The sequence below is a fragment of the Cryptomeria japonica genome, chromosome 1 (assembly GCF_030272615.1).
Source record: "Cryptomeria japonica chromosome 1, Sugi_1.0, whole genome shotgun sequence".
Lineage (NCBI taxonomy): Eukaryota > Viridiplantae > Streptophyta > Pinopsida > Cupressales > Cupressaceae > Cryptomeria > Cryptomeria japonica.
Window position 1 is genome coordinate 452966255 of NC_081405.1, and position 288358 is coordinate 453254612.

General features: G+C 37.0%; 2 protein-coding genes across 4 annotated transcripts; both read left to right on the forward strand.

The window, feature by feature from the left end:
* The first annotated feature begins 76189 nt into the window (after positions 1–76189).
* Positions 76190–189592, forward strand: LOC131064486 (uncharacterized). Of its 3 annotated transcripts, none has more exons than XR_009111285.2 (11): positions 76190–76615; positions 76712–76789; positions 172438–173103; positions 173375–173486; positions 186972–187063; positions 187183–187357; positions 188060–188230; positions 188361–188461; positions 188584–188665; positions 188881–189009; positions 189124–189592. XR_009111285.2 is itself a non-coding variant. In XM_057998644.2 (10 exons), exons 1-10 carry the CDS (start codon positions 76349–76351, stop codon positions 188886–188888), a joined length of 1752 nt encoding a protein of 583 aa, XP_057854627.1. In that variant the 5' UTR covers positions 76190–76348; the 3' UTR covers positions 188889–189592. The 3 variants fall into 3 exon arrangements, 1 of the variants encoding a protein (XP_057854627.1); XR_009111286.2 differs by having other exon boundaries at positions 188881–188974; XM_057998644.2 differs by having other exon boundaries at positions 188881–189592.
* A 5417-nt stretch (positions 189593–195009) lies between these two features.
* Positions 195010–198289, forward strand: LOC131064477 (UV-stimulated scaffold protein A homolog). The gene is made up of 3 exons (XM_057998637.2): positions 195010–195552; positions 195664–196586; positions 196845–198289. The coding sequence occupies exons 1-3, from the start codon at positions 195376–195378 to the stop codon at positions 197833–197835; spliced, it is 2091 nt and encodes a 696-aa protein (XP_057854620.2). The 5' UTR covers positions 195010–195375; the 3' UTR covers positions 197836–198289.
* The last annotated feature ends 90069 nt before the right edge of the window (positions 198290–288358 follow it).

The following is a 288358-nucleotide window of genomic DNA, read 5'->3' on the forward strand; positions in this document are numbered from 1 at the left end:
TGCAACTTGCACCTATTTGTTGAAATAAATGAATTTTATTTTAATAAAAAACCTATTTTCTCTCAGCCACCAAACCCACTTGCAATCCTAATCCCCTTCTAGATTCTTCTAACCCCTTCCTAATTAGCCTAATACATCCCCTAATTATTGTCACATTCCTAAGAAACTTGGAGTCACTTCTCAAAGACTCCAAAGTCTTTGAAAAGCATTAAATGCTTTATGTGTTCAACAATTTAACCTCTAAAGTCTTCCAAACCACTAATGGCTCTTACATGACCATTAATGGCTCTTACATAACCATTTATGGTTAAATCCACTTGCACTCATGGTTAGGGACTTTAACCCCTAAACTCAACCTTCACGTAACCCATGTGTCTTCTCAAGCATTTATTGCTTTGACCATGGTTATCCTCAGTAACTCTTGCACAAGAGTTTATCCATTGGATAAAAGCATTATTCTTTGAATAATGAATTTATTCACTCAACTCAAAATTAACCTTACCTCCCAAGTTAACCCTTAGGTCATGTCAAGCATTTAATGTTTATTCCCTCTCCTCTCAACCCATCTCATGTTGACACTTGTCAACATGGGATTGGGTTGAAAGCCCTCTCATGGATTGAATATCATTCAATCCCGACCCTTGTTGAGATTACTCAATCTCAACCATCCATTGCTCCATTTTTCCTATAAATATAGCTCATTTCTTCATAATCTAGATCCTAAAAACTTGTATGCATTTACATTATAGTCATTTTTAGAGAGCACTTAGCATAAATCAATCATATTCACTCTTTTGGTTTAAAATTAACACTAGCTAATTAGATAATCTATCATTTTAGCTTTTGTTCACACTTGTATAGCATTTAGATTAATCACTTTTCAATCTTGAATCTCCATAAGACATCCATAGTGCAAAAAGCTATTGAGAGCTACACTAATTTGGAACTTGGAGAGGAGAGGAACAAGGGAGGAGGAGCTACAAGCATGGTGGAAGGCATTTGGAGATGTCTTCTTGCATTTATTTTCATTGTTATATGCTTCATTATGTTTTTTAGTGTCTCTCTTGGGATGTTTGCTTAGATTAGTCTTTGGGTGATTAACACTAACTTTTCTCTTTGTTTCTTATGCTTCTTATGTGTTATACGACCACAGGTTTTTGTCTAACAAACTCCCATTTTGCAGAGCATCATTTGGTGAACCCGACGTGAATCAAACACGCAACCTTCTGATTACTACTAACTTTTTTTACTGTTTTACTTGACACACGGGTCGCGCTTCAGCACTTTTGTTCACGCTTTAGCGCTATCACAATTTGGTCCTTTAGCGCTATTGTCTCCCCAATAGCGCTATTGTCCCGAAATTAGTGCTTTTGTCTATAGTGTAGCGCTATTGACCCTTAAGTAGCACTTTTGTTCCCGTTTTAGCGATGTTGGCTCTCTATGTAATAAATTATTTTAGCGCTTTTGTCCTTACTGTTGCACGTTTGTGTTAAGTAGCGCTTCTATTCTCACACAAATTAGCGCTATTGTAACAGAGTGTTGTAAAAAAATGCCTTGTAACCGAAAAACCAAAACTTTTTAGGCTTGTAGAGGCCCACCATGTATGCGGATTTTACTGATTGTTTGTTTCTTGTGCATGTTTTGATGTAACCCAACTTATTTCTTAGGTTTTTTAGAAATTCATTTTATTATTGCAAGTTAAAATCAACATTGAACACTTCATTTTTGGTGCTTAAAAATCAACTTCAAACACTTCATTTTTGGTGCTTTAAAACTCAACAAAACAAACTTTGTTTTTCATGCAAGATAGCCAATTTGAACACTTCCTTTTTGGTGCTTAAAAATCAACTTCAAACACTTCATTTTTGGTGCTTAAAACTCAACAAGACAAATTTTGATTTCCTTGCATCAACTCAAGTTAAAATTCACAATCCACACTTCAACTTTTTGTGCAAGTAAAAAGAACAATCAACTTGTTTGTTTTTCAAAAGTTTTTTCCTTTCAAAGCAAAACGTGCTTTTCATTAAGTTGACCAGGATTTCATTTTTCCTAGCTAGTCAACATATTGCCTTTGAAGGATAAAAATAACATCATGACTGTTGGAGCAACATCTCCAAATAGTTAGATCATATTGCAATGATAAGTTAAAAAGAACAAATGTCTTTTGTGTCTGGCACACTTGTGCAAAAATTTTGTCGAGTGGTCCTACCTCTAACACACACTATCCTCTCCCTTGGCTTTCATGGTCCTAGGTGCAAGAGAAAAGTGTTAGTAACACTCAAAGTTTATCTTTTTAAGAGAGGCCTGCCAAGAGACACATCACTCTTGGGAACGACCTCGTGCGGTAAATCCTTCGAGCCGCTATAGAAATCAGGTGTGAGCAAAAGTTGTAGCCTTGGGTATAGTTGTTCCTACAGTGTAACTTGCCGAAAGGACAAATGGGCCCCACCACAAGTTACAAGGCTCTTAAGTGAGTCACTGCAGAATGAACTTATGTCCAAAGACATCGAAAATTACTAAACACCTTTATGTAGTAGCCCACCCCTTCTATTGATTGAGGATATTTGTGATAAATTCAGTGCAAGAGCATAGAAGGTTTTGCTCCCAAGATACTCACCATACATATTTCCTTGAGTAGAAACATATCTTTTTGAAAGGTTACTTGTAGCCTGATAAAAGTGGTGACTCCCCCATCATAGGGATCATCTATTTGTTATGCTCGTGCAAGACTTAGTATATCACATCCTTACCTGCCACGACGGGATTCATAAGTATGTAGTACCAAAGTTGAAGAAATATCAAGATGTGGGCTGAAATTATCGCAACTAGCCATTTGACCTTAGGGATAAAGTGTATTTGAAGTATATTCATTTTGTGTCAAGACCGGTGATAAACTGAGCCGACTTCGGGCTTTTTGGAAAAACATACTCAAAAACATTTTGGAAAGAAAGGGTCAAAAAAAGACCAAAAATTGGGTTGATCTAGACCCACACTTATTTGTGCCTTTTGAGGCAACATTCTTGTGTTTGTGTGCTTGCTTTGTTTTCTTGTCAAAGAAAAATAAAAAATCAGTTCCAAAAGCAAGTATTCATCCAGCACAAACATTTTCAAAAATCAAAGATCAAAAACAAAGTATCAAACTATATGACCATTCTTCACATCTTGAGAAAGAAGAATCTTCATCAACACATCAATTTGAAAAAAATACCATTGAGCTCAAAGGCTTTCATCAAAAGAAGGAAATTCTTCTATCTTAATAGACAAATATTTGTCTCACATAGAACCTTCTTACGTCACATGCGTCTATATCTTCAAGGAAAATCAAACGAGTTTGATCAAGAGTCATTAAATCGCAGAGCTTTTACTCAATATAGAGCTTTGAGCTATCATCAAAACAAGGGAAGCAAAATCAATCTTGCCTTCTTTCCAGACATTTGCATCATATATAACTCAGCTAAGGAAGAACCACCAACCCCTTAAAGAGAAGAGGAAGAGTTTGTTCCTTTTGTAACACGGAGTTTCTATTGAAGTTCACATTTCATCCATTATCTCATTCACATCTCATAAAATCCATTCCAACTCTCAAAACATCAAGAGGTTTTTGTCCTAAGTTCTATTTTTGATATTGCTTGAATCAAACACAACACATCACTTTTGGAGTGTCTCTACATCTAGGATAGACTCATCCTAAGAGGCATTTCTACGCAGGTTAAAACTAGTCTATGAGTGAATCCTCTCATTACTAGGTAGTTGGGTTTGTAACACATCTCAGATCTCTCTAAACCTTATCACATCAAACATTGTCAACAAAACACAACAAGCAATTCAAGGAAGGACTTTGGTAACATCTACCTTTAGTGCTAGAGATCCATATGCAAAACACTCCACCAAACATTAATCTTTCATTCCATCACCAACTCATCATCATCTTCACCAAACTTCAACAAAAACTTGTAAACAAAATGTCTCAAACCAGATCAAGGTCTAGACAACTAGAAATTGAAGAGGAAGAGGAGGAAAATCTCAATGAATTCCAAGAAGCCCTTGGAGGAAATGCAAATGATGAAAATCCAAGTACTCATATTCCTGTAGCAATAGAAAGGGTACAACACAACCCTCTGTTCAATCGAATTTTTGACGAAATACTCAAGAGCAACGTTGATGCTCACTTTTTAAGACTTGCCCAAGAGGGAGCCAAACTACCCTCTAATTTTGATATTGCACAACTAAGGCAAGCATCGGAACGCCAAAGTCATAATGAGGAATAAAGAGGTCGAGATCACATTAGATACAACCTTCATCAAGAAAATCCCCCACCTCCTCCTCCTCCAAATGACATAGACATGTTGCGGCAACAAATAAAAAATTTAGCCCAACAACTCCACAGTGGTGTGAAAACAAACCAGTTTTCACTTAATGATATTTGTCCCTATCCCTTTGATAGGAATCTACATATGCCACCTTTTCCATGAGGGTTTGAAACACCTAAGTTCGAAAAGTACCGAGGAAAAGGAGACCCTCGCGATCATGTTAGAGAATTTCATTCAGCTTGCCTAGAAGTGGCATATGAGGACATATACCTAATGCGACTCTTTCCTCAAAGTTTGGCAGGGACAACCACACAATGGTTTTCCTGACTAACAGGTGGCATTAGGACATTTGAAGAACTGGTCCAAAAATTCATTGCACATTACTCACATAACATTGAACGCGATATCACCATGGTCGATCTATGTAACACTAAGCAAAAACCAGGGGAGCTATTTTTCAGCTTTCCTGCAATGGTGGCAACAAATGTCTAGCAGATGTTCTCTTCAACTACCTGAAAGAGAGCTAGTGGAAATATTTATTTCCAACTTGAACGAAGAAATGGAATTTCATTTAGACATGAAAGGTACAGAGTATTTCAACGACATGATCACACAAGGTTTAAAATGTGAAAGCGCCCTCATCGAAAAGGGGCTCATCAAAATATACAATGAACCCAAAGATGCGCCTCGCCCACGATTCAACAGTGATAAACCTAACTTCTGGAATAAAAACAAGAACATCGTCAATGATGGGGTTGTAGATGCAAGAACTATTAAAAGTGCACAACCTGTGGTCAGCTTTGTAGGGCAAAACCCCCTCTCCTAAGACCAACACGGTCCCTCCCCCACCAAATCAAAGACGCAATGTACCGCAAGAAGAACCAAGACAACGCTAGAAAAATTATAAACAAAAACAAACGTACACTCCCTTAGGGGAACCTATTGAAATAGTGTTATGTCAGTTGGTCTCTTCAAATCTGGTGACCCTACCAAAGACGTCCAATTACGAACCTCAGGTTAAACCTTCATGGTGGAGAGACAATGAACATTGCGAATTCCATCAAGGGAAAGGGCATAAAACAAGCAATTGTCATAGATTGAAAGATCTTATTCAGGATCTCATTGACCAAGGCGAGATTGAAATTGAAGGACATGACCCAAAAACAACAAACAATGATCATCTTATGTTTAAAAATCCACTTCCATCACAAGATCAAAGGGGTCCTTCCACTTCAGGGCGAAATATAGATACCACTGATTATACGCGAGCTACTTATAATTACACTGTAAACCACCTATATGATGCCAATGAACAAATTGCAACCATTACCATCAAAAATCTAAACTCTACTTGCAATGTTGTTACACGTCGCAACAAAATCACCATCAAAGCAACTCCACAAGGCACACCTTCCATCCCAAAGCAATATAACTTTGTGGAACAGTTAGATAAGACACCTGTACTTATCTCCATCTTAGAGCTTTTGCGCCTATCCCCATCTCATAAAACAATCTTGGGTCAAGCTCTCCAAGAGGCGTCAATCCCTGCGAATCTAAATACAGATCAATTCCAAGCTATGGTTGGAAATCTGAGGTCATCACCATGTCTCACTTTCTCTGAAAGTGACAATACATCCTTCCAGCAACCTCATAACGCCTCACTCCATATTGAAGGATTTATCAACCAACATCGGATCAAGTGAGTTTTGATCGACAATGGAGTAGGCCTAAATATCTTTACACTACAATTAGTCACCGCATTGGGGTATGTAGTTGAATCAGTGGATCCCCGCAAAAAGATAACCATAAAAGCTTATGATGATGCAGAGCGTTCATCCAAAGGAGCAGTTGTGTTACCAATCTGAGTGGGCCCAGTAGTGAAACACATCATATGTCATTTTCTGGACCTTCCTCTATCATATAATTTATTGTTAGGAAGAGCTTGGATACACGCCATGCAATTCGTTCCATCCACCTACCACAAGTGTATCAAGTATTCTCATAATGGTGTAGAAATTGCAATCTCAGGTGATGCAAATCCATTTGCATATTATAACAATATCAACCATCAACCAGAGATTATCGTTCCTAACAACAGAGAAGCCACCTTATCCACCTCATACATTAGTCTAGTCTCTCTTTCCAGTTCAAACACCACTATACCCAAGCAAGAGAAGCTCAAGATGAAAATGACAGAGGAAAGTCCTGGAGAGTACAATCTAAGCCAACTCTTTTGTGTTGGACAAATGCCCACTTCTCCTAGAACTCATGGTAAACCTCAAAAGTTACCTCAAACACTACTAGTCAAGCCAGCATGCACTTTGACGCCTTTCATCCTTGGAAAGAGTCAAGAAGAAGAAACCAGAGATGAAGACTTAGCAGAATGGATCTATAAAGACCCAATCACCACGGACATCCTGCAAGCTAAGCTTCCCACAGATCAGTATGGAAAAGGCCTTCTCATTATGCAAAGAATGGGTTATGAAGTTTAGAGTGCCTTGGGAACTTGCAAACAAGGATGACATGAGCCGTTGTAGCTGGAATTGAAGCCCAAAGATAACATAGGCTTAGGGTTTCAAAAGGAGATTCTTCCTAAACTCTGATTCAAAGGGAAACCCATCAAACCTCTATATCAGCCTACTACAAACATAAAGAGGTCACCTTTGATTATATCAGCAACACCCATAACCACACCAATTATTCCAATATGGTTGAACATCCCAGCAAGACCATCCAGAACACCAATCATCCCACCAATCAAACCAACAACTCCATCAACAACAACAACCGCATCAACATCACCATTCACCATATCAGCACCCCCAGCAGTATCGACAACACCGACAATTCTAGAAGAAGCAATAGATTCAACAACACCGATACTACCTGTATCAGATTCATTGATCCCCATAATCCTTCCTGCAGCACCGATCATTTCATCTACAAGGGTATATCAACCGATCACACCTGCAGTGTTTAACTCAAAAGACATCCCAATATGGTGTAGTAATCAGATACTGGAAAGCAACTCAGAGACTGACTCACATGAGTGGGAATTTGATTTCGTCCAGCTTAATACTTCAGATGAGGAAGATGCATCACTACCTCCACCTCGCAAACACATCCTTGTTTACGGAGAAGCACAGATAAAGACCTCTTGGGTTCCTAAACTGGAAACATCTTCCACAGACCCTACGTCACATCCTATGCCTGATTCTAACAGGGAGAGTACCATCAATGACCTTCACCACAACGTCTTGACCCTCAATGAAACATCTCATGAACTTAACCTGATCGATGAGGTAATGCCTATTAAACATCATGAATTCATCGAATGGAACCAACCTAATCCCCCATGTCTTGACCACTTCCAAAACGATGAGGGAATCATTGACTTTCTGGACCTACGGGATAACATACCAAGTGGGGATCACAAATTTGGGTTCGCCATTGAACTTAATAGCGCAACATACTTTGGGGCGGATGCCAAACCTTTCAACTGCAAAAATATAACAATAAAACATGGATCTTCCAGTGAAAACCATCCTGTGGCACTGTTTGATCCCACAAAAGTAAAAAGAAAGAGCATATCCAATGGTGAAAACCTCTCTGAGGCACGTATACATTCATTTGATAACTTTGTGGATAATTATTGGTAGATTGCAAGGTGATAGAACTCACCACAGGGGTTGATCAATAATAATTGGTAACTACAGAAATCGACACACTTGAAACGCTTGATGCAGGTTGCATATACATAGATGACACTACAAAACTAGACATTGGCGCACTGGGTGGTTTGGAACCTTAAAATTCCTCTATTACACAGTAAATATTAGAAAGAAGAGGGAAAGATAAAGTTAATTGGGAAGCTAAAATTAATATTTCTTAATTCATGGTTTCCCTCTCTCTCAGGAGTTGTAGCCTAACCTTTTGAGCCCTTATTTGTTCTAGTTCAACGTGCAATTCATGCTCTATAGGCACCCTATAGGCATTACTAGATGTAGAATGCATATTTGCATTAGAAAATTGTGTGCAACATGCAATTTGGGGATAAGGGTGACTCATTATCAAAGCAATTATCACAACATTCTCAGGGTTAGACCTACTTTGAGTAGTTGTTAATTGTTCAACATATCTATCTTCATATTCTTTGTGAACCCTGGATCTTTCAATTTTTGCATACAATTTATCTTGAGAAATCTTTGCCTAAATGAGATCTATACAATATGGATTCTTAGCTTTAGAAGGATTCTTATTGTCTATTGGGAAACTTTGATTGAAGGATTTTCTCTCGGGGAAGAATCCTTGCTGCCTGTATTCCCTAACTCGTAAATGGGTGTATGTGAGTCACTAAAATAATGCTCAGAAACCCCCATCTCCTTTTGGTAATTAGATAATTACAATCTACCCTCTATACTATCAAATAGAAGTTCAATGTTACTATTTAACAAATCTGAAGTAGATGGAGATTCAACAATACCTTTATTTTTTGTGGTCCACCTTTTATTCATCATAACTCAACTTGACTAATCTCCACCATATCTTCCTTTTTCTACTTTGTTGTTCTAGTCTTGTGCACCTTTTGAGAATTTCAAGTTCAGAATTCTCAAACTCCTTCGCATAGCAATATGCTAAGCCTTTTCAATGCTCATGTGAGCCTTCAGATGTGATGAATCATTGGACTAGAGATTTACTTTTAAAGTCACCAGTCATGCATGGGAATTTACAAATATTCATGAGTTACTAACTCATTATATGAAATGCTTCAACAAGTTTTTCAACAAACTACTAAACATAACTCTTCCTACCCAAGACAGACTACTAGATCAACATATATTTGATTGTTCCTCAACAGAGTCACCAATCTATTGGTGTATCCAATTGATTGTTTGAAGGATTCATATGAATCTACTCAAATCAATCTACACATCTTTAGGTCAATATCCAATGAATGAGATCTCAACGCAAATGTTGAAGATCTCCTACCCTTCAAGCTCTGTAAGACCTAGGTGGGTATACCTACAATACTAATGATCAATAATGCATTAACTTTCAGTATTACAAACTAAGAAGATGCATCCCAATGAAAATATACCAAGGAAAGATTATCCGTCCTGGAATATAACTATTCCTTTTGGTTTAATGTAACATTAACTCATTGATTGTGATGGAAGTTTAAATTAAACTACTCAAAAAACATGAAAATTAAAAAGATTAATTGAGTGTGTCGATTCTTAAACAACTAGGAGAATCAATATTTATGTCTATTCCTAGGGTAAGAGGGTCTAGCTACAGAGAGTTCAATGCTTACAAATCATACAAACTATTCATAGTTTTATCAGCTACATGTGCCATGCACAAATATCCCTACAACAACTCCATATTCTTCTTAAGGATCAATACAAAATATATGAATCTTACTATAGCTTAACTACATAATTTAGTTCATTCTTTGAGCCCACACATTGACAACTAACTATAAAGACAAATTGATACATCCTAAATACATCGATTCATGGAATGGAGACACACAAAATAGTAGAAAATCTAAAAAAAATTGTACTCATTTCATTCAATTCAACTATGTGTACATTTTTTGCAATACAATGAAGACTCTGTAATTATCTCCTATTACCAAAACTTCAAAACCAATACAATATACTCACCCAAGAAAAATTTAAGAACCCTTTGCAAATGGCCTTGAATTCCTTATTGTAGAGAACGAAGGAGAAAAACAAGCTTCAGGCCATTTGCATACATGTGTCAAAATCTAGCTTGATTCAAAAGAATATGCCAAAGAACCCATACAACTTTTACAGAAGACAAAAGTACTAGAACATTATGAAAATTGGCAAATGCATCCATTTTCACTTTCAGGGACACCAACGCATGAGTTGTTGATGTGTTATACTGCTCTAATGACCACTTCATGTGGATGAAAGCTTGTTGTTGAAGATCTTGACATTTATGTTGAGGTGGAAAATGCATGAGGTGATGGAGAAAAAAACAAAAAATAATTCCTTGCAAATTGACTAGGCCGATGAATAATGTTTGACCAAAATATCTATGTTTTCAACATAATTAGTTACTCTGAATTTGCATAGCACACCCATGATTTGTTAGATCTGGCAAAGCTACCATGTATGTAGCTCAATTACGATTTAAATATATTCCATCCCTCCTAGCATAGTGTCTCCCTATTTATTTCTTCTCAAGAGTACAATTTTCCTTTTGCATTGTGCAATTTGGAAACTAGTTGGCCACTTGAAACTTTGGATTTCTTGCACTTTTCCATGACTTTCCTTACATTTGTTGTCCACTACATTCTTTACTTCTACTATTAAATTTTCATACAAGGCATTTTTTTCAATTACTTCATCAATAATAAAATGGTATGTAGATATTTAGAATAAAATAGTAAGTAGATATTTAGGGTCAATCCCCTTCAATTTTATTTATAGCTACCTATATTACCTTTTCAAAATCCTGTTTCCATAAATCCAAACCCTTGACTTATTCATTTTCATCCAAAATTTATGGAATTGTCCACTGTTGGAGGTCTTTGAATGAATCTTTCTTTTCCTTGACAACTAACTTTTTACCCTCAATGTATTGTAGCTCTTTGATCAAAATGTCAAATGTCTTCCATGTAGCACTAATGATTGGTGGGGTTGTTTAAGACTATCAATAGCCATAAACAATTGTCTCAAAACTCTAGCCTATGGTTTCCATGTATCACTCGATAGGTTTTGGGGTGGCATCTTTCCTCCTCTTAGGATTCAAGATTTCCCCTTGTTGAGGATTATTTTCTACATTTGGCTCAGTGGTGGTTTTTATTTTGGGAGCCATCATCTCAACTAGGGTTTGCAAATTCTATTACCCTATTGTTTAACTTTTGTGAATTCTATAGACCAATTTAGAAAGCACATGGATGATGGCATTACTTACTTGTCTTTTGTTGATGATTTTTCTTACTACTCTTAGTCCTAAGAGAAATTATAAAACCTTAGACCATGGTATTTAATCATCTAGGTCATACATTTAACCCTATCAATAGATTAAGGACAATAAAACACAATATAACAAGGCAAAAACAAGCCTTTTTTACTTCGAGCTCCATCAGAATCAAAAGGGTATTCATAGTTTTGGGTCTGCACTGATAATAACATTATAATAACAACAACCTACATTCCTATTGAAGATGGATTGTTTTGGATATATATGTTGGAATGTACTGATACCGGCAGTAAACTGAGAGGGGGGGTAAATCAATAACAACAATTAATTCAATTATAAACCTTAAATCAGAGCACAACCCAATGAAGAATATAACATGAAAGCACAACACGCATAACACCAATATTTTGACGTTAAAAACCCGGAAAGAGAAAAACCATGGTGGGAAACCCTACCCACAATCAGATGAATACTCTGCAGTAGTATTGTGAATAATTGCAATGCGTTTTGCGAATACAGAAAGGCCGACAACCTAGAGCACACTTCTCATCACAAAGGGAAGTCTCACTGACTTACAAAATCATCAGACTACAATCCAAAAAACAACGAACTGTGAAAGTAGTATCTACTAATGCCTAATACAGTTTCGGTTAAGCACTAATGTTCGCTCTATAATAAAAAACCTTTCCAACCTTCACCTGAATGATATGACTTTATTCACACTTAATTGTTTCTCTGATAATGCATACTTAACCAGCCATAACCATCGCATACCAAATTACATGAATAAGTCACTTATAAATACACATCATCAACCTTATTGACAAGGTCGACTAAACCCTAAACCCATAATTATAAAAATTACATCACATGATACCACCAGACCAATATTATGATTTACATTACATATTGTAGACGTATAACATATCATGGACCTAAATCAAGTAACCAAACAATTATATCCATCGGGGATTCCGCTAAGACCAAAATCCAACATGCCTCACTTGTCAGTAGAAACCCTCAGTGAAAGTTTAACCGGATCCAAATAGGACCACAATAATAGCACACCATCCAATGCAAAGTCACCAAATGCTTGGGATATGATCAAGAAGCACCAACAGCATGAAAGAAACTGATTCCATAAGCCGGACCCAAAATCCACTGACCAAGTCACCAAAACAACATACCGATAAAGCTAACTGGGAACGCTAGAAGCCAGTAAGGCCAAAAGCTAGCCAGTAAAGGCATAAACCAACTGGTAACCAAAAATACCAAAAGAGATAACCAAACCATGAAACCACTAGAATATAGCAAGCATATAACCATCAAAATAAGCATCCAAAACCAATTCCAGAGGTCTGATCATACCGGATCAGAATCACAGTCAAAACCAAGAAGATCGCCAAGACTAACCAAGATAGATCCAACCAGGATACAGTGTTGACATCAACGACAACACTTAACCAAATCCATCATATTGCCAACAATCCCCCCCTTTGGCATTGATGGTGACACTGAATGTGAAAAACATCCAAGTGCCAAGGAATGCCAACAAACTCCAAAACACCATCAAAAGATCTAGCATTTTTCACATGAATACCCCCTTTGACATCAATGGAAAAGGATGGATACTAAACCAAACAGCTGACTACTCCCCCTGAGTAGTAGCACCATCTTCATCAACTCGGATCAGAAAAGTATGTCTCATAAGCTCACCAGATTGATGCATCTCTACATCTCTAAGTCTCTTCTGTGTTGGCATTCTACACTCTAATGAGAAATGATGGTGTTGTCATTGATGGCAACCTACTGGCAACCTTCTGGCAACCACTCGACATTCATCTGGTAAACCATCGGCAGACATCGACACCGATAGACACTTCACCGATAGCGGCAACAATGCATACCGACACTCCAGCAAACAGGAATAAACTTTTGTTTATTGTATTTAATTGTAATTATCTTTTGTAAAACTGACATGGCATATTGTAATAGACTCATATATGTATGAGATCTTGTAAATCATTTTAAGAGATATGAGAGATGGGATAGGAATGAGCAAATAAGAAGGAAGATATATGCGAATGCATAAGGCAGATTTTGTATAAGGTTTATGGTTATAGTATGAGCTTAAACCGGTACTGAACCTGGCATAAGTGATGCTGATTTGAAGCAGTACATTGTATTGGATTCTCATAATCCATTTTGTAAGTCAATGAGACTTCTATTTTGTAGATTGAGCAGTGAGCTCTAGGCAGTTGGCCTTCCTGCATGTGCAAGCCCCTCATTGTAAGTAATAATTATTCATTGGCTAGTGAGTGAATATTGTGCGTCACAAATCCCACCGAGGTTTTTCCCACACCGGGTTTCCTCGTTAAACATCTTATGTTATGGTGTGTTTTCTATGTTGTCTTTATTGTTTATGTTTACTGCATTAATTCTTATTTACCGGTACACTGTTCTGGAATGCAAAATATTTAATAAGGTAAAATAATCTATTAACTGGTTAGATATTGATTCACACCCGCCCCCCCACCCTCTCAGTATCTTTGGGACTATCACTAATCCTAATAATTGGTATCAAAGTCTGGTCCTCTATTTTCAAAAGCCAAACTACTTGAGGAAGATTCTGACACTGGTACAGATAGAGAACTTAAGAAAGCAATTGGAAGGAGCTCTTGTAGACTATGATTCAGAAAAGTTGAAGAATATCAAACTTGATGATAATCTGAGGACTACACATGAATTCATTCAAGGACTTCAAGAGAATATTACTATTGCTAGAAATAAAAGAAAAGAACTTCATGAGAAGATGCAAAATGATAATGATGAAAAGGAAACTCTTAATGAGCTTGTAAACAAATTGAGGCAAGAAAACATGACTATGAGGAATGAAATGCAATATATGATTATGAGATTATGTAAAGACATTGAAGACAGGAAGAAGAATGAAGATGACTTGACTAGGAGACTCAATAATGCTGGAAATGAAAATCTAAGACTCAGTCATGAAAATGATATGTTGAAGACAGATCTGATTCACATGCGACATGATAAAACTAAACTTATGAGATAAATGGGAATTTTGGAAAATGAGTTGGCTACTGCAAATCAACATAAAGAGAAATTCAAAAAAAGTTCAGAAGAACTTGATGATATGCTGAAAAGTCATTAACCTAATGGAGATACTAATGGACTTGGATTTGAAATTTGAGAAAGTTCTGGTGCTGCAAACAATCATGATCATAGTAAACCTGTAAGACAACCTAATACTTACAAATTTAATGGGAAATGCTTCAACTGTAACAAGTATGGTCATAGAGAAAATCAGTGTAGATCTAGAAACAATCAGAACATTAATGAACCCATCGGTCAATGTTCCAAATGCAACAAAGTTGGTCATAATTCAGAAAACTATAGAATGAATGTAAGATGTTGTGTTTGTGGAAGATTTGGACACTTATCTAATCAATGCAGAACACAAACCAACATAGGATATGGAAAGGCTACTCAGAAGAATAATGTGACTTGTTATGCTTGTAACAAGATTGGACATATTGCAAAATTTTGTAGAAGTAAGACTTCACCGGCAAATAATAAAGGACCCAGTCTGAAAGGCAAAGAGAAGGTAGATGAGGTAAAGCAAGAATTTTCAAAACAATGGATTAGAAAGATAGATCAAAATGTTGATGAGACTATTCCTTCACCGGTAGAACAAAGTATTACTCCACTGGCAGGAGATTCTTCATCCTACTGAGAAGTAACCTTTTGGGGGTATTGCAGCAAGTTGAATATCATGCAGATTACCCTCGATAGATGGTGAGAAGATATATTTCTTCTTTACCGGCAGATATGTTAAGTTTCACTTAACCGGTGAGCATTTATTGCGGTTGTTGAAAGAAATTTCATTATAAATCATCGATTTTCCCTCTTTTTTGATTCACCAAGCATTCAAACTAGCAGAGAGCGCAAAAATCTGAGCGAAGGCATTCAAGGCAAAGTAGTGAAGCGATTTCTTTCAAGCACTCAAACATTATCAAGCAACTTAAGGTATTTTTCCAATGGCTTCCTCTTCTGCTCCCGAATTTATTGCAAACCCTACTGTTGTGGAAATTGTAAAACGCCCTAGGCCCGTTTTTAAAATTATTCCTGAGATAGCTAAGCAGGATGACTCCATAGGCGCATTTTCAAAAATTCCTAGAGGCGTAGCTTATGTTGAAGACCCTAGGATTTCTATTCACTTCAATATTGAAGAATTGGGTTCTGAGGAAGTGTTAAAGATGTTTAGAATCATAATTTGTAATGAAAATGGCAATGTCAAACCCGAGCACAAGATTATTGAGACTTTAGGTTTTGTGGAAATCTTGAACATCCCTGAATTTCCGAAGGAAGTAGTGAGAATTGTCCTAAGTAGGGCACATGGAGAATTTCTTTGGTTAGATTCAGTCTACAAATTCACCCAACAAGCAATTAGGGTAGTGACAGGTTTACCCTCAACCGGCAGCAGACCTGACAAGACAAAGAAGGTACCTAACAACACAGTCATGACCTTAACCGAAGCAACATCTGATATTAGATATCTGAGAGTAAATGATATCAAGGATATCAATGTGAGATTCATAAGTATGATTTTAGGTTACAAGACTACACATGCAAACCGACTTAATTCAGTTTCTAGTCTTTGCATTAAAAGTGCTTATGATATGGTAAATAATGATGCAAAAATAGATGTGTGTGAATGGCTAAAGGATGAACTAGTAGATAACTTGAAAAAGATAAAAGGTGATAAGAAAGGGGTTTTCGTAATCTTTTGGTATGCCTTATACTGTAGTTCTCAAAAGAAATTCTCGGTATTGGACAAAAAGATTTTGGATATGACATACCGGTAGGCAAACAATTGCAAGAAGCTTTCATTCGCATGGGTACTGCTAGGGAAAACAATATAACTGAATATTTCAAAGCTTTCCAAGACAAAATGAAAACCAGAGAGAGACTACAACAGAGTATACTAGATAAATATGATAAGGAAATCTATTTTGTGATTAAGAAATATGAAATGTGGATGGAAGCGGTTCTTCCTAGAACTGTATGGGTAACTGAAATGGGGTATGAGGCTGATGTGAATATTATTGAGACTTACGCTAAAGCCCTGTTAGAAGCACCTAGAGAACTAGCAGAAAAAGTTTTTGGTAGTGCAGAAACAATTGAGAGTGGTGTACAAACAATGAAAGAAAGAAAGAAAAGAGAAAAGTATATAAGGAATGCATCAAAATAGGTAAAGGAAATAAAAGAAAATGTTTTGAACATTACTAGAATAAAGGAAAGTGAACTAGAAGGATTGCAACCAGAGGCACATATTTCACCGGTTGGTACATCATCTGACAGTGAGATACCTATTGAATTTAAGAGAGTTTATAGGACGAGAAAACCCTCATCGGTACCCTCTCCTTCACCCAAGAAAACAAGAACTTTGAGAAAGAAGCAACAAGTGGTAAGACAACCGGCAAAGAATTTAACACCCAAGAAGAAACAGAAATAGGTTATACCACCTTTGGATAATTTACTGAATGAAATCACTGATGATGGTAACTTGGCAAATGTGAGCAAGTTGTATAACACACTCACTAATTCAGAAAAGGAAATTATTGAAAATAGCATTATTCTACATCTGGACATATACAAGAAAGTGTTAATTGAAGTTGTAAATGACCTACCAAATGATCTATATAGGAGGTTAGATGCAAAGAGGATTGCAGTAATGGAGTTAGACAAGAAACTTAAGGTTGAAAAACTCCTAGCTATACATCCAATTAAATCTAAAGAGGAGATTGATGAATTAATTTGTGAAGCTAACAGATCAGTTTTTGCTAGTGGTCACTGGCAAGTAAGCTTAATGGTTGGTAGAGTTAATGAAATTGCAGAGGAAACAGTTGATAAATGGGATTTGTTTTTTGTAGAAAAGGAAAACCATGAAGAATTAAACAGCCCTAAGAAAACATTCAAAGAATATCAGAAGGACACGGACAAAGGGAAAAGTAAAGTTGGTGGAATACCAAACATCAAAATAACTGACAACTTGCCACCACCCTTGGATACTACATCGGTACATATAACACCAACTACTGAAAATGTGGACATAACACATGATGACACTAGCCCTGAATCAGAAATTCAATTCACCATGAATGTTGATACTCAGGAAGTGAACATTGTTGTGGACAAGGACAACACAGAGGTACAAAATGATATTGCTGATAGTGGAAACATTGTTGAGCAACCGGCAGAAAATGTTGAGGTTGAAATACAAACATAGCAAACAGAGCATATGGAGCAACCTTTGGACAATGGAATAAATATTGGTAGTATAGATGTTGGTACTGAGAAACCTATAGAGATAGAGACAGAGATACCGGTAGCTGATAACACAAAGAAACCAACAGAGAAACTGGCAAAGGCACAGGTACATATTGAGACAGTGAAACCGGTAATCACTGAGAAACACAAACCATTACTAGTTGAAATGGAAACTTAGACTGATCCACCGGAGGTTGATACAAGCAAATTGGCTACTAATAATGGAAGCACTGAAATAATAAAGGCAGTTGGTTAGACATCTGAATTCAGACCTACTAATGTGACAGAGGTACTTTTGGACTCTATTAAGAAGATAACTGACTGTAATGCATTGGCCTACAAGGCAATTTATGATACAATACCTATTCTTAAGATGATTGGACCAAAATGTAATGTAGATAATGTAAAGGATTCTTTAGGTCAGTTAAACACATTGTCTAAATTTATTGCTGGAAATGTAATAACAGTTGATAAAGTAAATGAGGATACATTCAAGAAGAAAATGGAAAAAGAAAAGGAAAATTTCTTTGAGGATACAATAAAGAAGTGCACTGAACATATTAACACGCTTTTAGCGGCACTGAATACAACAATTTTGGAGTATAAGGAACTGTACAGAGAAACTTGCAAGCCACATTTGTTGACCAAGGACATTGAGAAAGAAATAAGCAGAGTACAAAAGGAAATCGATGATATAGCTGATAACATTATTGGTTCATCCGAACCTATATAAGTTATTGAGCAAGAAATAGCAGGATTTGAGGAAAAGTTGGAGAAATTTGAGAAGGAAAAAGCAAAGATCAAGGCAAATGCCAGAGAGCTAAAGTATAAACTTAGTCCTAAACTGGATAACCTTATCTCTCTGAGAAATGAGATCTCAAAGGCATTAATTCAAGGGGAAAGATCACCGGAAGAACATATGCATCATCTCACCGACATGATCCAACGAACTGAGGTAACCATGAATGATAGCAACAGATTCATGCGGAGTTTAAACTTGGTTTTGGCTGATGTATTTCATATTGTAACCAACCGGTTACAAACCTTAAGGTGAAATTTTGCACTCGTTTGACAATTTTTGACAACCTTTGTCATTGATGTCAAAGGGGGAGTAGTGGACAGAGAAAAATGGCTATTCAAAGGAGATCATCTGCTCAGGGGGAGCACATATTTTTGGTAAATATTTGGACTTCACTTTTTGGAACAGTTTTTGGATTTTTCTCGTGAGTGTTGCCATCAATGCTAAAGGGGGAGATTGTTGGCATTCTACACTCTAATGAGAAATTATGGTGTTGTCATTGATGAAAACCTACTGGAAACCTACTGGAAACCTTCTGGAAACCACCCGGCATTCATCTGGTAAACCACCGGCAGGCACTGGCAGACACTTCATCGGCAACGGCAACAATGCATACCGGCACTCCAGTCGATAGGAATAAACTTTTGTTTATTGTATTTAATTGTAATTATATTTTGTAAAGCCGACATGGCATATTGTAATAGACTCATATATGTATGAGATCTTGTAAATCATTTTAAGAGATATGAGAGATGGGATAGGAATGAGCGAATAAGAAGGAAGATATATGCGAATGCATAAGGCAGATTTTGTATAAGGTTTATGGTTATAGTATGAGCTTAAACCGATACTGAACCTAGCATAAGTGATGTTGATTTGAAGCAATACATTGTATTGGATTCTCATAATACATTTTGTAAGTCAGTGGGACTTCTATTTTGTAGATTGAGCAGTGAGCTCTAGGCAGTTGGCCTTCCTGCATGTGCAGGCCCCTCATTGTAAGTAATATTTATTCATTGGCCAGTGAGTGAATATTGTGGGTCACAAATCCCACCAAGGTTTTTCCCACACCGGGTTTCCTCGTTAAACATCTTGTGTTATGGTGTGTTTTCTATGTAATATAAGTTACTATCGGCATTACCTTTACTGAAACCAAGCTTTGAAAGATACTTATCCAATCTAGCGTACCATTCTCTAGGGGCCCATTTTAGTCCATATAAATCTTTCTTCAATCTGCAAACCATGTCCTTGTCTTCTGATAAAGAAAATCCATTAGGTTGTTCAATGTAAACTTCATCTTCAAGATCTCCATTCAGAAATGCACGTTTGTCATTCATCTAATATACTTTCTAGTTTTTGTGTGCAGCATAAGCAAGAAAAAGTCTTACCAATTCAATTCTAGCAACCAGGGCATAATTTTCCCCATAATAAATTCCTTCTTCCTATGAATAACCTTTGCAAACCAATCTAGCCTTGTTCCTCACCACTTAACATTCCTCATTTAATTTGTTCCTAAAAACCCATTTAGTTCTAATAATGTTCTTGTCTTTAGGTCTAGGTACAAGTTCCTGTGTCTTATTCTTTTTAATCTGATCTAATTCCTCTTCCATTGCTTTTAACCAATTTTCATCCTTACTTGATTCAATGAAAGATTCTGGTTCAATTTGAGAAATTAAACATACCTCTTCAGCAGATAACCTTCTCCTAGTCATCACACCTCTCCTTTTATCTCCAATAATTTGATCTTCAAAATGATTTAGCTTTACATACCTGGGAGGCTTTAAATTTTCTTGATATGCTGACTCATTATGTTGTTCCTCTATCACTGTTGAATTTTTTATGGTACCGATGTCATTGGTTCATTGTTCTGAACTGATTCTTGCATTACCAGTTCAGGTCTGATAAATTCATCTTCTGGTCCATAATCATATGCTCTGATCTAATTACTGCCATGCTCATCCACCTTGACATTTATGCTTTCCAATATCCTATTCAATCTTTTGTTATAACAACTATATGCTTTGCTCTTAGTAGAATAACCCAAAAATATTCCTTCATCACTTCTAGGATCAAACTTTCCTAATGCATCATCTCTTCTAATGTAACATTTGCTTCTAAAAATTCTCAAATATCTAAGAGTAGGAGTATGACCAAACCATAATTCATAAGGAGTCTTGACAACCTCTCTCAAATAGATATCAGGTAATTTAGCTTCAGTCATCATAGTCCTTGCAGCATCCAAAATTGTTTTGTTCTTCATTTCCACCAATCTGTTCTGTTGTGGGATTCTAGGTGTAGAAAATTGTCTCCTAATACCATTCCTTTCACAAAAGTTGATGAACTCATTGGATGTAAACTCACTGCCATGATTTGATCTTAAGCACTTTATCTTTAGTCCTGTCTCAGTCTCAACCATAGCCTTAAAGATTTTGAATTTCTCAAAAGCTTTAGATTTCTCTATCAAAAATGCTACCCACATCATTCTAGAATAGTCATCAATAAGTAACATAAAATATCTATCACCTTGAAATCTTTTAGTCCTTGCCGGTCCACACAAATTAGTATGAATAAGATCAAGAATTTCATTAGATTTATCATGTACACTTCTGAAATAAGTTCTAACTTGCTTACCCATTTGACATTCTCTACATACCAGATTATGAGGTTTAACAATCTTGAGAAAATCTCTCACAACCGATATTGAACTGATATTTACTATGCAATCAAAATTAACATGACACATCCTCTTATGCCATAACCAACTTTCATCAATCTGAGCAATCAAGCAAGCCTTCTCACCGGAGTTCAAATGAAAGATATTACCATTGGTCTGAGTTTCAGAAGCAATCTCCAATCCAGATTTATTAATGATACTATATTTTCCATCCTTGAATTGCAAATGAAATCCTCTATCCACCATCTGACCTACACTTAAAAGATTATTCTTTAAGCCTTCAACATAATAAACTATTAGTATTAGTCTTACCATCCAATGATATTGTTCCTTTTCCTTTGATTCTACATGCCTTGTTATCTCCAAATCTAACCAATCCACCATCAAATTCTTGCAATGATAAGAGCTTTCTTTTTTCACCAGTCATGTGATGTGGGCAACCACTATCTATAATACATTCATGTTTCTCTTCAATTTTAGTAGCCAAGGCCTTTTCCTCAGTATGTGTTAGTTCAATGGCAGATTCCGGAGAATCATCCTTGATAGCAATAAAGACCCAATCTTTGTCTAATGAAGCACCATTACCATATCCACTCACAGGTTCATCATCATCATCATCATCAGAAATACCATCATCATCACCAGCATAATAACATGATTTATCCTTATTTCTTTTGAATCTAGGTTTGCTCTAATATTCAAGATTAGGCTTATAATTCCTCATAAATATTTCATGATTTCTAGCAACTCTCTTGAGACATCTAGATGCAAAATGACCAATCTTATTGCATGAAAAACATTTAAAGGGGACTTTTCCTTCATACTTACTTCCAGTTGGTCCTTTAGGAATTCTTCTAGCAATCAGGGTTTCTAGCTCTTCTAGCTCTCTTTCTTCTTTCTCAATTTCCTCCATATCCTTAGCATACATCTCTTTCCAATCTATCTTCTGTTTACCAGATACAGATGCTTTAAATGTAGTCTCAATTTTAGCAGCACTTTGATCTCCAAGTTCAAAAGCAGTCAATTTCCCAAGTAGTGTATCTTTGGTCACATGGGTACTTGACATTGTCCAGAGTTCATTGATAGCAGTAGCCTTCATTTTGTAAGCCGGAGGTAGAACTCTTAAAACTTCTGACACTATCTCATCTTCACTAACAGTTCCGCCACAACATTTGATACCTATGAAAATCTCATTGACTCTATCAGTGAAATAACTTATCTTCTCATCTTCTTCCTTCTTTAAAGTTTCATATCTTACCCGAAAACCTTCAAGTTTAGCAATCTTCACAACCTGGTCAACTTCATTTTAAAGATTTTCAAGCTTTGTCTAGATCAGCTTATCATTCTCCAACTCTATGACATTCAATAGCTTTTCATCAAATAGGGTGCTTAAAAATGCTTCTTTTGCTCTTAAATCATTTTCAGCTCTCTTTTGTTCATCAGCAGGTGCCGATTTTCCAGAATTAGGATCATGAGGTATATACCCTTTCTCCACTATCTCCCAAATTTTAGCTCCAAGACATCTAAGATGAATCTTCATTTGCTCCTTCCATATCTTGTAATTTGTACCATCAAATCTGGGACTCTCCTTTCGGCAAAGATTGAATGTGGAACTAGATGCAGTTGCCATCGGATCTCCTCAAGCAATTAAGCTTCTACAGAGAGGACCTTGCTCTAATACCAATAGTTGGAATGTACTGATATCGACAGTAAACTAAGAGGGGGGTGAATCAGTTTACTAACATTAACAATAGTTAATTCAATTATAAACCTTAAACCGGAGATCAACCCAATGAAGAATATAACATGAATGCACAACACACATAACACCAATATTTTGACATGGAAAACCTAGAAAGGGAAAAACCATGGTGGGAAACCTTACCCACAATCGGATGAATACTCTGCAGTAGTATTGTAAATAATTGCAATGGGGTCTGCACATGCAGAAAGGCCAACAGCCTAGAGCACACTGCTCATCACAAAGGGAAGTCTCACTGACTTACAAAATCATCGGACTACAATCCGGAAAACAATGAACTGTGAAAGTAGCATCTACTAATGCTTGATACAGTTCTGGTTAAGCATTGATATTCGCTTTGCAATACAAAACCTTTCCAACCTTCACCTAAATGATATGACTTTATTCACACTTAATTCTTTCTTTGATAATGCAGACTTAACCAACCATAGCCATCGCATACCAAATTACATGAATAAGTTACCAATAAATACAAATCATCAACCTTATTGACAAGGTCGGCTAAACCCTAAACCCATAATTACAAAAATTACATCACATGATACCACCAGACCAATATTATAATTTACATTAAATATCATGGACCTAAATCAAGTAACCAAATAATTATATTCGTCGGGGATTCTGCTAAGACCAAAATCAAACATGCTTCACTTGCCAGTAGAAATCCTCAGTGAAAGTTTAACCGGATCCAAATAGGACCACCATAATAGCACACCATCCAATGCAAAGTCACCAAATGCTCGGGATATGATCAAGAAGCACCAACAACATGAAAGAAACCGATTCCATAAGCTAGACCCAATGCAAAGTCACCAAAACAGCATACCAGTAAAGCTAACCGAGAACGTCAGAAGCCAGTAAGGCCAAAAGCTAGTCGGTAAAGACATAAACCAACCGGTAACTGAAAATACCAAAAGCGATAACCAAACCATGAAACCACTAGAATATAGCAAGCATATAACCATCAGAATAAGCATCCAAAACCGATTCCAGAGGTCTAATCATAACGGATCAAAATCACAACCAAAACCAAGAAGATCACCAAGACTAACCGGGGGAGATCCAACTGGGATACAGTGTTGACATCAATGACAACACTTAACCAAATCCAACATTTTGCCAACAATATAAGAGCACTCTATACATTATTTCAAATTCGACCTTGATCTCACGTGCTTTGAAAATAGCTGAGAACAAATAACTTATATGTCTCCTATCATATACATAAAGGGGTGATAGACCAAACAAATTCCTTCTAGCTCAACCTTTATAGCAATGAAAACCCCAAAGAGACAAAGCATAAATAACTTAAACAAAAAGAAAAGAATAGGGAAATGAAAGAAGATTTTGATTATAAGTGGTAACTGATATTGCATTAAGATCCTATATAGCTAGTTCTTATCGATGGGCCTTGAAATCAAATATGAAGCTGCAATAAAGCTCTTATTAACAAAATGATTTTAATCGGTAGATTCAACACATTTTAATGCCTGAAATTAACAAATATGCTCTTGTTGTCTTGAAATTATACTCATAGATCCTTATTATACTATTCAGTTCACAATAGTATGCATACAAAGTTTAATTCTTTCCTTGAAAGAAGCCCATACTCGTGCTGCACAATCACAAGAAATTTGTGATGACAAATCTGCATATCTTTGATATCAAAGATTCATATTAAATATGAAAGTAAAATATGGAGACAACTTCAAGACAATACCCTTTGACTACACAAACATTTGCTAATAGTATCAAAATAGTACAACTTGCAATCTAGTTCCTTAGGTCAGAACAAACATTCTCTATTTACATGTTCAAGAAAAATACAAAATCAAAACCTGGACAAAGAAGAAGAAAGGAGAATAAAAAGGAGGAGAAGAAGCTTCCAGAATTACTCTTTTACTGACAGATGTCTCTTTTCTCCCAGGTATAATATACATTTGCCACTTGTCATTCTTCCAATCTGATTTGCAAATAAGCCTACCTTCTTTCATCTCTTTGCAACTGAAAAATACTCTCCTTTCTCAATATCCAGATCTACACTTTTCCCCTTTGCCTCAACTGAAAATATTCCTCATTCGTCTCTTTCTCGTAAAGGCACTCCTTATTTGATTAAAATAACTGCATGTTGCATTTTACATACTTGATAATAACATATCTTGCAAATGCATCAATATTTTCACCTTAATGAAAACATACACTAATTTACCTTTTATTATATTCACTAATTCACCTTTTATTTTTTTGGTTCTCACTCATAATTTCTTCTTTGGTTTCTCACATGTGAAAATATTTTTACTTGCATCTTATCCTTTAGGGCAAAGTAAATTATTCTAGTAAATTTATTTTCCCTATTTTCCATACTCATACCATTCCTCTCCACTTTAGTTGTTGTAGCTGCAAATATTTGTCATTTTTTGCTTGCACTCATCTTCCGTAATACTATTTTCACTCTTGGTCAAAAATAGTTTTGACAACAACACTTTTACCAAATCCCCTCCATTTGGTTAAAAAAATAATTTTCCGAGTAAAACAACACTATTGTGCCTCTTCACAAAATAATTTATTTTACAAGAGCGACATTTTAACCTATTGCAAATCCCTTTGTGTAAAAGGTAAATAACTCATCTCTAGACATATATTTTACACACATCTATGCTCAAATTTTCAAAATTTGCAGCTCCAATATTTTAACTCATACTTGATGAAAATAATACTCAAGAGGCCTTTATGTGCAACACTAAACTTTAGCTCATAAATGAGAGACCATCATCTTAATACTCTTCACTCCGCCAATAAAAGAAAATTTCTTTGAGACTTCTTGTCAAACAGCTCTTAGACCCCACCAATGACTCCACATTTTGGATGCATTTTTAGCCAGAGTAGTCACAATTACAACATCTGACAAAATTTCTCTATCTTTAATACTGGGATGAATTTTAAATAACCTACTCCAAGGCTTTAATTTTATCACATAGATGCATGAAGTACATTAGTATTTAGTGTGGATTTTGACTTCACACCTTGTCTCAATCTCCACATCTTGTATACATTTTAAAACAATTGCAAGTACAACGCTAGTTAAGAATCCTTTATGCTACATACTTCAATGGATGCCAGTATACTATTCCAAAGGTCACATTATGGTGTTGAGAGAGGTTGTGGAACTAGGCATTACACCTACAATTATATTCAATGCCATGTTTGTGGTTCCACATTTTGCCTACATGGCTATCAAGGCATTTGCAACTACAGCATCTGGCAAACGCCCTCTACCCTATATGCTTATATGGATGTCCACGCCATTCTCCAAAGATCCCATATTTGCACAAGCGTAGAAGATATTGGTTGAAGCTATGGTAAAAATCTTCCTAGCCACCATATGTATTTTCTTTAGAGTTCCTAAATCCTTTCTCCTTGAATCTATTTTGTGCAGATGATGCAATCATCATATCCCATAAGGTATATTTCTTTGGAAATGTTGTGTGGTTCATGTTACAAGCTAGGGTTGTCGTTGCACCAAAAGATCGATCTGCCAATGCCCAATACAACTACTAGACTTATAGAATCCATAGGAGGTTGTTAAACCATGTCATGAATCCCCATGAGGGACACAAGCCCACTGCCAACAATCCCCCTCCCAACATCACTTGTCGCGACCTGTGTGATTCAAACTTGTGACCAAGCTCTGATACCACTTGTTACAAGCAAGGGTTGTTGTTGCACCAAAAGATCGATCTATCAATTCCCGATACAACCACTAGACTTATAGAATCCACAGGAAGTTTGTCGTGAATCCCCGCGAGGGACACTAGCCCACTGCCAACAATTCTAGCTTACGTGGCTTGTCTATGACTCCACAATTTGCATATAGTTTGCTGCTGATAAAGGTCATGGTGTTTGGGAATTCACCTACAATTGCATTTAATTTAAATTTTATTAAATCTTTAAACACATCCATTTGATACAAATCCTGCAACCAACATAGCCATGCAAGCTTCCACAGTAAGCAAATGCAAGGAGGATGTTCATAAAAGTCATGGAAAATCAAATTTTTGCAACCACTAGAACATAAAACCCTAACTTCTCTCACACATACAAATTAGGGCAAAGTTGCATTTACCCGAAGCTCACTAAGATTTAATTTTCACCTTGCCAAGCTCTAAGAAACTTATTTCTTTTTAAATTTGGGTGGGCCCCACACTCGAGACTCGCCAAGAAAAAAAAAATTCTTTCACCAAGTGCCGAGAGATGTGCCACTTTTCCATGCTTTATGTGTGTGGGCCCCATATTCTGAAGTATTGTTTTGAAACTCAAAGATACACATTTAATAATGTTTTGAAACATTATTAAATAATACTTTTAAAATTTATTTATACCCCATATTTATTTGTGCGTGGATCTGGGCACGTGACATGGAAAAGTAGGCCCCATTTATTTTAAAACCATGGCCTTATTTCTCACATATATGCTATTATTTAAATCATAGAAATTATTTAAATAACAAGAGACCAATATCAATCTTAAAAATACAACTTGATGAGGCAAGTTGGGTCCCTTGTGGGCCCGACTTAAAAAAATTTCGTGAGCACACAAATGAGCCTTAAAATTGATCTAAAACCACTTCACCATACACTCCGATAAAAAATATGCATAATATAATCACTGAAATTTAAATTTTTAACCCTTTGCAAAGGGACTACAACAAGCTTGGAGCCTTTGGAAACACTCTTGAAAACTGACCAAATGGCAACATGAGACCATGGCAACTGGTAGGCACGTAGATTGATATACTAGGAACCATACTACAAATTGAATTCATATGATGATGCCTGGGGTGCAAGATATTAAACTTAAAAGTTGACTAATTTGTTTCTGCACAGGAACCTACAAGAACCCCTTCGAACCCCGTTTCAAATGCATTTTGAAAAAATAGAAAACGAAGTCACGAAGATCTAAAAACTTGCACAAGAGATCACTGAACTATAAAGAATTCAACGAACCAATTGGTTTGACGTGAAAGTCACCGATTTGAGAGATAAAAATCAAAATGCAGGGCCATTTTAACCAGTTTAACATTGATTTCACCAATAAAACTAAATAATTTGCATTTCATTTTGACCTAGGAAAGATATCAAACAGAGTCCGCAGGCTCTACAAACTGGCATGTGAGATCATCTATATGTGAAGAATTACAAAAAAAATATGAGCCTTATGTAATAATCATCTAGGTGTGAAATCTGAATGCTCAAAGGCATCTCTCTGAAAAATATTTCATTATGCAAACAACAAAACATAACGAATTGCAAATGATTTGGACTTGGCAAACATGACAAATAAGGTCCTAGGAATCTGAGATTGGATAGAGGGGTAAAAAAAAATATGCTTTAAATACAAGGGAACAAGTGGTTTGTCATGAAAATCAACTGGATGTGAAATGCAAGCCTCCAATTTAGGCTACTTGGACAATTCTGAAAATGGGCACACGGTGAACCTTTGTTGACCGCTCAAATTGAGTGCATCAAAAACCTATCAAATTTGATCATGGGAGGTTGCAAGTGAGTGTATATGTTTACTGATAATTGCTAAACACATTCCCAGGGCCATTTTCCATAATATTGATCGAGTTTCAAAATATAGCTCTCCAAAGTGAGTTGCTTGGGCAAACTTCTACAAGTGTATCCCTGAGTGTTGCAATTGATCTTCTAACATAGGCACTTCAAATTTCTCCCAAGTTTGAAGGTGCCAACATCTTCAAAGATTTTTTGGATCACTCTGTCATTGAGAATTCACGCTTCTTGGCTAAAAACCTCCTTCTTCTCGCTCTCTTTGATTGCATTGTGAGAAAATGAATTGTGAAAACTTGATTTTAATCTCCCAATGTGCATTGAGTATCATTCCTATTAATTCACATCACGCGAGCATTTTGGGTTGGTGACCTCTTAATTTGAACTCTACCCTTGATCCTGAAATGGACATTTGAGATGAAGCCTTGCCTTTCGCTGACTTGTTGATGTGGTGGCTTTTCGTCTTCACCACCTCCCCTTTTTAGTTTTTATATTTCATCCCTCTACCCTCACCACCTTTGTCTATCTTAATTTATCATTACGGGGTAGAGGGGAACAATTATTTCCTCACTACTTTATCCTACTAGCCCATGGTGTCTAATTATCTTCTTTGTTATCTCTACAGGGCAGAGGGGAAGAATCTCCCTCTATCTAGGTTATCTCTTATCCCACACTACCTTTTATTCATTAAGTTTTATCCTACAGGGTCGAGGAATGACCATATTGAAATTTAGTTTCATCCCCCCTATCTTGCAACACTTTCTCAAATTCGATCTTAACCATGTGGGGATGAGGGGCATAGACTTTAAAGCAGAAAATACTTTCTTGTTGTCCCTTGCCGCTATCTCAACTACTATGACATCCTTGCGGGGTCGCAAGAAACTGAGAGGTTAAACTGCTAGATGGTGACCCCTCCAACCCACAACATAGTTTCCTTCCCTATGACATTACTATGGGGCAGAGGAATAACTAAAAGTTGTAACCACCAGATGCTTCCCCACCACCCTGCAATGTATTAATAATTTTTGAAAAAACCACGTGGGGCGAGGGGAAGACTAAGACTTAAGTGAAATAATAAAGCACATGGCCACTGGAGTGAATCAAGAGGGTTGAGGGGACCATGACACTTAGGAGCTAGGATATTTAGACCTTAGATAAAACATTAGGCAACTTTAGAAAAATATGCAACTAGTGGAAATAATCACTCCTAACACAAGGGGCCAATCAACCAATGATTTAAAAGCCTTAGGGTTGTAACTTAATGCACCAATGGCTGGGACAATGTGTCAACACAAAATTAAAATGATAGGGGCAACATAAAGCCTTTTGACACTAAGGCAAAAAATTCTAAAATCGTAGCTCATGTACAAGGGGAACAAAAGGCATTTTCAAAGCGAATAACTGGTGAATTTTGGTTGTCCTAATAGTTTGGACCATGGCACCCTAAAATGTGATGGTGCCTCTCAAAGGGGCCCAAATTTGAAATAGGACATGTGTTGTATCTTCCTAGCAAGAATTCATCCCTGTGGTTATATACGATCATTGGAGGTCAGCATAACCGATAGTTTAACTAGAAACCACTATATAAAGACATTATATCAATTCATTTTAGATCTAACTCTCTATCTACAAGCAATCTAACATTGATGCATCTGTGAAGCATTCATCAATCATTTTCAAAGATCTTCAAGGTTTCATATTCATCCTTCTGCCATTGTGGAGGAAAATTACATTAATCTTATGCAAGCATGTGTGTGTGATTAGGGTTTTTCTTGTTCATGTGTTTGTCATACCATTACATACAACATTTGTGATTACATTCAAAAAGAAAAGCATCATCATCAACAATTGCAGATCTGAGGTATATCTATTCAACATTTATTTCAGTATTTTCATTATTTCATTCAAGGTTAATTCCTAAACTGGGGTTTTACTTAGGCAAACCCCTATTCCCAATGATTTACCATTTATTTCTATGTGTAGGAAACATGTACAGATTTGTGTTTTGGAGGGTGGAAAGATGTCACAAAGACGAACAGGTTTGGCTTTCGACAATGAGAAATTCAATTGATCATGGTGAATTGATACTGCCTGTCCCCAAAAAATTAGGACAAATTTTTGAGAGAAAATTCTAGACATCTTATTTTTCATAGATCCATGTGAGTGGCTCTGTGCGACATGTGTAGCTTACTTTTTCTACCAAATCACTTCCTTTATCTCCTATTTTTCCCTAATCTTCAACAATCAAATTCAGTTCAATTTAAGAAGGAGAAATCCCTAGAAAAGGATCCTTGAATCTAATCAAAATCTTAGCCTTGCAAGGCTAGATCTATTAGATTCCTCTCCTACCTAATGTAATGGTTAATTAGGTAATTAAATGGTTTTATTATTGTAATTTAACCCCAACCCTAATTTTCCATTACATTTTGGTTAACTCGACTCTCATTACATTCCGTTTGATTTTGATTTTTAGATTTGATTCATGTGCACTTCATTAATTCATATTTGCAATCATTTTTTAAAATTATAGCTTATGCACTTATAGTTAAATTGCATTCATTTGATAGGTAGTGTTCAACAACATTACATTTTGGTGAGCCCGACTTCTTACACCATTATTTTTTATTTGTGTTCTCAGATATGATTTGTAGACATTTTAATTTCAATTTTTTTACTCTTACATTATGTTTTTAATAAAAATATATATATAAATTTAGAGGGTTTTTTTTTAAATATATAAATTTAGAGGTTAAATTCATAAAAAAAAACTAATTTATTTTGGTTAATTTGATTTGTGGGTTTCATAATTTGTAATTTTTGTTTTCATATTTGATCTTAGACATTCATAATGGCATTTTCAGATTTGATCTTAGACATTCATAATGGCACTTCATAGATCTGATTTTTTTGCCATTTCATATATGATTACATTGCTTTTTACTTATATTTATCAAAATCATGTCTTGGATAATGGTTTCTTGCACTTTATATTGCATCTTTTCATTCATAGCACTTTGGCATATTGCATCTTTAGAATTTCCAAAAAAAATCCTACTAATCAACTAAGTCTCAAAGCTTTTATCCATGATGCATGTTGTTTTATGGTGATATTTTTAAGAAAATGCATTACATGTGTTGATCACATAAAAGATTTTGTTAAAAATGATAATCCTAGAGATGTTAATGAAAAACCTAACATGTGTACCTCTCCTAAGGTGTCTCATGTGAATTAAGAAAGAGTTAAAACTCCTATCAATGATCTCTCTAATGGAAAGCCAAAATTGAAGAGAAACATAGCACAATCTTCTTCTCATACACATACCATAGCACAATGGGGGCAAGATCAAAATATTGGTGATTCAATCTCTCTAGATCCCCCTTATTCTCCTAGAGCTTATCTTAACCATCAAAACATTTGTAGAGAAGATGATGTTATGCATTTCATTCATGATCTATCTCTCCCGGTACCATTAAGTAAAGATGAGGTCTTAGATGATAAGGATCTTCCTTCCTAACCTATCAAAGAGGATATGCATGATGATAGAAAGGAGATTCTCCTTACAAAGGATATTCCTTCTTCATCTACTTCTCCCTTTGTTCCTTCTTGATGTACTTACACTACAAATTTTAAAGAAATTCATTACAATATTCCTTCTCAATTAAAAAAAACTCTTATAGGAGTGGTTGTAACACAATATCAAAACACGATTATAGAGAACAAGGACTTGGGAAAACTGCACAAGGAATCAAAGTCCTTATAAACCCTCCTACACAAGCTAGTACCAAAGGGCTAGGCCGTATCCTCATAATTTACCTATGGATGATCTTTTTATGATACAAAATCTTAAGGAGTATTTTGCAATACATAAGTTTACTCCATCATCCATCTAAAAGTTCTTGTTCCTCAAACACTCATTTTTGCTCACATCATCAAACTAATGACCATGATACTAATGATTGTTTGAATTTTCAAAATCAAATGCAAGGACTCATTGATAATGTCATAGTTAAAATAAAAAATAATCCATCTCCTTCTAGTAACCCTTGTCCTACAACTCAAGATACAATACCAACTCTTATTGATGACCAAGAGAAATTAACTACTAGAATATTTTGGAGAAAAAAGTATGATAAGAATATTGTTTTTCCTTTCATGAAAGTTAATCACAATTATAAGTGTAAGGAAGGTGATGATAATTGCCTTTTTCATCATTGTTACTCTCACTCTCTTGGAAATTGTAAAACATTTAAAATATTTGTTCAAGAACAATATGATAGAGCTTGCATAGCTCTTACAACTAATCTTGTACTCTTCCTTGGTGAAGAGGTAGTTCCTTAGCAATCCATTCACCCTTCATGTTACTCCTCACCCTATGACACTAGGGGCTCTTTGTCATGAGGGGTAATGCTATTTTAATAACCAACATCTTGGGGCAGCAACACATATCTCTTCCTTGTTTCCTCGCATGGGGGGCAAGGAAACTAGATATCAAATTCTATATTTCTCTTTGAAGGTTAACTCTTCTTTAGAGTTGCATTTTGCATATATTGATGTCTTTTCTTGCATTTAATATTTATTAATGTGAGTACATAGTGTATTTTCTTATGTATAATCTCTCGTAATAGGTTGTGGAATTCTTCTCATTGTCCCTACACTTGGGGGGCATTGATCTCTCCTAACCTTTCTAAGGATCCACTTTTTCTTTGTTGAGTGGTTTTTTCTTATGATATGATGTCATTCCTTGTGTGAAGTTGTTATTTTCTCAAGGATTCTTTCTTATGCAAGAGGTGTGTATCCTTTACTACAACCTATTTTACACTTTGGCAATGTATATGTATTATTAAAAAAAAAACCCTTACTTAGGGTCAAAAGTGTGTCATCCTTCATCAAGAATCCTTTTCACTTAGCAATAAGAGGAAGGTATGCATTCTCGTTCCCCTTCCTTTCTTTTGGTAGAAGATATTATGTTTGTTCAAGAAACTCCTCTTGGAGATAGATGTATTTGAGAAAATATCTCTTCTCCTCCAAGGATTCCCTTTACACTTTTTGCAAGATATCTCTTTTTTAACTTTATTATCCTTTCTTGTAAGAGTATTACCTCTTAAGGTTGAATTTTTGAATATTATTTCTAAAAAGGATATCTCCTTGGTGTTGAAGGTGTGTATACTTGTTTCTAGCTTTCCTTAAAACATCAAAATAGGGCTACATTGACATCTTAAGGGGGTGACATATATATCACTCTCTTTGTACTATATTATACTATATTTTTGCATGTCTTAAATAGGGTGTTCATTCTCAAAACTAGATAAAACAAACTCTTATACGAGATGCTTCATGCCCAAATTCAGACGCAACATTTATAATATGTTTTATATGGGGCTACACAATCTCGAAACCAAACAAAACAAATTCTTACACAAGATATTCCAAAAACTAGGCATATATTTGTCTTGCATGGGGTTACACATACTTGAAACCAGACAAAACACACTCTAACATGAGATATTCCCAAAACCAGACACATTTACATTTGCATTTCATGTCTTAAACAGGTTTTTACATGCTCAAAACTAGAGAAAACAAACTCTTATATGTGCTATTTAACACCTAAAAGCAGACAGTTACAATCATAACATGATGAGTGGAACTAGAAAAACATAGCTAGATTATTTTCACTCTCTCCCCCAACATGGATCACCTAGCAAAACATAGTTATCCCATGGTATCCATGTCCTTTCTTGTTCTTCCTCTCATGGATCACGTAGCGAAACACAACTAGAATGTGATATCCATGTCTTCCCTTCCTTCTCATCATGAGCTCATAGCTTTGCTATTTGTAGTTTATGGTTTTATGTGTGCTCTTACTCTTTTTATGTGATCGCTTGTGTCCTTGTGATGGAATTCAAGAATTATATTAGTGGTTAAAACATTTTGATTATCGAGGTCTCTTCGTCTATTTGACTTGAGGTCTTGTTTTGGTTTTTAGCTTTTGTGTCATGTGTCTTTTGCCTTTTGTCTTTGTTTGTCTCTATTTGTCTTTTTGTCTTTGTCGTGTTTTGTGTGCCTTTGCATGTGATTGTGTGAGTTAAGATCTTAAGTAGGAACGTGGTTCCTCAAAATTAGTGATGCATTATACTCCTTATGATCTTACTCCTAATTGCTCCTCTCTTTCATCTACTTTACTATGATTATTTGCATAGGCTTATACTCCTATTAAAGTGGGGGCTAAATTTAGCATTGTAAATTGTCACGGGTCCAATTTACAACTCATGTTTGTGCTTCCACTTTAGTTTAATCTATCCCCATCCCCTCTCTAGTTCTAATTCATTCTTATTACCCAACTCTGATGTCATGAACAACCTGTTGTGGGTCCCATAGAGGGGTACCCACCTTCCTAGCACCTTATTTTGTTCCCCTTTGTAGTATGAATATAACATGGTGCGTCCTGGTTTGGACCATGGTTCCCTAAAACGCCATGGTCCCTCTCAATGGGTCCCAAATTTGAAATAGGGCAAGTGTTATATCTCCCAAACAAGTATTCATCCCCATGGCTATACATGATTTTTGGTCGATCTAATCAGTAGTTTATCTAGAAACTCCTATATAAATACATTATATCAATTTATTTTAGATTTAAGTCTCCATATACAAGCAATCTAACATTGATGCATCTATGAAGCGTTCATAAAACATTCTCAAAGATCTTTAAGGCTGCATATTCATCCTTCAACCATTGTGGAGCAAAATTACATCAATCTTGTGCAAGCATGTGTGAGTGATTAGTTTGTTTCAAGTTCATGGGTTTGTCATGTCATTACATACAACATTTGTGATTACATTCAAATAGTAAAGCATCATCATCAATAATTGCAGATCTGAGGTATATCTATTCAAAATTTATTTCAGTAATTGCATTATTTCATTCAAGGTTAATTCCTAAACCAGGGTTTGACTTAGGAAAAACCTTGTTCCCAACAATTTCCCCTTTCTTTCTATGTGTAGGAAACAGGTACAGAGTTGTGTTCGGGAGGGTCAACAGAGTTCACAGAGATGAATAGGTTTAGCTTTCGATGATGATAAATTCGAAGGAGCATAGCAAATTGATAATACATGGTCCCAAAAAATCAGGCCAAACTTTTTAGAGCAGATTCTAGACATCTTGTTTTACCCAAATCTAGGTCAATGGCTCTATACAACATTTGTAGCTTACTATTTCTTCTAGATCACTTCATTAATAACCTATTTTTCCCTAATCTTCAACAATCCAATCCAATTCAATTCAATTTAAGAAGGAGAAATCCCTATCAAAGGATCTTGGAATCTAATCATAATATTAATCTTGAAAGGCTATATCTATTAGATTCCTCTCCTCCCTAACGTAATGGTTAATTAGGTAATTAAGTAGTTTTATTATCCTAATTTAATCCTAATCCTAATTTTCCAACATTGCATCTATCTTTCGCCATTTATTCTTGAGCCAATTGAGCCTTTGATCCTTGGTAGTCCCATATCGCTTGGATAAGTATAATGACAAACTAAAAATACTAGGGGCATTAGAATCCATCTTACATCACCACATGTTAGCATTGCATATATAAGCATATCGTATAGAATTCATCTCACACCCATAATCAGTTAGCTTATAATTATATATAATGTATTACCATCCATACACATTGAATATAAAAGCATCATAGATCATTACACATATATCCACATAAGATCATTATGCATGCATTATGATAGTACATTCATAAAAGCATCAGAACCATAAAATCATCATGCATCATAAAATCATCGCATATGAGCGTCATATAAAATCATATGGAATCATCATATAGGATTGTTTATTAATGCATCTCATCATAAGCATCATAACATAAGTCATAGTTGCATAACATATAGTACATCATGCACAATGCATCACATAATCACATAAACATCATAGAATCATATAGAATCATCAAATCATATAGAGAATCACATAAGAACATATGCATATAGCCACTACAAAAATAGATCTCATCTCATATATAATTAAAAATAACGTGTCATATATAATTATGTCAAAATCATAATTATTTGGAGCCCCAAAATTACCCTAGGTGTCTACATATCGTCGTAGAACACTAATACAAAATTTGGACAAAATGGAGCTATGATGAACTCCCGCACTCAAAAATAGTTGGTCTCAAAGGTTTCTAAGCCCTGAAAGGTCCTACTCCTCCTATTCACAAGGGTGGTGATCCCCCTCCTATTGATCTCACTGCTCCTAATGGTGGTCATGGTGGCCCCATGACTCCTCCATTGTTTGTCTGTTGTCTTTGGGACCTACCTTGTGAGATCATGGTAAATCTCCTTGATATTTGCATTGTTGGCACCACAACCTCATACAATTGCCTCTGGTAAGCTATCTCCTTAGCATCTCTAAAGACAAAATCCATTTTAACACTAAAATATCCCTACCATGTGGACCTCATCTGATTAATGGCCTAATCAACTCTACTATATTTCTAGATAGTGATATCCCTCTCCTCTATCACTATCTGCACTTGTTGTCTCAAGGTCGTTGTTTGTGTGGCATGTGCTTGCATCTGGACATGCAAGGTGGCTATCTGTGCATAACACATTGAAATCTATGCATGCAATGTTGCCACATCCTCACTTACCTCTTGATCTTATCCCCCAGCACCTTGTAGGCTCTAACCCTGTCCATCCCCTCCTTGCAAATCCCCTTGTCTTGGTGCATATATGGGTACTTGTCTTTGCACATGTATCGATGCTTCCCTATCATGTCCCCCTCTCCTCTTGGGTGGCCCAGGTGGCCATCCTCCCCACCCTCTATCTCCCTCATCATCTCCCTCTCCTCCATCTCCTCCCCCTATCCTCCTTGGCCTCTCATGTGTTTACTCCTAGGATGTGGTGTCTCTCTATCATGTCATCATCTATCCAAGGACGCAACTCACTCGAACCTGTCAACCATGGAAAGGGATGTGCTTTGAACCAATCCTCAAACTCTAGTGTCATCCTGACATTCACCATATCTCACCATAAGTCCCACTATACTGGAACCAAACCACTAAACTTTGTCACTGCTACCTCATATGATAGTGTCGGTCCCCATAGTTGCATCTCCTATCGTTTCCTAACAAACTCGACCGAAAATACTTGTTGTCCCTAAATTTGGTTGAACTATCTAGAAACCCTTCCATACAAATGATGCTTAATGATGTACAAAGTTCTCCCAATAAAGCATCGAGTCTGATAATATTAGGGTAGCACCTTGTCATCTTCCTCCCACTCCGCACAGTCTAAGTAGGGTCTCCATACAATTGAGTCTATGTCATTAATCACTAGCCACTAGTACTCCATAATTCCTAGTTGTGGCTAGGAGATGATCATGTTGTACCTATGCACATATGGTTGGACTATACGCTGCAAAATTTGTAGCACACTGGTGTCAATGTCACAATATGCTCATATGCCCACATGTGCAACAATGTAACCCTTTCTAACAGTCCACACCCCCTAGGTATATGAATTGATGAAGGTCATGGTATAGGTGCGCTAGTAGACATGGACCCCATGCAAACCGTGTCCCCTTGGTCAGCATCATCTTCGTATCCCACCCCCACCCAACTAATAATACATGTGTCATCGTATCTAGGCAGCCGTATACACTAATTGTAGACACTTAAATGAATTATTCTAAATAATTAATTTAGTTTCCTCGCATAATTAATTTATTAATTATGCCAATCCCTATAGTTTCTCAATATTAATTAAATATAATTGATATTGTCACTATAGTCTAGTGATTGATTTATTTAATAAATAAATCTACCATTATTCTTCCGAAAATCCCTAAAATTAATTCTCTCCAAATCCCCCCTTTAATTAATTAATCTTAATTAATTAATTGATCCAAGTGATTCCTACAAATCACCTTTTTCTAATCCATCATTAACCTAATGAATTCTTCTAGAAGCCCTCCTAATCTCACTTATCATTATTCTTCTAATTTTTAATTCCCTCCACTCATTCTCTCTCCTCGTCAAATCCTCCTACAAATCCCATTTTTTCCTAATCCCACCTAATCATTCTTTTAATCATTGTCCTAATGAGTTGCTAGTGGCTAATCCTCATGATAAGCCACAAAGTCAACTCCCTGTCTCTTCCATCCAACCACCCTCCTTAAATGCTCCTTTCCTAGGTGAATGTGAGATTTTCAAAAATCTCACATTCCTCTAGACATCTCTTCCTCCAAGGAATTTTAATTCCTTTGTATTCCTCCAATCCCCACGATTATCCTTTTTGAGGAATTTTTAATTCCTCATCCCCATCTCCCAAGGAATATTTTATTCCTTTCTCTTCCCTAGGTGCATTGGGAAGCCTTCCCAATGAACCTTGAGGAGTGTGGAGACAAGAAATGCCTTTAAGGCATATCTCTTGGACTCCACACTTGTCTTGTCATCTCCTCTTGGGCCATGTGTGGGCTCACATGAAATCCTGACCCTCCATCTTGGATTAATCCTAGCCCTTCATTTCCTCCCCTCCTCTCCTATAAATTGGAGGCTCCACTCCTTCATTTGACATCTCCAAGTTATCTAAGTTTATGTTGTCCAATTGAGTTTAAGAAATCACCCATAGCACCCAAACTCTACTCAAATTTTCATTTATCCATCACTTAGCCCAATCTCTTATCCATTCCATCTCATCATCTTGTGTATAATCTTGGAGAACCATCCACATTCAACAAGGGAGCCAATCCAACCAAGTCAAGGAAGGGCGCATCCTTGGCTTCATCAAAGGCTCAATCTAAAGGAGAAGGTAAAGATTGGCAAGGTATAAATAGTCAGTTTATGTTTTATGTGTTTTATTTGAATATTATCATTGAATCTTGCCTTGCTCATTTTCTCCCTTCGTCATTTTGGCACGCCTGGTGGGACCCACGTCCCTAAAATTTAACTTTTTTTTGGAGTTTTGTGAGATTTTTGATCACAGGTAACAGAACAACACGATCGAATGCAAATCGACGCGGGCACTGCGAGTTCAGCACGAGCGATATAAGATTTAGCGCGTGCACATGTGCTTTGGTGCGAGAGCTCAAAAAATTGAATCTTTACCCTGTCCTTTTTGCAAGACCCCAAAAAAAATGCAAGCGCCTCTATAACAACGCGTCCGCCACTAGGATTTCTTCACTTATTTTTTTATTAGTGTTTTTTTTTTATATTCTCTGTTTTGTTTGTTTATTAGCAGTAAAAAACACACTAAAAAGTGGGAAAAAATAAAAAAATAAATTAGTTTGCTTAATCTGCATTTTTATTTTAGAGATCTCGGAACAGCACGAGCGCTCCAGTATAATTCCTGCCAGTTTTCAAATCTTAAAATTTTTCAGATTTCTGTTATGTTCTTTGCTAACCTGTTTTAGTGCGGCTAAAAGTAGAACACCACGAGTGCGAAGGTATATTCTGCATTTTTTAATTTTCTGTACATTTGTTGTACTTTTCTTTTTTTATTATCTACCCTACTTTAGTGCATACAAACTCGCTTCAACGCGGGTGTCTGCAGAACAAAGCGAGCGTTATTTCTGCAGATCTTTGTCTACTAATCAAAATTTTCAAATTTTTGCAGGTTTTTTCGATCAGTCCAAGACATCACTCTAGACTACTAACGGTTGTGTTACAACTCGCTTGCCAAATAATGCATTGATTAAACTACTAATCATTTTGTTTTGTAGGTTTCCAAGGAGATACAAATGAATCTCGTGTCTTTATTTTTTATCTCAGGCACCTAGATTTAATTAGGAGGGTAAAAGAACTAAAGTGCTTGATTTTGTTTGGGAAAAGTATGAAAGTAGGAGAGTATGCTCGTGTCTATCTAGACAATTAGAAATCAATACCTTTGGCACTTTTCTAGTTTGTTGAGTGCTTTCCTTTAGCACATTTGCCCTCCTGATTTGCTTAGGCATTGGTGAGAGGGGAACAAACCAAGTGTCTACGGCCAAACCTGGGCATTCCGACTCACTATAATAAATAGGCCTCTTGAGATGAAAGTTTTAGAGGACAAAGCTATTTGAGAGTTCACTCTCATATTGGGCATTTTGTAGGGCCTTTAGGTCTCAATCACACTTGTGTGACTACATCTTGATTGGTACTTTGTAGGGCTATCGGCCTCAATCGCGCTTGCACAACTACAAGGAGTAGTCTTCAAACATAAATCCTTATTAAGAACTCTAGGATTAGAGACCACCCAGTTCACCTCCAAAAGGTGGATAATCTTTGTTCAAGGGAGATAGTAACTCCCCCAAGAGACTTTCCATATCGTGCCCCCATTAGCGTTTGGAGTCGGCTAATAGGGCATTGGAAATCCATTGTGTGAGACCCAGCGGTCGTATTCTAATTAGCTATTGGGAGTGTACCTAAGTCAGCAAGCAAAGGTTTTCCTCCTTAGCCAATTTCTTAGGGTAGCTTCATATGCTTAATGTGCTTATTTGAATTAATGTCCAATGTGTTTGCTTTGTCTTCTTGCCAAGAGTACAATTAGTCAACATCCTAGTCATTATCATCAAATTCAAGTGTATTCCACATCATATTCAAGTCATACCCAAGTCATGTCCTAGTAATACAAAAATTTTGAACCAACATTAGTCAAAGTCCAACTCATAACAAACTCAAATCTTCCAAACACAAGTCTTCAAACTACGTCAGAACTCTGCCACCCTCGTGTTTCATAAGCCCAATTTGTATAAGCATCCCAAGAATTCAATCGATCAACCAATCAAGAAGAAGAAGTTTTATTTAACCTCGATCAACAAATCAAACGTCCTCAATCAAATAATCCTTTAATCCAATTAACCTCACGTTAAGGTTTTATGCCTTGTGAAGTTTTATTTAGACCTCATCTCTAATCAATCAATCATTTGGCCTTGTGCTTGAAGAAGAATCCTCTCCAAGCACCTTCACCCCATCCTTTGAGTCGATCAAGACTCTTATCTCATGTCTTTACTTTGATTAGGATCATTAGTCAATCCTTAGTAGAACAAATACTTTGGTCATTATCCTAAGGTCTAAATTTTACCCAACTTGGTCATTACCTTGCTTGTGGTTTCATCAACATCTCCCACCTAAAATCCTTATTCAAGGACTAAGGTGCAATCTTAATCAATCTTGTGTCCTAATCCAAGGACTTTACCAATCAATCAAATCCAATTTCATCAAATCCAAATTAAATCCAAAATCCAAGATCTCTACTAAGTCCTTTCATCAAATAGTTTTTCTTCTAATCAATCTTTCTAAGGCTATTCTTGTATGGTCACAACTCGATCTCAAAAGAAAAATATGGCCTAACAACAATATGGCATGTCGGACATTAGTGTCCTATATCAAGACCCTACATAACATCTTACACAAAGTGTGCAACCCAACATCCAAAATCAACCACAAGAGGACCCTAATATGGTTGATCAAGATGAACTCTCCCCAGAAGTGCAAACATTTTTAGAAGACTCTTATAATCAAGAAATGATGGATAAATTTATCTGACATAATCCTATTGCTCTTCTAAAAACTCTTATTGAAAATGGAGCTCGCCATCCCCCCGATTTTGATAGATCCATTCTTGATCAACAATCACAAGGAGAGCTTCCTCCTACTCATATCCTCACACCCATTCTTCAACCTCAATCAATTGTGCCCCAGCCCATCATTCAACCCCAATCAATTGCACCTACGACATCTGTCCCTGTGGTCTCCATTCCGCCTTCTTCCTTCTTAGCATATATGCCAATATCAAATCTGATCGCATTTATTCTCCAACATGCTTCTATCCCATCTTCTTCTACCCGACCATACGTTTCTATTCCACAATCCTCCATTCCTATCAACAACGTCGCTAACTTCATTCGAGCTTCACTTCGTCCTGTCACAACAATTTGCAGGTCGCAACCTATTGTCACTCAAGTCCTCGTGACATCGGTCGTCACATCTCACATTACCGCTTCCTCATCATACCAATACATTGGTGGTGGTGGTCCACCTTCCATGACTCATCCAATTCTAGGGGCAAACACAATTCATCATGTCCAAAATACACAACAAGACCTCATTAAAGAAATCCAGGACATGAAAAACATTATTAAAAACATGAAGGAAGGGACTAACAAAAGAAAACCTTACTCATTTGAGGAATTTTGTCCTTGTCATTATTACCCGTCTATATCAATTGCACCATACCCACCAGGGTTTGATATGCCTAATTTCATGAAGTATGAAGGCAAAGGGGACCCCCGAGACCATGTTCGTGAGTTTCACATCTTATGTCAAGAAGTTTCCTATAGTGACTTGTACCTTTAAAGACTCTTCCCTAAGAGTCTCACGGGAGATGCTCTTGCATGGTTCTCATCCTTACCTCGAGGTTCTATCACCTCCTTCTTGGACTTAGCAGAAAAGTTTGTTGCTCACTATGCCTACAACATTTCCAATGATGTTTCCATGATGGACCTTTGTAACAAGAAACAAAGGCCTAGAGAGACTTTCACTAACTTCTTGCAAAGATGGTGACATCTTATCAAGAAATTCCAGTGGGACATGCTAGAACAACATCAAATTGAATTATTTCAAAAGAATCTAGTTCCTGAAATATCAAGACCTTTGACATCTCAATGTATCAAATCTTTCCAAAAATTGACTAACAAGGGCCTAGCTCTTGAAAATGTCTTGTTAGAGGAAGGAACCTTAAAACATGACCAAAAATCAAGTCAAAATTCTTCCTCTTACCATAATGATAAACCAAAATTTTGGTCCAAAAACAAGAATGTAGTCAATGATGGTGTGATTGATGCAAAACAGGTCTAAACCGTGGCCGCTCCTCCAAATCCCACCACCACCAATCGCCAATTTAACAATTAAAATAATCAAAATCAATCTCAAAAACCCCCTAACAATGTCTCAGTCCAGGGGCGACCACCCCGATCCAATAACAAGACTCCAAGAGACTTTACTCCTCTTGTCGAGCCCATTGAAGTTGTGTTTAAAAAGCTTGTCCAAGCAAGCACAGTGGTCTTCTCAATAACTCGCTCGTTCAACCCCAATCAACCCAAACCTAGGTGGTATAATGAGAATGAGTATTGTGAGTATCATCGTATCAATGGGCATGATACACGAAAGTGTATGCAACTTAAAATCTACATACAAGATCTTAGTGATAGAGGTGATATTGAGGTAGCAACTTCAAAACCTGGTAACAACAATGACAAACTCAAAATGTACCACGAACACTTCCCAAAACATGATAAAGGTAAAGGCTCATCATCTAACACTATGAACTATGATTATACCAACCACATAACAGGTTTTGACTCCTTAGTGGGTTGCATCAAGCCTGCAGATACTCATGTCAATGTCATAACTATACAAGGAGCTAATCATCCCCTGGCCCAAAATAGACCTAGGATCACTATCCAAGGTGGTCCTACTCCATCCCAGCCTGAAAGTCGACCTAATCCCTCCAAGATAGTCATTCAAGACGCCACACCTCCCTCTTCTCGGAATGACTGTAATGTAACTACTTGTCGTGGGAGAGTAAACTGTCCAAGGAGCCCCTCCCCCACCAAACCCTCCCCCCATGTCTTTCACCCGTCGATATGACCTCCTTGACCATCTTGGAAAGACCCCTGCATAGATCTCCATCCTAGAACTTCTCAAGACTTCCCCTGTCCACAAGGAGATTTTGGAACAAGCCCTCCTTGAGTCTCGTATTACTGAAAATATCAATGCTACCCAATTTCAATCTCTCATTGGAAACCTTACCACCCAGTAACACCTTGTGTTTACTTCCAATGACGCTCCTGCAGATGAAGACCATAATAAACCTTTGCACATCAAAGCCCTTATCCAGAAGCACAAGGTTAAAGGTATCTTGATAGACGGTGGATGCAGACTCAATCTGTGTACATATAAGTTAATAAAACAATAGGGGCTTTCTGAGGACCTAGTGGATAGATCAGGAAGAATCACAATAAAAGCATATGATGATGCATAAAGAGTTTCTAAAGGCATGATCACCTTGCCTCTACAAGTGGGCCCTATTGAGACCCCTTGAAAAGTCCTGGATCTTGATCTCCCTTATAATATCCTCCTTGGATGACTATGGATTCATTCCCTTCAGGCAGGCCCTTCCACTTATCATCAATGCATCAAATTCCCCTTCAATGGAAGAGAGATCAATATCAAAGGTGATCCACAACCCTTTCAATATTGCAAGCTCTTAGAGGGGAAGAATCCATATCATTTCCCATTAAATAGACCCTCTCCAACTCCTCCATCTGACACATCAAACGTTGCATCCACCTCATCCCAAGCAGAGCCCAATATCAAGATCCTAGATAATGGTTGCGGAGAATACAAACTCGAGGATGTCTTATTAATAGGCAATCTCCCCGTATCTCCCAAGTCATTAGGTAAACCAAAAGAAATAAAAAAAGATTAAAAACTTGTTATACAATGCAAGGATACCACCTTTCAACAATGGGGTCCACTTGACAAGGAGAGTCTTGAGACATATGTGTCTTCATGGTTGTATCAGGAAGAAGATGAAGACCCAACAAAAATACCTAAGAAAATGTATCCAAAAGCATTGGTTATAGTAGAAAAGATGGGTTACAAAGCACACTGCTTGGGACTAGAGGAGAAATGAATAAAAGCACCAATAGATCCTATCTCATATAAGTATAACATGGGCTTGGGGTATACTCCAGTGCCTAAGATCACTATCACTGGTGCCCCTTCAATTCCTTCTTTGGATGTCGAAGACTTCGATGAAGAGGAGTTCCATGAAATGCCTTTTGAATACGAAGATGAAATTTTCTTTGACACCCACATCAACACCATCACTCCCATAACCCCTCCCATTCTGCATGAGCTACAACTTGTCCATCCTGAACTTATAGACTGGGGCCAACGAGACAAATCCACTTTAGACGTTTGTGTCGATGATAACGCTCTGATAACTCTCCTAACTATGCGTAATTTGGAAGACTACAATAGAGTGCATGGGATTCAACTGCATGAAAAGGGATGCTTTGGTAGTCAGGTCAGTGCCCTTAGTCACAAAAAAGATAATAAAAATAAAAATCATGATTCCTTGGGTGAAAACCTCTCTGAGGTACCTTTGGATGAAAAAAAATAAAAACAAAGGGAATATCATAAAGTGAAAACCTGGAAAAGGCACTTGAGGATTAGGGACTTGACCTCCCTACCATTGGTCATCTTCCATAGGACAGGTCAAACTTGTTAATAGAGGAGACAGATACTATCAATATGGGCACCGAAGATACCCCAAAGAATGTGCTCATCGCCAAGTCCCTAATAGATCAAGAGAGACATGTCTTCATCAATTTCCTCACAGAGATAAAAATCAACTTCGCTTGGTCCTATATTGATATGTGAGGTCTAGATCCTGACTTGGTGGTTCATAATCTTGATGTTTGTCCAAATGCAAAACCAATAAAGTAGAAGTTGCGCAAAATACACCCACACATTGCACTCCTGGTTAAGGAAGAACTTCAAAAAATGTTGGATACAGGATTCATCAAACCAATAGACTATCCCGAACGGGTATCCAACATTGTACCTATCAGCAAACCCGTTGGGGGCATCCACATCTGTATTGAATTTCAAGATCTAAACAAGGCTTTCCCTAAGGATGATTTCCCGCTCCCCAACATAGACATGATTGTAGATCTAACAGTGGGACATGAAATTCTATCACTTATGGACAAATTTTATGGATATAATCAGATCAGAATCGCAGAGGAAGATCAACACAAAACTGCATTCACAACACCATGGGGGACTTTCTGTTACCGAGTCATGCCTTTTGGTCTCAAAAATGTCAGAGCTACATATCAACGTGCAATGACAATAATTTTTCATGACCTCTTGCACAAAATCATGGAGGACTATGTGGACGATCTTGTAGGCAAATCAAAGACAAGACATGAGCACATCCCTATCTTAAGGTAGATCTTTGAAAGATTGGAAAAATACAAACTGTGCCTCAATCCTAAGAAGTGTGTCTTTGGTGTCACATCGGGGAAACTACTAGGTTTCATTATTTCTCGCAGAGGCATCGAGGTTGATCCTGCAAAGGTGAAAGCTATCATGGAAATGCCTCCCCCAAAGAACCTTAGACAGTTGTGCTACCTCCAAGGGAAACTCCAATCTATTAGGCGCTTCATCTCGTAGCTTGCAGATAAATGCCATACATTTGCACACCTGTTGCGCAAAGACACAAAATTCAAATGGGACTGCCTATGTCAAAAAGATTTTAAAAAACTCAAAGAATATATGGCATCACCTCTAGTTCTTATGCCTCCTACCCTTGTAAAGACTCTTCTTTTGTATATATCTGCTACTATAGTGGCATTGGGGGCATTATTGACACAGACAGATGATCAGGGAAAGGAGCATGCTATATACTACATTAGTCAAACACTTATAGGGTATGAGATTAATTATACCACCATTGAAAGAGCGTGCTTAGCACTTGTCTTTAGTACACAAAAAATCCCGCACTACATGCTCAACAACAAAACAAAACTGATTGCTAAGATTCACCCTCTCAAATGTCTCTTGTCAAAAGCTTCCCTCACTGGTAGGACTGCTGAATGGGTCATGTTGCTAAGTGAGTTTGACATTGAATATGTGGAAAAAAAAACAATCAAAGGACAGGTAATTGCAGACCAACTGGCTGACGCTCCACTTCCAGGTGACCATCTAATCCTTACAGAATTGTCAGACGAATTCATAATGATTGTCACCACATCATCCACATGGCAGTTGTACTTTGATGGCTCTTGCACCCAAAATGGATTGGGGGCAGGAAAATTGTTGATCACACCTCAAGGAGATTGCATCCCAAAATCATATGAGATAGCCTTTGCATGTACCAACAACATCGTAGAATATGAGGCACTGATTAGTGGACTACGCTTGGCTATCCAATGGAAGATATTGGAATTACATGTTTATGGTGAATCCCAACTTGTCATTAAAAAATTCAATGATGAATATCAAACAAAAGATGACAAGATTCTTCCCTATCGTAGTATGGTTGAAGATATTAAGCAATATTTCACAACAGTCAAGTTTGATCATATTCCACGAACAAACAACAGAGTTGCAGATGCAATGGCCACCATTGGCTCCCTCCTTCAGATGTTGACACATAGTTAGAAGTGTGAGTTCCTGGAGCAATTATTCATATCGGCATACGATTTACAAGAATCTAAAATGGTGTGTGTACTCGTTGGTCCCGAATCCCCCTGGTATCAAGAGACCTTCACTTACTTAAGAGACAACACCATTCCCCCACACCTTACCAAAACCCAACAACAAACCTTCATCTGTCGATGTGCTTGTTACACTATCCTTGGAAACACCTTGTTTAGAAGGCATTTCAATGGTTCCCTCCTAAGGTGTTTAGACAAACAAGAGGCTGAATTGGCACTATGTGAAGTGCATGAAGGTATCTGTGGGGCACACTCAAGTGGGATCACTTTGGCTAAAAAGCTCTTGTGAATGGGATATTACTGGCCTACAATGGAAGTAGATGCATATAATTATGTGAATAAATGTATCCCTTGCCAGAAACATGGCGACAAGATCCATGCACCATTACAAGAATTGCAACTGTTCATTACACCCTGTTTCTTCTCACAGTGGAGGCTCAATCTCATTGGGAAAATCCACCCTACATCCTCCAATGGCCACAAATTCATTATCACTTCCACTGAATACTTCACCAAGTGGGTGGAGGCTATTCCCCTTACCTTCACCACTGGTAAACAGATCTCCAAATTCATCTTGAACTATTTAATCTGTCGATATGGAATCCCCAAAGTCATCATCACAGATAATGGTAGACCATTCAAAAATTAGGATGTTAAAGAGCTTTGTTAGAAATTCAACATCCAACATTGCTTCTCCACCCCATATTACCCACAAGGTAACAGTCAAGATGAGGCTTCTAACAAAGCCTTAATCAAAATCCTCAAAAAGACAGTCAATGAAGCTAGCCATGATTGGCACCTCCAACTCCACCCTGCTCTGTGGGCTTACCGCACCTCCATCCGCACACCCATAGGCACCACCCCATATTCCCTTGTCTTTGGCTTTGAAGTCATCCTCCCTCTTGAGATCGACATCCCCTCTCTAAGGGTGTCGTTGCAGGATATCCTCCCAGATGAGGAATACAGAGTTTCCAGACTACAAGAGCTAGAACTATTGGATGAAAGGAACCTCAAGGACTTAAACCATCTCCAAGTATATCAAAATCGCCTATGCTTGAGTTATCACAAGAAGGTCCGAACCCGGGAATTTGAAATTGGTGATCTCCTCCTCATGGAAAATCAGAGAAACCTTCAAGAAAGAGAGAAGAAAGACAAGTTTGAGCCTAATTGGCTTGGACCATATGTGATCACGACAAAGTATGGATTAGGGGCATATCAGTTGGCTACTCCTAAAGGAGATCCTTTGGATGATCCAATGAGCATCATGCACCTAAAGAGATTCTATGCCTAGTCCTCCGAAGGTCGTCAATTCTCAAAAAAATAAAAAAAAAATAAAAAAAAGAAGTAAAGATTTAAATCAATTCATCCATTAGTGAAAACAACTTTGTGGTGCTATGGGTAAGTACCTTGGTGAAAACCTGCATGCAGGCACTGAGGTAAATAATCTAAACCCATCGTCTATCAAGTCAGCACTCCATCACCTCATATCCATCATCCTCACTATCCAATTCACCCAACACGACGTTCCTCCACTCCCGCCAGAATAACCACACGTGTGATGATGAGTCTTTGCCTAAATCGTGGATAAAGATTGTCCCATCAAACTGAGCTTTTGGATCGCGTTTTCTGAGCTTGTGCCTTTGTGTGAGATTCATCAAGTCTTGAGGTCAGTCCTTAGTCCACAAGTTAGTCTTCAAGGTCATATGGTCAATTGCCTAGTCCAAATCCACCCACCCTATATGTTGCCCTAGGGATGAATCCTTCCCTCGCTTGGCAGTTTAATCCTTCATCCTAATCCTACTCTTAGCAAGAGACATTAATTGGTCATGCATGGGTGACTTGTTTGATTTCTTGGATTTTCATTTTGACTTGCATCTATCTACGACTGTGTGGATCTTCCATATCTGGGTATGTTTACAATAGATGAATACTGGGGCATATTTTCATGGCATGGCGTATTTTGGATATCTCTTGTATGAATCGGTGACCTAGTACTAGTGTTTATCAACACTTACCTTCTCATGTACAACAGGTATTGGTGTGTTTGAGGGTTTCCTTGTGCATACCCACAACTTTGTACCAGTGTTCTTCAACACTTACATAGCTGTGTGTAAGGAATTCCTACTTGAGTGTGAGTCAGTCCATGCCTTGGGTTTCTCATGGCATCTGGGTTCCTATAATTAGTGGTGCAGGTTACCTAGGGCAATATTAAACTAGGTTGGCTCTCCACATCTTTTGTGCACAGCTCTCCCCATCATTCTGTAAATTCCTAATTCTCCCCATCTAATAATCTCGTGGAGTCTTCAATTTTTCCCTCCTACTCTTCTATTTTTTATCCAAGATCATTGTATTATTACAAGCATATTCACAAAAATATTTTCCAATACTCATTTACATTGCGTTATCCATTCATTCCATTATCTACTTAGGTGGAATCATTCATTTCATTATTCATCTAGATTGCATTATCTACTCATTTAAATTACATTATTCACTTAGATTACATTACCGATTAATCATTTTCACAAGCATTAACCACTTAGATTGCATTGCATCCTACACCCATCTTGCATACGTCATTTAGGTTATATTATCCATTCATATTAGATGACATTATCCATTTATATTACAATCATTCGCTTAGATTACATTCATTGTCCATCTTGCATTTACATTGTATTATTCATTCATTTCATCATTCATTTAGACCACATTATTTTGCATAGAGTTAATCATTTACATTACATTATCTGTGTAGGTGGCATTACATTATCATTCATTCCTCATTTAGATTGCATTTATTACTCATTTAGACTAATTTATTATTTATCATTAATCATTTGCATCCACATTTATTATTACATTACATATTCACTTTCTCACATCATCATATCCATTATACATTAAACATCCTCATATACAACATATATACACATCAAAACATCTCAAAAACATGTGCACTCACATAATCACTCTTTCTGCATCCACAATATATCATACACACATGCACATGCATCCATCCTGCATCCATGAACATGTCAGTAACACATCATAAGCATAGATATATAAGCATCCATCTTGCATCACAAATAGTGTTAGGCCCAATATGGAAAGCTAATGTACTGAGAGGGGAGGGGTGAATCAGTACTTCAAATCCTTTCTTCAACAATAAATTTACTGTTATGCATAAATTGAATATTGCTGAAACATAATATAATGCTAAAACAAATAGATAACAATCATACATGATTCACTCCATAACACATATATTTTGGTTACGCAGAAACTCTTGGTTAGAGAGAAAAACTGTGGTGGGGATGGCACCCACAACTTCACTACTGCAATAATAAAGGGTGCTCGGTTAGAGCTACATGTTTAGCTATTTATGATAGCTTACCCTGTTAGGAGTATCAAGATCGTTAGATCTACCTTGCTAAAGGATTTTACAACACTTATTCTAAATGTTGCACCTAGTTAAAGGCTTTACAATTTATAGACTTTGTTAGAGTCTTTTACCATGTCAAAGGTTTCTCTTACAACTCAAAATATTACAATAAAATCTTTACAAATATCTGCAACTTCACATCTGAAATGTTATAGCAGATTCTATGTGCTCAAAATGAGATTACCTTGCTTATAGCATACCTTGGTAATTCATAAAGTAACTCGATAAACCCTTCTGTTTACTTTGTTCCTTGACTATTCTCTGAAATCCTTCTCGGTGACCTCTGTGTCTCTGACAGTCACAATACATAGTGCTTTCTTATATATTACACATGTCTTGCTTCATATATCCCTATATCTGATCCTTAATTCATGTTGTATAAATAGATCTCTTATGCCGGTGATCTATTCATTACTTCGATCTTACAAACATGATTTATTGAATGAATAACCATACAAGATATTTCATTGGATAGATGACCTCAAAATCATACAAAATCTTTAAGTGCAATTTCTAATGTGATAACGGTTCTGTTCCTCGATCTTGTAACATGTTTCCCATGTGTGTCTAGGTTCAATGAATCTGGTAACACATTTCACTCGGTGTATATTAGCTCGGTGTATCATTTTTGTTGCTCGGTAGATAGCTCGGTGTATACTAGGCTCTGTGACTACTTTCTTCTATAACCAACTGCTTTGAGCTTACCGACTGAATATTTCGGTAGTAGTAACCGACTAGAGTATATAGAATAACTTTGGACATAAAACTAATGGCAACTTAGTAAGTAGTAACAAATAGGTCACCACAATACATCCATAATCATCATCCATGCATCACATCATAAAGTAATAAATAGAGTCCATCATAATAAGATACATGTATCACCATCGCCAAAAATCATATATATAAGCTCAAATAATGAATGTCTATCATAGTACAATGATCACCTCGAAGGGTCAAAATATAACACATAAGCCAAAATGGAGCTATCTCTCTCCACCTGTCTCCCCAGCCCCCTCCTCATCACCTCCTGCCCTGGATCCTCCTACTCTCTCTGCTCTAGGTGGCCTAAAACCCATCGATCTACTCGTCTGCTGGCTCTGTGTGGGCTGCTGGCTGTGTGTCTTGTGAGATCGAACACTCTTAGTGTACGAGGTTGCTCGCTGCTCGACAGGTGTCACTCTATGGTATAATCCCCTATAGTAGGCTGCCTCCCGACCTTCCCTCTCTACCCTCTCTCTCTCTGCTGCATCATATCAAAATACATCTATGTAAGCCCTACGGTGACCAACATCTGACGTGTCGCATCTCTCTCCCCCCACAGGCGTGTAGCATCTACCTCTGCCCTTTGTACTTGGCCCCACAACTCCTCTAGCTCATCATCCTGATGGAAGAGGACATCCTGTAAGGCGCCAATAGCAATCCCTGACCGTGCATCCTCTAACATCCGCTCAGACTCCTCCCTGTCCCCCCTCAGATCATCTACCTTTGTCCTCGTTGTATGGAGGCTCTTTGTCAAGTATGATATCTCCCACCGCAACCGCTCCACCTCTGCCTCCAGGCTCTGCCTCCCAGCTCTCTCTATCTGTAACTCATCCTCGAGCGAGTATAGCCTCACCCGAGTGGTGTCTCTTTGTTGTTGGAGTCTGTCAAAATCAGCCCGTGACACTCCTCCCCCATCCCTTGGCCCTGCACCCTATACTTGTGCCTCTGGAATGTCCATAGGGACAACCTCCTCTACCCCACCATCCCCTCCCTCAGTTGTCTCCCTTAATGGTGGTGCTCTTTCCTGTCTTTGTCCCACCCCAAGCTCTCTCCTCCATACCACCCTAACCCCCCTCTATTGTTCGTCGACACCTCTCCCTGCTCCTACCACAACCCTGTCACCAAGTGCATCATTCTCACCATCAACTACCTCATCTACTGTCGGTTGCAACTCATCATCCTCCAAAACTCCAGGGTTGGTAAGGCACACTGTAAAATGTCCCTCCCACCAGCTCCTGTATCCTCCAGTGGTCCCTGGATCCTCTCCCGCTCCAAGGCGCTCATCCCAAACCAAATATGGCATCATCTGGAAACTGGTCCTACCCTCCAATGGACTCACTATCGGGCCCCAAAAACTCACCTCTCGTGTCATCCAAGGATACAACAATATTTTTCCCACTATGTCCTGGATGAGGCCGAACTGTTTCGCTACCCTATAAGGGGCATAATACTTCATAATATATACAGACCTACCAAATAGCCACATCTCCACTCCGGCCCAGCGCAGCTGTCAGTCCCCCCTCCATATCTCACTGTCCAAAAATGGTCACCATGTGAACTACAAAAGCTCGTAAAAAATGCAGCGCCAAAACCATATCGATCCTATCCATGTATAATGTAACAAGCCCTTGTACCTGTCTATATATGGTCGTCAAGACCGCCTATCCTGTACACCTAGTGGTCGTGTAACTGCAATATGCTCCCAAGCCCATATATGAAGAAGTGTAACTCCTGCACATAAGCTGACATACTCCTGGTACACCACAAGATGCATATAATGGTACAAATGAGCCAACATTGCGGCTCCCCAAGCATACTATGCACAATCATGAATCATGTAATAAACACATATGCTCCATCCAACGGGAAACCCATGTCCTCCAAGATCAGGCATGATTCATCTGCTCAGAAACCCACATATCACAAGTACTAGATGAGGAATGTGTCAGATACCCATCACCCTGCCCAAATGCATCCTACTCCTGTCCAGCATCGACAGTGCCTCAAACTCACAAACCTTCGGGAGGTAAAAATCTGTCGCATCTAATCGGGTACTCTGAGACGACACCGTGAATGGGGATCTTCAAGATCCTCCATACATCTAGTAAGATCATTGTTGCCTCGCCGGTAGGTAGGTAGAAGGTGTTATACCTACTGTCCCATCTCTCTACCAAGGTTGTCATCATCGCAGTATGAGATCGAATCCTCAGCCACCGACCGACGAAATGCAATCCCACAGCAGCTAGGATCTCCAACTCATCTGACTGTAACTATCGATATAGTCTCATGGTCGTCGGCCAGTTCTCCCTCAATGCCAATGGTCCCAAATCCGCCTGCATCCAAGCAATACAATTCATCATCTCATATCCTTAAGCCCTATCCTATCCCCTGATGCACCTGTGACTTACCCCAAGCCAAAATTCAAAACCTATTTTCCAATCCCTTTCTTCCCTAGTGCACGCGCTGATTTACTCAATGCTCGCGCCAAACCCATGGCGCTCGCGCCATTCTACAAATACACACGCTGACATACCTCCACATGGGACCCCTTGACCGAACTAGCGTGAGCGCACGCGTCGCACTACCCTTTTCTCCCTCCCCAACCTAATCCTAATCTACCCTAGCGCGAGCACACGCGTCGCGCTACCTTTTTCTCCCTCCCCGACCTAATCCTAATCTACCCTAGCGTGAGCACCCGCACTGCGATACCCCTTCTCCCTCCCCGACCTAACCCTAACTATCCCTAGTGCGAATGCCCGCACCAAACGCGAGTGCTCACCTCGGAACCCTAGTTATCCCCTTCGACTCGTGAGTGCTTGCGCTATCCTAGAGGCGCACGCGTCGAAATGACGATCAACGTGTCTGCCTCGCTAGACTCTTTAGCCTATTCTAAGCCCTAATTCTAGCCTAAATCTACAAAATCATAGAGGAGGTTAGTCGTACATACCGGTGGTCCATAGCCCCCGAGTCTCTCGTACTGTCGGATCCTCTCGGCGCGATGCTCACGTGTGGGAATGCGATCCATCCCTTCTTCTCTTCTTTTAGGCTTTAGGATGCTCCAATACTTATGTGTAACAATGAACCTTCATTGGGCCCTGTGTAGCTTATATAGACCCTCTTGTGGGCCCATTCCCTCTGTGTTCTCCCTCCTTCTATCTCCTCTTCTATTTTCTCAATCCCCTCTATCTTTCTTTCTTGTTCGCTTGTCACCCCTTCTCATTCTCCTTTTTGAGAATTTTCCGTCAATTTTCCAAAAAAAAAAAAATCCAAAAAAATTCTCAAGGGTGCATACACCACCAGCGTTTTATGCTGGGGCATCTTTTTTCTTCTATCTTTTACTCATCGCCAATTTTGCCACTGGATAAAAGAGGGGCAAAATGTAGACACTTAAATTAATTATTCTAAATAATTAATTTAGTTTCCTCGCATAATTAATTTATTAATTATGCCAATCCCTATAGTTTCTCAATATTAATTAAATATAAATAATATTGTCACTATAGTCTAGTGATTGATTTATTTAATAAAACAATTTAGCTTTATTCTTCCAAAAATCACTAAAATTAATTCTCTCCAAATCCCCCCTTTAATTAATTAATGTCAATTAATTAATTGATCTAGGTGATTCCTACAAATCACCTTTTCCTAATCCGTCAGTAACCTAATGAATTCTTCTAGAAGCCCCCTAATCACACTTATCATTATTCTTCTAATTTTTAATTCCCTCCACTCATTCTCTCTCCTAGTCAAATCCTCCTACAAATCCCATTTTTCCCTAGTCCCACCTAATCATTCTTCTAATCCGTCTCCTAATGAGTTGCTAGTGGCTAATCCTCATGATTAGCCACAAAGTCAACTCCTTGTCTCTTCCATCCAACCACCCTCCTTAAATGCTCATTTTCTAGGTGAATGTGAGATTTTCAAAACTCTCACATTCCTCTAGACATCTCTTCCTCCAAGGAATTTTAAATTCCTTTTTATTCCTCCAATCCCTATGATTATTCTTTTTGAGGAATTTTTAATTCCTCATCCCCATCTCCCAAGGAATATTTTATTCCTTTCTCTTCCCTAGGTGCATTGGGAAGCCTTCCCAATGAACCTTGAGGAGTGTGGAGACAAGGAATGCTTTTAAGGCATATCTCTTGGACTCCACACTTGTCTTGTCATCTCCTCTTGGGCCATGTGTGGGCTCACATGCAATCCTGACCCTCCATCTTGGATCAATCCTAGCCCTTCATTTCCTCCCTTCTTCTCCTATAAATTGGAGGCTCCACTCCTTCATTTGACATCTCCAAGTTATCTAAGTTTATGTTGTCCAATTGAGTTTAAGAAATCACCCATAGCACCCAAACTCTACTCAAATTTCCATTTATCCATCACTTATCCCAATCTCTCATCCATTTCATCTCATCATCTTGTGCACAATCCTGGAGAGCCATCCACATTCAACAAGGGAGCCAATCCAATCAAGTCAAGGAGGGGCGCATCCTTGGCTTCATCAAAGGCTCAATCCGAAGGAGAAGGTAAAGATTGGCAAGGTATAAATAGTCATTTTATGTTTTATGTGTTTTATTTGAATATTATCATTTATCTTGCCTTGCTCATTTTCCCCCTTCTTCACTAATAACCCCACCCATAAGTGTTGGTAGCATTGCAATAGAATCAACCATATCTTCCCAACCGACATATCTACCTCAGATCTGAAGATCATCATCATCGAATACTCAACGTAGAGCATCTGCATCGCCATCCCTAACATAAATAACTAGCTCCCTGTGAATTGGAAGACATAGAATCTGATAGACATACTCAAGAGAAATATACATCTCTCTTGTGGGTAGGTGGAAGGAGCTCGTCTCGATGTACCACCGCTTAGCCAACAGAAAAATCAATCTTAAGTTTTCCTTAATCTCAAACATGAATGTTGTGTACCATAGTCCTAGCAATCCTACTTTTACATGATGATCCTCGGTCAGTTGGGGTCTCAATCTTTGTGTGTTTGGGAATCTCTCTTGTGAATCCAAAGGCACTAAAGCATATTACAATGATAAATTCAATCGCATCAGCATCAACTTTATCAGCTTACTTGAGTCCTATCAAGCTTTATTAGCTTCATCCTATCTCATAGCTTTATTAGCTTCATCAATTACTACTCAATCTATACTACTGGGGCAACTGTTGGATTCTATCAATTTGGTTGGTCATCCTATCCGCTACAATTATTTATCACATCTACAACTTACCTAGCCTTTGAATTACACTTTAACCATATATGCGCTTATATTTATCATACACACATCTATAATCCACATAGACAGTTTTACATTGCATATACATGACATTAATCTTATATGCATTGACATTGACCATACACATGCTCCTAAACCACAAACATGTCACAAAACCACATACATAGTTTTACATCGCACAAATTCACTAAGAACCATAGATGAGCTACTACCTACCCTAAACACGTTATCACACTATATACACCCCCTAAACTACCCTATATGCAGTTTTAGCAAAACCTAGTTCTACTGCCATTTTGGCAAACTACATTTTCTACCCTATTAATGATGCAATAAATGCACAACAAAAGGAAATTGGGGTTGTACTTACCAGCTCTTCGTACTCCTCTGGTCGCTAATGCCTCCGCACTTGTTTGAACCTATGGAATTTCTCCACCATCTCGCTATATTCTCTGCTTCGTGCCTTGCTCTTTGAAAGTTATGGATGCAAATGAGTAGATCCTAATGTTAACCATTTTTACTTTCAGGTCTGGAAAGTCAAAAATGGCCCTCCTAGCTTTAAGTTCAGTATAAAGCCTAAAAGGTTTAGAAATTGAAATCCAAATATAAACAAAATTCAATTAAAACACCTTTTGTTTGATAAAGTAATTAATTAATGCATTGCTTTAATTGATAAATATTCGAAATGAAGTTCTTTGAAAAAAATAATAATAATAATAATATAAAAAAAATACAACAGGTTCTCCTTCAAAGTCGTGTTTTTCTCTCTTCATTATCATGTGGGTGATTGATGAAATATTGTGATTTATTCCGAATCCTTTATTTTTGTCTCATTTATGCTTTGTAGTGTGAGGAATTTCATGTTAGTTCAAGTTATTTAATTGTGTTTATCAACTTCAAATTTCTTGTAGTTGTGAAAACTTTGGTTTTCCTTCAGGCAAAGATTGAAACCTCAAACCTTTATATAAATTATTTATGAGCTAAATGATTCAAACTGAGTTGTGAAACAAAATTTGCAATAATTTAAGAGTTGATTGTAGTTTTAAGACAACAAATACAATCACATCTTTTTGGTGCAATGTAGTGTCCCTCCTTGACTTGACTTTTATTTCATGCATGATAGACTTATCTAAACTCTTTATGATGTTTTGGATTATGATTATACATGTGTTTCAATACTCATTATGATCTTAGACATTATTTGGACATATGTTATTTTGATGGTTTATATGGATGATGATGCTATCATTATTGATCATGTGATTTGATGGATATATGTGTTTGATGGATCATATATGCTTGATAGATTCTATATGCATTACTATGTTGATGGATTATTGATGATTTATATTGATCAAGGATTTGATGTTGTTACGATTACACTAACCCTATTTCATGATTACATATGATGAGATGTTTATGCGATGTTTTTTTTATTATTGTATGAATGCCTTCGTGAGAGGTACGATGTCACATCACTCACTGCGAGCAAGATGTGCCGTTGTGACTCCCTATCACTTGCATGTTATGAGATATATGCATATGTTGTATCGCTGCCAAGTGTGATTGCAGTATTTGCAGGTACCAGACACCGACTCCACTTGGCTCCATAGGTCTGAGGGTGTCATTAAATCCCAATGACATGTGGTCCGGAGATGACATGAGTTCCCTACAGATACTCTAGGTCTAAGTTGTTCACCATGAGTCGTCAACGTCCTGGCGTAACTTGCCATGTCATTTAGTGAGTTGTGGCTTGTGAGTATACTAGATATGGTTGATTTATTTAATTAATTGGTGTGAGATTATATGGTTGCTAATGTTTAATTTAATTTATTGAATTATGGACTTTTGAATATTTAATTATTTGATGATTAATGTTTATTTATTTTATGATGTTTAAGATTTAATTAATATCTATCATTTAATCCTTATCGAGGTTTGATCTTTTATTTTATATTTAATTATTTAATTATTTATTTATGACTATATGTTGTTGATGGTTTAATTTATTTATTTAATGTTTAATATTTTATTTGGTTATTTAATCATTTTATGAGCTTGAGTTATTTATTTAATAATTTCCATTTGGATTACTTAATTTATGGCTTATGATTTAGTTATATAGCTTGACCTTTGTTTATAGTTGGGGTGTATAAATACCTTCGGATAAAAATAATAATTTCCCCACTTGATTTTATATAAACATGTTTTATATTTATTCTACCTACCCTTTATTCTCACTGGGTGAATTCAAAATGAGAGATAAAAATTATAATATATGGTGGTTGGTAAAATATACTCCATAATAGAATATTTTGATTGGTTCTCGTAGAGGCTAGGGTTTTAGAGTTTTGAATGGCTTTTTATTTGTTTTTTCAAATGTGTTCTCGGGTTGAAATCTCTGAGAAGTTTCTGCATTTTTTATTCTTGGTTTTGGCTTTGGATTGCTCGAGTTATTATTGGTTTGGCTTTTGGATTTTGGAGCTCTACTTCAACTATCTTCCATCACACAGGTTGCAGGTTGGAATCATTTGTCCTTTGTATTTTTAGTTTCTTTTGTTGGATCTGTGTATGCTCCGTGTCTGCAAATGTTTTCTGGGAGCTGGGTAGAAAATATTTCTTTTGTAAAAGTTTATTATAGTTTCAGAAAAATATATTTGGGAAATAGACCTTGCTTTATATGGGTTTGATATAGTTTTGGTTGAAATAATATTGTGTTTTTTGTGTGTTTTCGTTCACGGCACTAGGTATGCATTGGTGTTGAGAGAACTCCTTCTCTTTGGGTTTTGTCTGTTACAGATGATCTTTCATTATTGTTCTATGATTTATTGTTGTGCAAATGTAGATTTTCTATTATAGTTTTGGTGATTTGAGTTCTCCGATAAGTATTTTGAGTGTTTTCTGGATGCATTTGTCGTGAGCTATGTTTTGCAATATCTTGGCTTTTAGCTTATCATTCTTTATTTGGTTTATACCTGACCGTTCATAATTTTTGGGCGACCTTATTCATATATTTTTCGAAGCCTTCTGTTTGGACTTTGATTTTATTTTCATGCCGCAAGTTTTTTGAGTTTTTTCATCTTTCTAAGCAAATTCACCCAAAGGGTAAAAGCGCTAAAACCTTAGGTATATGGGTTGAATCCATTCGTAAATGTGCTACCCTGCGCAGTGTATGCGCTGCCAAACAGGGTGAATGCACTAGAACTGAATAAATACATTGTTTCTTCTGTTGAATGCGTTGCTTGGCCTGGTAAATGCATTGCAAAAATTATCATATATGTTGCAGAGTTTACTGAAAGTGTTGCACTGTTTAACGGAAGCGTTGAACTACCCAGTTTTGGTGTTTTGGTCTAATTTGCTTATTTTGTCTTGTATTTCCAATTTGATTTTTGTACCAGAGGCTTTTTTAGGGTGTGTTGATGTTTTCCAAATTGGCCCTTGATCAGATTTGATATATTTCTATGATTTTATGCTCTTTAATCTTTCCTACGCTTGTTGTTGATAAATTGGTACTCTCTTCCATGTTGTTGAACCATGTTGAGTGGTGAAGTTTTGTTGTTTTTGAACCAGCAAGTGGGTAGGCCTTGTTGTAGCTTTGTCTTCATATTCATGGCAGATTTGGATGGCCTTGTTGTAGCTTTGTCTTCATATTCATGGCAGATTTGGATGGCCTTGTTGTGACCCTTGTTATATTTGAATGCTAAGAGGCTCATTTTGTTACATGTTGCTATGACTATTTGTATGATCAAGAGTATGTACGGTTGTAATTGGCTGCTTATAGATGTTTATATTTTCAGATTTTCATGAGTATGAGCCTCTTGTTGAGATTTTATTTGGGTCCATGTTAGGGGGAGTGGGCTTCCTTGTGATGACCAGGGTCATGAGAGATAGACTTGCATGAGGTTCCTTGCAAGGATGCATGGAGTATAGACCACTAGGGCACATTGGAACTTTACCATGATGTAAACAAGTGATAACATAATAATAAATTAATGGGTTGGGGAAATGCTTCACTAATCAAGATAATGAATAGTTGAGCCCCATGAATTGATCCTAGGGAGGATGTTTTAGGATAAGCTTGGGAAGGCCACTACGGTGGTAAGTAAATCTCCCTTGATCTCTCATAGGTTGAGATGGTGGCTCCACATGTCCATCAGGCTTATGCCTTGTGTTATAGTATTATTGTGTTAGAGTATGGCATATGATGACACTCCACTCCTACTTGTGTCCCCTTGTTGATTTGTAATTATGCTTCATGGATTTGCATTTATGACTTGATGATTTGTAAGCCTCTGGGAGTTTCTTCTTGTGAATGTTCGTGGTTGGTCCTATCTTGAGAGTCCTTATATTGTTTAGTCTTCTTTGGTTGTTAGGTGCCAACTTAGGTCTAGAGTGTGTGTTGGGACCTTGTGTCGTCTCCTAGCACGGGGGGTGGTTCCTTTAGCTCCACATGGTCGAGAGGTTGGTGCTTTTTAACCATTGGGATATTCTTATGGATTCTTCATGCATGGATGTGGATTCTTCTCAATGTTGTAGCTTATGAATGTTTCTTGTAGCAGATTTATGTAATGGATATCTTGGATTCATGCAATGTATTATTATGTGGAAGAAGTATATGAATCATGTATTAGAAAGGTGCAATTCTCGTGATGTATCATTCATGTAATTGTAATTGTATTGTAGTTGGTAACTTAGAAATATGACATGATTTGTGATAATGAGACTACGAGATGTATGATGATGATCTTGTATAATGAAGGTAAAAGATTTTCATGTACTTAGAGGTTTGTAATGGAATTATACTTGAAATAAAATGGATTCATGTTATTATTATACTAGTTTAGATACCATGGTTATCATTTAGGAAGTAGATTAATATGTGGAGAACCTGGAGTTAAAGGAATGAATATAATGTAGGAATTGTGGTTGATTAATACTATCATGTTTAGTTGATAATGTTATTCATGTGATTGCATTGGATGTTAGGAAGCATGCATAACACATAAGATGATTAAACTAAAGAAAGGCATTAGGATTCTTGCATCATGCATTTGGAACTCATGTTAAAGAATCGATCATGTTAGGAATATGGATGCATGTGTAGTGAGGATAAGATAGATATGTAAAGTAGATTATGTTCATGCATTAAGTATTGCATTATCATTATAAATGAATAAGATCATGCAGATAGAAAATGGACAAGGGATTAAGCACATTTGGATTTGGTTATAAAATGAATTTAAGAAAAAGGGGGTTAGTCTTGCATTGAGGAGTGAGCATGTCATGTTATTTAGACGATCAAGTTGTTTTCATATCATAATGGAAGGAAATAAACAAGTTGCACTTAAATATTTTAAAAGGATTAATTAATAATGAGTGTAGTAATAAAGTGAGTAGAAAGTTATTGCTTAGGATAGTTAATTAAGTAATGACTGAGGTACCTGTTGGGTCTCAAATCAATAGATTGGATAGGTTCTAAGGAAATGCCAGTCCCTATGGTCAAACCCTCCAAGTGACTTGGCCAACATGTAGAGTGAACCTGTTTGGTTGCTTACTCTCTCACTTTAGGCTCTGCAGGACCTAGGCGGGTATACCTATTCACTGAACGTCTCCAATAAACAGTGCTTTTTATAGCAGATATGTTATCCTAATCTGATATCTCCTGATCTTGAAATGGCATGAGTTCTTTGAATGGAGATATAGCAGACGAGTTCAAGATTGTTGTTATGATAATTGTTTGCTTTATGTTTCTTAATTACTTCTATAGCTGTCAAAATGAAGAAATGATGAAGGTAATTTGTAATTTAGCCAGTGCCTTCTTCGTTAATTGGGTTGCAGAGTCATTACAATTTTCTTCAGGACTTATAGTGCGAATCTGTGAGACAGTTTTTAATTCATCCCTTATGAACCTGTCAGTTACTATTTCTGTTAAAACCAAATGAATGCTTATATTATATGCTGATTGAGTGAATTTAACCCTACCCTTAAGGGACCAATCAATTAAGCTTTGCAAGGAACAATTACAATCCGCAAGCAAAACTTTTGTTGCAACATTATAACATAAAGCATAGATTTGATCTTAAGAACATGAATAACCTTATCTTTATCAGACAATATCACAGACGATTGCCAAAAGAAAATGAAATAGTCCACAACACACATGCAGGGAAACGATTGATCAAGATTTGTATTCCATTATAGTTCGTACACAGAAGACTTACAGGCTGTCGTTCTTTCGCTCTTAATCCTATCTAATATCTATCACCTTACATTACAAAAGTCATTCTCATATATATATGAGGATGAAAGCTCTTCACGAAGAGACACGCCCCTTTACAATATTAATCATTAACTTTGGATATTTCTAAACTTAAGTAAAAAGAGATTTAAGAGCCCCAAATGATGAATGTAATCATCGTCTTTGAATGTTTTGATTCGAGGAGTTTGCTTCTTCAATTCATCCCCCAGCGACAGATACTTGAATATTATCTGGTTGACAGTAGGGGCCATATCCTTACTCCGATCAATCTCTGACAAGGCCCAATCCTTGACGCTGATGAGTTCTTTTCGCAGATCCCCCAAGGATATCACCTCTCCTTCCTTGTAGACGGAAGGCATTCCAACGGGTTTATCATCATCTAATTCTTTTAAGTCTCTCCTCAGCGTATCCTCGAGTTTGACATGATTGTCCATATACGCGTTTCCCTCAGCCTTTTCCTCTGGTGACATGGTATCGACATTGCTTAGTACTTCCTGCAATCGTGCTCTTAACCGTTCGTGCTCTGTTAGCGCTTTTATCGTTCCAGTGTAAACTGTCCAATATGGTTCGACCTGTAAGAGCATGGTGTTAAACCGATGTCCTATAATGTCGTTGACCAATTTGTCCATCTTTTGTTGGACATTGTCTGTGCGTTTATTGGCCTTTTCTGCCTGATACTTCCAGTACAGAGCATCAGAGACGTCATCCAAGCTGTGTCCTGCGGGGTATGAGGTGTATTCGTTGATAGGAGTCCCCGCCTCTAATTGCAATACCTTTGCCTGCAGCTTCTGATTTTCCTCCTTGGATTTTTCATATAGTCCCTTATATGTAACGTTCTCTCTGACCAAAAACTCTGTCTGGTCCAAGTTCAATCTTGCAACATCCAGGTTGAGCTTTGCAGTGACCCTAGGATCAGTCTTTCCAACCTGATGAACCATGAGATGCCCAGAGGTTTCTTCTATATCCACAATGATAGGCCTCTTCCCCTTTGGATATAGTGCCCACTGTAGGAGAGCTTTCTTGTCTGGATCATATCCAGAGCCTAGGAATAGTTTGTCTATCTCCTGGGGCAACACTTGTTGATTCAAATCTTGTTTTTTCAAGAAGCCATCAAATAAAAGTGTTGAATTGATATCCCAACTAGAGAAGATGATTACACCGGCCTCTTTTAATAATCTCCTCCCCTTTTCAGGAGTCATGTCTTTCATGAGGACATCAATTTCATCCTGTAATCTCTTCATCTGTTCCTCCTCTTGTCTTCCAGTCATGCTTCGTTTGACATGAGCCCCTTTGTATTGGTATAAAAATGAAAGGAATTCCCTAGAGGAGGCGAATCCATCATCAGCAACGAAGTCCTCATGCTCAGTCATTCTTATGTCAACAACATCCTTGATGTTGATTTCTCCTGTGTCCATGTTCATTTCTGTTTCGAAACCAGGAGGATAATCCTCTCTAGGAGAATCAGGTGGGATACTACTAGCAGTCGACTTTGGTGACATGTGAGCTAGGGGCTGACTGTCCTTCTCAGTATTAATAAAATGAAGGAATTGCGAAGGCACTCTGTGCATAATTTCTGCTTCATGTTGAAGCAGCCTTTTAGCTACTTCCAGAGGATCTTGGAGATTTCCAATTAGGTCTCCATCTATCATTCCCCTTGCCCTTTTCCATTTGTAGGCCTCCCATACTAACTCACTCTTTCCTTTTAAAGCTTTGGCCTCCTCTCGTTCAAGGTTCTTAATTAGGTCGTCTGGCATTTTGGCCATATGTATCCCAGCTTTGAGTTTCTGTGAGGCTCTGGCAGCTCTTATATATCCTTCAGGATCAAAATTCTCCCTAGGCTCACCCAGAGTCATGCCATAGTAATCTAATTTATTCTGTAATAAATGATAACTCTTTGAACTTTTGACAATGAAATCAGAGAAAACTAATAAACCTGGAACAATAGATTGTTTACCAAAATCAGTTAAATGTTTAGCACTGGCAATAGACAATTGCCTTATAATCTCCAAGCTAGCCACTCTGTTTGGTACCGTAATTGGAAGCATGTGGGGTCGTCCTTCAAATCCAAATACCCTTATTTCTGTGTGATTATCATGGCAATACCAATCACCCCAATTATGTTCAATCTGTGATTCTGGAGAGAAATCCTTTGGCCTGAGGAACCTCCTGATTTCAGGGGACAAAGTATAATCCCTGTGCTGTCCAAAAGCCGCACTGAGAGGTTTCACAAAGTATTCTTGAAAATGCCAATATTGGTTATTCATAAACCTCTGGTCCCATGCTGATACCCACAACTGAACCGGCTTCTTCAGACCATTCTTATCATAAGACCTAATGCTGAACTCTTCTGGCCAGAAGTTAATTTCTTGTCCACAATAGAGAAGAATATGCATTAACATGGAGTATAATGAAAAATGAACATTCACAAGGTCTCCTTTCAATTTTTCCAGCCCATGATTCAAGGCATCTGCAACATAAGTGGCAAAATCAAATGACCTAGGGTCTTTTGATTGTATATCAGCACATAGAACCATAACCCCAATATCCATGAGTGGATGAGCCTCTAGGCCTAGTACTTGGGCTGCAGCATAATACGTATACTTGAAATATGGATGGAAGTGGTTGACATCAAACGACACCTTGTCTTCTTTGCCAAACTGAACAAATGACCCACCCACTTTTGGCCTGTGAACAGGTAGCCTCCAAGTCCTGTAGATATTTTCCAAACTAAAGAATTCCTGTGAAAGTTTCTTCATGTCGATAGTCTCCTCTACTTCCCAGTCCAAATCAAAAACCATATCAATAGTCTGCTTATTAATCACTACTAATGTATTCCCTCTGTAATCACATATGGTTTTGGTTCTTGGGTTGTAGCAATCTACCAGAGCTTTCATTAATTCTACATCTACAAACACATTTGGGACTACTAACTTGCCTAAATTCTTCTTCCATAGATTGCTTATGGGTTCAGGTGCATCCCTTCTTTTGTAACAAAACAAAAATAATTCATGCCCTCTTATCTCAGTCCAAATGTCTCCTAAGTTTTCAAATCTGTCTTCTAATCCTTCTTCTTCACTTTTGGTCTTTTTTGACCTTACACTAGACGATGGACACTGGTCTAATAAGTCCTGAGTTAGAGCTCTCCCTTCTTTCTTCTGTCTTTTGGGCTTCTCTTCAGGGTTCAACTCTTTTCCTTTTCTACTCTTTTTAGAAGAAGAAGATGAAGGTTCCATAGTCACAGTAAAATAAGAGAGACAATACTTACTTGGTGAATGCTCAACTTCTCTGGTTATCGCTTGCAAGTCTCTGCAGGTTCTTCGCAGCTTTCAATCTTTTAGCATCGATCTGATTCTTACGAAAATTCACTCAGTTCAACTGTAATCGTATGGGCAACTTGTGCACAGTTAATGTTCTGCATCTACAACGGCTACTCAAGTGTTTTAAACTTAATTGCAGATGTGACACTCTTCAATTGGGCCTTTAACTCTTTCGCGGGAAGTACAGTGCGCTCAAAATGCTCATATCTCAAGTTATCGATGAAACCCTTATCTTCGGCCAAGTGTTTGAATCTTCCATCGAAAGCTCATTTTCTTCGATATTATTGTTTCGGTGAAAAGCTCATGTCGAGAGGCCGCTTTTAAGATTCATCGAAATCACTCTTTCATCGATAGACCCCTTTTTCGATAAGTCGCTCGCAAGTTTCATCGATGTCATACTTTCGATGAGTTTCTTTCTTCGGTGAAGGCCTATGCGCGTTCATCGATATCCCTTTTTCATCGATATCCTTCTTTATCGATGAAACAGCCTTACTTTTGTTCGACACTACGTTCATCGATGAAAACTTGCATTTCGATGAATGCCTTTTGAGTTTCTTCGGTAATGACATTCCTTCGAAATCACCCTTTTGCCTTTATCGCTTTTTGCTTTTACTTTTTCGATGAAACTTGGAGTATCGATGAGCGGTTTCCTGCGTTCATCGAAGGTAACTTTTTGCCGAAATACCTTTGCTTAGTGCTTTATATGCCCTGTATCGATGAAAACACTCTTTCGATGAAACATCCTCTGCAGTGCTCGATACAGTTTACTGGCCGAAATATCCATTAGTCTTCACGCTTATGGAAACATACATTATTTTTTTATATTTTTATTTTCAAAAATAGTGCTCAACAGTACCCTAGAGAGATAGTTGTAATGAATGTGATGTTTATTCCACTTGCATATTTGGTTAATGAACTTATGTGAATGGTTTATATTCTTTATGCTTAAATGATAATGTTCAATGTTAATTCATTGTATAGATGATATGATGTGTAGCATTAGAAGTTTTTTTTTTTTAAATATTCTCTTTTTAGTATGTTAGATTATTAGTTTCTCTAGGGTATTTTGGCAGGCATTACATGCAATCACCTCTTTTAGGATAGGTTCTCATTCAAAAGCATTTCTTCCCATCCCTTTTCCCATCAAAGATTAGTTTGCAGGAGGTATTCATCAGGGAACTAGCCCTCTCTGGAGATTCACCTTCAATTTGAGCAACCCACAGGCTCGAAGGTGTTTCCATGTTTCACAGGATCGTTGAGCTCCCAACTTAGCATCAAGGTGAAATCCTTCGTGACAACACCTTCCCACAAGATCCTATTTATAGGAGTTGTACAATCGTATTTGGTTGTGTTACCCCTCTGTAGTCCTCGTGATCTCCCATGACCCATTCTTGGTTCATTTTCTATCAAATCTAACCTCATTTTTTCCTTTTCCTATCTAGCCTACCTCTCTTCCCATTGAGAGATTTCTTAACCTTTTTCACCCTATTTCTTGTGGGGGCATATTGTAGTGTCCCTCCTTGACATGCTTTTATTTCGGTACATTGTTAGGATTCTATGGACTTGTTTAGATACATTTATGATACTCTTGGTAGATGATTATGGTTTTGATCTTGTTTTTAATGAGAGACATTACATGTTGATAGATGATACATTGTGTCATATGTGGATGATGATACATTCAAGACTATGTTGGATTTATGATTGGATATTTATATATATTCAATGATTTATTTTTACTTATGATGATTATCATGTTATGAGCTAACTTTACTTCATGATTATATTGGATATGATTTTGTGTCTTCAATTATGATGCGATGTATTTGTGTTCGTGGAAGAGACAATGTCATACTACTCATTGTGAGCGGGGTATGATGTTGCAATTCTCTTTCCACCAATGTGTCTACTCTCTCTGTCTTACACACACATGTATTTATACATGTAATGCATACACATACATACATACATACATACATAAACACACACACACTTGTGTGTGTGTGTATTGTGCATAGACATTTGGTGTTATGCACACACTTGTGTGTGTGTGTGTGTGTGTTGTGCATAGACGTTTGGTGTCATGCAGGATTGTAGGTATCAGACATCGACTCCACCTGGCTTCACAGATCTGAGTGTGTCTCTAATCCCAATGGCAAGTTGAAAATGGAGAATGAAATAATGTCCTATCACATTCTAGGCCTAGTCGATACCTTGTTAGTTATAGTATTTTGGTTAAGTGGTCATGTGATGTTTATTTAATTATTATGTGGGTTGATTTTATTATGGTAATTAATTAATTAATAATGTTATGGGTTTTGACGTGTAATTAATAAATAATATTTCTTTTGAGTTTAATATCTATGAATAAATTAATTTTTTGGAATTATTTATTGAAGCTTTTATATTTAATTGGGATTTTAATTGATTATTTTATTTGAAGCTTTTATATTCAATTGTTAATTGATTATTTATTCTTTTATTTTATTTTATTGGCTAATTGGGAGTTTTATTTAAAAAATATTATTTTTAATTTGTTTTCAAAGATGGAAGTGGAGCGAGCTCTAAGCTTTGCATTGAAATGTCTAATTGAGTTTTGTGCATGGAGGATTTTATTTATAGATTTTTTTTTTTGATAGGTATTGTTTATGGATTTTTGCTTTATGTTTTATTTAGGGATTTTTTAAGAGTTTTGCATTATTATTGTATTGGCTAAATTTTGGAGAGTGTGTGATAATTTTTCTCAAGAAATATTTTTGGTGATTTGGTTTTTTTTTTTTGAAAGAGGAATTGTTTTAGTTTTCGAAAAAGTTTTATGCGGAATTGTTTGTTGTGGATTGCATTTTTGGGAGTTTTCTTGTTGTTGTGGATTTGCATTGGCGTTTTTGGGATTTTGGTTACGCTTCAAGTTTTCTTTAGATTTAGACCTTTCTTGTATTTTTTAGGTTGGAGGTTTTCTTGCCTTTGTAATTAAGTTATATCTTTTATTTTCAAAAGGAAATATTGTCTTCTCCATGTTTGGAAATTGTTTTCCAAGGATTTGGGAAGAAATTGGGAAAATATAATAATTAAAATATTATTTATTTATGTGTGGGGATTTCCATATTATTGCTGAGATTTATTTATGTTTGTGAGCTTTTGTGTAAATGAAAGATTTGTTCTCTGTGGTCAATTCCAATACCCTATTTCTAGTACTGGTCGATTTTGTTGAGAGTTTACCTCTGTGTATTTATTATGAGTATCAAACTTTTTTTTTGTATGAAGTTTGGATTTCTTGTGATTGGTTTTTGTTGGAAATTGTTTCCATAGATATGTATTCTGTTTTGTAATTGAATGTGTTGCTTCTGTGAATTTTTCCATTTATTTGATATTATGTGAGTCAAATTTCAATTTAAGTTATTTTTCAAGGATGTTTGTAAGACTTTATTACCTTTTTGTGTTATAATTTCGACTTTCTGTATATGTGACATTTTATTTTGCAAATGCACTGTTATATTTATCATATGCGCTAGCCTACACAACATATGCACTAGATTGGGAAATGAAGGCACTGTTTTGTATTGCAAAAGTGCTACACTATGTTATAAAAGCGCTAATTAATATTACATATGCGCTAAATGAGTTTGCAAAAGCTATTCTCTCTTGGAATTATATTATGCTTGGAAAATCAACTTATTGTTATGGTTTAGTTTTGTAATATGGGAACCGTGGGATTATGCATTACAAATGATTATAAGTTATATTTTATGATTTGTATTTATCCCTAGATCGTAGGAGCATATTAGGGAGAGTGGCTTCCAAGTGAGTGCCATGGCCTATGTGTGGTTGCTAGGAGATCTTGTTGGAAGTTTATTTAAATAAGTGATAACCTCAATTAATTTATTTAGAGGATTGGGTAGTATTCACATTAATAAGATAATAATATGTTGTGGTGCCTAAGTCATGGCCTGGAGTGCTAGTACAAGCTTAAGATGAGATTGGGAAGGCCTTGTTGGTATGACTATACTCTCTTGTCTTCATGAGAGGCTGAGTTGGTTCCATATGGGTGTCACTTGGCGTTAGGGTCTAGAGAGTCTGTTAGGATAACCTTGGTGATGACATGCGATAACACTTTCCCCTATATGTGCGTCCTCAGTCTTAGCCTTTGTTTCATGGAAGTCTCTGACATTAGTCTTTGTTGTTATTTGAGCCCATGTCATGTGTTGACAGTCTTTGTTTATGATATTTTGTTGTGTTTCATGGGAGTTAGGTGTCAATCTAAGATTAGTGTGTGTGGGACCTTATATCATTCTCTGGGCATGGGGGGTGGTTCCTTTTGGTTCCACATAGTCGATTGGTTGATGGCTTTCTTCCATTGGGATATTTTCTCTTCAATGGATATTTATGAATGTGATGGACACTTATTCTATTCTTCAGTTCTTGAGCTATGGATGCTTGGATCAGTTGTGTATCATGACTTTCTATTGTAGTAGATAATGTATATATGCAATGATCTCTTGTACGTGGTGTGGTATGTATTACGACTTATATAATGTTGATCAAAAGGACATGGATAATAGTATTGTTAGTTATATTCATTTGATATACTGGTATTAAATGTATATATTTCTATAGAGTCATTGATTATTGATGGATGTTGTAGTTCAGTAATGACATTATGATACCCTAGGGAATAATGTGTTATATGTTTATTAGTTTATATGATTATTCCACTTGTGTACTTAGATTCATATATGAGCATATTTTAATTTGTGTATGTAGTTCAAAATGTAATTAATGAGTTAATGTAATTTAATGAGTTAATTTTCTCTACCTTTTTGGGTTATGTGTTAGTTTCTCTAGGGTTTTCATGGCAGACATTACACATACCATCATTTTTACTAGGGAAAATCTTGTATCAATTAATCTAATCTTCTTTGAAATAACACGATAAACTGCATTGTCTCAAAGATGGGCAAAATGTAGACACCTAAAATTGTCCTAGCCTAATTAAATAAATATTTTTGCTTATTTAATTATTCCCTTTTTCAAAATTTAATAAATATTTTTTTATCTATTTAATTCACTAAGCCTTTTCTATCCTAATTTAAATAAATATTTTTTATTTATTCAACTCTCCTTTTTCAAAATTTAATAAATATTTTTTTATCTATTTAAATTCCCCTTTTTCTAAATTAAATAAATATTTTATTTATTTAATTTATGTGGCCCTTTCCTCTATTAATTAAATAAATTCTGTAATTTATTTAATTAATTCATTTAACCTTTTTTTCCTCTTTCATTATCCAATTGACAAGTGGCCCCTTTTCTATCTTAACCACCTCTTTTATTTTATTATTCCCTCTACCTACCCTTCAATCTTAGTTGACCATCTTTATCTCACTTCTTAATCATATCCCTCCATTTTTAAGATGTTCTCTATAAAAGAGGCTTCCTCCTCTCATTTTCATATATCGAATCTTGGAGCATACTTACACTCTATCGAAATCATAGCCTACATCATGTCTATATCATCACAACCACATCTGTTCTTTATTGAGCTCTTGTGCAAGTGTAAAAATTTGAGATCAACCATATCAAAAGAAGATCAATGGAGATAGAGAGCAATGAAGAGAAAACCCATTTGAATGTGTGAAGGTACCATTTGGTTTATTTTATGATTTTGCATGTTTGATGTTTCATTTATGTTTTGTTGAATTTCATTGTATATCTAGGGTTTTGTGGTTGGAACTAGGGTTTGCAATATAAGGTTCAAAATTCAGCATACACAACATGACAAGACATGAATGAGCTAATCCTAAACACATTGCTTGCATGAAGATTGATGTAATTTGCTGCTCCATGGTGTCTAGATCTTGAAAAATATGGTGGAATGAAATGTCACCTTGATGCTCAATGAATGCTTAATGATGATAATGTTTCATAATGAATGCTTGTGATTGAAATTCTTAAGGATGAAAATGAATTGGAAGAATGCTCTTATATGGGGTTCTCAAGGTATTTCCCCAGTTAGGCTAACCTCCAAAGGTCAAATTGAGATATCGTGATCCAAAATCAACTAGCCAAAAATGTGCACTAAGATATTCAAATTCAGTTTTGGTTTGGGGGGACAAGGGTACCCTAGGCACCATTGTCCACCAAAACAAGGTGAATAGGCTAGAGATAGGGTGCACATAGCCCAAGACAGAGGTTTAGACCACCATGTGAACACGTAACACTAATTTCGAGGTAAAATGCTAGATATATGTTTGGATGAGAGCTAAAATGGGTCATAGTAAGGTAGGAGAACAAAAGTGGTGTAAATTATACATGATTACAATTTACAATGCTACATATGTATGTATGCACACACAAGTGTGTGTGTGTGTGTGGGTGTTATATATATATTACATATATACATATATTGCACACACACATATACATATGTGTGTGTGTGTGTGTGTGTGTGTGTGTGTGTGTGTGTGTGTGATATATACAATTTACAATGCTACATATGTATGTATGCACACACACACACACACATGTGTGTGTGTGTGTGTGTGTGCGCGTGTGTTATAGCATATATGTATGTAAATAACATATATACATACATATATATGTATATGTAAATGTAAATTGATATAAAATAGATTTTGAAAAACCATTCACTAGTGTTTATTAAATATTTTTTTATTGTTTATTTATAAAAATATTTTACTCCTCATTCTAATGTCTTTCAAACTAACATATATAAAGAAGTTATAGTATAATAGAAAAAAACAAAACTAAATGATATTTTATTCTCATCTTCAACATAATATTTTACATTATATAATAACTTTTTTTGTCTCGATATAATTAAAAGAAAATTGAAATCCATACAAATTAAAATTAATTATAAAATAATAAACAAAAAATTACATTTTTGACCCACAACCTTTTAAATACAAAGAAATGTCATTTATGAAATTGACAAAAGTGATACAAAGATAATTGAATGCATTAGGTATTATTTGTTTTCTAGTCAAAATGAATAGAGTAAAAAAGATTCCATAAAGTACAATTAATTATGAGTTTAATAACTTATCTTATACTACTAGTCTTTTCACAACTATTATTCAATTAAATGATGATATTTTTAAACAAACATTAAAAAATATGGTCAAGGTATTTTAATTTATTCTTTTATTTAACTATTTTTATTATTTAATGTCATTTGTTTTCCATTTTTTTTTACCTTGGACCTCACAATGTAACCTTCCTCTTTCCCCTCTCTTTTAAACTTGTCTTTATCCACACCAAAACCATTTTTCTTCCTAGACTCTCTATTATTCTAATGATGAATATGGAGTGTGATATGAAATGTTTTACAACACAGCGTAATGAAAAAAAAAACTTGATTTTTTTTTTTTATCGGTAATAGTTTTTGTATTATATTAATGCAAAAATTTAAGCATACATAAATGCAATCTCCCATAGTCCATTTACATACTGTAGACAACAAACCCCCATACTACCCACAACCATACAGTATGTTATAAAAAACCATACAACCTATGTAAGTCCAAAAAAAGACCAGTTCAATGCTGCTCCCGCCAAACCCAAATATTACAGAGATAGTTTAGTTTTAACAGTTAACTGTTATCAGAAAATTTATAAAAGCATCTAAAAACAATGGCCAAATGGCCACTCACTCGCTGTCACCCTGACTCTCCTTCTCCCTTCCCTCCTTGGTGGCCGGAGCTTTACCTCTTGCCGCTTCACATTTCATCTTTGGGATGCAATCTAAACATCCAAAATCGGGGTCACCTTCCAAGCTTGCCAGCAACTGAACAACCCGTCCTTCCTTAAACCTATCTCTTAGGTCTCTATCGGCTTCCATCCGTGCTACCACATGTAATGCCTTTAGGACTTCGTCCGCCCTAATTAGTTTCACACATAGCTTCATAGCTTCCCATCCAATACGAGCACGTTCACGACATTGTTCTTTTGTATCATCCTCCGGCCAACAGACAAAAGGCAACAACTCCTCCTGGTCATCTCCCTCCTTGACACAAATGTCTACTCGAGGCACAACCCACTCCAGAAGTGAGTCAAGATTGAGCAAGTACTCCCCATCAATCAATTTGGTCAATGTGAGTCTAATCTTCTCCACCTCTGACTCAAACTCGTATGCCCATGCTAGAATCAAGGAGTACACTTCCATATTCGTCCGGTATCGATGGTCGACATACACCACCTCTTCTGCAAGCATGAGGCGAGTCGCACTCCACAACTTCTCCACCTTGTAACGAAAAAATCCCTGCATCCTCTTCTCCGTCACCTTGCCCACGAATGGCACCAACTTCTTTTTTGTGCGCAGGGTGAAATTTGCTTCCATAGTCACCTGCAAATTGAAACTGCACCAGCTTCTGCAATGACAATGTCATAAAAGCCACAAAGAAGTGCAATCAATTAATAAAGACACAAACACTAGCTCGCAAACCAAATGGAAATAAATTCCTCCGTCGCCGTTTAGGATGAGTAATGAATGCAGAAGTGATGACATAAATGCCATGAGATTGTACGTAGGATTTGCTGCCATCCTCCACCCACACCAAACCTGCGACCTGCGAAGGATAACTACCACATTCAAAGAGCAAGCGCCAACTTGCGTGATGTACTTGCCAAAAAACTTCCCTCGCTGACGTATTGGAGGCTGCAAGTTCCTAAAAGACTGCATTTAAGACCACCTCCACAATCTTCCATCACCTTTCCACCACTTGGTCGTATAATTGTCCATATCACATCCACTGTTAGATAGCAAATCTGCCACTGCATTTGCCTCTCGCCTGACATGGGAGACACGAAATTCCATAAATGTTTTGAGCTTCTCTCGGATCGTAGACACCCAGCGGTTTATTTTCAAGCATGGAGTGTTGCCTTTAGCAATTGCGTTAATAACTACCCGAGAATCCCCTTCCAAATGCAGCCATTGGACTTTCATATTTAAAGCCAACTTAGTTGCCAGAAGTGCCGCCTGGATCTACGCTTCATTGTTCGTACCATCCTGCAAACATTGTGCTCCTTTGAAGAGGATAGACCCGTTATCATCCCTCGCCACCACCCCAACACCCGAGATTCCCAGATTTCCTCTTGAAACACCATCAAAATTGACTTTTATCCACTCTTTACTAGGTGGTTCCCATTTAATATCCCTTATATCAGAAAAAAGGATCAATCCTTGAGGACCCATTAACAGATATATTATTATTATTATCTATGACCTAATATTCCTCCTTCTAATGTATAAAATAGAAACTAGATATTAAATAATAATTAATAATAACAAATTAAAATGTATTTACAGCTATATTTCATATAAAAGAACACTCAAAAACTTTGTCTATCCAGCACCCATATTGTAGCATTGAACAATTAACTAACACGGTCAATACTACTACAATACTGCTAAGCATCATAAGACCTAACTTTCCGATCGCGAGATCATTGTAGATGATCATGCCATGTCATGAAAGTTCCATTGTGAAAACCGTGATGAAATAAATGGTGTTGAGAATTGAATAAATGTTGTGATGAGAATTCAAGTACGTGCTGGAATTGAAAGCGAAGAATGGTGTTAGAGATGAAATCAGTAATGTGTTCACCTGCTGCGAATCGAAAGTCCTTCCTGTCTGCTCTAATCTTCACGAGACGTCCTCACCGTTGTAATAAAAATAGTCACAGTATACCATGGACATGGGGAAGAAGAGAGAATTATTGTGCAGCAGCCATGGTGGCAGAAAAGGCCTCCATTTGTTCAGCTGATGAATTGCATTATTTAAATGTGCCCAACTCTGATTGGACCTTAGCTCTCTGGCGCTACAATCCTCCACCGCAGGTCGGCATTATTATTTCCATTTACTTTATCTATATTCATTGCTACTAAGGATTTTATTTATTTGTTCGGATAGTGGCATGTGTACGGATGTTTCAGGCTCCTTCCAGAAATCATCCTGTTCTTCTTCTCTCTGGCGTCGGAACGAATGCCATTGGGTACGACCTTTCTCCTGGGGTATGTATATAGCTCTATCCCATTCTTCTTTTCTTTGTAACAAACAGATACTGTGACACTGAGTCAGATTATGAACACACCATGCTTAAACAACTCCTAAAATTTTTCTTTTCACCATTTATGTGCACTTCATCTCTTTTCTAGTATTCTCCCAAGTCGACATGGAGCCTTGAGGTGAAAGTACCCTATGTGTGCTAGAACAATCCTTCGGCCTGTTGTTTTAGCACTCTTTAACCCTCGAACGAACATTGTCAGCGGTTTCAGCAATGTCTTATGATCCTTCTCTAGCTTGAGATTGTTTTCATATGATGAAACTTACGAGATTCCTGTTACTGGCAGGTTTGAAACCAGGCGCCATATTTCACTATGTAAGGTTTTTGTTCTACTATTATTCCCAAATTTCTAACTTTTAACTTAATTTGGCATAGCCTTAGTCTACATTTTTTATTTTATTTTCTGAATTCCCTTCACCCAGTGACCTTCGGTGTCACAACTGAAGGGTATCTCTTCTGTCAAATTTTCACTGGACTTGACCTTATGTTTCACTTCCACTGCTTTTGTGTCATTTTTATCGTGACCTGCGACTTGCAATCTACAACCAACCTTGTCCGACGGGGTATGCCACGCTCAGCGAGTTGGATGTAATAGTTTAACCAGTCATGTCTTCTGAAGATTTAAACCCACGTTGATTTCGAAGGTCCAGTCCTCTACTCACGGGAGTGTATTGTGTGTAACAAAACTTAAGCGTGCATAATTAGAAGTGTTTTTTCTCCTTTTCGCTTTTTCTAATCTCTGGGAAGCGAGCTTTAAATCCTTCAACTTTAGGTAAAAATCTACTGAGACTTGAACTGACCCTCATCACTTATTCCCCTTAAGACATGCTCAAGCCTCAATGCAGTCACTAAGAGTGGAATCTTAGCTTGCTTTACATGAACCAAACACCTCTGTCATTCAATCACAAGATTCGCAACCACTGCAAATACACATGATCAGAAACAACAGCACATACTTTGATTTGACAAAAATAGAGAATATAGTAATTTGTTAATAGCATAGAGATATGGACGTTATTTTGCAAAACATATAATGTACCCAAATTTTGCCCTAATTGAAGTGGGGTAGGGGTTAGAGATACCTGTCACTTTGATTGAAACCCTGCAAGTAAATTAGGAAATACACATAATCATAATTCATTAAATAGATCTATTAATTAGGAAACACCAAGCATACATATAATAAAGCATAATCCTAATTACAAGATTAAATTATGCTTGAGAGAGTTCAATCATAGAAGGGCAAGAATAGGGTGACTAGATAGGGTGCCCTAGAGACTCTACCCTAGGCCCAAGGGCGGACCTTATCCCCCCTTGCTCTCATGTGGCCCGTGCCATCCATATGAGGTGGAATACCTAGTGAGGTATCGTATAACCGTTCCCCTTAATCTTGTTACCCGTATCCTACATCTCATGATTAATGCATCCTTTCACCATGATAGAGAGCATGAGGGCCATCACAATAGGGTGCCCTGAAAGTCTATCCTTCATAGGCCCAAAGGCAGTACCCTCCGTACCCCTTTGGCCTCATGGGACTCCCTGGTCTTATACCATGAAGTGGCGTACCTAGAAGATAACCCCAACACCGTTCCCCTACTTGTACTTCCCCAATTTCTCTACCATGGCTGGTTATATTCAGAACACATGAAGAGTTCCAGTATTATGCACAAATTCTACATAAACAACAGGAAGATATTAATTAATGTTTGCTGTGATATACATACAGTCATAAACATACAGCCTATTATAAGCAGTTATAAACAGTCAGATTTATATTAGAGACAGTAATAGGCAGTTATAAACAGTCAGATTTATATTAGAGACAGTCATGCATGTTATAAACAGTTATAACCAACAGTATATTATTAATCATCAATGAGCAGATAACATTCATCATGCTGTGCATAAAGAACTCATACCCCAACCCATAAGTATATTCGAACTACTATATATTTAGTTACTAACATTTAATCTAATTCCGTTCGATGGTTACATATACTCCCCTTTCCAAATCTGCAGATAACACATTTATGGTCTGCTGTTTATACTCAAACTTCTGCATTTTAGGATGGCATCCCATATCCTCCTTTCTTCCCTTTTTGTCTGCTCTAGAATGGAATCCCCTTCCACTCTCCTTCTCAAATGAAACCTTCTCCCCCTTATAACTTCCAATGTGAGGGACAGTCATACCCCTTCATCATGCCTTCCCTTTGCAAGGCTCACAACTTTTCACAATTACCACCCCTTCAAAATGCCACAACCTTTTGTCATTTCTGTCCTTAAAAGTCACTTCCTTATTTTCTGCCCATTCCTTTCTTCTTCCGTAATCCCTATGCTCCATTCTTTCTTCCTTTTCTCCATTCCCCCCCCCTCAGACTTCTACATTTTAGGATGGCATCCCATATCCTCCTTTCTGCCCTTTTTGTCTGCTCTAGAATGGAATCCCCTTCCACTCTCCTTCTCAAATGAAACCTTCTCCCCCTTATAACTTCCAATGTGAGGGACAGTCATACCCCTTCATCATGCCTTCCCTTTGCAAGGGTCACAAACTTTCACAATTACCACCCCTTCAAAATGTCACAACCTTTCATCATTTCTGTCCTTAAAAGTCACTTCCTTATTTTCTGCCCATTCCTTTCTTCTTTCTTAATCCCTATGCTCCTTTCTTTCTTCGTTGTCTCCATTCCCCCCCTCTATATTAATTGCTTACTCTTTTTATACCTTCATATCTCATTGAGGAGATACATGTCTTTGGAAAGAGATATCCCTTTGAAAGTGTCATGTCTCCTCATTGTTGTCTTATTTAATTTAGATCTGCACTTCTGATTGTAGACTAAAATTGTTGTTTCGAATGAAGTTCTCTTCTCCCTTTTATACCTCATGTTTGAGGAGGTCACAACTTTTCATTTCATGCCTTTTGAGCATTCATTAAACTTAACTAAATTTTAATTATTTTAATTTTATTCTTTTATATTTCAATTTAATTTTTTATTTTTCTCCTTTTAATTTTATTATTAATATTTATTATTAATCCTGTTTCAAAATGGGGACATTACAGTCCGCTCTTCCCAAAATTGCTTGTCCTCAAGAAATGATTATGGAGTGTTTCTTTGGAAACACATATGGAATAAATTTGATGTTAACACATCAAACACAATTTAAGACATAAGGCATACTTTAGGAGGGCACACATACAGATGAAGTGGTCATGCTGAAAACATGACAGACATGGAGCAAACACATAAATACACATAAGACACAAGTGATACATGAGAAAGGTACTTGTGGAGTAAGCATGCTGTAAATCGTCAATGATGAAGCAAATACACTTATGATACGTAGCATCAAGACACAAAGCTTACATGAGAAAGGTATACATATAAAACTGTAATGTCCCTATTGGACTAAGAAGAAATGTTGGAACTATTCTTCCTATTTCCCCTTCTTAATATGTCAAATGAATATGAATTAAGCAATGAATGGAAGATAAATGAATATAGATGTATTCTCTGATATATACTTAATGATAAAATACATGCACCATAATTTCTGAAAATTGTAATGTCTGATTTACGATTATGATGGCAATTGTAATATCTGATATGCAAACACATAAATACACATAAGACACAAGTGATACATGAGAAAGGTACTTGTGGAGTATGCATGCTGTAAATCATCAATGATGAAGCAAATACACTTATGATACGTAGCATCAAGACACAAAGCATACATGAGAAAGGTATACATATAAAACTGTAATGTCCCTATTGGACTAAGAAGAAATGTTGGAACTATTCTTCCTATTTCCCCTTCTTAATATGTCAAATTAATATGAATTAAGCAATGAATGGAAGATAAATGAATATAGATGTATTCTCTGATATATACTTAATGACAAAATACATGCACCATAATCTCTGAAAATTGTAATGTCTGATTTACGATTATGATGGCAATTGTAATATCTGATATGCAATGGATCTATGCAATGTGGACGGTGAATTTATAATGTCCCCTTGTAAATTTTGACTGTGACAGATTTACTGAAGTCTTGCTTTGTCTAAATTCTGAATTTTGCTTGCTTGTGCGATCTATCTTCTCTTGTGATTCCCACTTCTCCTTGGCACCCGATGGCTTCTCTTAAACTCCTGATTGCTGTAGTGTGGCTTCTTGAATGCTGGTAATATAGTGTGTTGAATGACTATCGTCAATGTTGATGCTTATATCTTATCATCGAGCGAAGAGATATGTCTCTTCCAACGGATATCCTTTGGCTTCGTGTCCTTTGCTCTTAACTAGCCTTGAGTTGATCACATCACTTGGAGATTATCAACAACTTAACTCAACTTCACCCGAACTTAATTATTCCTCAATCCACCTGATATTGTGTTGGGATTGCTGCCTTATTGCGGATGTAGATCACTAGCCTGCATTATCGTCTATGGGAAAATCGTGAAGTCTTAAGTGAAGACGATTTTCCAAGTGTTTGTGTCTTCTTATTCATGATGGGGTCGTGACATAGCTCCCGATTGATAAAATTGTTATTTACGGTGATACGCTGCACTTCAGGGTTCTTATTTGGTTGGGGATATCACAGTCTCCCCCTCTTGAATTTGCTTGGCCTCAAGCAATTTAGGATTCCCTCCACCTTGTCTTTTGTTTCTGGATAACCCTGCACACAGGTTAGAAATTTCTATACAAGACATACAACTCTATATATCAAAGAAATGATGGATTTAGAAAGACTAATATTTAATTGCTATTGCATGTATTGTAGCTTGGACTAATTGGGCTTCCTTGAGCCATTTCTACACCAAGCTTAAGAGGAATTGTTCTCTACAATTCTCTTACACTACTTGGCGGCTTAAGTTGGCCTTCATACTAGTCTTTGATCATATTAGGAAGGAATGGTGACTTCCCTTAGCCATTTCTATGTTGGTATTTTGGTTTGGTTTTGTCATTGATGTCAACACCTACTAAAACACTAGCACTTTGGAGATCCAGCAACATTCACCGGCAAGCAACTATTGCACATTTACTGGTATATGGTTCACCGACAGGATATAGTGATCACCGACGCTCGGAATTATGTGGAAGACACTTGGTGATGTCGAAGACATTGTTTGGACATCTTGTCCTGGAGTTTTGTTCGTTGGTATATTCATATTTGCATATTTGCTTTTACCGGCAAATAGGTCCAGGGTTACCTAGGGTTACACCGGCAGGTTTATCTTTTCCAGATCAGCATGGCACGCTATGGAGATGATTAATTATTGTTGTAAATGCATTAAGTCGACATGTTCAATCGGTTATTGCATCGGATATTATATTGTTTGTAAAATGTTTTTATTGTAATATCTTGTAGAGCCGACCTACTAAAATTGGTCTTAGGTTATGGTATAAATGTAAGATCTTATTTGTAAGATCAAGTGTGGAATGCGAAAAAGAATTGCGTGAAGGTATATGCGAGATTAAGCAGAGCTATACACGAAGACATCATTTGAAGGTGAAGCTAGGTTTTTGTGAAAGCATATCAGCATTACACCGGTACTGAATCTAGCATATGAAGATGCTATCTTGTGCAGTACATTCTTATTGGATTTAACCATCCAACTGTAGTCAGTGTGACTCCCATTTTGTGATTGAGCAGTGAGCTCTAGGCTGTTGGCCTTTCTGCATGTGTAGACCCCATTTATGTACACTTACTATCTGCAGTAGTATCATCTGATTGTGGGTAAGGTTTCCCACCGTGGTTTTTCCCCTTACAGGGTTTCCACGTACAAATATTGGTGTTATGTGTTGTGGATGACTTTGTGTTTATGTTTCATGCATTAATCTTTACCGGTATAGCAATTAACTGTTAACACTGTCTACCGGCATACTTAACTGGTTTACCGGTATTAAGCATTAAGTTGGTTAAGTTGTAATTGGTTTAAATTTAGTTGACAACTGATTCACCCCGCCCCACCCCCCCCCCCCCTTCAGTTGTCTCCGGGACCTAACATTCTACACCAAGCCTAAGAGACTTTCCTACTCTGCTTGGCGGCTCAGGTTAACCCTTTGTGCCATTCTCATTCCCTTCTTGGGAAGAAATGGGAAGCCTATTTGGAGCCATTTCTACACCAAGCCTAAGAGAGGCTGTTCCCTACAACCCTTTTACTCCACTTGGCGGCTCATGTTTTCTGTCCACATTCTCACTTCCCTACCTACTCTTTGGGAAGAAATGGGGCCTTGATTGAGCCATTCTTACACCAAGCATCTACTCGGCGGCCCTTGCTAGCTTGACCACCATTCTCACCTCCCTCTTTTTTGGTTGTTGTCACCAAATTGCTTAACTTCTTAAGGTAAGGCTTTTAAGGATCTAATTGTTCTAGGATGGGCCTTTTCATGAGTCAGTCATCCTGAATCCCTGATCATTCTAACTTTTGCTCATATCTATATGCATTATTAACTCTTTAGGCAATTTGATTAATGATCTATACGTTCTTACAATGATGCTACTTATGATCTTCAATACAATAATGCTGACCCATATAGGGTACTATTCATTTATATTCAAGCTAATTTTGTTTTCTTTGAATGTTTTAATATCCTCTTCTTTTTCCCAAGTGGTGTCTTTCGCTGGTAGTCCCCTCCATTTGATTTGTAGTTCAATGATAGTTCTATCTCTTAATTTCTTCACCCTAGCGTCTAGGATGATTTTGGTTCTAGTATGAGTTTTCCTTCATCATCAAGAGGTGGTAATTCTGCACATGGGACAACTTGCTGCCCTAAGACCTTTTTGAGCCTTGATACATGGAAGACGTTGTGGATTTTTTTACCTTCAGGAAGCTCTAACTCACAAGCTACTTCACCTACTTTCCTTAGAACCTTGTATTGTCCATAGAATTGGGGTTTGAGTTTTTTTGCACCACTGGATTTGATTGTTGATTGTTTGTAAGGTTGTAATCGTAAAAACACCAAGTCTCTTGCTTCTAATGTCCTCTCCACACGGTTTCTGTCAACGTATTGCTTTTGCTGATTCTGGGCATGATGAATGTTCTCCTTGAGGGTGTTCATGATATCTAGGCTTTGCTGGACAAAATCTTTAGCTCCAGGTACTCTGCTATCTTGGATGATGCTCCCAAATGACGTGGCTTCATATCCATATAAGGCTTTGAATGGGCTCATCCCTTTAGACATGTGATGAGTGGTATTGTAACAGTACTCTCCTAGATGCAACCACTTAAGCCATGCATTTTTCTGCCCAGTAACATAGTTTCTTAAATATCCCTCATCCATTTGTTGACAATTTCTGCTTGCCCATTTGTTTGTGGATCATAGCTGGTGCTAGGGGTGAGTTTTGTTCTTGCTAACCGAAAGAGATCTTGCCAAAATTGACTAAGGAAACAGTTGTCCCTGTCACTGACTATGTTCTTGGGTAAACCATGGAGTCTAAAAATCTCTATGAAGAATACTTTTGCTATTTGGTTGCCTTATTCTAGATATTGCAAAGAAATGGGCGTACTTTGTAATTCTATCTACTACCACATAAATACAATCTTGCACCTTGGGTAAACTTGTCATAAAATCCATTGAGATGCTTGTTGTCCTCATTTTTGTTTTAAAAAATGAAGGACCATTACATAATTTTTTTGTGAAAAAATGAAAATTTTACTCTATGGCACGCTTACCGAGGTAGACTTTCGACTAATCCTTGGACTGGCTTAATCCTCATGCCATCCTCGAACTACGATTCGAATTTCGTCACATTCTGGATTCGTTTGCTATGTCTTTCCTTCAATTTTGGGTTTTTCCTCCCTGTCTGCAGGTGGAGAATTTTCCTTGAACTGCAAGTTTTAATGATTTCCATTGTTTTGGTTTTTGTAGGGAAATTTTTGGCTAATTACAAGTGCACTTTATTGAAAAATAAAAACTTGTAATTTGCTTTTTATTTCCCCTTTGATGCTTTTTGGCCTTTTCAGTTAAAATAGGGATTTTTTGGTTAAGTTACAAGTAAACTTGTAAATTCTTTTCTAGAACCCCTACTTTAATGGTTTTTGCTTGTAATAGGGATTTTAAACCTCTATTACATGTGTGTAAGTGAATTATAACTTGTTGTAGGGATTTTATTTTCCCTTTACAAGTGATTTTAAACTTGCACATCTCTCTCCAAAACTCGATTTTGCCTAGGAATGAGAAAAGTGACATTTAAAACTTGCTATTTGGTCCAAAAAACCCGATTTTGCCTATAAAGTGCATTTTTGAGGATTTTAAACATGTAATTGCATTTTAAAAACCCGATTTTTGCCTTATTGATGAAAAAGTGCAATTTTAAACTTGTTATTGCATCCCAAAAACCCGATTTTCTCCAATTCATGCTATTTCGAACTTGTCATTCTCTCCCAAAAACCTGATCAGCAAGGAAAAACGTTTTTTGAGGATTTTAAGCAAGTTTTTGTGGAGAAATTTTTGGAGGTAGAAGGTGTTTAGGATTCCTTCCTATTCTCATGCATTTTTAGACATCTTTCACGCCATTTGGGGGTTTTAGATTGTTGTTTTTTCTCCTTCAAAACCTACCACGTGGTTCCTTGAATCCACTTTTTGAGGGATCTTTACTCCACGAAGCAGCAATCTCGCAAGTCGTTTTTGCATCTCTTGCTTATGCGTTGGAGTTAGAGGGAGATTTGGCCACTTTTCGTGCCATTTTATTAGCATTGGTGCCACGTTTTGCTGCCCAAGGCGTTTTGGTAAAACGTGGCTAGGGTTTTGGAATGTGGTTAATTTCTTTTTAAGAGTTCTCCTTCCTTCTTTCAAAGATTGATCATCTTTTTGAAGAGGCATTTTCAGTTTGAAACAAGGTTTGATTTCTTTTTTTTCTTTTTTTCATTTTCTTGTTTTCTTGTCTTCTTGTTTTTCCTTTTTGGTTGTAAATTTGTATTTGATTATTTTGCCCCAAAAATCGGTTTTGTGATAGAGATTTTCCCCTTGCAAGGCAATTTGTGAATTGCATTGTTCTTTTCCATTTTCCCTCTTTACTTGTATTCGGGATTTTAAATCCCGATTGCAAGTTGGATGAAAATAATTGTTCTTCCCTTACGGTTAAAAGAATTTAACCATCTTTGGTTGAAATTCCAAGTTGCAAAGATGAAAAATACCCATTCTTTCAAAATCGGGTTTTTAGAACCGGATTACATGTTGAAAGTTCTTCCCATTTTCTTGAAGACAATCTTCCCAAAATCTTTTCATTTTCACTCATATTCATTTCCATCATCTGTACATACCATTTCATCCACTCATTTCACACCTTCATTCATTTTCCCCATTTAAAGTCTACCTGCGGTCAGCCATCCAAAACCCGAAATTGGTCCAAAATGCACTCAAAAAACACTTGAAAATGAGTTCTAAAGGTCCAATTACAAGTGCAAATTTGTAGTTACCCATTACACATATGAAGTTGCATGTTTGTTCCCCGCAATTGTAAGTTAATGCTCTTGTTTTCCCCACACATGTAATGCAACTTCCAAACCCGAAATTCACTTGTGAGTCCATTTTCGCATCAATTTATCTCTTCCCTTGTCAGTTCGGTTTGCACACACAATCTACCAAATCAATGGATTAAGGCATGGGCCTTATTTTGCAAGCGAATTTCAAGATTGGAGGATGATACAAAGAATAGATACAACAACAATTCATGGTTGAGAGCATAAAATGCTTTCAAGACAAAGATGGTATGACATGAAAAGAGGAAGACAACCCTTTCCCTCCTGAAAAGATAGTACTACCCCAAGCAAGAAGACAAGGATACAAGTTCTCGTTCCGGTTCAAGATGTCTTTACCAATCTAGAATACTTCAAGTTCTAGCATCCTAAAGCGATGTGAAGATCATCACAGACAAAGGATGATGCAGTTAGAGTCGTGTCTTTAGACACATGGAATAGTTTTAGTTATGCATTTGTAATTTTGTTTTGACTAGTTACATGTAAAAAAATAACTTTGTAATTGCAAGTTAACTCATTACTTGCACTTTTGTAATTACATGTAAAGCAACTACAAGTTGTGTTCAATTAGGAGTGTAGTTGGAATAAGTCTTAGTTAGTTATTGAATAAGTCTTGGTGGTTGAGAGAATCTCTCAATTTAGTTAGGATCCTCCCACCTTTTTCTCAAGGCTCCTCTTCTATAAATACTTGAGGGGTCTATTGTAATATTTATCTTTTGGAAAGCAAGCAAAAACTTTGCCAAATTTACAGCAAAGAAGTCTTTGAGCTTTCATGTGTAAATTCAAGAATTGAAAGAAATATAAGGAAATTGTTCAAGCTTTGAGTCTTTGTGCTACATACTTGAGTTTGTGTTCTATATTATCTTTCTTGCAAGTGTTTCTTAAAGAGCTTAATCACATCTGATTTGCAGTCTTTGTGCTGCAAGTAGTTGAGGTTAATATAGATTAAAATAAATATTTTGTTGAGAGAAGCTGCAAGTCTTTGTGCTTTCACTTGTTCTTAGGAGAATTTAAGAGTAGATTTTGTGAGAAATAGCTGTAAGTCTTTGAGCTTATACTACTTCCCATTGTTTTAAGTAGAAAAGAATAAGATATTCCAGTCTTTGAGCTGTTATAATTTGTTCTTTATAGCATTAGTATAGAAAAGGGTAGATAGGATTTCACATAATCAAGTCTTTGAGCTTGATATTGCTGTCCCGTCACGAAGGAAGTGACGGAAGTCTTTGCGCTTTCAGGAAACTTCATTTCCTTTCTCTCATTTCATTTTGAAAGTGGTTACTGCTGTTTATATCAAATCGCTATCCTTTTCTGTGAAGAGAAAAAGGATATTGTCTTTCTTGAAAGAAGAAGAAAGATTGTTGTCCCATCCTATTTTATTTTCAAAGTTGTAGTTAGATAGGGGGAGCCTTCCCTTAATTATGAGAGTTTTACTCACACGCTGTGGTGGAAACCACAATTTTGTATATTTCCCCAAGTGTACAAAATTTTCAACCAACAATGCTTTTCCAGTTCTGGTTTGGAATGAGGAGTGGTTGTAATAGATCTGCTGGGTGACCTTGCTCTGTCTTATTTTGTTGGATGTCATACATTCTTGCACATGGTTGAGAACATCCTTCTTTAGTCCTTTCCATGAATATCTTTCCCCGATCTGCTTGTATGTCTTGTAGTAACCCTGGTGTCTTGCCAAGGTGTTGTCATGGTATTCTTTCGTGATCTTACTCTTCATTTTTGAGTGTAACGGAAGGTATATTCTACCTTTGTATAATGTCTTCCCAAACCTTGCATTCATCATTCGACATCTTTCCTTTTAATATTTCATTGGCCTGTGGATCTTTGGCATATTCCGCGATGATGTCATTTTTCCATTCCGCTTAAATGATAGTAATGGTGTTTAGGCAAGGTTGCCTTGACAGGGCATCTACTACCACATTATTGGATCCTTTGACATATTCAATGTCAAAATCATAAGCTTGGATTTTACTTACCCACTTATGTTGGCGATCATTCAGGTCCTTTTGATTCATAAAGTAACGTAGGCTATTATGATTAGTTATGGCATGGAATTTCCCACAAACTAGGTATTGCCTAAACTTAGCCAAGGCATGCATGATGGCCAACATCTCTTTATCATAAATTGAAAAATGTCTTTCAACTTCTGTAAGCTTCCTGCTTTCAAATGCTATGGGATGTTTTCTTTGCATGAGAACTGCTCCGATTACTTCCCCAGAAGCATCACACTGTAACTTGAATGGTAGGGTGAAATTAGGGATGGCTACAACCGCGCATAAGCTCATGGTTTCTTTTAGTTGTTCAAACACTTGTTGTGCTTTGTCATTCCACATGAAGGCTTCTTTCTTAGTCAAGTTTGTGAGAGGGGCTGCAATTTTGGAGAACCCCTTTACAAAACGCCTATAGTAGCTGCATAGTCCCACAAAACCCGTAAGTTGTGTCAAGGTCTTGTGTTTTGACCACTCCTTGATAGCTTTGATCTTTTCCTCATCTAGGCTCACACCGTCGTCATTAATCTTATGGCCCAAGTAGAGTATTTCCTTCATGCCAAATTCACACTTGGAAACTTTAGCATATAAGGATTCTGTCTCTAATATATTTAGAATTTCTTCAATATGTTGGAGATACTCCTCCCTTGTTCTATTGTAGATAAGAATGTCATTAAAAAATACAAGATTTTCCTTAATTGCTGACAAAAGATATGGTTCATACAGGATTGGAAAGTGGCTGGTGCATTTGTAAGACCAAAAGGCATAACTAAGAATTCAAAATGCCCATAATGACGCTTGAAGGCGGTCTTGGGTACATCTTCTTTCCTCATCATTATTTGATAATAACCCGACCGTAGATAAATTTTTGAAAAATATTGGGCTCCATGAAGCTCATCGATCAATTCATCTATCCTTGGTATAGGGTATCTGTTCTTAATTGTTTTCTTGTTGGGTAATCTGTAATCTATGCACATCCTCATAGTGCCATCCTTCTTCGTGACTAGAACAACCGAAGATGCAAAAGGGCTACAACTTGGTTGAATATGCCCCATTTCTAATAGCTCTTTGATAGTTCTCTCAATTTCTTCCTTGAATCTTTGAGGATGCCTATAGGGAGTGGTAATCACTGACTTGGCCCCTTCCAGTTCTATTGAGTGTTCAAAACCTCTTCTTGGTGGAAGACCTAATGGAATATCGTCAAGGACCTTTTTATGCTTCCTCAAAATGGGTTGAATGTGTTAGGATAACTAGTGGACAACTGAGAGAGGGGGGTGAATCAGTTGTCAACAAATTATGAAACTTTAAGCACACAAAACCTTTTATTAGGAATGCATAAACCAAATATCGGAATAACTGATATAACAATTAAGCACAAACATAAATCACATAACAATTACCATCCATCCACAATACATAACACCGAGATTTGTACGTGTAAAACCCGGTAAAGAGAAAAACCACGGTGGGAAGCCTACCCACAGTCAGATAATACTTCTGCAGTAAGTATGTGATTACAATAAGAGGGGCCTGCACATGCAGGAAGGCCAATAGCTTAGAGCGCACTGCTCATCATAAAAGGAGCCTCACCGACTACAAAAGAAATCCAAACTACAATCCGGAAAGATGAATGAATTGTAAGAATAGTATCTCCTATGCATGAGTACAGTTTTGGTTAGGCTCAATACCGGAGGTCTTAAACCGCTTACACAAACCCAATTCGATTACCTATGATCGACCAAAACCTCTGCATATGATTATAACCTTATTCGCACACAGATAATCCCATAACCCACGTATCACGATCTACAAAGAGATCTTACATCATATTTATACCAACCCGGGACCTAAACAGTTAGGTCGACCACCTAAAAGATAATACAATAAATCCGTTACATAATCCCGCAAACCAATGATAAACCAAGTCGGCCTAAGACTGAAACAACATAAACCAAACAATAAATCCAATCGGTAACGCATCAGGAGCATCAACCAACACGTTACATAAACCGGTCCATAACCTAGTAGAATAGCATAGAATAGAATAGGTCCGTTGCTAATTGCAACACCACCGATCAACTGGAACACGAACATGATAACCATCAGCATCCTGATAACCTTCTAGAAGCCACACCGACACCACTTATCGGATTCATCAAAAGATCTTCAACAAAGCTTTGCCGATAAAGCCCTTACCGGTAACCAAAAGGCTTACTAAAACAAATGATAGCTTTCGGATCATCAAATCCCGAACCAACTGAATGTGATACGCATCAGGAACACATGAATAACCAATCCAAACCAATTCCACAAACCGGAACATACCGGAGAAGATCTCCAGATCAACATCATAATCCAACCACTCTACCGAAACCCGGTAGACAACAAAACAACTAGTGTTGACATTAATGTCAAACATCAATGCAACACATAATCAATTCCTCCTTAAATTGCCAACATTCTCCCCCTTTGGCATTGATGGCAACACTAGATGTGAAAAACATCCAAGTGCCAAGAAATGCCAAACAAGTCTCCCCCAAAGGAAGACATCCAACAATCTCCCCAAAATGATATGACAATAAAGTTCTGAACCAACAGACCAAACTCCCCCTGTGAATGATATCCTTGTTAAGCTCTGTTTTTCAAATATATATCTTTCCCCCTTTGACATCAATGCCAGAAATCTGCCATAAACATCAAAGAAAAATCATAAATCCTCTGAACCACACAACTGACTACTCCCCCTGAGTAGTAGCACCAACTCATCAATCCGGAATGAATGATAGTTCTGATAATGCATGCCGGACTGATGCCAATCAACATCACTCAAGTCTCTATCGGAGGGGCAAAGACCCCCAATTTGTCTCTGAAGTACTCAAATGATTCTTTAGGCAAAGGTTTAGTGAAGATATCTGTAATCTGCTCTTTAGTGTTCACATAAACCAGTCTGACTTCATTTGCTCTTACCTTCTCCTTCAGAAAATTATACTTCATAGAAATGTGCTTTGTCTTTGAATGAAATACTGGATTCTTTGATATGTCAATAGCAATAGAGTTATCATAGTGAATAACTATCGGTTCATTGCAATTTACCCTTATATCCTTCCAACATTTGCTTTATCCATAGAACTTGTGTACAGTTAGTAGCAACAACAACATACTCAGATTCAACAGTAGATAAAGAAGTACATGACTGTTTCTTGCTGATCCATGAAACAAGTTTCTTTCCAAGAAAGAAAGTTCCATCGGATGTGCTTTTCCGGTCATCAACATCTCTAGCCCAATTTGCATCTGTATATGCATAGTGTAAAGTCATCATTTTTAGGATACCACAAACCATACTCAGTTGTTCCTTGCAAATACCTGAAAATCCCTTTCACCGCACTCTCATGATTCTCTCTAGGATCACTCTGATATCTTGATACAATACAAACTACATTCATTTTATCCGGTCTAGTCTGAGTTAGATATAACAAACCTCCAATCATAGATTTATACCTTGCAGGATTTACCGGAGCTGATGCATCTTTCTTTGTCAATTTCTCACTTGTAACCATAGGAGTACCAACCAGTTTAGAATTTTCCATACCAAATTTCTTCAACAACTCTCTAGCATACTTAGTTTGACAGATGAAAATACCTTTATGTTGGACATAATGGATCACTGAGAGGGGGGTGAATCAGTGATTTAAACCCTTTTCCTTCAGCAAAGAGATACCAGTAATATATAAGACAAACTGAGTGCTAACCGGTAACTTAAACAATGCGAGCAGAGTGTGTGAAAGGACTTGCTAAAACATTAACATAACACATGCACAAGAATACATCACACAACACCAAATATATACGAGGAAAACCTAATGTGGGAAAAACCTTGGTGAGAATAGCTGCTAGAGATCTTCTGCTCCAATCCAACCTCACAATGAATCTCTGATTACAATATTTAGGGCATCAACCCAAAGAGCACCAACCCCTGCACAATTTATAGGCTACAACCTAAAGGAGCTACAACCCCTGCACTAAGCTACAACTTAGTGAAAACAATATATAACTCAGATATACAAATGAAATCACTGTTGCAAATGAAGTTTTGCAACCTTACAATATTCTCCTCTGCCGGTTTCAGCCTTACCGGTTTGTATACTCTCCACTCAGTATGCAACTTGACTTTGTTGATCACTTTTCTCAATCTCCTCTCACAATTACTTCCTTCTCTCAACACACACTCAATCACTCTTAATCAAGCACAACTTCTGCCGGTTTGTCACCTCTGTGTTAAATGCACTCTCCACCGGTTGTTCCTTATATCGGTTTACTCTGCTTCTTCTTATCGGTCAATACTTCGCTCCTAAACACTTGAAGTGTTTATCTCTTTGGCTCTCAACAATTTCACACTTGTCTTCACACTTATAGCAGCAGCAATCACAGTCTCAAGTCATCATATTTAAACTTGAGCTTTCTCACCAAGAATCAATTCAAACTTGGGGCGGTTAGGGTTTCCTTCACCCGACAAAATCTGCATGAGATCCGATCTAGTTTCTCTTGGATCGATCACTTGTACTCGAGGAATGCATTTGTACACGTTTTCCATTATCCAATGCATACTTGCTAAAGATAGCAATCTCGTACATGATTTTCTACCTTGAAATCTGTCGACTCATAAAAAGCTCAGTTGTTTCCTTCTCGAGATCTTCTTGCAGTCTGATTTCTTTGCTTTGATCCAGGCGCCAACTACTCTCTGATCTTTCTCTGTCATTCTTCTTGTTGTCCTCATTTTTATTTTAAAAAATGAAGGACCATTACATGAAATTTTTGTAAAAAAAAGAAAATTTTTACTCTATGGCACGCTTCCTGAGGCAGAATTTCGACTAATCCTTGGACTGGCTTAATCCTCAGTCCATTCTTGAACTACGTTTCGAATTTCGTCCAATTCTGGGTTCGTTTGCTATGCCTTTCCTTCAATTTCGGGTTTTAAAATCCAGACTGCAGATGGAGAATTTTCTTCAAATTGCAAGTTTTAATGATATTCATTGTTATGGTCTTTGTAGGGGAATTTTTGATCAATTACATGTGCACTTTTATTTTAAAAATGTCACTTGTAATTTATTTTAAATTTCCCCTTTGTTGTTTTTATCTTTTTATTGTTTTTTGGTCAATTTTAGTTAAAATAGAGATCTTTTGGCTCAACTGCAAGTAAACTTGCAGTTTGGTCAAAAAACCCCTACTTTAATGGTTTTCACATGTAATAGGGATTTTAAATCCCCATTACATATGTGCAAGTAAACTTGCAGTTCGATAAAAAAACCCCTACTTTAATGGTTTTTGCATGTAATAGGGATTTTAAATCCCCATTACATATGTGCAAGCAAGTATAACTTGTTGTAGGGATTTTAAATCCCATTTACAAGTATTTAAAACTTGTAGTTTGCTCCAAAAAACCCGATTTTGTCTTGCAAGTGCATTTTTGACAATTTTTAAACTTGTCATTTGTCCAAAAATCCCGATTTTGGCTTGGTAAGTGAAAAAGTGAATTTTAAACTTGCTATTTGTCTTAAAAATCCCGATTTTGCCTTGTAAGTGAAAAAGTGACAATTTAAAACTTGCACTTTGGTCCAAAAAACCCGATTTTGCTCATAAAGTGCATTTTTGACATTTTAAACTTGCTATTTGGCCAAAAAATCCCGATTTTGCCTAACATGTTGAAAAAGTGAAATTTTAAACTTGTCATATCCTCCAAAAAACCCGATTTTCATTGTTTCATACATTTTAAACTTGCTATTTGTTCCAAAAAACCCGAATTGCAAGGAAAAACATGTTTTTTGAGGATTTTTAGCAAATTTTTGTGGAGATTTTTTGGGAGATAGAAGGTGTTTTGGATTCCTCCCTATTTTTATGCATTTTCAAACACCTTTCATGCCACATGGAGGTTAAGATTGCTGGTTTTTAGCTTTATAACAACAAACACGTTTTTGCCAAAAAACCACGTTTTTCTTCATTAAAAATGCCACGAATCAGCAATGTTATGAATCGTTTTGGCTTGGTATGCTAAGGTATTGAGGTTAGAAAGAGTCTTGGCCATTTTCCATGCCATTTCTCATGCATTTGCTGCCACGTTTTTCAGTTTTGGGCATTTTTTCAAAAACGTGGCTAGGGTTTTGGAATACGGTTAATATTTCTTTTTAAGAGATATTCTTCTTTATTTCAAAGATTAATCATCTTTTTGAAGAAGGCATTTTCAGTTTGGAGCAAGGTAAGATTTCTTTTCTTCTTGTTTCATTTTTCTTGTTTTCAAATATGTTGGTTCTTCCCCAAAAATCGGTTTTGTGAGAGAGATTTTCCTCCTTGATTAGCAATTTTAGAATTGCATTGTTCTTCCCCATTTTCCCTCTTTACTTGTATTCGGGATTTTAAAATCCCGATTACAAGTTGGATGAAAATAATTGTTCTTCCCTTACGGATAAAAGATTTAACCATCTTTTGTTGAAATTCCAAGTTGCAAAGATGAGAAATACCCATCCTTTCAAAATAGGGTTTTTAGAACCGGATTACATGTTGAAAGTTCTTCCCATTTTCTTGAAGATGATCTTTCCAAAATATTTTCATATTCATTTCCATCATCCGTACATACCATTTCATCCACTCATTTCACACTTTCATTCATTTTCCCCATTTAAAGTCTACTTGCAGTCAGCCATCCAGAACCCGAAATTGGTCCAAAATGCAGTCAAAAAACACTTGTAAATGAGTTTTAAAGGTCCAATTACAAGTGAAAACTTGTAGTTACCCATTACACATATGAAGTTGCATGTTTGTTCTCCGCAATTGTAAGTTAATGCTCTTGTTTTCCCCACACATGTAATGCAACTTCCAAAACCCGAAATTCACTGGTGAGCCCGTTTTTGCATCAATTTCTCTCTTCCCTTGTCAGTCTGGTTTGCACACACGATCTACCAAATCAATTGATTAAGACATGGGCCTTATTTTGCAAGCAAATTTCAAGAATGAAGGATGATACAAAGAAGAAATACAACAACAATTCATGGTTGAGAGCATAAAATGCTTTCAAGACAAAGATGGTCATGACATGAAAAGAGGAAGGCAGCCCGTTCCCTCTTGAAAAGCTAGTATTACCCCAAGCAAGAAGACAAGGATGCAAGTTCCCGTTCTGGTTCAAGATGTCTTTACCAATCTAGAATACTTCAAGTTCTAGCATCCTGGAGCGACATGAAGATCATCACAGACAAAGAATGATGCAGTTAGAGTCGTGTCTTTAGACACATGGAATAATTTTAGTTATACATTTGTAATTTCGTTTTGACAAGTTACATGTAAAAATATTTTTTGTAAAAAGCAAGTTACACATTACTTGCACTTTTGTAATTACATGTAAGGCAACTACAAGTTGTGTCCGATTAGGACTGTAGTTGGAATAAGTCTTAGTTAGTTAGAGTAACTCTTAGTTAGTTAATGAAGTCTCAGTTAGTTATTGAATGAGTCTTGGTGGTTGAGAGAATCTCTCAAGTTAGTTAGGATCCTCCCACCTTTTTCTCAAGGCTCCTCTTCTATAAATATTGGAGGAGTCTATTGTAATTTTATCTTTTGGAAAAGCAAGCAAAAACTCTGCCCAATTTACAGCAAGAAGTCTTTGAGCTTATGTATGTGGATTGAAAGTTTTTGAAGAATAATAAAGAAGGATTACTCAAGTTTTGAGTCTTTGAGCTACATGTTTGAGTTTGAATCTTTTTATATCTTCTATGCAAAGTGTTTTTAAAGGAGCTTAGTCCAATCTGATTTGAAGTCTTTGAGCTGCAAGTAGAGAAGATTAATTGAAATAGGAAACTCTCTTGAAGAGCAGCAAGTCTTTGAGCTTGCATTAGTTCTTGTCTTTGTGTTGAAAGAATAGATTATTCCAGTCTTTGAGCTGTTATCTTTTATTCGTTGTAAAATTTAGTATAGCAAAGGGTAGATAGGACTTCCAATAGTCAAGTCTTTGAGCTTGATATTGCTGTCCCGTCCTGAAGGAAGTGACGAAAGTGTTTGCGCTTTCAAGAAACTTCATTTCCTTTCTCTCGTTTCACTTGAAAGTAGCTACTGCTGTTCATTTTCAATCGCTATCCTTTTCTGTGAAGAGAAAAGGATATTGTCTTTCTTGAAGAAAGAAGGAAGACTGCTGTCCCATCTTGTTTTTATTTCAGTTTTAGTTAGATAGGGGGAGCCTTCCCTTAATTAGGAGAGTTTTTACTCGTGTGCTGTGGTTGAAACCACAATTTTGTATATTTCCCCCAAGTGTACAAAATTTTCAACCAACAGTTTTTTGGCGACTCTGCTGGGGACACGGACGGATTTGGAAGCCTCATGCTTTCGTTTGAAGACTAGTATCTTGCTGGTAAAAAAAGAAGGAAATAACTTTTCCTTGGTTTCTTGCTGATCGAATGAGATTTGAAGTACTTTGTTATTTCTGTCTTAAAAGATCTCTGATATAAATTTGTTTGGCCCATCCGAGACATCAACATTTTCTTGGGTCTCTGCTGGGGACACGAACACATTCGGAAGCCTCACGCTTTCGTTTGAAGATTAGTGTCTTGCTTGTAAAAAAAAGAAAAAAAAAGGAAATAACTTTTGTTGGGTTTCCTATTGATTGAACGAGATTTGAAGTGCTTTGTTATTTCTATCTTAAAGATCTCTGATATAAATTTGTTTGGCCCATCCGAGACACCAACATTTTCTTGGGTCTCTGCTGGGGACACGAACGCATTCGGAAGCCTCACGCTTTCGTTTGAAGTCTAGTGTCTTGTTGTTTTCAAAATAACTTTTCTTGGGTTTCCGCTGGAAATACCAATACGCATCCAAAAGCCTCATGCTTTTGTTTGAAGTATACCGGTATGCTATTCATTGTAATTCCTGTTTTTGTAATTTCTCAAACTTTCACCAAGGATATGTTAAATGGCTGCTCAAGGTCCTTGGGGGAATGCTTTTGGTCTGTTGAATTTGACTCTGCCTTTGCATGCTCTTCCTGATGGTTCGAGGAAGAACTTTCCCAAGTTCTTTGGAGATGGACAGCAACACCCTGATGAACACATTGCTGCTTTCTACATTGCATGTGGTGTTCATGGTGTTGAACACGAAGATGTATCTGTAAGGCTATTTGTGGAGACTCTCCAAGGTATTGCAGCTGATTGGTTTTATAACCTTTCTGTTGGTTCGATTGCATCTTGGGCCACACTTAAAGTCAAGTTTGAAGAGAGGTTCAAGCCTATAGAAGATGTGCATGCATTATTAGCTCAGTTGGCTCAAACGAAAAAAGAGTCACATGAACCCATGCGGGATTTTGTGGCTAAATTCAATAAGTTGTGTAACAAAATTCCAGTTGTTGCTCAGCCTACCGCTGCAAATTTGAAGTGCTTCTTCATCAATGCTTAAGTGCCAAAAGTATGTTTTTTGTTGAGAAGGGAGGTCCCAAGAGACCTTGCAGCAGTGCAAGCCTTCGCAATTGATATTGAAGATAATCTTATCCTTGCTGGTAAGATGAAGATAGAATCAAATGGGTCCAAAGAAATCTCTTCATTGGGATCATGGCTACCAAGAGAACAGATCCCATGGTGCAGAAGTTGGCTAATGAGTTGATTGCCCTCAAAAGGCAAATAGCTCAAGGTGTATTCTCTTCCCCTTATAAAGACATTCCAAGGAGGCCATACCCAAATATTGCTCCTAGTTATGTAGCTGAAAATCAAGATAAGTTTCCTTCATCACTAGAAGGGTTTTCTCTTGAGGCACCACCAAAAAATGCAGCAGTGGAGGATTCTGAATTTGAACAAAGTGATCTTGCTGGTCTCTTCCAAGAAGAAGAGGAAGCAGACATAGCTGGCGACTCTCAAATCTGGTTTATGCAGTTCCAGAAAGCTAATGAACAAAAAGAATGGACTATGCCAGATACCATGGACAATGCACAACAAGAGGTTGAAGGCCATTCTTCCAAGTTGCTGATAAAGGAGGACAATCATGTCATGGTATGTGAAAAGATGATTTATGAACATAAAGACAATTCTATTTTGAATTTTGGAAAGTTTGATGAGAGTTGTCATGAAGCAAATTTCAGCTCTCCCATTCAAAAGAGTAAAGAAGATATTGAAGAGGATACATTTTGGGATGAGATGGAACTATTTTGTTCAAGCTTTGATGTTAAACCGATATCTCATAAGTTAAAAGATCATGAGAAGCTTGAGAAAGATGAAAATCAAGAGTCTATTTTCCAAGATGGAGGGTTTGATATTGGTTCAAGTCCCCAAGAAAGTTCTATAGAAGAATTCTCTTTTTGTACGAGCATGCATGAAGGTCCCAATCAAGTTGAAATGAATGCATTCGTGTTCCAAGGTCATGAACTTGGACACATCATGCATAAGAGATCTAACCCAAAACTTGATGAGGATCATTTCATGAGTACTATAGAAGAGTTTTGTTTAAATCTTGTTTATGATTCTCTCAAATCTGAAGTTTGTAAACAGTATACTGAGGAATGCAATGCAGTCATGTTTTCATTTGAATCACATGAAGATCTCTCTGTCCAGCATAAGGTTATGGTTGAAGAAGCAGCTGATAAAGATGTAATCAGCAAGAAGAATTATGTTTTTGTCCCATCAAGAGGATGTCCAATCAGACATCTTTCTTGGTTGGAAGCCAATGGGAGGACAAAGGTTTCACTTGTTCCTGAGCCGGTAGATACACTTGTTGAAGAGTCCAAACATGCATTTTCAGCTAAGCAAGAGCATTCTGGTTTCAAAAATCTACTTTGGAGCAGCAGTACATATGATTCATTTCAAGAGGAAGGTGAATTTGTTCATCTTTTCCAAGGAGTGTTGCATCAAGTTCTGGTGCAATCGATTATTCTTCAATTGGTTGTGGCTGCTCATGATCATGCAAGGTACTATAAGTTGTTGAAAAAAAGCAATTATTTTGCTGAGCCAGTGAATGGTTTCATTTGAAAAGTTTTCATTGTGGCTAGTTTAGGATAGGTAGGTTTCTATTTTCAATAAGTGCAGTTGCACAAGTTAGCGTCTTAGTTGCTTTGCGTCAGTCATATCATCCTTTGGTCGTCTGCGTCTTTTATTTTTTGGTCTTTTGTCTTTTTGTTTTGGTTTTTGCTTTGATTGACTCTGTGGCCCAATGGATAAGAGGAAGGCACTTAGAGTTCTGGATTCTCTTCTTTCACAATCTTGAAGGATAAATGAAAGAATTCCCCAGTCAGAGCCAGTTGTTGTCCTTATTTTTGTTTTAAAAAATGAAGGACCATTACATGAAATTTTTGTGAAAAAAAATAAATTTTTACTCTATTGCACGCTTCCCGAGGCAAAATTTCGACTAATCCTTGGACTGGCTTAATCCTCAGTCCATTCTTGAACTACGTTTCGAATTTCGTCCAATTCTGGGTTCGTTTGCTATGCCTTTCTTTCAATTTCGGGTTATAAAACCCAGACTGCAGATGGAGAATTTTCTTCAAACTGCAAGTTTTAATGATATTCATTGTTATGGTCTTTGTAGGGGAATTTTTGATCAATTACATGTGCACTTTTATTTTAAATATGTCACTTGTAATTTATTTTAAGTTTCCCCTTTGTTGTTTTTATCTTTTTATTGTTTTTTGGTCATTTTTAGTTAAAATAGGGATTTTTTGGCTCAACTGCAAGTAAACTTGCAGTTTGGTCAAAAAACCCCTACTTTAATGGTTTTCACATGTAATAGGGATTTTAAATCCCCATTACATATGTGCAAGTAAACTTGCAGTTTGGTCAAAAAAACCCCTACTTTAATGGTTTTTGCATGTAATAGGGATTTTAAATCCCCATTACATATGTGCAAGCAAGTATAACTTGTTGTAGGGATTTTATTTCCCATTTACAAGTATTTAAAACTTGTAGTTTGCTCCAAAAAACCTGATTTTGCCTTGCCAGTGCATTTTTGACAATTTTTAAACTTGTCATTTGTCCAAAAAATCCCGATTTTGGCTTGGTAAGTGAAAAAGTGAATTTTAAACTTGCTATTTGTCTTAAAAATCCCGATTTTGCCTTGTAAGTGCAAAAGTGACAATTTAAAACTTGCACTTTGGTCCAAAAAACCCGATTTTGCTCATAAAGTGCATTTTTGACATTTTAAACTTGCTATTTGGCCAAAAAATCCCGATTTTGCCTAACATGTTGAAAAAGTGAAATTTTAAACTTGTCATGTCCTCCAAAAAACCCGATTTTCATTGTTTCATACATTTTAAACTTGCTATTTGTTCCAAAAAACCCGAATTGCAAGGAAAAACATGTTTTTTGAGAATTTTTAGCAAATTTTTGTGGAGATTTTTTGGGAGATAGAAGGCGTTTTGGATTCCTCCCTATTTTTATGCATTTTCAAACACCTTTCACGCCACATGGAGGTTAAGATTGCTGGTTTTTAGCTTTATAACAACAAACACGTTTTTGCCAAAAAACCACATTTTTCTTCATTAAAAATGCCACAAATCAGCAATGTTATGAATCGTTTTGGCTTGGTATGCTAAGGTATTGAGGTTAGAAAGAGTCTTGGCCATTTTCCATGCCATTTCTCATGCATTTGCTGCCACGTTTTTCAGTTTTGGGCATTTTTTCAAAAACGTGGCTAGGGTTTTGGAATACGGTTAATATTTCTTTTTAAGAGATATTCTTCTTTATTTCAAAGATTAATCATCTTTTTGAAGAAGGCATTTTCAGTTTGGAGCAAGGTAAGATTTCTTTTCTTTTTGTTTCATTTTTCTTGTTTTCAAATATGTTGGTTCTTCCCCAAAAATCGGTTTTGTGAGAGAGATTTTCCCCCTTGATTAGCAATTTTAGAATTGCATTGTTCTTCCCCATTTTCCCTCTTTACTTGTATTCGGGATTTTAAAATCCCGATTACAAGTTGGATGAAAATAATTGTTCTTCGCTTACGGATAAAAGATTTAACCATCTTTTGTTGAAATTCCAAGTTGCAAAGATGAGAAATACCCATCCTTTCAAAATAGGGTTTTTAGAACCGGATTACATGTTGAAAGTTCTTCCCATTTTCTTGAAGATGATCTTCCCAAAATATTTTCATATTCATTTCCATCATCCGTACATACCATTTCATCCACTCATTTCACACTTTCATTCATTTTCCCCATTTAAAGTCTACTTGCAGTCAGCCATCCAGAACCCGAAATTGGTCCAAAATGCAGTCAAAAAACACTTGTAAATGAGTTTTAAAGGTCCAATTACAAGTGAAAACTTCTAGTTACCCATTACACATATGAAGTTGCATGTTTGTTCTCCGCAATTGTAAGTTAATGCTCTTGTTTTCCCCACACATGTAATGCAACTTCCAAAACCCGAAATTCACTGGTGAGCCCGTTTTTGCATCAATTTCTCTCTTCCCTTGTCAGTCCGGTTTGCACACACGATCTACCAAATCAATGGATTAAGACATGGGCCTTATTTTGCAAGCAAATTTCAAGAATGAAGGATGATACAAAGAAGAAATACAACAACAATTCATGGTTGAGAGCATAAAATGCTTTCAAGACAAAGATGGTCATGACATGAAAAGAGGAAGGCAGTCCGTTGCCTCTTGAAAAGCTAGTATTACCTCAAGCAAGAAGACAAGGATGCAAGTTCTCGTTCCGGTTCAAGATGTCTTTACCAATCTAGAATACTTCAAGTTCTAGCATCCTGGAGCGACATGAAGATCATCACAGACACAGAATGATGCAGTTAGAGTCGTGTCTTTAGACACATGGAATAATTTTAGTTATACATTTGTAATTTCATTTTGACAAGTTACATGTAAAAATATTTTTTGTAAAACGCAAGTTACACATTACTTGCATTTTTGTAATTACATGTAAGGCAACTACAAGTTGTGTCCGATTAGGACTGTAGTTGGAATAAGTCTTAGTTAGTTAGAGTAACTCTTAGTTAGTTAATGAAGTCTTAGTTAGTTATTGAATGAGTCTTGGTGGTTGAGAGAATCTCTCAAGTTAGTTAGGATCCTCCCACCTTTTTCTCAAGGCTCCTCTTCTATAAATACTGGATGAGTCTATTGTAATTTTATCTTTTGGAAAAGCAAGCAAAAACTCTGCCCAATTTACAGCAAGAAGTCTTTGAGCTTATGTATGTGGATTGAAAGTTTTTGAAGAATAATAAAGAAGGATTACTCAAGTTTTGAGTCTTTGAGCTACATGTTTGAGTTTGAATCTTTTTATATCTTCTATGCAAAGTGTTTCTAAAGGAGCTTAGTCCAATCTGATTTGAAGTGTTTGAGCTGCAAGTAGAGAAGATTAATTAAAATAGGAAACTCTCTTGAAGGAGCAGCAAGTCTTTGAGCTTGCGTCCATTCTTGAGAAAAATTACTGTTTGATAAGAAATAGCAGCAAGTCTTTGAGCTTGCATTAGTTCTTGTCTTTGTGTTGAAAGAATAGATTATTCCAGTCTTTGAGCTGTTATCTTTTATTCGTTGTAAAATTTAGTATAGCAAAGGGTAGATAGGACTTCCAATAGTCAAGTCTTTGAGCTTGATATTGCTGTCCCGTCCCGAAGGAAGTGACGAAAGTCTTTGCGCTTTCAGGAAACTTCATTTCCTTTCTCTCATTTCACTTGAAAGTAGCTACTGCTGTTCATTTTCAATCGCTATCCTTTTCTGTGAAGAGAAAAGGATATTGTCTTTCTTGAAGAAAGAAGGAAGACTGCTGTCCCATCCTGTTTTTATTTCAGTTTTAGTTAGATAGGGGGAGCCTTCCCTAAATTAGGAGAGTTCTTATTCGTGTGCTGTGGTTGAAACCACAATTTTGTATATTTCCCCCAAGTGTACAAAATTTTCAACAAAGACTTCCTTCCTCAAGCTGCATGAGTCAGTTACCATCCCGTGATTTTTGGCTGTTTCATTAATGTCGACTAGCTGTTTCAACAACCATGTTGATGGAGGCTTCAGCGACGTTTGCATGTTTGCCACCTCAGCTCCACATGGCATCACAACAGTCATACACTCAGCTTACCGACACAAGGTCGGTTTACACTTGAACATTCAACAAACTCATACCGGTACAAACCTTTATCGGTGAGACCTTCTCTTGCTAGCCGATAGTGCACACTACATTGGTGGTGATTTATGATTACTTTTAACATTCTGCCTCTTCATCATAAACAGGCAGTCAACCTCCAGACCGGTTTAAGCTCTACCGGTTATCACTTAACATGCTCACACACTCATGCATCTCCCCTCATACCGGTGAAGTCACTGATAGTCTTAATAACTACTTGTCTTCTACCATACCAGTACACTCTTCTTTATACCGGATGGCATACCGGTTGACATCAATGACAACTCAATTCCAACACTTTATCAGTCTGAGTAATTTGCAAACCTAAGAAAAATTTCATCTCAAATTCATTCTTCATATTATCAGAGAATTCCATACATAACTTATCCTCACCTCCAAAAATGATATCATCAACCAAGACTTCAACAATCAATTTGTCATCATCAGTGAACTTATAATATAAGTTACTGTCAGCATTACCTTTAGTGAAACCAAGCTTCAAAAGATATTTTTCCAATCTAGCATACCAAGCTTTAGGAGCTTGTTTCAATCCATATAAAGCTTTCCTTAACTTGCAAACCATGTTTTTGTCATCTGAAAGTGAAAATCCATCAAGTTGCTCAATGTAAACTTCTTCTTCAAGATCTCCATTAAAAAATGCACACTTGACATCCGTCTGATAAACCTTGTATTTCTTATGGGCAGTATAAGCAAGAAATAATCTCACAGCTTCAATCCTAGCTACCAGAGCAAAAGTCTCATCATATTCAATTCCTTCCTTCTGAGAATATCCTTTACATACCAATCTAGTCTTATTCCTCGCAACTTGTCCATCCTCATTTAATTTATTCCTAAAGACCCATTTAGTTCCAATAACATTCTTATTTTTAGGCCGGGGAACTAAAGTCCATGTGTTTTTTTTTTCTATTTGATCTAATTCCTCTTCCATAGCTCTCATCCAACATTCATCTTTACAAGCTTCAATGACTGATGCCGGTTCAACTTGAGAAATTAAACATACCTCATCAGCTGCCAACCTTCTTCTTGTCATTACTCCTTTGTTCTTGTCTCCAATGATCTGATCTTCTGAATGATTTAACCTTACATACCTAGGAGTCTTCTGACTTTTTGTTTCTTTGCTCTGATCTTCAGTTTTTGTTGAATTTTCTGATACTGCCGGGGTAACTGGTTCAACATTCTGTTCCGGTACAGGTGCTACCAGTTCAGTTATGATCAACTCCACTTCCGGTTCTCTCATAAGTTCTGATTTGACCTTTGTACTGCTCATCCACCTTGACATTAACACTCTCCACAATTTTCTGCAATCTTTTGTTATAACATCTATATGCTTTGCTTTCATTAGAATAACCAAGAAATATCCCTTCATCGCATTTAGGATCAAACTTTTCAATGGAATCATCTCTTTTAATATAGCATTTACTATCAAAGATTTTGAAATACTTAACTGTAGGTGTATGACCAAACCATAATTCATAAGGTGTCTTACCGGTGTCTCCTTTGATATGAACTTTGTTGAATGTATATACCGCCGTGCTCACAACTTCTCTCCAGTAGATATGAGGCAAAGTAGCTTCCATCATCATAGTTCTAGCTGCATCCAAGATAGTTCTATTCTTTCTTTCCACAACACCATTCTGCTGAGGTGTCCGGGGTGTAGACAACTGTCTCCTTATCCCATACTTCTCACAATAACTGTTAAATTCACCAGCTGTGAGTTCACCACCCTGATCAGACCTTAAGCATTTAATCTTCAACCTTGTCTCTGTCTCAACTTTAGCTTTAAAGATATTAAAATTTTCAAAGGCTTCAGATTTCTCCCATAGAAAAGTAACCCACATCATTCTAGAATAGTCATCAATGATTAGCATGAAGTATCGATCACCCTGAAAACTGTTTATTCTAGCAAGACCACACAAATCAGTATGAATAAGATCAAGAACATCATTAGATTTGTCTTGTATTCTCTTAAAAGAAGTTTTGACTTGCTCTCCCATTTGACATTCCTTACATACCGGATTATAGGGCTTCACAATCTTAGGTATATCTCTAACAGCTTTAGTTGAATTGATCTTTACAATACAATCAAAATTCACATGACACAACCTCTTATGCCATAGCCAACTCTCATTAATTTGTGCAATCAAACATGTCTTCTCACCGGAGTTCAAATGAAAGATGTTACCTTTAGTCTGAGTACCGGTTGCAATCTCCAATCCAGATATGTTGATGATTTTGCATTTTCCATCCTTGAACTGTAATTGAAATCCCTTATCCACCAACTGCCCTACACTCAAAAGATTATGCCTTAAACCTTCAACATAATAAACATTATCAATGTTATGCTTACCATCCAATGATATAGTTCCTCTTCCTATGATCATGCATGCTTTGTCATCTCCAAATCTAACCAGACCACCATCAAATTCTTGCAAAGATAGAAACTTCCTTTTATCTTTAGTCATATGATATGAACATCCACTTTCTATCACCCATTCATCCTTGTCTTCAATTTTAGTAGCAAGGGCCTTTTCCTCATTTCAAATGACAGGTTCCAGAGTATCTTCCTTGATAGCCAAAATTACCCATTTCTTTCCACTACCAGATCCACTAGCTGAATCTTGTGCCGGTTCATCATCAGATTCAGTTACACCTTCCTCATCCGCATAGTAACATGATTTGTCTTTGTTTCTCCTGTACTTATGCTTGTTTTGATAATCATGGTTAGGCCTAAAAGATCTTCTAGCTTTCTCCTCAAATCTTGAATTCCTCTCAGGACATCTACATGCAAAGTGACCTATCTTATTACATGCAAAACATCTAAAAGGTGATTTTCCTTCATACTTACTTCCTGCTGGACCTTTAGGTACTCTTCTAGCAAATAGGGCTTCAAGTTGCTCAAACTCTTCATCTTCTTTCTTCATTTCCTTCGCATATCAAGCTTTCCAATCACTCTTGCCGGTTGATGATGTAAATGTATGAAAAGCAGATTCAGTCTTTGAAGCTCCTTGAGGACCAAATTCTTCAAGCTCAAAAGTAGATAACTTTCCAACCAAAGTATCCCCGTTGACAAAGGTGTTAGACATTGTTCTCAGCTCATTAATTGCAGTAGCCTTCATCTTGTAAGTCGGTGGCAAAGCTCTCAATACTTTAGAAACAATCTTATCTTCGCTCAGAGATCCACCACAACACTAAATTCCCATAAAAACTTCATTAACTCTTTCCATAAAAGCAGTAATCTTTTCATCTTCTTCCATTTTCAGGTTCTCATACCTCACCCGGTAACCATCAAGTTTAGCAATTTTAACAGTAGGGTCACCTTCATTCAGAGTCTCCAACTTATCCCATATAGCCTTTGTAGATGATTGGTCAGTTAATCCCATTATTTGCTGATCAGAAAGTGTACTCAAGAGGGCTTCTCTAGCTCTACAGTCATTTTCAATGTTCTTATCCAAGTCTGCCGGAGGAGGATTGCCAGATGCCGGATTATAAAGAGTATAGCCTTTCTCATTGATCTCCCAAATCTCTTTCCTAATACATCTCAAATGAGTCTCCATCCAAATCTTCCATACTCTGTAATAGTTGAATCAAGCTTAGGGGTTTCTCTCCGAAAAACAGCTGCTGATGAACTATTAGTTGGCATAGGATCTTCCTCAAGCGGTTTAAGCTTCTGCAGAGAGGACCAGACTCTGATACCAAATGTTAGGATAACTGGTGGACAATTGTGACGGGGGGGGGGTGGTGAATCAATTTTCAACAAATTATGAAACTTTAAGCACACAAAACCTTTTACCGGAATGCATAAACCAAATATCGGAATAGCAGATATAACAATTAAGCACAAATATAAATCACAGAACAATTACCATCCATCCACAACACATAACACTGAGATCTGTACGTGGAAAACCCGGTAAAGGGAAAAACCAAGGTGGGAAGCCTACCCACAGTCAGATAATACTTTTGCAGTAAGTATGTGATTACAATAAGAGGGGCCTGCACATGCAGGAAGGCCAACAACCTAGAGCGCATTGCTCATCACAAAAGGAACCTCACCGACTAGAAAAAAAATCCAGACCACAATCCGGAAAGATGAATGAAGTGTAAGAACAACATCTCCTATGCTTGAGTACAGCTTCGGTTAAGCTCAATACCGGAGGTCTTAAACCTCTTACACAAACCCAATTCGATCACCTATGATCGACCAAAACCTTTGCATATGATTATAACCTTATTCGCACATTGATAATTCCATAACCCACATATCACGATCTACAAAGAGATCTTACATCATATTTATACCAACCCAGGACATAAACAATTAGGTCGGCCACCTGAAAGATAATACAATCAATCCGTTACATAATCTTGCAAACCAATGATAAACCAAGTCGGCCTAAGACCGAAACAACATAAATCAAACAATAAATCCAACCGGCAACGCATCGGGAGCATCAACCAACACGTTACATAAACCGGTCCATAACCTACCAGAATAGCATAGAATATAATAGGTCCCGTGCTAACTACAACACCATCGATCAACTGGAACACGAACATGATAACCATCAGCATCCTGATAACCTTCTAGAAGCCGCACCAACACCACTTATCGGATTCATCAAAAGATCTTCAACAAAGCTTTAGAACAAACGATAGCTTCCGAATCATCAAATCCCGAACCAACTGAATGTGATACGGATTAGGAACACATGAATAACCAATCCAAATCAATTCCACAAACCGGAACATACCGAAGAAGATCTCCAGATCAACATCATAATCCAACCACTCTACCAGAACCCGGTAGACAACAAAACAGCTAGTGTTGACATCAATGACAAACATCAATGCAACACATAATCAATTCCTCCAAATTGCCACCATAATGTCTATATGAACTATTGATTCGTGGGGAGAAGATTTGTCTAAGACCACACATTGTGCAATCCATTCCCCCTGCCCATGTCAAATGATTCTTTCCATTCCTTTGCATTAAACCACTCTTGGAGCTCCATTCTGTAGTCCTTTCAATGTCACCTCTCGTCCATCATGTTGAAAGCAAATCTCTAGGTTTGGAAGATCCATGGTGAAACGCCCCAATGAGTGTATCTAGGGTGTCTAGAGTATTACATCATTTCCCAATGTTACTACATAGAAATTTCCTTGTATTGTATTATCCCACATTAATTTCTAGTTGGGGAATCATTTTGGTACAATGTGCTATGCCTCCATTTGCTAGGGCTACCTTGAACCCCTTAAAATCTCTGGTTTTCAGTTTCCTCTTTGCCACTAAACTCTGGTTTATGAAATTGTGGGAGGCCTCACTATCCACCAAGGCGATTACTTTTTGTCTCTTTAGTGTCCCTTTAATTCTTAAGGGTCTATGTTCCTATACTTGAGAGATAACTGCTAACGTTCCATGCTCTTCCTCTTCGAGCCTTTCTCTTTTGTATAAGTTTCCTTTGGTTCCTTCATCCTCGGTTTCTTCTATTTGATGTATTTGACCTCTTTTAGATGGTCATGCTTCCATGTTTCTTTGCATTTGAAACATAGATTCTTCCTTCTTAGGTCTTCTCTTTTTTCTAGGACGTCTTTTGTTTGGCATCTATGTCCAGGTCTTCATATTTCTTTGTAGAAATAGCATGGTCTTCCTTTCTCCTTATAGTATTCATCTCTACGAGGATTCTTTGGATATGCCTTGGATACCGCATATTTTGGTTTTTCTTTTGAGTAGTTGGCTTCAACCTTAATGGCTCTTTGTATTGCCTCACCCAAACTTTCGAGGTCCAAGGGGTTTACTATTTTCTTAATCGACACTTTGAGTCCTTCCACAAATAAATAGGTGAGTCTGATGGAAATATTGTCATTGATGTCAAAGGTACATAGACCATTGGATTTTGTTCTTGTCAGTAATGTCAAACAAGCATGGACAAGAGTGTTAGATTAAGTTCATCAATGCCAAAGAAATATATACCTTGTTAAGACACAATCAATAAGACTGTGCATATTCATGATAAAGTCAACTTCATGTCTTAGCAATATATTTGACAGCGATTATGTTATACCAGATAATGATTGCAAACAACAATACTAATATCTCTAAAGACAGTTATAATGTGCAACAATGAACAGATTCCATCAGTTATGGAAAGTTTACCATTCAACATTATAACAGGGATAGAGAATACTATGCAGCGATATAGCATGGACAGCAAGCTATAATTTTTGCAGACTTAAATGGTGTTATTAAAATAATGAAAGCACTTGGCTATGAACATCCTTAAGTAAACAGAAGTCAACACAATGTGCAGCAATAACAAGGAATATCCATGTGGCAATTTGGTTTTTTCTACAGTTGGTAACTTTATGAAGTACACAAATTAAAAGATATATTTCAGTGACTGTATTAAAAAATAAGCAGTGATTAAGATGACCATTCTCATACAAGGCATGACAGTTATCCAAGTCAAGCACAAGTGATTTGCGTCGAACTCAAGGAACCAGTTTATAATAACCAGTGACCAACGATAAAATACTCAAAGAACATGACAGCGATCTGCATTACAGTGATCTGTACACAGAGACCAGGCAGCGATCATTATGGGTGCTGACCAATTTATCCTAAGGAAATATTTAATGACGGTGATCAAAATAGAGACAATGATAAAATAGAATAATAGTGTAAATGATATCAGTTTACAGTGGCAAAAGTCGACTATACAATGACCATTGTTGACAGTAATTAACATGACGAGTCTTCATCAATATCGGGTCTTCATCAGCAAAAGTAATAATGGCAGCAATAGAAATCAAAGAAGTGATTCTTAAAACAGCGATTGGAATAAGAACAACAATTCATATATAAGGTGGCAGATTGAGAGTCAAATCAACTTCATAACAAGCATTGATCGATATGTTTGGGGCTGACCACAAAATGTTTGTTGGAACAAACACAAAGCAGTGACTTGAATAAAGGAAGTAGGACGAATCTAAGAAATTAATATGATTACAAAATCAAATGAGCAGCGACTTAATGTTACGGAGGGAAATTTTGTTGATTAATGATAATGGGAGGATATAATAAATGGCTTAGAACTATGTGAGGACAGCAATTCATAACTTGGAGGAATCGATTAGTAACGAAGCATATACGAGCAGCGGTTACAATATGTTCAATATGTATAATGCATATCAATTACCGATAGGTAATATCTTCACTATAGTTTGATGCGCCCATACTCTCTAATTGGTGGAGTCCTCCATCGCTATTTGTTGGTGACAGAAGAATCGTAAGAATCCCATAGATGTGGAAAGACTTATTAGCGATGACATGGTCATTCTATATATGACTTGCTTAAAAATATTAACAAAAATTAAAATGATTCAAGTCTCCATACTATCGTTCAAGGAAGTGGTCAACATGGAATGATGCTGAGGCAAATACAAAGAAACCTTATTAAGTATGGTAAAGGTGCGATTGATGATTGAAGAAGCAAACGTCTTCATTAAGAATTAAATATTAACTATTCCAAAATAAATGACGTTATGAAGACAAATACAGCTATTAAAATAATGAAAGTCTTGAATCGATAACAAAACAAATCGGTTTAGTGACCAATGGAAAAGTTACGACCCTTCTTTGAAAGGGTGTGGTGGTATGTACTTTTTTTGAGAATATAATATGCAGATATAAAATGAAGTAAGAGATGTGTATTGTGCATGATGTGTGGAGAATAATAATTCTGAAATTATTTTTAGACTGTGTGAATATAGTGCTGAAAAAGTGAGTGAAAATATATAACATCCACACTAATGTGTAATACGATGAGAGTGTGAATAAAGTAGGTGTGGAATAAGAGAGTGGAGTATAATGCTGAATATATAATTATGTGTGTAAGAAATAGAGATTGCGTGGGTAAAGAGTATGGAGTGAATAATGCTGTGAATATGTGTTGAATATAAAATAAAAGTTATCTCTGAGAAAAGAGTGATGTGAGTGGTGTATCGTGTAGAAAATACACATACATATTTTATATCAGATCCTGTGAAGAAAAGAAGACTGAATGAAGAACTTTATACAGTGAACTGCATAGTAATTCTTGAAAGGATTAAATGCAGATTTGAAAGAAGAGTATGAAGAGGTTATTTTTGGTATTTAAGCAGGTTAAGTGAAGATAGTATTCAGACTTGCACAACAGAAGATGGTGACCATTTTGGTGGCAGAATTTTTATCAGATTATAGCAGATTTGTGAAGCAAATTCAAGCAGATTTATGAAGCAGACTTAGAGCAGATTATAGATAGATGCATGCTCACTTAATGGGCAGTTTATAGATAGATTTGTGAAAAGTTTATAAACTGATTTGTATCACAGATTGAGAAGTAAAGTGTGGCCAGGCTTATATGACTGGTTAGTAATGTTCGTCATATCAGTTTGAAGAAAGGAATTAAGTGTCCATCATCTGTTGAGATAGCAACATTGTCAAGATGAAAATTCAGATTTATATGAAGTGGGTTGGTGCTCACTAATTCTGGATTGGGGAGTTGGTGCTTCCAGTGGGTTGGTGCTCACAAAAACAGATTTGGGAGTTGGTGCTTCCAGTGGGTTGGTGTTCACAAACAGTGTTAGGGGTTGGTGCCTACGAAATATTGTAAAAGAAGAAATATATAAAAGCATTGATTTACCGTGGTTTTCTCCCGTAAGGGTTTCCACGCATATATCTTGTGTTCAACTTGTGTTCATATTAGATAGATTACATATGAATATTAGTATGCAATGAATATGGTAACAAGATAAGTTATATACATATGATTGAAGTTGAAAAAGTTTAATTTGGTAAAAGATTGTTGTTATACTGATTCACCCCCCCCTCTCAGTATAACCGTGTGCTCTTCAGAGTCTTCCTTGGGAGAGGTTAGGGCCCATAACTGCTAATTTCTGAAATTCATTGGCATAATCTTCTATAGTTCGTTGTTGACTAAGTTGAGTTAATTCTTTGAAGTACCATTCCGGGTGCCTTTGATCGAATCTCTTGATGAGCCTTTGAGTGAATTCTCTATAAGTAGTGATGTTTTGACGACCTTGAGTGATAAGGCCATGATGCCACCAATTGTGTGCTGTCCCGGCTAGATGAGGAGTAGCAAACTTGATGGCATTTTCCTCCGTCATAGGACTTAGTGATAGATATGTGTCTAGTTTCTGGACCCATGACTGGACGGTCGATTTTCCCGAACCATCAAAATGGGGTAAGGACATTTTAGTTATCCTTGCCTTAAGGTCTTTGTCTCTGTGTCTTTTTCTTCTATTGGAGTTAACTTGGGTCTTGACTTCATAGTACTCCTTAAAGGGGATATGCCCTTGTACTTCGGGGTCCAACCTTGCGGAAATCTCCGCTAGTTCTTCCACACTATCTGTCATTGGTTCTTCTCTAGGAAAGTATGATGGCATGGTGGGTCTAAGAGTGGAGACCTGAGTTGTATGCTGGTTTTCAGAGTGATTGGAATGTGTCTCTTGTTTTGTTGCTGTTCATGCTTTGGATATCTTGAAGGATCAGTAGGTTTGTCCTTTCAAATTTATAGTTGGTTTGCTCCATAAAGGTTCTTAGCTCATTTGCCACTTGTTTTGTCATAGCGGATTGGCCCCTTTTACATTGATAGGTTTGCATTAACCAAATTTCCACAAGATGGCAGGATTATGGCTCTGATACCACTGTAATGCCCCTATTGGACTAAGAAGGAATGTTGAAACTATTACTCCTATCTCCCCTTCTTACTATGTCAAATGAATATGAATTAAGCAAGGAATGGAAGATAAATGATACACAGATGTATTCTCTGATATATACTTAATGATAAAAGACATGCAGCATAATTATCTGATAATTGTAAGTCTGATATGCGATTATGATGGCAATTGTAATATCTGATATGCAATGGATCTATGCAATGTGGACGGTGAATTTATAATGTCCCCTTGTAAATTTTGACCGTGACAGATTTACTGAAGTGTTGCTTTGTCTAAATTCTGAATATTGCTTGCTTGTGCGATCTATCTTCTCTTGTGACTCCCTCTTCTCCTTGGCACTTGATGGCTTCTCTTAAACTCCTGATTGCTGTAAGGCGGCTTCTTGAATGCTGGTAATATAGTGTGTTGAATGACTATCGTCAATATGGATACTTATATCTTCTCATTGAGCGAAGAGATATGTCTCTTCCAACGTATATCCTTTGGCTTCGTGTCCTTCGCTCTTAACTAGCCTTGAGTTGATCGCATCACTTGGAGATTAACCACAACTTAACTAAATTTGACTCAAACTTAACTATTCCTCAATCCACCCGATATTGTGTTGGGATCGCTGCCTTATTGCGGATGTAGATTGCTGGCCTGTATTATCGTCTATGAGAAAATCGTGAAGTCTTAAGTTAAGACGATTTTCCTAGTGTTTGTGTCTACTTATTCATGATGGAGTCATGACATAGCTCCCGATTGATAAAATTGTTATTTATGGTGATACACTGCACTCCAGGTTCTTATTTGGTTGGGGATATCTCAAAAACACACATGGAGTAAACATGCTGAAAACACATTAGGCATGAAGCAAACACTTAAAGCATGAAGTATACACATGAATACATGTAAGACATGAAGCATGAAGCATACACACAAATACACGTGAGGCATGAATTATACATATGAAATTATGAATACACATAAGGTATGAATCATACACATGAATACACGCAAGACCTAAAGCATGAAGCATACACGTAAAACATGTAAGACATGAGGTAATACACATAAATACACGTAAGGTACAAAGCATATATGAGAAAGGTACTCATGGAGTGGACATACATCAGTCATGAAGCAACTCATAAATGCACATAAGACACAAGGCATACATTATTAAAGTAATATTTTATTATTAATGGTCATTTAGGAATATTTAGTTTTCTTTAGTTGTTATAGATAGTTTCTATTTCTATCGATTGTATTGTTTAGAAACATCGATACGTAATTGTCTTTAAATATAATCTTTGTTTTCATTATTGAATATCCAATTACCATTTCATGGTATCAGAGCACTAGGTTAAGTTTTAGAATTTTTTCTTTAAAAAATTTTCGTAAAAAATCTTTCACAAGGTTTTTAAAGTTTTTTTTTATGAAAAAAAAAATCGTGTTTCTTCTCTGAGGATTTTCAAGCTGACTTTCTTAAGAACAATCGCTGAAGTTTATTATGTAGGGTTGGAGGGTTTGTAAATCGTGGATTTTATTCTCTGAGAATCGCGCAACGCCTGTTGTAAAATCGTGCATGATGGATGTTATCTGCTCATTGATGATTAATAAAATTCCAAACCCATAAGTATATTCGAACTACTGAAAAAAAAAATCGTGTTTCTTCTCTGAGGATTTTCAAGCTGACTTTCTTAAGAACAATCGCTGAAGTTTATTATGTAGGGTTGGAGGGTTTGTAAATCGTGGATTTTATTCTCTGAGAATCGCGCAACGCCTGTTGTAAAATCGTGCATGATGGATGTTATCTGCTCATTGATGATTAATAAAATCCCAAACCCATAAGTATATTCGAACTACTATATATTTAGTTACTAACATTCAATCTGATTCCATTCGATGGTTACATTTACTCCCCTTTCCAAATCTGCAGATAACATATTTATGGTCTGCTGTTTATACTCAGGCTTCTGCATTTTAGGATGGCATCGCATATCCTCCTTTCTACCCTTTTTGTCTGCTCTAAAATGGAATCCCCTTCCACTCTCCTTATCAAATGAAACCTTCTCTCCCTTATAACTTCCAATGTGAGGGACAGTTATACCCCTTCATCATGCCTTACCTTTGCAAGGGTCACAACCTTTCACAATTACCACCTCTTCAAAATGTCACAACGTTTCATCATTTCTGTCCGTAAAAGTCACTTCCTTATTTTCTGCCCATTCCTTTCTTCTTCCTTAATCTCAATGCTCCATTCTTTCTTCGTTTTCTCCATTTCGCCCACTCTATATAATTGTTTACTCTTTTTATACCTTCATATCTCATTAAGGAGACACATCTCTTTGGAAAGAGATATCCCTTTGAAAGGGTCACGTCTCCTCACTGTTGTCTTATTTAATTTAGATCTGCACTTCTGATTGTAGATTAAAATTGTTGTTTCAATTGAAGTTCTCTTCTCCCTTTACCTCATGTTTGAGGAGCTCACAACTTTTCATTTCAAACCTTTTGACCATTCATTAAACTTAACTAAATTTTAATTATTTTAATTTTATTCTTTTATATTTTAATTTTATTTTAATTTTTCTTCGTTTAATTTTATCATTAATATTTATTATTAAATCCTATTTCAAAATGGGGACATTACAAAACATTGCCCCTATTCACAGGGATTGGCACTGAGCAGAAAAGTCCATCATAGACCTTAGTTATGATGCAGATTGAGGATTGAGAACCCCAAAGGAGCTGTCAATCCTCGCAGTCTGTCACCACAGATTAAAATTCCACACAAACTATACACAATGAAAACACATCAGATAGATAACAATATTATTATAACAAATTCAAGAATGATTACAATTCTTTGACAAACAAAATCTCCCATAGCTGAAGTCAAGCATGGCCTCTCATGGCCCTCTGTATACATCTCTCTCATTCTCCATTTTTATTCTTAACATCACGCAGTTTCCTCTACTTTCAATTCAGCACTTTTGCAGATCTTTGTTGCTGTTTTTAAACAGCCCTAAGAATAAACAGCCCTAAGAATGGCTTGCTCTTTCTCCTTTCCCACCCCTTTTCCCACTTCTTTCTCCTCTAACCTCCACGCTGCAAATTACATTTAATATTTCTGTCTTAATGCCGACAAATGGGCGTCACCTTAACTCTCATGTTCCCTTATTCTTCCCTTAATTCGTACACCCCCTCTCCCATTTTAGAAAATATGAACATATTTAATAAAGATGGGTGCCACTTCACCATTTTCTCCCCTCTTCCATTTTAAGTGTTTTAAAAAATAATATGTTCTGCCTTATCACATTAACAACTCAATTACCTTACGAACATGCACATGATGAATTCATGAGACTAATGGATGCCGTTAATGTCAAAAATTGACGTTTTGTAAAACTATCTACTGGAATCAAATCTTCATCTGAAAACTGGCAAATTTGTTTGGAATGACCTCCCAAAGATCCTTGCAAAACCGTTCAACTTCAGCTCTGACAAATCTTCAAAATTAATGTTCTGCGTAAAGTGCCAACGAAAATAGAGTATTTTAAATTCTCCCAATTGGAACTCAGGCACAAAAACTTGCCACATTTGGCGAAATGCAACCATGAACATCCTTGTAAAAGGATTTGGTTCCAACCCTCACGAATTTTCAAAATTAATTGTTCTGTAAAACTGCTTGTGAAGCTTTAAAACTGTGTTTGGGTAAAATCTTCAATTTGGCAATTTTGATCAAATCAAAAGTTTTGTGTTGTGGAGAGATGCCAACAACAATTAAAACAAATCAAATTGAAAATATTTTTAGGCGATGTAGTATTGTATATTGACCTGGATGCTCCTGCTTTAGACATGCTGGGTAAGAAAAAATTGTGATCTTGGGCTCACAAAATGGAGTTGAATAGTAGAACCACCCTTCTAGATTGTAAAAAATCTGTAGTGAACTCCACCATTGTAATAGGTATATTAAAATATTTCTTCCTTCTCTTTTTCTGGCATTTGGTTCGGACAATCTCCATCCTTTTCCACCAAGTCTGCTCTTCATTCCTCCTCCTTCTCATGGAAGTTAATCCACCATGAATTGACCACCTCCTCCAATTACACTTTCCACTCTTCCCCTCTTTCGTGGGATCCAACCTTAATCTAGCCTCCTCCATCAAAAATGCGTCTGCACCATCCTTTACAACACCTGCATACAAATTTGCACTGGCAACATCATGGAAATAAAAAAATTCTATCTTCTCCTGAACATTCACCTCTTCTTCCACTCTCACTACCTCATTTGCATACAATATATCATCGTCTTCATTATTACAATATATCTTCTTCGCCATTCTCTGCTTTTACCAATTATTCCTTCAAAGGACAAACCTCTGCCGCAACCTCACTTTTCTTTATTTCTGCAACTTTTCTTTCATTGTTCTCTGCTACAATATTGTCTCCTCTTTCATCCTCATCCTCTTTCAACTGCTTCATCCCTTCCACAAGACATGTTCTTGCTAGTTGCTACTGCACTTTCATCTTCTTCATCTTCATCTTCATCTTCAATTGCAATTTATTTCATCACTTCCTTCATGCCTTTAATAAGACATGTAGCTGCAACTTCTCTATCTTCATTTTTTCCTACACACATAGGTACATCTACAAACAAATCACTATAGAAAAAATAATAGGATTCAACCTACCCATTTTCTCTTCTTTCCTCTTGTCTGTTGCTATCTGTGTCTTCCTCAAAACCTTCAGCATCCTTTTCATATTTTTAAGCTCAACTTTGAATGCTTTTTCCCTTCTTACAATAACTGAAATTCCTAAAACTTTTCCCAAAGCAAATTTCATACTCTTCCTCTTTGCCATCTTCAATCACATATACAACTCACACAATCTGCAACTTAACATTTTTATTTTAGAGTCTACACTCTCTGCAGTTACAGGTCTCCACCTGCAACAAAACTCACAAACACAACCAGCAACCACAACTATCCCCTACCCAACAAAGATTCTGGAAGATGTACCTCTCAAACCCCCTCTTGTCATGCCCCCTGCTCGCAGTAATTTAAAACCTTTGTCACAGCAGTCCTAGATCCCAGTCGCAGAACTTTAAATCTTGTCACAGATATATATAATTAATTATGAATGATTAAACGAATGTAAGCCGCCGACCGAGGATAAAAATACTTAATATTTGGGGTGATGATTTGTAAGGAGGCCCCGACTCCATTAGTAAGCAAAGAAAAAGATATTAAATATAATAATGATAAGGGTGACTTGAAAAGTATTATGGTTCTCTGAGTAGTCGGCACTCTTGAGCAATATATAAGATGCGATAAGATGTGGAATGAGAAGGGGGGAGAAAAATAGGATGAAATATTCTATGCTTTAATAGATAGAGAAGGAGAACTGTAACAATAATATATTAAAAGCAGTGAACCTGTTATTTTAGAAGGCAATCGATACAGATTAGAAGCATCTGTGGCAAGCAATAAAAAGGAATAACAATCCAGATCAAGAAAAGAAAGACAATCAATTCTAACTGGATCTCTGATTTCAGAATTAATCCAAGGATAGCTAGTGGACTTCATAAGTGCTTGGATCTAAAACACAATCCAAAGTTGGCAATTTGCACTTTGTTTGGGAATTCTAGGGCAAATATAATCCTGGACATTACACCTCTACCCACTTTCACATAGCGGAGGACGTTTGTACACCTTCTACCTAGCTTTATCTTTTTTAGAGGACAACAAACTTGATCTCGCCCACAACTCATTATCTCAGGCTCTCGAGAATTACACGACTCTCTCATACCTACAATAAAATATTAGATCTCTTCAAACACAACCCACCAGCATAAATAGAAAACTTTAATGATCAACTTAAAATAGAAGGATAAAACAAAAAATGAAAACAAACAAGAGAAAACAAAAAACAACATTAAATTTTATCTTCTGCATCCAGTTACAGGAGATTCAATAGGTAATGCCCCAACTTTTACATTAGGAGATCAATGAGCAATGAATGGGATAACAATTTTATTTGTGACAGTTGTAACATATACATACTACAATGTGTGCTCATGCACCAAAGCTGTCATGACACAACACGGCACTCAAGAACGTGACGTCAATTCATGAAGCATAATTGCACCGGGGGGAGACTTAGAAAAAAATATAGGACAACTTAGCATAATTGCACTGGGGAGAGACTTAGAAAAAAACATAGGACAACTTAAACACATATGTGCATAAATACGAAGCCTTTATAGGATACATCATACACCTAATTTAAACGCAATAGCCATTCTCTCAAAAACAATAACTCACTTAACCTCAATTCTGCACACAGCTGCCAAAAGGACTTGTTTAGCAACTAACAAAGTTGCACAACAACCAATTTTACTTGCACAACAACTAACTATTGGTTAGCAACAACATATTTACACAACAACTAATAACTGGTTAGCAACAACATATTTGCACAACAACTTAGAATGTTGCACATCAACTGACATATTGCACATCAACTGACATACTTGCACAAAACTACAGACTACTGCAGCACTACGGGGCAGCAATCTAGCTTCACAAATGCCATAAAAAACATAGAAGATCACGACCAAACATTAAAATCTTCTATACTGTAAAATATCATATTAAAACCTTTCCAAAATGTAAGGAACTCCTTCTTGTCATCATTTTAGTAGCTGTAAATGCAAAAAAAACAGTCTACAGTTAAACAGTCAAAACTCACTCAAATTTCAATATTTTTAAGATTTCTAATATGCAACAGAAAGGGGATGGAAAAGATCACAGAAGAGAAATTCACAGTAGTAAATGAACAACAAGAAAATGGTAAAACCTGCAATTTCAGACCAGCATAACTATGCTTATAAGCAAGGACTACAAAAGCACATTTCCTTGCATAATACCATAAAAAATATAGGTATGAACCATTAATGAATTTTATATGCTTTCAACTTCATATTTATTGTACAAAAACTCACAATTGCATGCATTTCATTTCCAAGTAAAATTATATGTCCTACACATGCACACAAATTCTCATTTCCACATGCGGTTCCAGCCAATGATCATTTTACAAATACAGTTGCAACATTATGTCCGCATTCAAAAATACATGGATGGAGACTTTTCAACATACAAGGATGATATAAAGGTTCTGTTACAATATAAACCAAGATTACATCTATCTTGGAAGTAAGACATAAAGAAAGATAAGGACATAGGATTTTCTCCAGTTCCCATGGTTCCAAAGTGCATCACAACAGACAACAACACTGTAATGTCCCCACCTGATTTTTTGTTTTTGTGTTTTGTGATAGAAAGAGAAAGAATTGCAGAAGTGTTTGTATTTCATGTTTCATTCATCATGATGTTGCATACAATGAGAATAACTTTACATAGAATGAGTTTAAAGTTTGAAACATATACTTTCTTTCAAATCAACTTGGAAAACCAATTCAAATCAGAATGCGACAACAGTAATCAGAAATCAGACTTATTGAAACAAATTGCATACCTGGTATTCATTCCAAGAAGTGTATTTTTTCATTTCTTCATGAAATCAGCAACCTCTCCAGACTTCTTGAAATATCATGGAAACAACTAGTGATCATATGCAGATTTTAAACTCAGAAATGCCACTTCCAAGAGCAGTTCGAATCTCTAACAGGCAGATTACCCATGTGCTATGCAAGAATAGGCACTCAATACATAGGGGCGATGTTGTCTTATACAATCAGTGCCCCCTGAAATGATGCAAATAGCCCATCACAACGAGTCACCTAGGTCAAGGAAGATGTTTGAAACAATACCCATAAGCCAAAAAGTCTTCCTCTGCGAAATATGATCAAAACTATGATATCTAGTAATTCTCAAAAAGCACACCAGCACTTAGAAGAAGCTCCAAAACTCTACCAAACTCGAACAACAGTTCATAAAGGCTTACCACTCACCAAAATCACAATACCCACATCAAAATACTTAATATATCTTTAATATCTTCAAACCCATCACACCAAACCAAGCCAAAATCTCTATTAAACCAAAACCAAGAGCACCAACCAGCTTTGGTGGATGTCACCACCGAAACCAGCAAACAAGAAGAGGGTTTTTACCCTCATCCAGAAATTGAAGAACTCCCTTAGCTAATTCCAGCAGCATAACATTAAGTTGTCAAAGTAAGCATGTCAAATGAAGAACTCCCTTAGCTAATTCCAGCAGCATAACATTAAGTTGTCAAAGTAAGCATGTCAAATGAGAGCTCAAAACATGAATATATAGAGCAAAAAGGAAATTAGGGCAACCATCCTTCAATTTGAAGCCTTTTCCCTCCAAAACCGAAACTTGAAAGCAACTTAACAATCCTCGTAGAAGTTCGAACTTTTTTGAGTTTTCAAATAAAACGATTTAAATTTACTTTATGTTTTATTCCTCCTTGACATTCCCTTTGGAAGCATAATATTAGCTCAATAAAATAAATATTTATCCTCTTCCTTACATGTCCATTTTGGATGTCAATGGCCCTCTTAAAACAACTTATGTTACTAGGCGAAGGGGGGGATAATTTAAAAAAACACTTTATAAAGACTTAGTGAATAAAATAAAATAATCCTCTTTTGAAAGCATTATAACTCACCAAGTCCAACTAAAACCCATTGTACTAAACTAAGAGAGAAATTGAGACCATAACCAAGTGCTAAAAGTAGAACTTGTTGAAATATAGCTAGGTCGTATCCCTTGATTGGGCCGACCTAGCTTGGTAAATGTTTGATGGGCCTTCTTATGTGATTATATTATGTAGCTTGTGAATGTTAAAGGGCAGGCCCAATTTGGGCGCTCAACTTGTGTAAGTTGTAATTGGGTCTAGCCCTAAATGGGCATTGTAACTTGTCATTCATGCTGGGCCCTAAATGGGTAATATTATGTAACTTGTTGATGTGATAGGGTTGACCCTATAATATGTAACTTGTAATTATTATGGGTCAGACCCTATTTTGGGTGCCAACTTTAGATGCCTTATAAATTTACTGTAAAGGCCGACCTAAGGCAAATAAGATGTAAAAGCTCATATATATTCAAGACAATGCAAGCATCAACATAAGATACACACTTAGCGAATTACCTTTGCAAGTTTAGTGAACTTGTATTGTATGTGATCTGCAATTTCCTTCATTGATCAGTATCCGTGATCAGCAAATCTGGAGCTGCACTCTAGGGCAGTGAATGCTTATCAGTCAGCGATTTGTCTACTAGGCTGGGCGAAGATCTTTTGGGCTGCCGAATTTGCCTTGGGTTTGCTGGAGTGTATCAAGGCTGCCCAAAGGCTATCTAAGTTTGACAGCGATCTGCACATCACACTGACTTCCAGATTAAGATAAGTTTTGCTATAGTTGATTTATGCCCTAGAAGGGTAAACTTGTAATTTGCTTAATCAAATCAGATCTGAGATTATTGTTGTTGGGTTTTTCCTCCAAGAGGGAGGTTTTCCAAGGGTATCACTGTGTTATGTGTGCATTTCTGATTTTCTGTTCTATACTGCTACTAATCTGATCACTAAAAACTAACAGAACTTACTAAAAATAGCAAGAGCTACCCAAACCCTGAAACTGAAGATGCTGCACATTGAAGCTATGACTAGCTGCCAAAAATAGTTGTTACTATAAATAGTAAATACTAAAAATAGCAATTGCTAAAAATAGTAAGTCACCAAAACTCTCAACTGACAAATTGGCATCCAAACTGACACTAAAAATAGTAAGTGTTGGACAATTTGTTTGAAATCACTCCAAAAAGTGTCGTTCATCTCCATTAATCTGTTTGAACACACTGGCGACATCGAAATACCCCTCTGATCCTGTTGACACCAACCCAAAAAGCCAACACTAGATGCACTACAAGAGAACAAAAAATGGGGACATGACAAACACCCAACCATATGAGACCCTCAAGCCCACCCCTCTAAACTAGGAGATGAACAACATGGTCATTAAGTTAAACACAACACACAAGATTGGCCTCAAACATACAACAAACAAGATGATTTCTCATAATGGAGACAATCAAAATTAAACACAAGGAAGAAGAGAAGTATTGGAGCAGGGGAATGATATCCCACTCAGCATTCCAAAGCACCAGGGCAGAACACGAGACATTCACATATCTCCAAATACTTACCTCAAAGAATACTCTTTATTAAGAATCTCATGTTGACCACTAATGGATTTGTCCTAATGATGCATTGCACTTCAATCACATATGGATTGGTCCCAATGATGATAGCACATCGACCACATATAGATTGGTCCCAATGTACATTCATTTTTTCTTTGATTATAACACCGTACGTCAACCACATATTGGTTGGTATTAGTGTTATGTTGTTTAGTTTTAAACTTTTTTCATCCTCTTCATTACACATTGTGCATCAACTACAAGCTGGTTGGTCCCTATGTTTATGAATTTATCTTTTATGTTCCTTTTTTATCTTTCTCAAACATTGCACATCAATCCCTCATATTGATTTGGTCCCAACGTTTCTACTCTAGGACTCCAACTTTGTTCTCATTTCTATAACAATCTAAGGAGACCACACTTACAAATGGCTATTAGGATGGGTCAAATAAGGTTGTCACAACCACTCATAGAGCCTCCATTTATGTCATTTGACTACCTTTTTAATCTGCACAAAGTCACAAAGTGAACCATAAGAAATTTAATCTTTTGGAAAATATATCATTTCTTGGAAACTTCACCAAAAACTTTGAGTGCACCTTTTATGGCTTCCCATCAAGCTAATGAATACTTAAAATTTCACTTATAGTTTCAATCATTTTCTTTCACACAATGCACACAATCATCCCTTTTGCAAAACAAATGATGCATACAAACCCTTCTTTCATTGACTTACGGTTTCAATCATTTTCTTTCACACACAACACACACAGTCATTCCTTTTGCACAACAAACAATGCATACAAACCCTTCTTTCTTTCACATACATCAAGGATGCATACTAGATCCTTATTTTGCATACCCAAAATGCATACAAAATCCCTTCTTTTGCATAACCCAAAATGCATATATTAAACCCTTCTTTTGAATAATCCAAAATGCATGCAACACAGAGAAATCTCTCATTCTCTCACACACAAAATGCAGCAATCATTATTTTGCGCACCCCCATTCCCCACCCTCCTACCCCCACTCCCTCCTCCCCCCCCCCTCCAACACAAAGCATACACATCTTTTATCTTTTATCTTGCACAACCAAAATTCTTATAAAACTCTGCAAAGCTACAATGTATCCACAAGAAACATACCTTTAGTTTTCACAATAAGACCATGGAGTTGAGTGTTCTCCACTCCTTGCAAGCAATTCCAACACGCGAAAGTAGCAACTCTTCCAACCACACCTTTCCAACAATGGTAGGTGTTGTCATTTTATGACACACCCTTGGTCCATCAGTGAGAACCGATCAGAGATATGTTCCATGGACCAGTGCTGCCCCAGTTGATCGAGGGGAAAAGCAATGGAATTATGAAGTGTGAAGTGTTGTCTTATCAGAAGGAAGTTCCTAAGTCTTCAACCCCGGAACTCCGGAACCCCCAAGTTCCAAGTTCCTAAGTCTTCAACTCCGGAACTCCAGAACCCCTAGGTTCCGAAGTTCCTAGTTCTTCAACCCTGGAACTCCGGAACCCCCAGGTTCCCAAGTTCCTAAGTCTTCAACCCCGGAACTTCGGAACCCCCAGGTTCCTAAGTTCCTAGTTTTCAACCCCGGAACTCCGGAACCCCCAGGTTCCCAAGTTCCTAGTTCTTCTACCCCGGAACCCCCTGGTTCCCAAGTTCCTAGTTCTTCTACCCCAGAACTCCGGAACCTCCATGTTTCCAAGTTCCTAAGTTCTTCAACCTCGGAACTCCGAAACCCCAGGTTCCCAAGTTCCTAGTTCTTCAACCCCGAAAATTCGGAACCCCTAGGTTCCCAAGTTCCTAGTCTTCAACCCCCGAAACTCCGAAACCTCCAGGTTCCCAAGTTCCTAGTTCTTCAACCTCGAAACTCCGGAACCCCCAGGTTCCCAAGTTCCTAAGTTCTTCAACCCCGGAACTCCGGAAACCCTAGGTTCCCAAGTTCCTAAGTCTTCCCAACTTCGGTGACCTAGGTCTCCGAAGTTCCCCCAACTTCGGTGACCAAGGTCTCCGAAGTCTTCCGAACTCCTTCGGGCTTGCAACACTTCTGGATGGCGTGATCGACACTCAAGGCTTTAAATGCTCCAACAATCTTGGTGACTTATGCACTTTCTTTTGTGGAGCCACAGGGGTGCATTTAATGTTTTTTGGCAGAATTTCCATCAAGGGAGGTATGGGGCCATGCTTGTTGTGGTGACTTATGTCATGTCTACATACTCTGACTTTGCAAGGTCAGTCAATCCACCCTTCTCAGAATTGCCTTTTGTGGGTATGGCTAGGTTGCTTGCATGTACAAGTCAAGTGCATGCACTTCCCTTCACTCCCAGACTGACATACAGGGGTCATGATCACTCTTGTAACCATTTTTCTATATAAAGGCTATTAAGCCTCTTTGTAAAGGGTTCTCTCCCTGCTGGCTTGAGCTATTCCATGCTCTCCCACTTCTCTTGTATTTATCTTGCATTTGTGCAATTGTAAGTTTGGCCATTGGCCTTATAATTAATTGAAATCACCATTCTTGCCTACTTTCAACTTATGTATGCTGTGTATGTTAATGCATGATAGCTTCGGTAAGATAAATGATTGAATGAGAGATAAATGAAGTCTCTCATTCAATCATTTATCATATTGATAATTATGATGGAAACCTTCAAGCAATTAATTCTTCTTTGATAGCCATTCTACATTTGCATATAATTAACCTATTCAGTTCGATCAAATCCTTAACATTGATAATCATACTATATCATTTGTTTATGTTCATCGATTACTAAATCATGCTCATGCATTCCGATTTGTATCGATTAACATAATTGATAATAATAAATGATTAATCAAACACGGATTGATTTCGGGTTATATGTGCTTCGATTAATATCGGGTGGCATGATAAAGTTTACTGATAGTTATCGGTTGTTAAGCATACGCCGATAGTTATCGACTGTTAAGGCTAAGCATATGCCGATAGTTATTGGCTGTTAGGATTATGCAAACACCGATAGTCATCGGGTGTTAAACTATAAACATACCGGTTGGCATTAGTAATGAACATGCATTGTTTGGTATTAACAAAGAGGCACGATCAAGTAATGTCTTGATCGGTCATGACCGATCAAGGCATTGCTTGATCGTACCCCACTTGTTATATACATATATTGAATGGCATTCGTGAGATAGGACATAGAAAATACCAAATGCTCCTCTCACCTGCCACAAATAAAAAGATAGTCAGATTCATATATTAATTCAGTAATATATAGAACAAGATCATTTAAAATAGAATATAACTTGCATATTGAATGTAAATTGAACATCATTTACATGGTATCAGAGCTATAGTTAAATCGAACCCGAGGCTGTTCAATTTTACGTAAAATTCAAATCAAGAATATATTCAAAATCACAATTCTATCAATGGCTAGCGCTATCAGATTTGAAGACAGGCTTGCAGGAGGTGATGACTTCTCCGCATGGAAATTTAGAATTCAAATGATTCTAAAAGAAAATAAAGTTGAAACATTTGTAAAAACTGAAACTGAAGAACCTGAGACTGAACCTGACAAAGCAATCTGGAGAGAAGGAAATGATAAAGCTATCAAAATCATAGTTGATGGGGTGAGGAACAACATTATGCCCATTATAAGGAAGCATGAAACAGCCTTCAATATGTTCAAAGCACTTGAAGATGCTTTTGAGATATCTAATGCTAGTAGAACCTTGGCTCTAAAAAGAGAGATAAATCACGTAGCCATGACAAAAGGAGAATCAGTCAATGCCTACTTCATGTGAATATCTGTCCTAAGGGATGAACTAACAACCCTTGGATATGAGATCGAAAGCAAAGAATTAACCCTCATTGCTCTAGATGGGTTGCCTAGCATATGGGAAACATTCGTCCAAGGCATCAGTGCAAGGGATAACTTTCCAAAGTTAGATAGGCTGAAGGCTGACTGTCTCCAAGAGGAATCAAGGCAAAATAAGAAAGGGATCAAACAAAAGAATATAGATGAAGATCTCCAAGTTCTTAATACGAACTCAAATAAGAAAGGCAAGCAGAAGAAATTCAGAAAGAGAAAAGGGCGTCACGACAAGAACTCCTTCAAGAAAGACCTCTCTCAAATTCAGTGTTACAGATGTGACAAATTTGGGCACTTTGTTGCCAAATGTCCAGAAAGAGCTAAACAAGCCACATTTGCCAAAGCAGGAAAATCCAAAAGGGAAGAAGACTCTTAGAAGTATGTACTCTATTCAACACCAACAAATCATGCATCAAACAAAGTGAACTCTTGGGTGATCGACAGTGGCTCATCCAGACACATCACATGATTCAGAGAAGTACTAGACTCCATGAAAGAAGAGAATGATGAGGAAGTAACTATCGGAGACGATTCTACACACCCTGTTAAAGGAGTTGGAACCTACACCATCAAACTGAAGTCGGGTTTATCATTACAACTTAGAGGAGTGCTATATGTTCCAGGCCTCAAAAGAAATCTAGTATCAATATCAGCACTGGAGGACAATGGATACAGAGTAACCTTCATGGACAACAAAGTGCTGTCTTGGCCAAAGAACTCATCCATCAAGAAAGCTAAAACAATTGGTCAAAGACAAGGCTATTTGTATGAGCTATGTACAGAACCCAACTTAGCCCTAATTCATGAGACCACAAATGCAAATGAAATCTGGCACAGAAGACTAGGCCACCTAAATTTTAGAGCTTTATCATCAATGGGGGGCCTTGTCACAGGTCTACCCAAGTTAAAGCAATATCATTCAGGGGCATGCACAGGATGTGCCCTAGGTAAGAATACTAAGGGTGCTTTTTAGAATAGTACTAGGAAAACAAGTAAAATTTTAGAGTTCGTTCGTTCTGATGTATGTGGACCTATGTCCGTACCTTCATTGGGGGGATTTCTGTATTATATAATTTTTGTTGATGACTACTCTAGGAAAACTTGGATCTACTTTCTGAAATGTAAAGAATCATAAGAGATCCTTAATAGGTTTAAAGAATTCAAATCACTATCAGAGAACTACTTAGGAAATAAAATTAAAACCCTAAGAACTGACAATGGGTGGGAATACACATCAGAATTATTTAAAGAGTTTTGTAAAAATTCAGGGATTAAGAGGGAGTTAACAATACCCTATAACCCTCAACAAAATGGGATAGCTGAAAGAAAAAATAGGACAATCGTTGAAGCTGCCAAAGCTATGATTCTTGATCAGAATCTAAATATCAATCTTTGGGCAGAAGCAACTAGCACTGCTGTATATATTTAAAACAGATGTCCCCACTTTCATCTTGAAGATAAAACCCCTGAGGAAGTCTTTACTAAATCAAAACCTGATATTAGCCACCTTAGGATATTTGGATGCCCTGTCTATATTCATGTACCTAAGGAGAAAAGATTAAATCTAGAGCCTTCTGGAAAAAGGGGAATCTTTGTAGGATATAGTGAAACCTCCAAGGCTTACAGGATCTATATACCTGGCCAAAAGAATATTGAACTAAGTAGGGATGTGATCTTTGAAGAAGACTTAGCCTTCAAAAGAGCCCAAAGCTCTCTAAACCCCGAAGTCTATATCCCCACCCCTAGCATAGATAGAGATCCTACTCCTGAGCTTCAGAGGGAGAATCCTGAGGAAACTATAAGTGAAACTCAAAGTCCACCTAGAGAAAACCTCAAGAAAAGACCACTATGGGCCACCAAAACTGTAGCAGAAGCTCAGAAGTTTGTTGCTCCTTCAGGGACCTTCAAGGAAAGCAAAAGGCCCAATAGATTCACTAGCTATGTTGCCCTTATGAATAATCTCTCTAAAGTCGAACCAAACAATGTATTAGAGGATCTTGAACATCAAGTATGGAAGGATGCCATGTCTGAAGAGTATTAGTCCATAATGAAAAATGATGTTTGGGAGATTGTTCCTAGGCCAACTAAGAAATCTGTTGTTTCATCTAAATGGCTTTTTAAGATTAAACATGCTGCAGACGGTAGTATTGAAAAACACAAGGCTAGATTTGTAGCTAGAGGTTTCTCTTAAAGGGAAGGGATAGATTATGAAGAAAATTTTGCACCAGTTGCCAGATATACATCTGTAAGAGCTGTATTAGCCATTGCAGCATCTAAGGGGTGGAAGGTACACCAGATGGATGTTAAGACAACATTTCTAAATGGTGAGATCTTAGAAGAAGTCTACCTAGAGCAACCTGAAGGGTTTGAAGTCTATGATGCAGAATCTCATGTGTGTAGACTCAAGAAAGCTCTCTATGGGCTTAAACAGACTCCCAGGGCTTGGTATGAAAGAATTGACACCTATCTCTCAGGACTAGGTTTCTCTAAGAATGACGTAGATCCTAATCTCTACTACAAAAGAAATAAAGGTGATATGCTAATATTGATTTTATATGTTGATGACTTATTAATCACAGGAAATGATCATCTTATAGATCAATGCAAGAAAGATCTATCCAAAGAATTTGACATGAAGGACTTGGGACTCCTTCATTACTTCCTAGGATTGGAAGTATGGCAGAATTCTGACAACATTATACTAAACCAAGGGAAGTATACCTTGGATATATTGAAGAAATTCGGAATGCTGAACTGTAGGCCCATGACCTCTCCTATGGAAAACAATTTACATAAACTTAAAGAAGCAGCAACAGAGTCACAACCCACTGACTCTACTCATTATAGACAGATAATTGGGTCCCTGATGTACCTGGTGAATACAAGGCTAGATATCTGTTATGCAGTTAATACCTTAAGTCAGTTCATGTGTGAACCCAAGGAGATACACCTGGTTGCAAAAAAGCACATCATGAGATACCTACAAGGTACTCTAAACCTTGGTCTCAAATATGAGAAAGTTGACATAAACCTCCATGGATTTACAGATTCAAATTGGGCTGGAAGTGTAACTGACAGAAAAAGCACTTCAGGGTGTTGCTTCAGTCTAGGTTCAGCCATGATATCTTGGATCAACAGGAAGCAGTCTTCAGTAGCTCAAAGCTCCACCGAGGCAGAATACATTGCAGCTTCTATGGCTGCTCGAGAAGCAGTATGGCTCAGGAAGTTGCTTGTGGGGTTGTTTGGAGAGCTTATGAAACCCACTGTTATACATTGTGACAATCAGAGCTGCATAAAACTTTCAGTGAATCCAGTGTTCCATGACAGATCCAAGCATATTGAGATTCCATACCACTATGTGCGAGATATGGTAGACAGGAATGTGATCCAATTAGAATATGTTTGTACAGGAGATCAAACTGCAGATATTTCGACCAAACCTTTTTCCAGAGTGAAGGTTGATCACTTCAGAAAAGGTTTAGGTATGATAGAAAGGTAATTTGCTTTGTAATCTGTGTTTTGCATATCAATAAGATGTTTAATGTGTAAACTTCTTTGTCATGATAGGACATTTTGGATTTTTATCCCCTGAGTTCTTATCTAAGAGGTGACGATCTCTCAAGGTAATGAACACTTGTATGGAGACATTATAAGGTGCCGATCTTATAATGTCCAAACCAGTTATCATGTTGGATCTCTGGTATGTCATGGATGTGCCATGATTGTGTTGTGATAAAACATTTGTATAAAGTGTTAGTGCACATATCACAACTTGGATAAGATGAGAAGTTAATCCTCCTCATATGATTATCCTTAAGTATTGCGTGTTTAGGCAATACTGATATCACATGCTTAAGTGATATCCTGTCATCACAAGATTGACGTGATGGACATCTGTATCACGTGTTTAGGTGATACTTCATATCATGTGATTAGGTGGTATGATTTTCTAGAATGTCTAATTAAGTAAAGAATGCTAACTATCATTTGAATTGTGATGCTTGAATATATTGTTTACATTCATCTTACCTAGCTAAGAGGGACTGTTAATGCATGATAGCTTCGGTAAGATAAATGATTGAATGAGAGATAAATGAAGTCTCTCATTCAATTATTTATCATATCGATAATTATGATGGAAACCTTCAAGCAATTAATTCTTCTTTGATAGCCATTCTACATTTGCATATAATTAACCTATTCAGTTCGATCAAATCCTTAACATTGATAATCATACTATATCATTTGTTTATGTTCATCGATTACTAAATCATGCTCATGCATTCCGATTTGTATCGATTAACATAATTGATAATAATAAATGATTAACCAAACACCGATTGATATCGGGTTATATGTGCTCCGATTAATATCGGGTGGCATGATAAAGTTTACCGATAGTTATCGGTTGTTAAGCATATGCCGATAGTTATCGGCTGTTAAGGCTAAGCATATGCCGATAGTTATCGGTTGTTAGGATTATGCAAACACCGATAGTCATCGGGTGTTAAAGTATAAACATACGGGTTGGCATTAGTAATGAACTTGCATTGTTTGGTATTAACAAAGAGGCACGATCAAGTAATGTCTTGATCGGTCATGACCGATCAAGGCATTGCTTGATCGTACCCCACTTGTTATATACATATATTGAATAGCATTCGTGAGATAGGACATAGAAAATAAGAAATGCTCCTCTCACCTGCCACAAATAAAAAGATAGTCAGATTCATATATTAATTCAGTAATAAATAGAACAAGATCATTTTAAATAGAATATAACTTGCATATTGAATGTAAATTGAACATCATTTACAGTGTATGTTTCCTTTCCTTCATCATAGGTGTATGTTTTGTGGTTCTTCTCTCATATATGTTGTGTTAAATTTATTTTTGAGTGTGACTTGTGGGAAACCTTCTCCCCTCTTGGCATTCAGTGAATTCTAACCTTTATACATGCATTGGGGTCACTCATACAACTGAAGTTTGTGCATCTCCTGGGTGTTTTAGTTGATTTTTTAGTGTCATTTCGGGTAGGGAGAGGAACAATCTCTTCTTGCTGCATCACCTCCTTTTATTTCAAGCATTTCTCATTTCCCTTTACCTCTGCAATTTGTTAGGATAGGCCTAGGAGTTAGTTTTGAAGTGTTGAGTTGGTTCAATAGCTGCACCTGGATTGAGAAGGAAGCCGGCCTTCTCCGGAGATTCAACCCCCTTGCGCAAGGTTCCACACTTCGGGGTTGTTTCCATGTTTCACAAGGTTGGTGAGTTGATAGCTCAGCAAGGGTGCAAGCTTTTGTGATAACAGTAGGCCCTCAGGTTTGAAAAGTGCAAACGCGTTCTCTCTTTTCGCTCTTAGGTTTTCCTAAGGGAAGAATGGTAATGAAACTAGGTCCACTTTTTGTCTAAATGCTTAAAACCTAAAAGAAAATAACTTTTTCCTCTTTTTCACATAGCAATCAGCTCATTTTCAAAAGAATAATATCATTTTCAACAACAAATTTAGAAATCACATGCTAACTTGCAAAGCAAGTCATGTTTTAGCTTTCTAAATGAGTTAGAAATATTTCCAAAGCATATGTATATATATTCTATTTTTGCACTAATGATAACAAAACTACTTTTTTTCTAACACGTATAATTTAACCTTTGCAATGTCAAATGTCCCCCACTTTTATTTTCCCATGAGCATTTTATCATTCCACTAGACTATTAATCATTTTCGCACATAGCAACAATAAGCACATGCAAGAATTAATAAATTCTTGCAAGTAATGAAGGCCAACTATTAGTCTTACACAAACAAGGGATCTTAAATCGCACTCCATGTAGATAAGGTTTCACACTAGTCACATCTTTTAATCTTAAGACAAGTAGGACAGCTTAACAATACCAAATAAACTATGCTAGCATATAATTAACCACTGTTGGGATTTACCTTTAGTTGAACACTCAAGTGAAACATCATGCACATTTATCCAATATGTAGCATAACCAAAGCACATAGTAAAATCAATTGATGTCATGATAATCCACATTTTAATTTCGAAGTCATCATAATAATATGAAGAATAAATGATTAAATATGGTTTAATCATTTACAAAATTTTGGTGTAATTAAATTGTTCTACCTAGTGATAACCTATTTAATCATTTACAAAATTTTGGTGTAATTAAATTTTTGTACCTAGTGATAACCTCACCTAGGTCCTTATTACACATCACTTAAGTTTACTTGGTGATCACTTTACACTTTAGGAGCATCTCCACTTTCGCTGGTTTTATCATGTTATCACTTATCCACCTTTCATGGACTTATCATACTATCACTTTTCCACCTTATGTGGGTGATAGGTTGTGCATTGCATAGGATTAAGACACTTGTCAGCATCTTGTCTAATTCTCCATTGTCACCTTGCCTTTATAAGCAAGGTTCATCATGTACATTGGTACGTCCATTAGCAATATTATCATTTTGCATTGTAATGCAATCTTCTTGCCATTCTCTTGTGGAAGTTATTTTGTTCTTTCACTGAACTTGGGGGTGTTATAGAGTCACCTAATACTCTAACATGGTATCAAAGTGCCAGGTGTGAAGACTCCTTGTCTAGAGTTGTATTTTGGCTTGAAGTTGTTGTTGGGTGCAATTTGAAGCTGATTGGGCATCACCATTACGTTTGGGAGGTCATTTCGATGAATTTTGACTACAAATATGCCTATGTTCGGGTAAAGTTGTTTCTGTAGCATAATTTTTTTAGTCGGAGGACCATTTGGTGCCTCCCGACCAGCAGATTGCAAAAAGTTTTCTATCATTGTTTTATTTTTGGAAAATATAATTAGATATGGGCAAATATTATTATTCTGGGCATTATTGGGACAAAATATATTTGTATGGTCACAATAAATAAGATTTTAGTGGCCAAATCTGGGGTTTTGTCCATTTTGTCTGGTTGGAGGGTACATTGTCCTTGTTTGCAGGTGTTATTTAATGGTTGATCTCTGTGGTGAGATGGTCCGTACTTCTTGCTTGCTATCAAATCAGGCTTTTCTTGCTTGATTTGCAGACTGAACAATTTTTGCTAGTGTGGAGGGTTCATTTCCTTTGATTGGGCTTTGTCTTGACTGGTTGACAGTTCCATTTATTGCTGTTTGCATTCATATTTTTGAGGCCAAGAGTTATCGCACTGATTGGCTGTTTTATTATTGGGGATCAGCTCTCTCAATTTTTTATTGGCAGAGATATTCACTGAATATCCAGTCCCTTCATCTCAGATCTCAGCCGCAAGAGGACACACATTCTAGATCTGGTGTGTAGCATTTTATGATTGGCAGCATATGGTATTTGTGTACTGACCAATTCTAATTTTTGGTTGTGATTGGGTTTGAGGTCTGACTTGTTCCAATGTTCAGGAGTCGATTGCTTATTCCCATTTTGGCTGAGCCGTGACCTTCTGATAGGGACATTGCATGCGTGTGTTGCTTGGCACGTCCATTGTACTCTGTGTTGATTTTATTTTATTGGGTAGTCCATATTTCATTGGCGCTGCTCACATTTGCAAACTGTGTATTGCTCCTTGTTGGGTAGATCTTATTTCTTTGGCCCGCATCCTTGCCTATTGTTCATGCCTCTCTATTTCCTTTGCTCGTGGCCTTATACTCTTTGCGTGTGGTTTTTCCAACTTACAATGGCAGTTTTGATGATCGGTAGCCATACGGTGGTGGATCGACTCATATTTCCAGATTTGTGGTTGAACTGTATTCGGTGCAATTGTATGTGACAGTGGGTTTTGTTGTTGGGTTCGACCTTCCTTATTTACTTGTAGTTTGTTGCTCTAGGTTGGCGGGATCGTGAGGGTCACATTCCTTTTGAATCTCAGTGATTTAGCAAAGAGAGAGTTTCTCTATCACCATTTTGTGAAGTTGGAAAGAAGTGAGTGATGAGAGCGCCAATTGTGGTGCAGTCATTCTTTGGTTTTTGATTTAATGGTTGAAGGTTCCCTTGTCACTGGCAGCATTCTTCCTAATTGGATTGGCACATTTCCTGTGTATTTGCATTAGCTGGTTATTATTCTGTTGGCTTGTGGATTTGGTTGTCAGCCTCTCATTGACCATCTTTCAATCCAAATCAGGCTTTGGTGCTTGACTCTCTTGGTCAGAGTTTATTACCAGGTGTACATTCTACAGTTGGCTTGTATTCTCAGATTGGGCTGTTTATATCTTGTGCCAGGCGCTCTCAAATTTTGCTTGCCCGAGCTATTGATTGAGTGCACTTTCATTCAATTTGCTTGCATCGAAGAGGCAGTCGTATGCAATTTCAGATTCGAGGCATTGCTTGTGTACGAGGCAATTTCCAGCATTGGCGGCCATTTGAGGTTGGGGTTTGTGGTTAGCCCACATTGCCGAGGGTGATCATTCTATGACGCTTTATCTTTCAAGTGCTTGCACTGCATTTGAACTTCTCATGTGACTCACCCGTCAGAGTTGGATCTCTTTTGGAGCACGTGTGGTAAGAAGAGGTCACTGTTTTCTAGTCGTATTGTTGATTGGTTTGTGAGCTCGATAGCACATGGATTGTAAGTCGGTGATTTAGTATGCTTGCGTGTACACGTTGCCAATTGTTGTGTCGGCTAGTAAAGATCGGCTTTGACCATGGTCATTGTTCCTCGTTGATGGTGGGCCTTGTACATTGCGTGACTGTTATTAGTCTAAGGCAAAATTTATCCCACATTCATAGGATAGAAGCTCATATAGCTCATTATCAATTGGTTTGAGGCAAAATATAAGTGAAAGCTTGTGAGGGTTTCACTCCATTGTTGGTACTCTAGCAATGGTCGATGGTGGGGCTTGCATTTTTTGATTGATCGTGGGTTGGTGCTTTGGAAGTGGCGCATAGTGCCTTGCACTAATTTTTTTTTTTCAAACTCGTGCAATTGAGGGTTCTTGTTGGCCCTTTTTATGCCGAAAAGGGGTTTATTTGTTTTGCTCATAATCTAGGCAAACGGAGGCGAAATTTGGCAAACAAGATGTCGATGGAAAGCTATTTTCGTCAACTTTGCATTGGAAAAGGTAATTATCAGATATTTTGCTGTTTGGTGCCGAATTTTGTTCGTTGAAGTTTAAATCTTGTTTTGCACAATATCATTTTGGTGATCTCAATTATGCTTCGAGAAGAGTATCATTTATGTCATAATGGGTTATGCAATACATCCTTCAGTTATAACTTTGACTAAGGATAATTATGAGTCATGGGCAAAAGGAATCATCACACATTGTAGATGGCTTAATCTCTTGCTTCATCTTTATGGACTCATTCTTGAGCCAAAGACAAAATGGAAGCAATCAATTTGGGGTAATAAAAATGATCATATCATAGGGTTGATCGGTTGTAGCATCAGTCCAAGATTCCTTCATCACATCTACCCCAAGTTCAGAGGTATTAAGTGCCCATGCATAGTTTGGACCATTATTTGGGATATTTTTGGAGATCCACATGTTTCTCCATTCCTAGATGATCCTACTTCAGATTGCCTTCTTCCACTTGATGATGTTGACAATATTCCCTTTGATGATGATACCTTAGAGGAATTTGAATATGATGCACCACTGGAGAGTTATGATGATTCAGTGACTTCACCTACAACTCCTACTTCTCTAGTTGAGATCACACATTCATCTTTTGTTGGTGATTCCAATGAGTCATTGCAACAAGTATGTATTTGTCTTCCCGATTGGGATTCCTATTCGCTAGACATTAGTTCTTTGTTTGTGGAGTCTCGTATTGCAGATTTGGAGGACACACTTGAGGGGGTTCCTCTTCTCTTAGATGATAGTTTCATCATTGTTGGAGATTCATTTACCTTGTCTTTGGAGATTGACGTTCATGAGTTTCCTCCTTCACTTGATTTGTTACATTTCATGGTTTAGTTTGATCATAAGCATGTGATGGCTTCTTCGAGCTTGGAGACTCCTATTTAGTTTTAGAGGCATATGTGCTATTTGATGATAGCTATGGCACCAGTGTTGTCACTTCATCTTTGTCTTTGGAGCTTGTTCATAATTAGCTTCCATTGGTTCCTTGTTTATCACCTTTTCTTATGATTGGGGTGTGTATCTGATTGGTTCATGGCATCTTCATCCATGGTCTTGACGACACGAGTAGATTTCAGAGACATCATCATTCTACATTTGGATTCCACTTCCTAGTTCCTATCTAGAATGGGAAGCATTCCTGCATTTGTACTTGGTTTATCTTCTTCCCAAGTGGAGAAATGTCATTTGTAGGCATTGGACTATGTTTTGTCTTCAAGCACTCGCCATTTTTGTAGGAAATTATCCATTATGGAGGGTCTATGCAGTCTCCTTCTTTCCTTCCTATCGGGGGATACTTGATTGTACATACATGATGTATGTATGAAAGATCCCTGATGGATTCCCTTGCTGATCTGCTGTAATTTTTAAAATAATAAACTATATTTTCCTGTGATTTTGCTGATGGTCTTACAGAATAGAGAGAAGTTGCAGAATGTTTGGTTTCTTTTTGTATTTTTTTGAATATATAAGCAAGTAATGAATAAAGAACAGCAAATAAGGAAGGAAGCTGAAACAAGTAAGAACATTCAATTAAATCAGAATTGATACAAATCGTACCAGGCAGATTTTTGATTTATTATATCCAAATTATTCCCTATGCACTGGGGATGTGCTTACATCCAATAATGGTGCCAACTGAAGGGTAGATGATGAACACAAACCAAGAACACCAGCTATGGCTGAATGAAAGTCTTCACCACTTCCAGCGTAAAGTGTACCTGCTGTAATGGTGGCATCAAGCTGAAACAATCACGCCCCAGCTGGGAAATTCAACCACCCTGTTGAAACCCTCACCAAGCAATCTGAATCTCCACAAGGAATAGTGCATACACTCTAATCAATAATGCCAATGCCAAAAGAATCCACTGCCAATCAATAGCTGAGGGCTACGTCCTAGCCAGTACCAATCATGGGGTTTGTGTCCCAGATTGAAGAATTGCTCTACCAGAGCAATATCGCACCAAACAAGTTTTCAATATGTAAAAGATAATGAGAAATTAGGCTTCCTTCTCCTTATATCTCTTTCCTTCCAAATCAAACCCTAAAGATATATGAAAAGTGCACTTTAATATAGTCATATTTCCCAATATTGGGTGCCCAAGTATAGAAAAACCACCACTTTTTCAATATAAAATAACTCCAAGCACCAAAAGGACCCTGACAAGTGAAAATTATTTAGAAAAGTTCAGGACCTTTCCAACGAGCTATAACACATGGGCATACGAATCTAGATGAAGCCAAAAACCCCTTATTACTCTGAAATGGCTATAGACGTAGCCTTATTTAAAATATTAAAACGCTAACTTAGGAAATATTTAAATATATTAAAAATATAGCCCAAATAGCTACAGAAAGCTCGAAACACACCAAAAGCCTGAAACTGAACTTGTCACCTGTCTGTGACTGATGTCAGAAATCATGGATCAACTGGCAGTCTCATCCCTAAAATCTAGGGATGCTTCTAGAAACTAGGAAACACACCCAAATCTCTTGAAACCTACGTTACCCCAAGTTTCCGGGACGGCAAATTTTTTTGCCAAATTTGGGGACGGGGGGGGACAACTATATAAAATATAGGGAAAATTTAAAATATATAGGAAAAGTCTAAATGTTCATATGAAAACATGGATAAAGCATGTGTATGATACTATGAAAATATGAAAACATGGATATAGTATGTGTATGATACTATGAAAACATTTTAGAATGCAAACATCGAACATATAGCATGTGTATGATACTATGAAAACATTTTAGAATGCAAACATCGAACATACAACATTATCAATAGACTCAATAGTCAATAGTCAATATGCACTCATAATTCAGAATTTCAATTCATTCACATTGTCAATATGCATATCATAATAGATATTAAAGAATTAACATACAAAATGCCCAAAGGCTACACTGCTGCCATATTGTTTCATTGTCAATTGCGATATGGAAATCAAAATAGTACTAAGTAAATACTAAAAACTAAAAAGCAAAGTATAATGCTGTCCCTAATCTGCATCTCTTAACATTGCATCAAAATCAGAGTCCTTTGAGTCTATGCCACTGTCCTGGTCAACGTCCACCTCGTCCAATGGAATCCCAACCAATCCCTGTGGTGTCTCCTCCTCATCAACCTGGGCCACATCTTCGGGATCAACATCCCATCGTAAAGCTGGAGTCTATCGATACTCTGGAGTCTGACGATCCTGAAGTCGAAGAGCACTATGCACGGCCACTAGCTTCTCCGCTCGTCTAGAGGTAAGTCTATTCCTCTTGATAGTCTCTTGATAGAGTGGATAAAGCCATATGTGGACCAATTCCTCTCTGCAGCAAAGGAACTAGCAACCTGTGAAAGTAAGCGAGTGGCAAGCAATTTCAATTGTGGTGTATCCCTCCCATGCCATGTCCACCATCCAATAGGGTCTCTCTGGGATAATATAGCTATGTCCAACCTCGCTTGTGGTTTACTCAATGTAGGACCACGAAGATTTGTGAAGTCAAGGAATTGTGCACGAAGTATGTAAGCCTGCTCCTCTGTATATATCTTATCAATGGCTCGCGTGAACCCATCTAAAACCTCATCATCGTCACATGGAGGCAACCTTCCATCCTTTGGTGCATACCATTTGGGATTCAATGCATAGGCTGCCATATGAAGCGGGGTGTTCATTATGTTCCACCTCCGTGTCACAATGGGCCTAATATGTTGCTCATAGAACCCCAAAGTAGGATCCTTGGCCAAAATTGTTTGCTTAATCTTCCCAAGCATACTGTCAAATGTCTCATATATCTCTCCAAGACTAGGAGAGTCTGTATCAGCATATCTAATGACATCTACAATAGGTGAGATGACAGAGCAAACATATCTGCAAGTGCAAAGTTCAAAATATTAAAATTAGAATATGAAAATCAGCAATCTAAAACAATCAACAATTTGATAATAAAATCTTTAAATCAGTGATGTCTTACCTCACAGTGGACCACCAATTGTCATCAAGAATATTTTGTTTGACAGATTTTCCTTCAGTAGAGTTTGATTCCCGCCATCTACCCCACTCAGGATTCACCACCATCAGTTGTAGAGGATCATGCACCTCAAGCATCCTCTCCAACAAGATGAAGTAAGTGGCATACCTACATTCATTAAAATAATAAAAAAATTAAGTGGCATATCTATATTTTATTCAATGAGATTTAAATTAAAAAATTGGAAGTTTGATACAAAATTAAGTGGCATTAGCAATTTAGCATACCTTGTTTCAACGGGTTTAAGGAACTCTTTCTTTGAAAATGATCTAAAGAGAGCAAGTGAGGTGTGGTGGTTGCAAATGAACATTTGAATGTCTCTAGCTTCTGCCACCACTTGCTTCACCCAATCTATTTTCCCTATGTCTTTTAATGCATTGTTCAATGCATGAACACAACATGGGGTCCAAAAGATGTGTTTGTAAGCACCCTCCACCATCAAACCTGCTGATTTGCACACACGTGCTGAATCAGTGATCCCCTGTACAACATTAGCAGCCCCAACCTCCTCCATGGCATCTCTCAAAATGCCAAACTAGAACTCTGCATCCTTACGCTTCCCTGAACAATCCATAGCTTTCAAAAAGTAAGAACTAGCAAGGCATGTGACAATGACATTGATGAGTGGCCGATGTCTAACATCAGTCCACCCATCCATCACAATAGAGCAACCTGTCCTCATCCAAGTTCGTTTCATATCCTCCATTAACACATTAACCTTGGAATACTCTCTGTTTAAGAGAGTAGTCCGTAGCTTATGATCTCTAGGGGGTGTGAATGTGGGACCGAAAGAGGCTATATCCATGACCATTTGTTTGAAGTAAGAGGAACGTGCCACATGAAATGGGATGGCATTAGCATAAAAGAATCTACCAACTGATGACTCTGTAGCTTCACGTCCTTTTATATTAAACAAAGCTTCTACCAACCTTCCCTTGTCACTACTTACCTTCCTCTTTCCTCTTGTCTCAGTTTGACTACTGCCAATAGTGGATGTCATAGGCCCAGATGCTTGTGAAGATGCAAAAGAAGGTGTTAGGGCTGCCCCACTTTGTTTCCCCATTTCAGTCTCCATATGCAATCTATGACACTCTATCCTATCCTCATCTGTTAACTTTGGACAAGCTATGACCCCATGACCTGAAACACCCAAGAAGTGAGACTTTACCCTTGTGTAGCTGCCCCTAAATTCTTTCAAACAAACATGACAACCCCACACCCTACTCCCTCCAGATTTTTTTTTCCCTTCACCACTAGGCCTAGGTGTAGCAAATTGGAGAAGAGGTTTGTCTTTATTAAAAGGGCCCTTTGCATATGTGCTCATAATTATTGAAGGGCGTTTAAATATGTTAGGTTGCTGCCCACTACTTCTCTCAGTCTCAGCACTTCCCCCTGTATTTCCACCAACCACTTCCACTTCATTGTCACTATTATTGTCAGCCCCACTGCTGCTCATTGTTTTTTATTTTGATTCTTTGAATGAACTGATAAAAAAAAAAAATCAGACATTTATCTCATAATGATAATATATCAGATGCTAAAAGATTCTCAGAAATTTTTTAAGTTTACTGTTTTATTAAAAATTTAAAATAGATAATCATAAAACTTAAAAGTTAAAACTATAAATAAAAATAATAAATTTAAAATTTCAAGTTCAACTCTTTATCCACTGGGAATGACTGGTGAATAAACAGAAAACTTAAAACTAAAAGCCTTAAAAAAAATTACATACCTTGCCAAACGTTGCCGATTTGCAGCAACCTGAAGACCAAAAAGAAAGTTGAAATCCTCCTCAACCCTAGGCGATGGTTATCTCAGACTTGCCTTCCAAACACAAAATCGACCAACTGCAATTTTTCGGTGCCCTGCAGCAAATAACCTCCCTGCGTTTTCTTTCTTTTCTTGCGGAATCATGCCCGCCCCAAAGTCTGTAGCGATTGAAAAGTAATACACGATATATGATTATATCGTATGATATAATCATATACGATATATGATTTTATCGTATGTGATTATATCATACGATATTATCATATATCGTATGGTATAATCAGAGTAATAAGTTACTCTAAGTCTTTTAAGACTTGTAAATTAAATTTATAAATTTATTAAATTATGAATATTTTATTATTTTTATTTTCTATTTATAATTTTAAAATTTATTATTTATTAATTTTAAATTTTTTTAATGTTTGGTATGAATTATGAAACGATAAAACATAGATATAAAATATTAAAAATTCAAAACCATTAACATTTAACAATTAATTTAACAATTTATTATTTAATATTTTATTATTTTAAAAATTTAATTTAATTTATTTTGATTATTTTAATTTTATTATTTTAATAATTTTATTTTATTTTATTTCATATAGATAGTCGTATTTTGATTTTATAATTTATAACTATTCAAATTTAATAATGAAAAAAAATTAAAATAAAAAATTATTAATTAATAGTCGTTTTTTTAATTTTTTAATTTTTCAATATAGAGGGTCAATGTTTGAAAAATAATAAATATAGATAGTCATATTTTCAATAATTTATTAATTATTTATACCTATTTTGAAAAAATTGAATTGATAGAGGGGCATATTAGAAAAATTAAAAAAAAATTGAAAATAAATATTTTTCCCTAGCCCTAGATGTGGGGGATGTCTAGCCGTCCCCAATCTGTCCCCAGCCGTCCCCGGGACGTACGGACGTCCCCCACAGCTAGGGCAGCCGTCCCCCCATTTCGGGAACGTCCCCTAGCCTTCCCCAAGTCCCCGAAACGTCCCCGGGACTGGGACGGGGGTTTTCAGGTAGGGGACGCATCCCCGGGTTTCCTAGCTTGAAACTGAAACCAAGGAATGGTCTCATGGAACCCCAACCCTGGATGCTGTCATAACCTCTTAAAAGTAGGAACAACCTCCTAAAATGTAGGAACTGCCTCCTAAAATCAAGGAACTGCTCCAAACTACATGTAAAGCCAAAATCCAGTCACTATATGCACTGAATGAGTCCCAAACAACCTCTGCTAGCCTACGAGACTCCAATGATAGGCCAACTCCTCCATCTCTGATGTCCACTCTAGAAAGGGGACATGACAATCCTCCCCTATTGGAGTTGCTTGCCCACAAGCAACTGAAACACCAATCCTCCACCATCCCAAATAAGACGTAAACAAATCATTGCATGTAACTGCTGCTCATTTTTGATATAAATAACATGCAATACCCCGGTCTGGAATGGCTCCTCAAAACGCTGAAGCACATGTGCTGTCAAATCAACACTGCCTGGGTCCCAGAGCGAAGCATAGCTCCTGCTGAATACCTCAAGTGAGCAATGGAAAACTATATCATCTCCATAGATCAAATATCCATAAATGCCAAGATCACTAGTGTGTCTGTGATCACCAACATGCATAACATCCGTCATAATATCCAATGAATGCCAATCCATGGAAGACCCTCTGTGATTTGACCCCATCTGACACAAGTGACACAACTGCCACACACTGCTGCTGATGTGCTAGAAGATCTAATGCCAACTCACTAGACAATATATAATACTGACTAAAATCATCACTGTCCAGGCTAGCATCTAAAAATATGTAATCACCAACCAGCAATGAAACAATCACCCTGTCTAGAGAATCAGGTGAAACTACCACATCAATTGGCTCAAAGTACTCACTAGGAGTAACATCACATAACTCGTCCACGTCAGCTATCTGATGACAATCAACCTGTGGATCAACTGTCATCCCACTCTGCTCGATAAACTGAGATGGAAGTGGGTAAACTCCAGCTCCATCCTCGTGAAATTCCTAACATACCGTCCAAGTGTCAACAACCACTGTACACCCACAACTACATCTATACATTTGAAGTGATGCAACCCATGTAGGATCCACGAAAGAAAGGTACTACACATGTCTATACCATGATCCCACACAAACCACTTGTAGGACATAAACTGCTCCTGCTGCTCTCCTCTGATATAATTGCCATATAATCTTAATATCTGGAGCAACATACTATAATCCCTATAAGATGTTGTATCAAATGAATCAACACCTGGATCCCAAATAAAACTAAATCCACATCCATCTGTCATGTATAGACAATGATAGTAAGAGGCATCCTCGATACCGTGTCTCTCTACAGCCACTGTGAAACTCTCACCTGTGATAACCATCCACAACAACACACCTGCTAATCTATGCATCATCCTTCCCCCATGATCCTGGATGAAGTCTCTGTGTCAAGGAGATGAAAAACTCTGACGGTCACCACTCATCACAACAGTTGATTGTTTGCTGATCCCGCAAACAATCCATCCCAAACTGCTGGATCAGGTTCTTGCAATCAATAACTCTATCCTCTGAAGATGGGAGAGCACTATCGCAACACGGATAGTATAAGTCCCGAACCAACTCACATCTGCGAGCCATCCAATCATCTACAATCGGACTAAAAGAGAAATGAAGTGCACTCCTCGCGAGGTAATCTAAATGGACACTCGTAGGCTCACTCAATGGCTCTGTGTCATAATCTTGTCCATCAAACTCATCATCAGTCCCACTGCTCTCAAACCATGAATCCGAAGACAACTCATATGTCTGAGATCCAAAATCCAAAATACACCTCAACTGAGCACTGTGGCTCTGCGGTGAAACATACTGGTTTCCCTCGTCAGTTGTAAGAGGTGTAAAAGAAGATTTGCTTTCCAAAGAAGGAAACAAGTCAACAGGAGTATCATACTCCCAACCAGCTGACAAATTGCTAGTCGCCTGTGAAAACAATGATGGAGTAATATCATGAGTCAAATCACAACTCTTTGGTGAATCTCGCAGTGTCACAGTAGAACACTGTACTGTATCTGTCGCTGATGATGTCTGTGCCACTCTCAATCTATAAGAAGGCTCCTCCAATCTGGAGTTCGCTTCCTGAAGGGACAACTGGGTATCCTCCCATGCAACAATAGTCGCCTCAAGCTCCTAAGAGAGGATATCAACTTCCTCCTCTTCCCTCAACAAAGTACCATAACTAATAAAATCCCTCTGAAGGAGATAATCTCGGTCAGCCACTAACTGTAAATACTCATGCTTCAGTATCCCAATGGCTCCATAAAGAGCATGAAATTCTGGTAAGGAAAAATCACTGTTGCCCTGCTCATCAATCATGAGGTTGCCCCAACTATGTGTAGCCAACAACTGGTGAGCGACATCGAAATGCTCAATAACTGTGTCTATACTCCTGTCATCAACCTTGAGTTGTCCAATCAGGTGATGAGGAGTCCGAGAATGTTGGCTCTCCTGTAACTGTACAAACTCAAAATCTACATTGTGGAAAGAAGTTGTATCTGTATCTTGTACCTCTCTATAGTCAACATTGTGTATGCACTCGGCCATGGATACAACCTCATCCAAAGTACTGCTGCTCTGTGCCTCTGAGAACACCACATCTGTCAATGATGATACTGCTGAAAATGCACTGTCATCACTCTCTTCTGCATCCCATATGTCCGCACAACCGACTGGCTCACGATCCTGGGGTCCAGTGCTACTTAGAGAACATACTGGGCTGGATTCTAAGGTCTGATCTATAAAATCAGAATCATCATGATATGAGTTCTCAACATTCAAAGCATCATTGGTACCCGAATTTTGAATACCTTTATGTGACAGCCCATTGGCACCATCTTGTACAAGTGTAGACATTGATACCTCAAGCTGATGCAAAGGTACCTCACTGCTGTCATGAAAATCAGAATTGCTAACCTCTAAATCAGTTGCCTCTTGGGAAATCCCCTGCACGGAAGGTGAGGACAATTCATTATCCAAAGCTGTCCTAATGTCTCCTTGAGTTGAATCCACATGTCTAACAAAACCATCACATAAATTCTTGTCCCACTCATCGAAACTTGAGGGTACCAAAACATTCTTATGTAGAGGTATATTACCCCTAAATGAAAGTTCTCTGTCCATTCCTGATTCCTGCACCCTTGATTCTTCTTTCCTTCTTTGCCACTGATCTGAACTTGTAGCTACCAAATTATCTTTGTCTGCTCCGGGTACACCCATAAATTGTGTGAAGGAAAGGAGCTCACGTATCATCTTAGGAAGAGAACAATACTGATGATAGCTGCTCATAACTGTATCATTAAATATCTTGGCAAGAGGCATCCTACTTTTTCGTGTTGGAGAAGATGAAACTTTTGAGTGCCCAATCATAGTTCTAGCCATGGTATTTACTTGTAACTAAACTGATATCCCAATGGATCCTGGAGGTCGAAATAAAGTTTGTTCTCAACAATTTTGGGACTTTGGCCAGCGTATTGTCTTACCAGCTATCAACTGTAAGCATAAATGTGTAGGCTGACAACTACCCAGTTGCTGGTATGAATTATCAAAACCTTTTATCAACTACCCAGATGCCGAAATGAATTATCAAAACCTTTTATCCAGTACCCAGATGCTGAAATGAATTATCAAAACTTTTTATCCAGTACCCAGATGTGACAATTTCTCATAAACCCTACAGGCTGGTAGGATGTAGGCTCTGATACCACTGAAAGATCCCTGATGGATCCCCTTGCTGATCTGCTGTAATTTTTAATATAATAAACTATATTTTCCTATGATTTTGCTGATGGTCTTACAAAATAGAGAGAAGTTGCAGAATGTTTGGTTTCTTTTTGTATTTTTTTGAATATATAAGCAAGTAATGAATAAAGAACAACAAATAAAGAAGGAAGCTGAAACAAGTAAGAACATTCAATTAAATCAGAATTGATACAAATCGTACCAGGCAGATTTCTGATTTATTATATCCAGATTATTCCCTACGCACTGGGGATGTGCTTACATCCAATAATGGTGCCAACTGAAGGGTAGATGATGAACACAAACCAAGAACACCAACTATGGCTGAATGAAAGTCTTCACCACTTCTAGCGTAAAGTGTACCTGCTATAATGGTGGCATCAAGCTGAAACAATCACGCCCCAGCTAGGAAATTCAACCACCCTGCTGAAATCCTCACCAAGCAATCTGAATCTCCACAAGGAATAGCGCATGCACTCTGACCAATAATGCCAATGCCAAAAGAATCCACTGCCAATCAATAGCTGAGGGCTACAACCCAGCCAGTACCAATCATGGGGTTTGCGTCCCATATTGAAGAATTGCTCTACCAGAGCAATATCGCACCAAACAAATTTTCAATATGTAAAAGATAATGAGAAATTAGGCTTCCTTCTCCTTATATCTCTTTCCTTCCAAATCGAACCCTAAAGATATATGAAAAGTGCGCTTTAATATAAAGTCATATTTCCCAATATTGGGCGCCCAAGTATAGAAAACCACCACTTTTTCAATATAAAATAACTCCAAGCGCCAAAAGGACCCTGGCAAGTGAAAATCATTTAGAAAAGTTTAGGACCTTTCCAACGAGCTATAACACATGGGCATACGAATCCAGATGAAGCCAAAAACCCCTTATTACTCTGAAATGGCTATAGACATAGCCTTATTTAAAATATTAAAACGCTAACTTAGGAAATATTTAAATATATTAAAAATATAACCCAAATAGCTACAGAAATCTCGAAACACACCAAAAGCCTGAAACTGAACCCGTCACCTGTCTGTGACTGATGTCAGAAATCATGGATCAACTGGCAGTCTCATCCCTAAAATCTAGGGATGCTCCTAGAAACTAGGAAACACACCCAAATCTCTTGAAACTGAAACCAAGGAATGGTCTCATGGAACCCCAACCCTCCAAACTGCCTGTAAAGCCAAAATCCAGTCACTATATGCACTGAATGAGTCCCAAACAACCTCTGCTAGCCTACGAGACTCCAATGATAGGCCAACTCCTCGATCTCTGATGTCCACTCTAGAAAGGGGACATGACAATGTAGTTCTTGGGGGGTCTTGAGTCCTTCGTGCATCATGATTTGTTTGTTTGTTTTCTCTCTTTTGGAGAGGAGTTTTCTCCCACGTGGTTTTCTCCTTTTCTCCGTTTGCGAGAGATTTCATTTCATTGCATTTGTATTGTACATGGGTACCTAACATGGCGTAGTAGCTGGGACCCATATTGCATCTTTGCAGAATAAGTGTACTCCCTAGGTTGCACTTAAGGGGGGGTGTTGGTCTAATTAAGTTGTTGTACCTAGTGATAACCTCACCTAGGTCCTTATTACACATCACTTTAGTTTACTTAGTGACCACTTTACACTTTAGGAGCATCTTCACTTTGGGTGGTTTTATCATATTATCACTTATCCACCTTAAGTGGATCTTCCACTTTTCATGGACTTATCACACTATCACTTTTCCACCTTATATGAGTGATAGGTTGTGCATTGCATAGCATAAAGACACATGTCAGCATCTTGTCTAATACTCCATTGTCACCTTGCCTTTATAAGCAAGGTTCATCATGTACATTGATATGTCCATTAGCAATATTATCATCTTGCATTGTGATGCAATCTTCTTGCTATTCTCTTGTGTAAGTTATTTTGGTCTTTCTTTGGTCTTGGGGGTGATGTTGAGTCACCTAATACTTTAACATCAAAGAGGTCTAGAACACATCTTTCAGCATAAGCATAGCAAAAATTAGGACTGATTTTTTGTGCCTAGCTGCAGAAGAATGACATCCAGCAACACAACAAAAACTAACACAAGCATGCTTCTAAGATTTCATCATCTTCGTATTCCTTTATTTATTTTGACTTTCTGATGTCTAGGATGATTATACCCTTTAAATTGGTATTTGTTGTTTATTCATCTCCCTCACTTTTAATTTGTTTGGGCTTCTATATTTTGTTTTTTAGTCAGCTCTACAAACTAAAGGATGGCACCAATAGGCAAGTGTTTCCCTACATCCTGAAATACTTTCACACAAAGAGCCCAAGTGACTTTTGCATAGAATGTAATGTCCCTTTTTGTAAATGCCCTATTTTTTTGCCCAAAAATCACAAATCCAGAATGAAACAAGGGCAAACATAATTAGGGATCTAATCTTCATTTAAGAATAAGATGAGATAAGCCTATTTTTTGAAACCGGCAATGAGATTAGACAACAATGTAGATATATCTCATGAAATACACCCAGTTCTAGGGTTAAGATATGTATAAACCAATATCAACAATTACATGAGGGCTCAACCATAACGAGAGTTGAGTTGGAAGACATGATGAGGTGCCCCAAGTATCCTCTACCCTAGGCCCATTAACAAGACCTTATCCTTTGTGGCCTCATGTGGTCCTTAACCATCATCATGAGGTTGCGTACCTAGTGAGGGCTTTACACCATTCCCCTCCATCATATCAACCTCTCACCTCTTATGATTGATTCACTTCAACAATTTATCCATGTGGAGATAGTAGGGAAGCTACAATAGGGTGCCTTTGATGCTCAACCCTAGGCCCAAGGCTAGGACCTTATACTCCGTGGCCTCATGTGGTCCTTAATTGATGGTCCTTAACCATCATCATGAGGTGGCCCCGTGGTCCTTAACAAATGGTCCTTGACCATTATCATAGTTATCTCACCGTTCCCCCTATTGTGTCCCTTCCTTCTATCACAATTGCAAACAATGATAATGTTAATGCATGATAGCTTCGGTAAGATAAATGATTGAATGAGAGATAAATGAAGTCTCTCATTCAATCATTTATCATATCGATAACTATGATAAAACCTTCAAGCAATTAATTCCTCTTTGATAGCCATTTTACATTTGCATATAAACAACCTATTGATAATCATACTATGTATTTTGTTTATGTTCATCGATCTAATAAATCTTGTATTTAGATGTATATTGATTAAAATAATGATAACTAAATGATTAATGAAAAACACCGATTAATATATATCGGGTTGCATATAATATATCGGATTGCATATAATATATCGGGATGCATATGATATCGGGTGGCAATATAACAAAGGTCACCGATAGTTATCGGGTGTTAGTCTGCACCGATAGTTATCGGTTGTTAAGGGTAACACACCGATAACTATCGGCTGTTAGCATTAAGCGAACACCGATAGACATTGGTTGTAATACTCCTCCCACACCGATTGGCATTTACATTGAACATGCATTTGTTTAGTATAAACAAAGAGGCACGATCAAGTAATGTCTTGATCGGTCATGACCGATCAAGGCATTGCTTGACCGTGCCCCATTTGTTATATACTTATATTAAGTGGCATTCGTGAGATAGGACATAGAAAATATAAAATGCTCCTCTCACTTGCCACAAACAAGAAGTTAGTCAGATTCATACATTAAGTCAATAATATATACAACAAGATTAAGTTAATAGAATATAACTTGCATATTGAATGTAAATTGAACATCATTTACATGGTATCAGAGCCAAGTTAAATCGAACCTGAGGCTGTTCAATTTTGTGGAAAATTCAAACAAGCATATATTCAACATCAAAATTCTTCTAATGGGTAGTGCCATCAAATTTGAAGATCCTATCAGATTTGTTGAAGCAATCAGACAACTCCTCGTCTAGGTCTGAACTTCTTTGAGCATGGTGATTTGGATATCCTGATTGCCTATTCTAATGCAATCTGGATATTAAAGGAGATCAACTCTACTCTTAGGGAATTAACTACAGTTTGCACATTAAGAGCCAAGTTCTTTGTGGAATCACCAGGGAGCGATTCTATGTGAATCAAACAAGGCAATAAGGAAGGTTGCAAGTCAAAGTTTGATGGCAGATATGTGTCTCTAACTATCCATAATATCAAAGGAGTAACCAGTGCACTTTGGATGAACACTTGTTCGCAGTGCCTTGTTATCATCAGACAACAACGATTGTATGATCAATTGTCGGGCATTCGTACCATGAGACAAGATTATCTTGTCAAGTGCCTTTCTGTACGAGGATGGGATCGAACATGCCGCATGAAGAGGTCTATCACATTCATAGAGTAATGAAACGTAAGTTGATGGATATTATCGCTGGCTGTTTTTGCAGAGGCAATGACATAGTACACACACCCCGTGAACACAGTTACGGATACAATTGTGCTACAAAGATGATAGAGTATGTAGCATCAAAATGCGGGAGAGATGATCTTCCATGTTCCAAGTAGATACTGCAAAGCAATGCAATGTGGAAGAGCAACAACCAGATCGGAAATTATGATCTTTAAAACAAGCTTCTAATCGTTGTAGCCGGTGGCCATGCTCCTAGTCGGTTGGAAAAGAAGGCAGGACATGTTATATTGGTAGTGATGAGTTTATTAGATTACGGAGCTCGGGTTGGATCAGTTTATTTAATAGATAATGCATTGACAACCCTAGATGTTGTAAGGTGTATTGAAGATGATGCTATTATAAAAGTTGTAGGATTTTTTTCTGGAGGAATGCGATGGAGGAAAACAGTTGATAAATACTCCAAACAAAAATGAAGATGGAGAGACTTCTCTTCATCTTGTTTTCTCGGCAGGGTCACACAAATACGTTTCATTTGCTTTTGAGAAGGGAGCTGAAGTAGATGTTCAAGATGACCGGAAATAGACACCTTTGGACAATGTAATTACATGTAGACAAGATGCAGTCACAAATGTCTTTATGAAACTAGAGCAAATTGCCGAAGTAATAAAAAAAATAAATAAAAAAAATATAAAAATAAAAATAAAAAAATAAAATAAAAATTGATCAACAACGAAAGTTCGAGGGAGGCGGCAAGATCTCGATCTGACATAAATCTGATGGATTGTCTGTGTATCAAATCACTTAGCAAGTTTTTGTGATTGGTAGTTCCATCTATTGAATTAGGCATTAAGGTTTATCTTTTTGTGATTGGTAGTTCCATCTATTGAATTGGGCATTAAGGTTTATCTTTAATGTTGTTTGGTGCTAGCGCCACAACATTGGAAACTATACTCATATATTTGCCAGTCAGAGAGCGACATGAGAAGCGACGGTCTTACTATAGACAAAACCAATTCGATGCTCTCTTTCCATAAGCATGCACAGATTTGCAGAGAAGGGTTTTCATTTGAATGCATGGCTGGGAAGATTATTGAGGAAGATCGATGCCACAGTGATACTGTTGAGTGTCCTGTGCATGGCATATGGGCTCAACATCTCACAGATCCTGGTTATGTTAGATGAACACAACAACTAAAAGTATGTGTATCAAAGAGCAACCATCAAATGAGATCTAAATCTTCAAGTGCAAAGCATCAGGAATGAACAATTGTTGGATTGCGAGGACGACTAATAAACAAAGAGATAAGTAATCCATGTTTGATTAATGGTCATGAATTTCATATGTAGTTATTAATTCATGCAATTACATTATGCGTGTTATTTGTGAAATGTGAATCAACATTGTCAGTAGGTGTCCGCACATGACAAGCTGCATTTGAATATCTTGTTTCAATTTCTTCAACGTACTATGAGAAACTTGCCCCTTACATGCAGGACATCTTTAGAATCACAACAAAAGCAGTTAAAAGTGATGAAGAGCTTATTGCTCTTTAGGCTATAGAGTTTTGAAGTACTATTTGTGATGAAGAATTCAGGAAGAATATGGAGGGGACTTTAGTGGAGATTCTAAGATTTCGCATTTCCATTCTATAAACAAGTATTTGCCTGCAGAAGTGCAACAGTCCATGAGGAAGCAATGTTGACCATAGGGGCTCTTGTTTATGCTACTAGTGATGAATTTGCTAAATACATGCTAGAGTTCTATAAGTCTTTTTGCAGGTGATCTTTCGAGATAAAGAAAGGACAGACCAAGAAGCATATGAGATTTCATTCAAGGGAGAAAGAACTCGATGCTTGCAGTCATAGGACTGAGTTGATGGCGGTAAAGAATTTATCGAAGAAGAAGAACCCATACAGTTTGTCCTTGCGATCTGGTTCTTCGAAGAGGAAGTTAGATGGTTGATATCAGATTTAGAGGGAGTCTAACATTTCATCAGAAGCAACCTTAGACAAGGAGGTCAGAAGGTTGATATCAGGTTCAGAGGGAGCCACACCATCATGAAGATATGCTTAATGCATTCTTCCCTGTGAGAGAGAAGTTTGAGGAGCAAGCTCTTATTAATACACTCTTCTCTGTGAGGGAGAAGTTTGAGGTGAAGGCCCTTGTTCCACCCTCTGGGAGTAGTCATGGTGAACGTCATGATGAGATGAAAACATCACATTGAGCAACTCCGTGATGAGCACTTGTGTTCATATGCATTCTCATACATGGGAGTAGCCATGATGGATGTCATCATGTTGAGTACCGTGATGAATCGTGTTCCACTCTCTAGGAGCAGCCATGGTGGATGTCATTTCATGACTATATTATTAACAAGGATTCCTCCCTAGCTAAGAGGGAGTGTTGATGTTGTAGTGGCCACCCTTATGAAGAGACATATGGTGTCATTGAGGACCGACCCCTTGTGAAAGGGTGCCTCCCTCATATATATATATAGAAGATGCAAACTCATTCTTTGATCCATTCAATTTATATGGAGAGCAGTTTATATATTAGTTAGAGCAGATCGATCCTGTGAAGAAGGCCAATCAGATTTGTTCTTGTGAAATTTGCTTCAAGGAGTGAAGCAACATATATTGGGCCTGTATCTTGCATTATTGCTAGACATATCTGATATATAAAGAAGACATGTTATGCTGGGTTTTCTTTTCCCTCGAGTAGGAGGGTTTTCCCTTGGAGATCAAACTGCAAATATTCTGACCAAACCTCTTTCTAGAGTGAAGGTTGATTACTTCAGAAAAGGTTTACGTATGATAGAAAGGTAATTTGCTTTGTAATCTGTATTTGCATATCAATAAGATGTTTAATGTGTAAACTTCTTTGTCATGAAAGGACATTTTGGATTTTATCCTCTGGGTTCATATCTAAGAGGTGACGATCTCTCAAGATAATGAACACTTGTATGTAGACATTGTAAGGTGACGATCTTATAATGTCCAAACCAGTTATCATGTTGGATCTCTGGTGTGTCATGGATGTACCATGATTGTGTTGTGGTAAAACATTTGTATAAAGTGTTTTGTGCACATACCACAACTTGGATAAGATGAGAATTTAAATCTTTCTCATATGATTATCCTTAAGTATTGCGTGTTTAGGCAATACTGATATCACATGCTTAGGTGATATCCTGTCATCACAAGATTGATGTGATGGACATTTGTATCACGTGTTTAGGTGATACTTCATATCATGTCATTAGGTGACCGAGATATGATTTTCTAAGATGAGAATTTAAATCTTTCTCATATGATTATCCTTAAGTATCGCATGTTTAGGCAATATTGATATCACATGCTTAGGTGATATCCTGTCATCATAAGATTGACGTGATGGACATTTGTATCACGTGTTTAGGTGATACTTCATATCATGTGATTAGGTGATATGATTTTCTAAGATGAGAATTTAAATCTTTCTCATTTGATTATCCTTAAGTATTGCGTGTTTAGGCAATACTGATATCACATGCTTAAGTGATATCTTGTCAATCACAAGATTGATGTGATGGACTTCAGTATCACATGTTTAGGTGATACTTCATACCAAATGATTAGGTGGTATGATTTCCCATGAATGTCTAAAATGATTACTATCAACTGAATTGTGATGCTTGAATATATTGTCCACATTCATCTTACCTAGCTAAGAGGGAGTGTTAATGCATGATAGCTTCGATAAGATAAATGATTGAATGAGAGATAAATGAAGTCTCTCATTCAATCATTTATCATATCGATAACTATGATAAAACCTTCAAGCAATTAATTCCTCTTTGATAGCCATTTTACATTTGCATATAAACAGCCTATTGATAATCATACTATGTATTTTGTTTATGTTCATTGATCTAATAAATCTTGTATTTATATGTATATCGATTAAAATATTGATAACTAAATGATTAATGAAAACACCGATTAATATATATCGGGTTGCATATAATATATCGGGATGCATATGATATCGGGTGGCAATATAACAAAGGTCAGCGATAGTTATCGGGTGTTAGTCTGCACCGATAGTTATCGGTTGTTAAGGCTAACACACTGATAACTATCGACTGTTAGCATTAAGGGAACACTGATAGACATCGGTTGTAATACTCCTCCCACACCGATTGGCATTTACGTTGAACATGCATTTGTTTAGTATAAACAAAGAGGCACGATCAAGTAATGTCTTGATCGGTCATGACCAACCAAGGCATTGCTTGACCGTGCCCCATTTGTTATATACTTATATTAAGTGGCATTCGTAAGATAGGACATAGAAAATATAAAATGCTCCTCTCACCTGCCACAAACAAGAAGTTAGTCAGATTCATACATTAAGTCAATAATATATACAACAAGATTAAGTTAATAGAATATAACTTGCATATTGAATGTAAATTGAACATCATTTACATGGTATCAGAGCCAGGTCCAGGCTAGGAGCCCCAAGCACACGAGAGGTGTGGCTTAAGGAGGGGTGTTGGTGTTGGAAATAAGCCACACTCGGACCGATGGTGGACTGGTCCAAGAGGGGCCAGTAGCTCAGTGGTAGAGCACTCCAGCAGCGTATGGAAGGTCCTAGGTTCGAGTCCTAGCTGGTCCATGTCTCAACAGATAAAACATACAAATTATACATCACGATCTTCGAGCATTATTCTCATTATGCATATACATAAAATATGTTACAAAATATAAAGCACATGGATGCAAAGGGAATAAGTTATAAATATATGAACAAGAGAAGAAAATAAATAATTGAAGTGCATGAATATTAATGATGCATATATATATGTCGTTATATTATCTTAATTCATCCATACCAAATCGCAGCACTTGCATCCTCTGTGCTGGGTTAATAATATTAAATTGTACTAATGTTAATTCTATTAATAATATTAATTGTATTGAATTAACAATATTATATTATATTATCAGCATCATATTGTATTAACAATATTATTATATTAACAGCAGCTTATTGTATTAACAATATTATTATATTAACAACAGCTTATTGTATTAACAATATTATATTATAGTAATAGCAGCCTATTGTATTAATAATATTGAATTGTATTAATAATATTAAATTGTATTAATAATAATAAATTGCATCAATAATATTAAATTGCATTAATAATATTACCAGGAAACCTCATATTCATACCTGTAGTGTTTTCCCCGGTCAATGTGACTGCTGGTGTATTCCTCATTTCCTCTTTTTCCCTTAAACTATGGATGCAATGCCAATAGCTATATATATATCTGAAGTCTGATTTCTTATACCAGTTTTGATTTCTTGCTGCCCTTGGAATGTTCGAAGTGTTGCACATATATTTCCTTTGGCATGGGTGGAAGGTTATGTCCCTTTCCAACGTATACTTTCTTGCAAGGATTGTGACCCCTTACACAAGTCTTTTACAGTAACAAATTACTTGTGGATCATCGAATTTGATTATAGTTAATCAATCTATCTGAATTGTTATTATTAAGATATGGTTTGTATTATTATTTAATAGTAATTATTAATGATTGCAAATTAATATTTATTGTGTCTATTTAATAATTATTGTGAATTATTTAATAGTAATTATTATTGAAATTATTAATGTAAGTTAATATTTATTGTGGCTATTAATAATTATTGTGAATACTGGTTAATAATAAATATTGATAGTGATTATAAATGCAAATCAATATTTATTTAATATTTTTGTGAATAATGGTTAATAGTAATATACATGAACAAATAAATAAATAGTTTAGATCCTCTCCAAATAGAATCTAAATGCTCAAAATATAAGGGATATTACATAGAAGGCTAGTTGATTATGTGTGTGGGGTCTGAAACGTGCCTTTGCAACATGGAACATGAAACACAGTGTGCATTCTGAACATGTTACATGGTAAAGCTAATCTATACTCTACTGGTCCAATGCATTCTAAAATCTCGAAGGGTACCATAAATCTAGGATGGTTCCTTGGAAAAAGTGTTTGGCACCACTCTTAGGGCTAATTTCAGAAACTTTTAATCTTCTGCAGCATAAACTTTAACCTGAAGCTTAATTGCATTTCCATCTAAACCTTACAAACTTATGAATGCATATCAAGGTTAGATCCGTTCGTAACTAGGTTCTTCACATCCCTTTTAAACATAGATTTAGGATCCAATTGATTTTCAAACTACCTATTTGCAATGCAGTAGGGTTAAAAGCTGTTTTAGCTTAGTCTAGGCCTTACACAAGATACTTCTATTGGTATTTTTAAGTCTTCATTTCCTTTGGAGCTGTTGGTTGAAAATTTTGTACCCCTGAGGGATGTGCAAAATTGTGGTTTCAGCCACAGTGTGTGAGTATGATACTCTCCTAATTTAGGGAAGGCTCCCCCTATCTACAAACTAAACTAATCTAATATGGGTGAGACAACAGTCTTTCTTCTTCTTTCAAGAAAAACTATACTCTTTTCTCTTCACAGAAAAACAATAGCAATTGGAAATAAATAACAACAAATACAAAAATGAGACTTTTTTGTAGGATTTTTGGAACATAAAGGGAAACAACGTTTCCATAAGGCACAAAGACCTCCGTCACTTCCCCGAGATGGGCATACAAAAATGAAAGCACAAAGTCTTCAACTATCTATTCTCCTATCAACCTTTTTAGATGATTTTTTGTTAACTAAGCACAAAATGTAGCAGCTCAAAGTCTAACTACATGATGCACTTCACCTTGCATGCACAAGTCTTAAAAATAGAAGCAACACAAAGTCTACAAGCTATCTTCCCACTTGAGCTTTTCACACTAGCTTCAAATATGATAAGTAGCTCAAAGTCTGCAAGACCAAATCAAACATATAACTCTAAATACAATTAGCAACTCAAAGTCTGCAAGATTGAATTTAAATCCCTCTTGAACAATAGAACAAAACTCACAATCAACTTCAGAAAATGTTGTCACATAACAACTTGAATTGGCACAAAGTCTCAACACAATTGCCTCTTTTATTGAAAACAATTTCATTTACATCTAAGCTCAAAGTCTTAGAGTGCACATACAAACTAGCAGAATTTTGTTGCATTGCCAAAAGATAAAAATTACAATAGACACCCTCAAGTATTTATAGGAGAGGAGCCTTGAGAAAAGGGTGGGAGGATCCCAACTAACTTGAGAAATTCTCTCAACCACCAAAACTTATTCCAACTACAGTCCTAATCTAACTCAACTTGTAGTTGCTTTACATGTAATAATAAAAATGCAAGTAAAGTGACACTTGCAATTACAAATTTGACATTACACGTAATTTGTCAAAACAAAATTACAAATGCATAATTGAAACTATTCTATGTGTCCGAAGACATGACTCTAACTCTATCATCCTCTGTTTTGAAAATCTTCATGCTGCTTCAGGATGCTCTGTGATCGAGGCGAATGACATCTTGAACTAGGACAAGAACTTGCACCCTTGATAGTCTTTGTGTCTTTAACCAGCGAACTCCAACCTTTCACAGGCTTGGGGTAGTACCATTTCTTTAAGAGGGAAAGGGCTGCCTTCCTCTTTTCATGTCATGATCATCTCTGTCTTGAAAGCATTCTATAATTTGCATCCATGAATTGTTGTTGTATCTCTTCTTTGTATCATCCTCCAATCTTGAAATCTGCTTGCAAAATAAGGCCCATGCCTTAATTTATTGATTTGGTAGGTTGTGCGTGCAAACAAGACTGACATAGGAAGGGATAAATTGATGCAAAAATGGGCTCACAAGGGAATTTCGGGTTTTGGAAATTGCATTACATGTGTGGAAAAACAAGAGCATTAACTTGCAAATATGGAGAACAAACATGCAACTTCATATGTGTAATGGGTAACTACAAGTTTGCACTTCTAATTGGACCTTAGAGACTCATTTTCAAGTTTATTTGAGTGCATTTTGGACCAATTTCGGGTTCTGGAAGGCTGACTGCAAGTAAGAGTGTTGAAATAGTAGCTAGCTCAGATACCTATCTATTCTATTTTAATGTTGTCAATGACAATTAAAATACACATGTATTATCTATTATGTAAATTGAACTTAGGGCTGGGCCCAAATACATGTAACTTGTAATTATGTCTTGTTTGGGCAAGACCTATATATAATGGAACTTGTGGATAGGACAGGCCCTATAAATGTAACTTGCAATTTGGTCTGACCCTAATTAGGCGATGTAACTTGTGGTCCTATACTGAATGTAACTTGTAGATAGGGTAGACCCAAATGTAATAATTAACTATGTTTTGGGCTGGGCTCAATTGTAACGTGGTGCTATTGGGCTGGACCCAATACCTAACGTGGGAAAATGTATAATATTAATTATTTATCTTGCAAGCCAACTTGAGGATGTTTAGCGCCAAAAAGATGGTATATAATCCACTTGAAGATGAAGTCATTCATACAATCATTCTTAGCAAATGCAATTTGCTCTCCTACATTTTAGCGAACTCTTCACTTGTGCGAATTCAGTCAAGGATATTGTTGGGCGAAGTTGTCAAGATCTTCTGCAATTCTGCTCCAGCCTATTGTTGTCATGTGCTGCTGATCCTCCCTTTTGGTCATCTACTGTTGATTAGGGCTGCATCCTTCATTACCCTGTCAACTTGCTGTTTGGACAGCAATCTGAGATAAGTTTGCTATATTGTAATTGCCTACAATTGAGATAATACATATCATATTTAAGGTTGGGTTTTTCACCTCCAAGAGGGAGGTTTTCCCAGGGTATTGGCGTCTTGTGTCTTGTGTTTTATTACTATTACTGTTTATTCACAGTCTGATTATAATTAATTGGTTAGATTAACATTTGATTGCTTGAAATTAACATGGTATTAGAGCCAGGTTCGTACTAACTAGTGATCAGATTTAATCATGCATTCTATTATTTCATCTTTGTGTGCCCTCGAGCTAGGGCATGCAGGGCAACTAGGGCTTGTGGCATCATGATGGTAGTTTGGAGGTGGTTACCTACAGTGTGAGCACAACATGAAACATGAGGTGGTTTCAGGTGTTTTCGTTTCCCTAAACTTTATCGTTGTTTGTATAATCTTGAAAAAGGTTATTGTGTTAGTAGAGTTGCGTGTTGTTGTTTATCTCTGCATTATTGTGGTTTTGCTTGTGTTAAACTTATATTTTGAAAAATAAATTTAGCTGTGTATTAAGGAAATATTATTTGCAACTGTTCGTAAAACCCTAGTATGGGTTTTGCCTCTGAAGTAACATTTTTGTTAAATGTATTTAGTTTTGTTTTTGTAAGCCCTTGTTAGGGCTTGTTGCAAGAAAAGTTATATAATCTTTGTTATGGAGCTAAACCCGTATGTTGTCCTCGAGACTTACTATGTTAAAAGTTAAGACTAGTATTCAAACCCTTGTTCGGGTATACTGTTTGGAATAGACAGTGGTTAATGTTGTTCATGTAAACCCTAGTTCAAGTTCCTTTTTATATTTTGTATACCCCAGTATTATGAATTGAGGGTTTGATTATTGTAATCTATGTTTATCATAGTTTTGCATACCCTTGTTCCAATTGGTTATTTAAAAACATACCTTTTTTTTAATTCTTAACCCTTGTTCGATGTCTCCGGCCTATGGTTTAGTTTGATCATTCAAGGATTTGTGGTTATATGATCAATGTTTACTTTTCAATAACACTAGTTTAGATTTGGTGCTCAGTTTTGGTGAAGTTGTATTATGGTAACAGGTTTTCTTCTATTCTGTTAAGATGATCACTATTTCAGTTGAGCAATTTTCAAGATGATTATTATTGTTTATTTGTTAAAAGAAATTCAAAACGAATTTGAAAAGGAAGTACTATTTGTTAAGTTATTCAAGGACGCATTTGTATATTTTGTTACTTCTTTTATTTAAGAGGATGACAATTTTATTTCAGTTTTTGAATAAAGAACATTATATATGCATATTGTTGTAGGCATTCTTTGAGATGAGTTTAGTTGTATCAGAAAGTGATATCATTCTTGATTATACTCTATTGAGAGTTATTGATTTGCAATGATTCAAATGCATGATTATTCTACTTTGTATATCAGCATATTGTGAAAATTTATACGGCACTACAGTGCATTATTTCACTATACTATATCATTGTATGTATAATGCATATGCTATAAGTTAACTTGCATTATATATGTTGTACCTTTGCTTCTGAATCTCAAGTGATACGAGATTAGAAGATGTTATAAAAGTGATAGAGATGATACTCTGTATTTGTGTCATAACTATGATATGTACATAGTCTATCAAGGCATGATGGAAATGTTGACTAATCTGTTGTGCAGGGTCCAAACCAAGCTTAGTTGACAATAGTGTTCCCATATTGTAATCGCTATGCATAGATCTTAATATAACAGGTTACCATTAGGGGACCACACACACACACACACACACACACACACACACACACACACACACACATATACATATACCACCAGCAGTTGTTGGAATTTGGAGTGCTAAAAAAGGGCAAATCTGAAAATAATATTATACTGCTGTTTTATGCTTGATCCGAAGATTAATTCCTTTGATGTGTTTGCTGTTGGATGACTAGAGGTTTGGTCTGAAATACCTTTATATCCTTTATCAGAATTATTTTGATTATACTGCAGCTTACTAATTGCTATTGATTCATGGAAGTATAGTTCTCTTTCAGGCTCTAACTATCATTGCTTGGTTAGTATCTTCATTGGTAAGTATACTTCACTCTCCTTGTAAACATTCTATGTCACCATCATGTGGTACTTCACTATTAAAAGGTATTAGTAATTCCTCATCTATGATCTGATTGAGTTTTTGTTATAACCTGTATGGTGATGTACAAGTTTCAGTTTGTATGCTACAGGCTGGCCTTTTTAATTTGTGTCACATAAGTATTGTCTGAGCATTCTATGTATCATTGGTTATATTGTTAAAGGGATGCATCTAACTTATCATGAATGTTGTGATCCTCACCCAAGGTCATTTTTATATAACCTCATATAGTAGGTGATGCATGTTGAGGGCCAAGGCCATACTGACATCAGAAATCCATAAGCTTGGATTGATGTGGCTTCAGAGGGAGCTTTGAAATAAGGCATAAGGATTTTCACACTCAATTAGAAGAAGTTTGAAGATATGTCATGATCATAATTGCGCCATGGGTCCAATTCATAAAAGGTGAAGTTGGCATTTTTCATCCTTGTTTATGAATACTTATGATACTATGATGCTTGGCTATCAGTCTGACATTGAGGATTAAGAGGGAGCCCTATGATCTTCAATAAAACTCTTGGTATGAAAGAGTACTTGATAAGCCTAGGGTTTTGTAAAACTTGTTCCTTAAAGTATTTGAAATGCTAATTCTGATTCCTTATGTGGATGATCTAACTCTGACTGATAAAGATAGTCTCATGATTTGATATAAGAAAGAATTAGCTCAGAATTGAGATGGAAGATCTAAAACTAAAATGCATTACTTCTAGGTTAGAAGTGTGGCAAGGATCTAATGAAATTATTCTAAGTCAAGTTTTCTATTGTTATAAAATAATGGATTGTAAACTTACATGGAAACTAACTTGAAGAAGTTGAGTATGTCTGCAGCCAACTATGATCTTGCAGATTCATCTGAATAGAGACAGGTTGATCGGTGAGTGCTTCAGTTAATCAAAGCTAAGCATATTTTGATATATTTGCAAGACACAATTGATTATGGGTTGAAGCTGCCATCATTAGAAGACTACTTAGGTTCAGATTGGTTAAGAAGTGTTACAGACAAGGAAAACACTTCAAGCATTCACCCGCTACGATCTCTTGAATCTACAGGAACAGTCCTCAGTTGCATTGAGTATTGCTGAAGCTAAATACATTGTTGCAAGTGTTGCATCAAGAGAAGTTGTGTGGTTTCTCAAAATTCTTGTTATGTTGCTTTGATTTATCATCAGGGTTGTATAGAGATACCTGACAATTCAGTGTTTTATGGCAGGACAATGTTGTGTTGCAGATGTTCTCACCAAGTTTCTTGAAGCTTGAGTACTTCAAAAGATAGACTTGGAGCTGTGGAGAACACCGCCTTGGTTGAGAGGGAGTCTCAACCTCAGTGATACATTGTGTTGTATCAACCACCCTCTGCGGGCAATGTAAGGTGGTAGTGTAATGTTCTCAGGGAGAAGAGTAATTGTTACCATCCTCTGCGAGCAATGTAAGATGGTAGAAAAGATCCTCTCCACCCTCTGCGGGTCATGTAAGGTGGATCCAGTCTATGCTTGTGTGCAAGCTAGAAGATTATGTTATGTAGTTTTATTCTATGCTTGTGTGCAAGATGGAAGACTACAATATTTTGATTATGTTTATTCCATTCTTTGCTTGTGTGCAAGATGGAGGATTATGTTTATTAGAATCCATTCTATGCTTGTGTGCAAGATGGAGGACTATGTTTTCATTCTATGCTTGTGTGCAAGATGGAGGACAATGGTTATGTAACTCCACTCTATGCTTGGGTGCAAGATGGAAGATTATGACAGTGTATCCCTCTCTGGGAGAAGGCTGAGGTGTAAGACCTCTTCCACCCTCTGCGGGCAATGCAAGATGGAAATCATAAAATGAGTTCATGATATTTATGTGTTTTATTGCAAGTATACTCTATGGAGCTTATACATTCCTCCTTGCAGGCAATGCAAGATGAAGGTCATGAATGGATCATGACAAGTGGCAGCTATCCTCCCTAGCTAAGAGGGAGTGTTGAAATATTAGCTAGCTCGGATACCTATCTATTCTATTTTAATGTTGTCAATGACAATTAAAATACACATGTATTATCTATTATGTAAATTGAACTTAGGGCTGGGCCCAAATACATGTAACTTGTAATTATGTCTTGTTTGGGCAAGACCTATATTTAATGGAACTTGTGGATAGGACAGGCCCTATAAATGTAACTTGCAATTTGGTCTGACCCTAATTAGGCGATGTAACTTGTGGTCCTATACTGAATGTAACTTGTAGATAGGGTAGACCCAAATGTAACAATTAACTATGTTTTGGGCTGGGCTCAATTGTAACGTGGTGGCTATTGGGCTGGACCCAATACCTAACGTGGGAAAATGTATAATATTAATTATTTATCTTGCAAGCCGACTTGAGGATGTTTAGCGCCAAAAAGGATGGTATATAATCCACTTGAAGATGAAGTCATTCATACAATCATTCTTAGCAAATGCAATTTGCTCTCCTACATTTTAGCGAACTCTTCACTTGTGCGAATTCAGTCAAGGATATTGTTGGGCAAAGTTGTCAAGATCTTTTGCAATTCTGCTCCAGCCTATTGTTGTCATGTGCTGCTGATCCTCCCTTTTGGTCATCTACTGTTGATTAGGGCTGCATCCTTCATTACCCTGTCAACTTGCTGTTTGGACAGCAATCTGAGATAGGTTTGCTATATTGTAATTGCCTACAATTGAGATAATACATATCATATTTAAGGCTGGGTTTTTCACCTCCAAGAGGGAGGTTTTCCCAGGGTATTGGCATCTTGTGTCTTGTGTTTTATTACTATTACTGTTTATTCACAGTCTGATTATAATTAATTGGTTAGATTAACATCTGATTGCTTGAAATTAAGAAAGAGAACATTACAACTTGCACTTGTAATCGGGTTTTAAAATCCCGATTGCAAGTAAATAGGGAAAAATGAAAAGGGGAAAAACATACACATTCACAACTTGCATTGCAAATGACTTATCAATTGGGAAGAACATTCTAAAATCCAAATTCAAACAAGAACAAAATATTTACAAAGCATGATCAATCAAGGAATTAGAAACAACAAAAGAAAGCAAGAACAAAACTGAAAAATACATATCTTGCTTGATCAAAATGCCCTTCAAAGAGATGAAAGGAAGAACCAGCTCTTTAAATAGAGAGCAAAACTAAAACATTGAAAACCCTTGCCATGTCCCAAGCAAACTCGGATTTCAACCAAAAGCACCAAAAACGACATCCAAGGAGGAGAAAGAATGGGTCAATACGCCTAGCAAACCCACGTATGGAAGCAAAGAGATGAATTGCTTCGGTCAGGAGACCAAAAACGCCTCCATACATGTTGCAAAAACAGATTGAAAGGAGGCAAAAAACGTGGCAAAAGGGCCACGACTTGCTGGTTTAAAGTGCTTAAGAAAGGGCAAAAACGTGGCAAGAAAACCATAAAAAATGGAAGCAAGATCTCCCACGCCTCTTTCCCTCAACACTTGGCACCATCAAATCCAGATTCAAAGCAAAAGAAATGGATTCAAACTCTTCAATAACGAACTCCTTGGAGAAAAACTCAGGTCGGGTTTTTTGGAAGAAGAAACAAGTTAAAATGCTTGCAAAAGACGTGTAATCGGGTTTTAAAAACCCTTTTACAAGTTTTAATTGTTTCACTTTTTCAACTCCCAAGGCAAATTCGAGTTTGTGAGAGGAAAGAACAAAAAGACATGTCAAAATTACTTGTAATAGGGAAATAAAATCCCCTTTACAAGTTTAAAATGTCTTAAAGGACATAAAACATGTAATTGGGAAATAAAATCGCTATTACATCTAAAAATCACTTAAGTAGGAACTTTTAAAAGAAATTACAAGTTCTTTTTAAACTTGTAAATTTAAATTCACTTGTAATTTGTCCAAAAAGTTCCAACAATGACTTAAAAGTCATAAAAAAACAAGGGGGAAATAAAAAGTAAGTTACAAGTGACAAGTTTTAAATAAAGTGCACTTGTAATTGTTTTAAAATTTCTCTACAACACTAAAACAAGAGAAAATTAAAACTTGCAAACAAAAGAAAATTTCCCACCTGTAGTCAGGAAGAAAAAACATAGCAAACGAGCTCGAAACGTGATGAAATTTGAAACGTGAATTGAGGATGGACTGAAGATCAGTCCAGTTCAACAAAAAACAAAATTTTTGCCTCGAGAAGTGTGCCTTAAGAGTAAAATTTCAACCTGCAGTGACCGCTCTGTGACCCGAAATTGCACAAAAAGCTAGGAAAATGAAGACCAAAACTTGGACAATGATGGCTAAGACACCCCCCAATGATTTGACACTAACAAATGTGAGTTTGGCACCTTGTAAAACGTGCCTTGGAGACAAAAATGACACATTTTAAGCAAAAATTTGTAGGGTTTGTTACATTTTGGAAAACATCAGAAATGAGGATGATAAGAGCCATTTCAGATTGCACTCTGTGATCCATCTTTGCATCAACATTTTGTATCATACTCTGTTTTTCCCTCTTCGTAATGATGGATCATGGAGTGTGATCTGAAATGTTGATGTGAAAATTCTCACAGTTTTTACTAGAAGCTTTCTAATTCAATCTTCATTACCTTTACAAGATATCCCAAGGTTGTTTCAGACTTTCAGTACTTAAGATTAATTATGTAGGTTAAATGATAAGTCTTATTGCCTTAATCAGTCAAAAGCTCCCCCTAGCTGTGTCATAGATAAATTTTGGAAGAATATTCACATTGTTTCTATGCTTTTTTCACTGCTTAAATCTCTAAGGACTTTTCTACTCCACAACACTGCCTAACTTTTTAATCACATCCATGTCCTGTCAAGTCCTGATTAATGCTTTTCGTATTTTTATCCTTGCCATTTTTAAACTGCAGAGAGTCTTGTTAGCTCATCCTTGAAGCTATTAATAAGCCGAGATCCAACTTTTTGGGGATTTTGTTTCACCATATGTTTTGGAATCCCTGATTTGCATCAGTCACCTTCCTTGCTTTTTTTCTTTTTTTGAATTTGTAATCCCTTGTGTCTCACTATTCACAAAGCATGCCTCTAAACTTTATCATTTTCTTTTTCCTCTATTTCTTCTGACTTATTGAGGTCTGTGATGGTTCTACCCTTTAAACTAGCTTTTGTTGTTTATTTATTGCCCTATCTTTTAATTGATTGAGTCTTCTGAATCCCATTTGTTAGTCAACTTTACAAAATAAAAAGATGGGGCCAATAGGCCAGTGTTTCCCTACGTCCTAGAATACTTAACACAAATGCCAAGAAAACATCTTCATTGAAGACTGGTCATTTTTGTGTGTGGGGTTTGATTCATACCTCTGCCACATGGAAACATTAAAGATATTGTGTGTTCTAAACATGTTAGGTGGTAAAGTGAATCTGTATGCTTGTAGACCAATGCATTCTAAAATCTTAAAGGGTCCTATAAATCTAGGGGATAATTTGGTTCCTTGGAAAAAGCATACGGGGGCTAACTGTCACAAATACTTTATCTTGCACAGAATAAACGTTATCAGTTATCAGTCCTATGAGAATCAAGATAACTCTTCTAACTATCGTGCACCTCTGTGAGACATTCCCAAATCTTCACAACTTGTTCTTTCCATCATTTGTATAAAATCTGGTTCAACTGTTATTCAATCTTCTCCTATCCAGTTGAGTGGAGTTCTACAAGCTCTTCCATACAATGCTTCATATGGGGCTGATCCCAAAGAGCTGTGATAATCGATAATTGCTGTTGTAAGCAAACTCTACAAGTGGTAAGTATTTCTCCCATTGTGTCTGGTTATTGATAACATATGTTGGTACCCATTCAATTTTTTATATAGAGCCCTTTTTTTGTGTGAAAACAGTAGCCATTTTCCTATCAAGGCAGTCATTGCAAATTCCTCATGCCCCATGCTCATTGTTGTATATTTGAACTCTAAATTGATTTCATTGTGTAGCTAATGATGAATGCTTTCCAATGCATGAGGCAGAAATCAAAGCATGATTGCAAAATTTATATCAGAAGTTTGCTAAGTAAAAAAGAATGGGATGCCAGTGGTGAGTTGTGGGACTCGCCAAAGGCCTGCTTGAAACTTGGAATATTGATCGAAGAGTAAAAATCAGAAATCAGCAAGTGTGCCTCGATCAAGTTGGGAAAAAAGCCCCCAGGATTTCTACTTCTCAGATTATATTAGGATTAGGGGCTGCCAGAGGAGACACAGGCAATGAAGAAGAAAGAAGAAAGAAGAAAGAAGTTGAAGGCCTCATTTGAGAAAAGTTGCAGCTCCAAAGATAAAGTTGGTCATGAGGAAAAGTGTTAGATGAAGATCTCTTCTATAGATGCAGTTGAATCCCGAGCCCTCTCATGTTGTTTCCCAGCTCGCTGCTCCTTCTTAACCTCCCACTTCTCCCCATGGTTCTTGTTTCGGGTCTCCTTAAAGGATGCTTTTCCATCATCCTTCACCTCAGTCACCGAAAAATAACCTTTTGAGATCAACTTCCAAAACCCCTTCTGTGTCTTGTTCTTCTCCACTTCATCCTGAAAACCCTCTTCTTTGTTTCCTTCCATTCATCTTTCCGTGTGCAACCCACCATAGCCATTTCATTCCTTGTGAGGAGTTCCCTTGGAAGGCAAGTTCAAGTGGGGCAGATACATGATTGGATCAAGACATCAGTCTCTAGGAAGAGGAAATTCTACAATTATGGGCTCTAAAAATCACAACATTCTCTTTGCTTCTTTTAGAGTTGGCACTCAAGGCTAAAGAAGCAAGCTAGGTTGAAGGAATATTCTTAGGGGCGTGTTGTTGTTGAGATGATGATTACTTCTAAGGGCAAGCCGCAAGACAGCCTATGAGGTAGAGGCTTCCAATTTCCAGGTAATACAAACTGATTTGGGCCCACAATCAGGAGAAGGCGACTTGAATTTGCTGCAGATCACCTCTGACAGTATCATGGAAAAAGTGATCAAGGATATTGAGGACAAAGTAGCCCTCGAGGCTAAAAATTAGGAGTTGCGAGGATTTGCCACCCATTTTATGTTAGCTGTTCTTAGTGCTTCAATTTCAAAACCGGTGCCAAAGGAGCTTCATTGATTATCAAAGGAAGCAACTTGATGAACTTTTTGTGTATGTGAGAATCATGAAAATTGGATCAGTCAAGTCTCTGACCAATGTATGCAAACAATTAATAAAGCATATGGTTTGTTGGGCAGATTGTGGAAAATCAGGAATCATATATCTGATACCAAACATCCTTCAGATTCATTCTATAGGAACTGCAAAATTACTTGGTATGGGGGTTACAGCTGATCCAAAGGAGGATCATGCTTTTGAAGACAATAAAAACTTTTAGGGAGCAGAAGAGCAAGTTGAATGATCCCGAGTAAGAGATGTCTTCTTTTGTGTCTTCCATTTTATGTGCTTTTTATGACAACAATATGTTGGAAATTGAAATTTTAGAAGTGAGGGAGCTTCATAGGCTTTTGAAGGAAAATCTCGGGAGACCTCAAATCTTGGAAAGGGATGACGTGGGCATATTGGAGGGCATCTCTAGACATATCAGCAAGACAGAGAAGGGGCTTTTCTGATTGGTAGGTTTCTGGTTGAGAGTGTGTTGGATGCCAAAGTAATCAAAATGAGAACACTTTCATTGCCCAAAACATTTAAAGTTAGAGATTTGATCTCTAGGTGCTAGAATGTTCTGAAGGCCAAGGAAGTGCTGTTGCTGTGCTTGTATTGATGAAAAATCTCAACATGTGAGTTTTTTACGTATTCAAGTGATTAGAGCATCTTGGTGGAGTATTGTCTGCAGTTGTTGGAGATACATTTCCTTTCGAGAGGAAAGCATAAGAAGGCACTTACTTCCCAATTAAGATTGACATATACAGGTATCCCATCACCATAGAACCAAATATATGGGCAGAGAGATTGCTAGATTTGACTTCAACTTTTCTAGGAAAAGTGACACTATGACACAAAAAGCCTCATGGTGAAGCGGTTGGAAATAGGTATGTGCACATTGAAAAAGTAAGAGACTGTTAGGCCAATTGTGTTGATGAGTTTAAAGTCAAGAGGCAAGAACATATTTTTGTGACTATTAGTTAGTTGGTCAATATTTCTATTGAGGAGCTATTTGAAGGGATTTTTGATTTAGAGAAGGGTCATATCTCCTAGATTCTATCTTTGGTGAATTTGTCCTCAAGGAGAAAACCTCCATCCAGGATAGGACGAAGGTAGTAATAGCACGAAGGTACGGATTATCTTCAAGGCAATATTACAAAAGGAGCTTTGGGTACATTAAAAGTCAGAAGTCAGCAAGTGTACCTCAATCAAGTCATGAACTAGAGGAGGCAGATGCAGTGAAGAAGAAACGAGAAAGAAGTTGAAGGCCTCATATGAGACAGATTTCAGCTCCAAAGATAAGGAAGATAAAATTGGTATCTAGGAAAAACATCAGATCTCCTCCATAGATGCAGTTGAATCCCAAGCCTTCATGTGTTGTTTCCCAGGTTGCTGCTCCTTCACCTCCCACTTCTCCTCCCACTTCTTTTCTCAGGTCTCCTCCTAGGATGCCCTCGCATCATCCTTCACCTTTGTCATCCAAAAGTAATCCTCAGGGATCAACTTCCAAAACCCTTTCTATGTCTTGTCCTTATCCACCTCATCCGCAAAACCCTCTTCTTTGACTCCTTCCATTCATCATTTCCTCATGCAACCCACCATATACAATTGATTCCATTTGAGGAGTTCCCCTAGGAGGCAAGTTCAAGTAGAGGAGACACTTGATTGTATCAAGATAATACTCTCCAAGAAGAGAAAAATATATACCAACATGGACTTTGGATATCACAACACTCTTATCTTCTTTTAGAGTTAATTCCCAAGAAGCTCAAAAAAAATTCTAAATTGAGAATTAATTCTTTGGAGCATGCTACTGTTGAGACCATAGTTCACATACTCGGCCTCAAGTCGGACTCAGTAGATCAATTTGTTTTTGACTTTGCAAAAACTAGGAAACTTAATCAATAACTTAAATTTCTAAAAAAATTATGCAAAAGAAAGCTACAAAATGTATCAAATGAGACTATAAAAAATTCGGTAAGTGTTTTCTATAAATGTGAATACAAACAGAGTACAAAATTCCATCATCATGTGAATGCAACAGCTAGCAGCTGCTAACTGATATAAATATATGATGATTGTCATTGATAATCCTCATTATAAATTGCATACCCATGCAAGTTACAAAAATACAAGAATTTACAATTTCCTCTTCCTAGTGAAAAATTGGGGAGAAGGTCTAGTCCTCACATGCTATTGTGGCTCCTCACTTGTCCTACAAAGTTGTGCCTATGGCTTCACCCTGATACTAGATGGCAGTGACTGCTCCATTGCCTCATGTTCAACATCAGCTACATCAATGTCATCCAATCCAATCTCTCCTTCTGCATCTACACCTTCCATAGCTTTCCTCTTGAAATCAGCAATCTTGTCTACTATAAACTCACTCTAGTTCTCTGAAGAATGCTCAAATGCTAGCATGATTTTTCCTCTTGGGCATGCAATCTACCATTTTGCCAAGTTGTAAGAAAAAAATGACCTTTGAGAGAGATACATTGCTTGATCTCCATAAATATTGCAGAATAGGGGCGTAACAATAACATGATGTAGCTTTTTCCTGGATTGCTTAAAGTGGCAATTTCATAAAAACAAGGGTATCTTGTTTTATTCCAGAAAGCAAGGAACTGTACTCATGCAGATGGTATACCTCTACCAAAACTGAAGTCAAGTATTCAGTTATTGGAGTTTTCCATTTAAAGTTATACGTGAAATTATAAAGAAATTTGAAGCTGTACTGTACACTTGTATGTTGTAGAAAGTAACTGTTTAATGCCAGTTCAGTTTTTATCTCTTTCATTTCATGTGGTAAAATCAACTCAGTCGATAATTTTTCTTCAAAAAATGTGATCAATGCAAATTTATAAGAATTAGTATGACATAGTGAAAGGCAAGAATACCAGATTGACTATCCTGCTGTTTTGTGAAGTACTGAGTGTTTCTTTTGTATCAGTCTACTGTTTCTTATGAATTCATTTAAGATCTAATAAGATAGCAATTTTTGAGAAAAAACCGTGATAGTATTTTTTTTTGATACATAACAAGGATGAAATGATCAAGTCATGGACTGGTTTCTTTTGCTATACAAAATATTTCTCAAGCATGTATTATGATTTTTATCCTGTATTTGGCTGTATGTAATTGTGACATATTTCAAGCAGCTAATATTGTTAGCTCTCTGTGTATTGTATTTGTTCTTGTAGGCTTCATTCGCTCGCCATATGTCTAGACAAGGATTTGACACATGGATTTTGGAGCTGAGAGGTGCTGGCCTGAGTAAAAGAGAAGGGGGAACTACGGCAAATGAAACTTGTATTAAAAATGGTACTACCATTGAGTTGATGGATACTCTGAGTGAAGATGACTCAAATGGTTGCTTAATCAAACCGGATCAGAGTCTCACAGAAATTGATTCTAAAGCAGAGACTCAAAACAGCACTGCTAGTGAAGACGAACTTGAAACAGCCCAGGAGAGATCAGAATTGGTAGCTAGATTGTCAGAAGCATTTTTACAACTCCCAGACAAAATGACTAATTTTCTGAATGAAAGCCAATATAAGGCTATGGCTTCTAGATTAATTGACCAGATATCTGAACTTCGGGGAGATGCTCAACCCTCAGAACGCTTCATGGAAATTAAAGAAAAGCTATTAAAGCTGTTTGAGGAGGGGCGAAACTCTGCTACTGCTTCACAGATTGCAGAGATGAGTCATAGGCTTGTTAAGATGGTGCTAGATGGTCCATCACAGATCTTTGATCTACGTGAACGCCTCAGCTCAAAAATTGACGATTATCAGAAACAAATGGATCTGATTATGGAATATAATTGGGACTTTGATAACTATTTAAAAGAAGATATTCCTGCAGCGGTGACGTGACATTCTTCTTTTACCTTGCTTTGTTTTTACTTTAACATTTCTTTTATCTTTTATCTCACTTTACTTCCTTTTCATCATCCTCTTTTCTCTCAACATTCTATGTCTAAAGTTTTTCATTGGAAGTGGTATTCAAGTGATTCTTATGATGATTATAGTTGCATGGAACTTTTCTTTGTCTTCTATGTCATTCATCAGCACTCACAAGAAGCCTCTATTTAGTCAGCATATATTTGCTAAAATTCCAATTTTATGGATTATGCAGATGGATTATATACGGAGCCAGACCAAGCCTAAGGATGGAAAACTATTTGCTATAGGTCACTCTATGGGAGGAATTTTGCTTTATGCACATCTGTCATCTTCTGCTAGGATAGGTCACTTTTTATATCTTAAATGTTTGTTTCACTTATTTTTGTGAAATCTGCATTTGAAAGCTGTGTCCGAGCTTTACAATTTTTTAGAAATTATTGATTTCTGTGGTGATAGGGATGCAGAATAATTTTTAGGTTTGAACACATTAGATGTTAGGTTTGCTCATGCATAATATTCGACTCCATTATGCGTAGTTTCTATATTTTGACATGGAAGATATCATAGCATTTCCTTTTTTTTCCCCTTATCTTTTGTTATGGTTTTTCTTTCATTAAATCCTCCTTATTCTCTTATTTTGACATGCTTCTCTATTTTATTTATATATATGCACCTTTGTTGTTCTCCAGTTCATCTCTCCTTGTGCATGATTGATGACAGCCTTGCCTTCAGGCTCTACTTGTTTATCATCATTGGGGAAATTTAAACAGATTTATTGAGAAGAAAAAATGTTAGGAATGTATCTCAAATTTTCAACATGATGACAGTAACCTCCTCTCATTGACACTCATTGGTAGATAGATTAAATGCTTCCGGTTCCTTCTTGGAAAGGATTAGGTCCATTAGGAAGATATATGTTTATTGCTATATCTGAAAAATTAAATACAAGAAGTAATAATAGAGATGACAATGCATACCAGATACAAGAGTAAAATATATATTTCTTCCCTCATGGAATTATTACAGAGAAGAAGACTAGAGATGCTCAACCAATGATTCCAGTTCACCCGACTATACCATACTACCTTCCTTGACGTACACAATATATTTAAAGGACCTGACGGTTGCCAAGAGGAACACAACTATCAACCAACCGATGCTTATAACTAACCGAGAGTGAAAAACAAACAATTAATATATTATTGAACATAACAATAGACATTGTATGCTAACTAGATCATCCTCCCCCAAAGAAAAAGTCGTCTTCTAGATCACAAGTATACATCAAGTAATATTCAGGAAGACTAATGACAAGAGTGTAGACAATGACTTGTATCATGCAAATTCAAAGTTGTAGTGTTCTTCAAAAATCAAGTGGGGGTCTGGGGGCAATGCTCCCAATGGGGTCGAGGGGCAGTGCCCCTTGTGGGGGTCTGGGGGTAGCGCCCCTAGCGGGGTCGAGGGGCAACGCCCCTCCTGGGTCTCGGGTAGCGCCAAGCCCAATTGAAGACCTTTTGAACCACATAGAACTCCATGGCGCACATCATTTTTGTTACTTTTTAAGATGCCAAGAATAATGTTGAAGAAGCAAGAAAATAGAGATTTCATGTCAAAATTATGATCAAGTTGTACTCTCTAGTGAGATTTCAAGACGACATGTCATTCCACTATATGCTTAAGTTGTGTAGAATGATGGCACTAAGATGACTGTACAACGTATGACACGATAAGAACTCCACATGTTGGCTAAGGTTGATGACGTATGGCTAGTTTGAGGGCCTGTATGGGATGCAGACACTATTGTACAATGCTAAAGATATGCTTTGTATAGGATGAAGTACCCACCGTACGACGTGGACAAGATACTCTATCCATACTTGATGAAATTTTTGTATGACAATGACTCCTTGTGATGCAAGAGCATCCCCGGTTCACAACAATCTTGCATCAATCAAAAACATTTTCCTTTCTGTTTTGTTTTTTGTTTGCAGTTTCAGTTTTCCTTTTTGTGTGTCCCGGTTTTGGCTCACCAGATCCTGTAGAGTTGGATTCTACTTGAAGACTTGATCATATTTCTTGCTTTCAGACTGCATCGCATTTGGATCACTTTCTGGCAAGATATCGCTACCGGTTTCCATGACAGTTTCTTGTTACCGGATTGACAGTTCTTTGTTACCAGTTGCCTGAGACCTATTATGGTGATCTACCGAAACCCATTCCGAAGCTTGCGGAGCCTTGGATGTTGATCTTGATGTTCCTTGGTGTGTGGCTGGCCTTTTCCAGTGATCTACGTTTCATCCTTTGGATTTTGCAGAGGAATCTCTTGGCGGAGGCCGACCTTGTTATTTTCATGTTAGGTCTTGTTCTTCGAGTTTTGATCCCTTTTGGGCCGACTAGTTCCTTTGATCGATATATATATATATATATATTTGTAATTACGCATTAGAATGTAATCAATTGAGAATCAAGGAGAGAATCAGATAGCTAGACTGTACATAGAAGATAGATCTTTCAATTCAAGGTCCCGGTTGTGACCTATTCTACCAGGCCTGTGAGCCGGTATGTTGTAACCCGGTTGTTACCGGTTGGATGTAATTAAATTTCATGCAATTAATCAATTTGTTCTGCATTGCCTCCATCATATCTTTGTGTTTCCGTTGTGTTTACTCGTGCTGGCCAGTCCAAATTGATCTCTTTGAGGTCCCTCCTCACCGGTGACTGCTTCACCTTGGAACCTCAAAATTTACACTAACCATACGAAACAATGCATAGGGTGTCGTATGGGTTGTAGGAACTGCCCAAGGGATCGTGCGTGAGGATGCACGAACTACTGTAGGGGATGCAAAACCCAATCAAGGTGCCATACGAGAGAATGGAAATGTTGTACGAACATGCGGATTGGCGAAGTTACATGCCATACGGAATTTTGGAGCCATACGGGTCGTATGGACCACTTCAAGAGATGAAAAAACTTCCTATGCCGTATAGCTCTGGTTACCGAGGGAAATGATGCTTTCCTAAAAACTTCTCTTGTATGCTACAAAACCCATCTTGTCAAGGATACTTTCGAATGCTTTTGCTAGAAATAAATAACATACCCTCGGCAAGAGTGGGATTTAAATAATGGCCTTTGCATAGTCTTCATTATTTTTGGCTTTTTCTTTCCATTTTTCACCCCTCCTAATTCCTTCTTTCTTTTCCAATGAATTTCCTGTGAAGTTGATTTTCCTTGACAATTATTTATATGCTCCCATTACATATTTTACTCCATATTGTTACATGTATTGTCCTATAATTCTACATGCTTCTATCGGCTCCTCTTCTCTGAAAGTTGTAGCTTCCAAAAAATTACATGATGGGAATACCTCATAGTCCATTTGCCAGTTAAATAGTCCATTTAGGGAACTCATCTCATCTTTCGAACAATCTTCCATATCGAGCACCCCTTCATCTTTGATTTGGAGGATACCAACTCCTCGTTGACCACCTGATTTCTCAAGTCGATGACGTACTTCTTTTACTCTCGACTGAGAGTGTGTTCCACTTCCAATTGTGATTTGCCTTGGCAGCAATCAACCATCCCTTGTCGAGGAGTGCATCGGAGGATGGCTACAAAGTCCAAAAGAAATTGTTGTCTTGATTGTTACTTTTTGTGCAATCATTGTTCCCAAGAGCTTGATGTCGAGTTGGTCGACACCTACCAAGTGGAAGGTTGGTGGTCAGAGTGTTGGTCTTCTGAGGCATTTCCAAGTACCTTTTGGCAATATGTTTATTCTTGAGCCACCGTCGATAGTGGTGTTTGTTAGATTCTTCCCCATTATTTCCATCTCGAAGACGGTTAGCTTCCTCTCGATGCTCAACTGTTGGTTGAAAATTTTGTAAACTGGAAAGGTTTACAAAATATGAGTTTCAGCCACAGCGTGTGAGATGAAATCTCTCCTCACAAAGGGGAGTATGCCTTCTTATTGCCTTTCCACTTAGGGAACTAGTATCTACTCTAAAATCAACTATCTATTCTATCCAAGGGCGTTACAATCATTCAATTCTCTTTTTTTAGAATGAATGTTTCCTTATTCTCTTTCTTTAGAATAAAAGGGTTTTACTTCATTAAATACTTGGATCTTTCAAGACACTAGCATGAGCAATAATAATCGATAAAGAGTTAAGCTGAGTTAAAGAACAACCTAACAATGTACCAATGCAATTTATACAATTTAAGATCTCGTGTAGCACAAAGACTTCCACAATTTCCTATCTAAACAAAGATAATATTATATTGAAGCACAAAGACTTTCATATACAATACCACCTAAAATATATGAGAGAGAAAACTTGTAGCTCAAAGTTTTATTAGAATTTCCTATTTCTTGACTCTGACTTCTAATTACCAAACTTGATATCGTAGCTCAAAGACTTGCAGATATCAAATTCAAATCTCTTTTAAAACTCGCAACAATAACTATTTACTTCAAATAAATTCAAGGTCATATAATTGCATTGACATAAGAACACTGCATTCATATGAAATAATGCTTTAACACAAAGTTTGAAGGAACAACTGCTCCTTTATTCACTTGAAAGATGTTTCACAAAATAAGCACAAAGTCTCAAGATGCTACACAATTCGATAGAGTTTTGTGGCAATGCTAAAGGATGATTATTTACAATGAGCACCCTCATATATATATAGGTGGGGCTATGAGAAAAAATAGGAAAAGTACAACTGACTTTTTCAAAAGCAAAGTCCTATTTGACTTAGGACTTGTGCAATCCTACGTGGAAAAATATATATACAAAATGATACCTGAAGTGTCGATTGTCAATTATAAAAATGCACTTAAACTAGAAAGCATGAAAATTTACTAAGTGTTCTATGACACTTCTTGTTCATTTTGATCTTGTTTCAGGAATTCTTTAAATTTCTGCAAAGTAATCTTCATCTGGGACTCATTGGGACCTTGAGTATGGCTGGTGATAACCTTAACCCGAGTAATAGAATCTCCCAAGACAATATAGCATTTCTTGTGTTTCTTCAAGAGAGATCCTAAGTTATCTAGAATGACTTGTAGATCTACTAGTTTATCAATTGAGGATATGGAAAAATCCTCTTTATCAACTTCTGCACTGTCAAGTAAACTGAATTCCTCAAGTAAACTGAATTCCTTAATCCTTAATGATTGCATCTAGATGAAGAATCCCTTGGTTTTCGTCTAGGAGTGTACATGGAAATTTTGATGTTTTCCCTACAATTTGTCTTCTTAGCTACACACTCCTTTTGTGCCTTCCGCGTATCTTTAATGAGTAGCTCTAGGGTATCCAGTGCCTCCCGCTGCTCAGTGTACATGTCGTGGGTGGTAAGCACTCCATTGTCAACCAAGATTTGTAAATCAAAGTCTTCTAGCTTTAACCAAGCATCGAAGTTCTTCTTTTGTCTTTCCAATTCCTGTGAAAGAAGATCTAGTGTTTTCTTCTCTTCGGACTTTACACTTTCCAGATTATTAATTAGTTTGATTGCAAAGCTCAGGAGATGTGTTCCTAGACTTAGCATCCTACCCATCCTTTCACCAACTGCCCTGTAGACACCGAACTACATAGTAATACAAGTAGCATAAAAACAAATGTTGTTTGGGTTTGTAAGCCCGAACAACATCAAACCGACTTTAGAAATAAAAACAAAATGATGTTGTTCAAACTTTACAAACCTGAACAACATCTTGGGTATAAAAACAACTAAGGAAAATGCTAAATGCAAAACCCTAAACTGAAACAAGGGCATGATTTACATTTTAAAAAATGTAAAAGAAAACAAGATGAGGGAAAAAATGACTCATTTGAAAATCTAATGCTGAGAGAAATCGCTTGTGAAAACGTCTAATCTTTTTCTAAAACATGAGGGGAGAGCAGAGCACGAATTGTTGAAACAATACGACTTCAAATGAAAGAAATGAAAGCAAAAAGAGATTAAAATGAAAGAGAATAGAAACCAATTGCAATACAAACACTTGACATTAAATGCGATTTGTGCCACATTAATGTGCATTTCGGGATCATAAACCCGAAATGCATTGAAGATGTGTATTTCAGGCAAAGTTCCCAGACTCGGACTCGGCAAGGCCGACTCAACTCGTGACTCGGCTATGACTCGGCAAAATAAAAAACCCTTGAAATTAAGAGATTTTTAACGATTTAAAACTTGTTTCATGCACCCATTATTGAATAAAGCCCAATTATGATGTGTGCTAGATTGTTATGCCATGAAAGACATGCTGGTAGAGTATTTACTTGTTTGGGGCTTCTGTTTCATATTTTCTTTGGCCAAATTGAAATTTTGGGAGCACCAACATGAGACATCATGAACATCTTCACTTGGAAACTTTAAGGAGTGCTTGTGTATGGTAGCATTAAATAGTGTGCTTGTTGAACTTAGGTTTTACCTTGGGACTATATTTGACCTTGGTCTTTCTTGGACCTCTTAGTTTTTGGGCTATATATATGTTGGATGGAAGGGGGAATTGTAAGGCCAAAAGGGTTTGAAAATATGCTCCTTAGAGACATGTCCCTTGCCAAAAATAACCTTGTGCCCCATAGGGGGATTTTTTGGGATGTGGGGACATGTAGGAAATGTCCGCAATTCACCCCCTTTTTTCAAAATTTTAATAAACATCCCTATTGTGAGGTACTCACACATCACCCCATTGCAAATGGGGACCCCCACTTTTTGCTTTCTAGGGTTAGCTCTTTTATTTTGTTGTTGGTTGTTTTAGTGTCTTAGCCTTTGCATTGAAGGGATTGAGTTTCTCAAAGGTCATCAAGTCAGGTGGATCTCCTCAAGGTGGAGTGAAGGAGGTCAAGTCAATTGAGTGATTAGGGGTTATTTAGATAATTCCTAGGGTTTTTGTGTACTATCTGGTCACGCTTCAAGATTGCTAAATCAAACCTTGGTTGAATGCATAGTGTCCTCCTAGGTCCCGCCCCTTACATCAAGGTCAGAGCGAACTCGCCTTAGAAGTCTGGAATGCCATCTTGATCCTGAAATGGCCTAAAATTTGACTCTGTCTGGAAATTTGAAGAATCCTCCAAAAACTAGATTTTGCATTATAACTCATGGAGGTTCGAAACCACTCTCAAACATCCTGACAATATATATGGAATATAACTTGAAGTATAAGAAAGAGAAAATACATAAGGAAATGCCACTTATACTTAAATGTTATATTCCATATATGAATCCTGACGGAGAGACTAACTTGTCAAACAACTTCATGTTTTTTTTGTTTTTTGCAAGTCAAAACATCGACCTGCTGCGGCACGAGTCCTGGAGCTCGGACTTGGCGAGTTTTTCCATAACTCGCCTGACTCGTGAATCAGGCGAGTTATGAGAAAAACTCGCCGAGTCTGAGTCACGAGTTGTCAAAACTCGCCGAGCTTGGCTCGACTCGCCAACTCCGCAAACTCGCCTGACTCGACTTGCCAACTCCACAAACTCGCCCGACTTGCGTCGAGTCTGGGAAATCAGGTTCATGATCCCGAAATGCACATTAGATATGAAAATAGGTGTAAAATCGGGGTTAAACCCCAAAAATGCACCTAAAAATTAAAACGAAGTGTTACAAAGGGAACTTAGTTAATTTTATGAATTGACTCAAATCGAGAAATTTTCATGATGACAAAAAGCAAACAAAGGATAGCGAAAATTTGTCTTGATTTCCGTGCTTAGAGCACATGGGCTACAAATTTGGACAAAATTTGTAGGGGTTATCCCATGCTTGCGCCATAGTTGAAAATGGGGATACATCATTGCAAACAACATGGGATCAATGGCTTGGTTGCTTTCAAGTGGTGGTTTCACTATCGGTTCCTCTTGTGGCTTACATTGGTTCAGAACATTTGTGTTGTCACTAACCATGTTGGTAATTGCCACTCTCAGTTGCGGCTTAGTTTGAAGAAGGTCTCACCTCGATGGGTATGGTTGTTTGTAGCACCTCTCGAACTATGTTCTACTCTGACTCTAATCGCAATGATGTATTTGCAGTTCCATTAGAGGTTATTCGTTCCTTTGCCAACACTTGTTCTACTTTTGCGCTAGCTTCTCGGAGTCATTCCTTCTCCATTTGAGGGTCTAGGTACACCGCCTTCTTTGTTTGTGCTCTCGTGATTGCCAATATTGCCTTTCTTTGTAAATTGATTGAGGGAGTATGACCAGTTAGGAAGAGAGTCAAGAGACCATTTGGATAAATCCTTTCTATGATGAAAGTGTTAATTCAGAGATCAATATAATTTTGGATGTGGAAATTATATGTTTTTTTGACATTTTGTTCATATTGCATTTATATCACAATTAACTATGAAAATTCAAGCTTGTAGATCATTGCTAGCTATACTGAGTATTATTGTTCCTCTCTCTGTCTATATAAATAAATAATATACATGTACATTTACTGTTTATACTTTATATATATACATACACACACACATACATATACATACATACATATGTATGTATATAATTATATTGTGTGTGTGTAAATATATATATACCCGTGCCTGTACTGAAGGAAAAAAAATGCCATACTAGTGTACCCATATCCACTCCCGTACCAGGATCATCAACTTAGCTTATATCCAAGCTCCAAGTGTTTGTACTTCAAGGCTCAAGCACTTCAAAAACATGAGTGTCGAAGCCATAGAGCAGTAATTAGACCCTAACTACGTTTGCTACCAATATGTTCGTTGGATTTTGCTTCAATGATTGTATTTTAGTTTTAAATACTCTTGTTTTCTCCTTGTTTATGAGGTTTTAGTTTTTCATTATTTTTTGCTTTATTTTTCACTTTTCCATCTCTGTTCTGAAGGCTAAGTCCAAGGCTTGGGACTCGGTGATTCCTGTGAGTCTGGCAGACTCAGCGAGGCTGATCAGACTTGCTAGGAACTGGGTCCGAATTTGTGGGACTTGTTTCATGGTTCTCACCTCATGACTTGCTAAGTTTGGGAAGTTTTTGGTGGGTCTTATAACACTGTCTTTAAGCACCTTCTCAATGCTTGGATGCATGTCATGAAACCCAAATATTTTGAAGATTTTAAATCTCAAAGATATACATAGCTTCAGCACTGCATTTGCAACCAAAATGGCATGATGAATGCGGAATAACAGAGAACTTTTGAATGCTGTTTGGAAGGCACAAATACCTTAACAGCAATATATTAACTTACAACAGCATAGGACTTGGCAAATACGGAATGGTTCATGAACCCAATTTTGGGAAGACATCTGGAATGAATTCCTTCCCTTTATTTCCTACGGATATGCCAAGGCTAAGCTTGAAATTTCTTGCAGGTCAAAGGTTGCCAAAAGTGGTTGATTATACTATATGGACCTTCATAGTATAATCATGTTATCAACAAACTCATCTAAGAGATAACTTCAGCTTCTGTATTCAACTATAACAAGGAACTTGTTAATAGACACCTATGTAGAACGGAAAACCAGATAGAAGAGTGTGGACTAACACTGTGGTTGGCATTTGTATTATTTCTTCAGTCTAAAGGGTTGTAGCATTTGCTGGTGTGAGGGAAAAATGTGGAATAAACTTTGGTGAACAAGAACCTGGCTCAAATTTGATGCTTTCTTGTGGGTATTTCTTATTGAAAAATATTAACTGATGATAATATGAAGAAAAATGTGTTTACTTGGTAATTCTACTTGAATGATTATTAGAGAGTAAATGGAGTAAGAGAATAACAAAATATAATAATCACTCACAATAGCGTTTCAGAAAGATATGTCATTCCATTTATTCAGTCATCAGATATGCAATAGTTATAGGGGTTCATACATGCGGTCCTCGACTATGAGTACAATAACTAATATATAGCAAAGCTAACAGTGATTGAGAATGCCAACCATTGGTAAGTACCAACTAACAATTAACTGTTGCGAACTAATTATTTAATTACAAAACAACTTATTTTATTTATTTACAAGCTATGTCAAGCCCCCTCCCCCACAAAAGAAAGTCATCTTCCAGACAACACACTAACAAAATTGGGAGCTGAACCAAGACTGAGAAGCTGTCCTTGGAGCTAGATGTACAAAATATGTGGGAGTGGACATCAGAGTGTTGAGTTGCTGAACTGTGTACATCTTCTTTGTGTAGCTTCAAATGGTGAGCTGCTACCAATTCTCATTTCATTGCCACTTTGACCATTTGTGCAACGTCAACCAATTGGCATTCCTTCTTTGCCAATTTTGCCTCCATGGTTGTGACTTTGGTTCGTTATGCTTTGGTAAGTTGTGCTTGTTGGGCAGGATGCTCTTGAAACACCTGTGTGCTCCATCCATCTCAGTATGCACTTTTTGCACCATTTAGAGGGCTTCATCCTTTTGATGTGTAAGCTGGTTAGTGAAGACTATTTGACGCTTCAGCCTATAAAACAGTTCTTTGAAAGTTGTTTCCTTACCAAGCAAAGCTGTGATCACCCTACCATCTCTTCCTCCGAGAGGAGGCATGGTAGGGTACCAAGTCACCAACATCTCGAGTGTTTCCACTCTAGGTCATCCTCTAGAAGTGAAGAGTCGGGTAAACTTCCCCTCACACTCTTGCTACATGAAAGCCAAAATATGTTGGGCTTCTCACCTCACCAATAGAGAATGCACTCTATCCAATCACCTAAAGATGTCTGCTACATTGTGCATCGCCACTGCCATAGACTCTAAATCTTGAATGTATTGTTGAATTACAAAACTCTTTCTTTGGAATTAGGTTGATAACTGTGTTATTGATATCCTTCACAAATTTTTAGTTTCAGCCTAAAGTCGTCTACCATCTTCCAAACATCCAACGCAATAAAATCCCAACACTTGTGAAAGAAAAGTGCAGGGAAGCTATCTGATATAGGTGATTTGTCTAGGTGTAGTTGGAACACCACGATCTTGACCTCTTCAAATGATATCGTTTCATTGAGCCTTTCATTATCTGCATCTGTTAGGTACTCTGGAATGGAGTCTAGGAAAGACTTTAAGTCACCGAGACTGCCGCACTTTCAATCTCCCTATTGCCATTCATGATAGACCCAACCTCATTCAAAATTGATTTGATCTTATTCCTGCCATGCCTGGCTTTGGTGGAGGCATAAAATAATTTTGTGTTTAGGTCACCAGTCTTAAGCCACAGTTCGCCCGCTTTGTCCCTCCAATAAACTCCTTCACACACCAACAATTTTTTGTGCTTAGATTTTAACTGTACTTCTAGCTCATAGTCCTCCTTAAACATGCCCCAAACAGTTTCTCTTGCATTTAGTCTTTCCAATTCATCATCAACTCTTTCCTTTTCACAGAAGATATTTTTAATGTCTCTTTGTTCCAGATTTTGAGCTTCAATTTTAGAAACTGTAGTTTCTTGGAGAGAACATAGCTTGGAGTTTTGGTGAATTGACATACCTTCCACCAAGTCTCCAGAAGCAGTAACAAACTCTCATCCTTCCACCACATACTTTCAAACTTGAAGGAGGAATTCGCAGGTTTCACCTCCAATTTGATTTCTAAATTAATATGGAAATGATTAGAGGCTGAGATAGGAAGAATCCTAGCCTCAGTTTGCATAAGGCCATCCAACTAGTTCACAGATAGAAGAAACCTATCTAGCCGTTTTGAAATGTTAGTGAAACCCAACCACCTATGAGTCCAAGTGTACATGCCATTGCTCTGTTGGCTATATTAACACCATCAACACCATCAATAACATCAACAAAATCCATGACATATAACATTGATCTGTTGGCTATATTAAGACCTTCACTTTTTCCATTTAGTTCGAGAATTGCATCAAAATCACCACTAATGACGAAGCGCCCATCTCCTAATGACTTTATTTTATCACTTATCGAGGCCTTGGTAGCTCTTTGTTCCTTTGATTTTAATGAGTCATATACATTAAATAAAGTAAATTCCAATTTCGAACTAACCACATTGATTTGGAAATTTATTTGTATTATATTATGTAATGAATTAAATAATTTTTAAGTAATAGGGAATTATCATAAAGGAATCAAAGAGCAAGTTAAATTTTGGCAAGGCTTTCAGGGGCAATCCAAGCATCTTTCGGTTTGGTTGTATTATGAGAGACCATGAAGAACATGCAATTGGTGTAGCTTTTGATGGGTCTTAAATAGGAAATAAATAACAAAGTAGAAGCCATGACACTCTTTTTAAACCTAAAAATTTGTTCACGCCTAGGCATAAAGAAGGTGCAAATAGAATAACACCCATATTATTATAAATGCCAAAAAAGGGGATTGAAAATTAGAAAATCAACAAAATTGAAAATCAATTATGATCCTAACTCAACGAACAAAAGACTTTTACAATCAAACATGTTTATAGAGAAGGGAATTATCATGCACAAACTGACAACTTTAGTATTGATCATAGCATAGGGTTTGTATCTAGAGATAACTTAAGACTTTGGATGTTGCAATCGTCCTATTTATTTCATGATGATATATAACCACTAAGAAAGCTAACAAATCTCTACAATGACACAAAATGATTTTATTGCAAGCAAATTTATTATCTCAATCCTTCCAAGGACATGGGGCTAAAGATTATGAATTTGTGGTGCCCAATGAATCACTTCTATATGGTTTCATTGTGATATTACTAAGTTGATTTTTTTTTTGTGGTCTGTATAGATTGTGAGTAGCAATGCATATTACCTAAACTATCAATATCTAAAAGTATGACTAAAGCTTGCAAACATGGAAATCATTTGTCAATCATTTCAGTATTTGTCAATTTGGTCCACTAAAAAACACAACCTATCGGCATTCCATTGCTCAAAAAAAACGTGCAACTGCTAGTATATGTGGTTTTACAAGAGTGTTCAGCTAGTTCTGAGCTATTCACTCCATGATGATGAATGTTCTTACATTGTTTTTTTAATAGCTCCCCATGAATTTTAGTTTTGTTTTTTGATTGTTTTCTGAATAGCTCTCCCTGAATTTTAGTTTAGTTTTTTGATTGTTTTCTGAATATCTCTCCGTGAATTTTAGTTTTGTTAGGCAGTATGTGTAAGTGATGTTTTTTGGCCAAAATGTTATCTTCTTCCGTACAAATTTTATATGTGGTTTTACAAGATTGTTCTGCCAGTGCTGAGATATTTACACCAACAATTATGAATTTACTTAGTGTTTTATTCTTTTCTGCCTAGATCTCCCTGAATTATAGTCTTGTTAGGCATTATGTGTAAGTTATGTTTTTTGACCAAAATGTTAGCTTCCTCCATACAAATTTTATATGTGGTTTTACAGGAGTGTTCTGCTAGTGCTGAGCTATTCACTGAACAATGATGAATGTTCTGACAGTGTTCTTTGATTCCTTTATGAATAGCTCTGCCTGAATTTCAGTTTTGTTCAGCATTGTGTGAGATTTGTGTGTTGTTGCAACTACACATGGTCCCACTCTGAGTCTATTGTGGCCTCTAGCTAGATGTATCACACAAGGCATTAAGGTCTTGGTTGAATGGAAGAAAAAGCAATGGTGGTTAGACCATCCATGAGTTATAAGTTCATTTTGTATTCCATTACAATATCAAGATTCATGTATTGATTTCTTTGTCAAGAGTGGAAGTTGTATAATTTAAAGTTATAGGTTATAAATTTTTGTTGAATATCAATATAATATATTTTTTTGGATATAAGTAGTGGAACTATGAGTTTTGCTCAATACTATTTGCTGTCTCTGGCAGAAGAATTCAAGCTTAGTTGCAGTCTGTACCTGGTATATCTGTGCAAAAGCTTCGTCATATATTGATCCTTATGGTCATTACTTGCAGGAAAACAAAGTGGTTTCGCAGCCATTGTTACATTGGCATCATCTCTTGATTATACGGCCTCAAACTCGTCAATGAAGTTATTGGTTCCACTTGTAAGTTCCAAGCGGTAGTTTCTGGAAATCAATGATTTCATTTGGATTTGCCATTAGTTATTGTTTTGTTCAGAAGCATTCTATCTTAGTTTGCTGAAGGTCATATGTTGATCACACAGGCAGATCCAGCAAAGGCTATTAATGTTCCTGTTCTTCCTTTGGGAAAGTTAATGGCTGCAATATATCCGCTTTCCTCACAACCTCCTTATGCTTTGTCTTGGCTCAATCGCCAGGTGTCTGCACGAGATATGATGCATCCAGAGCTGTTTAAGAAGCTCGTCTTGAGTAACTTTTGTAAGTTAAAATTCTGTCAGTCACTATGAACTAATTGGACTATATTTTCAAGAATTTACATGCTCCACTACCCAGATGAAGTTTAATTACAACATTAGGGATGGCTGACCATCAGAGAAAGAATATTTTTTGCTATTTGGCACAAATTTGTGTAGGTTGCTTAGAAATAAAATAACAGGAAAGAATCAGTATTGCCGGAAGGGAACTACATGGCAATTAATACCCCAGCATGCCTATATTAACATAATTTTGCACGTGGAGAAGCAGTTGGTTTATTACAACACTGCTAACCATGAAAGCGGGCTTGTGATAATCAGATTTATCCCCACTGTTAAAATATTATTTATAATTCTGACAAAATCTGAGCTCTGCCATATATCCACAGGAGGGCCAACTTTAGCAACGATTGGGTTAATATGTTTATATTCCTCTCAGAGGAGGTGCAAAAGCAAATTGGAAAACAAGAAAGCATAAAGGAAAATAAGAATAATTTATTGCAGAAATGGGACAGTGATCTCAAGTTCTCAACTATAATAACGAGTATATTTGTATTGGTTGACCTACTTTTCATTGCTGAAACACATCAAAAAATATTGCACTCCTAACAACAAATATATACAGTCAGTTATGCAAGTAGAGAGACATGAAACAATATGAGTTTGTTAGTTTGCACTTTGAAATTTGTGTTTTAACTTTTAACAGGTACAGTACCGGCAAAGCTGATCTTGCAGCTTGCAACAGCTTTTCGTCCTGGTGGATTGCAGAATCGAACTGGGTCCATCTATTATAAGGAGAATTTAGATAAATGCAAAACTCCTGTTTTAGCAGTAGCTGGAGATGAGGACTTGATTTGTCCACCAGAAGCTGTACTTGGTATGTTTTTCTTTTTTTTAATACGTAAGCTGTACTTGGTATGTTAACGATCACTGCTAAAGCATCTTATTTAGTGAATGTGTAATACTCATGTGGTTGCACTCTTTGGTGACGTGATGTTTTTTAACAGATACTGTGAAAGAATTTCCTCCAGAATTGGTTACTTACAAACTCTTTGGTGGAGAAAACGATGTACATTATGCTCATTATGATCTTGTTGGGGGCCGTCTGGTACATATTTTCTAAACTTGTCACAATGCCTAGCTAAAATTTGTCTTTTACTCAATATATTAAGATCATTCTGGATTGAAAAAGCAATCATACGATCATCTGCACTTTTATATTTTACTCAGGCAACCGAAGAGGTATATCCTTCTATTTTGGAATTCCTTACCAAACATGACAGTTCTGAAAGTAGTGACATTTCAGAAAAAGGTGGGTTACTTTCTCGATGCACAGAAATTCTAAGAGGACTGAACTGGACTGAAATAAGGGCGTTACTGATAAATGATTATAAACTTATAATCACAGAGGTTTTATTATCGATAAACTACTGAAAGCTATATCATTGTAGAGTGTTATGATCATTTAGTGAATCATAGAGTATGCAAATTTCTTAACTCATGAAGAATTCTATAATTGTCTTGCAGGTTACTGACATTCAAATTAGAGGACAATTATGGTTTTGTTGCACTGTAATGAGAAACTCCTTGTCGACCTAAGTGGCAAATCTGTATCAGTAAAGTATGATGAGTGATTGTTTGGTCGAGGAAAAAACAGTACTCCTAATGAGATCCTTTTCTTGTTGCAATTTAATAATTTATCTTTTACTTTTCTAATGCTCTAGAAGCAAAATTCTATTGCTGAATATTTCTTTTTCTTGTTTTTGCTAGCATGGCCAAAAATGGTGGACATATATATATGTTGACTCTACAAACTTTTCTCCAGACTGCTATTACTGATTAACATCAAGCATAGGATGGACATTATCATTGGCATGTCAGTCAAAATTTCTATGCGTCTGGGATCTCAACTGTTTAGCTTTCTTCATTGAAGTTTATTGAAATTAAACAATTAATTATTCTTGTTTGGTGGAAAGTGCATGTATTTATAAGCATAAGATTATGGCAGAGATGAGGTATTATTGGCCTTGTTCACGATATATTTGACAAATACATCACAAACAAGTGTATTTTTCGCGCTTGGATGTGTTATGTGAATTGGTACACCAATAGTCATTAGGTTAAGAAACCGAAATTTGAAAAATATGTGCAAAAATACACTCAACATGTTTGTCTATTGGGAGTTACTGTAGAAATTGAAAATAGAACATTTTATAAACAAGGGAATGATATTTGTGAATTCAATTTAAATAGAAATTGAACTTAAATGAAACCCAAGACAAACATTTCAATTAAATAAGTCATCACATTCAGCTTAAGGAAAAATGTGATGTAAATGGTTCAGGTTTATTTCGAAGCCCAAAACTTGCGATCTTTCATTTATTTTTCCAACTCAAAATCTTTGTCCCATACAATATTTCGCAAAGATACCAAAAGTCCTTTACAATGATAATGTTCTCAAATATATAGGTAAAAGAATAATAGTATTCAAATTAATGCATACTTTGAGTTTCTTTTCAAATATTAACTTATGAACTTTACAAACATGCAGTTTATTAATTTTTTTCAGATAAAATCGATTTGTATACGTGTCAAAATGTCCCTATGAAACTATTTTATTACTTGAGTTCTCTTTTTCAATGATAATCACATGTTTCTCCTCATTTTCATGAATTTGTTCTTGGTAATCAATAAATTGTGTTTTGATTTGGTTCCTTAAGCAGTTGAAACAAAAACTATAAGAGAAATATATGTCTAAAATTTAATGAGCAATTTTGTGCTTTTTGTCAAAATGTTTTTCAAATTCTTAAAATTAAACTTTGTCCCCTTGAACTTCTCTATACAAGAAAAAATAGATATAAATTTTTTAGTTGATCTTTATTTAATAATTTCAATAAGATGTTTTTTTATGGCACAAAGAAATAATCGATTGATCTTCACTATAAAAATGACTTCATTAAAACACATACATATTAAAAGTCAACAACTTTTTTTAAATTTTTTGAATATAAATAACAAAATATTGGTCATATTAACTTATAGATCCCTATCAACATGACCGAATGATAGCACAACAATTCACCCTCCCTCATCTTATCCTATGCCTTAGAGCCCTTAAAGTCAATATTGCTAAAGAGACAACAGATGCCCACAACTATAAATATAGAAAGGGCCACAAGATTTGTCTTTTGAATTCTCTTTTGGTCATCACTAAAAATAGAGTGAAATCTGAATTAGAATGATGTATATTTGACAAACAATATTAATCATTATAAGTCATGACAAATCTAGTAAAATTGTGTGAAAACAACATCAATTGATGCCAACAATGGAAGTAATTATCTTTTTGCTTCTAGAAGCTTCATCTCTATGTATTATTTCATAGAGTTGGTTGCATTATTTTATGATTTTCAAGATTATTCTTTATGAGACAAAATCATAAGACAAAAAATTGACTTCAAGTGGGAGATTGTTGGAATATGAAATCAATTCAAGTGTTATTTTAGTAGTGATGAATAGTCATCATGGGGTACCATGGTAGTGCTTCAAGCTTGCATTTGATGTAGTTGTTTGAAGGACCTAGCTTCAAGTCAAAGGTTGAAGGCTTGGGATTGCAAGGGGGTTGGTTGTAGCCCTCTTGCCATGTTGAAGGTGTTCATTGAAAGTGACCCATGTCAAAATATTTTTTTTGGAGACTTTTAGCCATTTTGACATTTGTTTAACATGTAGTTGCACGAGTCATAGAAAGTTGTGTTTTTAATTAGGACTTTGCAACTTGGATGTAAAATGCTATAAGAAGTCATGGTTTTTTTCTTAGTATACTTTTACCAGTTTTTTCCACATAAATTTGTGTATTTATGGTCTATTACTTTCTCTATATAATTTTGCACTATATATTTTCACAACAATTTTTTTATTCCACCATTCTTACAAAGAGCTTCTCGAAAAGAGGATTAATCATTATGGTGCTATAATTTGATGTGGAGGGAGATAACAACACTTGTTGCCTAGATTGTTAGACAATTGTTCTTGTTGATGATCCTTTGATATTTGGTACCAAGACTTCTAAACCACGTTTTAAGTATTCACCTTTTAATTCATCTATATCTCGAGCCTTGCTCACCATCAATGATTTAATTCCTAATTTGATATCCTTCACGGAGAAAAGTTTGGCTTTAGTGTCAATTACTAGAGAAAGGGTTTTATCTTGATCTCCATACAATATTTTAGCATATTCTAACTATTGGACATCTGTGATACTATTTTGTATGATTTTCCAAGTTTGCTACAATTCCCTCCAGAAACGTCGTGGGTTGTGCTTCTCAAGAGAAATTAATTCATCTTTTTTTTTTTTTCTCACAAATTTTTCATATAGATACTTGTTTTCTCGTTCCCTTATTGAAATTTTTAACCTCATTTTTTATTGTCTTACGTTCTCAATCATACAATGGATTTGCTAGAAAAATATCCTTAGAGTTCCTTCTACCCTTAGTTCTTTTGCATAATATGAGAGCCTTGTGAATGATTGTTACCAAATTATGATTGTTTATTATGTTTTTTATTTCTATTGGGTTTGTAGTTTTTTTGTATTAATTTTTAACTATTATTTAAGCATCTTTTGAAATATGTCTTGGTTCTCTAGAGTTATAGGAATTTTGCCTTGAAAATTCACTCTTTTGTGTGGTTGAATACTAATTCTTTACTAGTCAACATTTTGCATTTCAAACTTTACATAAATAGGTTTGTGATCAAACTTTAGCTCTATAGCGCAACTCCATATTTTCACCTGTATAATCCTTGGAATGATTATTTGAGAGAAAACGACATGGTCTACAACGCCATGTCGATTGTAGGTATGGCATGTGAAAGTTCCCAAGTTCACCCATATGTTTACGCCATTACATATGATCAATTTATGAAGATTGCAAACCCCTAACAAATTTGTCTCGAAAGTTGAAATACTGCCTTTTGAATACTAAGATACCCTTTTCCACATTTGATTTTCTTCTTCTTCTAACCACAATGGATATCTATTTTCCCCTCTTCCTTATTGATGTAAAGAGATTGGTTATTTGTTGTTCTTGCATTAAAATATCCTAGAAGTATAATTTTTCCGTGTCACAATATATTGTTATGTATCTTTTTAACTGTCCATATGGATCTTCTCTACTAGATTCTCTTTCTTGTACATTTTTTAACCATATGGAGCAAAATAATGCATTGCAAACAAAATTTTAGATTCCCTATATGTTATCTTCAACCATATGTATTGTTTCTTTGTGTCTTTCTTTTCTCTTATTATGATTCTTTCTCATTCTTTCTTAACCAAGATTGTCACTCCCCCATGCCCCTTGCCACTATTCGTTAGCTCATTCTGAACTAAGCACAATGATATCCTTCAAATTTAGGTATCTTGCAACCTTTGTGTTCATGTGTTTCTATGAGCACAATGATATCCATTCCTTTTGTTATGGGCCCAACCCAGGCCCCCTACTCCAAGGGTAACCTCTACAATTCCAACTTACCATTGAGAGGTGATCTTGGGGGCCCCCATTTTCCTATTTATAATGGTTTGTATTGTCTTTGACTTGTGTTTCCCCCCTATATAGCCATGTATCATTTCTTGTGTTTCTTGCTACTATAAATTTCTCTCATTCTTTTCTTATTTGTTTTAGTTATGTTGGGGGTTAGAGCCTCGACTATATAGAATTGTGTGCCTTTGAGGAACCTTTTGTTTCTTAGTATTTTGTTCCTATCTTCACTTTTCAAGGTTACTCGTTTTTTTGCTCTTTTATCCTCTGATTATTTTTTCCAATTTTGTTTGCTTGGACAATATACCATGTCCATTAGAGTTTGTCCAATAGGAAGTCTCTTACTACACTGCTCATAACTTCTCCATCTTTGTGCTCTTTCATCCCTTTAATTATAATGTTTGTTACCCTATCTTTTCAATCTTTTTATTCCCACATTTATAACTTGAATTTCTTCTTTATGCTTTCTCTTTGTGTCTCTATTGGTTTCTTTGTCACTTGAGACCATGTTTTGGGCTCTTCTAATTTCTCCATGAGTTTATTTTCCTTGTTCTCCATGTTTACTAGAATTGATTGAAACTCTTTGATTTGTCGGGTATATTGTTCTTCATCTATTTGGGTTTAGTTTTTACTCTTGATTTGACTTATTTCAACTTTTAGTCTCAACATCTCCCATTGCCTTGCTTCCGTGATGTGTTGCAAATTGTCTATTTGATCCTTAAGTGACTTATTTTCTTGAGCCAATTGTTGGTTGGTTTCTAATAGCTCTTGAAACTTGCTATCTTTCACCTATTCTCTCACTTCTAGCTAGCTTGACAAGTCTCCCTTTCAAAGCCATTAATTCCTTGATATACAATTCAGAAGACCAAATTAGGGAGGTTCACACAGGGTTGTATATCCCACGACTATCCCAATTTTCCTCCTCCCCTCTTAGAAAGTTTTCCAGGTGTTTCTTAGGTTCTTGCTACCTTGGTTCCACTCCTTGTTTTACTTGTACATCTATTTAGTTCTTTCTCAAAGAAGACACTCTCACTAATTGATATCAAATTGATGTTGGAAAGGGCCTACACAACAAAAGTTGGGGTTGTTCGGATGATAGGGACCCTCCTCCACGTACAAATTTTATAGCAATGCAAAATAATTTTTTTCATTATCACACCTTTATGATAATCTTGAGTGTTTCCGGATGAGATTGTGTATGAGTTTTTTAATCAACGTTTCGGATCCTATATATTCAACTATTTGAGTTTATTTGTTTTTTTGGATTTTTTCTCTTTTTATTTTATTAATTTTGTTTGCTTTATGTCTTCTTTTTGTCTTGTTCTCTCTTTTGTTCCTTGTTGGTGGTATTGTCAGCCTTCCTCGAACCTTGTGCCTCCTCCCTCCCTCTTTTTAGCTCACTTGGTCTGCTGCTTGGTCATTTTCTCATTTTCTGCATGCTCTCTATATGTCATCTTGATGATGGATCACATAGTGTGAAACGTTGATTAAAAAACTCATACATAATCTCATCTGGAAACACTCAAGATCATTATTCATGGATTGTGGAAACTTGATGTCTACTATTTTTATTTGGTGTTTTCTTGTATTATATCTTCTATAAATTGGGTTCTTAGGTTTGGAGCTTTGTATGGCTGGTTTTTAAGTATTGCTATGTTAGAAAAATTATTTATGAATATGAATTTAGGTAGTAACCATATAAAGGTATGGCCTAAGACATGTATCTTTTTTGGATCCGAAACGTTGATGAAAAAACTCATACACAATCTCATCCGGAAACACTCAAGATTACTATATCATGAATTGTGGAAACTTGATGTCTACTATGTCTTTATGACTTTATGAAATTGTGATCAACTATTCCTTCTTTTAAACATATAATAAAATTATAAATTATAAATATTAAAAAGGAGGAGAATAAATATATACAATCATGTGTTCGTATAAGTTCAACCCTCCCTATTTTTCCACAATTGAAATTCCAATCCAAGTGGTCCACCGTGACTCCTAAATTTGTAATTAAGCAAAGGAATAATATTTACAAATTAATAAAAATAACGAAATTAGCATTATTAAGAAACTGCACGGGATCAAGTCTGGAATTGAAAAAAATGAGCTAAGCGGCCCCCATGGGACCTGCCGATTAACTAGTTATAATCCCACGAAGATTTGTCGAAAAGTCCGTAGGCTTAGCATAAAAAAGCTTAAAACTGAAGATTTGACCCTGTCACCCTTATCCGATAAAGCAGAAATTCATAAACCTGTATCTGCTGTCGTTATTTGCAATGAATAATCTGACTGGAGATATGATAAGTGAATTTCTGGGTTAGTCTAGTTATGCCTCGTGGATTCTCTGGAGTTCTGATATCACTGTGAATGTATTTTAGAAAAAAAACCAGGCGGTTATGGTCGAAGCGCACGTCACATGTATTGACTTCAAAATTTGCGGAGCCCAGAATTAGAATGCCCAGAATTTTTTGTGTTTTGAGAGATGGAAACAGATAGCAGGAAGCTGGGGCTGTTGATAGAGGCCGCCACAAGTTCTCCTGCAAAAGATCTTGATCCTCATCGCATTCAATCCATCAAGAATTTAGTGCGCTGTTCAGACTCAAATGTCAGCGCTGCAGTCCGCTTTCTCATGGATAGAATGAACAAAAATCATTCCCAGGTATTCTATTTATTCAATTATATTCCATGCATTTTTTAATTTGTTTTGGGTTGCTCTCTCAAATCCTAAAATTTTGTAAAGATCTAATTCGCTTCTTTAATCCTCCGACAGGTGCGTTTTCTGGCCTTGCTAATAACTGACGAATTATTCAGTCGGTCAAAGTTGTTTCGAAGCTTGTGGGTGCAGAACTTTCCCCGTTTTTTATTACTCAGCGTGGGGTTTCGCAGAGAGCATCCTCTGCCTTGTCCTGCTGACAGAGCATCCCTTTTGCGCTCTAAAGCATTGGAAGTACTCGAAATTTGGAATAAAAAATTCGGGCATTATTACAAACAATTGCGTTTAGGTTATCACTACTTAAAGAATACTCTGCGTCTGCCCTTCCCCAACCCTAACCCTAACCCTAACCCTAACCCTAATTTAACCAGGGAGTCGGACCTAAGGGCTGCTCGCACCCAGGAACTACTAAGAAGTAAATTTGAAACATTAAGGCAGAATTTTGAAAATTATAAATCTGAGATTCAGTCCACCATTGACGAAATCAACGAGTGCTGTGAAATCCTTTGTAAGAAACAACAAGAAGAGGAGAAGAACAAGGAACCTGAATTTGAGGAATTTGAATATGGATCTGCATCTTCCCTCAGTCTGAGAAGAATCAGAGAGGAAGCCATGAATGCGGGAGAAACCCCTGTTGAAAACCAAGACAATGAAGCCGTGTTTGATGTTGTCAGAGAGCTTTACAAGCTCCTGAGCACCAAACATATGATTGCGATTCAGGATTGGCTGTTTGTTCTCATGAGGGTTGACTTGGCTGATAATAGGGTTTCTGAATCTATGCTGAAAGAGGTTATTGACCTGCGCACTGTTGTTCTTTCTGCAAGAGCTAAATGTGAAAAAGTTGGTTGCCAAGCAACTTCTGAGGAGGATGACGTCATATGGGAGGAGGGAGCAATTGGAAATTCTTATAATTCCATTACAATGTCGACATCTACATCTGCCTTACCAGATGACAAGATCAAAGTTTGTCAACATGACAAGTAAGCAAAATTCTAAGGAAGCACATGCTTTTCAATATTGAATTATCACTTTTTAAAGTGTGGGGATGTATAATACAAATTTGTTTAAGATTCAATATGTTCTGTACAAAAATTTCAGAATTTCTAATGGTAAAATTTATCTTATGGAAATTAGGGCAAATCTTTAGTTTTGAATGATATATTTTTTCTGAAAGATAATATAAAATAGGGAATTCGTGAAATTAGCCACTAATATTTCCCCTATTGTATTTTCGACAGGGATTGTGGTTTCCATGATGACAAAGGTCAGACTAAGGCTCAGGTTCGATCTTTGAACACTCAGGCAAACACAATTCAAGGGGATTCTTCAGGAGCTTCTACCTCAATGAAGCAAAAACTTGCACAGGAAGCACCTGTTCTACCATGGGGTTCTTACCTAGATGCGTGGGGGTCCAACAGTGCTATTCCTGTAAATCAAAGGGGTTTAGAAATTGAGAACCATTGGGGTAGAGTTGACATGGATGCTGTTATTCCTCCTGAAAGAGCTTCAGAATTTAATATCCGGGCAGTCTATTATGAGGATCAGCAACATGAAATTCAACCTTGTGGAGCACCTTTAAGAAAAGGAGGATTCTGTCAGAGGCGGGATCTTCGTGTTTGCCCATTGCATGGGCCTATCAGGCAGCGGGACTCCAATGGGAAACCAATTGATGAGAAACCAGATTCTTTGATTTCTCTCACGCAGCAGGATGCTTCACAAACAGTAGGAAACGGTGGTGGAAATGGTGGTAAAAGAAAGAGTACTGCTTTAATGTCTCAAACAGAGGATATTGATGAGCTCTCATCTCAATTGAAAAGCAGCATTTCAAAGGAGCAAAGTATCCGACTGATTGCAGCTCAGGCACTTGATAATGTGAGAAGTAGAGAAGAAGCAAAAGAACACAAACAGACAAAGTGCAGAGAAGCAAAGCGTGCCAAACTCACAAAGGTTAGAGAACACAATGCTTCAGTTCTAAGAAACTCTTCTATATCTTCCACTTCACAAGGTCTTGGAGAGGCAATTGGTGAAGATTTGGAAGGATGGATTGATAATCCCAATAAACAAAAAAGACAAAAACAATCCCTATCATCTTTGTTGAAGAAAAAACCAACGGTAAAGGACAGGCTAGCTCAAAAACTTTTGAATTCGAGAGTAAGTGACGCAAGTATCAGACAACTGACGAAAGATGAACACGCAAATTACAAGGAATCTTTTGCTAACCAGTGGTAATAATGCAGTATTCAGAGAAAACAGGTCAAGATGAATTGATTGGTTTCACTGCCATTTGGTGATGTCATTATGTGATACAATCCCAATAATTATGAAGCAAGGTTGGTTGTGTTGTTACAAATTGTTTTTTCATGTAGCTGCCAATTTCCACGATCACTAGATTTATCTATGTAGTAAATCTTTAAGCATTTTTCAGCCACTATACTGTCATTTGATACAGTAATTCTTCCCATCTCAATTTAGGGATTTCCCTGAAGTTTAGATTTAACTCAATGATGTTCTTCATTGAGATGATACTTTTAAGCTCACTCAAATAGCAGAAATTGTACTGGATCATTTATATTGTTCATTTGCAGATATTATAAGTCAGTTATTTTTTGAGTCCATCTATTAAACTGGAATAAAATGCATGGCTGGAACAAAGACAAGGCCATTCGGCAACAAATTTTTAGCATATATCAATTCTTTAACGTGGAAGCTTTTTCTATGTTGACTTTCATATGCAAAGAGAGGGTTAATTTGTGTGGAGGGAAGACATTGTGATCCACATACGATTAATATATAAGCTAGCTATACTTGCCAGTCTGAAGCTTATACATTGAAACATAAATTTAAATGTTTGTAGCTAATTCTTCTTTGTATATAACATTATGCATTGTTTTACGTAAGATTCATTTAGCTGAGTGGAGGGAAGCTGTAACCTGCATTTTCAATATCACAGAAAGTTTCTGAATATGACACCTAACTACAGCTATACTTGTCTTCATGTACAGGATTGTGACAATGGATTATAGATACATTTGGTTGCATTTCTGGACATAACAATTTTAGTTTTTGGGTTTCATTGGCAGTTGTTAAAAAGGATACACTAAGAGTTATTAAGCACTTGACCTTTGTTGTTTCTCTCTTTGCCTTTGTTAAAGAAAGTTTAATTTCTGTTATTGTTAAATACTGTAAGCACAGTAGCAGAGTTGGTTCTTTCCATACAAAGCAGACATCCTATTGCAAAGCAAAATTGTAATAAGGCTGAAACTTTTAAAAACAAGGCTGCACATATAGATATAAGATGGTAGAAGCAGTTAATGCAATGGTAAATCAGGCGTTTGCAATGTTAAATCTGCCTTTTGAAATTATAGAATCTTGAGCTAATTGAGATATTCTTAGATCTCGGGAATAGAAACTTGGGCTCTCAGAGTGAAGTGCTGGTAGATGATCGTGAATCTAAATTTGATTTCTCAGAGGATAAGGATGGATGAATGACTTGGTCCTTTTCTGGTTTGCATGGTATTTCATAGCAAGTCTTCACTTGCTTGGCTTCAGTCAAGGCAGCAGTATTTTGTTTTTATAGCTTCTACTTTCAGCAATCATATTCTTCTTATCAGCCTTCACATGACTGTAAAATTTATATTTGAGGAAAGGTCAGCATTGAGAGGATTAAGATCATTTAGCCCTTGTCTATCACGTCTGTTGATAACCTTCTTGGCCTGCTTCAGGCAGTTATTCTTTTGTGCGGCTATTTAACCACTTTCCATCACTAAAGTTGCATTTGAGTCGCACTTTGACAAAAGTATATCATCCTCTAGTACTCCTTGGCATTACCCCCATTGCAATGTCATAATTATTATTTGCCACAATTTGATATTTAAATTTGGATTAGTGTTTTGAGCTCTTGGGTCAATAGGTCAAGTCAGTTTAAGATCTGTTCATTCTAATGGGATACTATCTGCAGTTGTTGTTATAGGGAGTCAACATTACATCTTTGTTGCAATTGGTAGGTTTCAGTGAAAGAGTTGTCTATTCTAGAGTTAAAGCAAAAGGGGAGTGCATATGAATCATATCTGAGCAGGGGCATAGTGCGTTCGACAAATATAACTTTCCACTTATGCCAGCAGTTAACTGTAGTCTGTGGGCAATTGCTTGGTAAGAATGAAAAAATAAAAAGAACTTGTTCATGGTGCTGATTCATTTGATAGCTTAGAATCAACTTTGGTAGCAGATGTCAAGTTTCTGGCTTAGGACTCTGGCTTGGAAGTTGATTGATATGATGATAGCATGCACAACTGGATATATTTATACGACTTGCTTTCTGAGATTTTTAGTTTCATTATCTCAAGCAAAGTGGTAGCAGATGTGCAAGGTTCTGGCTTAAAAGTTGATTGAAATCAATATTTTGATAGGGTGCATGTCTGGATATATTTATTTTACTTGCCTCTGATTTTTTAGTTTGATTTCTCTGCTAGAGGCTGTTGCTAATTGTCTGTTGCCTATAGATTATCAACAAAAAATTGATGCTATATGGGATGTGAAGTCTGAACCATGCACATTTTTAGTTTGGTAAATGTTGTTCCAAATGCACATGAACAGATCAGAGAAAGAGAGAATGACACCCAACTATGTTTCAGTGGCAATAGGAAAAACGCATCTATTAGAAATTGCTGCATATAATGCCATTCATATAGTCCAAGCGAAAAGAATCAGAACTAATGCAAAAGGAGACCTAATCCCAATCATTAAGGATTCCCTGCATAAAACACAAAATGGTCCTTATGTAGAAGATGAAACTTCTTACTTTCTCCAGCGCTATAGGCAGAAACCAAAGGTTTGGTGTGTGCGCTTGCAACTTGCGTGGCTATTTGAAGGCACTGGCTATTTGAAGGCACTGCCTTTCCTGTTATTCTCTTCTAGTACAGAGTTATGGTCAAATTAAGAGGGAAAATGTGCTCTCAAAAGGCTCTAGCTAAGGATACCAAGAAGAATAATTATGTGGAAAGCTAAAAACTGAAAATAATTCAGAGTATGTCATGGAATGTCTGATTTCTTGGAGCGCAAGGATTGAAATAAATTGTAGTTGTTCTTGAAGAGACATAATATCAAATGAGAGTCTCAGAGTTGTAAATAAATTGAGAGTAGTTTAACTGTTGCAAATAATACATCACTAAGTGAAATGCAATGGAAAGATATGGACTTTATGAGCCAATGAAATGTAGAGTCTGCAGACAATTATATTCTTTAAGGACTGCTGCTATGAAGAAGTTATAAAAGAAGTAGCTAGAGGGGAATATTCCTTTTATGTAGCAGCAATCCACAGTAGCAATGGAGAAGTTAAAGCAGGATAAAAATGAATGTATAGCTGAGCCTGCATACAGGAATACAGACAGAGAAATTACTTTATATAAAAGCAGGACAATGAAAGAAGGGTACAATGACATCTATATACCCACTTGACAACGGATTAATGAAAACTATGCCAAAAACATTAGAGAGTCCCTCTTTGATTATCTACAGCTGGATTGACACATCGATCAGGAAGAGCCGATAACAATGATGGCATTGCTGCAATCATGATTGGGTTTGGATTTTTGTTTGTCTTCATATTTGAGTTTGGCATTCTCTGTTTGATACACGCTTCTTCATTCTCATTTCCAGTCTCAACGGTTTGAAGGTTAAGAAACTGACAACCTAAGGTTGTAATATTAGAGGATGGGAAGCATGGGAAATATATCCATTGTTTTGTTCCTTCGCGTTGTATTCACTTTTTGATTCAGAAAATTTTAATGCATTGAGATAGAGTATTGACTGGTTTTCTTCTCTTTGGACAGTTCAAGTTTGATAAAATTATGGGTTCATCAATTTATTTAACAAAATTGCGGGTAAAGGTGCAATGATTTGAAGTTTTTGTGTGCACCATCATTGCCTGTAGCTTTGTGGTATGCTCTGAATGCACTCACCCTAGACTCTTTGCAAAGAATCTCAACTTGGTTAGGAATTCAGATATGGCTGGGTAGGTTGCACATCATCCTACGTTGGAATTTAGTATTGTAACAATGTTTGGTGGGTTTGGTTTTGAGAAGAAGAGCCAGTAATCCTCTCTCGCAAAAATGCTTATTTAGTCTAGGCTTTGTTTCATTCCGATAATTTCTTCTCTTTGGCATCCTTTGGTGTTACTCATTTTATTTACTGAATTGGTTTTGGTCCTATGAATTTTAAATTATTCTGGCAGATGGTTGCTAGCTTTGAAGAGGGGACTGAATTTCATAACCAAAAATATATTTCAATTCCTCATTCCTGTGGTGAATTCAATGGGTAGGGAAAGCCCTATATTTTGCTTTCTAATTAAAAAAAGAGAGTTTACATGTATTTCCATCAAAGTCAAGAAGTAGTTGGCCAATTATTGTGGGAAGAAGGCAGATCATCTAATTATTTCATATTAGAGCCTATTAACACTAGCATGCTTAAGTTTACTTGGAATATGTGTTTATTTTGTCTCAAGTTATATGATTAAAACACATGTCATGATCTAATTATATTATCATCTAGCTTGTTTTTTATTATAAAAGTAGTGTTAACTAGGGCATTGACCCTTGACATAGCTAAAAGCTATCAACAACAGATTAATAGCAAAATATCAAACTGAAATGAAAGTCTAACAAAAGAGAGTGAAAAGATCAATAGGGGCATACCTCGTAAGTCTAGAGATCCAACAAAAACAAACAAAAACTAAATAGACCTAGCCCCAAGGAGCTGGCTTACGAAGCCCAACTAGACCCAGGACATTGTCCCAATCCTCCATAAGGAACTTGTAGAGTTCCTTGCAGGCTTGTTTGTCAACAACCTTATCCTGCAACAGATAGAGAGTCATAGCCAAATTGTGTATGATATGACGTTGATGCAAAACTTGTTGATACTGACAAGTTGTTTGTCCCTAGAGTTCCATCTGCACTTCATCTCCTTCATCTCTTCCCTCAAGGTTTGTAGTTCCTCATTCATCTCAAGACTATCCAGAAGGCTCCTCAGATCTCGAACCTCACGTTTAAGGGCTTGAATCTCATCATCCCTGAGCTGGTCGATGGGCACCATATTCTATTTGTCTTCTTCCACAAGATGATTGCTCCTATTATCTTTTTTCCTCTCCCCCTTTTTCTTGCCACCTTTCTTTCCCTTGTCAATTTTATCAACAACAACCCCCTCCTTACCCTCAGCCCCTTTGATACCCAAATAAGATGCCATCACCAAGATTGGGTCAATCTTTTGCAGAATAGTGTCTGGGGCCACATCTCCCAAATTATCAGTAGGGTGCATATTCTTTTTGTCCAAATCCTAGGGGGCCAAGACCACCCAAATTACTAGCTTCCAAAACTCTAGTATCAATCTCCTTGCCATCAGGTTCATTACCACCCCCTTCCCCCCCTTTAGTGTCCTAAGTACCAACAATAGTTTGTTTCTTTTCTTTTTTCTCACTAGTGCCCAGTGAGGCAATTCTTCGCGACCTTCTCCTTCCCTCAATTTCCACATTAGGGTCCTCATCATCTGTGTCCTCGAAAGTGGAATTGTCAATTATGACTCCTTTCCTTTTTTCCAACGGATTTGCTCAAAAGGCTTTCCACTCTCTAGCAACAAAGTGAGAGGGAAAGGCAGGGGACCCAACTCCGTGATGGTAATAGAGGAAGAGGGGAAAGGAGAGGAAGCAAGGGCTTCACCAGCGAGTTGGAAAAATCTAGAAGGGGCAATTCCACCCGCTAAAGTTGCAAGGGGTGGGAAGCATACATGGGAGGTTGAAGTAACATAATGCTACGAGGTGGCTACAAAGATGAGTAATGGTGATAGAGCCTATATATCAACCCCTGGTGGAGAGGGATGGGTTGCTTGTCCTCATTTTTAGGGTCAAGGGCATCCTTAATGGAGCTTTCCAGTGAATGAAGCAGATAAAAAGGAAGACAAAGAAGAGCATGGTTCTTAAAATGATTCAACAAGTGCATATGATAGTAATAATAAACTTTATGATAGCCCCCAAGAGTAAAGTATTTCATAACCATTAAACATACCAGATTCCATGGGTGTTGAAGTTCTTTTCTAGCAAAACCACCTTGCAGCTTGACAGGTGCCTCCTTCCCCTTGAAGAATTTGTTCAGGTTGTTGTTAGTCACATGGCTCATTTGCTTCCATCTTCTTCCTTCTAGAGAAAGGCTAGTAGCTTGGGCAATAACTTACTCCAAAACTTCAAAAGAGATTCCCCCAATAACCACCCTCTGATTATTCTAGGACGTAGCAAACTGAATTGAGAGTTGTTCATCATGCTCTCTTAGGTTCTCCAGATATTCTGCCACACCACCTTCAGTGCAGTAATGCCAAACCACCAGATCATAAGGGTTTCATTGTATTTTGTAATCGTTACCTTTTTTCATCTAATGAAATCTGAGAGTTCATAGAAAATCAATTGCATTTATCTTTTGTGAAGGGTGTTTTGATTGTAGTTGATCCTTGGGGTGTTGTGGGTTCAATCATATGCTCCAACATCTTAGTTACAATAGGAGTTGGAGGAGAACAATTGTTGGTAGAATTTGCTAGGACTTGGTAAGGCATTGTTGAAGCAACCCTGAGATTACACACTCCCAAGAAATCATGTTAAAGGTGGAATCACAAGCATGACATAGGGAAGTGGTATGTGGGCTAGAGGGAGAAATCCAAAGGGCCCTAGAACATCAACACATGAAAGGATAAAACCAAATTTATATCACCATTCATGGAATGATTAGAAATAATAGTAGCAACTAGATAAATGTGTCTTTAGAAGTTGGAGCAGTGATTGACCCTAGGGGGAATAACTAAATGAAGATGTAGTTAAACGATTTATGTTTGACTTGATCACTACCAAATAAGGACAAAATGTTTATGATAGCTAGTCTTTGGAAGTTGGAGCAACAATTGATGATTGGGGGGATTGTTGAATAATGATGTAGTTAAAAGCCTTATGCGAGACTCAAGCACTAATAGATTAAAAGGAAATGTTTTTGAGGTGACTAAGTTTTGATTACAAATATTGTGGATCATGAGGAACTTTGGAAGTTGAATCATGATGTTATTACAATTTGCTTCCTCAGATACAAATCATCTAAAAAGATTAAAAAAAGTAGATGCACTAATGGCCACTCATGTTTACGTTGAATGTGCACTCACATATATCTATTTGGGTAATCTTGGATAATCACATAAGGGTAAATCTTGGATAATCACATAATTTAATGTTTACATCGTTTTGTAAGAGTTATTATTGTAACATTTTTACCTTGATTTCCAACATTTCATATTAGAGCCGATGAACTGAACCTTGTTGGAAAGAGCTAGGCGTATGTTGAGTGGTGCTTAGCTTGATGATGCATTTGGGCATAAAATGTAAGTATTGCTTATTATTTGATTAATAGACCTCTTTGATCAACTTTTGTTGATAAAACACATTACAAAGTTTGGATACATAATAAAACTTCTATTTAACATTTAAGGGCCTTTGTATGGGGCTTGTGTTTATGTGCCTAAAAAATATGATCTAAATTGAATCCAAAAGTTTATGAATGCATCTTTGTCGGTTACAATGGGAATGTCCAATGTTATAAACTTTGCAATATTCTAACCTTAAACCCTAAAACGAGATTTTTAAGAGATTTGATTTTTTGGGAGTGTAGAACTTCTTCAGGTGAAGAACAACCAAAGGAGAAAGAAAAGACAAAAACGACACACTTTAAAACAAAGACATTAAAACATGAATATGCACATATGGAAGAAGAATAATTGGATGGATATATAGGATGAAAAAGAAGAAGGTGGTTTAGAGAGTTCAAACGATGTGCAAGATGAGTATACACAAGAACATACACAACCCATTGCTTCTACCTTGAGAAGATCCACAAAACACGAAATCGTGTTGACAAGTACAATTGACCAAATTCTTGTTGTATATTTTCTTTGTAAAATACTAATGATTAACCTAGATCTTTCAAGGAGACTCTATCTACAAAGGAAAGTGAGTCTTAGAATAAATGCCATGTAAGAGGAGATGTTGAATTTGGATAATTATGAGACCTTATATCTTGTTGGCTTGCCCAAAGGAAGGGAGTCCACTAGTTGCAAGTGGATATTTAAAAATAAATTTGGTGTAGACAATCAATTAGAGTGGTAAAAAGCTAGATTGGTGGCCAAGGGCTACTTTTAGAGAGAGGGAGTTGATTTTTGTGAGATTTTTTGTCTTCTTGCTAAGTTAACTTCTATTAGATTCCTATTATCTATTTTTACTTTTTGTGATTTTAAATTGAGCAAATGGATGTTAAAACTATTTTCTTGCATGGGGATCTTGAAGAGGAAATTAATATGAGACAACCTAATGGTTTTGTTATGAAAGGAAAATAACTTGGTTTGCAGGTTAAAATAGTCATTGTAGTCTAAAATAGTCATCGAGGATGCAATACTAGATGTTTAATGCTTTTGCATTGAAGTTTGATTTTGTTAGGATTGAAGAGGATAATTGTGTTTATATTAAGATTATTGATGAGGAAATATTGATAATTGTCATATATGTTCATGACATGTTGTATATGGGTAACAACATGGTGATAATTAAGAAGCCTTAGTTTTTTGGCACATTTGATATGAAGGAATTGGGGGTTGCTAAATATATCATTTGGTTGGTCATTAATAGAGATCAAGTACATGGAAAACTTTGGTAAAATTAGACTAAGTATGTTGATACCATTTTGTGAGGGTTTAATATGTAAGATTGTAAGCTAGTGAATATTTCATTTTTGGTACTAATATTAGTTTAAATAGGTGTCCTAATTTTGATGATGATTTTGAAGAAATCTTTAAGGTTCTCTATGCTAGTTTTCGTTGGTAGTTTGATGTATGCAATGGTTTGCACTAGTCAAGATATTGCTCAAGCAGTGAGAGTTTTGAGAAGATTTATGTTTAACCCTAGTAAAGAGCTTTGGAATTTTTTTAAAAATGTGCTTAGATATCTACGAGGAACTATTGATTATTGATTAATTTATCATGGTATCAATGATGTGGCTATGTCATTGGACATACGAGGTTTTGTTGACACAGAATGGCCAGGTGATTTGGATAGTTGAAAGTCCATTAGTGCTATGTTTTAACTCTATTTGGAGGTGTAGCGAGTTGGATGAGTAAAATATAGCCCACAATTACTTTTTTCACCACATAAGCAAATTATATGGATGCTTCAAATGCCTCTAAAGAGAGGGTATGGTTACAAACTTGGTAGTGGTATTGGTTTTGATTGCATGATTGTGAGTATTGGTTGTGATAGTCAAAGTACCATATATTTGGCCACAAATATCATGTATCATGCTTGTAATAAGAATTTTGATGTCCAATATCACTTTTTGCGAAAAATGGTTGAGAGTGGTAAGGTCTTGTTAGAGAAAACTTGCACTTTGGATAATGTTGTAGATTTTCTCACAAAAATAGTGGCCGAATACAAGTTTTGTTGATGTGGGAAGGCCATGAGCCTTGATCATTGTGCTTAATTTTTTCTTTTGTACCTTATGGATGTGATTGCAATGCATTATGTCAAGTGAGAGAATGTTAGGATGAGGTGGCAATAAATTTGCAAAGTTAATTTCATGTGTCTCCATGATCCCTGGGATGGGTACTTGGACGCCTTGGGCCATGTGTGACAAAAGTATTAATTTTTTTTAATGACAAATTATAATTGCACTCATAAAGGTTGACACATGTTTCATGATGGTTACAAAACATATCAAGAGAATAGTCCTTCTAGGCATCCACTTTCTAGCTATGGACCACCCAAATTTGCATGTATGTGCATGTTGACATATGTCATTTGCATGTTGTTTAAAGTTGGGAACCCAATATATTTTAAATTAATTGTTTTACCATTTAAAATTTGTATGGGAAACATATGTCTAAAGTTCATTTAAATAGTGAATTCAAAATTTAAAAAATAAATAAATGACAACACAACTTAAGACCTTTTTCATTTGCATTAAGCCTACTCCAAATCTAGTCTCAACCTATGCATTTAACAAACAAACACTAAACACACAAACCAGATTGTTGATGAATTATAATAGATTGAATGCATAAGAATGAATATTCTAAGAAAATATTTATTCACATCTTCTCTCCTTCAATCGTTGTTATTATATCACACCCATGCTACATTAGAGAGGATTAGATAAAGGCCACCTTGTGAAAGTTAAAGGAATGTTTGCCTCCTCTTGAACTCATTAAGAAAAAATAATCCCAATCCATACAATAAGCCCAAAAACAAAATGATAAGTAATTATCCATTAATTTAGTGCATCTAGAAATTATATTTGACATAGAGGCTCTATGTCTTCATATCTTCCTTAAAAATAATTAATAAGAACATATCACTATATGAACAAAATCACCATCCCAGAAACAACAACAACTATTTGTATTTGTATTACCATCATAAATCGATGACCATATATCCCCATCCTCCATAGAGCACCCATTGCTTGTAAATAAGGTAGTTTGCCTAACCCCTCACCACTACATGTGTTGTTTAATCACGAACAACACCAGTAATTTTTATTTGATCAAAATGAATCATGAGCGTTCCTATTTTTTATGGATTACACATGATAGTGAGAGGTCATGTAGCATCATAAATTGTACACCTTTAATTAGGTTGTCCAATTCCATGCTTAGTCAGCACTCACCTTAGTACGTCCCATTATACTATGCATTATAGGACTTCCTTAGGCATTTAATTAATAATTTAATTAAATCTATCCTTTTTAATCAATTAACATTCCATAAATTGGGCCCTTGATCTTAGGTGTGCCCCTTTTTATTATTTCATCTCGATTTAATCTTAATCTTACCTTAATTTCAACTTCCAAAGCATATTTCACATATCTATGCATTATGGTTTGAGCCACCAAGCTAGAATCGACATTAGAACCTTGTTATCTTGTGTTCCACAAAATTCAAAAAAGTGTTGTCGAGACTGGGTCGCCCTACCCTCATGGTCCCACACTTTTTCCCCAAATTTCGGGAGGATAAATTGGTTGTCTTAACTAATTCAAATCTAGCTCCATTAAAAAATATATCAGTTCTAGGTCGGTATTTTATCAAATTAAAATCTAGGGTTTCTTATATAAGGCAAGTCTTTTCCTCATTTGGGAATCTACTCTAGCATTCAAGTTGGAGATCCTTATGAAATGAAAGTGCTTCTTTTAGGTGAAGTCTCATATTGGTGAATTTATCAATTGTCAAGTCTTTATCAACATATTTTCAACCATGGAAGCTTCAAGAGACATTGGAGGATGATAAGGGAATCACCAACTGATGATTGGCTTGTACCTCTTCCTAAGTGATTGGGTATGATTTGATGTTGTTCTTGTGTTTCTCCATTAATCTTTAGATCTACCTCGTATTAGTTTTTAAATGTACATCATTGCTTTAGATTTGCATCCTAATTGTGATTTAAAGCATTTTCAATACAATCATTTAGGGTTTACTCTAACACATTTGAGTAGGACTCTAGTTTTCATTTTAGACCTTTTAGCCCATAGCAATCTTAGTCAAATACTTAAGATTCAAGAGAACACACTTTTCCAATTACAATATCAGCTATTTGTGGAGGTGGAAATCTCTAAAACAAGGGGTTGACCAAGGAAAACCCGTATATAGCCACCACCCTACCATTTTCCATCTTGCAGGTGTAGCTACAAGCACCCTACAGATCTTGAAGACTTCAAAAAGCATTAGGAAGTTGGTATAGGGTTGCACTCGGAATTTGAACCTTGTTTTCACAAACTAGGGAAGTGGGAGCACCCATGTCCTAGGACTAAGGTGCTAGGGGTGCCCTGGTCCTTAAAATTCTACATCAGTTTTTAAGGGTGGAACTCAGATAGTCCAAGGATTCAAATCTTCTGACAACATCTCAACCTCAAGAGACTAAGGCATTCTCGACACTCTAGTTTTGCTAGATCAACATCATATTTCAGTCACAGGTGCATAGTCATATTTTCCTCCTTTTTCTGTGTCTATTGCTCTAGTTTTGTAGTTTTACTAGTTTGTTACAATAGCTTTCATTTCCCTCATACTTTGATCATAATTTTTCATTCTCCCAACATTCTTCATAGTATATTCACTTTCATAGCAACAAAGGAATAGAAACTTGATGCATCCCTGGTTCACAGCAATCTTGCATCAACCAATAAAATATTTCCTTTTTTGTTTGTTTTTTGTTTGTAGTTCCAATTTTCCTTTCCGTGTGTCCCAGTTTTGGCTCACCAATTCCAATGGAGTTGGATTCTACTTGAAGACTTGATCACCCTGCTTTCTTTCTAACCGCATCTCATTTGGATCACTTTCTGACAAGATATTGCTACCGGTTTCCTCGATAGTTTCTTGTTACCGGTTGCCTGAGACCTAATCTAGTGATCTACCGGAACCCATATCGAAGCTTGTAGAGCCTTGGACGTTGATCTCGATGTTTCTTGGCGTGTGGACGACCTTCTACGTTTCATCCTTTGGATTTTCTGGAGGAATCTCTTGGTGAAGGCCAACCTTGTTCATTTTGATCCTTTTTGGGCCGACAGGATCCTTTGGATCAATATATATATATATATATATATATATATATATATATATATATATATATATATATTGTAATCACGCTTTAGAATGTAATCAATCAGAGAATCAAGGATTATCAGATAGATAGACTATGCCTAGAAGATAGATCTTTCGGTTCAAGGTCCCGGTGTGACCTATTCTACGAGGCTTGTGTGCTAGTATGTTGTAACCCGGTTGTTACTGGCTGGATGTAATTAACTTTCATGTAATAAAACTATCTGTTATGCATTGCCTCCATCATATCTATTTGATTCCATTGTGTTTACTCTTGTTGATCGGTTTGGATTGATCTCCTCGAGGTCTCTCCTCGTCAGTGACTGCACCAAGTGGTATTAGAGTGAAGTTTGTTCCAGAGGTTGTGTGTCCCAAATCTTGTTGTAGGGTGGCGGATTGCGGATCCGATCTGCAATTGTAGAGGGCTAGCGTGGATCAAAGGCGCGAAGAGGAACTAGGAATGGTGGAGCGCGTGGGAATGCAGACCTTGTTGTAATGGAGATGTTGCAAGGAATAGCAACCCGGTTAGAGGTCATGGAGACAGCCCAGAGAAGAGGCTGACATGTTGAGGATGTGAGCGAAGATGAAGGAGAAGAATCCCCGACAGAACAAGTGAACCTACCAGTAGTTGATCCAGAGGATGAAAGGTTTCTAAGGGTTTTGAGTAGGGCGAACACTAAATCTCATTTTACCCCATCAGAATATGATGGGAAGTTAGATTCAGACGCACTAATGGATTGGATCTCGGAGATGGAGAAGTATTTTGACTTTGAAAACACTGCAGAAGAGAGGAAGGTCAAGTATGCCTGTACTCGGTTGAAGGGTCATGCATCTCTTTGGTGGGAGCACTTGCAAGTTGATAGGCAAAAAAGAGGTAAAGAAAATTTTAAGACGTGGGATAGGATGATTGCTAAGTTAAAATCAAAGTTTGTTCCGACAAATATCAGGTAGATTTGTTTCGAAAGTTGCAAAATCTGAGACAGAAGGAATCTAGTGTGAAGGAGTACACCGAAGCATTCTACAAGTTGACCATCAGATCCAAACATGTTGATGATGAAATTGAACAAATTGCAAGATATTTGAATGGATTGCAGATGTCTATACAAGATGAACTCAGTATGATCAAATTAGAGAGTGTTGAAGAGGCTTACCAGTATGCAATAAAGGTTGAAGAGAAATTGAATAAAATGCATGAGAAAAGACAGAGAGGTAGAGGTGGAAGGTTTACCGGAGGAAGATTTCAAGGAGGAAGAGGATACACTGGAGGAAGAGGAACCAGTATGGATCAGAACAAGGACAAGGAAGTAAGCAAGGAAGGTAATTCATACCAGAAGGATGATAGACATTTCTATCGGAGGAGAGAACTGGATGGTTAACAAAATGAGAACTTTGGAAGACAAGACAAAAGGACATTCAAAGGAACCTGTTTTAAATGTGGAGGAGAAGGACACCATGCATTTGAATGTAAGAAGTCAAAGGCTACCGGAAGAGCGATAGTGGTGGAGGAGAACCCCACCGGATCAAAAAATAAACCAGAAGATGGAGAACTGTTGACGACGAGGAGAGATTTGTGTCATACTGAAAGAGATAAAGAACCCTTGCAGAGGAAGAACCTGTTCAAGACCAGATGTAAGGTATCCGATAAGTGTTGTAAAGTTGTTATTGATAGTGGTAGTTCAAATAATATTGTTTCAGAAGAGATGGTGTATAAGTTGAAATTGGAGAGATTGAAACACCCTGAGCCTTACCAGAAAGCATGGATTCAGGATGAACATAAGTTATTAGTGAGTGAATAGTGTTTAGTAAAATTGAAAATTGGGAATTATCATGATGAAGTTTTGTGTGATATTATTCCTATGGACATTTGTCATCTTTTGTTAGGAAGACCTTGGCAGTTTGATAGACAAGCAATACATGATGGGAGGAAGAATACATACACTATTATGGCCAATGGGATGAAGCAAACCTTGTTGCCTTTGGAGGAACCTTTGAAGAATGAAGTCTGTACAAATACCAGAATCTGTCTAGTAGATGAAAGGAAGTTCATGGATGGACTGAGACATGAGAATGTGTGTTTTGCCTTAATTCCTAAAAAGACTGAGAGATCGGAACCGGAAGGAGAACACCCAACAAAAATAAGAGATTTGCTGACAGAATATGAGGACATCATTTCAGATAATGTACCTGATGGATTGCCACTTGTTAGAAGTATTAGTCATTGCATGGACTTTGTTCTTGGAGCCAGTTTGCCTAACAAAGCTACACACCGGTTAACACCGATAGAGAATGAAGATCTGAATAGACAAGTGCAGGAGGTATTGGAGAAAGGTTTGATTAGGGAAAGTATGATCCCTTGTGTAGTACCAGTAGTATTAGCACCTAAGAAGAATGGAGAGTGGAGGACGTGTACCGATTCAAGAGCAATAAACAAGATCACAGTGAAATACTGGTTTCCCTTGCCTAGGATGGATGACATAATGGACTGTTTGAGTGGAGCAAAGTACTTTACAAAGATAGATTTGAAGAGTGGATATCATTAGATCAGGATTAGAGAAGGTGATGAATGGAAGACAATATTTAAGACAAATGAAGGATTATATGCATGGTTGGTGATGCCTTTTGGACTGGCTAATGCACCGAGTACTTTCATGAGGTTGATGAATGAGGTCTTGAAGAAATTCTTGGGTAAGTTTGTTATTGTGTACTTGGATGACATTTTGATTTTTAGTAAAAACAAAAGAGGATCATTTGTTGCAGTTAAGACAAGTTTTGCAGAGGTTGAGAGAAGAAAAGTTACTGATCAATATCAAGAAGTGCACTTTCATAAAGGATGAGCTAGTCTATTTGGGCTTTGTGATATCTGAGGATGGTTTGAAGATGGACCCTGAGAAAGTGAAAGCCATTGTTGAGTGGCCTACACCAAAAAGCATTGGAGAGGTAAGATTATTTTAGGGATTGGCTAGTTTTTACCGGAAGTTTATCGGAAATTCCAGTTCAGTTTGTAATCCTATGACTGAGACCATGAGTAGAGATAGGAAGGAATTCAAGTGGACCACCAGAGCAAACAAAATTTTTGAGTTGTTGAAACAGAAAGTGACTGAGCAGCTTGTGTTGGCTTTACCGGATTTCAATAAGGTATTTCAAGCGGATTGTGATGCATGTGGAACAACAATAGGAGCCATTTTGAGTCAAGAAGGGAGAGCAATAGCATATTTCAGTGAGAAATTGAATGATGCCTGAAAGAGATATTCAGTATATGGTCAGGAATTTTATGCCATAATTTAAGCCTTGAAGAAACAGAGACATTACTTGCTGCCTAAGGGGTTTGTGTTGTATACAGATCATCAAGCTTTGCAATATTTGAACAGTCAGAGTAAGTTGAATTAGAAACATATGAGATGGGTGGAGTTATTGCAGAGTTACACCTTTGTGTTGAAACATAGAAGTGGGAAATCTAACAAAGTTGCTAATGCATTAAGTAGGAGAAGGAATTTTCTGACAGAGATGAGAGTGATAGTATTAGGTTTTAAAGATTTGAAGACCTTGTATGATGAAGACCCAAATTTTGTAGAACCTTGGAAAGCATGTAGATAACCGATTATGGTTGATAGGAGCAAATGGTTGGATTACTTCATTCAGGATGGGATGTTATTTAAGGAAGTTTAGTTGTGCATACCTAAAAGTTCCATGAGAGAGAACCTAATAAAAGAGAAGCATAGTGGAGGTTTAGCTAGACATTTTGGCATTGATAAAACAATTGCATTGGTGAGTGAGCAATACTTTTGGCCCCAGATTCATAAGGATGTTAAAAGATATGTGCAGAGTTGCAAAGTTTGTCAAGTTGCAAAAGGTAGTAGTCAGAATGTGGGATTGTATAAACCTTTGATAGTACTAGTAAGACCTTGGGAGGATATAAATATGGATTTTGTACTTGGCTTACCTAAGACACCGAGAGGGAATGATTCTATATTTGTGGTAGTGGATATATTTTCAAAGATGTCTCATTTAATACCTTGTAAGAAGACATTAGATGCATTGCATATAGCAGACCTATTTCTAACGGAAGTGGTAAGATTGCATGGATTACCTAAGAGCATAGTTTCAGACAGAGACACTAAGTTTGTTGGCTATTTTTGGAGAACACTTTGGAAGAAGATGAAGATAGATTTGAAGTTCAGTTCTACTTTTCATCCACAGATTGATGGATAGACAAAATTAGTTAACCGAAGTTTGGGAAACTTGCTGAGATGTTTAGTGGGAGATAAAACCGGAAGTTGGAATTTGATCTTTGCACAAGCAGAGTTTGCCTATAACAATTCAGTGAATATAAGTACCAGAAAAACACCTTTTGAGATTGTTACCGGAGTGCATCCTAAAGGAATAGCAGAATTGAGAGACATTAGCAGTAAAGACCAGAAGAGTTTAGAAGCAGATGAATTTGCAGATCACATGACAACATTGCATATTCAGGTTAGACAACATTTGGAAGACATGAATAGAAAATACAAGGAGAAGGCAGATGAGAGGAGGAGACATAAGGAATTTGTAGTTGGTGATGAAGTGATGGTCTATTTGAGAAAAGAGAGATTCCCGGTTGGAACTTATAATAAGTTGCAGATAAAGAAGTTTGGACCCTATAAGATCTTGAGTAAGTTCAGTTCTGGAAATTCATATGAGGTGGACCTACCAGATACTCTAAGTATTTCACCTATATTCAACATTGCAGATCTTCATGAGTACCATGAACTAGATTTTAGTGAGGACAATATTGGAGACTTGGAGAAACAATTCCCCCAGAAGGAACTGGATCAGATTGAAGAGATTTTGGACAATAGGTTTGGGCGTAGTACTCAAAGTAGTTAGTACAAAGAATATCTTGTGAGGTGGAAGAACAAACCAGTGGAAGATTCATCTTGGATTTCTCAGGCAGAGGTAGACCGCATTGGTTTCCCTCTGACCTCAGCAAAGTGAGAGGCTCACTTTTTTTATTAACCCCATATGTCTAATGCAGGAGCATCCCTGGTTCACAACAATCTTGCATCAACCAAAAACATTTTCTTTTCTATTTGCAGTTTCAGTTTTCATTTCTGTGTGTCCTGGTTTTGGCTCACTGGCTCCTGTGGAGTTGGAGTCTACTTGAAGACTTGATCATCCTGCTTGTTTTCTAACCACATCTCATTTGGATAACTTTCTGGCAAGATATCGCTACCGGTTTCCTTGATAGTTTCTTGTTACCGATTGTTCCTTTGTCACTGGTTGTCTGAGACCTATTCTAGTGATCTATCAGAACACATTCCGAAGCTTGCAGAGCCTTGGACGCTGATGTCGATGTTTCTTGGCATGTGGCCTACCTTCTACGTTTCATCCTTTGGATTTTTCAGAGGAATCTCTTGGTGAAGACTGACCTTTTTCATTTTGCATTGTTCTTTGGGTTTTGATCCTTTTGGGGCCGACAGGATCCTTTAGATCGATATATATTTGTAATCATGCTTTAGAATGTAATCAATTAGAGAATCAAGGAGTATCATATAGATAGATTGTGCCTAGAAGATAGATCTTTCGATTCAAGGTCCCAGTGTGACCTATTCTACCAGGCCTGTGTGCCAGTATGTTGTAACCCGGTTGTTACCATTTGGATGTAATTAAATTTCATGCAATAAAACTGTTTGTTATTCATTACCTCCATCATATATGTGTGATTCCGCTGTGTTTGTTCTTGCTGATAGGTTTGGACTGATCTCCTTGAGGTCTCTCCTCATCAGTGACTGCACCAAAACCCTAGAAGTATCACTTGACTCTTTTTCACAAGAGTTAGTCAAGTACAATCACTCTAGGTGATTTCGTATTCCAATGTTAGTGTGAAAGTGGATCTTGGTCCTAGTGTTACCTGGTTCTATTTTATGACACTATGTTTTGGTGAACCCAACCCTCTTGCATTGCATTTTCTTATTAGATCTTATCATTGCATGGTTCTTTCCTATCAAAATCATAAAAAAAAATCTTGTTTATGCATTGTGTGTGTTTATATTTTTATGCATTTCAAAAAGTTTTTCTTTTCAATAATGTCATGTTTTTACTTGCAATACTTTCATACCTATAATAATCCTTTTGCTTATGATGATTATTATTTTAGTAAGGAAGAACTTGATGAGGCTCTTGATGAATTATTTTATCCTAAGCCTTCTAAACAAACCATTTGCCAAAGATTGATCAATATAGTTACTATGCCATTTCGTAGTGATGACCTAGATAAGTTGGATGATCCTTCTAATGAAGCCATCCCTATCAATCCATCCTCTAAATCTAGTAACATGGTAACATATGAGAATCCTCTTTATGATGATTTACCTCCCATCCAATCCAATAATCAACCATTTAGTAGTGATGATTATGCTATGTTAGATGATGTTCTTGATGAATTCATCTGTAATAAAACTTCCTCAAACAATCCTAAAATATCTATGTCTAAAAGATTGATCAATATGATAAATGTGAATGGATATGAACAAATTTTGCAAATTCCTAATAAGCTTGTGATTGTTATTCAGGGTGTTAGTACTCAAACTTCTCAACCTCTTAATAAACTAGGTATTGTGGTTCAAGGTGGTTATAATAATGATACTTTTTACACTCCTAACAAGCCAATTATTGTGCAAGGGTTTATGCTACCAAGAGTCCTTATGAATATGCCAAAAAAAAATCACCTGAGAGAGTTAAAATGTGCCCACACATATAATATGAGGAACAATAGGCAACCTAATCCTCCTCTGTTTATCCCTTCTTCTCTTCCTTCTTCTCAACCAATACTTCCACCAGCACCTTATTTATCATATCATCTTGGAAAAGAGTATGACCTTATCGAACAACTTAAAGACACTCCTACCAAGATATCTCTTTGGGATTTGATTCAAACTTCATCTACACATCATGGAATGTTACAAGATGCTTTGAATAACTTAGATGTTCCATTGACAGTGACACCTAGTAATATGACTTCTTTGATTGATTATATGAAAATACCTAAAGCTCAAATTGTGTTCTCTCAAGATTAGTTACCTTCTAAGGAGATTCAAAATGAATATGATCATCTTATGATTATTTGTCTTATAAATGGTAATGCTATAAGATGAACCAGAGTGGACAATGGATCTAGCCTTAATGTTTATAGAATTGATTTGTTGCATAAGATTAATGTGGATACTTCTCTTATTCAACTCGAATCTCCTATTCATGGTTTTGACAATGTTTCTAGAGCATTCTTAGGTACCATAGCCTTTCCTATTAAGCTATGACCTGTTATTTTACCTACACCTATCCAAGTCATGCTGGTAGTCTTACTTACAATCTTCTATTAGGACTCTAGATAAGGGAAAAGATTCAGGATGCTCAGAACAATCAAACCAAAGCATGCAAGATGAAAACTAAGCTAATAAAAAAATACTTAATCAAACACACTAATTCATCCTAATCTAACCAACACAATAACTAATGAAACCTAAATTAAGATGCAAACCATCCATGTATGCTCCTTCGGTTTAACTTCGTTGTTCTTCCTTTCATCTCCAATTTTGATATGTTGCTCTCATCGTGCAAGTACAAATACAAAGTGAAAGCAAGGACATGATAGGCGAGATTTACTAGGAACGTGATTGAATGATAAAATGATGATGCTAATTAATAGATTATTAACCAGAGTAACAATGCATGAAAGTTAAATTGCTAAGCTATTTTGATAGAATGACAATGCTAAAGCTAGATGATTTGATTGAAGGATTGGGTCCCAATTTATAGAAAACTAGAGACTCGACGGATGGACAAGATCGAAAATATTTTTGATTAGATGGACAAACTTGAGTGAGTGCACGACAAAGCTGTCATTCACGGAAGGATGAAAGTGATCAGGAAAAAGTGGAGAAAAAGCAAAAAGCAGATTTTTGAAGATGCATACCTCATTTTCGAATTTAAAATTGAAATTAATGAGATATTTCCAAAAATATGGATTTCCGAAAAACAAAGAGGATATTAGTTTTCCATTTTGAAAATTAGGAGATAAATAATTAAATAAATAAAGTTATCTATTTAATTATGCTTACATAATTAGCTATTAAATAATTTAAATAAACTATTTAATTATGGGAGATAGAAATTGAACATTTAATTATATAATTAAAATAATTTCATTAAAGTGTGAAATTTAAAATTAATTAAATAATATACATATTTAATTAATATTAAAAAGGAGATGGTTAATGATGAATGATTAAAAGATTAAGGATAATAATTAGCAAAAAGGGGCTTAATCTATTAAATAATTAATTAAACCTAAAAGGGCAAATTAGTCAAACTAGTGTCTAGAGATCTTTGTGTGGTCAAATTAAGTCAATTTGGTCAAAATAGGTGAAATTGGGAAGAATTGGGAAGGTTCAGATAAAAAAGGAAGAATTGAGCAAAAATGGGAAAATTAGGTCAAACCAGGTAAAAGCGGGTAAACGAAAAACTAGGTCAAACAGATGGAAAAGGGATGAATGCGACACCATGGGGTAGGAGGTGAGGTCAAAATGATTCTACAAAATAGGAATTGAGAGAAAATGATGCCAACGAGATAGAAAATGGGAAGCAAGAAGTGGCAGGACCAAAAAGGAAGCAAAATGACCTAATCGGAACACGTTTTAGGGACAAAATGATGTCATCAAAGAGAAACAAGAACAAACTGACATCAAGGGGGTGAATTTGAGGATAGAATAATATCATTAAAATTAAAATGGGGAGAAAATGATATCATTGGGACAAAAAATGGGAAAGGGGAAGCAACAGAACCAAAACGGGAGCATAATGACATAAACGAGACAAATTGGGCAAACTGATGTTGTAGAAGAAAAAAGGGAACAAATTGACATCAAGGGAATGAAGCTAAGGATAAAATGATCTCATAAACTCAAAATTGGAAGAAAATGATATCATTGGGATAGAAAATGGGAAAGGCAAAGTGGGACAGGATTGCGTGAATATTGAAGACTATACATGCAATTAGTTTAAAAATGAAGAACGTAGGCGTTTACCAATTTTTAGTGTCTACAAGGATGACCTTGGATTCACAATATGCAATCTATGCCTTCTACTCTTTATCGTCAAGTCAAATTCCTTTATAACAATAAGATGTATACTTTGCACACTGATACTAATTTACAAGCTTGTTTACAAACTTCATTTGATTCTATATCTTTTCCACATTCTTCTAATTATTCTACTACTCAAGATGAAACATCATCTCCTCCTCAAGATACTTCCTCATCTAAAGAGGTACTCTTAGATGATGATCGGGGATCCTTAGATTTTACAACTTATTTTATAGGAGAATATAAAGTCCCCCAAAAGGATGATGATATGGTAAAACCTGAAAAAGCAACTTACTTTTTCTAAACAACTTAGTCACAATTTTGTGGTTTCTTCAAAATCAAATACTTCTTCTACTTCATCTACTTATGACATTATGACATATAAGTCTCTGCCATCTCTTACAAAAATGGCCTACCTTTATGGTCCTAGTTTCCACATCCTAGCTAAAAATGGATATAATAGCAATGCTTGTGGTGCACATGAACAAGGGATAAAATTTCCTTTCGAGAATCATGTTCTTTAGGCATCTTTTAGACTTGGCTATAATCCCTTTAAGTCCACCAAAGCATCTAAGAAACCATCTCTCCATGTAAATGCCATCTTTTCTTCTAAATCTCTTTCTCGAGTGCATCCTCAATTGATTGATTCTGATTCGCATACACCTTCCCTTGACATCTTTTCTACTGATGATTCCTTGGACAAGTTCTTAGGAGTCTATGACATTCTTCCTCGTTATCATCATAATCATGGGTTTCCTTATTGTTTAAATACCAAAGCATACTTTGGGAAAGATACTAAATTAGAAAGTGATAATGAAGAGATGATTCATGAATTCCCTCAACCGATGGATGTTCCTCAACAAAGTAATCTTCTTGTGATTGATACCATTGATATTAAAATGGATCCTTGCAATGATGAAAAAGTCATAAAGATCATGAAGTGTTTAGGAAATGGTGAACATAATGAGTATTATTCTCTATCACATGAATTTCTTGAAATATTTGCTTAGGTTTATTTAGATATGCCTAGCATTGATCCTAAGATTGTGACATAATAATATTGTGTTAATTCTCGATGCTAAACTTGTGAAGCAGAAAATTAGGAAGATGAATCCCAAGATAGCATTGCTTGTTAAAGCTAAGATAGAAAAGCTTCTAGAAGATGGCTTTATTCGCCCTATTGATTACTCTTTGGATTTCAAATATTTTTTCCATTGCTTAACTAGATAATAAGATTAGAATGTGCACTAACTTATGATATTTCAATAAGGCTTCCTTGAAAGATGATTTTCCACTTCTGAACATTGACATGGTAGTTGATTCTATTGTTGGTCAAACATTGTTATCTTTTATGGATGGTTTTTCTGGAAACAATCAAATCTTTAATCCTCAAGATCAATATAAAATTGCTTTTACAACTCCTTGGGGTACGTTTTGTTGGGTTGTGATGCCTTTTAGACTAAAAAATGCTAGTGCACTTATCAATGTTTTATGACTCTTATATTTCATGACTATATGCATAAAATCTTGGAAGATTATGTTGACAATATTCTAGCTAATTCCATCTCTTGCCAAGATCATTTCAAGATCCTTCATCAAATTTTTGAAAGAATTCATAAATGCAACATGTACTTGATTCCCCAAAAATATTTTTTTGGTGTGGATAGTGGAAAACAATTAGGATTCATTGTTTCACATCGTGGTATTAATATGGACACAAAGAAGATAGATGCCATTGTGAGCATGCTGCCTCCTTAAAATATTTCTCAATTGAAAAGTTTGCAAGGAAAAATGCAAGCTATTCGTAGATTTGTTTCACAACTTTCAGATCGAACTTTCCCTTTTACTCAATTGTTTAAGAAGGATACTACTTTTTGATGGATTGAAGATTGTCAAAAATCTTTTGAAGCTTTGAAACTATATTTGGCTAATCCTCCTATTTTACAACCTGCTATTTCTAATCAACCCTTCCTTATTTATACCATCGCTTCTAATGCTCTAGCAACTTTATTGGCACAACATAATGGTGATGGTAAAGAATGTCCAATTTATATTGTAATAGAAAATCAATATCTTGCACTTTTTTTTGCAACCCAAAAGTTAAGGCATTATCTTTTAAACATTGAGAAACATGTTAATATAAAATTTTATCCTTAAAACATTTATTTTCCAAAACAGATCTCTCTGGATGCTTAGAAAAATGGGTTATGTTGTTAACTGAATTTGACTTGAAGTTTGTTCTAGAAAATCAATTAAAGTAAAAGCTTTAATTGACCATTTGGTAGATTCTCCTTCTCCTCATACTCTACCTAATCATGATTCATTTTCTGATGACTTTCTTCTTCCTTTAGATATTGACAATACTTGGTAAATGTACTTCGATGGATCTAAGTATCGAATTGATTCAGGTGTTGGTGTTATTTTGACGCCACCTTCAGAAAAACCAATCCCTTTATCCTATCATCTCAATTTCATATGTACTAATAATAATGTTGATTATGAAATCCTTATTGTTGGTCTAAAAGTGGCTTTATCCGTTAATATTCAATATTTGTGTATCTTTGGTGATTCACAATTGATTATAAGACAAGTTATGGGAACATATCAAGCCAAATAGAATAAATTTTCTCAATACCGTAACTTATCCTTATCATTGTTAAAAATGTTTTCTTCTTATACCATTGATCCTACCCCTTGAAAGAACAATTGACATGCGAATGCTATGGCAAGTGTAACCTCCCTTATATCCCTTAAAAATCCTTCCATGGATTATCAATTCATCATTCACAATCTTTTTTCACATGCTATTGTTGATAACTCTAGCGATTTTGATTGTTGTTACACCTTAGATTATGATGAATGGCATTATCATATTTTTTGATATTTGACTGATGATACTTTTATGGATTCTACAAGTAAGAACATTAGATCTCGAATTCATAAACTTGTTGCATGAAATATTAATCTCTCAAATTTACTTTATAGAAGGGGTTATAATGGTCTTCTTTTTCATTGTCTCAAAAAAACTAAGATCCCCATTTCCATTGAGGAGGCACATTCAGGTGCTTGTAGGGGGGATTTTGGTGCAAAAATTTCTTCAAATGTGATACTATTGACAAACTATGGAATATGATTCCTTTTCCTTTGTTAAAAGGTGTCATCAGTATCAACAACATAATAGTTTGAGGGTAAGTGCACAAAGTTGAGTCCACTTAGAGTGGAAGTTTTGGACTTAGCCAAGAAAAAGAAAATGTATCAAATGAAATGGAATCCCATAATGCTTCAAGGTCTTGAGAAAAAATTTGAAATGGGGTCCCATTTAAAAAACAAAAAAGGATCCCATTTCAAAAATAAAATGAGATCTTGTTTCTTTTTAAATTATTTATTTATTTTATATAAAAAATAATTATAAGTCACATTTGAATGTCTTTCCTTTCTTATACTTTTATTTATATTTCATGTATATATTGATAGGATGTTTGAGAGTGGTTTCATATATGTAGGAGTTATAATACAAATTCTAGATTTTACAAGATCTTATAAATTTTTCAGACTTAATCGAATTTTAGTAATTAGCAAGCTCCTATCAACATTTTGTTGATTTTTTTAGCTTGCTCTCTTTATCTTTCTTGAGCTCTAAACCCATCTCTCTCCATATCACTCTTCCTCTAGCCCCTCTCTACCTCTCTATCTCTCTCTCCCTCTCTCTCCCCAAATATAGAGCTATCTCTCTATCTCTCACTCACATCCTTAACTCTCTACTCTCTATCTCCTCTCTCTCTACACACCTCCATTCACTCCTTACCTACCTCTATTTCTCTACATAGACCTCTCTATATCTCTTCACATATCTTTCTCACCCTCCCTACAAAATTATCTTTTTCTACATACATATCTCTTCCACTTGAGATCTCTATCTCCATCAATACCTCTCCACATCTCCCTCCCCCCCCCCCCTCTACTTTGACCTCCCCTCTATCCACTCTCTACCTCTCTATGTAACTCTCTCATATCTCTCCCAAAATCTAGATGTATCTCTCTAGCACTCTCTCACATCCTTAACTCTTTATTCTCTATCTCCTCTCTCTACATGCCTCCCCTCACTCCTTAACTACCTATATTTCTCTACATATACCTCTCTATCTCTCTCTACATACCTTCTCCCCCTTTCTACCGACTTATCTGATGAATAATGATGAACAGTAAATACCTAACAAATACTGAGAGGGGGGGGGTGAATTAGTATGGACAAAAACTTCTTCAACAACTTAAACTACAAACATTGCACTAACTGGTAAACAATATCATCAATCTAAATCAAGGCACTACCGGTTGAACATAGTATGACTGTAAAAGACATAAATCGGTAACATCTAGATCTTCTCAAAACCTATTATCTCATCTCAACTTCACCCATATGCTTAAGCAAGTAATACATCAGAAATACAATGACCATTGGATCAGCTTGCATTACCGCTTAACAGAAAACACTAAAACATCAGATGAAAAAGCATCACACATAACACACTGATTTTTCACGTGGAAACCCAACTAGGAAAAACCACGATGGGGATGAATACCTACAAGTTGTTCTTGAACTCTTCTGAAGTCCGCTCTGTTAGGAGCCTAGTCCGGTTAAAGACTTTACAACAGGTTCTGCTAGGAACCGATCCTGCTAGGGATCACCCAGTTAAGGGATGGCTAAATACCTGATTAGAGGTTAAAACCCTTTTAAAGGTTACCTTGTAAGAGGATTTGAAGAACTCAATGATTTTGAGTCACCCTATTAAAGGATTTACAAAAATCCTATTAGAGCTACCCGGTAAAGGGATTTTCCATCTGCTGAAATGGTTAGAAGTCAATAGGTAATACACTGATCTGATAACAACACTTAATGCCAAGGAAGATCCACTTCAGTTCCTTTACATCTGCAATCACACTCTACAGATCTCTACTCACTTCTCCGGTCTAGCAAGAATCACTTCACATACATTCATTTGCCAACAACTTCAAATAAAAATCATCATCGACCTTATAAACAACAATTAGGTCGGTGGCCAAAACCTAAAACCCTAAGCATCTAGATTAAAAATACAGTTAGTCCAATCTTGGCCGTTTAAACACATTACATAGGGTAAAACAATCTTGAACAAATCTCAATACGTTCTCCATCATCCGTTCTTCACCGCTTCTGGAAGCTGATAACCCATCATGCGCTCTCCACCGTTTACTAAGATTTTGCACATTCCTGAGGTAGATAGAATCAATCTTATTCATGCAAAATCCTCAAGGAGATTCTTCATGCACACAAGGCTGATGTGGTAACACGATCTAATCTTCATTTCAATGCTAACTCATCACAGGATGTCGTCGGTCGAATCACACAAACTTGGAATGCATCAACCAGAAACCTTGAAGCTGAGACTACCAACCAGTAGTCATATCAAATGAAACCCCGATACAAACTTTGCATATACCGTTTCATACCATCATACCAATTCACTTACTAGTTTGCTTACTTCAATATACCGATTCATACTTCAGCATATTGACATCAATGACAACATACAATCCCAACATGTCATCAAACTCTACACATATGCCAACATTATCTTTCTCTACATACAATTTTCTTTCACTCTCCCTTTCTTTATCCCTCTCACACACACTCTCTCTCTCTCACCACCCCTCCTTTCTTCCCTCTCTCTTTTATCTCCCCTATATCCCCTCTCTACCTCTCTATCCTCTCTCTACCTCTCTATCGCTCTCTTCTCTCTCTCACAAATTCAAGACTTATGTATCTTCCTCCCAATATCACATCCTTAACTCTATACTCTTTATCTCCTCTCTCTACACACCTCCCCACTCCCGACCTACCTATATTTATCTCTCTACATATATTTATCTCCCTCCATACCAAATTATGTTTCTCTACATCTCTTTGTCTCTCTCTCTCTCCACCCCTCCCTCCTTCCCTCTCTACTTTTATCTCCCTTATATCCCCTCTCTATCTCAATCTATCCCCTCTCTCCCAAAATCTATATCTATATCTCTACCAATATCTAACACCCTTAGTTATCTACTCTCTATCTCCTCTCTCTCTACACACCTCCCCTCATTCCATACCTACCTATATTTATATACATATATCTCTCTATCTCTCTCTCTACATACCTTTTCTCCCTTCCTACCAACTTATCTTTCTCTACATACATATATCTTTCACTCTTTTTTTCTCCCTCTCACCCTCTCTCTCTCACCACCCCTCCTTCCTTCCCTCTCTATTTTAATCTCCCCTCGAGCCCCTCTCTACCTCTCTATCTCACTCTCTCCTCTCTCTCCCAAAACTATACCTATCTCTCTACCTCTCTCTCTCTCTCTCACACATCCTTAACTCTCTACTCTCGATCTCCTCTCTATATACCTCCCCTCACTCCCTACCTACCTCTATTTTTCTACATATACCTCTCTATCTCACCTCTATCCTCTCCCTACCTGTCTATCTCACTCTCTTCTCTCTCCCAAAATATAGACCTATTTCTCTACCTCTCTCACACATCCTTATCTCTCTACTCTTTGTCTCCTCTATCTCTACACACCTCCCCTCACTCCCTACTTCCATACCTACCACTATTTCTCTATATATACCTCTCCATCTCTCTTACATACCTTTCTCTCCATCCCTACCAACTTATATTTCTCTACATATATCTATCTTCCACCTCAATCCCTCTCTCTCCATCTCTACTTCTCCACCCCTCCCTCCTTTCCTCGCTCCTTGTCTACCTATCCATATATCTCTACTTCTTTCTATCTCCCCTTTCCCTCTCTTTCTATCCATCTATCTCCCCCAATCAATATCTTTATCTCCCCTCTCACTCTCTCTACCTACCCCTCACTCCTTCCCTCTACTTTTATCTCCTCTCTATCCCCTCTCTACCTCTTTATCTCACTCTCTCTTTGAAAATCTAGACCTATCTCTCCACCCCTCTCTCACATGTGTAACTCTCTACTCTTTGTCTCCTCTCTCTCTACATACCCCCTTCACTCGCTACCTACCTTTGTTTCTCTACATATACCTCTCTGTCTCTCTGTACATACCTTTTTCTCCTTTCCTTCCAACTTATCTTTCTCTACATACATCTCTCTTTCACCCTCTCTCTTTCTCCCTCCCACACACCCTCTATCTACCTCTCCACCTCTCCCCCTCTATTTCCATCCATCTCTTTATACTTATTTATATCTCCTTTATCCCTCTCATTTTATCCATCTATGTCCCCAATCACACTCTTTATATCCCGTCTCACTCACTCTACCTACTTCTTCCTCCTTGCCTCTCTACTTTTATAAAGAGAGTGTGAGTGGAGATATAGATGAATAAAGAGAGGAGGAGAGGAGATAGAAAAAAGTAGAAAGAGATGGATAGGTAGATACCAGAAGAGAGGGAAGGAAGGAGGGATCAAGATGTAGAGATGGAGAGAGGGGGGTAAGATGGAAAGAAGTGGATAGAAGAGGGTGGGAGAGAGAGAGGGTGGAATAGAGAAATATAGGTAGGTAGGGAGAGAGATAGAGAGATTGGTATATTTAGAGAAATATAGGGAGGGAGTAAGGGGAGGTGTAGAGAGAGAGAGAGAGAGAGAGAGAGAGAGAGAGAGAGAGAGAGAGAGAGAGAGAGAGAGAGAGAGAGAGAGAGAGAGAGAGAGAGAGAGAGATAAAATACTAATATGAGCCTTTTGATTACTGAAATTTGACTGTGTAAAGATTTATAAGATCTTATAAAATCTAGAATCCGCATTATAACTCCTGGAGATATGAAACCTCTCTCAAAACATCTTGTCAATATATACATGAAATATAACTTAAATTATAAGAAAGGAAAAAGACATATTGAAATGTGACTTATACTTAAATGTTAATGTAGACACCCAAATCCGTCTACTTAATTAGATAGATATTTGATATTTATTTGATTATGTAATCATCTTTAAATTATTAATTAAATAAACATAACATATTTGTTTAATTAATTCATATTATCCTAAAATCCTCTCTCACATTTAAATAAATTAATATTTATTTAAAATCCTAAAAATACCATCTCTCACATTTGAATAGATTAATATTTATTTAAAAATCCTAAAATCCCTCACCCCCTTGCATCTTCTAGAAAATGCAAGTTGCAAGTTAACCCTCGTCCTAATCATGTCTAAACCCCCTATCATTAGCCTAATCACCCTTTAATGGTTTGCATATTCCTAAACCCAAGGTTAACCCAAAACCCATCAACTCAAATATTTAATGACTTCCTTCAAAGTCTCTGAGCCTTTAGTGGCTTCCTTCTAGAGTCTTCTTAATCCTTTAATGACTTCCTTCAAAGTCCTCTTAAGCCTTTAATGGTTTCCTTTAAATTCTTCAAGCCTTTAATGGCTTCCTTTAAAGTCTTCAATCCTTAGATGGTTTCCTTCTAGAGTTTTCTTAAGCCTTTAATGGTTTCCTTCAAAGTTTTTAAGCCTTTAATGACTTCCTTCAAAGTCTTCAAGCCTTTAATAGTTTCCTTCTAGAGTCTTCTTAAGCCTTTAATGGCTTCCTTCAAAGTCCTCTTAAGACTTTAATGGGTTCCTTCAAGTCTTCAAGCATTTAATACTTTGTCCCCCTCTCCTCTAAAGCCTTCCCTTGTTGACACTTGTCAACATGTGATTGGGTTGAAAGAGAGCACATGGATTGAGGATTAACACTTCCTCAATCAATCCTAGCCCCTCTTAAGCCCAATCAATCTCAACCCTTTATTGCCTCATTTTCCTTATAAATAGAGCTCCTTCCTTCATTCTTAGATGTCACAAGAATTATCCATAGGCATTTTTACATTGCTTATAATACTCCATTCACATCTTCAAACATCCACACCCGACTATCATCAACCACCTCCCATCCTCCATTTGACATACTTTTGTGCCAGTGCTCAAGATGAGGGCATACTTTATGTAGTAATGGGATCTTGGAGAGGAGGAGGACAAGGAAGAGCCAAAGTATGGGAGCATCATGAGGGAAGTAATATTCCTTTTGTTTATTATTCCTAACTTGCTTCTTTTCTTATCTTCTTTGATAATGCTTTGAATGGATTTATCTTCATGTAATGCTTATGGTTGAAAGCTCTTTATTAACATGATTTCATATTGATTTATACTTATAATCTCCATTTTCATTGCATTTCAGTTATATTTCATGTATATATAAGTCATTTGCAATATAAAAAATAAATAACTTTATTTTTCATGTATATATGTCTTTTTTAATATAAAAAAATAATAATATAAAAAGAAACGGGATCTCGTTTATGAAACGGGATCCCCTTTTTTTTTTGAAACGAGATCTCATTTATGAAATGAGGTCCCGTTTTGTTTTTGAAACAGGATCTCATTTTTTACTAAATGAGATCATGTTTATAGAAAAGGATCTCGTTTCAAAAAAAATAAAAAAATTGGTTCTAACTTTTGTTTTGGATTTCACTTTAGAAAAAAAGGTTTGGGGAGCCGACCCTTAGCCTTGGACCTGGTTTGACCTTCAACTTGAAGGCTATATTAGTGTCCATACAAAATAATGACTTTTTACATATATTTGAACACCAATTTTAAAGAAGTTTTTGAAACAATTAAAACCCATTACAAAAGAGACTATCTATATTCCAAATATGTAATTTAAAAAAAAAATAGATTAATTTTTATATTTTAAAAAAAAATTCTAATGAAAGAGGTCCATAAACTTGAAATAATAGGCTTTCTTATTTTTTTAATAACTTTTTGTTTTTAAGGTTTTTGAATTTTTTTTATATGGCATCAAACTAGAGACAATTGTATATAGTTTCAAAAAAAATAAAGAAAATGTTAAGTTTAGGTCAAGTTATGCTGGTCATATACGAGGATTTTTCAAAACAACAATTATGCCTAGTAAAAAATCAACAAAAAAAATATTCAGAAAAAAATTACAAAAAAATATCCTCATCAAAGGTGAGTGAGTTAGAAATATTTTCCCAAAAAGATTCAGAAAAATACTTTTGTTTATCTCTTAAATTCATCATAGCCTAACTAGAAATAATAAGGAAATCATGAATCCCTATTCTAGCTAAAGAATTCTAAATAGGTAAATTCAAATAACATTCAAAATATAATTATTTTGGATTGGACATATTGAGGATGGCGATGGCATTCGTGCGGGGGCGTGCGGGAGGTTGAGCTAGGGTTTCACAACCCTAGCTCGCAGGTGGTGCTGGTGCGGATTCCCGAGGGGGGGGGGGGGAAGTGCAGGGTGTCGGGGGAAGATAGTGGTGGAAGGGGCTGGTAGGGCTCGACCGTGGGTGTTGGGGTGGTCATCGGGAGGTGTGAAGACTGCGCGGGGGTGTGGTTTTTGCCTGCTGCGACCAAGACTATCCCGTGTGACAGGGATTTTCGGCGGGCATTTCTTCAGTGGTGCTGGTGAGGGGAGGTGCCTTGGGTGCCAAGCCTCCGTGGGGAGACCTTTGGGGTGTGGACCCTTGGTCATTTTGTCCTTGTTATTCTTTAATTTTTTTGTGCCCAGATGGCGACTTTGGGTGGGGAAGCCTCGTAGGTTGCTCCAGCCATGGATTTCTGTGCCACGGTGGGCTCAAAACCCCCATTTCAGAATGTGAAGATGTTTAACAATAATCTCTTCTCTTCTGATTCGGGATCTGGGAGTGTTGGTAGCTCTCGCATGGTGAAGATTAATGGATGCTTGGAGAGATGCAGTGAGAGGCCGAAGCTGATCATCCCTCCTGAGATAATAGCTGAAGACATTGAATACTTTTCAAATCACTCGCTATACTGCAAGTTTTTGGGAATGAGGCTTTCATTGCAGTTTTTGGAAAACTGGGCGCAGTGGACCTGGGCACCAGAAGGGGAAATGGAGATTATTATTCTAGCAAATAACTACTTCATGGTTACTTTCAACTGCATGGAGGATCACAATAGGGTCTTTGAAGGAGGCCCGTATTTTTACAACCAGGTGGGATTATTCATCAAACCCTGGCATGCAGGGTTTAATCCTTCAGAGGAGCTCCCAAATAAGGTTCCGGTGTGGGTTCGGTTACCACGTCTTCCAGTGGAATGCTGTCGGGAGGATGTGCTACGGATTCTCACCATTCTGCTTGGGAGGCCAGTGGGACCCTCATTGCAAACTTTGAGGAGAAAGGTAGTAACCTTTGCACGTATCTGTGTTGAAATAGATCTTAGTAAACCCTTGCCAGATGCTATAGATATGTGTGCAGGCTCTTATTCTTGGGTTCAACAGTTAGATTACGAGACTTTACCTTTTCGCTGCCATCTGTGTCATGAGTATGGTCATTTACAGCATAAGTGTCCTAGATACAAATCGGTGGTGCGACAACCTCAGTAGTCAGAACCGAGCCTTGATAGGGCCGAGAAAGGGAAAGCTGCCATGTCGGGTGTGGTAGAGGGTGCTGATGGCTTTGTCTCAGTTAAGACAAAGAATAGGAACATAGGACAAAGCAAACCCTTATAGGAGAGATGTGAGGAGGATACCTTTAACAGATTTGAGGCCTTGGATGAAATGAGCCATCGGGAAATTAATCCGGGGTTAACCCCTCTAGATCAGGGTGCATCAGGAGGGGTTTCGGAAAGTGTAATGGAGGAATCTACCTAGGCCCTGCTAGTGGTTGGAAGCCAATAGATGGAGATGGACCAGACAGTAGGGGTTCAGTTGGGCCTGGCTCCTAGTATTGAGGTGAATCTAGCTGAGGGGGAGGGTTCTCCGATTACTTTGAAATTGGAACTAGCTGGGGTTAAAAGTAATAGGTCCGCCATTCACCTAGGTCTACATCAGAAAGATATTAAGAAAAGTGCTTCAGAGAAGAGCTCAAAGGTTGGTAGAAAGAAGGATCTGGATAAGATCAAATTGATGGGGGAGAATTTGGTTGAGTCAGGGTCAGTGAAGACTTTGGATTCACATTTTTCCAACCCTCCTAAATGATTGTGCTCTCATGGAATGTAAGGGGCTTGAACAGCGGCCCTAGACAAAAAGTTGTTCAGGATTTTTTTAGGAATCATTCACCTGATGTCCTTTTCTTGCAAGAAACTAAACTTTCATTGGAGAGTATGATGGGTCTTGTGCCAAAGTTGTGGGGGCGAGGCGAGTGTCAGTGTGTTGGGGCTACTGGTTCCTCGGGAGGGATGGCCTATCTTTGGAACCCTTTAAGGTTCAGCCCTGTCTGGTGGGCTACCTCTAGATCCTCATTATCCGGGGTACTATCTAGTCTTGAGACTCAGGAATTCATCTTGTTTTTGAATATCGATGCTCCCACTGATCTTCAGGGTAAGCAAAACTTATGGTCTCATGTTTCTGGTATGCGAAGGTTGGCCCCTTTTCATCCTTGGATTATGGCAGGAGACTTCAATGCCATCCTGGAGTTGAGTGAAAAGAAGGGGGGTGTAATGCAGTTGGAACCTTCTTCTTTCCTTTTCTAGGACAATATCTCCTTGCTGCAGCTAGTTGACATCAAGCCTAGCAATGGTTTGTTCACTTGGAACAATAGGTGGGTGGGAGAGAATTGGATTTCTCAACGGTTGGATCATTTTCTAGTTTCTTTCTTTTGGATTGGCGGGGGCTGGTCCACAAGTTCTGAGATTCTTGACTGGAAAGGGTCGGATCATTGGCCCATCAAGCTGGTTTTGTCTTCGGCTCGGGTAGCCCGTTCGCCTTCATTCAAATTCCAACTTATGTGGCTTTGGGACCCTTCTTTGTAGGTTCTTGTTGCGGATTGGTGGAGGAAAGGGAGGCCGGCCTTTGGCACTGCCATGTACTTTTTTGCCAAGCATCTGCAAATTGTTAAGCTTCAGCTTAAATAGTGGAACCGACAAGGTTTCGAGAACATTTTTCATGAGAAGAAAGCTGCTCAGATTGTGTTGAATGAGATGACCAATGAAATCAGAGAGCATGGGTTGTCTGAGGAATTTCTTAGAGAGGAAGATAGGGCTGTCAAGGTGGTAGAGGAATGGGAGCTTAGGGAAGAAATATATTGGAATTAGAGAGATTGTATTGATTGGCTGAAGGAGGGGGACAAGAACACTGCTTTGTTCTTCAACTTAGTGAAAACAAGGAGACATGGAAATTCCATTCCTGTTCTGGTTAATGATAGAGATGAGCAGTGCTTATCCTTGTAGGAGATGGCTAGGGAGTCTCTCGAGTTTTTCCAGTCCCTCTTTAGGGAGGACTCTCAGGGGGAAACAGTGGAGAAGAATCTGGTTTTGGCTTGCATCCCTTCTCTTATCTTGAGGGAGATGAATGAGCAGCTTCTGTGTCCTATTTTGATGGAAGAACTTTAGAGGATTGTCTTCCACATGAGGAAAGGAAAGGATCCTGGACCAGATGGGTTCTCGGTTGAGTTCTTTCAAGAGTTCTAGGATATTATTAAGCTGGATTTTTTGGAAGTAGTCCAGGAGTCCCAGAGGAATAAGAAGATGCTTAGGGCATTGAACGTGACCTTCATTGTTCTAATCCCCAAGTGTGAAGGGGTCGACCGGTTAGGCCAATTCTGCCCTATCTCCCTCTGCAATGTGATTTATAAGATCATCTCTAAGCTGATAGTGGATAAATTGAAGTGTTAGGTCCCAAAGACAACTAAGAGGGGGGGGGGGTTGAATCAGTTGTCAAATAAATTCAAACCAAAATTAACTTAACCAACTTAATGCTTAATACCGATAAACCAGATTAATATACCGGTAGACAGTTTTAATAGTTAATTGTTATACCGGTAAGGATTAGTGCATGAAACATAAAGACAAAGTCATCCACAACACATAACACCAATATTTGTACGTGGAAACCCTGTAAGGGGAAAAACCACGGTGGGAAACTTTACCCACAATCAGATGATACTACTGCAGATAGTAAGTGTACATAAATGGGGTCTGCACATGTAGAAAGGCCAAGTGCCTAGAGCTCACTGCTCAATCACAAAATGGGAGTCACACTAACTACAGTTGGATGGTTAAATCCAATAAGAATGTATTGCACAAAATAGCATCTTCATATGTTGGATTCAGTACCAGTGTAGTTTTGATTGTCTTCACAAAAACCCTCCTTCAATCTTCAAATGATGTCTGCGTGTATAGCTCTGCTTATTCTCGCATATTCCTTCACACAATCCTTTTTCGCATTCCTCATTTGATCTTACAAATAAGATCTTACATTTATACCATAACCTAAGACCAATTTTAGTAGGTCGGCTCTACAAGATATTACAATAAAAACATTTTACAAACAATACAATATCTGATGCAAGAACCGATTCAACATGTCGGCTTAATGCATTTACAACAATAATTAATCATCTCCATAGCATGCCATGCTGATCTAGAAAAGATAAACCTGCTGGTGTAACCCTGGACCTATTTGCCGGTAACAACAAATATGTAAATATGAATATACCAATAAACAAAACTCCAAGACAAAGTGTCCACATGATGTCTTCGATATTACCAAGTGTTTTCCATATCATTCCAAGTGTCAGTGATCATTATATCTTGCCGGTGTACCAGATACTGGTGAATGTGCATGACTCGCTTGTCGGTGAATGTTGCTGATTCTCCAAAGTGCCAGAGTTGATAAGTGTTTAGTAGGTGTTGACATTAATGACAAAACCATACCAAAATACCAACAATCTCCCCATTTGGCATTGATGGCAACACAAGATGGAAAAACCATCAAAGTGCCAAAATAGAAATTCCAAATACCAAAAACCAACAATCTCCAAAAGAGATGTACAGAGAGTAATAATCTCTCCCAAACAACAATCTCTCCCCCTGGGAGCAACATGTGTTTTCCTTGTGTTTTTCAATACCAATCTGTCCCCCTTTGACATCAAATGCCAAAGTTACAACAAAACCAAGGTCATATACAAAATACTAATCAATTCAATATACCAACTACTCCCCCTGAGAAGTAGCTTCCCATCAAAGCCGGAATAAAAGATTTCTCTGTTAATTCTGTCGGTTGATGACAATCATCAACTTCCTAAGTCTCTACCGGTGGGGGTATGACCCCAAGCTGATCTCTGAGATATTCAAAAGTCTCCTTAGGCTGAGGTTTAGTAAAGATATCTACAATCTGGTCTTTAGTATTCACATAAACCAATTTTATTTCCTTTTCTCCAACTTTTTCCCTTAGAAAATTCAGTTTGATAGAAACATGTTTGGTTTTAGAATATAGTACCGGATTTTTAGATATATCAATTGCTGTAGTGTTGTCACAATAGATAGTAGTAGGTTCCTTGCATTTTATCTTTATGTCTTTCAACATTTGTTTAAGCCATAGTACCTGTGTACAGTTAGGTTGCTGCTGCACCATATTCTGATTATGATGTTGATAAAGATGTACAACTTTATTTCTTACTCAACCAAGAAACTAGTCCGTTTCCAAGAAAGAATGCTCCGTCGGTGGTGCTTTTTCTATCATCCACATCTCCTGCCCAATTTGCATCTGTGTATGCACATAATTCAAAGTTTTCATCTCTAGGATACCATAATCCAAGATTTATAGTGCCTTGTAAGTACCGGAGAATCCTTTTTACTGCTGATTCATGATTTTCTCTAGGATTACTTTGAAATCTTGAAACAATACATACTGCATTCATAATATCAAGTCTGGTTTGTGTCAAATATAGTAAACCTCCTATCATAGATTTGTATCTAGTTGGATTAATAGGTGTAGATTCATCCCTTTGTGATAATTTGTCATTTGTTGTCATAGGTGTGCTTACCGGTTTAGATTTTTCCATCTCAAATTTCTTAAGTAACTCTTTTAAGTACTTGGATTGACTCAAGAATATACCTTTATCTGTCTGTGAAATCTGCAATCCTAAAAAGAATTTTATTTCTCCAATCATAGACATTTCAAATTCTTGTTGCATTTTAATAGAAAATTCTTTACATAATCCATCTTCTCCTCCAAAGATTATATCATCAACAAATACTTCTATAATCAAGATGTCATCATTAGTTACTTTATAATATAAATTGTTGTTTGCATTTCCTTTAGTAAAACCAATCTTCAAAAGATACTTATCCAATCTTGCATACCAAGCTCTTGGAGCTTGCTTTAATCTATATAGAGCTTTTCTTAACCTGCAAACCATATCATTGTCATCTGTCAAAGAAAATCCATCAGGTTGTTCAATGTAGACTTCCTCTTCAAGATCTCCATTCAAAAATGCACATTTAATATCCATTTGATAAACTTTGTAGTTCTTGTGTGCTGCAAAAGCCAAAAATAATCTGATTGCCTCAATTCTAGCTACTAGTGCAAAGGTTTCATTGTAATCAACTCCTTCCTTCTAAGAATATCCCTTACACACTAGTCTTGCTTTATTTTTGACAACCTTACCATCTTCATTAAGTTTGTTTCTGAATACCCATTTGGTTCCAATTACATTTTTATCTTTAGGCCGGGGAACTAATGTCCAAGTGCTATTTTTCTCAATTTGTTCTAATTCTTCTTCCATAGCTTTAATCCAAAATTTATCTTCACATGCCTCATTAATAGATGATGGTTCAATTTGAGAAATAAGACATACCTCTTCATTTTCCAATCTTCCTCTTGTCATAACTCCTTTAAACTTGTTTCCAATTATCTGATCTTCAGATTGATTCAGTCTTACATACCGGGGTGTCTTTGTTTGTTGTGGTTCCTTAGTTACCGTGGAATCCTCAAATGATACCGGGGTAACTGGATCTTCATTCTGTATCGGTGGATTTAGAGTAGGTTCATTTGCCAAAATTCTTGTTGCCGGTTCAGAGTCTATGTACCTTGAAGTTCCTCTGAATTCTTCATCAATCTTTACATTTGTACTTTCAACAATTTTCTGCAATCTTTTGTTAAAAAATCTATATGGCTTACTCTTAGATGAATAACCAAGAAATATTCCTTCATCACTTCTAGGATCAAATTTGCCAATATACTCATCTCTTCTGATATAACATTTACTTCCAAAATTTTTGAAATACTTAAGAGTAGGAGTATTACCAAACCATAGTTCATAAGGGGTCTTACCGGTTTCACCTTTGATGTGAACTTTGTTGAATGTGTAGACCACTGTACTGACTGCTTCTCTCCAATATACATGTGGTAGGTTTGCTTCTGATAACATACTTCTTACTACATCCAAGATAGTTCTGTTTTTCCTTTCATCAACTCCATTCTGCTGTGGTGTCTGAGGTGCTAATAGCCGTCTTCTGATTCCATTCACTTCACAGAATGTATTAAATTCCTTAGATGTAAATTCTCCTCGATCTGATCTTAGACATTTGATTTTCTTACCGGTTTCATTTTCAACCATTGCTTTGAATAGTTTGAACTTTCCCAGTGCTTCTCATTTTTCTCTAAGAAAAGTAACCCAACACATTCTAGAATAGTCATCAATGATTAGCATGAAATATTTATCACCTTGTAAGCTTTTAGTTCTAGCTGGACCACATAAATCAGTGTGAATCAAATCAAGAGCATTATTGTATTTTTCTGGAATACTTTTGAAACTAGCTCTAACTTGTTTTCCAAATTGACATTCCTTACATACTATATTCTGAGGTTTGACAATTTTAGGTAAATCTCTAACTGCCTTAGTAGTACTGATTTTCACCATGCAATCAAAGTTTACATGACAGAGTCTCTTATGCCATAACCAAATTTCATCTATATGTGCAATCAAGCATGTCTTTTCACATTTATTCAAATGAAAGATACTACCTCTAGTCTGATTACTGGTTGCAATTTCCAAACCAGTTCTGTTCATGATTTTGCATTTTCCATTTTTATATTGTAATTGAAATCCTTTCTCAACTAATTGACCAACACTTAAAAGATTATGCTTTAATCCTCCAACATAGTAAACATTGTCAGTGTTATGCTTACCATCAAGAGATATTGTACCCTTACCTTTGATTGAGCAAGCTTTGTCATCTCCAAATCTCACTAAGCCTCCATTGTATTCTTGAAAGTTCAAGAATTTACCTTTGTCTCCTGTCATATGATGTGAGGATCCTGAATCAATGATCCATTCATCCTTTACTTCAACTTTAGCTGCCAGGGCTTGTACTACTGGTTGAGCAGTAGGTGCCAGTTGATCTTCTGTTATAGCAACAAAAACCCATCCATTGTCTGATGGATCCTCATCAGAATCATCAGTCACACCTTCATCATCAATGTAACATGATTTGTCTTTATTCTTCTTAAATATGTATCTTTGATATTCAAGGTTAGGCTTGTATGTTATTCTAGCTTCTTCTCTTAGTTTAGCATGTCTATCAGGGCATCTCGAAGCCATATGACCAATCTTATTGTAGTTAAAACATTTAAAGGGTGCTTTACCTTCATACTTACTTCCAACTGGACCTTTAGGCATTTTCCTTGCAAATAGTGCTTCAAGTTCTTCAAGTTCTTCATTTTCTTTTCTGCTTTCTTCAAGTTCTCTTGCATAAAAGGCTTTCCAATCAGATTTGTCAAATGATGGAGTAGCTGATGTTGATGCTTTAAAGGCCAAATATGTCTTTATAGTAGCAACATGACCAAATTCTTCAATTTCAAAAGCTGAAAGTTTCCCAATCAATGCATCCCTAGTAACTGATGTATTAGGCATTGTTCTTAACTCATTTATAGCAGTGACTTTCATTTTATATGCCGGTGGCAATCCTCTTAAAACTTTTGAAACAATTTCATCTTCACTTAAGGTTCCTCCACAACATTTAATACCCAAAACAATCTCATTAACTCTTTCCATAAAAGCAGAAATCCTTTCATCTTCTTCCATTTTCAGATGTTCATACCTGACCCGGAAGCTTTCAAGTTTTGCAATTTTGACTATGGAATATCCTTCATTCAATGTTTCCAAATGATCCCAAATAGCTTTAGCAGTAAACCTATCTGATAGTCCCATGATTTGTTGATCTGATAATGTGCTCAAAAGTGCTTCTCTTGCTTTGCAATCATTTTCCTCATCTTTAGTCAGGTTAGCAAGACTAGGCTGACCTTGTACAACAGTAGTATAACCATTCTTTGTAACATCCCAGATGTCCTTCCCAATGCAATTTAGATGTGTCTCCATTCTGATCTTCCATATGCCATAGTTGGTTCCATCAAGTTTAGGACTGTCCTTCCTGAAATAGTTGGTAGACATTGGATCTCCTCAAGCTATTGAACTTCTGCAAAAAAGGACTAAGGTCTGATACCAATTGTTAGGTCCCAAAGACAACTGAGATGGGGGGGGGGGGGTGAATCAGTTGTCAAATAAATTCAAACCAAAAACAACTTAACCAACTTATTCTTAATACCGGTAAACTAGATTAATATGCCGATAGACAGTTTTAACAGTTAATTATTATACCGCTAAGGATTAGTGCATGAAACATAAAGACAAAGTCATCCACAACACAACATCAATATCTGTACATGGAAACCCTGTAAGGGGAAAAACCACGGTGGGAAACCTTACCCACAATCAGATGATACTACTGTAGATAGTAAGTGTACATAAATGGGGTCTGCACATGCAGAAAGGCCAAGCGCCTAGAGCTCACTTCTCAATCACAAAATGGGAGTCACACTGACTACAGTTGGATGGTTAAATCCAATAAGAATGTACTGCACAAAATAGCATCTTCATATGCTGGATTCAGTACCGGTGTAGTTCTGATTTTCTTCACAAAAACCCTCCTTCAATCTTCAAATGATATCTGCGTGTATAGCTCTGCTTATTCTCGCATATACCTTCACACAATCCTTTTTCGCATTCCTCATTTGATCTTACAAATAAGATCTTACATTTATACCATAACCTAAGACCAATTTTAGTAGGTCGTCTCTACAATATATTACAATAAAAACATTTTACAAACAATACAATATCCGATGCAACCGATTCAACATGTCGACTTAATACATTTACAACAATAATTAATCATCTCCATAGCGTGCCGTGCTGATCTGGAAAAGATAAACTCACTGGTGTAACCCTGGACCTATTTGCCGGTAACAACAAATATGCAAATATGAAAATACCAATAAACAAAACTATAGGAAAAAGTGTCCACACGATGTCTTCGACATTACCAAGTGTTTTCCATATCATTCCAAGTGTCGGTGATCATTATATCTTGTTGGTGTACTAGATACTGGTGACTGTGCATGAGTCACTTGCTTGCCGGTGAATGTTGTTGATTCTCCAAAGTGCCAGAGTTGATAAGTGTTTAGTAGGTGTTGACATCAATGACAAAACCATACCAAAATACCAACATGAAGAAGTGGCTGGGGAATATTATTTTTGAGGAGTAGAGTGGGTTTGTGGAAGGGCGCCAAGTTTTGGATGGGGTGGTCATTGCTAAGGGCATTTTTTTCTATGGCTAGTGGATACTGGGAATTGTTGAGCCAAATACTTGAGGGAAGAGAAGTGAATTGGTGGAAACAGGTGTGGAATAATGCTTCTTGGCCGAAGTGTAACTGCTTTGTCTGGACTTTGGCTTGGAATAGATGTCTAACTTGGGATAATATTCGCAAGCAAGGATTCTTGGGGCCTTCTATTTGTGTTTTGTGTGGTAATGGAGAGGAAGATTCCTCACACCTATTCTTCAGATGCCCCTTCTCTATGCTTATCTGGCACTATTGGTGGGGGGTGTGGAGGCATCCTTGCATCCATGCAGATTCTCTGGTGGAGTTTTGGAGCAGTTTAGGCAGACCTCCTATTCCGTCCTCCTTCCTCAAGACTATCTGGTATATTGGGCCCATCTTCATTCTGTGGCAGATCTGGCTCGAAAGGAACATGAGGATCTTTCGTGAGGCCAAATTGTTTGTTCAACAAGTTTGGAATAGGATCACTACTATGATTCGGGAGACAGTGGAAGCTAAATGTGAGGTGAATTTCCCGCTAGGTAGAGATGAGGCAGATGTTGTGAGTAGGCTTGGCTTGTAGGAGTTGTCTCCTGCCTCTGCTTGTGTCAGGAGAGGTAGATGGGTTATGAAGAAGGTGCAAAGGGTGGGAAGGTGGATACCCCCTCAGGATGAGTTTATCAAGATTAACACTAATGGCTCATCTAAGGGTAACCCAGGCCCTGCAGGAGTAGGTGGTGTTGGTAGGAATAGCAGGAGGGGGGTTTTGTTCTTCTTTTCGGTGCATAAAGGGTTGCACTCTAATAATTTTATGGAGGGTTTTGCGATTCTTTATGCACTTGAGCGAGCTTTGGCGCTGGGTTGTAGGAAGGTGATTTGTGAATTAGATTCATAAATTGTTGTTAACTTGTTGTCTGATCAGAAGGTGAGTGTGATTCAGTGGCAGTTGGTAGAGATTGTTCAGCAGATTCTCCAAATTAGCTCTTTAATGGAGCAGGTGTCCTTCATCCATATTCCTTGAGAATGGAATGGAGTGTCTGACTGTTTGGCCAAGTGGGCCTCAGAACATGATAATGATTGGAAAGTTGAAGGTTGGGAGCATCTCTCTGGGGATTGCTGTCAGGAATTGCAGAAGATTTTCATTGAGGACATGGATGGATTTGAAGCTGGTTGATCTGTGGCTGGGTTGGTAGTTTTTCTCTGGGGCCTCGGGGCTCCGATTCTTTTTGTAATGCTTGTCTCTGATTCTCAATAAAGTTTTTACCCTTTTAGTCAAAAAAGAATTCTAAATAAATCAATGAAAGTATGAGAGATAATAATAAGGATATAAAATATTCAATCAAAACTCTCTATTCCATGATCGCATGTCACTTCCATTGATCTTCTCCTCTTTGAGTAATGATGTTGGCTATTAGATATTGCACTGCTAACCTGCATAAAGATGACACATAGATTTGAAGTTCGTGATTGTTGAAAATGGAGAAATGATGCTGAATTTATAGATTTTTGGAGAGGATTGAATGAGAGGTAGAATTCAAGTGAGCTCAAAAGATGATTGATAGTTGAACTATTGATTTGAAGGCAAAACTAAATTGATTGAATTGATGACTAGATAGATTGAATATTTTTTGATTAATTAAAAATAGGTTTTAAGGGACCCGAAACCCAGTTACATATGAAAGATATTCAAGAAAGAAACAAAACACAATGGCTGCAAAAAACCAGCAAAAAGACCAGCAACAGAGGAAAGGACAGCAAGAAATTGGCCCCAAGTCCAGCATAAACATAAATTTAGAAATTCTTCATGGTTTCTTCTGCATCCTGCACCAAAAGCATCATTGCCTTGGCCGCTTCCCTCAAGTCGGTATTTTCTTGAGCTGTCTGGCTTTCTTTCATCTTCATATCCTTCTCCGCCGTAGTCTGCCTGGTTCTGCGCCTAGGGGTCTAATGGCTTAGGCTGGAAGTAGGAGCATCTTCAATAACTACCAAGTTCTTCTCTTGGTTTTTCTTTTCCAAATGATTCACTAGTGCATTCATGTTCTGGGAGGAGACTTTAAGAACCTGGAGGCTATGGTCCATAAGGCTTTTCAAGGATTTTTCGTTTCTAGCCATCCGGGCATTGACATTGTTCTTATCCTCCTCCACCTATTCCATCATTATTTTGATGACGTCCTCCAGATGTTTCAGGTCACCTTTTATCAAATCTTTCTCTAGCTAGTCTTCCATTTCCATTTCCTCCTCCGCTTCACTATTCTCCGTTTCCTCGTGCTGCTTCCCAGAGTCAGACATGTTGATCAAATTGTTGATCTTAACTTCCAGCTCCCTTTGTTTACCCTGCATGCTGGTAATATTTTCCACCACCCACTTTTGAAAATTGAAGAATTCAAGGGTGCAATTGCGGGCAGTATCTAGAATGGTGTCCGCAGAATCCTTGCTCTATTCCGTCTCCTCCACATTAGGGTTTTCACCTTCCTTAGGCTTCAGAGCCTCTTTCTTAGTTTCCAAGCCTTCAGGGTTAGGTTGATGATTCTCAGAATTGCCCCCTTCCTCTCCTTCACCATAATTCTCCTCCTTGTTAATCTCCATTTCATAAATATTTTCCTTATTATTTCCCTCTTCTTCCTCACCAAGCACATCCTTTTCTTCTTGCACAATTTCAACCTTCCTTTTTTTATGGGTAGGGGTAATGGTCTCCCTAGTCGAAACAGAGTCAATGCATTTCTTAGAAATCTAAGCATTGATGATTAAAGGGTCATCCTTGGTAGCCCTAGCCTTATCCTTCATATATTCATAAATTAGCAAAATGAGTCCCTGGTGTGCTAGAGGGTAGGAGCTGGGTTTTTTAATATGGTCGGCCAGACTCTTGTTTAGAGAAGAGGCTAAATAGAAGGGCAAAGATATTTTAGCCCCATGGCAGAAGTGGCTTAGGATGGTGAAATGATAATTGTAAATTTTCATAAACCTACCATCCATAGTTAAATATTCCATTAAAGCCCTAAGAACTTACTGCCAGAAAGGTTTTACCTGTTGAGAGGTGAAGTAAGATATGTTGTCCTTCTTCTCCAAGTTTCCCTTCTCGTCCTCAATCTTAGGGAAATTTTTGAAGGCCTCAGCAGCGTACTTTCTATCCCTATAGAATTTTGTCCCCTCCATCTTGAGTCCCGTGACCTCCAAGATCAAACTTTCATCGATTTGCCAGATTTCCCCAAACAGGGTAGCCCTATTATTGCTCCAGCTTTTAGCGAACCCGTGAGACACAGATTTTCTACTACCATGGAGCTTCTCCATATAATCAGTGAAACCATGTCTGTGGAGCCTTCTCCACACCTTTCTTTCGCTCTTCCAGTGCTCACAACCTGAAGGTTCATTCCTATTAAGGTTGCCTCCCATTCTGCTTTCTAGGTAACAATATCCTCTGTTACAACTCTCGGCCCGTGGGTAAAACTCTGAATTTCTGGTTTCCCCTTGTAAAGAGTCTCTCACAATTTTAAGATTGCCACTCATGTTCATACGAACCTGGCTATTATTACAATTACCTTTCGCACACATATGATCTTGGTTATGATGCCGAGAAACACTCATCATCTGGCAGTTCATCCGTCCCCCAAATCTGTCATTGGTACTCGTTCCCCAAAAATCAATCATAATATTAGCTTGATCCATTAAGATGATCAAAATATAATTGTTCCTTAATCTCCCACTTGATGTGATCTTCCCCTATATATTTGACGCCCTTCTCCAAATTAACCCCTTCATTAGCAAGGATATCCGCTACCCTGTTACCCTCTCTAAATGTGTGGGTTATAATAATGCTAACATAGTTATTAAGGATAACTTTAGCATTTTTTATAATATTGGCAATATTATAGGACACTGAACTAATACCTTTGAGGGTTTGTATAATATTTAAAGAGTCCCCTTCGAGCTAGATTTTTTTAAATTTGAATTCTTGGGCTAACTGGAGGCTCTTAAGCATGGCCATAGCTTCAGCCACATGGTTGTTTTGGGTTCCAAAAGGGAAAGCAAAAGCAGCAATACAACTTCCTTGATCATTTCTGATAACTACACCTCCACTAGCCTTTCTAGGGTTCCCTTTGGCTGCCCCATCAAAATTAACCTTTATCCAGTCATAATCAGGAAACCTCCAAACAATGTTATCTCTCTTCTTCTTGTTGTCTGATCTGTAGACCTTATGACTTAGGTTCCATTCAGTAAGAATGTCTTTTTCTATATCATTCATATCAATAATAGCCCATTGCTGATTATTCTTGTGAGGGATGTTGATGTTCTCCTTTATAGCCCTGCATATGTTTTCAAACACTACCTGAGTATTACACTTATCTTCCCTAAATATCCTGTTATTCCTTTCTTTCCAAATGCCCCGGCATATCATGGGGAGAGTCAGAGACCATAGGTTCTTAATGATTTGACATTTGGTAGGATAATTCCATTGCCATATAATATCCTTAATGCTTTTGTTCATGACCCAATTAATTTTCCGTTTTTCCAACATTTTACACCAGATTTCCCTTGTGAAGGAACAATGAAAAAAAAGGTGATCAACTGATTCCCCCTCCTTCCGACAGAGCTCACATCTATTAGGAAATTTGAATCCCCTTCGGATTAAATTATCAATAGTAAGGGTACTATTATGAGAAGCAAGCCAAAAGAAAATGTTGACTTTAGGGATCAAGATGTTGTTCCAGACTTTGCTCCAGATGGGATTGCTAATTTGAGAGGTGATGTTTTTATAGGTAGAAGCAACTGTGAATTCACCTTTAGGATCACTTTTCCAGAGGAAAACATCATCATAGTTTTTGTTAGGGGAAAAGGACAACAACTCTTTCTGAAGAGAGGAAAAACCAGGATGGATGTCCTCAAGTTTAACCCACTTATTCTCCTTCCAATAGTCATAAACCATCAGCCCAAACCTCCTTTTACATTCTTCAATAACTTGACTGTTGTTTTGATCAAATAGGGCTTCATTCTTCATCTAGGGGTCTTCCCAAAACCTTATTCTGTCACCTTTTCCAAGGACCCATCCTGCTCTAGCTTTTGCAACTTTTATGGATTTGGTTACACTATTCCAGATGAAGGATCCAGCCAGGATATCTTCAGAATTGAGGATTCCTTGGATAGTCTGATTCTTAATGTATTTGTCAAACCAAATTTGGTTCCAGTCTTTCTTAGTGTCATAGGCTCTCCATAACTACTTGGCAAGAAGAGCTTTGTTAAAAGTTTTTATAATTTTAATCCCCAACCCTCCTTTGTTCTTCGGTCTACACACCTTGTCCCAAGCAATCAGAGGTATTCTCTTCTTTTCTTCCACTCCTGACCATAAGAATCTCTTTTTAATTCTTTCCATAGCTTCAACAATTTTAGCCGGAATACCAAACAGACTGAGGGCATAAACAGGGAGATTTTGAAGGGTAGCTTGGAGGAGCTGCATTTTCCCAGCCTGAGATAACATTGAGCCTTTCCATCCTACAAGTCTATTATTAATTTTATCAATGATCATATTCTAGAAGGAATTTGGGGGTGCCAACCCTAAAGGAAGACCCAGGTAGGTTGAAGGCAGCGATTCCACTTTGCATCCAATAATATTGGCAATTTTCTGTTGTCTTATGACTGGAGTATTGAGAAAGAACATAGCTGATTTGTCCCAATTAACTTGCTGACCAGTTACCAAAGCATAGGAGTTGAGAGCTATTTTGAAGGCTTCAACCTCCTTGACTGAAGAATATCCCATGATGATAGTGTCATCAACAAACTGTTGATGAGTGCAAAACACATTGGCAGAGGAAGGTTGAAGACCTTTGATAGTTTTTCTTTGTTTCAACTTATGAATCATTCTACTCATACTTTCAGCCAGAATAGTAAAAAGGATAGGAGATATGGGGTCTCCTTGTCTTAGCCCTCTAGAATTAAATTTTTTTTTTGTTGGAGATCCATTAACCAAAATAGAGAACATAGGAGTAGTGATTAGTTCTCTGATTATTTTGATAATCTTATCATCAAAACCAAAAGCCCCCATGATTTTAAATAGAACATCCCATTCAACTCTATCATAAGCCTTTGCCAAATCTAGCTTTATCAAGAAACCTTCTTTCTTTGCAACACTGAGGGAGTGAATGTTCTCATGGACAAGAATGATTGAGTCAAGAATCTGTCTACCAAGAACAAAGCCTTTTTTCTCTTCAGATATGATGAAGGGAAGCACCGCGAAAAGTCTAGAAGTCAAGACTTTGGATATTTTTTTATAGAAAGAGTTGCATAAGCTAATTGGCCTAAATTTGCCCATAGAATCCGCCCTAGCAACTTTGGGGATTAAGACAATAAAAGTGGATTTCAATTCCTTAAGGATTCTTCTGGATCCAAAAAATTCTTTCACCGCATTAACTGTATCCTTCCCCACAATATTCCAGAATTCTTGAAAGAAGAACATAGGGAATCCATCAGGGCCCGAAGCTTTATCCCCTTGAAAAGAGAAGATAGCTTTTTTGATTTGTTCAGTAGACGGGATGGTAGCAAGGGTCTTATTCTGAATAGGGTTTATAATTTTAGGAATATTATTAACCAGATTGAGTTGATGGGTCTGATCAAGGTCCTCATTACTAGATAGAAGCTGCTTGAAGAATCTAACAGCTTCATCCCTGATGTCATCCTTATTAAGCAGAGTGTTTTTCTCAACAGTTAGTTTTGTGATTCTATTTGCTGCCTTATGTTTTAGGGAAGTCATGTGGAAAAACTTAGTGTTTCTGTCCCCTGCCTTCAGCCATATAGCCCTAGATCTCTGTCTCCAATATATTTCTTCCCTAGAAATAATGCTGTGAATGTTGTCAAGGACCTTATCTTCCATGGCTTTGGAATACTTTTTGTAGCCTTCTTTCTGGATGGAAATTTGTATCTGGTCCAGTTCCTCCTTTAATTTTTTCTTTGAATCAAAAATATCACCAAAGACCGTCTTGTTCCAAGTCTTAATATTTGTTTTGACATATTTCAGTTTTTTGGCAACTTTATACATGGCTGTTCTATTAACATCAAGATTCCACCATTCAACAATGGAATTTTCAAGATTGGGGTGGGATATCCACATCTTTTCGAAATGAAAAGGGAATCTCTGATTATTCTTAGAGTTCTCAGCAACAAAGGAAATGGGATAATGATCTGACCCAATTCTATTAATAACAGAAAGGGAACAACTATGAGAAAGAATCCAATCATTAGAGAGAAGGGCTCTATCAAGTCTTACTTGGATAAGATCATCACCATCTCTTCGATTTGACCAAGTATAAGAGGCTCTATTGAGATCCAAGTCAATGAGAGCATTGTCATTGATAAAGTCCATCAAGTCAGATCTGCTATCTGGTTGAGCTTGACTACCTCCAAATTTTTCTCTGTCTTGCAGAGGAGTATTGAAATCTCCCATAACAACCCAACTATGCATAGAGAATTTTTTCCTTTTATGTTGAACTTTTTCCCAGAATTTACTTCTAGCAGATTTGGAATTAGGGGCATAGATATTAGTGATAACAAATTCCTTTTCATAAAAAATATTTCTAGCTTTTAGGGATAAAATATTGCCATCCACATCTATCATATCTCCAGAGGTTGTGCTTTTATTCTAGAATATTGCAACCCCTCTAGAGGCTCCATTCGAGCTACTACCACAGACCCCTCCATTTTTAAAAAACTTTAGTTTCTCCACTTTCTCTTTACTCATTTTAGTTTCCTAAATCAGGATAATATCCGGATTTTGATCTCGAATAAGATTCCTTAATATATCCTATTTATTGAGACCATTTAGGCCTCTGATGTTCCATGATATTACTTTCATTTGGAAGCCTAGGGGCAGGACTCCTTGATAGTTCTCTGCCTTCCATCAGCTATGTTTTGTTTACTCTCTTGGTCCCTATGCTATTTCATAGTTTTGCGTCCTAGTGGGGATCTTGAGGCCCCAAAATTTGCCTTAGATCTGGTTCTAGTTTTTACTCCATTTGGACCTTCTATCTTCTTGGTCTTAATTTTCTTTCCATTTCCTATTGTGTTTTCTTCTTGTTGTTCTGCCCTGGATTCATCTTGTATGTTGCTCCATAGCTTTTCTCTTTTCTGGGATGAAGTGGTCATATTTACTTCTATGTTCTGGAATAAAGCATTTAAGTTTTCTTGTGGCGATCCAAACTTAATACTCCTTCCCATATCTATTTCTTGTTCTTGAAACTCTTTCCCTAAACAGGGTTCTTCTTTCTCTGATATGGGTTCATATAGTTCCTCATGATGGAAGTCAGTGATATCCTCAACCTCACCATCCTCAAGTGTCTCTGTACTGATTTCATTCTCCTTCTCTTGCAACCAAAGGGCTTCAAAGGTATTGTCTATTTTGATCTCAAATTCCTTGGTTTCATTCTTCTTGTTCCCCTTCATGGCAGGGTCTTTAATAAGGTCATTGGAGTCATTTTCCTGATTTTCTGGTTTATTTACCAGATTTCCACTTTTTTCTTCTAACTTGTTGCAGACTTTGTTGTTATTTTTTTTCTTTCCAAACCAGTTTATTAATATTTTTTTCTTTAATCATAGGTCTTTTAGGGTTGCTGGGGCAAGCCTTAGCCCAGTGACCTTCTTTTTTGCAAGAAAAGCACACAAAAGGGAGAGATTCAAATTCAATGGCTTGTTCCCATAACCCAAGTTTGGAATTTATATCAATAGTACTTGGGAGATCCATATTCTATGATATGTTGACGCAGATGTGTGCATACACCAATCTCTTGTGAGCTGCAGTCATTGGGTCTATCGCAATAAGCTCCCCAAAGGAATTAACAATTCCTGAGAAAACATCCTCCACCCAGTATTCCAATGGTAGTCCAGGCAACCTAACCCATACTGGAGCAGATTCAAAAAAGGAGTCATTTAGTTCCATGTTAGGGGTCCATTTTCTAACAGAAAGAGATGATTTACCAAACATCCAGGGGCCTCCACTTAGAACTGCTTCCAGATCTTCCCCGCATGAAAAGGAGAACACGAAAAAACCCCGAGGCAGGGCAGAAAATTCAACCTGTGCTTTCATTCTCCATTTTCTTTTAACAAAGGATCTAACATCCTCGATATTAGGTCGGGGTCCAACAAATTTCCCCACTAGAGAAAGAGTCATTAAAGAAATGCTATGGTCAATAACCAAATCAGGAATCTCAATCGCAAGTTTACCTGTTCTATTGTCTGATATATCCTTCACAAAGGGGAGACAAGATTTACCAGTTGGTTTACTAGATGCATGTCTAGCGAAGAGACTATTCCATGGTTTAGGTATTCGCCCCTCCTTGGTTTTTTCTGTATCAATCTGCACCGCCTCGGGGCATGAATCTTGCATATTTTTTAATTTTTCGGGATCGGGAGGAGGGTCCCATGTTGTGGGTCCCCATCCTGTCTTCCATCCTCATCATCAGATGTTTGTCCTCGAGCTGCAGTGGATTCAGACCTAGAGGAACCCGCATTGTTGTTCCCTCCATTTCTCGAATTCAAATTTCCCCCTGCAAATACTGTTCCCTCCATGTTAGTAAAAAAATAGATAGATTGAATAGTCAATTGAGTTAAATAATTGAGAAAAAAACTGATTGGAAGATAGAAAAAGGAATGATTGAGTTAACTATTTGAATTCTTTTAAAAAAACGCTAATTGGAAGATAGAAAAAGAATAATTGGAGGATAATTGAGAAAATAATTTAATTAATCAATTAATTGAATTGACCAATTAATTATTAATTTAGCATGTGTTGTAGGATATTTTATTTGAAATTCAATTTTGATTTGCATGTTCTTGAATTTGATTTAGATTTTCAATTTAATCTTTTCATGAGTATTGAATTATTGTAATTCAATTTAATCTTTGAATTCATGCAAACTGGATTTAAATTTTTAATTTGATTTTGCATGATATTGAAATTATCTTTTCGAAATCATGGAATTGAAATGCACATGTATTTGAAATTAGATGAAATTGGAATTTGGGAAAACTCAAATTTGAATTTGAATTAGAAGAATAAATGAAATTAGATGAAATTAGATGAAATTAGAATTTGGGGAAATTTGAATTAGAAGAATTTAGTTAATTAAATAATAATTATTTAATTAATGTTAGAAAAGGGTTAAATGATTAATTGATTAGAAAGATATAGAAATTGGGTAATTAGTAAGATGATGAAAAATATGAATTTAGAAGAATAAGATTAATTAATTAAATTAAAGAATTATTTAATCAATAAGAGGAATAATTAGTGTGTAATCAATGAGACATTTTTAGGTGTCTACATTTTTCCCGCTTTGGGACAATGTCGAGACGATGTTGTTTCAAAGAAAATGGAATATATATGACCTAGTGTGCCCAGACGATGCTTAGGGTGTAACTATGCCCCCTGGAAAAATTGGTCAAAAAATAGTGGAATTGAGACCAATTTAACAATACCATGCTAGTGAGTAATAGAAGAATTGTTAGTAAGAATTAGAAGAAATGAAAGATTAGAGATAGAGAGAGTTGATGAGAGAACATGTTAGATGAATGATAGAATTGAAGATGAGAGTTAGAAGTGATTAAAGATGATTGATATGAGATGATGGATTTATCATGATAGACTGAAAATGAAGATGATGATTTTCATGAACTTTTGTGCCTTTATTCATAGCGCAATATATATTCATCACTGAGCCTTATTATTTAAAAATGGAGCTTTTCACACCAAGGTATATGGAACCAAGGTGTAAAGATATCTCATTGCATAAACAAACACGTTGCAGACAAGGAGTGAACCCTCCATTTTGGGAATAGCGCCAAGGGTCTAGGTATGTGCGATATGTAAGGAAGTTAAGTAGCAGAACATCTTCCTACACTAACCTTGAGAGGAAGGTAATGCAATTTTTTTTACAGATCATCACAACAGTTACAAAAAATAGAAATAGATATAATAACATTCAAACCATAACACAGTGATTTACGTGGGGAAAAATCTTTCAGGAGAAAAAACCCCACACTCCAAAAGCCGCCCAATATATTATTCAGCAATCAAAATAGATTACAATATACTTGAAAAGAAAACTCTTCAGAAGAGTACCACTAATCAGAGATTTAAAGGTAACTCAATAGCCATAAGTCTCTTACACACTACCTATATCTCACACACCTCATATATAGGAGATACAATACAAGAAACCGTCAAACGATATTACAAAATCATGGGCTAAAACCACCCAATAAGGTGTAGCCGACCTTATCTCCCTTCTAGATGCCCTATGATGTGTTAAAACATACATCAACATGTGTCCCTCCCTTTTATAGCTCATTTATGTGTTCGATGTATTTTATATTTCCTATTTTAGGAGTACAAACTTCTGGAGATCATAACTTGTGAACCGTGTGTTTGATTGACGAACTGTTTGAAGCACTGAAAACCTCGTGAAGTGCTCTATTGCCCCGTAAACTGCTATGACATTTACACCCACTTTTTAGGGCATTTCAGGGCCTCTAAAGTCCTCAAAATCAAATTTAAACCTTTCATTGGACATATCCAAAATGGAAAATTTAATATCTTCAAAACTAGTTGTGATCTTGTGACGTAACTTTACCAGAATGCTTATCTAGCCAACTAGAAGCTTCGAGGAGAATTTTGCACCATTTTGTGCCCAAATTAAAACTTACTATAAATAGTAACCTTATGTAAATGCAAGGTTTAGACACCATTTTCCCAACAAATCTCTCACTTGTTGAATACCTTGCAAGAGCAAAGAGAGTATCAACACAATAAATCAATTGCTAGGGGCCATGAGGCCCATAGAATATAAACACCATTTGAACTTCTCTATGCTCACAACCTTAGTTAAAGCATCTATAAAATTCATCAAATTTTCTACCTTAACTAGCTTCACCCTACCATCTTTGACCATATCTCTAACAAAATGATACTAAACATTAATGTGCTTGGTCTGGACATGAAATGTCGGATTCTTAGCTAGGCAGATCGTACTCTGATTGTCACAATAAATTGTCATGGCTCCTTGTTTTATTCCAATGTCTGAACATGGTCTCTTAAGCCAAATGGCTTCTTTACAAGCATGAGTAGCTTCCATATACTCTGCTTCAGTAGTGGAAAAAGCAACCACAGCCTGTCGCTTACTCATCCAACTAATTGCACCACCAAATAAAGTAAACACATAAGCACTGGTGGATCTTCTGCTATCAATATCACCTGCCCAATCTGAATCCACATAACTATGAATATCAAGGGAAATCACCTCTCCAATTGAATTACCATGATAGCACAAAGAATACTTCGAGGTACCCTTCATATATCTGAAGACTCTTTTGTCTACATCCCAATGAACTCTATTAGGATTAGACATATATCTGGACATAATTCCCACTACTTGGGCAATATCTAGTCTAGTACAGATCGTAGCATACATTAATATTCAAAGCAAAAATACATCTCCAATCATCAGATGAATACCTTTCAGGTGGTTGTCTATGTCTTGTAGACCTTTGAACAATCTAAGTTGGAGGTTCTTCCTCCTCTTTTGAAGATCCAAAGCTAGATGAGCTCTTCTCAACTTCTTGCCTATCTAGGGGTCTTGATTCAACTCTTTCGGGTGTAGAAGGAAATTGAATCACATCTTCCTTTTTAGTCTATTATGGTTGCAATGTAACAAAAGGAGACTTAATTTCTCTAAAAATAACATTTCTAATATGAATTACCTTTTGTGCAACAGTGTCCCAAAGCTTGTATCCTTTCACGCCATAACTATACCTGATGAAGATACATTTCACAACCTTGTTCTCCAACTTTGCCTGCTTCTCCTTTGGCACATGTGCATATGCCTCACAACCAAAAACTCTAAGATGTCTCAATGAAGGCTTGTGACCCGACCATGCTTCCATAAGTGTTTTATCAACAAGGGCTGATGTAGGAGACCTGTTAATCAGGTAGCAAGTAGTGGCAACAACTTCCACCCAAAAAAATTGTTCTAGACCAACACCACTCAACATACTCCTAGCCTTCTTCATCGATATCTTGTTCATTGTTTTGCAACTCCATTATATTGTGGAGAATATGGAGTTGTCTTTTGTCTGTTAATGCCTCTGTCTTTACAAAATCTATCAAATTCATTAGAGCACAATCTACTGCCATTATCAATCCTCAAACATTTAATTTTCTTTCCAATCTGCAACTCAACCATTGCTTTAAATTCTTTAAATCGATTGAAAACTTCATATTTACTCTTTAGAAAATATACCCATGTCCTTCTACTAAAATCATCAATAAATGAAACATAATATGTGGATTTTTCAATCGAAGGAACATCTACATGACCAAACACATCAGAATGAATCAGATCCAAAACACCACAAGTTTATGAGAACTCGAGTAAAACTGAATGCGGTTTTGTTTTCCATAAATGCAATGCTCACAGAAATCAAAGTCAAGATTACAATCATTCAAACCTTCAACACTGTTTTTATTTTTCAAGGTCCTTAGACCCTTTTCTCCAATGTGGTCAAGCCTTTGGTGCCATAGCATAGTCTTCTTTGCAAGTAATTTTGCTTCAAAAGAAAGGGCACCCTTAGGTACCCATAAGCCATTTCCATCTATTGAAGGTGAAACCCTCAAATCTTCCACGTATTTACATTTTATAGAAGTGTTATTACACTCAATAGTGTATGCATCTAACTTATACAAAGTGTCGAACTTGACACCTCTAGTAATTACCATAGCACCCTTAATCATCTTACATCCTGCTTTAGAAAAGACTATCTGCACACCCGCATCTATCACTATCTGCACACCTACATCTATCAGTCTGCTCACAGATAATAGATTTCATTTCAATCTAAGGATATGAAACACACCATTAATCCTTTTTATTCTACCATTAGAAAATTTGATTCTAACTTTACCTCAACCAATAATGTCTAAATGTGAATCATCACCCAACTACACCTTACCTCCATTAAATTCTTCATATTTAGAAAACCAATCTCTATTGACAGTCATGAAAAGATGCACCTGATTCAATTAATCAGGCATCATTACCTGCATGAGTCGCCAAAGCTGCAATAAATGCATCACCATCTTCCTTCTCGGACTCAGAATTAGAATCAATCTTCTTCTTTTCTTCTTTGCAGTCCTTACGGATGTGACCTAGTTTGCCACAATATCAGCAAATGACTTTGGAATTTCCAGGAGATTTTGATCTCCCTCTTGATTTGGACTTATTGTGCTTCTCATTCTTCTTGCCTTTATGTAGTACCCCTTTTCTTGATTAGACTTTTAGACTCATGTTTGACTTTTGTTGGCTCTTTCAGTGGAAACGTTATTGTGATATTTTTCTTAGACATTATGCAGTATGGTGATATGCTTTAATTTGATTGCAGTATATGTTTCATGTAGTATTTCCTTATGGATGTTAAATGTGATTTTTATTGGATTACTATCATGGACTGACACATTTACTTTATACATGCAATGTGCTATATTCATGTTTCATGTTTGTAAGTGTATGGGGTGCAAGGGGATGATTTTCCTTCACTCACTCCGGTGAGATAGGGAACGCCATGATTCTCCTTCATTGGTGTGTGTGTCGTGTCTTTTATATATATGTCTATATGCACATGTGGTTCTTTGATGCATGACATTGCAAGTACAAGTACCGGGTAGGTACGGGGTATCAGCTCCACCTGATTTCATAGGTCTGAGCGTACCTTATTTGTCTGATGGGAGTGAAGGAGATAGTTGTTAGACCCTAAAATTTACCCGCAATTACACTCATGTGAGTGTCGTCAGTCGGTCATCATTTCCTATTTGACTGGTATGCGAGTCGTGGTTCTTTGACATTTTCGTTTTGTGAGTCGTCGTGTGGTTATTTCTCGTTTTGCATGCTCTTGTTAGTTAGAAGAATTAGTTTGAGTAAATAGTGCTATTTCTTGTTGGTCTATTTATATTAAATTAATATGCCTTTGTGATTATTGATTTATTTAAATAAATTGAGTTATTAAATTTAAATGGTTAAAGTGCATGTTATATTTAAAAGAGTAATTGTATTTATTTGAAAAAGGAAATAAAGTTAAAAAGAAAAGTATGCTTTTAGAATTTATAATTTATATGTTGAAGTTATTTTCAATTTTAGGAAAAATAAACGAGAAAAAGAAAATATCTCCATTGACCTTTTGGAGGAAATTAGATTTTACCTTTTTGGGGAAAAAAATTTATTGGTTGAATGAAACTTTTAACCTAAAAGTTTTAGGTTAAAATATTTTCATATATTACTTGAGAGTTCACGGGAAGAGAGGAGGAAAAAATTTGGAAGCCAAGTTTTGAAAAACCAAATTGGAAATTGGATTTTGGATTGAAGATTTGGTGTGCAGGTTGAAGCTCATCTCAAATTTTCTTCCAGTAGTGCATTTATAGGTTGGGTAGATTTTATTCTTTCCTTTTGTTGCAAAAATTTGAAATGTTTTAAAATCTTCCTGTGTGTGTGTTTGGGAATTCATGAAATTCTTTTGGAAGTTTTAAATTTAGTTTGAGTTGTGGGAATAGAGTGATTTATGTTTGAGTTAATCTCTTCCCAACTTAGTTTGTTAATTTTGAAGAAATTGGTTTTTAGAACCAAAAAATTAGTTTTCTATGTGTGCTTTCAAGTTGTATAATTTGTCTTAAATCTCTTCATTACTAGTTTGGAAGTAATAGATTTATTTTCTATTTGTTTGAAAATTTTCAATTGTTTAAGAACAAAGGTTATGCTGGCCAATTTTTTACAAATTGACCTCCCTGTGTGTGTTCTTTATTTTTTTCATTTGTGTAAGAACAATGTATATTTGAATTAAATCCTCTCTATTTTGTTTGGATTTGTCATGAATTTTTGTCCAAATTCAGTTGATTTGGGCCTTTTATATATTTAGTAGTAAACAACAATTTTAATTAAAAAATTTCTTGCAAAGGAAAAATTTCTGTTTACTCTATTTTACCAGAGATATTTCTTGTAAAATATTATATTGACCCACGTTGCAGGGGACCCACCTTCCCCCACCACGTGGGATGGTAGCTGCACTACCATTGGTAGCAGCGCGCTACCATATGGTAGGCGCTACTACCATTGGTAGTCACTGCTACCATATGTTAGCAGCTCTACCATTGGTAGTCTTTGCTACCACATGGTAGCAACGCTACCATTGGTAGCAGTTCTACCCACTGCCAAAAAAAACAACCGTGTTTTAAAAATAAAACCCGCCTGCTAATTTGTAGTTCGCTGTGCTTTTTGCAGCGTGGGATAAAACAAAACATTTGGCCCAAATTTCTTTTGTGGGTTATATATATATATATATATATATATATCCTTATGATTGTTTTTGGCAATTGTAGAATTATCCGTAATTTAAGTTATTATTTAGATATGATATATATACATAATATGATGTGTATATATTCGATGAATATATAGTTATATACATATATTTATATTATTATATATATTTAATGTGATTTTTAATATTTTTAGAATTTGTATTATTTGGGAATTAAATTAATGATGCTTTTGTGAAAAATGTATTATTTAATATAAGATATTTATTCATTAAGTTATTATGATTTTGCTTGTTCAAAAATAAAAGGGGTAAATTGGTTATTTGTAGTTAGTTTAAATTCTAGCCTTATTAGATTAATGACGGCTTTGAATTTCTTTTAAACAGCATGGTTGTGTTTTGTTAAATTTTAAATGTTGAATTACAAGTATATAATGATTTTATTATTTTCTAAAGATTGTTTGAAATGTGGTCTTAGTGGATTTGGTATTCCTTAGCAAAGGGCTTATTTCATTGCAATTCTTGTAAATGTTTATTCATCATGTTGTAGTGGTTGTTGTAGCCTCTTGATCAGGTGTTGTCCTTATAACCTTGTTGTTTTAAACCATGTTGTGTTATGATACATATGGTTAACCAAGGGTTAGTAAGATTGTGTTTTCATCACATGGTTTTGTAGTGGTTATATGGTTATTAGTATTTCCATAGGGTTCTCGTAGAAAGACCGTGTTTGTATAGTGTCCTATGGGAGAGTGGCTTTCGAGTGGGGGTCATGCCCAAAGTGGTTGGCTGGATAACCCCTCAAAAGTGAGTTAATAAGTGATAACCTAATAATTGATTAGGGGGTGGGTAGTTCTTAACACTAAACAAGATATTGTACCCCATGCATGGTTGAGTGCTCGTATAGACTCAAGATGTTGTGGGAAGGCCTGGAATGGCAAACCGACCACCTTGTCTTCACAAAGGGTTGGTACGGTCCACATGAGTCTTGGATGGAACTGTGGGTTCAGGAAAGGTTACTAGGATATCCCAGGTTGGGGATCGGGACCTATGGAGGCCTACCTAGGGTAACCATCATAAGCTATGCGATGACACTCTCTCTTTAGGGTCACTAGTGTATTGTGATGTTGATTTCACTTGGAGTATTGTGGAGTCACACTTGTATTGTCGACCATGTTTTTCTTGTGCTTGCTTGAGGGTCTTTTGCTATCTCCTAGCATGGTGAGGTGATTCCATTTTGAGATCACATGGTCGGGTGGTAGTGCCACTTCCCATCGGATGTTTATGTTCGTGCCTTCATGTGAGAATTGGCTTCACAAATATTTTTGTGGTTCATGATTCTAGTATCATCTCATGTTGGAGATTTTTGTATTTGAGACTTACACAGTCACTTGTATCAGTGGATTATGTTACCTTGGCATTTGGTAAAGATGTAATTTTATATGTATTATTGGAAGCCATGTAATATGTGATTAATGTAATCTTTGCTTATAACAATGGATGTTTGTTATATCAGTTACCTTTATTCACTGTGCAAATGCCTTCTTGAAAATAAATATATTGTAATACTTTTAATCTTCCAATGATAAAATCTGTTGTATGAAGATGGTTTATTGTGTTCTATAAGTAATTGATGGATAATTGTATTAACCTTAATAATGTTATTCAACCTTTCGAATAATTCTTCGTTGGTAACCCTTTAGGAATTTTTTGTGTTAGACTTTCGCTTGTGTAATAAATGTGCAATGTAGTTATTAAAAAAAAATAAAATTATTTCACCCTTAGTTGGTTAGTTATGTGGTTTTTCCTTTAGGGTTCTTGGCGGGGCATTACACTTTCTCCTTAGGTATTCCACGAATAAATAGGGCTTCCTTTGAACTGAGGGATACCTTCCTCCGCATCTCTTCACCAAGTAGGGCACCCACCACATCTTCAGACTTCAAAACAATAGAATTGCTACCAATAGCCATAACAAGAGAATCCGACGAATCAAGCAAAGAACAAAGAAAGATCTAGAATTTCTCCTCTTCATTCATCTTAACAATGACAAATAATAATTGAGCCACCAACATATTGAATGCTTCCAGGTGGTCTGCAATTCGTCCACCCTCTTCCATCTTCAAGGAATACAATTTCTTCCTCAAGAAAATTTGATTTAATAAAGATTTCGCTTGATACATTTCACTAAGCTTAGTCCATAACTTCTTTGCAGTGTTTTCTTCATGGATATTGACTAGAACAGAGTATGTCATGCATAGTATGATTAGACCCTTGTCTTTTTATCTATAACATCATACTGAGTCGCCATAGTAGGATCTAAGGGCCTTTCGATATTTGTATCAACAACATCCCATAGATCTCGATCTATTAGCAGATCTTCCATCTTTAACTTCCACATCTCAAAATTAGTTCCATTAAATTTCTCCATGTCTATTTTCCTGACGAACTTTTTATCTAAAAAATTCTTTCAACAAGATCAAAAAGTGTCTTATGCACAAGCTCCCACTCAAATCTGGATTAGTTCAAAAAACCCAACAACCCACAATTGAAACAAAAGGTGATCAAGCTCTGATACCACTTGTAAGGAAGTTAAGTAGCGGAAAAACTTCCTACACTAACCTTGAAAGGAGGGTAATGCAAAATTTTTTACAGATCATCACAACAGTTACAAAAAACAAAAATAGATATTGTAGATGTATAAAAATGACCATATTCCTAAATGAATATTTTATGTTCATTTCTCTATTTGATTAAATCCAATTTAATTAAATTATCCACATTCCTCTATTTAATTAAGTAAATTACTCAATTTATTTAAATTAAATTCATTATACCCATTTAATGAATAAATCATTTTATTCAATTAAAATCCCCTATCCACTTTTAATTACATTCAAATTTAATTAAATAGTTATCCTAAATTGAATAAATCAAATTTATTTAATTGCAACCAAATTTAATGAAATACTTTATTTCAATTAAATCCTATTATCCCTCCATCCACTTGCAAAATCTCAAACCCCTTTCTAATCCCTTCTAGAATCTTCTAATCACTTCTAATTAACCTAACCCCTCTTCTAAACTTTGTCACATCCCTAAGCAAAGGGAAGTCACTTCTCAAACACTCAAAGTCTTTGATAACCATTAAAGGCTTTCAACCTTCAACCATTAAATGGCTCAAAGTCTTTGATAACCATTGAAGGCTTTCAACCTTCAACCACTTAATCCCCAAAGTCTCCAATAACCATTAATGGTTAACTCAAACCCTCCTACATGGTTAAAACATTTGTTTTGACTCAACCTTCATCCAACCCAAGGGTCTCATCAGGCCATTAATGCTTTGACCATGATTATCTCTTAATCATTTGCACAAAGGTTTATCCTTGGATTAACTCTTAATCCAGTGGGTAAGCCTAACTTAAACTTGACCCTTAGCCTTTAGATAACCATGAGATCTTCTCAGGCCTTTAATGCCTCCAACCCCTTCTCTCAACCCAACCCTATCTTGACACTTGTCACCATTTCATTGGTGCCAATTATGCACATGGATTTCCAACTTTCAAACTCAACCCTTGATTAAACCTTTCAATCTTGACCATCCATTGCCCTGTTTGTGCTATAAATAGAGCTCTCATTCCTCCATTTTTAACAATCATCCTTCAAATTTGTAGCATCAAACTTATGCTCAAATATATTCAAGCTTTCATATCTCATTTTATGCTCATCATTTAGCCTCTCTTTAGAATAGAAATTAGACTAAATATGCATGTTAGAATAATTTCTTTATCATTTTAGCTCAATCATAGATTAAATATAATATGTTAGGATAGTACTCATGCTAATCTTGTCATCTTATCATTTAGTTTATTGCATTTTAAAATCATACATAGCTTATAACACATTTCATTCTAAAAATGTATCATAGCATCCCTCGTTCTTGCATTTGCCATCCCTGAACCATTTTGCTCAGTGATCTGAGAGCAAAACATTGGTTTGAGGGACATTGTGAGATAGAGAACCATGGGACCCACCTTGGGAAGCTGAGTAATACTACGTTACTCCATAGCTTGCACCAAGAAGTCCTGTGTGTGTGTGTGGACAAGTCATTTAGCAATATTTTCACATATTAAGTTTTATCAACCCACTTTTCCCGCATACATTTCTGGCGCCCACCGTGGGGCCCGACCCCAAATAACAAATCGGTTTTTCAAACTAATGACCTTTGCAGGTTCGCGGGAAATAGGAATCGGCGCGTCAGAAACATTCCTTGGCGCATCTGGTTAACAGTCTAGCGCATCCCACTTACTGTTTAGCGCGTGGGCTCTATACTTTAGCGCGTGAAGACCTTTCTTTAGCGCATAACTTCCACTAATATTTTCCTGTAGGTCTCGACGCGGGCGAAACACAGAGTAGCGCATGCAATAAGAAGAATAGCGCATCCATCCCACAGTTCAGCGCTTGTAGGTCATCATCCAGTGCGTGCGATTCAAACGTTGGGCAAGTGCAAGGTAATGAGTCACAAATTCGCGGAAGTCCGCGCATTGAAAAATGCGCTCTTATAAACGGGGGCCCGTTTTCAAAAAATGGGGGCCCGTTTGTGCTTCGGGCTCCCGAGCCAAAAGGTAACGGGGGCCCGTTTTGTTTAAAAACGGGCCCCCGTTTTGTTATAAAACGGGGGCCCGCTTTTAAACAAAACGGGGGCCCGTTTTTTAGAAACGGGCCCCTATTTTTAGAAACGGGGGCCCGTTTCTAAAAACGGGCCCCCGTTTTGTTTAAAAGCGGGCCCCCGTTTCTAAATGGCATTTTTCCTTTTTTTCCACAATCCGCCCTTGTTTGAAAACGGGGGCCCGTTTTGTGGAAGTTGATTCCACAACCGGCCACTTGGCTCGGGATTAGGCCCGGGATAGGCCTGGGATGGCCACACCTGAGACATGGACCTGCAAATTCAAATCTCCATGAATGAAAGCACAAATATGAACTTCAGAAATAGTTTACGCGCCTCTAATTAGAGAATTTTTATACAAAATTAAAACCCATTTCAGATTATACTGTCTAGATTCTAAATATGTAAATTTATTTAAAAATTGATTATTTTAACTATTTTTCATTTAATTTATACTAAATCGGGTCCATAAATTTGAAATATTAACTAATTTTGTTAATTTAATAACTTTTTTATTTTAAAGAATTTTGGAAAAAAAATTATATGTCATCAATCTACACAAAATTCTTTTGTATTTAAAAAAAAAAAAAATCAAAAAATGTTAAGTTTACATCAAATTATGTGGGTCGTACACGTCAAATTTTTAAAAAGATAATTACGGCCATTAAAAAATTAATTAAAAAAAAAATATTAAAAAAAAAAATACAAAAAAATATGCTCATCAATCTTCAGTGTGTTACAAACCATTTCCCAAAACGGTTTGAGAAAATAATTTTAATTGTGTCAAAAAGTGTGGGTCGTACACATGCATGGTATGGTCCTGAAACAGGCATTTTTAAAACATAGTTTTCAGAACTCCATTTAAAAAGTTATTTTTTATTATGTGGGTATTAAAATAAATTATATATTTGGAAACTACACTCAGAGGGCTATTTTTTATATTACTGACTTTTTCCAAGATTCAATCTCTAAGTGTTTCAAAATTTAAGCTCAAATGAGACAAAATCTGAAAATCAGGGAAAACACTTCCACTTTTTGGCCAAAAAGTGGACTCATCTTCTTGCACTGACCCCGTTAGCGCATCAAATTTCCAATTTTCCTGCAGATCTCAGCGAGAGGAAAAGACAAAACAACGCTTCCAACATACAGAGTAGCGCATTTAGAAAATAGAGTAGCGCATCAAGTGTATATCATAGCGCATGCAGTCTGTTATGTAGCGCATCCAAGATAGAAACAAAAATTGTAACCGGGAATGAAATTTTAGACTTGTTGAAGTCCACAAAATCCTCTGTTTTTCTAACTACTGTGGTGGTATTTTGCAAGATTTCTAACATTTTATTGCAAGGGGAGGAGCTTAGTGACTTTTTTTTTTTTTTAGAACTATAAATTGTTGAAATTTTACTAGCTTGTTCAAGTTAGTTAAAATTTAAAGTCTTTTTAATTCTAGTTAAAAAAATAAAAATAAAAATTGAACTCGCCTTACTTTGGGTTGTAAAACGAACCACAACATCACAATTTTCATTTTTGCAACAAAGGGATTTAAAACGAACTTCACCATCCTTTGGTGCATAAAAGGATTCACTTCAAATTTCTGTCAAGTAAAAGAATCACACAAGTCCAGAGTCAGTTACAACTAAAGAGGGAAGCTCTTCCCCTTTTAGCGATTTCTTTTGCTGACCAAAACATCGAATTTGCTTTGTTGACCATTTCTTTTTCATAGATCAGATAATCATTGCTTTGAAAGGATAAAACAAACACCATGTGTTTGTGGAGCAACATCTCCATATAGATTTTAGCAAATCATTGATTTGAAAGGATAAAATAAACCAAATTGATTGCTTTGTCTCGAAAGTTGAAGGAATATGCTCTCCCCTTAACTGGGTGACCAAAAATCCAGACCACTCTTACAGCTTTCTTTAAATTTAAGCAATAAAACCTTTAGCAGGCCTGCCTTCCCGAGGAGTTGCAATCAACTCTTAAAGCCATTTATGGCCGGTGTGAAGGGAACGACCTAAGTGGGGAACGACTTTGATGCCAAGAATTCCAACCCACTATAATCAAATGTGGAAAGTGACGAAAGTCCTTTTCAACGGTTGCGCGCAGTGATTAGCCTTCCCCTAGTATCCTTGAGATACGTAAAGCCTTTGTTCTAAAGGTTGGGAAGCCTCCTGAGGGAGTTTATCACTGACGGTCGAACGGGAAGCCTGATTACGAACCATAGAAATAGCAACTTTTAGCCGAGTCAGTAACCAGACATTTATAACATCATAGTGTAAGGGTGGGGAAGAATCCGCCCCCAAGATTACTCACCATATATCTCCTAAAATAACTACTCAACTGTGAAGCGATTCACTTTGGGTTAATTTCTGGCAAAAGGCAAAAAAACGGGCGCCCTCTAGGGGGTGACACGGCTGTTTGAGTTGACGAAGTATCAAGATTAGTGGGCTATGATGTTATTTATGACCCTTGACTAAAGAGTCTTTCTGAAGTGTATTACTTGTATCCAAACTTGTTAAAACATTGGGAATTTGAACACATCCTCGCAAAACATACACTTTTTGTTAGATTAAGCAAAAATGGTTGTACTTTTTGTGTCGTGCTTGCATTTATTACCTCAGAAAATCATCCATCAAGCTTGAAAAATTCACAAAATTTCAAAATCGATAAAAATCAAACCAAAGAAAAATCATCAAGGCAGTTTAGCGCATCAGAGCAATCTCTTAGCGCATGGAATACTTCTATTAGCGCATCCAAAGCTCAAGTTAGTGCGTTGGTTCAAAATAGTAGCGTTTCTATCATAAGGCAAAATAGTGTAAAGTCTTTTAGCGCATCTGAAAAATAGTCTAGCGTGTGGAAGCAACATCTTAGTGCGTAGGAACCAAAAGTTAGCGCATAAAGTCAAACAGTTAGCGCGTCACAGGCCCAGGGTAGCGCATAACTTTTTCAACAATTAGACAACAATTTTTAAATAGTCCAAACTTTAGTGCGTGGAAGAAACAGCTTAGCGCGTGGAAACCAAACATTAGCGCATAAAGTCAAATAGTTAGCGCGTAGAAGACCCAGGATAGCGCATAGATTTTTCAACATTTAGACATAAATTTTCCATAGGTCCAAACTTTAGCACATGTCTGGGGGCAGCCTAGCACGTGCGGTTAGTCTTTTAGCGCATCGAGTTTTTTTAGTAGCGCATGTAGACTCTGTTTTAGCGCGTGGTCTAAAATAGAAAAACAGAGAGCAAAACCGGGAAAATTTTGAAAATTGCAAAAACATTTTTAGAAGCCCTTTTCATCAAAATTTATCTTTCATCAAACCAGGGTGACAAAAACAAACCATTAAACCTATTTCTTGAGCTCAATTTGTGTCAAAACAAAAGTTGTTAGAATCCTAAACGAATCGCACAATAGAGGATGTCTCTCCTATCATAATCCGGAAGATTTCATCATCAGTATCAACAAAATCCCTTACCATCTTACGAATTTTTATCTCAAAAACACTTGTTTAAGATTTTCAAATTGTCAAATCCAGTTTCCAGATCAGGAAGCTTTTATCCATATCATTTGACACGCTTTGTCATGAAGGGGAATCTAAACCTTCACTCTGATAAAGTAAGATTTAAAAATTTTCAAACAAGAATCAACTGAATCCAAACAAATCAAAGGAAACCATTGATCACTCATGCATGACTAATCCCCTTATTTTGAGAAGAAAGAACCTCTATCGTAACATCACATTGAAGAAACAACAACCTAGTTTTTCCAAATTCATCAAGAGAAATAAGTTTTTATACATCAATCATCAACTCTTCAAATCTCATCGGGTATTCCTTCATCACGTCAAAAAGTATATCCAAAACAAATCTAGCGAATTTGACAAAGAACCCTTGAAGACAAGAGCATACTGTCAAAAGTCTACTTTTAATCAAACCATAAACCGCGGCGGAAAAATCAATCCAACATTTTTGCCCGACGAATGCATCACATATAACACATCTCGACCAGAACCACCAACCCCTGAGCAACACATCGAAGAGACTTTTGTCCCTTTCATCACTGAAAGTTTCTAACTAAAATGCCTGTTACTCGCTCTCAAAGAGACAAACAAAGCGAGGCACATGCTGAGTCCAGCATGAATCGAAGATTGTCAAATCCTTTTGAAGTTCCACCCATAGAAGAACCTGAAATTACTGAAGCACTTCTTCGGGAATGTCAAGAAAACCCTTCCTTCCAAAAACTTGTTGAAAAACTCATGGAAAATGACAAAGAAAAATATCTGTTGATGCTTACAAGCAAAGGCGTTAAACTTCCCGAAGATTTAGACCCAAATATTTTTCAAACTGGGTCTCGACAATATACATATCAAGAACAACACAGAGAAGAAGAAACTCACATACCTGAGCAACATATTCTAGATCAGCACATTCCAGAACAACGCATACCAGAAATGCGTATACCTGAGCTAGAAACACCAGAGAAAAATATACCATTTACCACACCTTTTCAGCTGAGAACCAATACAAGGCAAGAACTCTTTCCTCGGCCAGATAATGCACCTTTGGTTGCTCTTACTCAACAAATGCAAATGTTGCAAAGGCAAATACAGGATATGCAACAAGGGACAACAATGCGGTACTCTTTAAACAAAATCTGTCCTTACCCATTTGACAGAAGCTTGAACATGGTGCCTTTTCCTCCAAACTCAGACATTCCCAAATTTGATAAATACAATGGGAAAAGTGATCCCCAGGATCATGTTCGAGAATTTTGCACACTGAGCCTTGAATTCGCTCATGATGATACCTATTTGATAAGGTTATTCCCTAGAAGCTTGGGAGGGCAAACCATGGAATGGTTATCCAAAATTTTGCCACCTATTAGATCATTTGATGAATTGGTTAACAGATTCATAACCCACTATTCCTACAACATCCAACATGCCATAACCATGCTAGATGTTTGCAACACCAAACAAAAGAACAATGAAACATTCATGGTGTTTCTTCAATGTTGGCGACGCATGGTATCCAGATATCCTTGAGATATTCCTGAAAAAGAGAAAATGGAAATCTTCATCGACAACCTGAATGGTGAAATGAGTTACAGACTAAAACTTCAATGCATACCATCTTTCGCTAAATTGATTGAAAATGGCATTCAAGTAGAGGAAGCCTGTGTCAAAAAGGGAACACTCAAATTCTACAAGGAAGGAACAAATTCATCAAACTACAATAATCAGAATAACACCAACCTTGACAAATCTTGATTTTGGACTCGAAACAAAAACGAAGGCAACAATGAATCATATGATCCCAAATCTAAGCAACCAGTGCTTGCATTATCCGGAAATCCTCAAAATCCTCAAAATCCTAAAAATGCTACCCCCAGTGCTAACACATATGCACCAAACACTGATCAAGGACAACTCAACACGAACAACACCAATGATACTCAAAGCAAAAACATGAATCCAGGACCTACCAACAATTCACGCAACAACACAAACAATTTCCAAAAATGTATCTTCACACCACTAGGACAATCATTAGAATCCACATTCAGAGAACTTGTGGCAAACAAGATTCTTTCTTTGCCTCCAATCAACAATTATGAACTTCCAATCAAACCACCTTGGTGGAATGATTCGCACTATTGTGATTTCCATCGCAATAAGGGTCATAGAACAAACGAGTGCATGATATTGAAACACATAGTGTAGGACATGATTGATCAAGGTGACTTAATGGTGGATGGTCTCAAAACAAATGGTGATCACGGAGCCTTCAAAAATCCTCTCCCAAATTACAACAAAGATGGAGCATCAACTTCCAATGATACACGAGGAGCTCGTATTAATCACATCTACAACAACACCATCAACCACATATCAGCTGAAGATCATCAAGTCAATGTCATCACCATTCAAGATCGACATGATCATGAATCTGTCAATGTAACAACCCAAACTCAGAAATATGTCTTAAAAGGACATACTACACCTACAACTACCACACCAAAAATCCAATATGACTTGGTTAGCCAACTACGTAAAACTCCAGCGCAGATATCTATACTAGAATTGCTGAAACTATCGCCAAAGCACAAGGACATATTAGAGCAAGCGCTATTGGAAACCAATGTACCTCAAAATTTGGATACAGACAGATTTCAAGCCATGGTCACCCATATGACTGGACCTCATAACCTCACTTTCTCAGAACATGACGATGCTTCCTTAATCCATCCACATAATACTCCTCTCCATATCAAAGTCATTGTTTGCAAACACTGAGTCAAAAGAGTCCTGATAGATGGAGGAGCCGGCCTTAATATATGTACTTTAAAGCTTATCCGTGCATTAGGCTTCTCCGAAGAATCTATTGATCCCTGCAAGAAGATTACCATAAAAGCATATGATGAAGAGGAAAGGTCCTCTAAAGGAACAGTGATATTACCTATTCAAGTAGGCCCAGTACAAAAGGATACTATCTGTCAAGTCTTAGACATAGATCTAACCTACAATATTTTGTTAGGACGACCCTGGATACATGAAATGCAAGCAGTACCTTCTACGTATCATCAGTGTGTCAAGTTTCCTTATGATGGACAAGAAATATCCATATCTGCTGATCACAATCCATTTCAACATTGCAATGCAATGGGGGCAACCCAAGATAGTTTGGTTCCTCATAATAGAGAAAAGCAGCAATCTTCAACATCAGATCCACACATAGCAAAATCCAACTCCTTGTGGGGAGACTTCAAACAGAAAATGCAAATTACAGACCAAGGTATGGGAGAATACTCTTTGGAGCCTTTATGTTTGGCTAAATTGCCAACATCACCTAGATCTCATGGATTGCCTACTACATCAACACATCTGATTACTCAGCCCATCACCAAATTTGATGGTACTTTCATCCAACTGGGCACTCTCGCACATGAATCAGAAGACAAAGATGTTCTTAGCTGGTTATATAAAGATGAAGAAGACGATCATAGAGCAGCCACTCTGGACATTGTTCTACCAACACACCTATATGGAAAAGGCTACTTAATCATGAAGCAAATGGGATATGGCGGTAAAGGACCTATTGGAAAACGCAAAGAAGGAGTCACTGAACCTATAGATCTTCCTTCACAACCTAGCAGAAACAAAGCAGGATTGGGTTCTAAACTCACATTCCTATTGAAATAGCTACCATACATACCTACCAAACCTCAATGGAAAGTAAAGACAAAGTACAAGGAAGAATCCTGGCAGGAAGCACTCTTTGAATCAACAGAAACAATCTGCAAGGCACGGGAACGTCAAGATCAGAAGTTACATCAGGAAAAGCTTCTAAGTCATAAGAAGGCCCTATCTGCAGCAGTAGCTCATATTCAGACACCAATATCTCAAGAACAAATCATGTCATCTCCAGATACCGTTCTTCCTCCCCGAGGAAGTACAGTCTATGAACAAATCTAGAAAGTAGAGGACGGATCTGACACAGAATCAACAAAAACCATCAAAATGGTATCCATCATCAAAGTTTTGTTTTCACCATACAACATACCTATTTACAACAGAGATATAATCTAGGATGATGCCTATGAGACTGATTCCAATGAATATGAATGGGGTACCTGCTCCAATGCTACTACAGATATTCCTAGTGATACTGATGCTATATCTATCTCCCAAGAAGAACATAACGCAGAAGATAGACCTCTTGAATTTGGACCGCAAAATATCTATGACGCCGAGGAAAGCGAACAAGAACATTATGAGCAAGTATATGTAGAGGATAATACCATCGAAGACCTCGACAAAATCTTGAACTTCTTTAAAACCAAGAACAATCACGATGAAAACTCTATTCTAACACTCACAGTAGCCGAACTTGATCCACCTAATGATTCCTTACCACTTGTCTTTCCTGACCTCATCGACTGGGATGAACCTGAAATCCATGATATACCAATTTTCTCCAATGATGAATCTATTATCCATTACCTATGTAGTGTAAATCTAGAAACAGGCTCTACCAGTAAACAAAATAACGATATCTGTCAATCAGGGAGTGCCAAGTCTCTCAATCGCAAAAATACAACAAATAAAGAATCTGATGCTGAAAACCAGTCAATGGCAGCTCTAGATCACAAAAAAGTAAAAATAAAGGACGCATCTGAGGGTGAAAACCTTTTTAAGCCACCTAACGATGGGAGACTTGACACTCTTCCTGAGCACTTTCATGAGAGATCGCCCATATTGATTGAGCCCACTCAATCAATCAACATTGGTACCACATAAGCAGTTAGGAACCTACACCTTGCAGAATCTCTGACAGAGGCAGAAAGATCAGCGTTCATCATTTTCTTCAAAGAACAGCAAATTAACTTTGCTTGGTCCTATGCGGATATGCCTGGAGTGGATCCACACTTAATCATGCATCACTTGTCCATCTCTACAGGAGTTAAACCAGTAAAGCAAAAGCTACGAAAGATGAACCCACAGGTGGTACTCATGGTCAAAACTGAACTAAAGAAATTATTAGACGTCGGATTCATTCGACCCATTGACTATGCAGAATGGATTTCCAACATTGTTCCAGTATCAAAACCAGATGGTAGTATCAGAATCTACACTGACTTCAGAGACGTCAACAAAGCTTGTCCAAAGGATGACTTTCCTCTACCAAGTATTGACATAATTGTAGATCTTACAGCAGGCCATGCAATGCTCTCACTAATGGATGGTTTCTTAGGCTATAATCAAATCAAAATAGCTCCTGAAGATCAAGATAAAACCGCGTTCACCTGTCCTTGGGGAACGTACTGTTGGAATGTTATGCCTTTTGGCTTAAAGAATGCAGGGGCCACTTATCAAAGAGCAATGACCACAATATTCCATGACATGATGCACACATTTATGGAAGACTATGTGGATAACTTATTAGCTAAATCCTTCACCAGAGCAGAACATCTTGGTATCCTAACAAAAATCTTTGATCGATTGGAGAAATTCCAAGTCAGGCTTAACCCTAAGAAATGTGTCTTCGGGGTTACATCAGGCAAGTTACTAGGCTACATAGTCTCAGCTAAAGGTATTGAAGTAGATCCAGCAAAGGTACAAGCCATCATGGACATGCCACCACCAAAGAATATCAGTCAACTCAGATCTCTCCAAGGACGACTTCAATCAATCAGGCGATTCATCGCTCAGCTAGCAGATAAAAGTCTACCATTTAACCATTTACTACACAAAAATGTACCCTTCAAATGGGAGGCCAAGTGTGCAGAATCTTTTTACCAAATCAAACAGTACCTGATGAATCCACTGGTTTTGGTACCACCAGTCACAGGAAAGCCTCTTATTTTATATATCTCAACAACAGATATATCACTGGGGGCACTATTGGCACAAGAAGATCAACAAGGAAAGGAACGCGCCATATATTACATCAGTAGAACATTGAATGGCTATGAACTCAACTATACATTCATTGAAAAGACTTGCCTAACAGTGGTCTTCGCATCTCAAAAGTTCTGACATTATATGCTAGCACACACCATCAAGTTAGTTGCAAAAATTGATCCTCTCAAATATCTACTCAGCAAGGCCACTCTTACAGGACGATTGGCTAAATGGGTCATGATTCTCAGTGAATTCGACATCCAATACATAGAAAGATGAGCCATCAAAGGACAAGCAATTGCAGATCAGTTGGCCGAAGCACCGTTACTAGGAAAACACACCATAGAGATTGAATTTCCAGACAGGGACGTTCTTACTCTTTCTACTAAACAATGGACTCTCTACTTTGATGGATCTTATACACAACATGGTTCAGGTGCTGGCATTCTGTTCATCACTCCTGAAGGACACACTATACCAAGATCATATAGGCTTATGTTTCCTTGCACCAATAATGTGGCTGAATATGAGGCATTGGTTATAGGCATCAAAATGGCCGTAGAATGGAAAATCACAGAGTTAAAAGTCTATGGGGACTCGCAACTGGTCGGCCATCAAATCAACAATGACTATCAGACAAAGGATGACAAGCTACTACCCTACAAGCGAATGGTGGATGACTTCAAACAGTATTTTGTACACATCACCTTCGAGCAAATACCAAGGTTGAACAACAAAGCAGCCAATGCAATGGATACTATCGGTTCATTACTCCAAATTCCAGAGCAACAGAGTCATTATGAGTTCCTGGTAGAGCAACTGTTCTCCCCCACCTATGACCATTCTGAATCCCAGGTCATCTATGCCTTGACTGGTTTAGATTCTCCGTTATATGGACCCATCTACGACTACCTCAAACACAATATCTTACCCATTGACCAATCCCGTAACTAAAAACGTAACTATATCCGACAAGCTGCCCGTTATACCCTCACCGCCGATACTTTGTATCGTCAAGGTCTCGATGGTACTCTTCTTCGTTGCCTTGATCGTAATGATTCTGATTCTGCTTTACACGAGCTTCATGGAGGTATTTGTGGCACACATTCAAGTGGTACTACTCTTGCTAAAAAGATTCTAAGGATGGGATACTACTGGCCTACAATGGAGAAAGATTCCTATCACTTTGCCAAGAAATGTCCTAAATGCCAAATCCATGGTAATCTGATACATGCACCAGCACAAGAACTACAACCATTTACCACTTCCTGGCCCTTTTGTCAGTGGGGACTGGACTTAGTCGGCAAAATTCATCCTTCATCTTCAAATGGACACAAGTTCATTATAACTGCAATAGAGTACTTTACCAAATGGATCGAAGCAGTCCCCATGACCATAGTAACTGGGAAACAAATTGCCTCTTTTATCCTAAACTATCTGATCTGCAGATATGGTATTCCAAGTTCAATCATCACAGATAATGGACGACCTTTCAAAAACCAAGATGTACAGGAACTATGTGAAAAGTTCAAAATCCAACATAGGTTCTCTACACCATATTACCCACAGGGAAATGGTCAAGCGGAAGCATCTAACAAAACAATACTAAAAATCCTCAAGAAAACAGTAAATGATGCAGGAAAAGATTGGCATGTACAACTCAATCCAGCACTTTGGGCATACAGAACTAGCATCCGCACACCTACAGGAGCAACACCATACTCATTGGTATATGGATTAGAAGCCATTTTACCCCTGGAGGTAGAAATCCCATCTCTCAGAGTCTCTTTGAAAGGATTAATCCCAGATGAAGAGTATCGCGCTAACCGACTGCAAGAACTTGAACTCTTAGATGAAAGATGTCAACATGCTTATACTCATCTCAAAGCATATCAGCAACGCATGTGCAGGAGCTACAACCATAAAGTCATCCCCCACCACTTCAAGGTTGGTGACCTAGTCCTTAAAGAAAATCCAAGAAATCAACAAGATCGAGAAAAGAAAGGGAAATTTGAGCCTAACTGGTTGGGTCCCTATGTTATCATATCAGTTTATGGATCAGGTGCCTATCAGCTAACAACTTGAGACGGAGATATGCTCGATGAACCAACTAACAACATCCATCTGAAAAGGTACTATACTTAAGTGGCCTAGTGCATGGAAAAACCAAAATAAGCAAAAAAATAAATAAAAATCCAGAAAAAGCAAAAACAGAGAGTACAATAAAAGCAAATGGTGAAAACCTGGTAAATAGGCGCTCTTGTGAAAGAACGGCTCCTCTATCTATTTCCATGCCATTTTATCCATACAAACACTATCGGTCGTCGCCCGACACTTAGCAAATATCCATTCAGGACATACTTAGCATAGTCACTATCCTGATTTGTCTATATATATCCTCTTACCACTAATCCACCATGGCTTGGAATCACTGTATATATTCACATCAAGAGGCACACTCAGCTAGGGGCATGTATTTCGTATCAATATTGCAAACATTCAAAACATCAAGACTAGATGCAAAACTCAAAAACAGGACATCCAACAAACCACAAAAACCAAAAAACTACGCTTCATAGCCAAACAAAAACAAAACAAATCACAAAAATACCAAGGATGGATGATTTTCTGAAGTACTGAATGTTGCACTATAGCATAAAATTTTAGCTAGTTTTGCATTTTGAACTTTTTAAATGTTTGGATTCTCTTCCTTGTCTCACTAAATGCTTCACAGCTAGAGCTCAAGGGGAACTTCCAATATTTTCTTAGTCTTCTGTCTGGGAGGTGATCACTTATATTGTGTGAATGTTTGCCTCGGGACATGATACATCGAATATCACTGAAGGCCTGATTCCACTTCATGCATACAAATGATCTAATCTTGTCTGTTTACGTAATACGCACTCAGGTCGTCCTGGTTCAATTATACCTTGACGCTTGTGCTATCTTGCAAAATCAAATATCATGTAAATTTTTCTCAGGTCATTATGGTTCAATTATACCATTATGCTTGTATAAATTTTCAACATATCCTAAACAAATCAATGCTCAATGATAATATCTACAAAGAAAGCAAACATATTGTTCTATCGGATGGCAAATACAGAATGAGGGATGCTCCAAAAACAATTAGCTGCATATCATTTTACAATTAGTTGCATATCATTTTACCAGTAGTTACATATCATTTCACATCATTGCATATCATTTAAGCATGTTTGCATATCATTTTAACATCATTTACATATCAAGATACATTTAGCAGCATATTAAAACATACATCTCATTTTCAAGATACATCTCATAGCATATAATAGCATACATCCTGCATCATACATTACATCATATATTTAAATATTACATCATCACATAAAATAAATGCATCCATATAAACACATCCAATGATAAAAAATGGTGCCATATATATATATATATATATATATATATATATATATATATATCTCAAAAATGATCAAAATGTACAAAATGTGTCACAACACTGTGTCCAGCACAAAGAATACAATGCTCAAAAATACAACAGAGACCATGTCTCTCAAGTATGACTATCCCCTGACGGAGATGGTCTCGCTCCAGATGCACCCGCCCCTGGATCTCTAGGAGGGTCCTGTCTTGGTGGCCCCGTAACACCTCGGCTCTCAGATCGTGATCCAGTGGCTCGAGATCGACTTGATCTCGACTGTGCAAAACTCTCAACTCACCGATCCCTGGGTACTGCAGCCTCATAATGCCGCCTATAATACTCCACCTCCTGCGCTCTCAGTGCCAACTCTCTAAGGGTGTCTTTCATCGGACCACCCGCCACTGCTCTCTACATACTCGCCACCACCTCCTCTGCTCGCCCCCTCCGCTCTATCTCGGTATCTCGCTCAGTAGTCAACTGAGAAATCTGCCGCTGATAGGTCAAAATCTGTGCCTGCAGCTGCTGCACAGTAATCTGCAAAGTCCGTATCTAAGCATCCTCCATATGACCTGGCACTCGAACTCGTAACGATACCTGTGCTGGAGGAACCCCTCCCACTCAGCCTGTCCTCGGTACTGGAGGTGGGAGTACATCTGTCCTCCTCCTCTATGCTGGTCGACTAGGCTCCTCCTCACCACCCACTGCAGCTAGCACCTCCCCCACTCTCCCCTCTCTACCGGCTCCGATAGCCAATCCACCTCTCCCCCTCTCTATCCTCCCCTGTCTCACTGCTCTCTCCACACCTCTCTCTCCCTGCCTCCCTCTACCTCCTCTTCCTCATCCTCCTCCTCCATCCTCCCCATCATTTCCATCATCTCCCCCATCTCCCTCCTCCTCATCTGAGTCAAATGCTGACCTCATCTCCTCAGGATCGGATATCCTGGCCACCGCCCGTGCAGCAAACAAACGGGTGAACTCATCTGTCATGCCTGCATCCTGGATCTCTGGGGCATAATCCCAGATCTGCCCGGCCAACCCCACAAACTCCTCCACCACCACAACACTATCAATAGTCGGCCCCCAATCGGCCACATCCTACTGCCGCCATGCATAAAGGCACGCTCCCTGAGGAATACCCTGCTGGCACCCAAACTGCCTCAAAACTTGGGTCACCACAAACCACTCAATCACGAACGGGGTCCTCCCAATCAAGTATCTGGTCATGAAAACAAAGGGCATCTCCAGCCCATCCTCTGCCCATACCTCACATCTTGTATATGGTCGCCAGGTGACCATAGCTATATCGTCAAAAACCCTCCTCCAATGCTCTAGTTTGCCCAGCTTACGCTGGACAACTAGACCTCTATATCCGTAGGCATATGCTGCACCTACGGGCCTGTCCCTGTCTGCTAATGGCCTCGCTGCTAGAATGTGCTCCCAGCACCATACCTATAATAGGGTCACGCCAGCTGACAAACTACCGTAACTGAGGTATACTACCTCATGCAGACTCCTGTATAGATGAGCCAACATAGCTAACCCCCATGCAAACCTCCGGCCCTGTGTGACCATCTCCTCCAAAACTAACCCCCATCCCACCAAGAATCCCTTTGACCTGCGATCAGGACAAAGGAATCCACCAATAAACCCTGCTAGAACGGATGGTAGTGGTGCATAGTCCAAGTCCAAAAACTCCTGCCATGGGATCTCATAGCCACAGACAATATCATCCTAGAATATCCGGTGCAGTGCCTCTGTGCCACCCTCCTCTGACTGCTCGTATGGTAGTAGTGCACCTACCACAGGAATGCGCAGAATCTGGTAACAGTCCTCAGGTGTGACTGTCATCTCTCCAGTGGCAAAATGGAAGGTGTTGGTGTTGCTATGCCACCTCTCTGCCAAAGCTGTCAAAAGCCCCCGGTTCACAGTGAACCGAGGCATATCAGGGAGAGAAGTCAATCCACATCTCTCAATAATATCCAGATCCGCCTGCGACAACTGCAGTATCAATGTCCACGGTCTGGGGAATCTCTCCCTCGACTGTACCACGCCCAATCGCTTCTGTCAACCAGCAAAACAAGTCCAATATCAGTTTCCACATCAAAACCAGGATATCAAACTCAAACTTACATCAACAACATGAAACATTTTGCTCATCTACATCAAAGTTCAAAATCCTATCATTTCATATCAACTTGTAAAACAACTCAAGTTCTCAAAAACCATATCAAAACTTGTAACACAACTCAAGTCTCCACAATCACATAAACTTGTAAAACAACTCAAGTTTCCCATCCATATCAGCTTGTAAAACAACTCAAGTTTCCAGCCCATATCGGCTTGTAACACAACTCAGGCTTCACACACATTGAACTTGACACAGAACACGCAAATAAATCATATTCTGATCAACACAACACATTTGATATCTATACATAACTTGGAAAATCGCAAATCAAAACAAGTTCTACAAACATTCATATTGGATAAATCCATCACATCACGACAGGCAAAGCACAACAAATTTTCAAATCGGCCCACCCTGCAAAATTTTTTTAGATGCGCTAAAATAGTTATTCAATGCGCTAAAAACCTCCCACGTGCTATGCTACTTTTCCTATGTGCTAATCTATTCACCCTATGCGCTAGACTGACTCTACGCGCTAATCTTTTCCCCCCATGCGCCACCTAACCTACCCTATGCACTAGACTCTATCTACGCGCTAATCTATTCCTCCTAGGCGCTACCCATTTAGCCATATGTGCTAGGTTAATCCTATGCGCTAAACCCCCTTCCCTATGCGCTAGGTCACCCCTATGCGCTAACCTATTGATGCGACACGCTACCCAACGGCTGCCATGCGCTATTATACCTATATGCGCTAACATATTTTTTCTATGCGCTATCCTATCTATTTCGGACGTGACCCCTAAAAATCAACTTGATGCGCTACTTTAAACTTTGTATGTGCTAATCTAAGCCCTAGATGCGCTAAACCGTAAAACCCGAACTTTGAAATTCAAAAACTGACTAAAAATGACAAAATGAAAAGTCAAAAAAGGGTAAAAAATGTTGACTTACTGGTGTTCCACGCGATGCAGGTCTCTGGTACCTCCGAACGCGCTTGAATCGGTGTCTATTATAAGGAATAGGCATTTTCTCTCCAAAGCAAATTCTCTTTCTCCAAAGTCAACAAAGCACAAATGAATCTAAATCAAGCCCTTTTCTCCTTTTATAGGAGGAAAATGAAATTAGGGTTAGCCAAATGGACCTGTAATATGGTCGCGGTCTCCCCTATACCATAACATTTGTAACTTATCAAGAGATGAATCAATTTCCACACTTTTCACATGCACGAAATCATACACATCATACACAACTCATCAAATTAAATCAAATTTTTTTTTCAAAATATTGATTCATCTCCCGAGGGGGCATCACCATCAAATATCGAATCTGGGGCATCACATCAAATCTGGGGCACGACTTGCAAATCAAAAGAGCGACACAAAAATTGCATTGATCATAAATCATGATAAGGTATCATTTTCTTTGAAATAACATGTGCACACACATCACTTCAAAGAGGGGCAAAATGTAGACGTATAAAAATGACCATATTCCTAAATGAATATTTTATGTTCATTTCTCTATTTGATTAAATCCAATTTAATTAAATTATCCACATTCCTCTATTTAATTAAGTAAATTACTCAATTTATTTAAATTAAATTCACTATACCCATTTAATGAATAAATCATTTTATTCAATTAAAATCCCGTATCCACTTTTCATTAAATTCAAATTTAATTAAATAGTTATCCTAAATTGAATAAATCAAATTTATTTAATTGCAACCAAATTTAATGAAATACTTTATTTCAATTAAATCCTATTATCCCTCCATCCACTTGCAAAATCCCAAACCCCTTTCTAATCCCTTCTAGAATCTTTTAATCACTTCTAATTAACCTAACCCCTCTTCTAAACTTTGTCACATCCCTAAGCAAAGGGAAGTCACTTCTTAAACACTCAAAGTCTTTGATAACCATTAAAGGCTTTGAACCTTCAACCACTAAATGGCTCAAAGTCTTTGATAACCATTGAAGGCTTTCAACCTTCAACCACTTAATCCCCAAAGTCTCCAATAACCATTAATGGTTAACTCAAACCCTCCTACATGGTTAAAACATTTGTTTTGACTCAACCTTCATCCAACCCAAGGGTCTCATTAGGCCATTAATTCTTTGACCATGATTATCTCTTAATCATTTGTACAAAGGTTTATCCTTGGATTAACTCTTAATCCAGTGGGTAAGCCTAACTTAAACTTGACCCTTAGCCTTTAGATAACCATGAGGTCTTCTCAGGCCTTTAATGCCTCCAACCCTTTCTCTCAACCCAACCCTATGTTGGCACTTGTCACCATTTCATTGGTGCCAATTATGCACATGGATTCCCAACTTTCAAACTCAACCCTTGATTAAACCTTTCAATCTTGACCATCCATTGCCCTGTTTGTGCTATAAATAGAGCTCTCATTCCTCCATTTTTAACAATCATCCTTCAAATTTGTAGCATCACACTTATGCTCAAATACATTCAAGCTTTCATATCTCATTTTATGCTCATCATTTAGCCTCTCTTTAGAATAGAAATTAGACTAAATATGCATGTTAGAATAATTTCTTTATCATTTTAGCTCAATCATAGATTAAATATAATATGTTAGGATAGTACTCATACTAATCTTGTCATCTTATCATTTAGTTTATTGCATTTTAAAATCATACATAGCTTATAACACATTTCATTCTAAAAATGTATCATAGCATCCCTCGTTCTTGCATTTGCCATCCCTGAACCATTTTGCTCAGTGATCTGAGAGCAAAACATTGGTTTGAGGGACATTGTGAGATAGAGAACCATGAGACCCACCTTGGGAAGTTGAGTAATACTACGTTACTCCATAGCTTGCACCAAGAAGTCCTGTGTGTGTGTGTGGACAAGTCATTTAGCAATATTTTCACATATTAAGTTTTATCAGCCCACTTTTCCCGCATATAGATATAATAAGATTCAAACCATAACACAGTGATTTACATGGGGAAAATCCTTTCGAGAGGAAAAAAACCCCACACTTCGAAATTCATCCAATATATTATTCAACAATCAAAACATATTACAATATACTTTCAGAGCAATTTCTTCGTAGGAGTACCACTAATCAGAGATTCATAGGTAACTCAATAGCCATAAGACTCTTACACACAACCTCTATCTCACACACCTCATATATAGGAGATACAATACAAGAAACTATCAAACGGTATTATAAAACCATGGGGTAAAACCACCCAATGAGGTGTATCTGACCTTATCTCCCTTCTAGATTCCCTATGACGTGTTATAACACACATCAACATGTGTGTCTCCCTTTTACAACTCATTTATGTGTTCGATGTATTTTATATTTCTTATTTCAGGAGTACAAACTTTCGGAGGCCATAACTTGTGAACAGTGTGTCTGATTGACAAACCGTTTGAAGCGTCAAAAAGATTGCAAAGTGCTCTATTGCCTGATAAACTACTATGCCATTTATGACCATTTTTCAGGGAATTTCAGGGCCTCTAAAGTCCTCAAAATAAAATTTAAACCTTTCAGTGGACCCCTCCAAAATGGAAAATTTAATATCTTCAAAACTAGCTATGATCTTGCAACGTAACTTTATCGGAATGCTTATCTAACCAACTAGAAGCTTCAAGGAAAATTTCGCACCATTTTGTGCTCAAATGAAAACTTTCCATAAATAGTAACCTTATGTAAATGCAAGGTTGAGACACCATTTTCCCAGCACGATAGTCACAAGCATAACTATCCTTGACATTTTGCATAGGATATTTGTCGAATGAATATACCAATCACAAACACCCATGGAACCATTGCCCCCAAAATTTATTGTTCCACACCACAAACAACAAAGAAAGAAAAGGATCATGCCCATCACAGCTCCTCTAGTCACTTTTGGACATGCTTGAGTAGCATAGAAACATGACCTGTCGCCGCATGATAAAAGATAAAGACTACCTAGGACAAAATTCAGCAGCCATACTGATCGATGCCTTTGTGTTGATTGTTTTATGTGATGGTTGATAATGTCTAATCTCATAAAGTATGGACCCCATTTAAGACTGACCTTTTTGATTTTGAGTGTATCATCTTTTGTTTAAGACAAGATAATGATCACTTGATATGAATAGTTGATATGATTGATAAGACAACTTGATCACTTTGATTGCAAATTGTTGATTAGATAGTTGTATCCTTTATTAACTTCGCACGAAGCATTTGTTGGATATCTGCTAGGTGTTTGATTCTTGCGAGACATTTTATTGCAAGTTTTTTGATTGATTTTTTGATTTGTAGTTCTTTTCCAATAGACTTTTTTTATTGTTTTTGTACTTTTTTTAGGATCATATTTGAATGTTTTTTATTCATTTTTTCAGGATCGTATTTTAATGTTTTTGTTTGATTTTTTTCAGGAATTTCTATTCTTTTTAGGGATTTTTTCAGGATCATGTATGAATGTTTTTAGTGATTTTTTTAGGTATGCCTCTGGTGTATTGGCTTGCTATGATATAATGATCAACACAATGTACATGGAAACAATGAAATTTTTGATATGAAACTATGTTATGCAATATGATGTGCATGATGAAAATGCATTTTCTACTTGGACAAGGATGATTGTTTGTGTTTTATCACTTTATACACTGATTGTTTTAAAGGTATAAAACATTTCAGAGATAGACGTTCGTTCGATTGTCAAGAACCATTGGGCCACTCACTTTAACACACTGAGGGACTAAGATTTGTAAATGGAGATGTAAAAAACTTCCCTACTGATTCCTAAACATTTTGGTTTTCTTTTGCCTATGTGTGTGCAATTGAATTTATTCTAGCTCTTGTGATCATTAGAGACCCTTAGCATCCTATGTGACTAGCTACGTAGTTTATTCTAATTTTAAAAGCATCCTAGATAGAGCCTAGCTTCTAGTCAAATGTCTATAGCCTCGGTGAGGTTATCACTATAATCTCTCGAATATTGTTCCATTGCCACCAGATTTCCATAGCCTTGAGTTACTCACATGTTCCCATAGCCAAGATTTTTTATTGCACTTGTATGCATGATATTTCAGTTATATATATTTTCTCTTTTGCCTTGATATTTTGAAATGTAAGTATGTATTTCTCTTTTTCTTCTTTTTCTTCTTTGCATTGGCTTGTAAGTAATGAAACTTACATGGGTGTGATAATTACAGCGACGTTGAAGAATTTTTTTTCATTTTTCACTAGTCATGTGATCAACCAGGTATCTACAATGATTTAGAGAAAATGATTAATGTGTGAGATATAAAAATTGATAGACTTTGGAGACAAGGCACAACAATGAAATTTCTACCCAACCATAGACAAAGCCTAGCCACAAGGTGATGTTGAAGATGATTGACCTTAGGTTTTGAAAACTTCATGTCCGAGTATGTAAGAAATGAGACAACCTTTGCTTCTTTCATGTGCAGATGAGTGATTTAACTATGACAATCTCCATGTTTTATTGATACGACTACATGTGAATGTGGAAACTATATACTATAAGGATGAGGCTATGGAAATGTGTTTATGAAAGTGCAACTATGATGTATCTTGAAAAATAAATATGCAATGCAGTGCTAAGAAAATGATATACAAATGCAGGAAGTAAAACCTAAACTAACCCAACCCTTAGATATAGTATTGTTTAAGGTGCATGTTGTTCATAGGATCAAGGAGTGGATATCCCTCCATGGCAGTCAAGTTATAAGCATCATTGCCAATTACCCTTGTTATTATGAAAGGACCTAGCCAATAAGGTTCAATTTTTCCTGGCTTGTCTCAATCTGCTAGGTTCCTTTGGTTCTCTTTGAGGAATATATTACCCACCTCAAATTTTCTCAGCCTTACTCTTTTATTGTATCTTCTTATTTGTTTTTTTTGATAGCCTTGTAAGTGATTTAGAGCACTTTGTTGATTTTCATCTAAGAGTTCTAGCTCTTGGATTCTTGCAACTCTGTAGTCTTCCTCTAATATGATATGTTTCAAGGAGACTCTTAGCGATGGTAATTCTATCTCAATTGATAGAATAAATTTTGAACCATAGACCAAGTTGTATGATGTAGTACCTGTAGCTATGTGAACACCTATTTTGTATGTCCATCGTGCGGGATTCAACTGTACATATTAGTCCAGTCCTGCTTCATTAACAACTTTCTTTAGGATTTTCAATATTGTTTTATTGGTTGCCTTTGCTTGACCGTTCTTTTGTGGGTAATAGGGAGTTGCAAATCTTTATTGTATCTAGAATTTATCACACAGTTCCTTGATCTTGAATGTACACCCATTATCGGTTGCTATACACATTGGAACTCCATATCTGCAGATGATATAGTTAAGCATGAATTTTGCTATCTTCTTACCAGTTGTGTATGTTAGAGGGATAGCATCCACCCACTTAATGAAATAATCTATGGTGGTAAGAATGAACTTGTGTCCATTAGAAGAAGTAGGATTAATTTTACCAACAAGATCTAGTCCCCACTATGAGAAGGGTCATGGTGATGTGTTATTTTGAAGATCCTGAGCAGGTGCATGAATTAGATCTTCATGTATTTGGCACTGTCTACATTTTTATACATATTTATAGGCATCCTTTTCCATAGTAGGTTAGTAATATTCAGTTCTTAGTAGTTTCTTTGCTAGTGCAGGACCACTAGAATGTGCATGACAAATCTCGTCATGTACCTCTTTTAAGGTAAGTTGTGCTTCTTCAGAATTAAGACATCAAAGAAGTGTTTCATCAAGTCTCTTTCTATACAATGTGTCATCAATGATGGCATGTATGGATGCTTGATGAATGATATTTTTCCTTTGATTTCTTGATAAGTCTGGAGACATATATTGATCATATAAGTAGGCGTATATCTCATTATACCATGAGGATTAAAGACCTACAATTACATGCACATATTCATATGATGGAATCTCATATGCTGGTACCATTAATTGTTCTACTACAAAATTGAACTAAGTTTCATTGTTGGGCATGTCTAGGAGAGACCCCTTTATAGCCATTGTGTTAGTTGCCTTATTCTGCATCCTTGGAATCTGCTCAAAAGTGATGTGGGTGAAGTGCTCCTTGAAATATTCAACCATCTGTTTATAAGGCATCATTTTATCATCTTTTGTGTTATATTCAGCATTGACTTGGTTGACAATCAGTTGGGAATCACCATAAATCTGTATCTCTATTATCCTCCACTGTATGGCAGTGTGAAGTCCTATGATGAGGGCCTCATATTTAGCTATATTGTTTGTACACATAAAGTTGATAATGAATAAATTTGGAATCGAATCACCTTGAGGGGTTATGAAAATAATTCTGGCACCTGCTCCATGAATTGCATGAGAACCATCGAAATATAATTTCTAAGTGGTAGATGATGCCAATGTGAACACAGATTCATCGGGAAAGTCTACTAATAGAGGATGATTGTCTTGTAAGGGAGCTTCTGCCAATTGATCTGCTATAATCTTCCCTTTGATTGCTTTTCTATCCACATATTCTATGTTAAACTCACTCAAAATAATGACCCACTTGGCCATTCGTCCAATTAATGTTGCCTTGCTCAAAAGGTACTTAAGAGGATCAAAGCGTGCACTGAGTTGAACTTTATGACTCAACATATAGTGTCTAAGTTTTTGGGATGCAAAGATCACTGCTAAATAGGCACATTCTATGGAAGTGTAATTAAGCTCATATCCAATAAGTGTTCTACTGATATAGTAGATTTCTCTTTCTTTTCCTTGGTTGTCATGTTGCACCAAGAGGGCTCCCAAAGATGAATTTATTTCTAATACATACAGTAGCAAAGGTTTGGCTGCAATAGGTGGAACTTGCACAAGTGTAGTCAAAAGATAATATTTCAAAGCTTGGAACGCTTCTTGGTACCGATCTGTCCATTTAAAGGTGACTCCTTTCTTGAGTAAATGCTAAATTGAGTGACATTTATCTACTATCTATGCAATGAATCTTCTTATGCACTGCAATCTTCCTTGTTATCCTCTTAACTGCTTTAGTGTTGATGGTGATGGTATTTCAAGAATTGATTTGATCTTTGTTGGATCTACCTCAATTCCTCTGTTAGAAACAATGAAACCTAGAAGTTTGTCGGTTGTGACACTAAACACACATTTCTTTGGGTTTAATCAAACATTGTATTTTTATAATCTATCAAATATTTTAGAAAGGAAATCAGTGTAACCCTCTCTCCTTTTTTATTTAGCAAGTAGATCATCAACATAATCCTCCATGATATTATGTATCATGTCATGGAATAATATTGTCATGGCTCTTTGATAAGTTGGCCCAGCTTTTCTAAGACCAAAAGGCATGACGCTCTAGAAATATGTTCCCCATGGATAAGTGAATGTAGTTTTGTATTGATCCTCTGGTAAAATCCTGATTTGGTTATAACCCAAGAAACCATCCATAAGAGATAGCATTTCATTTCTAGCAGTTAAGTCAACTATCATGTCGATATTGGGGAGTGGGAAATAATCCTTGGGACAAGATTTGTTCAGATCTTTGAAATCCATGTAGATTCTTATGCTCCTAGTGGGTTTAGTCACTGGTACTAAGTTGGATATCCATTCTGCATAGTCAATGGGTCTTACGAATCCCACATCTAGTAACTTATGTAGTTCTATCTTTACCAGAAATGTGATCTGTGGATGCATCTTTTTGAGTTTCTGTTTGTATGGCTTAATTCTTGGTAACAATGGTAAATGATGTAATACTAGCTTTGGATCTAGCCTTGGCATATCTTCATATGACCAAGCAAATTTGACTGGGCGTTGTTTGAAGAACTGAATGAACTTATTTTTTTCCTCCTGATTTAATGACTTGGGCAAGTGGATATTATGTATGATTTCAACTTCTCCTATACTGACTTCTTCTATCTTTTCAAAAAGTAATGTAGAAATTTCTTGTTCAATAGGGAGGTCATCTAACTTATTTTTACTAGTGTTATCATTCTCATAAGCATCTTGTGAAGTAGAGGAACTTTCCTCTCCAAAGTATGTTGTCCAGTCCAAGTATATTTCAAATCTAGCTTTATGATCATCATAGGGAAATCCATCTCTGACCCCCAAGAATTATGTTATAACTTCATCATTTTCAAACCAATCTAGATGTGGTGGTTCCTATTTCCCCCAATCAATTAAGTGTGGATGGATTAGACATAAATCCTTACTTTCTTCTATATGAGTTGTTGTTGATATCATGCATGCTTGGTTGTCATAAACATACTTTATTGACAGGATCTAATTCTTTGTCTTCATATGTGATGCCATCATCCACAGGTGGTTGATGTTATAAGCTATAAATGCTAAATATGTGCTACATCTATGAGTAGACAATAATTCATAATCATGAGATTCAGTTATGCTATCAATGTATGTCTCAATGGCTGATCCTTCTTCATTTAGTTCATCACCTTCCTCAATGGGAGAAAGGGAAGTTTCCGCAGTATTGACAAATAGTGGGGCATTGTTATGACAAGTAGATCCTTGTTTTGTTATAGAGAAATCCATTATTTCTATTATAAGGTGTTCTAGTCCTTCTATAGTTGAATCACTTGCTAGCGTTAGACCTTTTTTTGTCACCATGTTAGCCTATGAATATGTTGCAAGTTTCACATTGTTGGATGGTGCTATATTAGTATCTTGGGTAAAGAGTTGGAAGTTGTCAATAGTTTCCTCTTCAATAGGGTTACCTTCAGTTAATTCACTTATCTGAGATGATGGGATAAGCACCACCATTGAAGAATTGCTTTGTGGTGTTGATTTAGAATCTTGTGCAGGTCTATTGACACTTTTGTTATGTGTTTGTATCCCAAACCTTGATTTTTTGGATTCTCCTAAAGAGGTTCTATTATTCCTTGTCTTTGTGTTCCCAAGCCCATTGTGCCATCATAACCATGTTACTGCAACATTTTGAAACCATTTCTGTACTGATCCAAAGGAAGCCTGACTATACTCATGTCATCCTCTTCTTTATATATCCATTGGTACACATCTTCATCTAGAGATTCATCCTATAAATCTCCCCATCTAATGAATGAGCATGAGTCTAAATATCTATCTATCGCTTTCCCTTTGTCTTGTCTACTTAGATTATATTGAGGTTTTACAAAAGATGTTGGAGAGAGAGATAATTGCCTAACTACTGGTGCCTTTGCAATGGAATACTCCCCACATCCTACTACTTTGATTTGAAAAGAAGAGGTTATAGGTATATGAGGTGCAAAAGTCTTTGTCTTGGTGATTGCTAATGACTTGAATTGTGATGTGAGTGGAGCTTCTTGTAATAGTTACTTGGTTATCAACAATTGCCTTCAAGTAATTACAATGGTTGAATGGGTCTGTATCTTCATGTATGGTGATCTCAATGACATTATGTGGGCACCCAAGCAACATGTTATAACCAAGATCTCTATCCAATACTCGAAATGTAACATCAGTTGTAATAGGTCCTACTTTTATTGGTAAAATAACCACACCTTTTGATGGGAATTACTCATCATTATATGCTTTGATGTTTATTCTCTTTGTGGGATCAATATGAAACTTGGAATAGCCCAATTCTTTAATCAATTTGAGTGTGCATATGTTGAGACCCGCTCCTCCATCTATCAATACTCTTCTAACACTTTTCTTATGTATATATTCCTCTAGATGTAGAGGATCATTATGTAAAGGCATGTTTGTAGGAACATCTCATTTTGTGAAAGCAATATAGGTAGAAGTAGTCAAATTTCCCACCATGGATTAGAAAGTGTTTTCATCTATGTCTCATTCCACAATTGAATCTTAAAGAGCCTTATTTAGAATAGCTCTGTGATTTGGCGATATTTGTAGCAATTCAAAAAGTGATATTTGAGTAGGGGTTTTCTTCAACTGATCAACCATATTGTAATTTCCTATTATTGAAGGATGATTAGGTGGCACCCCTTGTAAGGTAAATTTTGACCGGCATGTGATTACTGCACAATCTCTATCTCTTGGATTCATAGTGATGGTAGCAACTATTTCATCTCTTGCATTGATAGCATTAATGGTATAGTCGTACGTGATCTTGGTATAATTTGCATTATTATCTTGTGTTCCTGAGCTGGAATATTTTCCCTTGTCATGCTTAACAAAAGGATCCTTAAAGATAGTATGATTTTTATTTGTTGATCCTTGGTTGGTGTCCACTACGATGTCCCCCTGACCCATAAGACCTTGAATCAAGGTTTTTCAATTTGTAGCAACTTGGTATCTTATGGCCCTTTGTGCGATGGTAATCACCGAAGTCATTGTCATTCCACCAAGTCGGTTTGAATGAACCTGTTACATATACTTGATTTCTGGTAATGTGATCACATTAGTTTGTATCAATTTTTATAATGCAGACTCAATCGGCTCTCGAAGTGGTGTGTAGTTTCTTCTTGTTGTGTTGATTCTTGGAAACCTTGAATTAGTGGATTGTACAACGTTTACATTTGTTGAAACTGTATTTTTCTCCTGAAACTGATTTTAGTGTTGAAAGGGCGATTGAACATGTCCTTGTAAGGATATTGTTGGTTGAGCTCTGTTTACTATGTGAGCATCTACAACACGTCATTGGTTACATTCTTGTTGTTGGACCAAAACCTTGGTTTGTCATTGTTACCATTGTTAATCGAATCACCATATTTCAAGATTCCTTGTTCTATAAGTCCTTTCTCATATTTTAAGGATTTCTTTTTGATTTGTTTGAATGAGGTAATACATTGCATTTGTATGGGATACTTGATTTGAGGTATCAGGTTTTCTTTGAACATGTCAACTTGCCCTATTTCCGAAATATGACTGACATCTACGGTAAATAGATCTCCACTATTGTAGGAAGGATGCAAAGGTTTAATTTTCCTTTTGTCGTGTAACACATAAATACATCAAAGTGATTGGGGTATCAATGTTGTGTGAGAGATTTTCTATGAATTATTCTGCTAGCTCACCCCATGATGTAATCTTCAGTGGGAGACGTGAGACCCATTCTAAAGTTGAACCTCCAAGACTCTTGGGAAACAATTTCATCAAGTATGTATCTTCATATGCAACCTCAATACAGGCAACGAAGAACTCTCTAATATGATCTCTAGGGCCACCTTTTCCTCGGTATCTGTTGAATTTAAGTGTTTCAAAGTGAGGAGGAAAAATCGACATGTATGGTGTGTGATCATAAGGATATGGGCGTAAGTCTTGCATCATATAGTTTTTCTTGTCATTGGGCCGATTCGCATATTTGTCATATGTTGTTGGATATTTTGGACTTGTTGAAAAAGGATCTATGTTTGAGTTAATGGTACATTATGTGCATACATATTCCCAACAAATGGATTAGTGGTAGTATATATGGGAGGTTGTTGAAATATACCATAGCTGTAATTTTGCATGTTCTGGGTTCTGCTAGGTGGTGTGAAATAAGAAAATTGTGAACCAATATTTGGCTAAGTTATACCAAATGTATTAGCAGAACCTAGATTTATGTTCTGGTGACTATAAGTGGAGCCTATTGAATGGGAAATTAGAGGTTGTGTTGCATTTGTCAGATTTGAAACTTGTGATGTTTGTGTTTGACCTTGAGTGGAAGTA

Bases quoted from the DNA above. Each gene is read 5' to 3' on its own strand.
- LOC131064486 (XM_057998644.2), top strand. From the start codon at position 76,349: ATGGTGTTAGAGATGAAATCAGTAATGTGTTCACCTGCTGCGAATCGA. The intron at 173,104-173,374 runs GTGACGTGACAT...TGGATTATGCAG, and splicing joins AAGAAGATATTCCTGCAGCG to ATGGATTATATACGGAGCCA. The intron at 188,231-188,360 runs GTATGTTTTTCT...GTTTTTTAACAG, and splicing joins TCCACCAGAAGCTGTACTTG to ATACTGTGAAAGAATTTCCT.
- LOC131064477 (XM_057998637.2), top strand. From the start codon at position 195,376: ATGGAAACAGATAGCAGGAAGCTGGGGCTGTTGATAGAGGCCGCCACA. The intron at 195,553-195,663 runs GTATTCTATTTA...ATCCTCCGACAG, and splicing joins TGAACAAAAATCATTCCCAG to GTGCGTTTTCTGGCCTTGCT. The intron at 196,587-196,844 runs GTAAGCAAAATT...TATTTTCGACAG, and splicing joins AAAGTTTGTCAACATGACAA to GGATTGTGGTTTCCATGATG.